Raw genomic sequence first — 276,753 nt, forward strand, 5'->3', positions numbered from 1 at the left:
TTATTAAAAAATTTAATTTTTTTTCACAATCTAATATAACTCATTGTTATCTATTGATTTGTAAAAAAAAATATTGAATTTTTTGACGAAATAAATGCATCTTTTTGAATGTCTAATTTTGCTCATCGAACATTTATTTAGGGACGGAGGGAGGACTATATTGCAGCAGAGAGGTGCTATTCACACAGACAAACGGGGCACAGATTGTGCACAGATCTCGATGTGGGGTTCACTAAGTATCCCACACAAATGATCTGAGCCGTTCATTAAATTTGAAACATTTTTTCAAGGGCCTCTGCAAAAAATCAGCTTAATCCGATGCCTAAAAATACTCGATCTAATTATCTAACTTTTCATTCAACTTTGAACCTGAATGAAAACTTATATGATTAGATCGAGTACTTATAAGTATCGAATCGAACTGATTTTTCACGAAAGCCTTTAAAAAATGTTTTAAATCTAATGAACAGCTTGAATTTTTTGTATGGGACCCATAGTGAGCTCCACATTAAAATCTGTGCACTATCTGTACACGCTTTGTCTGTGTCAATAGACTCACGCTATTGCAGCATAGATGTATCATTGTCGTCATTCCATCTAATTATAGGTATGTATATCAATCTGCAATTATTAGACAAAATGCGGAGGGCCCCATTGTTTTCTCTTGGGCCTTAAGAGGTGGCATATCTTCTTTTGCAGGCTTCATCAGTAGTCGATTCGTGGTCTTCTCTTCACTGGGAAGCCTCGTATTTGTAGAGCTCTCCCATCTTGCGAATATTCAGCGATCGCGTTCTCAATCAATTCTCTCGTTATGCTTGGATTCCTCAATCTTCGCTCTTTTAAATTTTAGTAGTTTAAAACATTTTTAAAAGACAGTTTCAGATTTGCGTTTATATTCTCACTCATGCACGTGAATGGTAATTATGTGTTTATGCTCTCACTCATGCACGTGAATGGTAATTACGTGACTTATTTTATGCCCTTTTAAATTCATTGCACATTTACTTTTCCGGGTAATGCCGTTTCTTCCTTCACATAATGAAATAAATGTATCGTTTGCTTGTGGTAAAAGTTTTGATGAAGATTTTTGAGTAATGAGTGGATTTTATATTTTTTTATCGGCGAAATTTTTGCTTTGTTTGAAACATGTGGAAAGAAAATTTAATGTAAATTTCTTTCTCTCCAATTATTTGGTTTAAATAGAAAGTTAGAAGAAAATATGAAAACACTTTTATTTATTTTTTTCCCTTTCTCCATTTCATAAGTTCCAAAAAATCCAAACAGACCCGAAGTTCTCTTCCCAAAATAATTCTACCCTCACCCCCTTACACAAAGCATATGTATCTACTCTTTTTTTCTTTTTTTGACAAGTCAAAATATGTATCTACTCTCATAGCAGTCACTCTCACGTCTCAGCCGTCGTAGTCTTTCCTCTCTCACTCGCTGTTTCTCCCTTTATACAAAACTGCAAGGTGCCATCCAGAGAGAGAGAGAGAGAGAGAGAGAGAGAGATTGGTTCGGTGGTGGTGGAACAACAGGGGAGAAAATGGAGCACACGACTCCCAAACTCGTATTCAATGGAAAGCTCTGATGAGGGGGACCCACCTACACAAACTCAGGTGTCAAGTATTCTTCGTCTTCTTCTTCTTCCATCGCTACTGCTAGGCACCATCGTTAAGCTGTCTCCTGCTTTCCCTCTCTAACCTTTCCTCTGTCCTTCTACTTTTCTCACTTTTTAATGTCTGCCCCCACACCCTACTACCCTGTCCTATTGCGTGGGCCGATGTTTTTGCCATTCGGGTCTCTCTCTTTTCTGTCGGTGAAGATATCCACAGCCATCAAAAAAGGTTTCCTTTTTCCCTTTTTCTTTTGTAAGATTGTTTTTTTCTGTGTGCGCTGTGTTTGGACATTGCCTAATTTTCGGTAGTTAAGATATTTTGCAAATCTTTTACTTTTAGATATCCTGACGGTGGTTTTTTTCTTCTGGGTTTTTGATGATGTGCTTGGAATTTGCAGAAATTTGATTGAGCCAATTGAAAGGGTCTGATTCTCTTTGGAATTCGCAGAGAGCTGAAGAACAGTGATTCAGAAAGACTGGAGCAAATTGGGGTATCATCAAAAAAGAAGAAGAAGGAGAAGAGTGGTATCATCACTATCTATTTGGTGTATGGAGACTTGGATTGTCACCGGTAAAATGGGTGAGTTTTGAAGAATTGGCATTGAAGGATATTTTTAAGTAAATTTGTCTTGGAGTCTTGAAAAATCTTTGAAGTGGGGTGGAAAGAGTGAGGCTCTTGAACAATCTTTGAAGTGGGGTGGAAATATTCTTTGCCAGAATTGGTGTTTCGTCCAGGGCAAGATACTGGTTAAGCCGTTAAGGCTTCTGGGTGGAAAGTTCGAAAAAGAAAGCTGTGATTCCTTGCCAGCCAAACAAAGCTTTAGTTCCTTGTGCTTGACTCTGTTGGAAAGCCTCAGAATTTGATATTGGAGTTTATTCATCTTCTTTGAGAATACTGAGCTGCATATATGTTCCTATTAACCTATCAATTCCAGGACTCTGATCTTCAGGTAGTTCATCTCTGTAACATGTTCCTTGCATCAAATAATTCACATCCACGAACTTAGCATATGAATTGTTAGTTTCAATATTTACATTGTTAGTCCAGAAAATTGGCACTGCTGTCGGATGACTATCTGAATTTGGTATGATTGCAACGTCTATATTGACCTCTAGGGTCGACAAACAACCTAGTTAATTTATTCCTTAGTTCGGCAATAATTTATGTTTCTTTCTTGCCCTTCGATTTCTATGTTTATTTTTGGATAATTGAAGTATTCTTTTATTGTATAGGCGAGGCGCCAAAATATCGATAACCCTGTCTCTTGGCAAGTTGAATGAAAAAGAAAGACTTGGAGCCTCTTTCTAGTTTGGATATACATGATTCTAGTTTCAAGTTTGTTGCTTACGAAAGTGTACTGGATTTTTCGTAGTATGCTGTCTGGTTATGGAATTTCATGTATTTGACTTTTTCAGTTTTTGAAGGGGAAGGCTAGGCAGCTGAAAATTACCTTTCTTGTATTTTGAAACATTTTGTACATCGATTTTCTTGTTTCTCAGGCCTCACTTGGTAGTATCAGCAGGATCTCTGGATGAACAACTTCTGCTAAAGTCCAATAATCACATTAACCATGGCAAACAGATTAGAACAGCACCCTACGCAATTTGGAAAATATCACGCAGGGTGTATATGGGGTTTCATTAATTTCCTCGACTTTGGCCATCGCCGATCAGCTCGTAGGCTGCTTGTAGATAAAAGGACTACTAGCAGACGAAATGTTGGTAAGAGTGTATTTTATTTAATATGAAGCAAACTAGGGAAGACAGATAATATTTCTTAATATCTTGAGAAGGAATCTAATTCTGAAAGTTGGCCGTTCCCAGACCGATGCTTCTTTGTAAATAATGCTTTTTTTTACTTGTTAGGATTTTTAACTTAATACAGTGTTCCTTTTACGTTTCTTATTCATTCAGGTGTAGGAGCTTATTTCATTACTTTCTAACTAGATAAAAATCCTCATTTGCCACTAATAGTTTTGTTTTAATGCGATTGATTCATTTATTTTCCATAGCTGATTTTCTTCCCTTTGAGATTGAGCTTTTTTCCCTGTTGTCTTTCCACATCTAATTTATAATTTTCCATTTCCACAGGTCCGGGATATTACTGGTCTAAACTGCAGAAGCTGACAGAACCAAATGGGTCCTCTCGAGTATTTTTCGTAAGTGCTGGTAACTTGAATCTGTTATGGATTGAAATCCTCCCTTGCAAATCAGAATAATAGAAGTACTTTTTTTTGACTTTTTCCCTGGGGATTTGGGAAGGAAGAAGTGGACATGATGATTTGAAAAACTGAACTTTAGGCTCTCAAATGAATTTTGGGATTTGTGGCATTAATAAGCTTGCATTTTGTTTCAGGATGGTGAAGGAAGAAAGGCTTTGATAGTTGATATCATGAAGACAAGCATAAAAGAACTTATGGAAGAAGAGATGTTGAGTGAACAAGAGCAGAACCAGCAGATTATTGCTGATATCCAAACTGAAGAATTTGACTCAGAAAGTAGAGGCTATGGGAAAAAGAACTGCAAGATAAGAAGTGAGAGTAGCACGAGTGCTTGTGATATACATGATGAGTTGGATGCTGCTGGAAACTTCGGATCTGAAAACCATTCTCATCAAGAATCAGAGGAGGAAACAAATCTTGATGCGAAGCATGATTCGAATAGTGACATTCAGTCTGAGCAGGCACATTCTGTATTTACCGGAAAACTAGTTGATGCAATTAAGGTTTTTGTGGATCAGAGGATGACAGTTGGGAACCATCTCACAAAATATGAGACAGCCGAGCGCTCCAATGAATTTATGAATGCACTTCAGACATTAAGTACAAATAAAGAACTGATTTTGAAACTCTTAAAAGATCCAAACTCCCTGTTGGTGAAGCACATTGAAGACTTGGAGGATGCTCAGCCAGAGGAAGACCAAAATCCAAGTTTCTTATCAAAAGACAACTTGATAGATCGGGAGGTAAAAGTCTCAAAACTATCTGAGCCTGTTGAGCGGAAGCAGCACAACTTCTTCAGGAGAAAGAGCAAGTCTCAGGAAAAAATCTTGTTGAAGGGACATGAAAATTGTCAAACTTCAAATAGGATTGTCATTTTGAAGCCTGGACCAGCAATTGTTCATAATCAACCTGAAGGGAAGCATTCATCATTGCGATCTTCTCATCACAAGGTGCAGACTGAAAGAACTGCTTCCCAATTTTCCTTTGCTAAAATTAAAAGAAAGTTGAAGCATGCTATGGGAAAGGAGCGGCACGGAGTCCCTTTGGATGATCGTAAAGTTTTTTACAAGCATAAAAACTCAGGAAGTAGAGCAAAAGGCGATGGGGAAAAGGTTGGATGGAAATCTCCAAATAGAAACCATTTCTTTAATGAAAGATTTGCCAGACTCACAATTGGCACCAAGAACAAAGAGAAGAGTTCCAAGCCAGATGATGCTGAAACAAGCATGGGAAGAAGAGATATGGAATATACCAAGCTCAAGGTTTATAACAATCTCTACATTGAGGCCAAGAAACATCTCTCAGAAATGCTGAGCGATGGAGATGAAATTGGGGATTTCTCAAACAGCCAGCCACCAAAAACACTGGGAAGGATTCCCTCTCTTTCCGATTACTTGTCTCCTGATTTTGTGATGGCACAGAAGAAGCTTTCACATGACAATAGTGTTCATGTGGCCAACGAGGACTCGTGGAAGCTTACGCCAGACGGAGATGTCAGTCATTTAGGTCCTTCAAGGGAGAACTTCATTCTTAGATCATGCACTACTGAAAACCCTGAATACACATTACAGTCTTGTAACTTGAATTCAGATGTTTTGGATGAGCTAAATCATACAAATGCAGTGGAAGCAATGTGTTCAATGAGACCTGAGAAGAATTTTGAAGGTATCGTTTTCTCCATTCTCCAACTCATATAAAAAAAGTATTGTGTTAAACTTTTAGGCATTATACTGATTAGTGGTTTCTTAAACTTTGTGCAGCTGATGTGGAGATAGTAGAAATAAGTGATGCATCAACCCAGGAAGAGAGCAAAGTTTTGGACGATACAGTTGAACAATCTAGCTCTTCAGATATTAGAGACGAGCAAGATGGTGATCTTACTGAAGCTTTTGATGAAGATGAATATGCCCAATGCTTGAAATCGGTAACACCTTGTTGCTTATGGGTGTTTATGTGGTCCAAACAGTTGCTTGTTCTTTTTCTTTCCAATATAATGTTTCTTCTTTTGTTTATGTAATAATTTGTGCTTGCATTCATAAAATAGCATTAGCCATCTACTGCAAAAGCTAAAGGTGATGATGCAACAGACGTGTTGCGTTTTACCTTTGTCTTCAATTATGCTTTTTTTCCACCAAGGTAAACTTGCATCAGTAGATTCTACGAGGAACTTTACACATTTTATTATCATCGAAAAGCCTCTGGACATGTTCACAACCATTGCTTTGCTATCCAAGTTATAGTGATTTACGGTTCTGTCCCTCATTTTTAACTCATTATATCCTAATGTTTTTATTGTTTTCTCTAGGACTTATTTGATGAGGGCCAATCACTGTCACCTCCATTAACTTCCGCTCCAAGCTCTTCAATCATCAATCTTGTTGCAGATCTAGATATATCCAATGAAAGACCAGAGCGGCATAGTCCTGTATCTGTGCTTGAGCCCTTATTCACAGGTGATGACATCAGCCCTACAATCATCAAATCCCAACCTGGTATGGTTCACAAGAGCTATAAAATGGCATTCTTAATCAAATATTCATTTTCATTTATATCATATTCCTGTAATTCTAAGTTAAGCCCGGAAAATCTACAGTTGAACTTGCACTGCAGCCACGTGAGATCATTTTCGATGAGCAGTTCTCTTCTGCGACAAATCAAGGTAGTTTTCTAAGATCTTGTTTGGAGGATGAGGAATCCTCGTTCGACTATGTTGAAGCAGTGTTGTTGGCTTCTGGCTTGAACTGGGAGGAGTTTCTCTCAAGGTGGCTTTCTTCGGATCAAATTCTTGATGCAAAATTGTTTGATGAGGTAGAGTTATTTTCAAACCGCTCTCGTCAGGACCAAAAGCTTCTCTTTGATTGCACCAATGATATCCTCAAGGTGGTTTGTGATCGCTATTTTGGCAATTCTCCCTGGGTATCATTTGCCAAGCATATCATCCACCCAATCCCAAGGGGGAAGAGTTTCATCCACGAGGTATGGAACGGAGTGGAGTGGTGTATTTTCTCACAGCCTTATTCTTGCACTTTGGACCAGATTGTCGGGAACGACATGTCGAAAGCAGGAACATTGATGGACCTCCAATTTGATGTTGAAAATATTGGCATTGAGATTGGAGAAGCCATTGTCAAAGTGTTGGTCGACGAAATCATATGGACTTTCATAAATGAAGATCCAGAAATTCGTTCATCTGTGCATCCAGAAGATTTGATAAAGATTGAATAACACCAATTTGTGAAATGCGGCCTACTTTGTTTCAACTGCCTATCAGGAGGAAGGCGTCTAAACAAGTTTCGACCTTAACTAGCTCTCTCACTTGAGGCTTTCTGAAGATAATTTGATACCTTCTTTTCTCAGTTTTCCAGCAAAAACATGGGATATGACGAGTTTTCTGGTCCATCTAACCCTAACTTAGGTGCTCTCTGGGCAAAAGATATGAAATAGAAGATACTTACGACATTGAAAGGGGTTCGAGATGATCTACCTTCAGTGTAAATGCTCCATCTGGAAACTAAAACCAAACCAAAAGAGTTAAAAGGTGTTTCAGCTTGTATAGTTTGTAGAGTTTGGCGTGTGGAATGTGTGATGTATCGATTTGTTACCAGAAAATTTCCCCTTTGCTTGTTGTTTGATACCATTTCTCCTTTTGTACTCTTTCTTTGTTCTTTGCATCTTTCTTTCTGTAGCTAGACAGTTGTGAGTATTGTGAGTGATGACCAGTCAGTTGTAAATGAAGAAACAGAAAGGGTTTCTTTGTTTCGTTGTTGATCTTCAGATTTTCTCCGTTATTTCTTAACATTTGCATGGTATCGCCATCCATATGTTTTTTTCGTTGCGTACATTTCTGATAAAGTTCTGAATGTGAAATGAAATCTTTGGGGAAAAAGTACCGAAGAACTCTTCTTAAAGAATAAAAACCTGTTTATCCGAAATTATCAGAGCTTGAGTTTAGAGCACCAGAACCACCTTTATCTATGACTTGACAGTTTTAATGAGTTCAAAATTAACAGTGCTGAAGAAAAAAGGGGTGAAAAAATGTACATTATCCAAATTGTTGATGGATTTTCCGTCCATCCGAACTGCAAAATCCAACGAGTCTCTGTCCCCATTATTTGGGATCAGTTAAATAGATCCATTGAACTCCATGCAAATCGTATCCTAGGTCAATTTTTACGGTAACCTGTTCTATAGATTCTCTACAAGAAGTTACAAGACAAATTTTTTATCTGAAAATGTTACATCATTGTCTGCAAAGATTGTCATCATAGACAAATTGTATCCAATCAATGTGACTACTCAATCAACAGAGGAAACAAGTAATCAAAAGTCCAGGAACAGAAGGGTACAAGTGAAAAACTCAATTTGAGAAGAAAAATCAAGTGAGAGAACCAAACACTACATCAAAGAGGAGATACTAGTGTTTCTTACAACCAATCAAGAATGTGAAACCTCACTCATGGTCCAGAAGCACCTTGCCAAATCCTCATAAACTGCTTCAAAGGGTTGAAGCTTAATGATTTCAATCCTCATAACTCGATCTCCTCAATGAACCCATTTGAGATCAATCACTACTGCCATTGCCATTGATAGCCATCAAAAGGTCTTTCAAGTTGTAAAACAAATAGAATCAACCTTTAGAAGGTAGATAAATGGATCTGATCAAATCCAATGAAATGAATAAGCTTCTAATTAAGAATCACAGTTGGTACTATTTTTGCTCTTCCAAGAAGCTAGCACGGGAAATTCTGATGTGAAAAAAGAACCCTGCAATTGTTTATAGCTCAGCTATCTGAAAGAGGAATGCTCCATCGACCTTGAGACCGCTGGATCTGTGAAAGCAGCCTTGCAGCATTTCCACCTGCTGAAACCTGCAACCTGAAACCTCTCAAGCTTATTCTCTGCTGCAGACCATGAGGAGGACACAATCGAACAATGAGAGTACAGAGAAACTTATAGCAAATGGGATTAATAGAAACGTGTTTGTCTATGGGATTCCCAAACATATACAATTGGGGACACTTTGCCAGTATCACATATCCTGATAAGAAGTTTTCTTGATTGCTCTCACTGGTTTCGCATGTTGAATATCAACTGACGCGTACAACTACCATGCAAGATCACAAACAATCAACCAAGAAATGCAACTTGTAAAGTAAATATTAAGCACTTCCTAAAAGGAGTTTCAGGGCTCAGTTTAAGAAGTTCTCTAGATTGCTCTCACAGGTTTCATAAGCTGAGCATCAACTAATGTGTACAACTACCATGCAAGCAATCAACCAAGAAATGCAACTTCTGCAGTCAATATTAAGTGATTCCCAAAAGGAGTTTCAGGGCTCACTTTAAGAGATTGAAAGCATTAACATTGTAATTAGAAACCGACATTGCTAAAACATGATGACTATTGCAAAGCTCATAAAGCTACTTCAATCAGTTGAGAATTTGAGACTAAAGGGTGCTGACATAAGATTTATGGTATATCAGCGTCTGGGGGGAGTTGAAGTGACAGCCCCACTTCTCAAATAGGTAGAAGGAAGCTGAGGGGACATGTTGGATCGACCTAAACGAATAAACAACATAAGAGACCAGACTTCCAGCATTTCACCTTGACAAGAAATAAATTTCTTCTGCTTCTTCTTTGATTGGAAAGTTTTCGCGCCCTTCCACTAATTCTATGTTCCATTCTTTACTCGCATTTCGAGTTTTAAGGTGGTGGTGGTGAAGTGATGTTGGTGCAGGTGGTTAATTGGTGGTGGTGGTGGAGGGGTTGTGTTATGGTGATAGTGTTGGTGGTATGCTCCGATGATTTTTGTAGTGGTTTGCTTAGTACCCAATTTTCACGAAATAAACTTTAGTACTTCGATGGTTGGATTGCACCATACTTTAGTACATTTAAAGCTCTCTTTATCGATATACATTAGGTCTTTATCCAATTTAAAATGAGGGAGATGCGAATGTTTTACCGAAATGATTTAGTTTTCGACTCATTGAGGGTAAATTAGTCATACCCTTTTATATACGAAAAGTTATAGATTCAAACTACTTGGATTGGAAAGTTGACTCAATAGGTTTTTTAACAGTTCTAACCTTGCAAAAAACGGAGTTCGGGACAAATCCGCAACGTTTGAGAAATTTTTGGAGCTTTGTGCGTCCCAGGAGCACTTTTGTGCGCCCCAGGCGCACTTCATTGTGCCCCGGGCGCATCCTCAAAATTTCAAAACCGACCAAACTTTGAGATCTTGCCACAGACACTCCCAAACTCCGATTCGCACGTGGTTTGAACCGTTAAAAAGCTCGTTTAGCCTACTTTCTAACCAAATTAGTTTGGCTCCAAAAATATTTACAAATCAAAAGATATGACAATATTACCCTCAAGAAGGAGAAAAATAAAATATTTTTGAAAATTTCTTAAATCACACTAACTTTAAACCGGATCGAAATCCATGTTATATCTATAAAGAGGGTATTCAAAGTACTAAAAGATGATGGAATCCAACGGGAAAAATAATAGATTTTGGGTTACGAATAGTTGGTCAAAAGTAGACCAATTCAAAGATCATTGGAGTCACTAAGACTAAAACACGTTTTCGCGCCTTTCCTCTCATTCTATGTTCCATTCGTTACTCGCATTCCAAGTTTTAAGGTAGTGGTGGTGAAGTGATATTGGTGTAGTTGGTTAAGCGGTGGTGGTGGGGGGGTTGCGTTGTGGTGATGGTGTTGGTGGTGGAGGGGTGGTCGGCTGGTAGCGCTTCGATGATCTTTGTAGTGTTCTACTTACTACCCAATTTTCATGAACTAAACTTTATTAGTTTGATGGTTGGATTGCACCATCTTTTAGAACATTTAAAGTTCTCTTTATCAATATATAATAGGTATTAATTCGATTTAAAATGAGGTGAGACTGAAATGATTTAGTTTTCGACTCACTAAGGGTAAATTATTCATACCTTTTTATATACACAAAAAATTATAGATTCAAACTACTTGGATTGGAAAGTAGACTCAACAAGATTTTTAACGGTTCTAACCTTGCAAAAAATGGAATTTGGGAGTGTCTGGGACAAACCCGCAAAGTTTGAGGAATTTGTGGAGCTTTGTGCGCCCCAGGAGCAATTCTGTGCGCCCCAGGAACACTTCATTGCCCCCAAGTATTTGGGATCTGTTATACAAAAAGGTGTATCCTAGGTGTTTACAAAAAGGTGTTTAAACTTAACAGTAATGAAGACAAAAAGGTGTTTACAAAAAAACATCAACCAAATTGTTGGCTGTTTTTCCTTCCAACCTACAAAATTCAACTAGTCTTTGTCCCAAGTATTTGTGATCTGTTATACAAATCCATTTTCTCCAATAAATTCCATGCAAAGAAGTATCCTAGGTCAAATTCAGGGTAAGCTGCCTATAAATTATACTGCAAGTTATAATGACCAAATTTTTACCCGAAAATGTAACATCACAGCGGCCAAGTTTGTCAACACAGCCAAACTTTCATTGTCAAAAGTTTCCATCTTTTTGTTTAATAGTCATGTATACTTACTTAATACTTGTGTTGGGATTTTCTCAAAAACTGATTTCCTCAAAAACTGGTGAGTGTTTGTCAAAAGTCCAGCTAAAGGTACTCATAACTTTAAAAACTATTTCATTGGCCATATGCACCATTTTATTTACTAGGAAACTGATATATGTCAAAAATCCAGCTAAAGTCATTCGTAACTTTCAACATTCAAAAAGTTCATTCACTAGGAAAGGGTACCATTTCACTGAGACATAAGCACCATTTCATTCACTAGGAGAGGGTACCATTTCATTGAGACATAAGCACCATTTCATTCACTAGGAAAGGGTACCATTTCGGCGCCTTAAGATTACTCTTAGCTGCCAAGAATTACTCTTGCCCTCACAGAATTGCCAGACCATCAGTCATTCTTTGCGGCCAAAAGTAATTCATAGCAGTCAAAAGTAATTCATAGCGGTCAGAATTAATTCGTGGCGGTCAAGAGTAATTCTTCGCAGCCATGAGTAATTCTTCGACAGAGCAATTACAGAGAACTTAAATGTTTAGCCTGCATCTATGGGCGAAGATCAAAAGAGAAAACTCACCATCCATTAACCTCGTATAAATGGAATTTCATTTGCCAGAAGATGTCCAACAATCACCCATCTTTTATTTGCCGATGACTCCCTCTTCTTCCTTATCCTTAAAGCTGCTAAGTTTGAGTGTATGGTGGTCATGGATGTGCTGAATCATTATTGCTGTGCCCCAGGTCAGCTGATAAATCTTAACAAGTCATGTGTAGTTTTCAGCTCCAATGCCCCAAAGGAAGATAGACAAGAGCTGGCTCCAGTGCTTGGAGTGCCCTTGCAGGGTAACTTTGGCAAGTACTTGGGCGTTCCTACTGAGAGTGGGGCATTTCAAAGAAGACTTCTATGAACTGGATTGTGGATAGAGTCCTTCGTAAACTCGAAGGGTGGAAAGAAGTTTTACCGTCAGATGCAGGGAAGGAAGTACTGATTAAATCAGTTATTCAGGCCATTCCAACATACGTTATGTCTTTTTTTAAGCTCCCTGTATCTCTTTGTAATGCCATCTGTGACAAGATAGCTCAATTCTGGTGGAGAGGTATAAACAACATAAGAGACCAGACTTCTAGCATTTCACCTTTACAAGAAATAAATTTCTTCTACTCCTTCTTTGATTGGAAAGTTTCCGCGCCCTTCCACTCTATCTATGTTCCATTCGTTACTCGCATTCTGTGTTTTAAGGAAGTGGTGGTGATGTTGGTGCAGGTGGTTAAGTGGTGGTGGTGGAGGGATTGTGTTACGGTGACTGTGTCGGTGGTACACTCCGATGATTTTTGTAGTGGTATGCTTACTACCAAATTTTCATGAATTAAGCTTTAGTACTTTGATGGTTGGATTGCACCATCTTTTAGTACATTTAAAGTTCTCTTTATTGATATACAATAGGTCTTTATCCAATTTAAAATGATAGAGATGTGAATGTTTTACCAAAATGATTGTTTTTGACTCATTGAGGGTAAATTAGTCATACCATTTTATATACGAAAAAATATAGATTAAAACTTCTTGGGTTGGAAAGTAGACAAAACAAGGTTTTTAACAGTTCTAACCTTGCAAAAAACGAAGTTCTGGAGTGTCCGGAAAAAACCCGCAAAGTTTGAGGAATTTGTGGAGCTTTGTGCGCCCAAGGAGCAATTATGTGCGCCCCAGGCGCACTTCATTGCGCCCCTGGCGCATCCTCAAAATTTCAAAACCAACCAAAGTTTGAAATCTTGCCATGGACACTTCTGAACTCCGATTCGCACATGGTTTGAACCGTTAAAAAGCTCGTCTAGCCTACTTCCCTAACTGCTCCTTTTGGGAAGCTAAAAATTGGTCTGCATCGTGTCGGAGCTGGAAAAGCCTTGTTATTGGGAGAGATCTTCTGGCTAAAAATTGCCTTTAGCAAGTACGTCAACACATTGAGGGACAAATGGGCTCCTGGCTGCAGTAGTATCACTGGGACAACATCATCTCTGGTTCTAACAGTGGCAGATCTCATACTACCTGGAAAAGCTCACTGGAATGAAGCTCTCATCCAAAACACTTTCGACCCTCTCATCTCCACCAGAATGTTAAGCATCCCTCTTCCTCACACCACCACCGTTCCTCACACCACCACCGTTGATAAGTTGATCTGGATTCTGGCCCAAAAACTAAAGTGGTGAATTCACGGTCAAAAGTGGTTACCAGAGCTGCACCAAAATGCTCTTGCTGTGACAAAAAATATCAACCACAAATTGGACACCAAATCTGATTGGAGAATTTATGGAATTTGCGAGGACATTCAAGTGGCGTTATCCACCTTTGTTGTTGCTTCTGTTGTCTATGTTCCAAAATCGCATAACGAGGTGGCTAACTGGGTGGCACCTTCAGCTAAGTAGGGATCATCGGAAGGCTTTGGTCCTACAACCATCCTTTAAAACTCTAGCAACTTTTGGCTCATGATTTTCCACCAACGGGGAAACGAAATGGATAAAAAAAAGTGTTTCCGCTTGTAATGTTTGTAGAGTTTGGCTTAAGGAATGTGCGATGTATCAATTTGTTAGTACAATTTTTCCTTTTCTTGTTGTTTGATGCCATTTCTCCATTTCTCCGGTGTATGTTCTCTGCATACTTCTTGCTGATGTAGTTGCACAGTTGTGAGTATTGCGAGTGATGACCATTGGCCAGTCACTTGTAAATGGAGAAACAGAAAGGATAATAGAGTATCATGCTATTGTACAGGTGTGCTGTATTATGCATTTAACAAGGTTTCATTATTGATCTTCAGATTTTCCCTGTTATTTTCCCAAAAAATGGCACCGCACTGGAACGATTAAGTAAACGAGCCAGCATGGCACGATACGAAGGAGGGTTAGCACGAAGCTAAACGGACCGGGCCGGCACGGCCCGTTTGACACCTCTATTTTTGGTGTTATTAAAGCCTCCAAGATTCTTGATTCTGGACTCAAATGTCATTGCTGGAGTGGGCTCCACATTGCTGATCAGTCAGTTCTTGACATGTCATAACTATTTTTTTTTTGCTTAATATGTACAACCCATCAAAGCATCGGAAACTTAAACAATTCTTGGTATTTTCACGCATTTGGTATTCCCTTGTATGTGTTGGAATTATTTATCTCCTTAACAAGGCTATTGGTTTGGTTGGCCTGCTTGTAGACTTGTTTCCAGTTTGATATACTAATTCGGATTTCGGCACAATGTTACCCTAATCTAGTCATATTTGTTCGTCTGTACATGCCGACACTCAATTTACTTTGCTTAGTTGTATTTGAGTTTAATGAATAATGTAACGGCTTGGCATGCGGTGAGTCATAAAGAGCTGGTAAGACTATAGAATTACACGCTTGAGGTTTATAACTCAGGGTGTCCGGACCAATTTACGTACACTTCGACTAATCTATAAGAACCCAATTCAACCATTCACTAGTGTGGAGTCTGATTAATTTTGGGGCAAGGCCCCCTATAAATTGACTTCATATGTGTTGATAGAACATTGAAAGTTTCAAACTTAAGACTTTAGAAGGGAACAAAGCCCTTAGTTTGAAGCAGTGACCAGGTCAATCCCGTGAAATTAGATGTTGGTTCAATTTAGCAAAGCATAAATGAGAAAAATATTCATTGAAAGATCGTTCCTTATTAAGCATAACGCAAACGATATTTTTCCATTTGTATGGTAAGCTAATTACATATCATTAATCAAACTCAGGACATGAGATCCTATTGAATAACAATTATTGTCGCTTTATATCACAATAAAGTGTTTAAAATTAACAGTGCTGAAGAAAAAAAAGGGTAAAAGTGAAAAACTCAATTTGAGAGAAAAATCATGTGAAAGAACCAAACAATACATCAAACAGAACTACAGGAGATACAAGTGTTTCTTACAACCAACCAAGAATATGAAACCTCACTCATGGTCCAGAAGCACCATGCCAAATCCTCATACACTGCATCAAAGGGTTGAAGCTTAATGATTTCAATCCTTGTAAGTCGATCTCCTCAATGAACCCATTTGAGATCAATCACTACTGCCATTGCCATTGACAGCCATCGAAAGGTCTTTCAAGGTGTAAAACAAATAGATTCAACCTTTAGAAGCTAGATAAATGGATCTTATCAAATCCAATGAAATGAAGTACAAGCTTCTAAGAATCACAGTTGTACTATTTTGCTCTTCCAAAAAGCTATCACGGGAAATTCTGATGTGGAAAAAGAACCCTGCAATTGTTTATAGCTCGGCTATCTGAAAGAGGAATGCTCCATCGACCTTGAGACCTCTGGATCTGTGAAAGCAGCCTTACAGCATTTTCACCGGCTGAAACCTGCAACCTGAAACCTCTCAAGCTTATTCTGCTGCAGACCATGAGGAGAACACAATCAAACAATGAGAGTACAGAGAAACTTATAGCAAATGGGATTAATAGAAACGTGTTTGTCTATGGGATTCCTAAACATATACAATAGGGGACACTTTGTCAGTGTCACATGTCCTGATAAGAAGTTTTCTTGATTGCTCTCACAGGTTTCACATGTTGAATATCAACTGACGCATACAACTACCATGCAAGACCACAAGCAATCAATCAAGAAATGCAACTTGTGCAGTAACTATTAAGCACTTCCTAAAAGGAGTCTCAGGGCTCAGTTTAAGATGTTCTCTAGATTGCTCTCACAGATTTCACATGCCGAGCATCAACTAATGTGTACAACTACCATGCCAGCAATCAACCAAGACATGCAACTTCTGCAGTCAATATTAATTGATTCCTAAAAGGAGTTTCAGGGCTCATTTTAAGAGATTGAAAGCACTAACATTGTAATTAGAAACCGACTTTGCTAAAACACGATGACTATTGCAAAGCTCATAAAGATACTTCAATCAGTTGAGAATTTGAGACTAAAGGGTGGTGACATAAAATTTATGGTATATCGGCGTCTGGGGGGAGTCGAAGTGACAGCCCCACTTCTCAAATAGGTAGAAGGAAGCTGAGGGGACATGTTGGATCAACCAAAATGAATAAACAACATAAGAGGCCAGACTTCTAGCATTTCACCTTGACAAGAAATAAATTTCTTTTGCTCCTTTTTTGATTGGAAAGTTTTCGCTCCCTTCTACTCATTCTATGTTCCATTCATTACTTGCATTTCGAGTTTTAAGGTAGTGGTGGTGAAGTGATGTTGGTGCAGGTGGTTAAGTGGTGGTGGTGGTGGAGGGGTAGTGTTACGGTGATAGTGTTGGTGGTATGCTCCAATGATTTTTGTAGTGGTCTGCTTACTACCCAATTTTCATGAACTAAACTTTAGTACTTCGATGGTTGGATTGCACCATATTTTAGTACATTTAAAGCTCTCTTTATCGATATACATTAGGTCTTTAGCCAATTTAAAATGAGGGAGATGCGAATGTTTTACCGAAATGATTTGGTTTTCGACTCATTGAGGGTAAATTAGTCATACCCTTTTATATTCGAACAGTTATAGATTCAAACTACTTGGATTGAAAAGTTGACTCAACAAGCTTTTTAACGGTTCTAACCTTGCAAAAAACGGAGTTTGGGAGTATTCGGAACAAATCCGCAAAGTTTTAGAAATTTTTGGAGCTTTGTGCGCCCCAGGCGCACCACCTTGCGCCCCGGGCGCTTCATCGAAATTTCACAACTGACCGAACTTTGAGATCTTGCCACGGACACTCCCAAACTCCGATTCGCACGTGGTTTGAATAGTTAAAAAGCTCATTTAGCCTACTTTCTAACCAAATTATTTTGACTCCGAAAATATTCACAAATCAAAAGATATGACAATATTACCCTCAACAAGGAGAAAAACAAAATATTTTGGAAAATTTCTTAAATCACACTAACTTTAAACCGGATCGAAACCCATGTTATATCTATAAAGAGGGTATTCAAAGTACTAAAAGGTGATGGAATCCAACCGGAAAAATAATAGATTTTGGGTTACGAATAGTTGGTCAAAAGCAGACCAATTCAAAGATCATTGGAGTCACTACGACTAAAACACGTTTTCGCGCCCTTCCTCTCATTCTATGTTCCATTCGTTACTCGCATTCCATGTTTTAAGGTAGAAATGGTGAAGCGAAGTTGGTGTAATTGGTTAACCGGTGGTGGTGGAGGGGTTGCGTTATGGTGATGGTGTTTGTGGTGGAGGGGTAGTCAGCTGGTAGCGCTTCGATTATCTTTGTAGTGTTCTACTTACTACCCAATTTTCATGAACTAAACTTTATTTTTTTCATGGTTGGATTGCACCATCTTTTAGTACATTTAAAGTTCTCTTTATCGATATATAATAGGTATTAATTCGATTTAAAATGAGGGAGAATGAAATGATTTAGTTTTTGACTCACTAAGGGTAAATTATTCATACCTTTTTATATACACAAAAAATTATAGATTCAAACTACTTGGGTTGGAAAGTAGAATCAACAAGATTTTTAACGGTTCTAACTTTGCAAAAAATGGAGTTCGGGAGTGTCTTGGACAAACCCGCAAAGTTTGAGGAATTTGTGGTGCTTTGTGCGCCCGAGGAGCACTTCATTGTGCCCCGGGCGCATCCTCGAAATTTCAAAACCAACCAAACTTTGAGATCTTGCCATGGACACTCCCGAACTCCGATTCGCTTGTGGTTTGAACCGCTAAAAAGCTGTCTAGCCTACTTTCTTACTAAATTAGTTTAACTCCAAAATTATTTATAAATCAAAAAGATACAAACAATTTTATGGGCTCTCCTATTTGTTCTGTTTGTAACAGGAGATTGAAAGTTGAAACTGTGGAACACATCTCTTGACAATTTACCTGTACATTGTACCTGTGTATATGTTTTCTGCATACTTTTACTTCTTGCTGATGTAGTTGCAGAATTGTGAGTATTGCAGAACATATTGAATTCTTCATCTTCACGGCTTCTTTCCATGCACGCTAACGCATCTGCACAAACGTTTCCTTCCCGGTTGCAATGGTTTGGAATTGGATTTCCACCATCAGAGACCTACAATCAGCGACAAGGTTACTATATAAGATGATGAACATCATTTGTAATTTCCCTTGATGAGAGAAATTGCATCCTTCGCATCTGTTTCGATTTGAAATCCTTTCTTACTAAGAGTTCCTGATAGATGTAGGCCATCCTGACCTGAATGGCCCATAGTTCTGGTATCTTCATCCTTTTATTTCTTCATTGTGTACATTTCTGGTTAAGTTTTGAATGTGAAATGAAATTCTTGGGAAAAAATAGAGAAAACAAATTACTCTTGTTAAAGATTAGTAACCTGTTTCTCATAACTTCCTTTGAACAACCTTTATCTACGACTGACCTGTTTTAACAAGAACAAATAAAAGAATACGGAAAACATAATAGAAGTTAATAGTTTAAACTTAACAGTACTGAAGACAAAAAGATGTTTACAAAAAAAATCAACCAAATTGTTGGCTGTTTTTCCTTCCAACCTACAAAATTCAACTTGTCTTTGTCCCAAGTATTTGGGATCTGTTTTACAAATCCATTTTCTCCAATAAATTCCATGCAAAGAAGTATCCTAGGTCAAATTCAGGGTAAGCTGCCTATAAATTATACTACAAGTTATAATGACCAAATTATCACCCAAAAAATGTACATCACATCGGCCAAGTTTGTCAACATATCCAAACTTTTGTTGTCAAAAGTTTCCATCTTTTTGTTTAAACAGTCATTTTTACTTAATACTTGTGTTGGGATTTCCTCAAAAACGGTTGAGTGTTCATCAAAAGTCCAGCTAAAGGTACTCATAACCTTAAAAACTATTTCATTGGCCATATGCACCATTTTATTAACTAGGAAACTGATATATGTCTAAAATCCAGCTAAAGTCATTCATAACTTTATAGCTACTCCACTGAGATATAAGCACCATTCCATTCTCTAGGAAAGAGTACCATTTCGGCACCATAAGAATTACTCTTAGCCGCCAATAATTACTTTTTGCCGCAAATAATTACCATTGGACATCAATAATTACTCTTGGCCGCACATAATTTCGAGACCATAAGTCATTATTTGCGGCCAAGTGTAATTATTTGTGGCCAAGAGTAATTATGTGCGGCTGAGAGTAATTCTTAACAAGTCTTGTGTAGTTTTCTGCAGCTCCAATACCCCAAAGGAAGATAGACAAGAGCTGGCTCCAGTGCTTTTAGTGCCGTTGCAGGGTAACTTTGGCAAGTACTTGGGCATTCCTACTGAGAGTGGGGCACTTCAGAGAAGACTTCTATGAACTGGATTGTGGATGGAGTCCTTAGTAAGCGTGAAGGGTGGAAAGAACTTTTACCATCTGATGCAGGGAAGCAAGTACTGATTAAATCAGTTATTCAGGCCATTCCAACATATGTTATGTCTGATTAAATGGGCTCCTGGCTGCAGTAGTATCACTGGGACAACATCATTTCCAGTTCAAACAATGGCAGATCTCATATTACTGGGAAAAGCTAGCTAGAATGAAGCTTAAGCAGAAACACTTTTGACCCTCTCATCTCTGCCAGAATATGAAGCATTTCTCTTCCTCACACAACCACAGTTGATAAGTTGATCTGGCACATAAACTCAAGTGGTGAATTCACGGTCAAAAGTGGGTATCTGAGCTACTCCACAAGGAAGTCAGCGATAAAGCTTCCTCATCTGGTCCATTCAGGTTCACCCTTAATATAGAACTTTTCTGTGGAAATCTTTCAAAAATACAATTGCTACAGCTGAAAATCTCTTCCATGGAAAAATTCTGGGCTCTCCTATTTGTTCGGTTTGTAATAGGGAGGTTGAAAATGTGGAACAACTTTTTCTCTTGTCCCCATGGACTGAAAGTGTGTAGCAAAATCTTCATGCACATGACACTCCCTCTGGAGCTTCAGTTTGGAGATTTGACAAATCGATTAGTGAGGCCCTAAGATATGCTGCGTCTCCTAGCCTAGAGGAGAACTCACAACCAGTTATTGCTATGGCGTGTTGGTTTATTTGGAATGAAAGGAACACCTTAACTTTTAATAAGAGGCCACCAAAATCCCAAGCAGGTTGTGTTAAACGTCAAAAAATATGTGCTAGAGTATCATCAAGCACTCCATCAAATCCCCCTCCTGGCAATCAACTCCAACTTTTTTTCTCAAGGCAAACTCAGATTTTGCTCTAATGGAAAAATGAAACTTGGTTTCTCTGGCATTGTTGTTAGAAATGAATACGGAGCTCTAGTAGCTGAGAAGCATTGCAAACAATGCTGTGATTTGCTGATTCCCCTTTGGTGGGTGAAGCTCTAGCTTTGAGAGAGGCTTGTTGGATGGCTCAAGCTCTTGGCATTTCTCAGCTTATTTTTGAATCTGATGCTCTTGCTGTCACAAAAAATGTCAACCGGGCTGTGGACACCAAATCTTATTGGAGAATTTATGGAATTTGCAAGGGACATTCGAGCTGCTTTATCCACCTTTGTTGTTGTTTCTGTTGTCCATGTTCTGATATCGCGTAACAAAGTGGCTAAATGGGTGGCATCTTCAGCCAAGAAGGGATCATCGGAAGGCTCTGGTCCTACAACCATCCTTTGAAACTCTAGCAACTTTTGGCTCATGATTTTCTGCCGACGGGAAACGGATAAAAAAAGTGTTTTCCGCTAGTACAGTTCGTAGAGTTTGGCTTAAGGAATGTGCGACGTATCAATTTTTCCTTTTCTTGTTGTTTGATGCCATTTCTCCATTTCTCCTGTGTATGTCTCTGCATACTTCTTGCTGATGTAGTTGCACAGTTGTGAGTATTGCGAGTGATGACCATTGGCCAGTCACTTGTAAATGGAGAAACAGAAAGGATAATAGAGTATCATGCTATTGTACAGGTGTGTTGTATTATGCATTTAACCAGGTTTCATTATTGATCTTCAGATTTTCCCTGTTATTTTACCAAAAGACGGCACGGCATGGGCACGATTAAGTAAACGAGCCAGCATGGCACGATACGATGGACGGTTAGCACGAAGCTAAACGGTCCGGGCCGGCACTGCCTGTTTGACGCCTCTATTTTTTGTGTTATTAAGCCACCAAGATTCCTTATTCTACAGTCAAATGTCATTGCTGGAGTGGGCTCCACGTTGCTGATCAGTCAGTTCTTGACATGTCATAAATATTTTTTTTTTGCTTAATATGTATAACCCATCAAAACATCGGAAACTATAACATTGCTTGGTATTTTCACGAAGGTGGTATTCCCTTGTATGTGTTGGAATTATTTATCTCCTTAACAAGGCTATTGGTTTGGTTGGCCTGCTTGTAGACTTGTTTCCAGTTTGATATACTAATTCGGATTTCGGCACAATGTTACCCTAATCTAGTCAAATTTGTTCATCTGTACATGCCGAAACTCAATTTACTTTGCTTAGTTGTATTGGAGTTTAATGAATAATGGAATGAATTGGCATGCTGGGTGTTAGTATTTTTACCTGTGAGTAATAAAGAGCTGGTAAGACTATAGAATTACACGTTACAGGTTTATAGCTCAGGGTGTCCGGACCAGCTTACGTACACTTCGACTAATCTATAAGAACCCAATTCAACCATCCACTAGCGTGGAGTCTGATTAAAGTTGGGGCAAGGTCCCGTATAAATTGACTCCACATGAGTAGATAGAACATGGAAAGTTTCAAACTTAAGACTTTAGAAGGGAACAAAGCCCTTAGTTTGAAGCAGTGACCAGGTCAATCCCGTGAAATTACATGTTGGTTCATTTTAGCAAAGCACAAATAAGAAAAATCTTCATTGAATAACAAAATCGTTCCTTATTAAGCATAACGCGAACGATATGTGTCCATTTGTATGGTAAGCTAATTACATATTATTAATCAAACTCAGAACATGAGATCCTATTGAATAACAATTATTGTCACTTTATATCACAATAAAGTGTTTAAAATTAACAGTGCTGAAGAAAAAAAAGGGTACAAGTGAAAAACTCAATTTGAGAGAAAAATCATGTGATAGAACCAAACACTAAATCAAATAGGACTACAGGAGATACAAGTGTTTCTTACAACCAACCAAGAATATGAAACCTCACTCATGGTCCAGAAGCACCATGCCAAATCCTCATACACTGCATCAAAGGGTTGAAGCTTAATGATTTCAATCCTCGTAAGTCGATCTCCTCAATGAACCCATTTGAGATCAATCACTACTGCCATTGCCATTGACAGCCATCGAAAGGTCTTTCAAGGTGTAAAACAAATAGAATCAACCTTTAGAAGGTAGATAAATGGATCTTATCAGATCCAATGAAATGAAGTACAAGCTTCTTAGAACCACAGTTTTAATATTTGCTCTTCCGAGAAGCTAGCACGGGAAAGTCTGATGTGGAAAAAGAACCCTGCAATTGTTTATAGCTCAGCTATCTGAAAGAGGAATGCTCCATCGACCTTGAGACCGCTGGATCTGTGAAAGCAGCCTTGCAGCATTTCCACCGGCTGAAACCTGCAACCTGAAACCTCTCAAGCTAATTCTGCTGCAGACCATGAGGAGGACACAATCAAACAATGAGAGTACAGAGAAACTTATAGCAAATGGGATTAATAGAAACGTGTTTGTCTATGGGATTCCTAAACATATACAATAGGGAACACTTTGTCAGTTTCGCATATCCTGATAAGAAGTTTTCTTGATTGCTCTCACAGGTTTCACATATTGAATATCAACTGACGCGTACAACTACCATGCAAGATCACAAGCAATCAACCAAGAAATGCAACTTGTGCATTAAATATTAAGCACTTCCTAGAAGGAGTTTCAGGGCTCAGTTTAAGAAGTTCTCTAGATTGCTCTCACAGGTTTCATACGCCGAGCATCAACTACTGTGTACAACTACCATGCAAGCAATCAACCAAGAAATGCAACTTCTGCAGTAAATATTAAGTGATTCTTAAAAGGAGTTTCAGGGCTCACTTTAAGAGAATGAAAGTGCTAATTTTGCAATTAGAAACCGACATTGCTAAAACATGATGACTATTGCAAAGCTCATAAAGCTACTTCAATCAGTTGAGAATTTGAGATTAAAGCGCGATGACATAAGATTTATGGTATATATGTGTGTGGGGGGAGTCGAAGTGATAGCCCCACTTCTCAAATAGGTAGAAGGAAGCTGAGGGGACATGTTGGATTGGCCTAAACGAATAAACAACATAGGAGACCAGACTTTTTACATTTCACCTCGACAAGAAATAAATTTCTTCTGCTCCTTCTTTGATTGGAAAGATGAAGTGAAAGGCCATGCTCCCTTCTTGGCAAATTGGTTTGTCCTGCTGTCCGAATTCTCGAAATTGTCACTATCTTTACCATAATGACTGTCTCTAGCAGATGGGCTGGATTCTTCTATTCTATTGGTAGCTTAGCATGCAATTTCCTCATGAAACAGTCGTTTAAAGGTCCAATATTGGACTTGCTGAGGGTAAATTAGTCATACCATTTCATATACAAAAAATTATAGATTCAAACTACTTGGATTGGAAATTTGACTCAACAAGCTTTTTAACGGTTCTAACCTTGCAAAAAATGGAGTTTGGAAGTGTTCGGGACAAACGCTCAAAGTTTGAGGAATTTTTGGAGCTTTGTGCGCCCCAGGCGCACTACATTGCGCCCTGGGCGCATCCCCAAAGTTTCAAAACTGACCAAACTTTGAGATCTTGCCATGGACACTCCTGAAGTCCGATTCGCACGTGGTTTGAACCACTAAAAAGCTCGTTTAGCCTACTTTATAACCAAATTAGTTTGACTCCAAAACTATTTACAAATCAAAAGATATGACAAATTAAAATTACCTCAACAAGGCGAAAAACATAATATTTTGGAAAAACACCTAAATCACACTAACTTTAAACCGGATCGAAACCTATGTTATATCTGGGAAACCTATGTTATATTTGTAAAAAAGGTATTCAAAGTACTAAAAGATGAAGGAATCCAACCGTAAAAATAATAGATTTTGGTTTATGAATAGTTGGTCAAAAGTAGACCAATTCAAAGATCATTGGAGTCATTAAGACTAAAACACGTTTTTGCGTCCTTCCACTCATTCTATGTTTTAAGGTAGTGGTGCTCAAGTGATGTTGGTGTAGTTGGTTAAGCGGTGGTGGTGGAGGGGTCGCGTTATGGTGATAGTGTTAGTGGTGGAGGAGTGGTCGGCCGGTAGCACTTCGATGATCTTTGTAGTGTTCTACTTACTACCCAATTTTCATGAACTAAAATTTATTATTTTCATGGTTGGATTGCACCATCTTTTAGTACATTTTAAAGTTCTCTTTATTGATATATAATAGGTATTAATTCGATTTAAAATGAGGGAGCCTAAAATGATTAGTTTTCGACTCATTAATGGTAAATTATTCATACCTTTTTATATACACAAAAAATTATAGATTCAAACTACTTGGGTTGGAAAGTAGACTCAACAAGATTTTTAACAGTTCTAACCTTGCAAAAAATGGAGTTCGGGAGTGTCTGGGACAAACCCGCAAAGTTTGAGGATTTTGTGGAGCTTTGTGCGCCCCAGGAGCAATTCTGTGCACCCCAGGAACACTTCATTGCGCCCCGGGCGCATCCTTGAAATTTCAAAACCAACCTAACTTTGAGATCTTGCCACGGACACTTCTGAACTCCGATTTGCACGTGGTTTGAACCGCTAAAAAGCTCGTCTAGCCTACTTTCTTACTAAATTAGTTTGACTCCAAAATTATTTATAAATCAAAAGATATGAACAATTTTATGGGCTCTCCTATTTGTTCTGTTTGTAACAGGAGGTTGAAAGTTGAAACTGTGGAACACATCTCCTGACAATTTACTTGTACATTGTACCTGTGTATATGTTTTCTGCATCCTTTTACTTCTTGCTGATGTAGTTGCAGAATTGTGAGTATCGCAAAACACATTGAATTCTTCATCTTCACAGCTTCTTTCCATGCTCGCTAACGCATCTGCACAAAAGTTTCCTTCCCGGTTGATATTGGCAATGGTTTGGACTTGGATTTCCACCTTCAGAGACCTACAATCAAGGACAAGGTTATTATATAAGATGATGAACATCATTTGTAATTTTCCTTGATGAGAAAAATTGAACCCTTCGCATCTGTTTCGATTTGAAATCCTTTCATACTAAGAGTTCCTGCTAGATGTAGGCCATCCTGACCTGAATGGCCCATAGTTCTGGTATCTTCATCCATTAATTTCTTCAATGTGTACATTTCTGGTTTAGTTTTGAATGTGAAATGAAATTCTTGGGAAAAAATAGAGAAAACAAAGAACTCTTGTTAAAGATTAATGACCTGTTTCTCATAACTTCCTTTGAACAACCTTTATGTACGACTAACCTGTTTTAACAAGAACAAATAAAAGAATATGAAAAACATAAGAGAAAAACATCAACCAAATTGTCGGATGTTTTTCCTTCCAACCTACAAAATTTTACTAGTCTTTGTCCCAAGTAATTGGGATTTGTTATAAAAATCCATTTTCTCCGATAAATTCCATGCAAAGAAGTATCCTAGGTCAAATTTAGGATAAGCTGCCTATAGATTATACTACAATTTATAATGACAAAAATTTTACCCGAAAATGTAACATCACAGCAGCCAAGTTTGTCAACATAGCCAAACTTAGTTAATACTTTTGTTGTGATTTCCTCAAAAATTGGTGAGTGTTTGTCAAAAGTCCAGCTAAAGGTACTCATTACTTTAAAAACTATTTCACTGGCCATATGCACCATTTTATTAACTAGGAAACGGATATATGTCAAAAATACATCTAAAGTCATTCACTAGGAAAGGGTTCCATTTCGGCGCCATAAGAATTATTCTTGGCCACCAATAATTACTCTTAGCCACGTAGAATTGCGAGACCATAACTCCTTTTTTGCGGCCAAGAATAATTATTAGTGGCCAAGAGTAATTATTTGCGGCCGAGAGTAATTCTTAACAAGTCATGTGTAGTTTTCTGCAGCTCCAATACCCCAAAGGAAGATAGACAAGAGCTGGCTACAGTGCTTGGAGTGCCCTTGCTGGGTAACTTTGGCAAGTACTTGGGCGTTCATACTGAGAGTGGGGTACTTCAAAGAAGACTTCTATGAACTGGATTGTGGATGGAGTCTTAGTAAATCCGAAGGGTGGAAAGAAGTTTTACCGTCGGATGCAGGGAAGGAAGTATTGATTAAATCAGTTATTCAGGCAATTCCAACATACGTTATGTCTGTTTTTAAGCTCCCTGTATCTCTTTGTAATGCCATCTGTGCCAAGATAGCTCGATTCTGGTGGAGAGGTATAAACAACATAAGAGACCAGACTTCTAGCATTTCACCTTTACAAGAATTAAATTTCTTCTGCTCCTTCTTTGATTGGAAAGTTTCCACGCCCTAACACTCATTCTATGTTCCATTCGTTACTTGCATTCCGAGTTTTAAGGAGGTGGTGGTAAAATGATGTTGGTGCAGGTGGTTAAGTGATGGTGGTGGAGGGATTGTGTTACGGTGACAGTGTTGGTGGTACGTTCCGATGATTTTTATAGTGGTATGCTTACTATTGAATTATCATGAACTAAACTTTAGTACTTTGATGGTTGGATTGCACCATCTTTTAGTACATTTAAAGTTCTCTTTATCAACATACAATAGGTCTTTATTCAATTTAAAATGAGGGAGAAGTGAATGTTTTGCCGAAATGATTTAGTTTTCGACTCATTGAGGGTAAATTAGTGATACCCTTTTATATACGAAAAAATATAGATTAAAACTTCTTGGGTTGGAAAGTAGACAAAACAAGGTCTTTAACGGTTCTAACCTTGCAAAAAATGGAGTTCCGGAGTGTTTGGGACAAATGCGCAAAGTTTGAGGAAATTTTGGAGCTTTGTGCGCCCCAGGAGCAATTCTATGCGCCCCAGGCGCACTTCATTGCGCCAGGGGCGCATTCTCAAAATTTCAAAACCAACCAACCTTTGAGATCTTGCCACTGACACTCCCGAACTCCGATTCGCACGTGGTTTGAACCGTTAAAAAGCTCATCTAGCCTACTTTCCAACCAAATTACTTTGACTTCGATATTATTAATAAGTCAAAAAGATATGAAAATTTTACCCTTGGGAAGGCGGAAAACAAAATATTTTGGAAAAATTCTTGAATCACACTAACTTTAAACCAGATCGAAACCTATTTTATATTGATATAGAGGGCTTTCAAATTACTAAAAGATGATGGAATCTAATGATAAAAATAAGAGATTTTGGGTTACGAATTGTTTGTAGATAGTAGACCAATTCAAAATTCAAAGATCGTCGGAGCTACTAATACAAAAACACGTTTTCGCGCCCTTTCACTCATCTATGTTCCATTGGTTACTCGCATTCCGAGTTTTAACTTAGTGGTGGTGAAGTGATGTTGGTGTAGCTAGTTAAGTGGTGATGGTGGAGGGGTTGTGTTGTTGGTGGTGGAGGGATGGTAGTGCTATGATGATCTTGATGGTGGTCTACTTACTAACCAATTTTCATGAACTGAACTTTATTATTTTGATGGTTGGATTGCACCATCTTTTAGTACATTTAAAGTTCTCTTTATCGATATATATTAGGTCTTTATCCGATTTAAAATGAGGAAGATTCGAGCGTTTTACCGAAATGATTTAATTTTCAACTCAATGAGAGTAAATTAGTCATACCTTTATATATACAAAAAATTATATATTCAAACTACTTGGATTGGAAAGTAGACTCAACAAGGTTTTTAACGGTTCTAACCGTGCAAAAAACGGAATACGGGAGTGTCCGGAACAAACGTGCAAAGTTTGAGGAATTTGTGGAGCTTTGTGCGCCCCAGGAGCAATTCTGTGCGCCCATGCGCACTTCATTGCGCCCCGGGCATATCCTCAAAGTTTCACAACCAACCAAACTTTGAGATCTTGCCACGGACACTCCCAAACTCTGATTTGCACATGGTTTGAACCGTTAAAAAGCTCGTCTAGCCTACTTTCTTACTAAATTAGTTTGACTCCAAAATTATTTATAAATCAAAAGATACGACAATCTTATGGGCTCTCCTATTTGTTCTGTTTGTGACAGGGAGGTTGAAACTGTGGAACACCTCTCTTGACAATTCACCTGTACATTGTACGATTGTGAGTATTGTGTGTTACGACCAGTCACTTGTATATGGAGAAACAGAGAGTGATAATAGTACCTGTGTGAATGTCTCAAAACAAAAGGAGGATCACTAAACACATTGAATTCTTCATCTTCATGGCTTCTTTCCATGCTCGCTAATGCATCCACACAATCGTTTCCTTCCCGGTTGATATTGGCAATGATTTGGACTTGGATTTCCACCATCAGAGAACTACAATCAAGGACAAGGTTACTAAGATGACGAACATCATTTGTATCTCCCTTGATGAGAGAAATCGCACACTTCGCATCTGTTTCGATTTGAAATCCTTTTCATATTCAGAATTCCTGCTGGATGTAGGCCATTCTGAATGGCCCATAGTTCCGGTATCTTCAACCATTTATTTCTCCATTGTGTACATTTCTGGTTAAGTTTTGAATGTGAAATGAAATTCTTGGGAAAAAAGAGAGAAAACAAATTAAGAACTCTTGTTAAAGAATAATAACCTGTTTCTCATAACTGATCTAGAGCTTGAACTAGAGCATTAGAACAACCTTAATCTACGACTAACCAGTTTTAATAAGAACAAATGAAAGAATATGAAAAACATAACGAAGTTACGTATGAGTTTAAACTTAACAGTGCTGAAAACAAAAAAGGTGTTTACAAAAAAACATCATCTAAATTGTTGGCTGTTTTTCCTTCCAACCTACAAAATTCAACAAGTCTTTGTCCCAAGTATTTGGGATCTGTTATACAAATCCATTTTCTCCAATAAATTCCATTCAAAGAAGTATCCTAGGTCAAATTCAGGGTAAGCTGCCTATAGATTATACTAAAGTTATAATGACCAAAATTTTACCCGAAAATGTAACGTCACATCGGCCAAGTTTGTCAACTTTTATTGTCAAAAGTTTCTATCTTTTTGTTTAAATAGTCAAGTATACTTAGTTAATACTTGTGTTGGGATTTCCTCAAAAACTGGTGAATGTTTGTCAAAAGTCCAGCTAAAGGTACTCATAACATTAAAAACTATTTCATTGGCCATATGTCAAAAATCCAGCTAAAGTCATTCATAACTTTTAACATACAAAAAGTTCATTCACTAGGAAAGGGTACTTCACTGAGACATAAGCACCATTTCATTCACTAGGAAAGGGTACCTGTGACGACCCGAGTTGTTACATTGTCTTAAAATAAATACATCTCCAATAATTACAAGTCCTCAAGATAAATATACATGGTGGGCCTAAAAACCTACAAAAATTATACAGATTTTCTAAAAGTCTCTATAAAGCTTAATCCTTCAAATACTCCAACTCGAGTCTCTACTAACTTTTCTCTGCACTTGAAAAATATAAAACACCCGGGTAGTATATGCAATACGAGGACAATAACATGGCTAGCAATAAGAATATGCTCAATAAACGAGGATAACAAATCAAGTAGGATCATTCTGAACGCTTTTCATTTGTAGCCTCGTACCTGGCTCATTTCGATAACATGCCAAGCACCACCCAGGTCAAAACTCTGTATTGGGCACATGGCCCCATAAACATACTAGACTCCCCGTGGGTCCATCGTACATCTTTCATAATTCTATGACCCGGTAGGCTTAAACATGTACCAATTTGTTCCATGGCTTTCACTCAAATACTTTCTGCGTCACGAAACAAGAAGTGACAATAACTAAATCAACAAGCTGAGACATCAAATGAGTACAAATATGAGAGAATCAAAGAATACTCTTTGCAAAGAGATTTAGCTAGGAATGTATTGCACATTACCCAGTACCTTAAATGAGTATCATACGATATATGAACACCACCTCATGAATCGACTCCATAAGTTGTACGACTACTGGACCTCAAATCACGGATGCTTTTCTTGCTCCAAATGATGCATAACTCACGGCTTTGCATGTGTACAAAAGAACTCTATGTAAAAATGGGAAAGAATCAATTTACTAACTAAGAGGAGGACAAAGATTCTTCACCTTATAAATTATGCACATAAACATGTAAAGCCACAAAGGTGTGCCACCTGCCCATGGATTCTATACAATCACCACGTGTTCACACACTCATACAAAGCTCCTCTCGCCACTACCGAATGCCTCTTTCATTTTTTTATTCAAAATCTAAAAATAATGATAATTATGAACACCAAAACATGGGTCGTTACAGTACCATTTCATTGAGACATAAGCACCATTTCATTCACTAGGAAAGGGTACCAATTCGGCTCCATAAGAATTATTCTTAGCTCCCTAGAATTACTCTTGGCTGCCAATAATTACTCTCGGATGCACAGAATTACTCTTGGCCGCCAATAAATCTTAACAAGTCATGTGTAGTTTTCAGCTCCAATGCCCCAAAGGAAGACAGACAAGAGCTGGCTCCACTGCTTGGAGTGCCCTTGCAGGGTAACTTTGGCAAGTACTTGGGCGTTCCTACTGAGAGTGGGGCATTTCAAAGAAGACTTCTATGAACTGGATTGTGGATAGAGTCCGTAGTAAACTCGAGGGGTGGAAAGAAGTTTTACCGTCAGATGCAGGGAAGGAAGTACTGATTAAATCAGTTATTCAGGCCATTCCAACATACGTTATGTCTGTTTTTAAGCTCCCTATATCTCTTTGTAATGCCATCTGTGCCGAGATAGCTCAATTCTGGTGGAGAGGTATAAACAACATAAGAGACCGGACTTCTAGCATTTCACCTTTACAAGAATAAATTTCTTCTGCTGGAAAGTTTCCGTGCCCTTCCACTCATTCTATGTTCCATTCGTTACTCGCATTCTAAGTTTTAAGGTAGTGGTGGTGAAGTGATGTTGGTGCAGGTGGTTAAGTGGTGGCAGTGGAGAGATTGTGTTACGATGACAGTGTTGGTGGTACGCTGTGATGATTTTTGTAGTGGTATGCTTACTACCGAATTTTCATGAACTTAACTTTAGTACTTTGAGGGTTGGATTGCACCGTCTTTTAGTACATTTAAAGTTTTCTTTATCGATATACAATAGGTCTTTATCCAATTTAAAATGAGGGAGATGTGAATGTTTTACCGAAATGATTAAGTTTTCGACTCATTGAGGGTAAATTAGTCATACCCTTTTATATGCGAAAAAATATAGATTAAAACTTCTTGGGTTGGAAAGTAGACAAAACAAGGTTTTTAACGGTTCTAACCTTGCAAAAAACGGAGTTCCAGAGTGTCCGGAAAAAACCCGCAAAGTTTCAGGAATTTGTGGAGCTTTGTGCGCCCCAAGAGCAATTATGTGCGCCCCTGGCGCATTCTCAAAATTTCAAAACCAACCAAAGTTTGTGATCTTGCCATGGACACTCTTGAACTCCGATTCCCACGTGGTTTGAACCGTTAGAAACCTCGTCTAGCCTACTTCCCTAACTGCTCCTTGAAGCTAAAAAATGGTCCGCATCCTGTCGGAGCTGGAAAAACCTTCTTATTGGGAGAGATCTTCTGGCTAAAAATTAAAATTGCCTTTGGCAAGTGGGCGATGGTAAGTACGTCAACATATCGAGGGACAAATGGGCTCCTGGCTGCAGTAGTATCACTGGGACAACATCATCTCTGGTTCTAACAGTGGCAGATCTCATACTACCTGGAAAAGCTCACTGGAATGAAGCTCTCATCCGAAACACTTTCGACCCTCTCATCTCCACCAGAATATTAAGCATCCCTCTTCCTCACACCACCACCGTTGATAAGTTGATCTGGATTCTGGCCCAAAAACTAAAGTGGTGAATTCACGGTCAAAAGTGGTTACCAGAGCTGCACCAAAATGCTCTTGCTGTGACAAAAAATATCAACCACAATGTGGACACCAAATCTGATTGGAGAATTTATGGAATTTGCAAGGACATTCAAGTGGCGTTATCCACCTTTGTTGTTGCTTCTGTTGTCTACGTTCCAAAATCGCATAATGAAGTGGCTAACTGGGTGGCACCTTCAGCTAAGAAGGGATCATCGGAAGGCTTTGGTCCTACAACCATCCTTTGAAACTCTATCAACTTTTGGCTCATGATTTTCCACCGACGGGAAACAGATAAAAAAATGTGTTTTCCGCTTGTACAGTTTGTAGAGTTTGGCTTAAGGAATGTGCGGTGTATCAATTTGTTAGTACAATTTTTCCTTTTCTTGTTGTTTGATGCCATATCTCCTGTGTATGTTCTCTGCATACTTCTTGCTGATGTAGTTGCACAGTTGTGAGTATTGCGAGTGATGACTACTGGCCAGTCACTTGTAAATGGAGAAACAGAAAGGATAATAGAGTATCATGCTACTGTACAGGTGTGTTGTATTATGCATTTAACAAGGTTTCGTTGTTTCATTATTGATCTTAAGATTTTCCCTGTTATTTTCCCAAAAAATGGCACAACACGGGCACGATTAAGTAAACAAGCCAGCATGGCACGATATGAAGGACGGTTAGCACGAAGCTAAAAGGACCGTGCCGGCTCGGCCCGTTTGACACCTCTATTTTTGGTGTTATTAAAGCCTCCAAGATTGCTGATTCTACACTCAAATGTCATTGCTGGAGTGGGCTCCAAATTGATGACGAGTCAGTTCTTGACATGTCATAAATATTTTTGTTTTGCTTAATATGTACAACCCATCAAAGCATCGGAAACTTTAACATTGCTTGGTATTTTCATGCAGGTGGTATTCCCTTGTATGTGTTGGAATTATTTATCTCCTTAACAAGGCTATTGGATTGGTTGGCCTGCTTGTAGACTTGTGTCCTGTTTGATATACTAATTCGGATTTCGGCACAATGTTACCATAATCTAGTCATATTTGTTCGTCTGTACATGCCGAAACTCAATTTACTTTGCTTAGTTGTATTTGAGTTTAATGAATAATTGAATGAATTGGCATGCTGGGTGTTAGTATTTTTACCTGTAAGTCAAAAAGAGTTGGTAAGACTATAGAATTACACGTTAGTGCGTCTCTGTTTATAGCTCAGGGTGTCCGACCAGCTTATTTATACTTCGACTAATCTATAAAAACCCAATTCAACCATCCACTAGCGTGGAGTCTGATTAAAGTTGGGGCAAGGTCCCATATAAATTGACTCCATATGAGTTGATAGAACATGGAAAGTTTCAAACTTAAGACTTTAGAAGGGAACAAAGCCCTTAGTTTGAAGCAGTGACCAGGTCAATCCCGTGAAATTACATGTTGGTTCATTTTAGCAAAGCACAAATGAGCAAAATCTTCATTGAATAACAAGATCGTTCCTTATTAAGCATAACGCGAACGATATTTGTCCATTTGTATGGTAAGCTAATTACATATCATTAATCAAACTCAGGACATGAGATCCTATTGAATAACAATTATTGTCTCTTTATATCACAAAAAACTGTTTAAAATTAACAGTGCTGAAGAAAAAAAAGGGTATAAGTGAAAAACTCAATTTGAGAGAAAAATCATGTGAGAGAACCAAACACTACAGCAAAGAGGACCACCGGAGATACAAGTGTTTCTTACAACCAACCAAGAATATGTAACCTCACTCATGGTCCAGAAGCACCATGCCAAATCCTCATACACTACATCAAAGGGTTGAAGCTTAATGATTTCAATCCTCGTAAGTCGATCTCCTCAATGAACCCATTTGAGATCAATCACTACTGCCATTTCCATTGACAGACATCGAAAGGTCTTTCAAGGTGTAAAAGAAATAGAATCAACCTTTAGTAGGTAGATAAATGGATCTTATCAAATCCAATGAAATGAAGTACAAGCTTCTAAGAATCACAGTTGTACTATTTTGCTCTTCTGAGAAGCTAGCACGGGAAATTCTGATGTGGAAAAAGAACCCTGCAATTGTTTATAGCTCAGCTATCTGAAAGAGGAATGCTCCATCGACCTTGAGACCGCTGGATCTGTGAAAGCAGCCTTGCAGCATTTCCACCGGCTGAAACCTGAAACCTCTCAAGCTTATTCTGCTGGTACAGAGAAACTTATAGCAAATGGGATTAACAGAAACGTGTTTGTCTACGGGATTCCTAATCATATACAATAGGAGACATTTTGTCAGTGTCACATATCCTGATAAGAAGTTTTCTTGATTGCTCTCGCAGGTTTCACATGTTGAATATCAACTGACGCGTACAACTACCTTGCAAGATCACAAGCAATCAACCCAGAAATGCAACTTGTGCATTAAATATTAAGCACTTCCTAAAAGGAGTTTCAGGGCTCAGTTTAAGAAGTTCTCTAGATTGCTCTCACAGGTTTCATACGCCGAGCATCAACTAATGTGTACAGCTACCATGCCAGCAATCAACCAAGAAATGCAACTTCTGCAGTCAATATTAAGTGATTCCTAAAAGGAGTTTCAGGGCTCACTTTAAGAGATTGAAAGCACTAACATTGTAATTAGAAACCGACTTTGCTAAAACACGATGACTATTGCAAAGCTCATAAAGATACTTCAATCAGTTGAGAATTTGAGACTAAAGGGTGGTGACATAAAATTTATGGTATATCGGCTTCTGGGGGGAGTCGAAGTGACAGCCCCACTTCTCAAATAGGTAGAAGGAAGCTGAGGGGACATGTTGGATCAACCAAAATGAATAAACAACACAAGAGGCCAGACTTCTAGCATTTCACCTTGACAAGAAATAAATTTCTTTTGCTCCTTTTTTGATTGGAAAGTTTTCGTGCCCTTCCACTCATTCTATGTTTCATTCATTACTTGCATTTCGAGTTTTAAGGTAGTGGTGGTGAAGTGATGTTGGTGCAGGTGGTTAAGTGGTGGTGGTGGTGGAGGGGTAGTGTTACGGTGATAGTGTTGGTGGTATGCTCCAATGATTTGTAGTGGTCTGCTTACTACCCAATTTTCATGAACTAAACTTTAGTACTTCGATGGTTGGATTGCACCATATTTTAGTACATTTAAAGCTCTCTTTATCGATATACATTAGGTCTTTAGCCAATTTAAAATGAGGGAGATGCGAATGTTTTACCGAAATGATTTGGTTTTCGACTCATCGAGGGTAAATTAGTCATACCCTTTTATATACGAACAGTTATAGATTCAAACTACTTGGATTGAAAAGTTGACTCAACAAGCTTTTTAACGGTTCTAACCTTGCAAAAACGGAGTTTGGGAGTGTTCGGGGCAAATCCGCAAAGTTTTAGAAATTTTTGGAGCTTTATGCGCCCCAGGAGCACTTCTGTGCGCCCCAGGCGCACCACCTTGCGTCCCGGGCGCTTCATCGAAATTTCACAACCGACCAAACTTTGAGATCTTGCCACGGACATTCCCAAACTCCGATTCGCACGTGGTTTGAACAGTTAAAAAGCTCATTTAGCCTACTTTCTAACCAAATTATTTTGACTCCGAAAATATTCACAAATCAAAAGATATGACAATATTACCCTCAACAAGGAGAAAAACAAAATATTTTGGAAAATTTCTTAAATCACACTAACTTTAAACCGGATCGAAACCCATGTTATATCTATAAAGAGGGTATTCAAAGTACTAAAAGTTGATGGAATCCAACCGGAAAAATAATAGATTTTGGATTACGAATAGTTGGTCAAAAGCAGACCAATTCAAAGATCATTGGAGTCACTAAGACTAAAACATGTTTTCGCGCCCTTCCTCTCATTCTATGTTCCATTCGTTACTCGCATTCCATGTTTTAAGGTAGTAATGGTGAAGTGAAGTTGGTGTAATTGGTTAAGCGGTGGTGGTGGAGGTGTTGCGTTATGGTGATGGTGTTTGTGGTGGAGGGGTAGTCAGCTGGTAGCGCTTCGATTATCTTTGTAGTGTTCTACTTACTACCCAATTTTCATGAACTAAAATTTGTTATTTTCATGGTTGGATTGCACTATCTTTTAGTACATTTAAAGTTCTCTTTATCGATATATAATAGGTATTAATTCGATTTAAAACGAGGGAGAATGAAATGATTTAGTTTTCGACTCACTAAGGGTAAATTATTCATACCTTTTTATATACACAAAAAATTATAGATTCAAACTACTTGGGTTGGAAAGTAGAATCAACAAGATTTTTAACGGTTCTAACTTTGCAAAAAATGGAGTTCGGGAGTGTCTTGGACAAACCCGCAAAGTTTGAGGAATTTGTGGTGCTTTGTGCGCCCGAGGAGCACTTCATTGCGCCCCGGGCGCATCCTCGAAATTTCAAAACCAACCAAACTTTGAGATCTTGCCATGGACACTCCCGAACTCCGATTCGCTTGTGGTTTGAACCGCTAAAAAGCTGTCTAGCCTACTTTCTTACTAAATTAGTTTGACTCCAAAATTATTTATAAATCAAAAGATACGAACAATTTTATGGGCTCTCCTATTTGTTCTGTTTGTAACAGGAGGTTGAAAGTTGAAACTGTGGAACACATCTCTTGACAATTTACCTGTACATTGTACCTGTGTATATGTTTTCTGCATACTTTTACTTCTTGCTGATGTAGTTGCAGAATTGTGAGTATTGCAGAACACATTGAATTGTTCATCTTCACGGCTTCTTTCCATGCTCGCTAACGCATCTGCACAAACGTTTCCTTCCCGGTTGACATTGGCAATGGTTTGGAATTGGATTTCCACCATCAGAGACCTACAATCAGCGACAAGGTTACTATATAAGATGATGAACATCATTTGTAATTTCCCTTGATGAGAGAAATTGCACCCTTCGCATCTGTTTCGATTTGAAATCCTTTCATACTAAGAGTTCCTGATAGATGTAGGCCATCCTGACCTGAATGGCCCATAGTTCTAGTATCTTCATCCTTTTATTTCTTCATTGTGTACATTTCTGGTTAAGTTTTGAATGTGAAATGAAATTCTGGGGAAAAAATAGAGAAAACAAATTACTCTTGTTAAAGATTAATAACCTGTTTCTCATAACTTCCTTTGAACAACCTTTATCTACGACTGACCTGTTTTAACAAGAACAAATAAAAGAATACGGAAAACATAATAGAAGTTAATAGTTTAAACTTAACAGTACTGAAGACAAAAAGATGTTTACAAAAAAACATCAACCAAATTGTTGGCTGTTTTTCCTTCCAACCTACAAAATTCAACTTGTCCTTGTCCCAAGTATTTGGGATCTGTTTTACAAATCCATTTTCTCCAATAAATTCCATGCAAAGAATTATCCTAGGTCAAATTCAGGGTAAGCTGCCTGAAAATTATACTACAAGTTATAATGACCAAATTATCACCCAAAAAATGTAACATCACATTGGCCGAGTTTGTCAACATAGCCAAACTTTTGTTGTCAAAAGTTTCCATCTTTTTGTTTAAACAGTCATTTTTACTTAATACTTGCTTTGGGATTTCCTCAAAAACGGTTGAGTGTTCATCAAAAGTCCAGCTAAAGGTACTCATAACCTTAAAAACTATTTCATTGGCCATATGCACCATTTTATTAACTAGGAAACTGATGTATGTCTAAAATCCAGCTAAAGTCATTCATAACTTTATAGCTACTCCACTGAGACATAAGCACCATTCCATTCTCTAGGAAAGAGTACCATTTCGGCACCATAAGAATTACTCTTAGCCGCCAAGAATTACATTTGGCCGCAAAGAATTACCATTGGACATCAATAATTACTCTTGGCCGCATATAATTGCGAGACCATAAGTCATTATTTGCGGCCAAGTGTAATTATTTGTGGCCAAGAGTAATTATGTGCGGCTGAGAGTAATTCTTAACAAGTCTTGTGTAGTTTTCTGCAGCTCCAATACCCCAAAGGAAGATAGACAAGAGCTGGCTCCAGTGCTTTTAGTGCCGTTGCAGGGTAACTTTGGCATGTACTTGGGCATTCCTACTGAGAGTGGGGCACTTCAGAGAAGACTTCTATGAACTGGATTGTGGATAGAGTCCTTAGTAAGCGTGAAGGGTGGAAAGAAGTTTTACCATCTGATGCAGGGAAGCAAGTACTGATTAAATCAGTTATTCAGGCCATTCCAACATATGTTTTGTCTGATTAAATGGGCTCCTGGCTGCAGTAGTATCACTGGGACAACATCATTTCTAGTTCAAACAATGGCAGATCTCATATTACCGGGAAAAGCTAGCTAGAATGAAGCTCTTAAGCAGAACCACTTTTGACCCTCTCATCTCTGCCAGAATATGAAGCATTTCTCTTCCTCACACAACCACAGTTGATAAGTTGATCTGGCACAAAAACTCAAGTGGTGAATTCACGGTCAAAAGTGGGTATCTGAGCTACTCCACAAGGAAGTCAGCGATAAAGCTTCCTCATCTGGTCCATTCAGGTTCACCCTTAATATAGAACTTTTCTGTGGAAATCTTTCAAAAATACAATTGCTACAGCTGAAAATCTCTTCCATGGAAAAATTCTGGGCTCTCCTATTTGTTCGGTTTGTAATAGGGAGGTTGAAACTGTGGAACAACTTTTTCTCTTGTCCCCATGGACTGAAAGTGTGTAGCAAAATCTTCATGCACATGACACTCCCTCTGGAGCTTCAGTTTGGAGATTTGACAAATCGATTAGTGAGGCCCTAAGATATGCTGCTTCTCCTAGCCTAGAGGAGAACTCACAACCAGTTATTGCTATGGCGTGTTGGTTTATTTGGAATGAAAGGAACACCTTAACTTTTAATAAGAGGCCACCAAAATCCCAAGCAGGTTGTGTTAAACGTCAAAAAATATGTGCTAGAGTATCATCAAGCACTCCATCAAATCCCCCTCCTGGCAATCAACTCCAACTTTTTTTCTCAAGGCAAACTCAGATTTTGCTCTAATGGAAAAATGAAACTTGGTTTCTCTGGCATTGTTGTTCGAAATGAATACGGAGCTCTAGTAGCTGAGAAGCATTGCAAACAATGCTGTGATTTGCTGATTCCCCTTTGGTGGGTGAAGCTCTAGCTTTGAGAGAGGCTTGTTGGATGGCTCAAGCTCTTGGCATTTCTAAGGTTATATTTTTGAATCTGATGCTCCTGCTGTCACAAAAAATGTCAACCGGGCTGTGGACACCAAATCTTATTGGAGAATTTATGGAATTTGCAAGGGACATTCGAGCTGCTTTATCCACCTTTGTTGTTGTTTCTGTTGTCCATGTTCCGATATCGCGTAACGAAGTGGCTAATTGGGTGGCATCTTCAGCCAAGAAGGGATCATCGGAAGGCTCTGGTCCTACAACCATCCTTTGAAACTCTAGCAACTTTTGGCTCATGATTTTCCGCCGACGGGAAACGGATAAAAAAAGTGTTTTCCGCTTGTACAGTTTGTAGAGTTTGGCTTAAGGAATGTGCGACGTATCAATTTTTCCTTTTCTTGTTGTTTGATGCCATTTCTCCATTTCTCCTGTGTATGTTCTCTGCATACTTCTTGCTGATGTAGTTGCACAGTTGTGAGTATTGCGAGTGATGACCATTGGCCAGTCACTTGTAAATGGAGAAACAGAAAGGATAATTGAGTATCATGCTATTGTACAGGTGTGTTGTATTATGCATTTAACAAGGTTTCATTGTTGATCTTCAGATTTTCCGTGTTATTTTACCAAAAGACGGCACGGGCACGGGCAGGATTAGGTAAACGAGCCAGCATGGCACGATACGATGGACGGTTAGCACGAAGCTAAACGGTCCGGGCCGGCACTGCCCGTTTGACGCCTCTATTTTTGGTGTTATTAAGCCACCAAGATTCCTTATTCTGCAGTCAAATGTCATTGCTGGAGTGGGCTCCACATTGCTGACAAGTCAGTTCTTGACATGTCATAAATTTTTTTTTTTGCCTAATATGTATAACCCATCAAAACATCGGAAACTTTAACATTGCTTGGTATTTTCACGAAGGTGGTATTCCCTTGTATGTGTTGGAATTATTTATCTGCTTAACAAGGCTATTGGTTTGGTTGGCCTGCTTGTAGACTTGTTTCCAGTTTGATATTCTAATTCGGATTTCGGCACAATGTTACCCTAATCTAGTCATATTTGTTCATCTGTACGTGCCGAAACTCAATTTACTTTGCTTAGTTGTATTTGAGTTTAATGAATAATGGAATGAATTGGCATGCTGGGTGTTAGTATTTTTACCTGTGAGTAATAAAGAGTTGGTAAGACTATAGAATTACATGTTACAGGTATAAAGCTCAGGGTGTCCGGACCAGCTTACGTACACTTCGACTAATCTATAAGAACCCAATTCAACCATCCACTAGCGTGGAGTCTGATTAAAGTTGGGGCAAGGTCCCGTATAAATTGACTCCACATGAGTTGATAGAACATGGAAAGTTTCAAACTTAAGACTTTAGAAGGGAACAAAGCCCTTAGTTTGAAGCAGTGACCAGGTCAATCCCGTGAAATTACATGTTGGTTCATTTTAGCAAAACACAAATAAGAAAAATCTTCATTGAATAACAAAATCGTTCCTTATTAAGCATAACGCGAACGATATGTGTCCATTTGTATGGTAAGCTAATTACATATTATTAATCAAACTCAGGACATGAGATCCTATTGAATAACAATTATTGTCACTTTATATCACAATAAAGTGTTTAAAATTAACAGTGCTGAAGAAAAAAAAGGGTACAAGTGAAAAACTCAATTTGAGAGAAAAATCATGTGAGAGAACCAAACACTAAATCAAATAGGACTACAGGAGATACAAGTGTTTCTTACAACCAACCAAGAATATGAAACCTCACTCATGGTCCAGAAGCACCATGCCAAATCCTCATACACTGCATCAAAGGGTTGAAGCTTAATGATTTCAATCCTCGTAAGTCGATCTCCTCAATGAACCCATTTGAGATCAATCACTACTGCCATTGCCATTGACAGCCATCGAAAGGTCTTTCAAGGTGTAAAACAAATAGAATCAACCTTTAGAAGGTAGATAAATGGATCTTATCAGATCCAATGAAATGAAGTACAAGCTTCTTAGAATCACAGTTTTAATATTTTGCTCTTCCGAGAAGCTAGCACGGGAAATTCTGATGTGGAAAAAGAACCCTGCAATTGTTTATAGCTCAGCTATCTGAAAGAGGAATGCTCCATCGACCTTGAGACCGCTGGATCTGTGAAAGCAGCCTTGCAGCATTTCCACCGGCTGAAACCTGCAACCTGAAACCTCTCAAGCTAATTCTGCTGCAGACCATGAGGAGGACACAATTAAACAATGAGAGTACAGAGAAACTTATAGCAAATGGGATTAATAGAAACGTGTTTGTCTATGGGATTCCTAAACATATACAATAGGGAACATCAATTGGTGAGTGTTTGTCAATAGATTATACTACAATTTATAATGACAAAAATTTTACCCGAAAATGTAACATCACAGCGGCCAAGTTTGTCAACATAGCCAAACTTAGTTAATACTTTTGTTGTGATTTCCTCAAAATTGGTGAGTGTTTGTCAAAAGTCCAGCTAAAGGTACTCATTACTTTAAAAACTATTTCATTGGCCATATGCACCATTTTATTAACTAGGAAACGGATAAATGTCAAAAATACAGCTAAAGTCATTCATTAGGAAAGGGTTCCATTTCGGCGCTAAAGTCATTCACTAGGAAAGGGTTCCATTTCGGCCCCATAAGAATTATTCTTGACCACCAATAATTACTCTTGGCCGCATAGAATTGCGAGACCATAACTCCTTCTTTGCAGCCAAGAGTAATTATTAGTGGCCAAGAGTAATTATTTACGGCCGAGAGTAATTCTTAACAAGTCATGTGTAGTTTTCTGCAGCTCCAATACCCCAAAGGAAGATAGACAAGAGCTGGCTACAGTGCTTGGAGTGCCCTTGCTGGGTAACTTTGGCAAGTACTTGGGCGTTCATACTGAGAGTGGGGTACTTCAAAGAAGACTTCTATGAACTGGATTGTGGATGGAGTCTTAGTAAACCCAAAGGGCGGAAAGAAGTTTTACCGTCGGATGCAGGGAAGGAAGTATTGATTAAATCAGTCATTCAGGCAATTCCAACATACGTTATGTCTGTTTTTAAGCTCCCTGTATCTCTTTGTAATGCCATCTGTGCCAAGATAGCTCGATTCTGGTGGAGAGGTATAAACAACATAAGAGACCAGACTTCTAGCATTTCACCTTTACAAGAATTAAATTTCTTCTGCTCCTTCTTTGATTGGAAAGTTTCCACGCCCTAACACTCATTCTATGTTCCATTCGTTACTTGCATTCCGAGTTTTAAGGAGGTGGTGGTAAAATGATGTTGGTGCAGGTGGTTAAGTGATGGTGGTGGAGGGATTGTGTTACGGTGACAGTGTTGGTGGTACGTTCCGATGATTTTTATAGTGGTATGCTTACTATTGAATTATCATGAACTAAACTTTAGTACTTTGATGGTTGGATTGCACCATCTTTTAGTACATTTAAAGTTCTCTTTATCAACATACAATAGGTCTTTATTCAATTTAAAATGAGGGAGAAGTGAATGTTTTGCCGAAATGATTTAGTTTTCGACTCATTGAGGGTAAATTAGTGATACCCTTTTATATACGAAAAAATATAGATTAAAACTTCTTGGGTTGGAAAGTAGACAAAACAAGGTCTTTAACGGTTCTAACCTTGCAAAAAATGGAGTTCCGGAGTGTTCGGGACAAACGCGCAAAGTTTGAGGAAATTTTGGAGCTTTGTGCGCCCCAGGAGCAATTCTATGCGCCCCAGACGCACTTCATTGCGTCAGGGGCGCATTCTCAAAATTTCAAAACCAACCAACCTTTGAGATCTTGCCACTGACACCCCCGAACTCCGATTCGCACGTGGTTTGAACTGTTAAAAAGCTCATCTCGCCTACTTTCTAACCAAATTACTTTGACTTCGATGTTATTAATAAATCAAAAAGATATGAAAATTTTACCCTCCGGAAGGCGGAAAACAAAATATTTTGGAAAAATTAGTCATACCTTTTTATAACGAAATATTATAGATTTAAACTACTTGGGTTGGAAAGTAGATTCAACAAGGTTTTTAACGGTTCTAAACTTGAAAAAAACGGAGTTTGGGAGTGTCCGGGACAAACTTGCAAAGTTTGAGGAATTTGTAGAACTTTGTGTGCCCCTGGCGCATTCTCGAAATTTCAAAACGAACCAAAGTTTGAGATCTTGCCGTGGACACTCCCGAACTCCGATTCACATGTGATTTGAACCATTAAAAAGCTCATCTAGCCTACTTTCTAACCAAATTAGTTTGACTCCGAAATTATTAATAAATCAAAAGATATAACAATATTACCCTCAACAAGGCAAAAAATAAAATATTTTGGAATTTTTTTTGAATCACACTAACTTTAAACCAGATCGAAACCTATTTTATATTGATACAGAGGGTATTTAAAGTACTAAAAGATGATGGAATCTAATGATAAAAATAAGAGACTTTGGGTTACGAATTGTTTGTCGATAGTAGACCAATTCAAAATTCAAAGATCGTCGGAGCCACTAATACAAAAACACGTTTTCGCGCCCTTTCACTCATCTATGTTCCATTCGTTACTCGCATTCCGAGTTTTAAGTTAGTGGTGGTGAAGTGATGTTGGTGTAGCTGGTTAAGTGGTGATGGTGGAGGGGTTGTGTTGTTGGTGGTGGAGGGATGGTAGCACTATGATGATCTTGATGGTGGTCTACTTACTAACCAATTTTCATGAACTAAACTTTATTATTTTGATGGTTGGATTGCACCATCTTTTAGTACATTTAAAGTTCTCTTTATCGATATATATTAGGTCTTTATCCGATTTAAAATGAGGAAGATTCGAGCGTTTTACCGAAATGATTTAATTTTCAACTCACTAAGAGTAAATTAGTCATACCTTTATATATACAAAAAATTATATATTCAAACTACTTGGATTGGAAAGTAGACTCAACAAGGTTTTTAACAGTTCTAACCGTGCAAAAAATGGAATACGGGAGTGTCCGGAACAAACGTGCAAAGTTTGAGGAATTTGTGGAGCTTTGTGCGCCCCAGGAGCAATTCTGTTCGCCCCAGGCGCACTTCATTGCTCCCCGGGCATATCCTCAAAGTTTCACAACCAACCAAACTTTGAGATCTTGCCACGGACACTCCCAAACTCTTATTTGCATGTGGTTTGAACCATTAAAAAGTTCGTCTAGCCTACTTTCTAATCTAATTTGTTTGACTCCAAAATTATTTATAAATCAGAAGATACGACAATCTTATGGGCTCTCCTATTTGTTTTGTTTGTGACAGGGAGGTTGAAACTGTGGAACACCTCTCTTGACAATTTACCCGTACATTGTACGATTGTGAGTATTGTGTGTTATGACCAGTCACTTGTATATGGAGAAACAGAAAGGATAATAGTACCTGTGTGAATGTCTCAAAACAAAAGGAGGATCAATAAACACATTGAATTCTTCATCTTCACGGCTTCTTTCCATGCTCGCTAATGCATCCACACAATCGTTTCCTTCCCAGTTGATATTGGCAATGATTTGGACTTGGATTTCCACCATCAGAGAACTACAATCAAGGACAAGGTTATTAATATGACGAACATCATTTGTATTTCCCTTGATGAGAGAAATCGCACCCTTCACATCTGTTTCGATTTGAAATCCTTTCATATTCGGAGTTCCTGCTAGATGTAGGCCATTCTGAATGGCCCATAGTTCTGGTATCTTCAACCATTTATTAATTCATTGTGTGCATTTCTGGTTAAGTTTTGAATGTGAAATGAAATTCTTGGGAAAAAAGAGAAAACAAAGAACTCTTGCCAAAGAATAATAACCTGTTTCTCATAACTGATCTAGAGCTTGAATTTAGAGCATTAGAACAACCTTAATCTACGACTAACCAGTTTTAATAAGAACAAATGAAAGAATACGAAAAACATAACGAAGTTACGTATGAGTTTAAACTTAACAGTGCTGAAAAAAAAGGTGTTTACAAAAAAACGTCATCCAAATTGTTGCCTGTTTTTCCTTCCAACCTACAAAATTCAACTAGTCTTTGTCCCAAGTATTTGGGATCTGTTATACAAATCCATTTTCTCCAATAAATTCCATTCAAAGAAGTATCCTAGGTCAAATTCAGGGTAAGCTGCCTATAGATTATACTAAAGTTATAATGACCAAAATTTTACCCGAAAATGTAACATCACATCGGCCAAGTTTGTCAACTTTTATTGTCAAAAGTTTCTATCTTTTTGTTTAAATAGTCAAGTATACTTAGTTAATACTTGTGTTGGGATTTCCTCAAAAACTGGTGAATGTTTGTCAAAAGTCCAGCTCAAGGTACTCATAACTTCAAAAACTATTTCATTGGCCATATGCACCACTTTATTAACTAGGAAACGGATATATGTCAAAAATCCAGCTAAAGTCATTCATAACTTTCAACATACAAAAAGTTCATTCACTAGGAAAGGCTACTTCACTGAGACATAAGCACCATTTCATTCACTAGGAAAGGGTACCATTTCGGCTCCATAAGAATTATTCTTAGCTCCCAAGAATTACTCTTGGCTGCCAATAATTACTCTTGGATGCAAAGAATTATTCTTGGCCGCATAGAATTGCTAGAACATAAGTCATTTTTTGCGGCCAAAAGTAATTCGTTGCGGCCAAGAGCAATTCTTTGCGGCCATGAGTAATTCTTCGACGGAGCAATTTCAGAGAACTTAAACGTTTAGCCTGCATCTATGGGCGAAGATCAAAAGAGAAAACTCACCATCCATTACCCTCGTATAAATGGAATTTCATTCGCCAGAAGATGTCCAACAATCACCCATCTTTTATTTGCCGATGACTCCCTCTACTTCCTTATCCTTAAAGCTACTAAGTTTGAGGGTATGGTGGTCATGGATGTGCTGAATCGTTATTGCTGTGCCTCAGGTCAGCTGATAAATCTTAACAAGTCATGTGTAGTTTTCAGCTCCAATACCCCAAAGGAAGATAGACAAGAGCTGGCTCCAGTGCTTGGAGTACCCTTGCAGGGTAACTTTGGCAAGTACTTGTGCGTTCCTACTGAGAGTGGGGCACTTCAAAGAAGAATTCTATGAGCTGGATTGTGGATAGAGTCCCTAGTAAACGCAAAGGGTGGAAAGACGTTTAAACGTCGGATGCAGGGTAGGAAGTACTGATTAAATCAGTTATTTAGGCCATTCCAACATACATTATGTCTGTTTTTAAGCTCCCTGTATCTCTTTGTAACACCATCTGTGCCAAGATAGCTTGATTCTGGTGGAGAGGTAGTAATGGGAAGACAAAATTTCATTGGGCGGCTTGGAGAGAGATCTCAGAAAAGAAGGATGAAGGAGGTTTGGGCTTCAGAGATTCCGAATGCATGAATGTTGCTTTGTTGGCTAAACAAGCCTGGAGGCTAGTGAATTGGGAAAACGGTTTGTGGCTAGAGTTCTAAAAGGCAATACTTCCCTAACTGCTCCTTTTGGGAAGCTAAAAAAGGGCCCGCATCTTGTCGAAGCTGGAAAAGCCTTCTTATTGGGAGAGATATTCTGGCTAAAAATTGCCTTTGGCAAGTGGACGATGGTAAGTCCGTCAACATATTGGCGGACAAATGGGCTCCTGGCTGCAGTAGTATCACTGGGACAACATCATCTCTGGTTCAAACAGTGGCAGATCTCATACTACCTGGAAAAGCTCACTGGAATGAAGCTCTCATCAGAAACACTTTTGACCCTCTCATCTCCACCAGAATATTAAGCATCCCTCTTCCTCACACCACCACCGTTGATAAGTTGATCTGGATTCTGGCCCAAAAACTAAAGTGGTGAATTCACGGTCAAAAGTGGTTACCAGAGCTGCACCAAAATGCTCTTGCTGTGACAAAAAATATCAACCACTATGTGGACACCAAATCTGATTGGAGAATTTATGGAATTTGCAAGGACATTCAAGCGGCTTTATCCACCTTTGTTGTTGCTTCTGTTGTCCATGTTCTGAGATTGTGTAACGAAGTGGCTAACTGGGTGGCATCTTCAGCTAAGAAGGGATCATTGGAAGGCTTTGGTCCTAAAACCATCCTTTGAAACTCTAGCAACTTTTGGCTCATGATTTTCCACCAACTGGAAACGAATAAAAAAACTGTTTCGGCTTGTAGAGTTTGGCGCAAGGAATGTGCAATGTATCAATTTGTTAGTACAATTTTTCCTTTTCTTGTTGTTTGATGCCATTTCTCCTGTGTATGTTCTCTGCATACTTCTTGCTGATGTAGTTGCACGGTTGTGAGTATTGCGAGTGATGACCATTGGCCAGTCACTTGTAAATGGAGAAACAGAAAGGATAATAGAGTATCATGCTATTGTACAGGTGTGTTGTATTATGCATTTAACACGGTTTCATTGCTTCATTATTGATCTTCAGATTTTCCCTGTTATTTTCCCCCAAAACGGCACAGCATGGGCATGATTAAGCAAACGGGCCAGCACGGTTGGCACGAAGCTAAACGGTCCGGGCCGGCAAGGCCCGTTTAACACCTCTATTTTTGGTGTTATTAAAGTCTCCAAGATTCCTGTGTCTGCACTCAAATGTCATTGCTGGAGTGGACTCCACATTGCTGACCAGTTAGTTCTTGACATGTCATAAATATTTTTGTTTTGCTTAATATGTACAACCCATCAAAGCATCGGAAACTTTAACATTGCTTTGTGTCTTCACGCAGGTGGTATTCCCTTGTATGCGTTGGAATTATTTATCTCCTTTAACAAGGGGCCAAGGCTATTGGTTTGGTTGGCCTTGTAGTGCTTGTAGACTTGTTTCCAGTTTGATATAATTCGGATTTCGGCACAATGTTACCATAATGTAGTCATATTTATTTTGTCTGTACATGCCGAAACTCGATTTACGTTGCTTAATTGTATTTTGAGTTTAATGAATAATGTAACGAATTGGCATGCTGGGTGTTAGTATTTTTACGTGTGAGTCATAAAGGGTTGTTAAGATTATAGAATTACACGTTCGTGCGTCTCTGTTTATAATTCTGGATGTCCAGACCAGCTTACGTACACTTCGACTAATCTATAAGATCGTTCCTTAAGAATAACGCAAACGATATTTGTCCACTTGTATGGTAAGCTAATTACGTATCAATGTATCATTAATCGAACTTGGGACATGAGATCCTATTGAATAACAACTATTGTCGCTTTATATCACAATAAACTGTTTACTGGCTATGAATCTGAGCAAAAGATGTCCATGACGATATGTGCAAAAAACTCATAAGCTGAATCAAGCGGCGCAGTGATGTCAGAGATAATAAATACATTGATCGTCAAATGATGTTATGCTATTATCATTACAATCTATGCAACTCTTTCCAAATGCCAAATGTCATAAGTTTTAATGTCTCAATATGTAATTTCAATTCACTTATGTACACTTTTTTTTGTTACACATTCTTGAAAATCAAAATAGTACCAACAGAATATGACTTGGACTTCAGAAACACAAGAAAGTTATGTTCTTAAAACTTCCATCATTTCACACATGGAAACTCATATCAAATAATAGCGTTGAAAACAACATTTTAGTGAACTTCAAATATTTTTTCCAACAAACAATTCTTAATTCCTTGTTAAGAATTAATTATCTTCCTGCTACAAACTACATATTGTGTGTCCTGCTACAAACTACATATTGTGTGTACTTACGTAGGACTCGGTGGCAAAAACACAAGTTTTATTTTGAACAATTTTAAGTGGGCTTTATTTTTCTTGCTAGAATTTTTGATTAAAGGAGTGTTAGGTACAAAGAAAATATACCTTAAAATTACCCCGAAAAGGTAAATCACCAATATGTACTGTTGGATTATCTTCTGGAGGTAATTGGGTACAAGTGACTATTCAAGGACTTTTTAAAATAAAATGGTGAAAATTCAAAGGAAGCCAAAAATTTCCAAAACCCATCTCCTACATCTCTCTGTGTGCATGCCTTCATTACCCAAAAAGATGCTATGCAATAGAAAGCACATTTTGTGTACTTTTTTGACTCCCAATCCTGTGGAATTTTACATTTTTAACCAAATCCAACCCACACCATTTTCTGCAAACAGCATGGGCATTTTTGGAACATTTCCATAAATGGTCCTCAAGGTACCCATTTTCCCACTCAAATCCCACATTAGATCACTTTCTCTAGTGTCCATTTTGCCCTTCCTTATTTATAGCAGCAACAGCAGAAGGCATCATCATCGTCATCATCATCAGCTTAGGAGTCAAAGCCCCCCCCCCCCTCCGAGAGCCTTCTTCCACCCCCCTCTCTCTCTCTCTCCTCTCTTTTCTCTCTCTACAAATTTATATCTATTTTTTATACTCCCCGATTCGTTCCTTTCTTCAAACCCTAGTTTCTCCAAGTCCCAACATTCCTATCAAATTCGCGAATTTCAATCACTTCCCCGTCAAAGCTCGCTCCTTTTCTCACCCCCCTCCAAAACCCTAGTTTTTTTTCCCTTTTGCTCGAAAAGGTCTTATCTTTGGCCATTCAAAGACTCGTGGACTATTCTCGACTACACTAATTGAACTCACGATCCAGTTTCTGGCATTCGAGGTGCGTTTGATTTCACTTGGGGATTCGACTGATGCTTCGAATTTTCCTGTTATGAGGGATTTTGGGGTATTTGTTTACTCTTAGTTTGATTTGAAAATTTTGAACTTCATGCAATTCAGTTGGTGGCTTCTCGTATTGTTTTTGTATCCCTCTTTATTTTATTGTTTTTACTGTGGTTTAACTTTGTCTGCATTCCTTAGTGAGTGTACCATGTGGTGTTAGCTTATGTCTATCAAGTAGTTCAATCACTTGGTATCTGTTTAGGGTTAAGTGATTTGATCAATAGCTGGTACAGGTTAGGACCACTATCTGCAACGTATGCAGTTCCACAAGATAACAAAATTCAGTTAAAAAATATCTTCTTTTTTTTTGGGGGCGGGGGATTGAGGTAAAAATATCTTTTTGGGGGGTGGGGATTGAGGTAAAAATATCTTTTTTGGGGGGAATGGAGTTGATGCTCTCACATCTATAGCATGAGTAGTTAAAGCAAGTGAATGATGTTTTGGGTCTAGTAGAAAGGGATTTTACTAGTATACATAACTTTATTTTCTAGTTTTTAAGTTCTAGCTCTCTTTTTATTCGGGTGTATTTACTGTCCGATTAATCTTGCAATTTTATGCTGATGATTGTGTGAAGAATGCTGCTTGTTGTCCTGAAGCATTTTGGGGCATCGTCTTGGAGTATAGTTCAGTGATAGAGGTAGGTCAGCTTGGTTTGCAGTTGCTTTAAATGCCGTTTTGGCTTTAAGCTTAGTTGATGCTCAAAGGGAAGAAAGAGACCCTGGTAGATTATAAGGATAAGTTGGCAAATGTGGGCATGTATCTAATGTGTCTGTCCTAATCCGTCAGTTTGAATTGGAAATGGAATGAGGTTTTGGGCCCTTCGGCTTGTTCAAACATTTGTAGTGATGGAATTGTAAAGGCTTCAAATATTTATTGTTCTGGTTTATGTAATTTGGTCAATAAAGGGTTGTGTTGCCCCATGCAGGCTTGAATTCTACGTCTGCTACTCATTATTTAAAGCCTCAATGTAGTTGCATAAGTTCCGATCAATTACGTGTCACTACTTGGTTGTTCACTTTCTTTTCTGAAATCTGCTCTGCATTTACGCATCTCCTTTAATGCACTTATTTTCCTTTTTTCTGCATTACATGCAGACTGTCATGTCATCGTTAAGCCATATAAGATGACTTGGGTTCCGGCTTGCTTGGTGCTATATGGGCAGGAACATGAAGTCTAGATAAATTCGACCATTGAGGTTATAATAAATTGTTGTATCGGTTGAGGATTAGCTATAAATTGAGATCCAGTTTAGTTTGACCTAAAAATTATATTTATCGGCATTTGGCTTTTATTACTCATGTTTTGTAGTAACTCGGCTGGCAACTTTTAATGCAGTTTGACCTGCGGAGCATCTTATAGCGATTTGATGCTGGAGGCATTATGCCGGTAATAGTTGGGAGAAATGCAAAGGTATCATGCTGCCAGCTGCACTAGTGCAGTTAATAACAGCGCAATTGGTGGGCCATCAGCAAGGGATACATCCCGAGCAGATTCATCCTCACTGCCAGCTAACTACTCTATAAATCAGAGGTAAATGCGTTTTTGACTTATTATATTTACACGAAAGTGTCTCACCATTTCTCTCTCTTGGGAATATGTGCATGTGAGGCTAATATATGTTTGCCCATATGGACTTCTACTATAACAGTGAGATAATTACCGCTCCTTATTTGAAGGTTAGCTGTGTCAGTAGGTTTCTTGACATTATAAGCACGTCCATGGATAAAGTTTATTGTATATTGGATTAACGTCTGGCCCAAAGATAGTTTGTCCATGTGAATGCCCTCTTGGAAAGGTTACTTGTCGGACCATATTATCAAAGTGGGGCTAAGTTCATGACATTTCGAAGCAATGTTTTGTAAGCGGTATCCCTATTATTACCTACATGCAATTCACTGCTGCTTGCTGGAATTCTTGAGAACTGGCTTGAGCCAACATCTCATGGTTGGACTTCCAGGTTGCAATTCTTGTGTGAATCATGTGCTTTATATCCCACGGAGACCCTTTATTCTCAACATCTAAAATTTAAATCGCTTTTGAGTGGGTTTTATGCATGGTGATATAATTTCCTGATTGTAGAAGTTTCAATATGGAAAATAGATCCCAAAATTTGTGTGCGGGTGAACTATATTGTTGCACACCCTCCTAGAAAACAGGATAGTACAACACAGTAGAAAGCTTTAGTTGTTGGGCATTAGTTTTACTGTACAGGTCCCTTAATTGTAGAATCGGGCGAATGAGTTTGATATATGTGCTGCTGCTGCTATTGTCATTACCAGCGATTGCATATAAGGAAGGATGTGTTTCGAAAGCCAGGGTTGAAGGACATTTAAGATCAACTTTCATCCTTTATTAATCTTTTGATCCTTTCTCCACCTCACCCACTCCTTGTTTGTTGTATATGATGTCCCAATTTCAGGTTTTCCTACTCGGTCTTTACCATTTCCGCCTGTCCATGGATGTTGTTTCAATTCTTACTAGTACTTGTCTGTAGCTGTTGTTCTTGTTACACTAACCATCATAATTACCAATCCAGCCATCCTGGATTGTTAATTGGGGATACGCTCGTCTGACGTGCACTTTTTGATGCCACACATAGATGCAGTCTGAATAATATTTCCTTTATATCGAGTCCATTCCCTTCTATTTTATCCTCCAATTTTTGCCGATTCAGTTGTAATTCAGTATGGTGCCACTCCTGCCATGTTTACCATCGATTTTGAACTGCAGTAAGTAATAGTGCATTACCTATGTAGTTAGTGTGGTGTGTGTAGGGTAGGACTTGAAGAGCGCTTGACGAATGTAAACTTTTGTGGTAATTATATATGTAAAATGAGTGTGGTGTTACTGGTGTACAATGATTTTCTGGGTAAAAACCTTCAGGTAAGTTCCACTTTGAGGAATTTAGGAATAATGTGAGGATTTTAAATGATTCTTCGTGTGCAACGATCCTTTGTTGCTTTATAGAGCATTTTGTTTTTGGTGATTCACATGACAAGGTGTCACCATCATCTCATACTAATCACTTAGGGTGAGTGGATGCTTATTTATCCGTGGCCTACCTATGTTCCATTTGTGGGAAAATGTTTCGTTCAGACACTTGAATAGTTGCACGGTCAGAAATTATTGTTTGGAAGGTTTGAAGAGGTTTTATCACTATTGCGACGCATGTTACTAAAGGACAGAATTCGAGTTATTTTTAATTTTTTGGAATTATGTGTTTCTGGAGCTGCATGGTAGGGCTTAATTAGTTTGGAAGGAAGGCCTTCCACTATATTGTTTTGATTCTCCCGTAACGTATTCTCACTGTATGCTTCTCTGTCAACTGTGTTTGTTGGCTGCTTCCTGTTAACTAGAACGCTGGGTTGAAGATTGTCTTCCTCATAAGAAGCCATTTATTATGTTGCCTCAGTTGCTCTAGTTTTATTCCTAAGTTCACTCATCCTAAATTCTTGTATTTTATAAACAGTTCTGCTAACAAGTGCCCCGGGCCACAAGTTAAGATGCAATAAATATAGAATATTCTCCAATGTTTAATGCCATTTTCTAAAAAAAGTCCATACTTCACTATTTTAACATGTAATTAAATATCTACTATTATAATAGATACTTCCCAATTTCATTTGGGTCCTCATTGGAATGTAATATATCTTCTCCAATTTGTACTACATTTTGTCTTCATCAGGAATCTCATTCAAGTCAAAATAATTGTTTCTTTTTCTTGGGGTGAACTCACTGTCCAAAAAATCTTCATCCATTGCCCTCTAATTTGAAACACCATTGGTGAATAAAAAAAACTAAAAGAAAAATTCTCAAATAAAAATGTACATGAAAAAGGGGAAAAGAAACGTGAAGACAAAGTGGACAAGGAAAGATGAAGTGGAGATATTCACCTGAAACAAACAAGTTAATTCTCTGGTCTAGATGGGACCAATATGGCATTGGCATTGGGCATATGAGCGTAAGAGATACTTCGTAGAAATCAGTTATGACATGCAATACTACTCATTGCTCGATGTTTCCTTGTTAGATTTTGCATATTCCATATTTATTTTATCTTAACTTGTGCCCCGGGGGCATTGGTTAGCATTTGCCTTTTACGAAATCTGGATGTTATAAATTCTGATATTGCAGGCGGCCTCCACAACTAACCCCATACAAATTGAGGTGTGATAAAGAGCCTTTGAATTCCCGGTAAATTCTGCAATTAAATTACTTCAAGCTTCTATTTACTGGTTCCTCAGTGAATTCTGCCAGCTCCCTTCCTTTAACTTTGATTACTTTATGTTGCTAGTTATTGTTATCATCGTCATCATCAGGACATCATCTCACATTAAGTTTTGTTACTACCATGATCTCAGACTTGGGCCACCTGACTTTCACCCCCAAACTCCCAATTGCCCTGAGGAGACTTTAACCAAGGAATATGTGCAATCTGGATACAGGGAGACTGTTGAGGGACTTGAGGTGTGCTTATGGAACCAACTGCAATTTCTTTCTCTTTTTCTTGCTTGCTTTGTCTTGAATTTCTGTTGTGTATATGCTTAAATTTGTCAACATTGTTAATTGGCAAATCTCAAGTTATCTTCACGAAGATTTCTTGGTCGACCTAGCTGGTATAGTGTTTTGACAATTGACACTTTAATAGGAACTGTAAGTTACCACTAGTCCCAAAAGCTTAAGCTATTAGGAAATGGGCCCAACAATGAATATCGAGCTATCTAACACCCTCTCTCGCGTGCAATCCCGTCTTGCACATGTCGATGCAAATATTTGTACATACTGCAAAAGAATGCCAAGGGGAGAAACATAGTGCAAACTGGGAACAAATGCAAGTAGAGAGACTTCAACCCAAGACCACTGCTTTGATACCATGCTAAGTTACCAGTAGTCCGATAAGCTTAAGTTGTTAAGAAATGGGCCCAACAATGGATATCAAGCTATCGAACAGGAACCATGATTTCTGTCAGGTTATTTTTTATTTTTCTTGCAATAGAGATGTAGCTTCAATCTCCGTGAGCAGCTTATATCCTGATTGCTTGACAGAGTATTGAATGATATTATTACTTTCATGGAGGCTTAATACTTTTCTGGATCATATTGGTTCTTGTTATTCATATCCTGATTGCTTGACAGAGTATTGAATGATATTATTACTTTCATTGAAGCTTAATACTTTTCTGGATCATATTGGTTCTTGTTATTTTGTCGGCTTATCCAATTCAATCCCGTGGTCTCCAAGCATAATTTTGGGCTGTGTATTTCTCCACAACTAGTCCAGACCATACCCATGTCGACTATATTATCTTTATTAAGGAAAGTTATTCAAAGTAATACAAGTTAGTAGGTATTAAATTTACATTGAAACATATAGGAGTGGGTGGTTAAGCAAGCACTTGGACACCTAACTAGAGCTGACTTTGTAGGGGTAGCTCTATAAGCAAAGAGATAGCAATTTTTTTTTTGTTAGTACGACTTTTCAAGTGAGGCAGCCAATTTGGATGCTACATTTTTTCCCCTATCTCTGTTTACACCCACCAGGCAAAAAATGGGAAGAGATAATGCAACTTTTCGGAGTGAATGCAGCTAATTTGGATGTTACATCCTTTTGTTCCTTGCATCTTACTGGTTTACTTTCCTTCTTCCTTGAATTGAACGTATGTTCCTTCACTTTGTTTGATGATGACGTCAACTAATATCACAGTTCTGTGGATATGTGATGTAACGCAGATGAATCAGTCTGATCTTCATTCCAGTGTACTCTACTGCCTTTTAATGGAATCACATTCACATTCCATGAGTTTCTTGTTGAGATTGTAGATTTTGTTCTCCCATTACAATATCATTGATAGTTTTTATTTCTGTGTTATGTGCATGCCACTTCAATCACGTTTTGCTTTTACTATTAGTTTTACGGCAACACTGGTTCTCACTCAAATGGCATGTAAATTATGTTAAGATCTTTGTGATCTCAGGAAATGCTTGCAAAGGATTCTGAACTCTTAGAACAAATGGGCTTTGATATGTCTTGTAACAGTAATTACGTGTCAGTGACACAATCTGACTGGATTTTCACATGCTGTGTTTCACAGGAAGCTAGAGAGATTCAACTATCTCAGGCTCAAACTTTTACTAAGCCAGTTATCCTGAAGTGTAGAGAGGTATTTCTCCTGAAGTATGAAGCTAGGATAGCTATTTGTTAATTTTTTGTCTTTCTTATGGTGCGACAATTTATTCATCTCGGTCTGCTTATTTTCTCTTTTGCAGGCAATCAAAAAATGTCACCGGGCCATCAATGAATCTCGTGCTCAAAAGCGCAAGGTGTTGTATTTTTCCTTCATGATGATCAGTTGTGTTTGTATTTGAAAATTCTCAGTGCTTGTGTTGCAATTTGGCTCATGCACACAAGGAATGCACATTTATTGGATGTGTTCTCCTCTTACCCATTATCTTCTAAATTTTTTGGTGGAAATTGAAGCTGAAAATATATTCACAATGTGACAGGCGGGCCAAGTTTATGGTGTGCCCCTTTCTGGCCCCCTATTAACTAAACCTGGTGTCTTCCCCGAACAAAGACCGTGTGGAGAAGACTACCGGAGGAAATGGATTGAGGTTAGTCTTCTACTTTTGTTTTTTCACTTGTTCTGAACCTTCTTTTTCAATTTGGGTCAATTCAATTCATAGTTTGTTCATTTCTCCTGGAGTTCATCGAACATTGAAATGCATTTTTCGGATAATGAACTCGATTACTATCACCTCCAAAAAATAAGACGAAGATTACTCCCCTTTTCAAGTGCGAGAGACATCCTTTGTTTATATGATTATCTTTCTTCTGTCAGTTCTCTCTATTGACTTGTATCTCCTCCTTTTCCATCCATTTGTATCTTCTTTAGTGCAGTTCATTCATAGGATAGTTTCGATGCCATGTTTTTGGGCTGTATGATGCTTCATTTTATTTTGCCTTTGTTTGCTATCCTCCTCATGTTTGTTTAGTTGTGATTGAGCTGGTCATTCTTCTACTGTTAGTTAAGATGCATTTGACCCTAAAACTCCAATTTCTTAATTGAGCTGAACACTCATTTGGTTCGGTTAGAGCCTCTGTTTGATAGGACTCAGCCAATGGCCATAAGTCCCCTCCTCCCCAAACTCTGGCCGATGAGGGGCTGGTAGGAATTTTGCAATCACCTGTAAATACTTGCTCTTGTTGGGGCCGCCTTATTGTGCTTCATTGTTTGACCTTGTCTTATTTGTGAATGTGAAATATGATGATTTGACAATTTTTGACTTCCTTCCAGGGTTTATCTCAACCCCATAAGAGATTGCGTTCTTTGGCTGATCATGTTCCTCATGGCTATAGGAAGAAATCTCTTCTTGAAATTCTTATCAGGAATAATGTACCGCTTCTGAGAGCTACTTGGTATATAAAAGTAACTTATCTTAACCAGGTACAGATTCTCTGATCACCGGTAACGATAATGGGGTACTTTCAACTTTATTACTTATAATAGTGGAAATGCAGGTTCGGCCTGTCTCTTCTAGTATAGCTTCTGGGGTGGCAGACAAGAGCCAACTTTCCCGCACAGAGCAGTGGACGAAAGATGTTATTGATTACTTGCAACATCTCCTCGATGAGTTTGTCTCGAGGAATGCTTCTTATTCAAATTCACATGTTAGGGATAGGTCCCCCCAGACAGCTTATGGTGGGTCGATGCAGCAAAGAAGTGATCCAACATCAACACTTAATAATGGCGAGGAACCTTCTATACATTTTAAATGGTGGTATGTCGTGCGGATTTTACAATGGCACCATTCAGAAGGGCTGCTTCTTCCTTCGCTTGTCATTGATTGGGTTCTCAATCAACTGCAGGTACTTTAAGTCATTTTCAGACCCATTTATTTGGTGGTGAGTCGTACAATACTTATTTGCAGGGGGCAGTATTTATTGGTCTTCATTATTTTCTTGGTCTTATTTTGCTTTTTCAGGAAAAAGATTTGCTAGCAACTCTGCAGTTGGTATTGCCTATCCTATATGGTGTTATGGAAACTGTTGTCTTATCTCAAACCTACGTGCGCACTGTTGTGGGATTAGCTGTTCGTTTCATCCAGGAACCTTCTCCTGGTGGTTCTGACCTTGTAGATAATTCCAGGAGAGCATACACTACGTCTGCTTTGGTTGAGATGCTTCGGTATATGATACTGGCCGTGCCTGATACTTTCGTTGCTTTGGATTGCTTTCCTTTCCCACCTTGTGTGGTAACATCTCAAGTAGCAAACGATGGGAATTTCTTATCGAAGGTATCTGATGGGGCTGCAAAGATAACTACTGGTTCTGTAGAAGTTGGTTGTCTGCTAAAAGATAAAGGGCTTGAACCTCAGTATCAATCCATATCTATTGATTGTGTTGTTTCATCTGTTCAGAAACGTACGGAAAATCTCGCAATGGCTGCAAGACCCAGCTATCCAGGTCGCAATGTTGCAAAAGCTGTACAAGAGTTGGATAAGGCACTTAGACAGGGAGATGTGAGAATGGCATATAATTTTCTGTTTAAAGATCTTTGTGACGGAGCTGTTGATGAAAGTTGGGTGGCAGATGTCAGCCCGTGCTTGAGATCATCTTTGAAGTGGATTGGAACCGTGAGTTTGTCATTTGTATGCTCTGTATTTTTCCTTTGTGAGTGGGCGACCTGTGATTTTCGGGATTTTCGGACTGCTCCGCCTCATGGCATAAAGTTTAGTGGTAGAAAAGATTTTTCTCAAGTATACCTTGCTATTCAAATTTTAAAGCTGAAGATAAAAGACATGCAAAGTTCACTTCGATGCAAGAATGACAATACCCATGGAGTAAATAATAGCCTTGCAAAAGGCTCTGGTCAGCTGAATAAGTATTCTGGCTGGAACTTTGTGGGAACTGTTAATGGACATAGAAGTAATCCAAGGAGAGTGGCTAAAAGTAAAGAGTTGTCGAACATTTTTGAAAGCCCAGGTCCATTACATGACATTATAGTATGCTGGATCGATCAACATGAAGTTCACAATTGTGAAGGTTTCAAGCGCCTTCAACTCCTTATTGTGGAACTCACCCGTTGTGGTATATTTTACCCTCAGGCATATGTGAGACAGCTGATTGTTAGTGGAATTATGGATGGCAGTGGACCTCTGGTAGACTTGGATAGACAGAAGAGGCACTATAGTATCTTGAAGCAGTTGCCTGGGTCTTATGTTCGTGATGCTTTGGAGGAGGCGCAAATAACTGATACAGGAGTGCTCACGGAGGCGATAAATGTTTACTCTAATGAACGGCGTCTTCTGCTTCGTGGGGTTAATGATCATCGTAAGAATCCAAACAGTGCAAACAGTTCATCTAAGAAACAAAAGAATCGTTCAACCTCAGGTGGTGACCTTGAAGAGCTGAAGGCGGCTATTTCGGTGTTGTTGCAGCTCCCAAGTTCTTCTACATCCACTGATACCGGAATAGATGAGTCTCAAGGGAGTGTCAAGAGGCCTGTTGGGTCGACTAGCAGCATAATGGATCTCGGGGAAGGGACACCTGGGTGTGAAGAATGTAGAAGGGCAAAGAGACAAAAGCTAAGTGAGGAAAGGAGCTCGTACCTTCAAGGACAGTCACCAAATCCATCAGATGATGAAGAAAGCTGGTGGGTTAGGAAGGGTCTAAAATCCATGGAAGCTTTAAAAATTGAACCACCTCTTAAGCCACCCAAACAAGCGTCAAGGGGTAGGCAAAAGGTTGTGCGTAAAACTCAAAGTCTAGCTCAGTTAGCGGCTGCTAGGATTGAAGGTAGTCAGGGAGCATCCACAAGCCATGTTTGTGATAGTAAAGTGAGCTGCCCGCACCACAGAACTGGTGTTGATGCAGAAGGTCCTAAATCAATGGGTGGAACCAGAGCACCGCACCTGGGAGATATTGTCTCAGTTGGAAAAAGTTTAAAGCAGCTGAGGTTCACGGAGAAGAGGGTTATCACAGTTTGGTTGGTAACTCTGGCCAGGGAACTTGTTGAAGAAAATGAAAGGGCTGCCACCAAAGTTGGCCAGTACAGTAGGCCGTTGCCTTCTGTCGATGACAAGAATTCTACACGATGGAAGTTTGGTGACGATGAGTTATCTGCCTTACTGTACTTGATGGATGTTGCTAATGATTTAGTTTCAGCAGCCAGATTTCTTATTTGGTTATTGCCAAAGGTTCTGAGTAGCCCCAGTTCTACAGTTCATGGAGGGAGGAACATCCTCATGCTGCCAAGAAATGTGGGAAGCAATGCGTGTGATGTAGGGGAGGCATTTCTTCTGTCATCTATTCGGAGGTACTCTTATTCGTGTTTATGTTTTCTGTACTTTGGCGTTGAATTTGTGGTTCTTGTTACTCTGTGTCTCTACATATTTCAGTGGTTTCTATCTTCTAATGTATGTGATGGTATGTGTTGTATATAACACCTTGATGAAATTATTGGTATATAACACCTTGAACCACACAGCCTCTTCTGTGCCACTTAAACAAATGACAAAACAAAGAACTTTTCATTTTTGCATTTTTGTCTTATCTTTGCTATCTTATTTAAGTATTTTTCTTCTTTGAAGAGTAGAATATTTGAGCCATCATTTTTTGGGTGTGCGTATTCTTCTCTTTTATAGTCTTCATCTTGATTAGTATTGCATAGTTACGCTCTTCGATAATGTTGCAAGATGGCATTGCAATTTTATCTTATCTTATGTTACTGATTACGAGAATTGTTTCAGGTACGAAAATATCCTTGTTGCTACTGATCTTCTTCCTGAAACTTTATCGGCAATTACACATCGTGGAGCCACTATCATGGCATCTAATGGAAGGGTTTCAGGTTCAGCCACTTTATGTTATGCTAGGTACTTGCTGAAGAAATATGGTAGTGTAGCTAGTGTCGTTGAATGGGAGAAGAGTTTCAAGGCAACATGCGATAAAAGACTTCTCCCTGAACTTGATTCTGGAAGATCACTGGACGGAGAGTTTGGGCTTCCACTTGGAGTTCCAGCAGGAGTTGAAGATCTTGACGATTTTTTGCGCCAAAAGATAAGTGGTGTCCGAGTATCGAGAGTGGGTTTGAGCATGAGAGAGATAGTGCAAAAACATGTCGAAGAAGCCTTTCTTTATTACTATGGTAAAGAAAGAAAACTATTTGCTACTGGTTCAATCAAAAGTCCATCCGTTGACAAAGGTGATGATGGGTATCAAATGGCGCTGCAAATAGTAAACGGCCTAATGGAATGTATGCGGCAAACTGGCGGTGCTGCTCAAGAAGGAGACCCCTCTTTGGTGTCCTCTGCCGTTTCTGCAGTTGTTAATAGCATTGGTCCAGTTGTAGCAAAAATTCCTGATTTTCCAACTAGTAGTAATCACCTAAGTTTACCATCTTCTACTGGTCCATTGACATTTGCTCGCCGAATTCTGCGTATTCATATTACATGCCTATGCCTCCTTAAGGAAGCACTGGGAGAGCGTCAAAGTCGTGTGTTTGAGATAGCCCTTGCAACAGAAGCCTCTTCAGCCCTTGCTCAGGCTTTTGGTCCTGGAAAGGCTCCTCGTGGTCAGTTTCAACTCTCTCCAGAATCTAATGATTCCAGTGCAAACTTGTCTAATGAAATCTTGAACAGTTCTGCAAAATCAGTTCTCGGAAGGGCTGCGAAAATTGCAGCTGCTGTTTCAGCTCTAGTCGTGGGAGCAATTCTTCATGGAGTTGTTAGCCTGGAGAGAATGGTGTCTGTTTTCAGATTAAAAGAAGGGTTGGATGTGATTCAGTTTGTAAGAAGTACTAGATCGAACTCCAATGGGAATGCACGTTCAGTTGGGGCTCTTAAGGTTGATAACTTGGTTGAGATTTCTGTTCATTGGTTTAGAGTGCTTGTTGGAAACTGTAGAACTGTTTCTGATGGATTAATTGTGGAGCTCCTTGGGGAAGCATCTGTAGTAGGTCTATCCAGAATGCAACGGACACTTCCACTCAACTTGGTCTTTCCGCCTGCTTATTCAATATTTGCTTTTGTGATATGGAGGCCATTCATCTTTAATACAAATATTGTTGCCCGTGAAGACGTCCACCAATTGTACCACTCTTCAGCATTGGCAATAAGTGATGCCATTAAGCACCTCCCTTTTCGAGATGTGTGTCTGAGGGAAACTCGTGGCTTTTACGACATTGTAGCTGCTGATACCACTGATTCTGAATTTGCAGCAATGCTAGAGTTGAATGGTCCAGACATGCATCTGAAAGCGATGGCCTTTGTTCCTCTTCGGGCAAGGCTTTTTCTGTATGCAGTAATTGATTGTAAAATGCCGCTGTCATTGTTTACAAAGGATGACGGGGTCCGTGGTGAGTCAGGAGTTCAGTATGGAGACAATGAGACAAAACTTCTGGATAAGCTGGTACATGTTTTAGATACACTTCAACCTGCAAAATTTCATTGGCAGTGGATTGAGCTCAGGTTGCTTTTAAATGAGCAAGCCCTGATTGAAAAACTCGAGTCTGGTGATACCTCCTTAGCGGAGGCTATACGCACTGTCTCCTCAAATCCTGATAAAGCTGCTGCTTCTGAGAACGAAAACAATTTCATTATAATCATCCTCACAAGATTGCTTGTGAGGCCTGATGCTGCTCCTCTTTTTTCAGAGGTCATACATCTCTTTGGGAGGTCACTTGAGGATTCTATGCTGTTGCAAGCTAAATGGTTCCTTGCAGGCCCTGATGTTCTTTTTGGCCGGAAATCTATTAGGCAGCGTCTTACTAATATTGCTGAGAGTAAAGGCCTGTCAACTAAGCCCCGGTTTCGGAAGCCTTGGGGTTGGTGTTATTCTAAATCAGATCTTTTGGCAAGTAAGGGAGACGTGCGAAAGTTTGAAGCCAGCTCTATTGAAGAAGGGGAGGTTGTTGAAGGAACTGACTGCCAGCAGTATGTAACTGAGAGGGCTCTTATTGAGTTAGTTCTCTCTTGCATTGATCAAAGCTCTGACAACTCACGCAATACCTTTGCGAATGATTTGATTAAGCAAATGAGTAATATTGAGCTACAAATAAATACAGTTACTCGTGGGGCTAGTAAGCAGGGCGGAACAGTAAATTCTGGAATTGAAGGGCCAGGAAGCAAAAGCAATAACCGTAAAGGTATGAGAGGGGGGAGCCCTGGAATAGTTAGACGACCTACAGTAACTGCTGATCCTGTGCCTCCTTCTCCTGCAGCATTGCGAGCTTCTATGTCACTGCGTTTGCAGTTCCTCGTCAGATTGCTTCCAATCATCTGTGCTGATGGGTAATTGTGCTCTTGGACTTCGAACTTCTGTTATTGCTATTAGTTAGGTTCAAGGAGCAGCTCGTATGTTCTACTTGCTTTACCGTTGTCCGAATGTTTTTCCCACCAAGGGCAACGATTTCCACGCACTGCTTTTTATATCCGCTCTTTTTTTCCCCCTTTTATTCATGTGAATTTACCAATTGCCCGTGTACACGGTTGTATTTGTCTCTATTCATGTGAATATACAAGATTGGCCTTTTACTTAAATAGGCAATATTGTAATTTCCCATGAGCAAAGAGGAGCGCGGAACCATAAAAGGGAGTGCAAAACTCAATTACCTTTCGTCATTTTCAGCAACGTGTTTTCTTTCATTTTATTTGTATCCATCCACTGATCACCTGGGGCTGTTATTAGCGGAAGAAAAAATTTATCAGTTGATTGTATAAATGTGGCTGTTTCTTATGTACTTTCGTTTTCACATTTGAATTTGTCAGGGAGGCTTCAGCTCGTACCATGAGGCACGTGTTTGCGTCTGTAATACTCCATCTCCTTGGAAGTAGGGTTGTGCATGAGGATGTGGAGCGTTCCTTCTCTCCGCTTATGAGTTCTTCCTTGAAAAGGGATGTGGACTTGTCAACAGAGGCCTTCGCTGCTTCTGCTGTAGATTTATCTGGTGAAAGTCTCTTTGATCGCTTATTGTTAGTACTGCACGGGTTGTTGAGCAGCTGCCAGCCTAGTTGGCTAAAGTCAAAGAAAGACTTCTCTGTGTTTGATCGTGAGGTGGCAGAGAGTTTGCAGGTTTGATCTTTGTTAACCTTAATTCTAAATGCTTTTATTTTGGAGGACGGGTAAGTTTCACTTAAGGGGTGCAACTGAATCAGTTATTAATAGACTGGAAGCCCGTGGATTTCAATAGCATGTTAATCTACTTCGTACGAGTTAAAATGATACCCAACAAGACCGTGTGAACGTTTACACTTCAATTTTCCTGATACTTGTCTCAAGGTGGGAACTCATTCTTCCCCCAGCAGAAGGGAGATAGAAATTTGCTAGTAGCTTTGATGTGGGCAGTGGCGACACCACATAGTGAATAGTGGGGTCAGGCGACCCCACGGAGGGAAAAAAAATAACTGTTACTGTACTGAGTTTTTTTCCAAATTAATAAATGACCCCATTACAATTTGATGATGACACCACACTAGATTATTTTCCACTTGAACCGATGCTTCCCTCCGTGAATGTTAAAACTTAAAGCACCACCCATTACAATTTGACGACCACACTAGATTATTTTCCCACATGAAACCCACCCCACTCCTTTGAGAAACATAATTTGGCGGTCCTACACCCCTAAACACCACACATTTCCGTGGAGTCCACGGGTAAGTGGGTAAGTGTATGGACCCTACAAAAATGTGTGGTGTTGAGGGGTGTTGGGGCACCACAGCCCCGAGACCACTGAAAATTACTCCTCTTTGTAACCTTAGTAAAAGTTAAAACCCCACGCAGAATAAAACGCAAGCGTAAAAGTACTTGATGTTATTAACAAAGAAACTATGATGCAACAATTCTAAATACGGAACCCGTCGAATTCAACTATAGAAGTTCTTGAGGTTTTTTTTTGGGTGAAACTGAAAAGAAGATTATTAGTACATACCTTCTGATATCTTTTATTGTTTTAGTTGAAATGCTTGTTGAGCTTTTGATGTCTTTTTTTTTTGTCGAAAATAGATTATTAGTTGTCATTACTATTGATTTTTTTTAATAATTGGTAAGGTTCCAAAATCCTGCAGTTGCCACTGGATGTGGGGAGGATAAGTTTGCTAGTATGCTGTTGGTTTCTATAAAATCCAGACTAAACTCATTTGAAATTCAAAGGAATACTTAGGACAGGGTTGATAGGAGATTTGGCCTAAGCTGGCAGAGTCTAATGCACTTTGAGGTGCTACCCGTGTATGGATTCAGTAAGTGGGGTTTTGACAGGTTTGACTGGTTCAAATATGATGTACAGTAAATGACAAATTGCTGCTCTTGGGTTACTTTTCTTGGATGAATTGCTTACTTACCCATTAATGAGTATCCGTCCCAGTACAAATGTTTGGTCATTGTTGATTTTATAATGAAAGAAAGGAACAAGTAAACTTGCGTCCCGTGCACTTTGAGTTGAAACTTGTCTCGTCATGTCTATACACAAGAAGCCGTCTATTTGTTCGTCTTTTGTGACTTCAGTTTTTCCCCTTTCGGGGTTCTCTCTCTCTCTCTCTCTCTCTCTCTCTCTCTCTCTCTCTCTCTCTCTCTCTCTCTCTCTCTCTCGGATAACCATGCTCTGTAAGGGCCCGTTCGGTTTCACCTATTTACTTAGTTATCATCAATAAACTGTAAGCCAGTATAAGAATCAGCAAACTTGTTAGGTTAGAAATTGCTTATTTCCCATAGTGATTGTTAGTTTCCTTTAGATAACCAACTAAGCGAGGTGGTGTTTTGTGTGCACGAAGCTTTATTATTGCTTGTTACTTATTTTAAGCTAGGTACCAAATGGCCCTTAACTTTTTTAAACTTAGTCATCAACCTTATCTTGACAATCTTGTCAAGGTATCTTATTAAGTTCTAACTCTCCACCTCCCTGTAATGCACAGAATGATTTGGATCGGATGCACTTGCCTGACTCAATTCGGTGGCGTATCCAAGCTGCAATGCCTATTCTTTTTCCTTCTTCCAAGTGGTCCATCTCTTGCCACCCACCATCCGTGTCACCAGCTGCCCTCACTCCACTGCAACCCACCATCTCAGTTTCCGGGTCCCATCCCCCATCAAACTTGCCGCAGAGGAATCCAGTTTCTTCTGCACGAAATTCTGCTTCTACAGCTGGAAGGACAAAGCCATTGTCATTGCAACAGGAAATTGATTCGGAAATGGACCCATGGATGCTTTTGGAGGATGGAGCTGGAGCTGGCCTGTCTTCAACTAGCACTGCTGGGATTGGTGGAAGCGACAATGCTAATCTAAGGGCGTCCAGCTGGCTCAAGGGGGCTGTGAGAGTGAGACGCACAGACCTCACTTATATTGGCGTTGTGGATGATGACAGTTGATGATTATATAAATTGATACTTCAATTCTTGATTTGCTCCCATTCACCAACCCCCCGTTTTGCAAGGTAATTGTTGTATTTTTGCTTTGTGCACCATTGGGATCAAGACTGCATTCGGTGTCTTGCCTTCGCTTCTATTGGCGGACGATGGAGCTGTTGGGTGAAAGAGATTATTTAGTGCCCCTTGGATTTTGATGGGTATCCAGAAAAAAGGAAGGGGCGGGGGTGGGGGGAGTGGGTGGGGGGGAAGAGATGGGGCTTTTGGCCCAATCGATCGGGCCGTGGGGCCTGTTTGACTGCTACTAACCCTTGAGTCACCTCTCCTTTCTGGACCGTGTAGGCGGTTATCTTAGTGCAGTTTGGAGGTTTGTTGTATATATAGAGAGAGAGAATTGTTTCAGTTGAGCTGAGTAAAGTGTCACAAGAATGAGCTTTTACTTTTGTTTATTGCTCATCAATATCTTGTTACATTGCCGATTGAGCTAATTCAAATATCTCAAGAACTATTTGTAGCTGTTTAACGTTCGTCAAATGTATTCCGGCATCTCTCTCCCTCCCTCTCTCTCTGTGACACTAATCTGGATGGATTCTGCTAGACTAGCGCTTACCTAGTTTTGTAAGTGCGATTGGTTACAAAGAGATCAGATGTGCATGCGAGACTGATATGTGGCTGAGATTTTGATGCTCAGAATTTTGTATTAACCTTGATATTTGCATGGTTTAGCCGGGAAATCTTTATGCTTCCTCTGTACCTTGTGTTTCTGAGCTGCTGAATACTGAGGACAGTGCCCCATAAATTGTTAACCAGTAATTTTGTTTCAGTTGAATTTTTGTTTAGGAGGGTGGATGTGCAACAATCATTGTGGTGTTGCATTGAACTGGATTTTAACCGGGGGAACTTTTAAATTTGTTTTGATCGTGTTCTGGTATTGTCAATGCTCAAAGGTCCGATTTGGTTTGTGTTTGTTTTGATCGTCTTTCCTTTTGCCGTCTCATTCTAAATTTAGCAGGTCAATGCCTTACCGTCTATAACAACGCTATCCATCTATTACGAACTTATTGTCGGAAAATCAGAGGTAGATTAATGATGCAGAGAATGAGAGGGCAAATGGGAAGACGGAGATCGACACAGAGAAGCTAGACGTGCAATTTGGAGCCATGATTCTACATGCACTATTTGGCATTGAGAAGCTAGACGTGCAATTTGGAGCCATGATTCTACATGCACTATTTGGCATTGACCTGCTCGGTGAGTCCATGTAGGGTTCGTGATTGTGCGAGAGTGTAATTTTGTTCACTCACTTTGTAAGGTTGGTGAATATTTTTCTCAATTCTTGATCGGTTAAAACAAGAAAGTGAATCCCATCTTTCACATGTACTACTTCCCCTTTTCATGCCTGGGTCATGGTACCCACTAGGTGAAGTAAGAATCATTGGCTGATCAGTGATACTTGTTGATTCCACTAGGTGAAGTATAAGAGCAAAAATTGAAAGTGCGGTTGCAGAACGAATTGAGAGTGCAAAGAAAGAATTCTGATTATGTGACCCTGAGCCACAGCTCGCCAATTGCAACGTACATACAATATACAAGCATCCAACGGTGGTCATTATTCACTCATGCCCTCATCCTATGAGAGCTCGTTCCAGAACAACTTCTTAAAAAATAAGTACTTATTTCACATTTTCAAACTAAAAAATAATACAAATGAAAAATAATTTTTTAAATTTTTTTTTACCGTATTAAAGATCTCAATGAGATCTTTCAAACAAAATCCATATTGCATATGTTTAGATTTCAATAAACTTATCATTTTTGAACTTGAAATTGCCTTCTTAAAAAATAAGTTCTTATTTTGCGTTGCGGAACGGGGCCTCATGAGTCTGTGACTAACCTACGTACAATAAGCACTTCAAAATGCCTTGTCCAATAGATGAGTTTAAATTAAATATTTCTTTTAAGAAAAATTCAAATTTTTTTATTAATAGGAAAAACTCATTGATATGTAATAAAGTGTTAAATACTCTCCGTATTTTTTTTTTTAAATACTCCCTCCGTTTTATTTTTATTGTTCATTTTCGTTTTTCGTATCGTTCTTTCAACGCTTATATCTTTCAATATGAATCTCAAAAAATATGCAATATGGATCTTATTTGATAGTTATCGATTAGATCTATAATACAAAGTTTTCAAAATTATGAAAAACATAGTAAATTGGAAGATATAAGCGTTGAAAAAACAGCACGAAAAACGAAAACTGACAATAAAATGGGACGGAGGAGTATGTTTTTAAGACATCCTTGGCTTGGCATATACTCCAAACTCTGTTTCAGCGCGACTTCCCCAAGGCTTCTAAAGCTTTGGAATCTGGAATTGCCGCTGCTGCTGCTGCTGCTGCTGCTGCTGCTGCTCTCTCTCTCTCTCTCTCTCTCTCTCTCTCTCTCTCTCAAACAGTAAGTTCATGTGAATCCCTTTTTCCGTATCTATCTTTAGTTTCCCTTCGAATTGTCCCAATTATCTCTTTCTTTGATCCAATTCTGATCTCTATTTTGCAGGGTAAGTTTATGAATCTTTTTGTTTTTCTTTTGTGGGTATTGTTGCAAGTTGGCCTTCAAATTCTTACAATTGTCTCTTTCTTTGTTTCAAGTCTGAATTTTTTTCACAGAATTTTTCTGGGTTTTGACCAATGGATGAAGATAAGAGAGAGAGTGGTGGTGGTGATTGTGGCAGCAAAAAGAAGATTAATAACAATCCTAAAAATAACGCTGTGGGTGGAGAAAATGTCGCTGAAGCTCTAAGGAAGTGTTTGGAGGAAAACAAAGGGGAGAGGACTAAGTGCAACTCAGTAGTTGATGCATTCAAATCCTCTTCTCCAAATTCTACTGCTCCAAAGAAACCCATAGGACCCTTTAACATTGGGCGTGTTTCTTTAACTGATGTGTAATTGCGGTCTTTTGATTCCCCCTCTAGGCTTAAATTCAGGTACGGATCCAGAATTATAGTTATCAGGATGTGAATTCTTATTTACTCCGTTAAATTTGCGGCCTTTATGTTTTGTAAATTATCACTATCTTTGTGTCATGTTTGTAGAGTTATTAGTTTGTAATTTGGATTGAAGATGTAAGATGTTGAACATCTTGGACTTGATTTGTGATGCTAATGTTGGCTTCACCCATTTTAATTTGAAAACTTTTTTTTGTTGGGAAAATTGTTCTTCAACTATAATTCTGAGAGAAGACAGGGAAAATAGTAGTTCTTTATTTGGTTCGAAACCTCTCAAGTGCTATCAACTCTTTTAGGGCCAATCCTTACAGAGCAAAGCAGTTCTCAGAATTAGTCGAGGTACACATAAACTGGCCCGAACTCCTCATTGGTCCCCAGGATTAGTTAAGGTGCGATGTAAACTGGCCCCAACACTTGAGTTATCAAAAATTCTTAGGAAAGACTGGTAAGAAAGAAAAATAATTCATGTTATGAATTGAACTGTCATAGAATTGTCGAAACAGATTGTGAGGGTATAGAGATTGTCTCACTATATCTACATAAGTGCATACACATATAAATCAACTCATATGCTTAAAAAGTTCTGGATCTATGTAATGTATCTCAAATTACACTTGACAATTTTGGCTTCTAGGGCATGCAAGAAAACAGGCCATATTAGGTTCTTGGATTAGGGTTTTGAACTCTGTAGAGTCAGCTTCTGTTGCAGAAAATCATTGAGGTAATGCATGTGAGCAACACTCTTCGAGTAGTTATAGATCTTCTTTGTGGTAGTTTCTATGGATCTTGGGCCTTTGTGGATTTATCTACAAATAGCACATCTTCAATCCAAGCAACAGTGTTGAATGCCAGTCCTTCCAACACCCTTGAGTAGCTCTCTAGGATAGCTTGTCCCACATCCTGCAAATTTCAACAAATTTCCATTACTACCCTTTTCCATGTCAAATTCCCAGAAACTTTGCAGGTATCCATGCCTGCACTTGGTTGTCTATGTCAACATACTAAGGTTGTGTTTGGATCTTGTACTTGACGGTGGCAGGAGGGAGAGGGAGGCTGTGAAGGTATGAATGGGAGAAGAGAAAATACTTGGATATTTGACTATCTTTTACCACTTAAATTCTATAACCAAACTCAGTCATAGGGTTTATCGATTCAATCTATGGAAAAATCTCATAGAATTAGGGCCATAAAAAGCCAACCTACCCGAGCTTGACTCATTTTTGGCTTACTAAAACCTCATTCGAGATAGCTATGTTTCTAAACAAGTCAAGCCTCAACACAACGTTGAACCTTGTGGATTCTGTGAGATCAGCCAAATTTGGCTCGATTAAAGCTCGTTTACAATCCGCTCAAATGATGATCAAGTCAAGTTTGAATTGATAATGAAGCTCATCAAGTTTTCAAGTCAAGCTTGAACAACTCACTACTCAGCTCATTCACAGAAGCTAAATTTAAGTAGAATGGGCATGACAGAATGCCCATTGATTCATATGAATGCGGGCAGATAAAGCTATATACTTACCCTATTGTACTGAATCTTGGAAGTGTCCAAACTAGTCTGTGAAAGTTCAGGGTACCTCTGCTTCAAGCAATACAACAAGACCTCAGCTCTCTCTGCTAACACCTGATTCTTGTCGGTTCGGTCGACCTCCGACATGAAATCCTTCACCAACTCCCATGATGATTTCGATTGGCTCACACATGCTTTTCGCCTCCAAGTGTATATGGACGCTTCCACTTTATCTGCTAGCTCAAGCGCTTCAAGTTCAGAGCTTATGTTCAGATGGTCAAGTAGATGGTTGGGGGAGAATTTGTCTGCGGTGTTGATATAGCGGTATATCGTTTCTCCTACACTTGCTTTTCCACTCTGAAAAAAAAATAATTTGAAGTGGAATTAGGAGTTAGAAACTCGATCATGATTCCAGGAAAATCTCTTGATGCTAGAAAGCTCTACATTCATTTTATAGTTCAATAAAGCTTATATGGACATGCTAATCTGATATACACATATGATATAGCAATTCTTCTGCTTGGACTTAGCTTTTGCATGATATTCGATCTCTTCGTTTTGTTCGTTTTCATTTTCTGTGATCGTTTGCTGCTTTTGTGAAAATGGTATTTGAGAATTCGAAAACATCGTTTTGATGTTTCTGAAAAGTAGTTTGTTTACAGAGAGAAACAAAAATGCTACTTGCACAATCGTTGTGTTGGTTCTGTATGTAATTCTGATCGTCCAGATGTATTTGAACGGTCTAGATTTTATAAAAACTCTTCAAAGGAAAAGATTAATTTTTATGGGGAAGAGTTTGAGCGAATCTTGACAATTTATTACAACAATAGACGGCTAGAGATTGGTTGTGTGTTGTGTTTTACACAACCGTTGTGTGTGTAGCACTTTTGTTACAGAAATACTTTGCGAATCAAATTATCTGTGGTTTCCAAAGAAACTGGATACAGAAAGCACTAAACAAACCAGGAATGGAAGGTTTGAAAAAATGTATTGTTTTCAGATTTTTTCCATTTTTTTTGTGAAAAATCATGTTTGAAAAGTCATAGGACCAGTGAAACTCTCTATTCATAATACACCATCTGATGTTTCTGAAAATCGTTTTTTTTTCAGAATTCTGTTTCAAAATATTGAAAACAAGGTTGGAATTCAGACGGATCAAAACAAAAAGTTGGAATTCAGAAAGGAAATTGTTTTGTACAATCAGCATGGTGGACTTACCTTAGGAAGTGATGCCAAATATGTATCAGGAATTTCCATCTCTGCTAGAACAGAACCATTGATGGCCATTGCTGCTTTTTGGATTTGTTTCGCACAGTCGCGTTTATGTCGCAAGTCCTTCCTCGACTTCTCAGACAGGCCTCCGGAGGGAACACATGGAACCGGCAGCCACCACTTCTCCTCCTGACGCTGAAGCGGCTGAACAATCCTCCTGAATGAGCCAGGTCTCGATGAGTTTCCCGACATGCTCCCTTGCTCTACGTACCAAAACTCCGTCTCCTGGAAACCCTCCAGTATCTCCTGCCAAACACATTTCAGAAACACCCATTGTTTCCACTTTTCTTTGAGGTAACTGTAGTCGAAGAAATTGAAACCATCATTGGTGCTTTTTGAAAATTTAGGTTGTTCCCAGGTTTTGGCAAAAGTTCGTCGACCAAATATCTGTGTTTTCCAGAAATTTGCAACACTGTTTGAAACAAAAACCAAAGCAAAGGTGCTTGTCTTACAAGAAGCATTGTGTCAAGTTTTCTCAAGGCAGGGAGGTTGATGTAAATATCCGATCTCGGCATGCCTGCCATCACCTGAACTTAACAAATGATGCATTACATTAAAACAGGCTTATTTTTAGAGAATTCTGCAGAAATCTATGTGAATCTGATGAAAAGATGAATCAAGTTTTTACCTCAAGGGTTGTTCCATCATGCAAATCTTTTGATTTAGGAACAAGTTCTACGATGTAATCGCATACGGATAGAAGGCAATTCATTTCTCTCCTCCACATCAACTTTTTTTCTGGATGCAGGGGTTCTAGTCTCAGATGATTGCCAAATACAGAAGCTGCAATACATGGTACGAGTAGAAAATAAGAGAGAAATGAAAACAGAAAAGAAAAACACTAACAGCAGGTTTGGTAAAGTTTGGGTCCGGGGTTAGTCCGGTTGGTTGGTGGATTTGCTCTCCACGCAATTGATTAGGGTTCAATTCTTGGGGTCAGATTCCCTATTTCCGGCATGGATGGTCTGCTTTTGACCAGCCGGGAGTGACCGGCCGGGGAGGGGATTTGTGAGGGGTGCATAAGCCGGCTCAGACTCTCCCCGCCGTCGAACCAAAAAAAAAAAGAAGGGTTGGTAAAGTTTTTGTCTCCTGTTTTCTATTCTTTTTTTTTTTTTGTCAGAGTTACAAACACTGAAAAGGAAAGCATGTTTGTTTAGTGTTTTGATGTGGTTGTCGGTAACAGTTGCCCAGAAAAAAGTGAGAACCGTCTTCAAACATTGTAGAAACAAAAGGCAAAAGCCAAGGTGGTTTTGCTTGTTTTCAAACAAGTTTCATTTTCTCCTCCCTCCCACCATTACCAAGCCACCGCCACCACCTCCGGTAACTCTCCCCACCTCCACCGGCAACCCTTCTAGCCACTCCCTCACTTGTTCTGATTTCACAAGAAGTTCTTGAGCATATCAACCAAACATGCAAGTCATTTGTTTCTGTTTTCAACAGAAAGATGAAAACTTGATTCCAACCTTTTTTGTGAACAGAAAGCCGAAAACTGAGAACGTTACCATGCAACAGTACGAAAAAACATACCATAGAGGTTGGTCATAGCATTGGAAATCGCCACGGCCGTGCAAACGCCTTTCCCACTTCCAGACATGTCTTCACCCAACAAAAGCTTGGAGAATCTTTCCTTCATCGTTTCCAGTTCTATGGTTTTGTCGCCTGCGCAGATTGAAGTACAGTTCAGTATTTCCTTCACATCCATTGAAACAAACAGATGTTACACGCAAAAGAAAAAAAGAAAACACTAACCTAAATCCACCGAATCGTAATCAACATGCGCAAGGCCTCTCCTGTCAAGTTTGGGAGATTTTGTCAGCAGCCAAGCAAGGGAGGGAGTTTCCGGGTAGCTACTTTCCTCTGTGGTGAGCTCTGAAAAACACGAAATCTCTGAATTTGTTCGATAGTAAGTGAAAGAATCTGTACTCAACACCGAATAAAGGGTGGTTCTGGTGGGTGAATGATCAGTTTGATCAGTCGAAGAAAGCGAAGATTGATAACCCAGATGAGAATTCTCGTCAGAAGTCGAAGAACTGTCCATTTTGAGCCTTTCTCTGCAAAGAATGGGATTTTCTACTCAAATCTGCATATAAATGAGGGAAAAATGTATCACAAAAGATTAGAATACGTTCGAAAGAAAAAGAAATAATGGCATTACAGATCTTTACGAGGAAAAAGTAAAAAGGGTCTATCACATGTCATTGTTATCTGCAAAATTTTAATAGTAATTCTCTCTACTGGGATCTGCAGCAAAGTGTAAAATTCTAAAGCAGTTCTTGGGAAATCTTGAAGGGGAATAAACCGAAATTTGAAAATTTTGAAGCCAACGGTTAATAGAAAAGCAACGGTCAACAATAATTTATGTTCTTACCTTTAATATAAAGATTTGAATTTCAGCATGGGAAGTTGGCTAAAAAGACTGAGAACCGTTTGAAACTGTTCCCTCCAATTAACCCTCAAGTCTCTTTTTCTCTTTCTTTCCAAAAGAAGCAAACTTTATTTTAACAAACCCACATCATCACGATCATGTTCATGGGGGAGAAGGAATTCCGGCCCTCCGATCGAAAATCGGTCGGTTCAGATTCAAACAAGCGAAACCCAGTTGCTAAAAGGGGTGTAACTTGCCATAGAAGCTAGAGGAAACAAGAAAAAGGAGAGATTTTGAAAAAAAATGGGTTGAAGCTTTTGAAGTTGGCGGGTTAGTGATTTTGGCTTGAGAATACCATATGGCATAAAAGTATATATAAGTTGGAAATGAAGTGGAGGGATTGGAATAATGTTCGTCGTATGGTAAACCCAAAAATTTAATTTCTTTATATTTATTTATTTAATAGAGACTTTCACCTACTTCGATGTGCATGTACGGGGGGATGCTTAATTCCATCAAGGTCAGAACAATAATTCCCAAGTCCATGTAGTGTAGATTGATGTTTGTTGTTTTCTCGTTTTAAAAAGGTAGAGAGCGAGAGAGATTGGGAGATGCTGCCAAGCGGATGTACTTGGAAATAGTTTTGATTCGATGGTTCATTTCGAAAATTGACGGCTTGGATCTTAAATCAAGCAACGGACAATTAAAATCTGTATGTGCTTAGATTTAATTCAAATCGTCTGTGCCGAGATAAACGGTCGGATGCCGCTGAACTCCCCGTTTGGCGGAGGGTGCTTGGCAGCGTAGCGAGATACTGAGTCACTGACTCTCCTCCAACGAGGGAATTAAAAAAGTAGGAGGTGGCAAACCAAGCGTGGCAAGTTTTCTTTGGGCGTGAATAATGGAGCCGTACCTACTGCAGAGTTGGAACTTGGACCACTTACGGTCACGGTGGCAAGAAGCCGATGACAATTCAACTCATCTTCTATATATTATTACCAAACAACTTGGGAGATTAAAGAATTTACTAGTGAGTATTACTTACTACCAACCAAGGTGATATACATGTTTTCAACAAATTGAGCTGTCTCATTCGCTCGATTCTGTTGTGCGGCGGACTTCCGAAGGACCCAACCGCAACCCGAAGATTATTGATGGTCATGATATTGGAAAAACAACAAACCAAACATATTCGAAAAACAAACGGAGAAACCAAATCAAACAAAGAAAACGAATCAGGAGAGACCAAGATATACGTGGTTCAGCTTACGGCTATAAATCTACTCTACGGGTAAGCGAACGAGAGACGATTTCACTATGTGAAGAGAACAATGCTCCAAAGAAAATTCCACACTGATATGGCAGGATATCGGCTGAAACCTCAAAATGTGTGTGAATTATGAAACCTGAAAAGGTGAATTAATTGTTAACTTTAGGAAACTTTTAATACTACGTCGTCCTGATAATTGCATGGTTGGAAGCCTACACATATCCAAGATTCCTTTCAATAAAAGTAGTACAGGGAAAAACATTTTTTTTTAAATTTCTATTGAATTTGTGTTGGTATTGGTACTGGTACGTGGTAGAAAAAGGGAAAACCCAAGGATTGTAAAAGGCGGAAAACGAACTAAGCAGCTCACGAGTTCGGTTCGGTTTATTTGACAAAAGCTCGGCTTGTAAAGGTAGGCTCGGCTCAATCAAAGAGACTCGTTAAATAAATAACTAAGTTTACCTCATTAAGGCTCAAAGTTCTTGGCTCGTTTAGCAAACGAGCCAAGCTCGAGCTCAACTTGGCTCATTTATGGCCCTTTGTAATCATTGCAATATGGGTATGCAAATTGCACGTTGTGGTGTGGGAAGAAAATCCCCAATAATAAAATAGGAGAGTGTGGTAGTTAACTCTGTCGGGGGTTAAGCTTACGGATAAACTAAAAATTAACTCGAATTTTGCGAGGAAGTTAAAAATAATTAAAAGAGAATAAAAATGGGGGTTCCAGATTGGTTTGTTTATGTTGTTGGAATTTTTCTGCAGAGACGTGCATGCCATTAAATGGATCCTGTGCTGATCTGACCCTCTCTTTGTTCTTTGACTTCTTTCCATTTCCCCCGGAGGTGTCATGGGTGGGTGGATGGATGACATAGAATTATAGGCATTGACTTCCATATCTCACAAGGCCAACCATTTTTTTAAGGAAAATGTTTGTGGGACTTATATACTTTGCCTAATTTTAATTGATTTATCATATCATAGATAGCAAAGAAACAATACAACCAAACTAATACAAACCATACAAACGGCACAACCAACTCGGCAAAACAAAACAAGACCCAACAAAATCGAATGACTAAACAAGGCCAATTGAAACACCCCCACAAAATCCATGAGAATAACGCAAGCATGCCCTCAACGCTGTACACACGAACAACAATACCTGCAAAACAAAGATAAGGAATAAGAGATCGAGATTAATCAAGATAAAACACGGCGTTGAGGGATACGAAAAGTATGAGGGCCACCGTAGCTGTCTTCAATAACCCTTTCCCACTTAGCCTTGTCACTAGAACCACCAGCTTTGACGCTGTCCATCTTCTTCCTTTTCCGATTGCCGGGATGCTTAACTGATGTAGGGTCACAGACATCTAATCGGCATCGCCAAAAGCCATAATTCTCTTAGACCGCAAAATCCAAGGTCCGACAGCAGTGTCCTGGCACGGAGAACTTCTATCTTCATGGTAGTTTGGTTACTTATGCTGGCAAAAAACTGTTGAAAACTAAAGTGAAACTACTTTGCTTTTAGATATGGTGATCAAATCTCGATCAAACTTGAATCTAAACTGTTGATATGTAGTCTTATGTCATTATGATGTGATGTGAAAGCATGCAAGTAAACACCCATGTCAATATTTGAGTCCGAAATGTCTGAAGTACTAATATTACAAGGCCACAGACACAACTAATATTACAACCCAGTTGCCGATTCGGGAAAAAATTATTACAACCCAGTTGCCTCCTAAACTTGCTTTTGCTTGTCTTCACAATTACGATTATAGAAAAACAAGAACCTCCCCCATGGGATTCTAACGAGATTCATGATGGTTCTACATATCGATTGTCTTGATTCCGGTTCCTCTTTGACATGTATTCCTCTGTCCGTATACGTTGCTTTCTGCAGAAATATGGTCATGTACTTACTTCTTGTTCTAAAGCTTTGAAGCAAAATCATAACAGAAACAAACATTATGTTTCGTGTTTAAGCATTCTTACATTAGGAAAGAATTTGATCCCGATCTTGATCTCTCCTTTGTAAGTGTCATCTTCTAGCACAACATTGTACGGAGCTGGTCTTACTTCTAAAAATCCATTGTCATTTCCCTCCATGATTATTCCTTGGAGATAAATTCTGAAACACCATTAGTTAATTGCCAATATCGCGAAAATCCCAAGAATCTGGGGAACAGAAATGACAATTATTTTACATGTATACAAAATGGGGAGATATTGTAGCCACTACTTCCAGTATTTCATCAAACACATTCGCTAAAAGCTTCCCAAGCTTCAAATCACATTGTTCATAATCATCACATGGAGCTTGATCTATTGTACTACACAAATTGAGGGAGAAAATGGTTCCTCTAAAACATATTCAGTCCTTCACAAGATTTTCTAATGAGAAAGTATGTGCGTTATCATCCATTCACAATATTTCAAATGAAAAATGACAAGAAAACACAAATTTAATGCAGAAATAAACCATTTGTCTTTAAGTAAGTGTGATCAGTATTACTGGGAGAATATGGTTTGAGAGAGTAAGTTCACACACAAATTTAATGCAGAAATAAACCCTTTGTCTTTAAGTAAGTGTGATCAGTATTACTGGGAGAATATGGTTTGAGAGAGTAAGTTCCTTTCTGGGTTTGAGATAAAAGAAGCACTAGAATATTTGTGAATCTGTGATACTTTTCCTCGCTGAAAGTCCAAAAATTTTGTTTGATAAGCCTACGAAAGCATTACATAGCTTGTAATTAACAAAGAAAACTGAAAAAGAATAATGTTTTTGAGTTAGAACTGCTCACATGGTTTCACCAACAAATCCACCTTCAAACAAACATTCCTCAGCCATGATTTTAAATTTGAGGTGAGTCAAGTTTTCCCATTCGGAAGAGGGAAATTCAAATGCAAACTTTTCGTTCCAGCATATTTCTTTGTGATTGCCTGCACCAATGTATTCTGTTACTAGGTTTGTCAAAGGATACAAGTATTGAGAACGAGGAAGATGAATAAAAAAGATCAACAAGGACTGGACCTGTTGAAGTTTTGGTTCTTTCCACTTGAGCACCACATTCAATGACCACATAATATGCTGATCTCCCTGTTAAACACGAGTTTTTGAGTTCAAACAATTACTAAGCTTAAAATAGCACCAAAGAAAAGGCAAATATCAGTCATTGCTTCTATAATCCATGTGAATTAGTTATATAGACATGGCCTCTTTGCTTAGAGAGAGAGTACCAATAACATTGGTGTTTCTAATGCCTTTTGCACTGACAAGTAGTACTTCAAGTATTCCTTCTTTCATGACAACAGTACATAAATCAAAGCTTATATGGAAAAGATCTCTAAAATTTATTGAAATGAAGAAACTAATAGTAACAGGGATCTGCAAAGTTACCTTGGTGAAATACGCATTAATGGAGGATATAAACAAGGAGCATAGAGTACCGCTTTCAATGAGCAATAAATCCTCTACTTAAGAAACTACAAAATGTAACTCCACCAACAATAAATATGTAAAATGCTGATTTACATTTCAGAGAGAGAGGGAGAACATCTCAAGTTCTCATTAAGGTGGAGAAAGGATAAATACACGTCAGTGAGAGATTCCAAAAAATCTTCCTAAGGTATATAGTGTGATATACGCTCAAAACCAACTAGGCCTTTGTTCAAAATGAAGAGTCTTTTGATTACTACAATGTTTAGTTGGGAGTCGAGGGAGGGTACGTAATCCTTCTGAGTCAAATCTTTGGTATGTTAGACATTTTTGGCGCATAGAGGGGGTATAGGGCTTTTTCATTGTTTATTCCTCACTTTCTTTTTGTACATGGGCTGCATCCCCTTGATGCTTCTTTAATAAAATATTATTACTTATCGGGAAAAAAAAGTACATTCAAAACCAAGTAGATCTGCTTTGAAAAGAAAGCTCATAGAAGAAGGTTGAAAATAGATGCATGATCTCTGAGTAAGAGATATATCCAGCAACTTATTTCGAGCATTCTACAGATAGTTAAAGAAAAAAATAGAAGAAACCTCACAGTATACATCCTATGAATTGGCTTCAACAATGCTATAGCCTATTTCCTTCCTCAATCCCTTCTTGTCTACCAAATCCCGCAACCTCTCCACATCTTGCCATCTACACTGCTCTGCATACAAGTTTGACAATACCACATAACAACTAGTACTTTCTGGGCCCAAGCCGATGAGCTGTTCCACCACAAATTCTGCTACCTCGATAGAGCCACGAATTGATCTACAACCAGCAAGTAGAGCACCCCAAATTCTTTTATCAGGCTCAATAGGCATACCTTTCACAAATTCAAGGGCTTCTTCCACATGTCCTTGACGACTAAGCAGATCCACCATGCAAGCATAGTGTGCAAGTTTTGGAGCAATACCGTATATCCTTTCCATTGCATAAAACCATTTCCAGCCTTCATTTTCCAGCCCACAATGACTGCAAGCAGATAGAAGAGAAATAAAAACAATTTCATTGGGCTTTAACCCAAAGCTCAACATTTTTGAAAAAGTCTCCAGAGCCTCGATACCGCACCCATTTATCGCATAACCGTTGATCATTGAGCTCCAACATACAAGATCTTTGATACGAATTTCATCAAAAAGAGCCTTTCCTTGCCTTATCCTTCCGAATTTGCAATATATATCAATTAATGCTGGTATTAGTATTGTGTTGGAACAGTAGCCAGCTTTAGTCACATGTGCATGGATGCTCTCCGCAAGTTCTTGAACTCCCAAAGAAGAGCAAGCTTGTAATACACTGACTAAAGTGATCTCATTAGGCTTCTCATTTGTTGATTGCATCTTTTTAAAAGTGTCTAAAGCATTCAAAGGATGTCCACCCTGCGCATATGCCGATATCATGGCACTCCAAGCAATAAGATCTTTCTGATTGATATGATAAAATAAAACCCCAGCTGAACCAAACTCTCCAAACTTCGCATACATTTGGAGAAGTGCAGTCACAACCGAAACAAAATCCAAGAAACCACTTTTCACGATATAACCGTGAAATCCAAGACCAAAACAAAGTTTTTCTTCTTGAGCAGAGGCTCCAATTGCATCTAGGATAACAAGTTCATCTGGTCTAAAGCAACTAGATCGCATCCTAGATACCATTTTCAGTGCTGTTAGTGGGCAATCATTGGTGATACACCCATGAAGCATAGTCCTCCAAGAAACAAGATCCTTCTTTTCAATTCTATTGAACACTTGAATGGAGGTCTCAAGTTTCCCACATTTTGCATACATATCTACAAGTGAGTTTTGAACATTTGTATAAGGATAACAGACACATTTCACAGAGAAACCATGTACCTGTCTGCCCAAGGACAAATTAGCAAGAGCAGCACAAGCAGGTAGTATGCTTACAATGCTGGCATCGCTTGGTTTGACACCATCGTACTGCATTTCCCTAAAAATCTCAAACGCCTCTCTGTATTGCCCGCTCCTGGCGCATACTGAAACCATTGCATTCCACAAAACCATATCTCTCTTGGGTATTTGATCAAACAGCTTCCATACAACTTCAACGTCCCACATAGAGTAAACACCTAGAAGGGCAGTTACGACCGGAATTTCTGATTCAAACCCCAATTTTAACAACAACCCATGAATTGCCTGGGTCATATTTTCAGAACCCAAATCACCAACGGCCCGTGTGACGCTCAAAATAGTCACGTAATTTGGCCTTTGATTGTTTACAAGCATGGATTTGAACAACCCAATGGCCTCTCGGGGCTTCTCTCTCCTCACTAAAGTTGAGATTTTTGAGGTCCAAGATATAACAGTTTCATTTTCATTAGAAAATCGAATTGGGTATTCGTTGGAATGGGTTTGATTCGATGCAATGTTTGATAAACAATGTACAGAGTTACGCAGAAAATGGCACCTTCGGGTTATTTCTTCGAACAGGTTGTATGCGTTCCGAATGTCAAGAGGCCACATCTATTTATATAGAGGAAGAGGATAGACGACAGAGAAAGCTCATGAGAGAGAGAGAGAGAGAGAGAGAGAGAGAGAGAGAGAGAGAGAATTTTGCAAGTCCCGCCGTAATTCAAATAAGGTAAGACGAAACCTAAACCAATAATATGAGCTACAGTAGTTTTGTTTGGGGAAATTTTCACTTTTACCCCTTGTACTATGATGGATTTCCAAATACAGTCCTTTTACAGTTTTACTCCATTTTTATTTTAAGGCACTTATTACAATTTACACCCATGTATTTTATGTGTAAAAAAGTGCTTAAAAATTGGAGTACAGGGGTGTCATAGCAAATCCGTCAAAGTGCAAATTTCCCTTTTTTCTTACGACAGAAGCCGATTTCAAAGGGGATTATTCGCAATCCCGTATTTTTTTTTTAACCCGTTAAAAATTTTCAATTACACTCGATAGTTAATTACCGAAATTAAGATACATTTTCAGTATACAATTACCGAAATATAATATTTTTTTTAACAGCTATTTACCGAAAATGTATATTCAGCAGTTGTTTATCGAAAGTTGAACATATTTTCGACTTGTAGTTACCGAAATATAATCTTGTTTTCAACAGCTATTTACCGAAATGTTATGTATGATTTTCAACAACTATTTACCGAAATGTAATGGGCTAAAGGAAAAAATACGGGACTGCGAATAGTCGCCCCCAATTTCAAAATCCACTTTAATCAACACGAGCCGATCTCTTCTTCTTCTTTTTTAAATTGAGAAGATTATATTAGTAATAGCTACACTTACGTAACGGATTTCATTATAAAAATCTTGGGACAATGTCAAACTAATCATCTAACTATTGTAAATGAGAAAAACACAAGGTAGTTGATGTCTTTCACACCGACTCAAATGTTGAGCCTGACCCAAAAGGCGGTACTCGCGATTTGCCGTAAATTCAATTAGTAGTCTCAAAAGAAATAAAGCGTTAGCCAAGGATAAAAGACAATCAAATGAACTTCAACCAAGATCAAGTATGAACACACCAATGAACTTTTAAAAACTACATATCTAACAAGCCTCCACGAGTTGTCCCGCCAAAAATATCATGTATGGTATCGGCACTGTTGGCACGAATATCATTGTGAAGCAACATCGTCTTTGAAAGAACCCGATCAGTAAACAAATATTCGTACAAAGACAAAACTAAACTCTTGAGAAGAAAAACAAAAGAAAGAAAAAAATACAAATAACTTTGAATTTTTCATATATTGCAAGTTGAGAAAAAGCTGAGTGATGGGTTCTTTTGGAGAAATTTTAGCGGAGTGATTTTGCCGCTCTTTTTTTTTTTTTTAATGTCACTTATCGTTTCTCACAAAATAAATCAAATAAAGACACAAAGAGAGGTGACATTAACAAAAAAAAAATGAGTGAAAAAATCAATTCTCAAATTTTAACTAGGTTCAATAAATGTGTTTAAATACAAAATCAGCTCTTAAACACGAACACGAACTCGAGCGCGGGCATGTTCTAGCGTTTAGCAGCCTGGTCCTCTTCTTCCCCAAACCAGTGATCAACAGACTCGTTCTCTCCTCTGCTTCCACAATTGCTGTACAAAGAAGAGTTTTCTTCTTCTTCCGCACGCATGGCCCCTAAAGTACTTCTCATCACATCCAAAACAGGTGCCTTTATTATGCCTTTTCTCGTCAAAATCTTTTTCGGCCATTTTCTTGAAGCCCCTTTGCGTTGTGAGACATGGCAAGATTAAAAAAAAAAGGAGTCATTTCTCTACAAATCGGAGGAGCCAATCAAAATATATCTATTTTGTAACTTTCTCTTCATTCCTTACCAAATTACATAATCCAAATTCTGGACCACTTGTGATGATGAAACTTTAGAAGCGATAATATTATCATCGCGATTAAAAGGTTGTGTCATAAGAGATAGACTTCTTCACAGAGGCGCTGTAAATAGTTTAACGGAGCTGCACGATCTCGGTCGTCCGTTTCCGCTTTGGACGGTCCGGATTCTAATGAAATTTTTCCGAGATAGAGTTCATTAGAATCTGGGCCATCCAAAACACTTTGGACACTCAAGATTCACCTCCCTAACAACTATTCACGGAAAACTCCATGAAAAAGTTTTTCGCGTGTTATAATGTGCATGTATCTGTTAGATGTCTAATAAGTGTGTTAGCCATTGAGTTTTGTCCCTTCAGAATGGTGTTTTCTTTGTCCCCCTTTATCTGCCTTTTTGTGGGGTATTCTAATTCCATTAACGTTCTTCTGGGCTCGACAATTACCGAAGCTGCCCAAGATACGGGGTGTCCGGTTGGTTCATGTTTTGACTTGGACTGGACAAAGTTGATACTTTAGTTGTTAGACTTTTATGTTGGTATATGAAGTCATCTTCCATATTTAGTCATAGCTTAGTGGAATATAAATTTGCCACTGGAATTGCAGGTAGGTATTTTTTTTATTATTATTATTTATAACCAGATGTCAGGGTCAATTTGCGAGTACCTTAACTAATTCCAGAGCACTGAAGGTAACAACCGGACAAACTCTCTAGTGGCCCCAAAGTTACTTCATGGAGGACAAGTACTTATTGATATCACCTGCTCACTTAAACGATAGTTGTATCTCTATATATGTGAGTAATCTAGTAGCTGAAGTCTACAGAAGTGGACTCACATACATGAAAAATATATCCTTCTTTCCTTTTCAAAGACTAGAATAGCCATCTATTTAATAGCCCCCCTCAGCCTGGGCGGACAAACCAAGCCTTTGCTGTATGTATAAAATGGTGTCCAAGACATGCATGCAACTACCCATGTTAGACATCTCTCAGCCATTGCAGCCATCTTCTTTATCCTCTCTTGCTGAAGCCTGCAAAGAATTGGGTTTCTTCCACATCACCAATCATGGGATTTCGAAAGACCTCTACGACAAAATACGCTCACTTTCAGAGTTCCTCTTCAGTCTCCCTGATGAGATGAAAATCAAACTCGGTCCTTTCTCGTCTATCAAAACCTACACTCCTCATTACATAGCATCTCCTTTTTTCGAGAGCCTTCGAGTTTCTGGACCGGACTTCATCGGCTCTGCTCAGAGTTCCGCGGATGTCCTCTTTGACAACCACATTCCTGAGTTCAGGTAATACTAAAGTCTGTCCACTCATCTGAATAAAACTCCTTGTAGGATGTCTAAGCCAAAAATTCTTCAGAATCTTTCGTCTTCAGTGAAGTTTTTTCAGCTCGTCAATTATGTTTTTAGCTTCTTAAAACTGTGACATAATGTCCATTGAGTTCCTCGACCTTTGAAGGCATAAGGGGGATGCTATTTCAATAGTAAAACTTTTTGAGAGCAGCCACTTTGTGCATAAATTGCTAAAGGTTAGGTCTATCTCCAGTCCTTCCCCTTCCTTACCCCCTCGGTTGGGGATTACATGGGTGTTGCTATTGTTTTTAAGAACGCAAGACATAGCCTTCATCTGTTTCCGTTCAAATTTCGTTGACAATTTTCTTTCTTCCTCTTTTTTGGTTAGTGAAATATTGCACGAATACGGGACCACAATGACAGAGTTATCTAAGAAAATTGTGAAGATTGTGTTGATGACCTTGGGTGATGCTGTTGAAAGAAAGTATTATGATTCTGTGTTCAAAAACTGCCATGGTTATTTGAGGATAATTAACTACTCAGCTCCAGAGAGTTTGGAAGAAGAGCTTGAGGGTCTTGGGATGCATACTGATATGAGTTGTGTAACTATTGTGTATCAAGATGAAATGGGTGGGCTTCAGGTGAGATCAAATCAGGGCCATTGGATTGACATCAGTCCATGCGAGGGGACCCTGGTGGTCAATGTTGGTGATTTGCTTCAAGCTTGGAGCAATGAGAAGTTAAGATCATCAGAACACAGAGTTGTTTTGAGAAAACCGGTGAACCGTTTTTCACTAGCTTTCTTTTGGTGCTTTGAGGATGAGAAGGTGATCTTGGCACCTGATGAAGTGGTAGGAGAGGGAAACTCAAGGACTTACAAGCCGTTTGTTTGCGCGGATTATTTGAGATTCAGAGAGAGCGATGAGAAGGGAAAGTTTGAGAAAGTTGGCTTCACTGTTAGAGATTTCGCTGGGATTAAACTGCAAATCTAGTGTTTGTAAATATAAGTCATTGATCATGGTAGAGGAAATTCTTATCAATCATGTAGTGTTGTAGAATAAGACTCTTTTGTGGTTGTTTGGAATCATATTGATGTGATACTTTGGTTGTGTTTGGATTATTGATTTGTGAAAAGGTATAACTAATGGTAGGAGTTGAAGAAACAAAATTTAGCCTATTCCTTGTGTAATTTTCTTAGCTTTTCATGTTCTGTCAGAAGTTCATGATCCAAACCCAAGTCTCATAATTCGCGTGTGGGAGCGAGAGGGGCGAGCACGAGCGCAAAAGCTGTCTTTGAAACCCATCCTAAACTACTAAAAGTTGCAACAACAAGGTCTGAAAGCGTGAGCACGATGCGAAGATGGAGAACTGGAGCGCAAGGCACTTTGAAAGATTATGTGAACATGTTCCGAGCTTTCTGGTGTTTGGGTGAAAGATGGGGAAAGCAAGAGACTGGAAATTTGTGGTAGCTGAGATTGGGAGCTTTTACCTGTTGGTGGTTGGAAAAAAAATGTTGCACAGTTGGAATTCCACCATAATCATGTCTACAGTTCATTATTATTCTCTGTCATGCATATTTTAGGAATTTTATTTTAAAGCCTCTTGTTTTGAGTTTTCAATCGAGTGAGCAACCCTGTAACGCCCCCTATAGTGTGCAATCCAGCCATTTATCTCAAATCGATGGTTAAGATATGTTTGTCATCTTTTATCAGTAAAAGTTAACGAATCTGAACCATCAATTTGGGAAACGGATTGTCCGGATGATCACTACACTCCTACAGTGACTTGCTCACTACAGAGTCGTCCTTGTGGAACGTTTGGATTACCTTTTCTTTTTTTTTTTCTCATTCTCCAAATATTTGCAGGTTATAGGACAAAATTCCAAATTCTACCTTTTTGTTTAGAGTTTTTACTCAAATGGCTTGTTGAAGTTAATAGAATTCTAGTGTGTTGGTAGCACAAAGACTGCTATGATGTGAGACTTCAAGCACAAATCACATGCTGATAGCTTTGGGTCGACAAGATAAAAAGTTGGTGCTCTTTTTTGAAGACACTATTATTGCGTTTGAAGAATTAGTGTAAATCACAATAAGTATAAAGTTTATATCTGAACCAGTTTTTCCAGATGAAATATTCCCAACTTAATGATTAATTTATAAGACAAACACCACTCCCAAAAGGTGAAATATTTCAGAAATAATGGATAAGTAATTAATTCAAAAGTGGGGAAATAGTAGGGAATCAACTACACTTGGTTATTGGGAAATCAAATTGAATGTTGAACTCGTAATGGAGATGGACGGTCCGGATGCGCCTTGAAGGTCCTGTAAAAGGGCTGCCCTACAGGATCCCCGAATCCAAAACTTGCTAATATTACAAAGGTGTGCTTAATGCTCAGAATCTTGAGGACAGGTTTAGGCACTAGTTATCAATTCCAATTACCATCTCAAAAATCATTTTATAACTCTATATCTAGCTCAATGTATCAACTAATTTAGAGGAGAGGACCGACTACACCATCCACTACTTGGAGGCTCAACTAATGGACCATGCATAAGAATTGATGGCACGGGGTTAGGAGTTGAACCTCAAACCAAAGACTTCGTGATGCCTCTGGTTGCTAGGTGACAACCAGCTCGCGTCATCCCAGGGTGTTAATTACCATCTCAATTTAATGGAGACTTCATATGGGTTTGAGCTGAAGTCACGACAGCAACAGTACAATCATAAAAGATTTAGTTAGCTCCCCTTAACAATTTACCTCTCTTCATTTGCCGGAGAATTTCTACTTTATCAGCCAGATTGACTTGAAACACTAGCCCGGCTGAAAATTGAAGTACTTTATTGACATGAAGCTGAAACAGGGTGCAGATAGTAGCCAAATTACAACCAAATTTATGCTCCTGGGTTAGACAAAGGAAACCATGAGAAGTGCTTGTTAAGAGACCGGAAAACTCGAGAGACTAAGAGGACTGCAATGATACACATTACACAACGCTTAGAAGCAAATCCTACGACACAAGTTAATAATTTGCAATCTTGTGTTTCTCAACACTATCCGGCAACAGTTGAAAGCGCTTGTTTGATCATCCGTGCTGATGCAACTGCTGCTCCTCGAAACTGAAATCAGGTTTCAAAGAATCACAAGGTTTCAGAAATGATGGAAGTGCACGTTTAGCACAAAATTCCGGGTAAAAATGACTTGCTACGACAACTATGAACGAGGAAAGTGATTCTAGTGTTTCCGAAAATGGTGGACCTAAATATGCAACAATTTAGGAAAGAAGACGACCTTAGATTGAAGGGTTACAGTGAGAATGCCGTCAATGGTTGATGACTGAACAGTGTGAGCATCTAAGTTGAGATTGTTCATAGCATCTATGATGTCAAGCAACAAATATTCCCTCGAAGGGCATCTCAGCTCAATCAGAACTTCCTGCTCTTTTATCTTTACTTTCATATCAAACAGTGGCCCGTCTTTAGGAACAACCCTGCTGAGCTCCGGGTCTGTTTCATCGATGTCGCATGCCTTCCTCTTGTTTATCCAAGGCTTCTTGCTATTTCCTATCCCCCTGTTTTCATTGTTTTCGGATATCTGCTCTACTTCATCTGGGTATTTTCTTCTAGCTTCGTGCTCTGCTAAGTCGATGCAAGATTCAAGTTCTCCTACCCTTCCCTCAAGTTCTTTCAAGTATTCTATTGTGTCACCAAGGATTGTTGCTTTGTCAACCTGCACAAGCATGAGGAATAAGATTAACATTTTCCAGTTTTTCTCCTCTTCTTTTGTGCTGTGCGTTTTTCCATGTTTTTCTATATCTTAACCTCTGACTAGCAGCAGACAATGTGAAATGCTGAGGACTCAAAGTAATATTCCATCACCCCAAGAAAATTGTGTAAATCTCGAAAATCTACTTTTAATGACTAAAATTAGCAATAGATGGAACTTGAATTACCTTGGTAGTAGCAGGAATCATCGATTTGAGGACCAAAAACTTCTCATTCTCTATTCCTTCATCTGACAAAGCATGTTGCACGCTCATCCGATCACTTTCTTGTTTCAACTTAAGTGAGAAACCATGCAGTAGAGGGACATCAACTAAGATCTTCTTTAACATCTGCTGTGGCACCCGTGGTCTATGGCCATTTCTGATTTCTCCTTTCTTCCAACTCACAAAGCTAGACTTATAATCCCAGCTATGGAAGAAAAGGTTATCAAGTAACCGGTACGAATTTCTCATCAGAACAGCAGATAGAGTTCTTTTGTAGTGCAAGTCATCATCAGTTCCAATGTCCAAGGATCCAAATTTCATATCATTCCCTTCTTGAAGTTCTTTCAATTTATTCTTGTCGCCCTTGGGAGGAGAAATAAACTTTTCTTGGTTCACAACAACTTGAGATATGCAGTCACTAGAATTCATGGAAACTTGAACACAGTTGCTAAAATCATCGTTTACATTTTCAAGGAGGAAGGAGTCTTCTGTCTGGTGATTGTGTTCACACCCATTTGAACATTCATCAGGAGAACCCATGGTCAAATTATCCTGGGTATTTTTTTCTAAGTCATTTAGTCCCTCCTGATCAAATCCCATATCTTCAGCTGGGGAATAGAAACTCTCCAACGAAATTGTATTTACCATCTCATGATCAACGTTGGCATACATGAAGTCTGCATCATCGTCTCTGTGGGAAGGACCAGAAGAAGATTCCTCACAGCAAACGGGCTTTGAAAACTCTAGTAGCGAAGTCTTGATGTGCTGAATGAGACTAGGGTCTTCCAATACCTTAGGACAACAAAAATATAGCAGAAATAGTGATTTTTGGTATAATTCATATAGCATCAGATGCATCTTCAGTACATAAAGTGGTAAATCCAGTAATAGAACAGAAATTACCAGCTCCGTCACGCCTAGCTCGATGACTCCACCCAAATGGGGAAAACAGATGACAGTCTGCAATAAATCAAGTGTCATTGTGGTAGACTACTAGAAATAAGATTCTTTTATGAAAAGCTTTTGCATGGTAAAATTACTAAAAAAAATGGTTTTAGCGGATAGTTATGATTTGACTATAACTATGTAAGTTGCCAATAAAATTAACTTAGTACTATTTACTCCCACCAGAGGACATAACAATTATTACGGATCTTCTTTAGTATCTTATCGTGTTTGTGTATCACAGAAAGATGCATCCTTTCATGTGGAATAGAGTTTTGGCTTTGTTTTTCCTCTAGTACAGACTTTAAGAGAGGTGTCTTTTTTAGCTTTTACAGTGAATTTCATGAACAGAGCCAGAGCAGACGTTGAGACGAAATGGATCCACAACTTCAATCAGCAAAACACAAGGACCATACCTCCGCAAGGAAATTTCTTTTCCTTAAAACTGAGTATCCATTAACGGCTCACAACAGAAACAAATTCTTCACTGCTTGTTTGATTGATTACGTGCAGCCACAAACGTCCTTGTGTGCACTTGTGTGCACATGCGCGTGTATGTGTGTGCTTCTAAACTTGTGTTACTACCAACAGAAATAGGGGTTTACCTGAATAGATGCACTCTGAGGTCGATGCAGGTGCGAGTCCAATCATTTGGAAAAGGAAGAAAATTAGACCATCACTGTTAGTTAACTAGTAGAAAGTCTAATGAGCTAAATCCCGTACACAAGTAAACAAGCTGAAATTGGAACCAAATCTAAAACAGATCCTAGCCTGGGAAGAACCGACCTTGGCTAGAAGAGAGCGAGAAAACACTTTGCTATCAGCACTGTGAGCATTGCATAACCAGATAGCTTGACCATTTGCTAAAGCCCTTCCTGGCAAACTACACAACAATTTCGTCAAAACTGATCATCATCTTAATAGCATGGAGTGAAACACACCCAAACGATCAAAGATTAGTTACTCCAATTTTTTTTATTTAGTGGAAGGGCAAGAAGTGTTAGTTGTTAGTTGTAGATAGTGAGGGTTCAACCTAAGTCTTATGCATGGGAGTACAAGGTGTTTAGCATTGGGCTACCACTCCCTTCATTGGTTACACCATTGTATTTGCAAGTTACTATACTTCCGCTTCATATGAAAAAATGAGGTAGACACAAGATTTTACAGAGACTTAGAAATTCTAAAACTGAGTCTATAACGATATTTCATCTTTCCTGCAGTGCTTGTTTCTGTTTAGTTCAGTTTCAGCAGAAATAAGTTTCACAGCCACAAAGAAAGGAGAGAATTTTCAGAAGAGAGTTTACCCTTGGCCGGGGTTGAACACAAAAGACATGCAAACCAAGTAATACCACTCTGCATCTGTGAGATCATCTGGAGAGAGTGCAGCTGAAGGCATATTAGCTTGTTGATCACTTTCCTCACCCTCTAAGAGACACTCGTAAAGCTCTTTCAGTTGCTCACTCCTCTGCAAACCCATTTTATCTGGTTTAAGTTCCATGGCTGGCACCGTCTTCCTCGTCCTTATTTCTCCGTTGTAGTACCCATCACCCCATTCCAGTACCCTTAACAAAATAACAAGGAACATATTTTCTCAGGTAAGCATGAGGAACTCCAACGTAATAAGGCATTTAGGTGTACTTTCATTTAACCAAGGAGATGTTTGTTTGCTTTCACATGAAAATTGTTCATTTTCCTATAAAAGCATTATCCTATGTTCGGTGTGATTCGTGTGAAGCTACTTTTCTTTCAATCTCATTCTTCATTTGTTCAAAGAAATTGGTTTTTTTTAAGGAAAAATGACAGAGGAATTGCATGTCAGACGCAAGACAAACAGTTGAGCTATGCTGCCTATGAATCAGTTAATAGTTAGGATCTCAGTTCTGGAGCAATATAAATGTAAAATGTTATTAATTTCTACATTTTCAGATTAGCAAGAACCAAAACTAGTGCCGATAAAAATAAAAAAATAAAAAAGAACCAAAACTAGTTAGGGAATGCAACTTAACTTGGCTTTAAACCTTTTGGTAAATAAACGTATTTCAATATAAATATAAAATGTTATTAATTTCTACATTTTCAGATTAGCAAGAACCAAAACTAGTTATGGAATGCAACTTAACCTGGCTTTAAACCTTTTGGTAAATAAACGCATTTCAGACACACACACACACACAAAAAAAGAAAGAAGAACCTAATGAAAGCAAGTGGACCTCACCTGGTCCAATTTTTCCTATCATCAAAAAACAGCCCTATAATAAGTGAATAGCAACATTGTATTTATAATCTGCAGCACAACAGCATTGTAACATTTGCTGGAAAAAAAAGGCCATAAATGAGCAGGGAAATCATCTCTTTTTTTTTTTTTGGAATGGGAAGCATTTATGATGAGCATGCTTAATTACAGCTTACTCTTTCCAGATCTGGAAATTTATGCAAAACCAGCAACAGAAACTAAAGAAACAGAATGTGTAATGACATAACCGGACAAAGAAGACTATAAATAGAGCACTAAAACAAGTAAACCACACCCTTCTTGTTTAGTTGACATTGCCCAGAAAATTCCATAGCTCCACTGCACGCTCCTAACAGCAACAGCAAGCTGCCTTCTCAGATTTTCTGGCACCCCTTGCTGGTTTTGTGCCCCTTTGGCCATTCTCCAACACATAAGCCTAAAAACCCAAGTCACAAATTTTAAAACAACCCATTACTCAGTAAGTCAAAAAAAGCAAAAACAAAAACTATAAAAGCCATTCTAAAGGAGAACTTTAGGATTTTCTGAAGTAGCTTTAGTTCAGCTTTTGGGGTAAAGATAGAAAACCAAGATCAGAGTTTTCATAAGCATCTGATGTTGAGAATAGAAAAAAGTCATCACCCACATTGAAAAAGGGGAAAGGGGAAAAAGAAAGACAATGTTTTGTGGGGAAGAAAGTAGATTAGATAGAGACTATCTAGCAAAAGAGCACATAAGAAACTCACTCTGGGATTTATTTTTGAGATGGGTTTCTTCTTAATCATCCATTTCTTCAATCAGATCCAGCTCTGAAGCTGAAAAGAAGAAGACCCAGTTGCTTTTTATGGTGGGGTGAAGAGGATAGCAATGGCAGAATGCAAATTCTATTATTTATCAGCTGCATAATAAGTTCTCTTGTTTGGGAGCTCTTAAAGGCAATTCTTTCACGCTTTTTTTCCAGCAATTTTTTCACCTCAAACAGTCAAATTCTCATAGGGGAGTTCGGACAAATAAGTCATTTTTGGCTTATTTTTTGTTTTTATTCAAATTTTTTTCGTATCACTTGGCTTATTGTCATTTTTTTGAAGATTATTTCATCTTCACGTCAAGAGGAATTTAAAAAGTAAAAAATTTTGACCGAAATTCAATTTTTTTTGAATAAAGACGAAAAAAAATCAATAAGCCAATTTTTTCGTCTTTATTCAAAAAAAAATTGGATTTCGGTCAAATTTTTTTACTTTTTAGATTCCTCTTATCGTGAGGATGCAATAATTTCCAAAAAAATGACAATAAGCCAAGTGATACGAAAAAAAATTGAATAAGAACAAAAAATAAGCCAAAGTGGCTTATTTGTCCGAACATGGTGCTGTTACACTTTCTTTTTTTTTTAAAAAAGTAATTTTAAACTCAAATATACCAAACCAAACCAAACCGAGTCTTATGTCCCAATCACTTGAGGTCGGCTACATGAATCCGTTTCCTCAAATATAATAAAAATAAAAAAATATTTTTTTTGCACCGTTTAAAATATCTCAATGAGATCAATCAAACAAGGTCCATATTGGTAAGAAAATTATTTACGTCAACACATATTTTTGAGCTTGAAATTACCACTTTTCTAAAGTTCATTTTTAAAGAACTGGAACGGAGCCTAAAGCATAAGAAAACCCCCTCAACAAACCCAAATTAATAGAGTAAAGTTTACACATCCACATGCCCTCTCATGAAAAATTATTCAGTGCTAAGTAATGCCCAAGCCTCTCTCGCACTGTACATTGATGCGGTGCCTAAGGCTAAGTGTATGAATTCTTCGTCAAAATGTGATGGATGAGGTATTTGGAGCATCATTTAACGATGTGACATGGGTACTCAGTAATCTCTCCCTTTTCATATAGGAGTATTTTGTTTGAATCAAAATATGCCTTTTCAATGGACGCATGTTTTGTATCGCATCGGTTAAAAAAATGCCAAGTCAGAGGAGAGAGAGAAAGAAAGATACAGTACTAAAATACAGTGGTAGTAATTTATTTTCTCATTTCCATTTCCATTTCCATTTTGGATTCTGGTTGTCATACGTCGTTCACATGAGCTTGTCCGCGTCCTGACGTCCAATCAACAATTTCCTCAATTTAGGGACACCGAAATCTTTTTGAGGAAAAAATATTTTACAGAGTGAATAGTAATTTACGGAGATGAATCGTGTATGTTCAGTGTGTATTGGATGATCCGAATTTTAATAATTTTTTTTCCGAAAAAGAGTTAATTAGTTAATTAAAATTTGCACCGTTCAATACCGAAAAAAGACGATTTGGATCAAACGGCTCTATAAATTACCTCTTTAAAGTTGCTTCGCGAATAAGTCATACCCAATCTTTTTTAGCAATAATGCAGGAAAGTGAAGTGTGTGGGATCGGAATCTATCAATGGATTCAGATAGCTGCGGACCTACAAGTGTTTCACGGACGGGGGCTCAGTTCGAGTTCAAAATTCTTTAAAATCAAATTGGAAATCAAAATTAAGATCAAATTACACAAATTCGAATAGAGATCCCTACCATCGATTTTTTAGCACCTCTAGAAGACAAAACTGTTCAAAACGACAGGGATGAAGATAACTTGAATATGGGCTGAGGGCCAATATTAAAAGTGAGGACAAAGTCTACTTTGACCCATGTGGTTATCGCCGTGTGTGGATACCTCCTCTCATGGTTAAAAACTGACCACATAGCCTACCTGTGATTTTGAAAATGTGCGAATAGGCCCCATGCCGTCATGTTTTCCATCCATATTAACGGACACAACATTAAAAGACCGATATATCCTCGTCATGTCTCTTGATTTTTCTTCTTTTTTAAATCTAACCACATCATCCCATATACCAAAAATTGAATCCAAACCGTTGATATTGTAAATTTTGACAAGTACTACATCTATGCCAAAATTCAAGTAAATCAAAAAATGAAAAGCTCATGGTCAAATCGATTTTGTTATGAAATTAAAATTTCAAATTTGAAGAATTTACTAAAAATTAGATCACTCGATTATTGATGTCTGATCGAGATGATTTTTTACAGAGATACACTATTTTTTATTTAATACATTATGAACGACTCAGATTACATTTTAGAGGCGTGTGAGATACACCTCCGTTAATATGGATGAAAAACATAACGGCAAGGGGTCTATCTGCACATTTTCAAAACCACAGGTAGGTTATGTGCTCAGTTTTGAACCATGAGGAAGCTATCCGCACATGGCGATAATCACGGGAGGTCAAAGTGGACTTTGCCCTAAAAGTAACCCAATAGGTTTCGAAGACCGAAAACTAAATAAATTTCAAAATTTGTTTAAAGGCACTGATTTTAGTCTTTAGAAACAACCAAACAAAACCATTCAAAAGCTAAGGATGGTAGTGCCAGGGTTGGCCGATTGTTGTGACCTTAATCACATAACTGACTATTTCTTTCCATTTTTACTTATGTTGTGCTTTCAATTATTGCTCTTGCGAATTTTATCAATTTAAAAAATATTTGAAAGACATTTTCACGCTTTCACTCTCTTTTACAATCTCACGCGTGTATTCTTTGACTTATGTTGCTCCTCCATCGACATGAAACGTTTCACTTCCTATCTCTCTCTTTTTTTCCAAAAAAACTACTACTACTACTATATAACATAGTGCATATTTGAATCTCATCCATCGGCCCCGTTTTGTTAAAGAAAATAAGTAGTAATTATCTTTGTAATTAAATGTGATGTATTATGAGAGAATCACATGTCTCATAAAACGAAAAATAAGTACGTAAAAAATAAAAAATTTAACGAAACGGGCTTGGGTTATTCTGGAGGTTGGGAAATACTCATAATTACAGTAGGACAAAATGTCTTAATTAGTTCCTTTCCATTATTAATGTGCATTAAAATCCTCTATCTCTTCATTCAATGGGAAGGCGGTGAGTTCCATGTCAGTATTAAATTGGAGGGGGGCCAGGTGAAAAACCATGAATGTCTTGACCTCTGTGTCCTCATGTTATTTAACTGCACAAAATTGATTTTTCCCACTTTGTTCCAAAGGTAAATTCTGGAAAGACAAAATAGTACCCCCTTTGTTTCAGTGAGCACATGAGCAAACATGGTCTTATATGTATGTCCACACTCAAGAGAAAATGAAACATCGTTCGAGAGCCTTCAACCCTTTCTGTTGCTGTGTAACGGGTCGGTGTTGTGTGGCTGATGAATTACGCCTTCCCTTTCAAAAAAAAAAAAAAAACCACGACTTGTTTTATCTTTCGAGAGTTTATACGAATCGTTCATCGTGTAGGATTTGTCGGGCAGAGTACTTATGTTGGAGAAGTCAAATTGGTTGAACCCAAACAACACTAATATGGTCATCTTCCTTTTACAGAAGTTAGTTTAATAGGTTGTAATATACATTTTCCCCTTTTTTGCTTTTTCAATGGGGCTTGTAAACATTGTGAGTTCATAGTCATGTCAAATCTCGAACCTAGGGTTTATGTTGTTCCTTGCGTGTGTGTTGTCCCCCATCCGAACCGTCCGTATTCGGCAATGGACGATTTAGATTTCATCTCGGTGGACGGCCAAGATCTATTTAACTAAGATGAAATCTAAGCCGTCCGTTGCTGAACACGGACAGCTCGAATGGGGACCCTAAGGGGACAACAGGAACCCCAAACCAAGTCAGAGGACCACCCAAATTGACGTTTTTATTGTGCTCAATGTCATCACCCATCTCGGCCAAATCCACTGAACATTTCTTCTTTTTCAATTTTGGGTGGGGGTAGGGGTTTATGTTTTGAGAAGAATCTTTTGCATGTGATTTTTGAGAAATACTACAGATCGATGATCTACTTGGTGACAGAGAGTTTTCTAAATTGGGAGGTTCATCTAACCATCCTCGGGTCAATGTAGCGGTGGCGCCGCCTATGTCTAAAAAAACTTTTTCTAACGATTTTGAACTCAAGCAACTTAGTTCATTTATTAGCCTTTGATTAGTTGTGTCTTCTCTTGTTGGGATTTTTATTACTTTTGCCTTTTCCAGATTCACACAAGACAAAAAAAATGGCGGATTTTTCTATTAATCCTATTTGCAAACAAGAGCAGTGATAGCACATTGGTGACACTTGTGATTCTTTTGAAGCTAAAATATGACTGTCAATATTTGACTCCCTATTCCATTGTTTTCATACTTATTATTTTTTAAGTACTTATTTTTTATTTTACGAGATAAGACATTCTCTCATAATATCAATAAATAGTAGGAGTACTATTTTTCTTAGCGGAACGGGGCCTAAATTGATTTACTTTGCACACAAATTCATGGTATTCGCTAGAGGCGTTTAACGCCCCGATTTTTCAAGAAATTTCGAAAACATTAACCCTAAAATACACTGAATTTTACAAACTATTAGGCCCCTATTTATCCTTATACAAAAATTACAATTTCAAAATAATATAAAAATCTATGTACATTTATATTTAACAAAAGCAACTCCAGAGCGACTCTAGTTTTGACACGAATTCCAAGCAACGTTGGCCCAAACTCCATTCCAGGGGTCTCACCTGTATCAACTGCTCCACTGTGGAATCCTGCACACTCTGGCAAATTGAATGCCGAAGCAAACGATTTGTCAGGATACAAACGTATCTTGAGTGATAATTCACCAAGTAAAAATCCTAAAACCCAATACCACAATATGCAGATCAGCAATATAACAATTCATACTACACAGAAGGTATAAAATAATTACACATCGTCTTTTTCTTTACTATCCATCATCTTACATGTAATCTAAGGATCATCTCCACGAGATCCTTTCCTCCCACATCCACTAACTATAATTCGTCTCATGGGACTCATGAGACGGTTATAGTTAGTGAGACGCTAACGTATGATACGTCATGGGAAGTTTCTCTTCGAGGAATAGAATGGATCCCATGAGACGGTTTCGTTTCCCCCCCCCCCCAACCCCACTATTTATACTAATATACGAGGTCTTGCACATATAGTATTGGTCAATACACCAGACAGTAAAGTTAAGGTAATTTATGAACATCCTATTACAAATTTCTGAAGCCGCTACTGGTATTCACCGATTCCAGTATATGAAAAATACCCCATCTAAACAAATTAGGAAAATTACGAAGGCCTTGCGATTCCTCTGCCCCACGTTCTTTTGTCCGGCTGCAGAAAAAAATTGGATTCCGGCCAATTTGGAAAGAGACCACTGCTCCTTTAGAAAAAATGCCCGGAAAAGCTACAAATAGTAGTACATATATATAAATTTGCAAGGTGCCAGGAAACTGGTATTTTTAATATCTCCAAAAAAGCAGGACCAACACTGTGCGGTGGCAAGGCAATGTAGAGGAAAGAGGAAATAAAGTGAAACAAGTTTTGGCGTTTTCTTAATACGTGCTATTTGGAACCGCATACACCTTTTTTTTGGGTACGAAAAATGGGAGTTAGGTGTGGTACTCCACCACCCAAAAGGGAGTATTGCATGGTCACATAACGCCGCAGTTGTGCTACTTGCACGGATTTTTGTAAACATATCGTGCACATAAATCATTGTGGGGCTCATCTCGAGTTTTACAAATATGATTCAAACCGGTCATCTTTTTTTAAAATATTTTTTCATGGTTTTTGTAAAAAAAATCAGCTCGAACAGATATCGTAGAGGCTTTTTCGAAAATCATAGGGCAAAACATTCTACCGATATCTGTTCAGGTTGATTTTTTTACAGAAACCCTTAAAAAATCATTTTAAGAAAGATAACCGATTTAGATCATCTTTGTAGAATCTGAGATGAGCCCCACAAAAAATGTATGTGTATAATCTGTGTTAAAAAATCTGTGCCGAAAGGTTTACTAATCACGCTACAATGTGGAGGGAATTCCACCGCACTTATGTCAGGAGCCGAAGCTAAAATCTCACTACATGTGGACGGTGCTATAAGTATATTTAGCTTCAATACGCGACTATGAAGACTAGCAGCCAACCAGCTCATGAATTTGGACTTTGCTATGGAGACCGACGGTATGCACCGACCGTGCATACCGATGACACTTATCAATTGAGGTCTACCAAATGTGGTGAGGGCCCAACTAAGCTCAATTATTGGCCCAAACTCTTCCTACCCAAACCCAACCTGACCAGAACAGACGGCGCTGGCCCATTTTTCTCAATCGGGCTGGTATTGTACCAAGTAGGCCCGTCGATTGTGATGAGGATTTGATCAATCGCTTAGAGCATTATTTTTCTTCTTTTTTTTTGTGTGTCAGGCGATATACATCAACAGGATTAGTGGAGAGTGTTAGTGTTAGCGCAGGGTTCAGAGGCTATATCCATAGCCCTGACCCCCAAAGAACCTACCCGTGTGGGGCTCGAACCCAAGACCTTTTACAAATGAGAGATAGAGACTTACCAACTGCATCAAACAGTGGTGCTTCAGAAGTTTTTACTTTTCTCCAAACAGCGTGGTGGATGAAATCAAAATTTAATGATTTTAGCACTCCACTTTCTTATACTTAGACTCCATAATCTGTCTTTAATTGCTTGTTGAAATCTGAGTGCAAAAATTATTACCCGTTCGATGTCCACATATTAATTGCTTCTTGTCCAAAGTCTGCATTCAAGTACTTATAGTAGTTTGGTGGGATTGAATTACTTTTTGGTGCTCATAGTAAGCGATCTTGGTTATTCTAAAGGCATATGTATAGTGCAGTTCCCTTTGTAGATGACTATGTAGTAATAAATATAATACTTTCTGACAGATGTATGGAGCGGTCTACTTGCATATAAATATAAGGGTTTTTCAATGTATATCCAAAAATAAATTAAAAGAAGTGTGATGTAATGGCACGGTTTGGACCAAATTTATTTATTTATTTTTAAAACATTCTAATCTAACATATTTGGTTATCCTCTGACAGTTTCATTAACATTCTCGATCATAATATATTTTTTTTAAGGTAATTATTATTTTACGAAACTCTTAGTTTATAGGAGTAATAACACATATGTACATTTTTATACACGTACATGAACAGCTATTATGTATGTAAAATTTATGTTCAAATAAGTTCAAGTGCCAGTAATATCCCTTCTTCCAAGTTTACCCTTTGATAAGTATGGCGGATATACGTAAACTTGTGTTGCTGGGCTTTTGCAATATTGCAAAAAGTCGTTATCAATAAACGCTCTTTGTACTCTTCAGGGTTCACATATTCTGGTCACTTGTGTACGCTGTTATCACATTGTTCTTGGGCGCTTTTCCGAACAATGTTTTCATAATGTCTCTTATATCAGCTGGAAGTGATATTCTCAAACATAATGAGAAATGGTTACTTCTTCAGTCATATGAGACGTACGTCCCGATAGATATATAGAACTAGACATGTCCATCGATGATTTCGCGCACCCACCCAAGCACCGGAGAAGGCTTGTGATTTGGAAGGATCACCTAAACCTAGAGTAGCATAATTTTGATCTCTCCCTCATCCACAACACGAGAGTATATAGCGGAAACGAAGTCGTATGGAAAGCAGGGAGCGAACAGACTCATTAGCGATGACACCATAAACACATAAAGCGGAGGTGATAGAGCATACGAGGAAGTGAGGGAACGACACTAAGATGAGATTTCACTCCATTTTTCCAATATTCACTGCCTTTTCTATTAGACTGATTAATTAAAACGGAGTAGTTATTAGATTTCACTTATTTTTGTTTTAGCAAAACACTTCTTAATAGCCAAAAATATGTTCATTCTCGTGTTCAAACATCTCCACAGATCCAAAAGAATCTTTTTGCTATACTTTTTTTTTTTTTTGCCCGGAATATTTTGGCATACTTTGCAACTTTAGTTGTGTTGTTTAAAAACTGCAAACATTTAACCAAAGAAAATTATCAAATAGAGAATTAGTTAAGGTGCGTGTAAGCTGGTTTAGACATTTTTATAATAAAAAAAATAAAAAATAAACCGAAAACATAAAACAAGAAATTAAAATCAGTCTCCATTACAAAACACCCTTATCGATATTTCATTCAACCGATTTTTGGCATGGACTATAAACAAAGTATTTTAAACAAAATGAGCAATTTCGACCATTTTTTTTGGAATTCGAAACGGGTTCAAAAAGGATTTGTGCACACTGCCACAGATTTCTTAAGTTTGCGGATAGCATCCATTGTTGCAAAACAGTAAGTCTGTTAACACAGACAATTCCCACACAGATCGTGCACAGATCCGTGTGTGCCTGTGTGGGGTTCACTCTGGGTTTCATACAAATGATCCGAGCTGTTAATTAAATGTAAAATATTTGTTCAATGACCCCCGCAAAAAATAAGCTTAATCCAATATCTATAGATGCTCGATTCAATTATCTAACTTTTCATTATCCTGAAATCCAAATGAAAAGTTAAATGATTAAATTGAGCATCTATAAGTATTGGATTGAGTCAATTTTTTGAGTGGGCCATTGAAAAAATGTTTTACATTAAATGAACAGCTCGGATTATTTGTGTGAGACACGTAGTGGGCCCCATAACAATTTGTGCACAAAATATGTGTACTTTTGCTGTGTGTGTAGCATTATTGGTTGCAAAATGAAAAAGCTAAGGAAACCAACGGGCATGCGGGACTCATTCTGGGTTTGGATGATCTCAGCCGTTCAATAATTTTAAAAAAAATTGAGTAGGCCCGTGAAAATTAAGCTCAATTCAATATATTTACGTACTCGATCCAATCTTTCATGGATCCGAAATTTAAATGAAAAAATGGAAGATTGGATCGAGCATCTAAGGATATCGAATTGAGCTGATTTTCCGTAGCCATTTGTCTTTTTAAATTATTAAACGGCTCGGATCATTTGTACCACAGTACGAGGCCCAAAGTGGCCGTTGATTCCCAACGTCGATTTTCGTAGCAGAATTGCTACAAAACGGAAACACATCACCTCAACCACATCTCAACCACACCCTTCTCAGATACAGATGGTATAGCTTAGGTGTTGTGGCTCTAGCATTTTTTTTGAATTACAAAAGCCCTGGCCGTGCAGAAATCATAGTCACACGATACATGCGCCCTTTTACGCACCCCAAACTGATGGTCCCACGCCATCAACGCACCCTCCTTGCCACGTGCCAATCACGGGCTCCTCGCACCCAAACTCACAGCACCTACCTTTTCACACACAACCACACACGCTCGCCCACCTCCCACACGCGTGACAAACCCTAGCCCTCGCACGCTCTCTCCTCCGCCGGCCCTCCGCCGGAAATCGCCGACCACTCTCTCCCCGCCCCTAAAACTCCCCGTAGCTTCTCCGCCTCCTCTCCGGCCGCTTCGCCGGAACATTCTCCCGGAACGACGCCGGTTCGGAAGCGATTCGGGGCTAAGTTTCTGAGTCGGAGAGCAAGAGTTGTTCTTCGGAGCTTTTGATGTATTTGTGTGTAAATGAGATGTGACAGGAGAATGATCGTGGAGGGAGAATGGCGGATTCGTGCTATAACGGTTTCTGATTTTCGTAATTGACTGGTTTTGCAAGCTGATTCTGCAAAGGTAATATGACAAAGTTATTATTTTTATTGTGGTTTTAGTTTGCTTCACGTGAGAATTGGGATATGTGCCGTTTGGAGTTAAATTATTGCGGTAGATCTCCAGATTTTGCATAGGAGCTACTCAAACACTGGAATTCAGATTTTCATTGCATATTATAACGTAATTGAAGCAAGCTTAGCCAATTCCTTTAATAAGCCGGAAAGTAATTTTTATGGTTGTTTTAGTTGGCTTCATGTGAAAATCGAGGTATATTCGGTTTGAAGTTAACATTATTGCAGCAGATTTTGCATAAGAGCTGCTCAAGAACTCGAATTTATTCTTACTCGTATCTTGTAATGTAATTGAGACAACCTTAACTTAATTCCATTATTTGCAGCAGAAGTACAATGTGACTGTATTGGTTAGGAGAATAAGAGTGTAGGAATTAGGATTCCTTGCAAAGTGGGACAATGGCGACAGAGATTCAGAGATTTGGAGCAAGTGAAGATGATGAGGATGAAATGGGGATGGATGTGAAAGAAGAAGATGATGAAGACGATGACGATGAAGAGAAGAATAATGAGGCTACCATAATGGGAGGTGTTGATGGGGGGCTTACGTCAAGCAGCAATAATACTAGGTTTCAGCAGCACCAACAATATCAAGAGCAACCAACTCCGCTATCAGGGGCTCGAAGGTGTAGACCAGTGGAAGAGAAGGAGAGAACAAAAATACGAGAGCGACAGCGGAGGGCAGTCACTGCAAAGATCTTGGCCGGACTCCGAAGGCACGGGAACTATAATCTTAGGGTAAGGGCTGATATAAACGATGTCATTGCGGCCCTGGCAAGGGAAGCCGGTTGGGTTGTTCTCCCTGATGGAACCACCTTTCCTTCTACATCACAGGTACTTTAAAGGGCAATTTCTTCTTAATGACTTGTATTTACACATTGTACTGCTTATAGTTATATGTATGCACAACAGACCTTGGATTTCTTTGGTTGTTTCTTTTCTCTAGTCGATAGCATATGCTCACACAGCATTCATGCGTGATTCATATCAGATTGGTGGGAACTGGAAGTTAGGTGTTAAACCCAATAATAAGTGATGTCTCTTTATAGATGTAATTCAAAGATTGGAATTCTGTCTCTTCTTCTTGTGAAGGGCACCAGACCTGCTGGTGGTGCATCTGCCACAGCATTGACGTCAACATCTTTGCATGTACCGGTGCAGCAGACCCCACCTGCTTCCTCGAGGGGCATATGCTCTGGCTATAAGAGTTCAGTGGATTATCCTTCTTGTGACATGAAAGGTGCTTATGTGCACACATCATCCCCTTATGATGGATCCTCGAGTTCCCAATCCCAGACGGCTGCCATGGTTGGAACGGGAGCAGCAGCAGAAAATCATCCCCTTATTGGGAGCTCCATGGATGCTGTTGATGACAAACAGGTACATGTTCTTGACTTGGTTGTGAGGTTATTTGGATGGTAACATGACTCCCGTATCTCTTTGCCTATTTGGAGTATTTGTCTTGCTTTTGGTGTTTTGGAAGCGAGAGTTTTGGACTGGGGAACTCATCCATGCTTGGATGCTAACATGACTCCAGTATCTCTTTGCCTATTTGGAGTATTTGTCTTGCTTTTGGTGTTTTGGAAGCGAGAGTTTTGGACTAGGGAACTCATCCATGCCCACACAGATAAACTCCAGAAACTTTTGGGATAGTTGTCTGATGTAATAGTGATGAAAACATACCAAGACTTCAAAATATCTAAACTTTTTTCTCAAGCTGAAGATTTGGGGTAAGGGAAATTTTGTCTAATGGTTTGATATCTATGTCCAACCAATTTAACCCTCATTAGTTTTCGCATTTTCTTCATAACACTTAGATTTGTGGTAGATCTGGAGCCATGATAAGATGTACAGTATGTGATGACGGGCAAAACCTCTGATTCAATGCTTATACAGGCACACTCAACAACTAAACACTGCAGCGTTGCCATTGTTTTGACACCCTTTTTTTCCTCCCAAAATATAGGGCACATGTCATTAATTCTAAATGATGGGCCACAGTCAAACTGATTTCTCACAGGCAGCCAAAGTTTTTTCCCGTGTATTATGTATCCAATCTTGGTAATTGATTGGAATGAATCTGGTTCTCATGTCACAAATGCTTCTGAACCTTTCCTCAGGTTATCGATATACCCCAAAAGTTACAGGAGCGTGATTTTGCAGGCACGCCTTGTGTTCCAGTATACGTGATGCTACCAGTGAGTTCTCTAATATTGCTCTTACACTGCCTCTAATTTCTATACGCTTCTTCATCATCCCTTTCTTGAGTCCCCCAGGGGACACCCCAGTGTCTTGGTCTCCTTACCCAGTAAAGAGACTCGTGTTCTTTGTTTTGCTGTTAGTAAGGTCTTACTGGAAGAAAACATGATCATGGAATGATTCCATTCAATAAAAGAGAAGCAGATGTCAACCACAACAAACAAATGAAAACTACAAGCCATATTAGCTCATAAACATAGGAAGATAATGCACCAGTTCCTGCAAATGGAAGAAATTAAGTGTGGAGTTTTTAACAGCAAAAATTTGCAAGGACTTAGCCGTAACATCATGCCTTATCTTGTGTAACATTAGAGCACGGACTCTATGCAGGCCTCTTAGGGTTCTGTAGTTCCTTTTCTGATGTATTATCAACCAGGGCAGCCAATCATTTTCCTGACTATATACAGAAGCTCTTTCCACTGATTTTGGCAATTGTCCACTCATTTCCTCCTGCCAATGATGAAAAAGTTTTGATCTATTGCATTTGCACCAGCTTTGGATCTGCCTCCAGATAGGCCTGAAAGAGGACAAGATAAGAGGAAGTGTTGCCTCCTGATCATGCAAAAGGCAGGATGCAAATCTTAAAACTCACCATCAATATTTTGTCCTTGGTTTAAAGTTTACTTTTGGCAACCAACCAAAGAAAAAAGTTGTGAAAGTTAACAACTGTATAATGACCTCTTGAGACAAGCCCCAAGTTGCAGATGCAGGTTGGGGAACTAATCCACTGAATCATATCTGGCCTTGCTGGAATGGACAGGAAAGAAAGCCTGCAATAGGATGAATAGGAGGAAAGGACCAAGAGCAGGATTCTTTCCGAATGATAGCAGGACTTGGCGTTTATAGGAAGGCTAGAACTCAGCACTGATTGATGAGTGAACTTTAGATGAAAGGGCCCTGAGGTTAGAGGTGGGCATCGTGTCGTGTTTGTGTCAGAATTCTCTCAACCCTAACCCGACCTTTTTAGCTTTTCGTATTATCGTGTCATGTCATATTCGTGTTGCGTGTCATAAATAGCCGACCCTAACCCGCTAACTTCGTGTCGTGTTATCATGTCTTTTCATAAATTCCCCAACCCGCGTCGTGTCGTGTCATCTCGTGTTCGTGTCAGAATTCTTCCAACCCTAACCCGACCTGTTTAGCTTTTTGTGTTATCGTGCCGTGTCATATTCGTGTTCTATGTCAGGAATAGTTGACCCTAACCCGCTAACTTTGTGTCGGGTTCTCGTGTCGGGTCGAAAATTCCCACCCCTACCCGAGGTATGCCAGTTATCGAACCATCACAAGTATCTTTATGATCCCCAATAGAGTATTGGGGAAATCACGGGTTCTCGTGTCGGGTCGAAAATTCCCACCCCTACTCGAGGTATGCCAGTTATCGAACCATCACAAGTATCTTTATGATCCCCAATAGAGTATTGGGGAAATCACGGTTCAGTGGATAGTGGGGTATTTTATCCCCAAGTCATGGACCAGTTTTTGTGAAATTACTCTAAACATGAAACGGAGGAAGATAAATTCCTAATACATGGAAGGGCCATGTTAAATGACTATTACGCCCTTTAGCCAACCCTCCCCTTCTCTTTCTCACAGTCGCTGACTTTCAATCAACAAAGTCTCCCTCCAGTCAGAATTTCGTCACCGACCACCGCATCCTCCGCCGCTTCAACCATGACTCATATCCTTCAAAATCAAATCTTCATTAAAATCTTCTTTTGTTTCAATTCCTCGTTTTTAATTCGATTAAAGATCGAAACTTTTACTTTCTCAAGTAGCAATTTTCGTTTTTCCCCAACCTATCACCGCCGCCCATCACACCCACCACATCCACCATTGCCATTGTCAGCCATCACCACCACATCGCCGAGCTCAACAATTCCAGTATTCCCAAAACAAACGGTTCAAACCTTCATCAACCACCACCGCGTCGTCGTCTTCGATTTGGACCGAGTCAACTCGTCTGTTTTGTATTTTTTTTAATTTCAAATGGGTTTGTGATCGAAATACAAGAGGTGCAATGAAAAGGCTGGGGTTTTGCATAAACGAAAGTATTAGTACTAGTAAATTACATTTGCATAAGTCTGTGAAGAAAAGGCTGGGTAGCACCGCTGGGTGTAATCCACTCAGATTGGAACGCATGATCAATGGCGTAGAATCCAGAAAAAGGTGAAGAAAGTATCGGCACGAGTTAATAAACGATATGAACTTATTCCAAACAAACAAAATATGATTTGGGACAAAGTTCTTTAAAAAAATATGATTTAGTCTATGTTAACAGAAAGATTAGTCTTTACTAATACATAATGTAGTTTTTTAGAATTAATCACTTGCTCTTTTATAACTCAAATAATATAAAAAGTCAAATTATTTGGGACAAAATTCTCTAAAAAAATATGATTTGGTCTATGTTAATAAAAGATTGGTTTTTACTAATATACAATGTAGTTTTTTAAAATTAATCACTTGCTCTTTTATAACTCAAATAATATGAACAGTTAAATATTTGGGATAAAATTCTCTAAAAAAATATTATTTGATCTATGTTAACAGAAAGATTGGTCTTTACTAATACACAATGTAGTTTTTTATAATTAATCACTTGCTCTTTTATAATTCAAATAATATGAACAAGGCACCATATCCTCTGTCCGGTGGTGGTGCGGTCCTACTGGTTGTGGTGGCGGCGGCAGTTTAGGGGGGGGGGGGGGGCGGATACAGCCACCGGGCGCCGCAGGTGGTGCTTGTGGTGGGGATCCGGTGTCAAGAACAAAGGGTTTGAAAGTAAAATGATTTTGGAGGGAGGGCATTTTTGTCTTCAAAATCATGTCTTGGCAATTAATATTTTCCTTTCCATGACTTTTCAATTCCAGAAAACTATTCCATGACTTGGGGATAAAATACCCCTCTTCCCACTGATCTGTGATTTCCCCTAGAGTATTTGATGAAAGGTTTGGCAATGCTTGAGAACTTGAGAGCTGAAAGAATTTCATCCAGGTCCAAGGTCAATTTGAGAGGGTTCCAAAGTCCTGTATGTTTGATATAGCTCTTCACTGGACCCATAGTGCATTGTTTAGAATAAATTACCCATGCTAAGCCTGGAATTTTATGTTCCAGTCAACAATTCTCCTCTGTCCAAGCCCACCTTCTTAAGTTCACAAACACTGAAGTTCGAGTCTCCTTGCATTACCAATTGGGGAAAATAATATTAAAAAAATCATGCATTCAATTTTCAGATTTGTCTAAGAAACTAACATTTCTGCTCCATGGAACTGTTCTCTTTCTGCTTGCATTGTCCGTAGTACTTCCGTTTCCTTACTAAACCTATGGAAAGGGAGTTTTTTTTTATAAGTAAACCTATGGACAGGGAATTATTCTACTCCAGTATGCATATGTGTTTTTTTGGGCGAGTTCTTGTATTAATCATGACAGTCACTTCAACTAGTTCTGTAACTGTCATATGTGTCGCACTTGTGGGTGGCAGTTGGGTGTCATCAATATGAAGTGTGAACTCATTGATCAGGATGGTCTATTAAAGCAACTAAGAGTATTGAAATCAATCAATGTTGATGGTGTTGTGGTCAATTGCTGGTGGGGTATAGTAGAAGCACATGCTCCGCAAGAGTACAACTGGAGTGGTTACAAAAGACTCTTTCAGATTGTGCGTGAGCTCAAGCTCAAGCTACAGGTCAGTGTAATGTGTAAATATATATGGCTTTGCTTTTGCTACACTGGTGGTTTCTGCTTGTGTTGCCCCCTTTATAATTTCACAGTTGTGTCAAGATGATTCTGTGCATAGTGTAAGACCTTAATAAACAAGATCCATAATCTCGATAGATGTGGACGATCATCCCTTTGTATGGTAGGTCATGGACCATATTCTAGTTTGATAAACTAGAGGGTGTTTGTTCAGGGGTCTACATCACCTTGTAACCTAGTCCATGGACCATGCGGCTTCTGGAGTCCGTATATCTGGGTGATAATTAGCAATTGGAATAATGGTTGTGTATCCAATTTAGACATTGTTAAGCTGGCATGGCAGTAGTTTTTTCTTTTCCTGTTGCATCTTAGACACTGCGTTGTTGTTAAGAGTTGTAACGATTTCTTGGAGGAACAGCGAATAGTTGGCATCAATGTTGAGGTGGGGCAACTTGTTTCCTGTTGGATAGTTGCCTTCAAAAAAGCCACCTTAAATCTATGCTAAACTGACTGAATTCTTAACTGTCACTGGCTCAGGTTGTATTGTCCTTTCATGAGTGTGGGGGCAATGTTGGTGATGATGTTTGTATCCCGCTGCCCCATTGGGTGGCAGAAATCGGTCGAAGGAATCCTGACATATTTTTCACAGATAGAGAGGGAAGGCGAAACCCTGAATGTCTCTCTTGGGGAATTGACAAGGAACGTGTTTTAAGAGGCCGCACGGCTGTAGAGGTACTGCCTTCAGCCTTCACTATATGCTTGTGTAAATGAGTCATGACCATGAACAATTAGTCACCAGACCCATCAAGTCATCATGATCCTTGTGGCCATGAAAATGTTTATGCGTTTCAGATTGAATATAGAAAAGCACAGCTACTGCCAACTTATAGTTCGTGTTTTCTTTCATTGGCAGATCAGAGATAGTTGATTATGTTTCTAATGTTCTCTGCTTTGTCTTTTTAATTTGGACTGGAGAATTTTTGTAAATCCTCGTAGACTCTAGTGTTCAGGAGTAGTTACTATCCTCATTTCTTCTGTTCAATCTTTATGATTTTTTTGGGCTTGACAACTGCTAACCAGGCAGACTTGTTTTTTTTTTGAAAGGCAAACATTTTATAATCTTTGAAATTGTTACAAAGATAACCAGTCAAACGTATAACCCAGTCAGGACTGATAAATGATGTTAATGGTTTTCTGTAGTGGGTAATTAGAACCTTATTTCTACACAACAAATCTTTTTTTTTTCTTTGGGATCATTTCCTGTCCAGTTTTCCTTCTCTTTTAATGCCATGGAAATTTTGATTTTGATTCAGAGGTTTACCTTCTCTTTGTTGTTGGAAAATGAGGTAGGTTTACTTCGACTACATGAGAAGCTTCCGGGTGGAATTTGACGAGTTCTTTGATGATGGGATAATCTCTATGATTGAAGTTGGGCTGGGTCCATGTGGAGAGCTACGATACCCATCTAATCCTGTAAGGCATGGTTGGAGATATCCAGGTGTTGGTGAATTCCAGGTAATTGACCAAATATACTTACCTAAATTGCAGTGATGCAATGTTCACGCTTTTTTGCCCAGCCCTCTCCTTTTTTCCCCTTTAATTTAACCAGATTGTGGAAACCAAATTGAAACGAAGAAAAAAAGTAAAAAACACATTTTAACTTCTTGTTAACTTACGTGAGAATTCACTTGAGAAGTTGCCGTTGTGTCAAGAAGCTTGTGTCAAGAAGCTTGTGCCAAATCGCTTAGCTTTGGATGACAATTCCCTTCCGTATCTGGTTATTTTCTCTCTTCTTAAGTCTATTTTCTATGGAATTGTTTAGTCTCATTACACTTGATAACCTCGCATCCAGATATGCATGACCAATGTTTTGTGAAGATTTGAAGGTGGTTTGTGTGGTGTTATTTAATTTGTTTGTCTTTCTTTTCTCTTTTTTGGGAGGGTTTCTTGCCCTCCTCGGGTTCTTCTTTCTTTTTAATGAAATTTCTTCATTATCATTGCATGTCTCAGTGGGATGAAAATAGCGGATCACAGGAAGCGTTACTTAAAACTTCTGGAGAATGATATTCAGAACTACTTGTTTTGTTGTGAATGTTGGCAGATCACAGGAAGCGTTACTTAAAACTTCTGTGAGAATGATATTCAGAACTACTTGTTTTGTTGTGGATGTGAACTGTTACGGTACCTTTACAGTTGGTTCATTAGTTCATCCAGTAAATTGGGAAAACTTCGCTTGATAATTTATTGTCTGTCATATGTCCATCTGAAACCTTTTACCTCTTTCTGTATTTCACTAAACATGTTTCTTTTGCAGTGTCATGACCAGTATCTGTTGAAAAGCCTGAGGAAAGCGGCTGAAGCAAGGGGACACTCTTTCTGGGCTCGAGGACCAGATAATGCAGGTTCCTACAATTCCCGGCCACATGAAACTGGATTTTTCTGTGATGGGGGTGATTATGATGGCTATTATGGCAGGTTCTTCCTAAACTGGTACTCTCAGGTTCTTCTTGACCATGGTGCCCGGGTACTTTCTCTGGCGAAGTTGGCTTTTGAAAGCACTCGCATTGCTGCAAAGGTGCGATTTTTTTTGAAAGTTGGTCTATATCCATGTGGAAGATGAATTTATGTCATCATGAAGATAACAACTGAGTACGGGTCAATTTTTTAAGTTCTTCTTACAAATGCAGTTGTTGGATAATACAAATAATTTTAGTTTTCATCCGCAGAAGTTCATTTCACTTTTCCTTTTCAATTGTTTCCAAATAATTTTTTATGTGAGGTTCTAAATAGTTGAAAGATTTAGCCATTTGCTTTCCATATTGCCCCCGTCATCACTGCCAGGGCCAAAGCCTTAGTCCTTCTTGTTGTTGGCGATGGCTTGTTAGGTGCGGTGTGTTGGCTCTGGTTCTCTTTCTGGGAAACGACGGTCTTAGCATCTCGCTGCATTTTTTGTATTTATCATGGTTCACAAAGTTGTTTTGGCTTGCACAATTAATGTACCACAGTTTGATCCCTTCTGAATTGACAAAATAGAACGCATGTTGTTATATCTTCTTGCAAAGTAGGCTCCAATAACAAGTTCTTACTATAAATGGAAGATATGTTACCAATGTGAAAGTGAGATGTTTGCATGATGTGTTTCTGCCGTTTGAGCTGATTTATTTGTGCAATTTAACAAAGAGAAGGCAAAGGAGAAAATCCCACACAAACATTAGCGTATTATGAAGAAAGGGATTCAACATGTATCTTTAACAAACTATCATAAATCTATTAGCAAACTTGTCGCATCTTTTGACATCCCCAAAGCCCCTAATTTCCAGGGACTAGCACTAAGCAATATCCTAGTGCTTCTTTTGATAAGAACTGTCGTAACCTAGTGTATCATTTATGTGATACTTCTGTCTGTTGGTATTGGTTTTGAAAATCCTATGTTCTGTGGAGATATATTCATTGCGTAACAGATATTTTATGTACACTCGGTAGAAAATCTTGGGGCTTCATTGTGTTTATTAACTGAAGCATTATTTATAAAGGTATTGGGTTGGTTTTACAGGAATATGGTACCCTTTATATTCTTGTTTTGTAAAATATGTGGGAGGTAGCAACCCCATGTTAACTAGTTTTTGACTGCCAAAGTTTTGGCATTCATCTGTACTAAGTGTGCTTTATTATGGCTCGTAGACTATGGTTTGACTCGATTCTGTTGCCTCTTGTAATTTTTGAGCAGCTATCAGGTATTCATTGGTGGTACAAGACAGCCTGCCATGCTGCTGAATTAACTGCTGGATTTTACAACTCGTGCAATCGTGATGGTTATGCAGCAATTATGGCAATGCTAAAGAAGCATGGGGCTGCTCTAAACTTCGTGTGTGCTGAATGGGGCACGTTAGACCACCATGTGGACTTCTCAGAGGCAGTTGCAGATCCGGATGGGTTAGCCTGGCAAGTAAGCATTAAGCTGGAACGAAAGCTCTTCTTTTGCTCAAATGATTGCGACTTGATGAGTTTGTTATTTCCTTTATGCAATATTTGATTCTCCGTCTGAAAGTGTGTTTGTCCATGTGGTATATGGGAGAATCGTTCTGCAAGTATTGCATGTTATTGGTTGAAGCTTTTCTTTCTTTTGACATTTTTTTTTTCCAATTTTCAGGTGCTGAATTCTGCCTGGGATGTTTGTACACCAATTGCTAGCGAAAATGCTCTTGCATGCCATGACAGAGAAAGCTATAACATGATCTTGGAAAGAGCCAAGCCTATGAATGATCCGGACGGGAGGCATTTTTGTGCTTTCACTTACCTCAGACTTGGCCCACTTCTCATGGAAAGACACAACTTCATGGAATTTGAACGATTTGTCAAGAGAATGCACGGTAACCTTCGTCAAATTTTACCCGTGCTGGTATTCTTCACGGTTCAGTTATGCATTGTATAGATTGAGAGTAGATATGAGGCATGGATCAGTTTTGGGATTTGAATGCTGCTTAATCTCAAGTCAACTTAATTAATGTCCAACTGGTTAAAGTGGTCACAGAATCCCACATGAAATCAATTTGGAGCTGGTGTGTGGAGAATTGACTGCTAGATTTTAATCAGAACAAGTTAAAAAGTATAGGTCCAAGTTGTTGCAAATGCGAGTCATCCCAAATTATATGGAGGTGCAATTCCCCCTCCCAAATGTGGTAATTTAGTATGTACCGAAATCTAATCAGACCACTTTTATGAGTGGTTAGTTCTAAATACTAGTTTACTTGTTACTAGTTTTTGTATGGGTTCGATCCACCGGTATGGATGAGTTAGGATAGTGGTTGATATGTTGTCTCATTGTTATTGCAGGGGAAGCAGTTCTTGATCTCCATTCATAGGTCAAAAGGAGCAAGGGATTTGCATTCTCTCTCCCTTACCGCAGAAGAACTATGCATTCTGTTTCCCTTCCTCTCTGAAGGACTTTGGGAACCATGCTCTTTATATAAGATGAGGATCCACCCCTGTACATGAAATGTCACAGATAAAAAGCAGCCTACCTTTCTGGATCAAAGTCTCTTGCCATGTTTGCGATCTGCTCAAACATCTGAACTACCAGCCAATTCACTGATGGAGTCATGTGGCGGAGAGATTCATTTGTTTCTTATGATCGAGGGCAGTAAGAGCTGGAAAGGAACAATCATTGGATTTGGAATTCATTAAGTAGTTAGGTAGATCTTGTTTGTAGAAGTTTTTTTTCAAGCCAATTCGGCACTTCTAAGTTAGATATTTCATAGGGTGTTACCATGAAATTTTCAGCAGCTCTGTTATTGTGCTTGAATTGTGTATGTAATGATAAATGATTGTCATTCTCCATTTAATTCATTGGGGACAACACCGACAATTCTTGTAGGAAAGTTCATTTACATTTGGAAGAAAACTCTACCTTTTAACAAATATAAACTGAAAACTCTACCTGTGCTGCTTCATCAATACACGTATGTTGTGTTTGGATGTTGAATTTGTGAAATTGGATTAATTGCTCTACTGGCATCTTTCATGTGCTCTGCATCCTCATTAAACTGGTTTCTATTGTGAAGGTTTCATTTCTTACTTCCTCTGACATTCATGTAGTGTCATAATTGCCATGAAAAATCAACAATCCTTTACAACTAAATCTGCTGATACAACTAGCCATTTTGAATTCCTCAACAATCATTCAATACGAACATTCGAACAACTAAATCTGCTGATACAACTAGCCCTTTTGAATTCCTAAAGAATCATACAATGTGAACACATGAACAAAAAAATGACTTTGTATTCTATAAAGCTTCATTTAGCCACCGTACAAAGGCCTACTACTTCTTCAGTACCATCTGCCCAGACTCATCAATGTCAAAAAGGCGACCAGCCAAATCATCCCAGCTCTCTTTCCTCCTCTTGGATGACACGAAAGAAAATTCTGTCCGTGAACTGCTGCAATTATCCCCTTCCTCGTTTATTTCGTCGAAGGTTCCATATGAAGAAGGTGAGTGAGCTTCCTGCACATCCAGTGCTACAGTCCTTTGTAAGGCTGCCTTGTACTCCTCACTGTGCTCTCTAGCAAGAGAGACCTGCCGCTCCATCCTCTGCTGTGCCGGAATCTCCATAATTCGCTCTGTCTCCATCATTAACTGAACTCAGAGAAAATCATGACAGCCACAAAGGACAAAAAATACAAAATCAATAGTTGTGAGCAAGGGATAATGCAAAAGAAAAGGGGGAAAATCTTCGACTATCTGAACATGACAATCTATTGAGTAGTTAACAAGACGAGACATAATAAGCCAAACCAATGAAGAGCACTCATAGGATGGAAAGAAAAGAGAATTGTAATATCTTTTTATGTTTCATATACCACGAAGACATGTATTGTAGAGAGAAGCGATCAGGTTATGTTAATGGACATGCTAAGTGGAGGGGAAGGCCTAATCGCCACAGGATGGTGTTGTAAAAGGAGATGAAATCGATAAATTTAACTTAACATCTAACCTTGGTCTAGGTAGCGAACAATAGTTTTGGTAGCTGACTTGAATAGAATGGCAAACAAGGCTTAGTTTGGTTTGGTTTGGTTTCTATTGTTTGAATATGCAACTTGTCTATTGTGGTGATTAGCACATCCCAACTTCCATTATGAATACCTACTCTCTGCTAATTTGGAATCTGCCAATCCATGAAACCAAATTCGTTTCCTACCAAATAGGTGTTGCTTCAATAGGTACCTGCCCAATTGCAACCAAGGAGTACTAGGAAACTTACATCAAGAGCCCTTTGGGATTCTCTCTCTATCCAAATAATGGAATGGTCAGAAGTTAAGTTGCAAGACAGGACTAGATGCTCAAATCTCCCATCTACAGGTACCGCTGTCCTCACCTTCGGGGGAATTGTTCCAAACCTGCAAACAAATGTTGAATAAGAAAGAATGAGCAAGATCAAAATATATTCACACCTCAACTAGTAACAATTTATGCCCTTAAAAGTGGAACAAAGTTGAAAAAACAAAACTGCCTTATGGGACAAAGAGAGTAAATGGACTACATAAGATCCATTTACGCTCCCCACGGATAGACCTTAGCATGTAATCTTGCCTCTTGCCCAACTTCTTAACTTCTTACAGTCTAAAACGTTTCCTATAGTCTCAATTGCTGAAAGATGGCTACGTTCTCCACAACCTCAGTAATGTAAGTTGTTAAAATCTTACTAGAAATCCCAGTATACCTGAAGGGCTTCCGCACTATGATGTGATAGAGACGACCAGGTGCATAGAGCCGCCTCGGATCTTGAAGCCTCTTCTCATCTAATATGCATGTATCCTTCAGGCAGAGTATGCATAGTAAGCATGGCAAACTGTTGAAGTAAAGGCAAAAACACATTCATTAGTATCTTCCTCTGAATACTAGTGGCGCAATTGCTCTAAAAGTTCTCAAGTCAATCTAAAAACACAAAGCCCACACACAAATACAAAAGCTCCTATCCCTAAAATAATTGAATTTTTTTTTCTTGAAAACACAATAGGGCCATCAACCTTGTTTGTTTGAAACAACTGAAACAGAAATCCAATGGATGGATCTTTAGTGAGGTCGGAAGTAGGATTCACAAAAGGATATACCTTTCAATTATCTTCATCTAGATGCATCTTCGTATTTGATCTTAAAAAAGTGGGAATTTCTTGCTAGCTGAACAATATAGTGGAACTTAAGAGGGTCAACAAAAATTCCACTGAAGTGACAAGCCCAGACAATTTGTTTTAGTCACAGTTCTTTGAAAGACATCTCAAATTTGCAGACAACAATTCAGCAGACAGCAGCAAACATTTTCTTCTCTTGATTTGCATGGAAAAAATCGAATTCAGTATCTTGGATAGCTAAAATAGACTATTCAACAATTGGCATGCAAAAACTTCATCCAATATAATTATCTTCCGATATCATAGAGTGGCTGTCTTCAGTTTGGCGTAATTCTTATTAAAGATAACTGCTGAATGCAACCAAAACTTAAAAAAAGAAAAGTGACCAAGACCTACAATCATTTACCAGAAAAGAAAATTCACAAGATTTTCCAGAGCCGTGGTTGTCCGAGGCAAGAAATCATCCTGGTTCATTGTAACAATGCGCATTAGAAAGATATATAGAATGGCACCATGAGTTCACTGAAAGCACAAGATTTGACAGTAGCTCAAGGGACAAAAACAAGAAAAATAACTCAGCAATATGACGGAACTGTTGTTTAGCTACTGTGTGGAAGTGACCATCCGTAGTCTTGACTCTTTACATTTTTTAAAAGGAATAACTATTTGTGCAAGGAAAAGTTCATGTTTACTTCACACTTCATCTACATTCTCAATGAACAATACCACAAAAAATCAACTAAGTATGAGTTCTATAAACTCGCTTGCTACATAACTAAGTATGAGTTCCCAGTTCAAAATCTATCATTACACATTTTGCAGTTTGTTAGTGTATTTTCCTTATCTTCTCTTGCCCTTCGCCTCGTCTCACCTCGCTCCCATCGCTAGTGTTATTAGCTCCTTGGGAGAGAGCGAGTAACTGTCCCAAAAGCTTCTATTAAAAAAAAATACGGAATGTGATGAATACTTATACGCCCATCTAACTTATAAGATGTTACTAGGGATGCATGTTAGTAGGGATACCATATATGAGAGCTAATCACAGTACTAAATGGGAAGACATTACCTGAAGCACGACAGAATTGATGATATCTGCATATCTCACAGCCAAATTTAGCGATACACACCTAGCAGGAGCAATGGCAAAGCACCTAATTCTATTCCTCTCAATATTTCCCAAATGTCCCCTATTCTGGATGACCAACATTGCTAACAGTGCTACTGCCCCTGCACCCAGAGAATGCCCAGCAAAAGTCAAAGTGTAGCTCGGATGTCTCTCAATTAATTCCCTCAAAATCTCAGACTCTGCATCAAATACCCATTGTGCTGCCCTCAATAGCCCGTTATGAACATAACCTCCATCGAATTTTGTTTGCCCCAATTTGTTATCAAGTAAGACCAAATAATCACTTTCCTTTGCCAAATTTAGCCCTCTGATTAGTAAGACTATATCAGCATTATCTTGATCAAGGTATATCAAGTATGGAGAAACCCTTCCCTCGGTTTCTTCGTAGCTTCTTCGTAAAACTACCCAATCGGGATTCATACCATATCCACCAGGTGGGGCCCAAATTGGGTTACGAAGATCTTCTTCATAGACTGCGAGAATATACCGGCACATGCGAGGTACAGGCTCAAATTCAGCAGCAGTGGCAATGCCCCAATTCTTACTTTCATTTCCTGCTGCGTAAAGGAGTTTCTTCCACGCCCAACGGCCACAAGCCAAACAGTACACACATTCAAGAAGGGGAAGGCCACAGCAAGATGACATCGATACTTATGATGCAAACATATTAACAATGTGTTTCTTGAACTATCTGTTCGCAACTAAATAGAAGGAATAAGTAATGGGTATATAAAGTGGCTAATAAATTTCAACTGGGTAATACCTATGTTTAGGAAATAAAATCAGAGAAGGCAATGGCCAATATGTTGCCAAAATTTGGAGGAAAAACAAGCGGGCACCAGAAAATATGTTCACGAATTCCAAAGGGCAGATTAGCATATACTGATTAAGGTACTAAATGATGGATCCTCAATCACTTATGCTAATCTTCATTTAGAAACTACGACATGAGTATTTCGAGTAGATAAGAATCACAAACTTGGACGGAAAGAGTGATTACCAATCGAAAAAATCACCAAGACAAGTAGTATATCAAACAATCAAAGGTTTTCAACAAGGATTTAGGTAGATACCCATGAATACTATTTAGAGCCAAGAACAATCAAGGTTTTCAACAACGATACAGATTGAGATACTATTAAGAGCAAAGAAGGTAATAGTTTTGGCCAGACTTAGATCAGACAGCGAACGTAACAGAACTCAGTATGAATATGACTGGGCATTAAAGGGTACAAGGAAATGGAGATTACCTTCAATCACCATCAATCAGAAAGGGAAGTTCAAAAAGCATGAAACCTGTGCAATTAAAGAAATACCCACGTTTTGGGCCCAAGATTTGGTGTTCCCATTCCTTTCATGGGGCTTGTGGCAATAGAATACAGGTTTGAATTTGATCATCACCAAGAAGTCTACACAGTTCTGACTTCATTACGTGCTTGAGCATAAAGCAAATAAAGTAGCAGAACAAATTGCAAAACAAATGTGTGTATTATGTATGTTATATAGGTATGTAAGTAACCCACAAGCCACAAAGACAGGAGGAGGCTATACCGGCAAGTCAAACCCATTTCCCGTGGTCACCTATTCCAATTTCCAAGAAGAATAATTCAACGGGTTGAAGAATGAAGAAAAACAAGCAGTGCCCAATACCATAGATGCCAAAAGCTGCTTCGTATATGCTTTGGGGGCGGATGGTATGGGTATATATGAATCATGACCCGTTTAGTAGAGCGTATGGGCCAACAAGCCTCGTGTCTCTGATTTACGGCAATGGCCCTATGGGCCTAATATTTTCTGGGTGAAAAAAAAAACATATTAGACTCCATTCATGTTAACCTTTTTCTTTTCTTTTTTTTGTCTTTTTTAAATTTTTATTAGATTCAAATATTTTTTAAAAATTAATCATCTGTCTCAACGAAAGAAATCTAAAAAGTACAAACTATGACCAAAAGCAGAAAAAAGTTCCCTAAAGACGAAAATTTTATCAAACAGCTATTTTTTTTCTTCTAAAGTACAATTTTATTTGAATTTTTTCAATATCGGTCCATATTTTTATATTTTTCTGATTAGACAACCAATTAACTCTAAAAATTATAACGAAAAACTAAACAAAATGTTTAAAAAATAAAAAAATAAAAAAAAAGTTTCAGACTTACGGGCTTACAAGAACGCAGAAGGTCTGTGTTCAAATAAATTATCTACGACAAAATTAGTAGTAAACTCAATTCTAAAAACTAGAAATATATTTTGAAGTAAATTTAAGATTGTTTTTAAATATTGGTTAATTTACTCATCAACTCGGCTTAAGGTCACGTGCCCCTGTCTCATATAAATACCTCACGATACCACAAAACCCTAGTTTCCTTCGAACGGCCACTCTCTCTCGGTGAGCGACAGGTTCACCTCAAAACCCTAGTTTCTTCTCCTCTCCTTGTTATTCATTATCACGATTCCAGTTTTTCCTTTCTTGCAGATTACTCCGAGGATTTTCCAGGAAAATCGTCTCCGGAGCTGATTGGTAAGTCAGAAACTTGTCACTTTTAAGGCATTTCGATCATTTTCTGAATTATTATGCAAAGAAATATTGAATGTAACGAAGTGCACTGAATCTTACGGCTTATATTCAGCTAGTAGTTATCCCAATCGAACGAAACGAAGCAAATTGACGCTATGTTCCTTCAGAAGTTATCGATTTGATTGCTTTGTTTAATGTGTTCCTGGTTTTTAATCTGAATTCGTTTGCCAAAGAAACAAGGCAGTGAATATTAGGGCTATTATTCAAGTTTTGAAGCCAAGTGTAACTATAGTAATGATTTCACTGTGTCGGACAAACAGAGTCGAGAGTTGGGACGAGACGTTTATTTGGGACGAGTTGAAGCTATTAGCATAGTTACGAGCTCATAACCTTGTCGGTGTCATATTTGTTCCGTCAGTTAGTTTTTTAGAACTCAATGGATCTACCCTCAAATATCGAATGAAGAGATTCGATGAGATGAATGATGTTTAAGTGGTTGCTTTGTGTGATGGATTATGTGCCCAATAAGAGAGGACATTGAGAAGGTTGTAGTTCGTGAAAAGTTTGAAGGATTTAGAAATGTTGCGGAACTTAATGAATAGTGATGCTAGATGTTCACAACTGTAGAACAAGCCAAGCTTACTATAGTTGAGTTCTTCTGTGCTGAAATTCGCTGTGTTCAATTAACAAGTTGGAGAGTTGGTCTGGAGCTCGCTATTAACTCACTTAACTGAACTTTAACAAACATTTACTTAGTCAAGCCTTGTCCTGTACTTGAATGGCTCGTGCCTTTGATGTTTTGTCGCTGATCCAGTGTGGATTATACCTAAGAAGTAACTTGAAATGGGGCCTTCATAATTCTCCAGGCAAAATGTGGCCATTAAAATTCAACTCAAAAAACAAATGAAGGAACACTGTAGTCTAAACTGGTACTCATTATGTTGTCATTTGTCAAACTTTATGTGGGATGAACTTCTGTTAACTACAACAAGATGGCTGAATTTTATTGTTGGAGAATACTCCTAGGTTGTAACTTGATTGCTGTGTTGCAGGTGATGGCACCAAAGCAACCGAACACTGGCCTCTTTGTGGGTCTAAACAAAGGACATGTTGTGACGAAGAAGGAATTGGCTCCCCGACCTTCTGATAGGAAGGGGGTAAGTTAATCTATTGCATGTGCTCTTGTAGTATTGTATGCACGTCGACATCAATTTGCGTTATTTTTAACCTGTATGTGGTATCGTCCGTATATCATCCCATTGTTGAGTCTGTTGTATGAAATAGTTGTAGATTCAAATTTGTATTTTCTCATTTTGTACAGAAAACGAGTAAAAGAGTCCATTTTGTGAGAAGTCTCATCCGGGAAGTTGCTGGTTTTGCTCCCTATGAAAAGAGAATCACTGAACTGCTCAAAGTTGGGAAAGACAAGCGTGCACTGAAAGTGGCTAAGAGAAAGTTGGGCACTCATAAGAGGGCCAAGAAGAAGCGTGAGGAAATGTCCAATGTTCTCCGCAAAATGAGGTAATTGATGCGACATTTACTGTGCCTGTTTTATACATAATTAATGCAAAAGTGAATATGAGTGTTTGACAATTCAATATGTTAACTCAGAAGCTTACCCATTTTCATGCCACTCAGAATATGTTTGTTTGGTGATTTTGCCCATGCTTTTTTTAAAACCTTTTTTTAGTTTTCCTACTGCACCAGCTTAACAAGTTCTTACTGTTTGTTTTTGGGCCTTACTTTGTCCAGATCTGCTGGAGGTGGTGAGAAGAAGAAGTGAGCTCTTGGAAGTGCATCTCTTCTTTCAGAGTTTTATTGCTAGCAAACAAATTATTCCATTTAGATTTTGTTCAAGTTTGTCTTGTTAAACCAGAGCTTCAAATTTTGCAATTTCACTGAGACTGTGAGCTTGTTATTTTGGTTGTTGTATGGTACGGAACCTTTGATCTCAGAATATGTTTATTTCACATCATGTTCAGTTGATGAGATTGTTCAGTTAAATGATCTACTATTCTGCATAATTTTCATGTGCAAGAGTTCCTTGCGAATTAGATAGATGAAATGGTGTGCTTTGCCTATTTTGATGCACATCCAAATTGGGAAAAGAAGTTCAGCTATCATGATGATTCACATCATCTCCTGAATCTGATTCTGCGAAAATGCAAGGTTTCTGGGCAGCAAGTCTTTTTTACGGTACAGTTTTGGCTCGAGATTTGTTTGTTGGCATTGTTGGATACAGGCAAGCTGCTAATAATGTTTTGCTGCCAACTTGAGACAATAATGGAGATAATGTCTTGATATAAGATGGTCGAAGCATAGATGACAAATTTTGATGGATTATGCTGGGATGATAGCAACCGGCGGAAATGTAATTGAAAAAAGGGAACCAAGATGTTTGCTTAAACATTGTACCCTGCAAAAGAATGAAGATAAGGTGAAACCTGCACATCAAATAGTACAAATTACGTTGTCAAACAATGAGGACGTATAATTTTGGGAACAATAACATGGTAAAGTACTTAAGTACTTGTGTTTTGGGTCCAAACCAGTGATGTGCTGTGAAAATGGTTGACCGAGTTTGATTACAATGTGTGATTTAAATTTACTGCCAACTACGATAGGAGGATTCCGTCCCCTTAGGACTACCGTAGCTTCGGTTGTGCAATCTCTTGGCATTTTTTTTTTTTTTGACTAGCGAATGCGCCGAATTGTGCTAATCTCGTGCAAGTTAAGTTGTGGGTAGTGGTTGCAAGCGGAACATAGGCACTTTAGTGCATAGTAAACATGGTTCGATTAGGACATGGTATGATGATTAAAATTTATAATTTGCAACAAGTTCAAAGGGTCATATGCCATGCAGAGATGGGTTTTTTTTTGTTTTTTGTTCAAAAGGTAGAAGAATTGTTATAACGGGACATTACATTTATGTTATGTGAAATTCCCAGCAACTAAATAAAGTCCAATACATATTTGTACGAGAATAATTAAACTAACAACGAAATACTTCTATACATGAGAACTAATAATCAATTTTTGCCTTTGGAAAGTTTTGACTCCTTGATCTCTCAGTAGAAAGTGTATCAGGATTGCCAAATAATCTAGCCCTACTTGTTACTCCTGTATTGGAAGTTGTAGGATCTGAACCGGGATAAGTACGATTAATTGTAGTAAATTGGGGCATTGATCAAATTTTAAGGTGTTTTATGCAATTGTCGGAATATATGTCCAATTGCCACGCGACCAGAACCAGATGCAGCGCAAAATCTTGAGTAAAATCGCAAAGGTACTCTCTCTCTCTCTCTCTCTCTCTCTCTCTCTCTCTCTGTTTCTTGATTTCATGGCAATTAGATGCTTAAACATCGTATGTTTGTGGGTCTACTGAGTAAACCCTCCTCCTGGAGTATTGGGTTGTCTGATCCACACACCAGGAAATGAATCAATTTAACGCAGATGCAGTGTTGGAGAAGAAATTGTCAAATTCCCAAACCTAGCTCTCTGAAATTCTCACATTGATCAGAATACTCGAGCTTTAATTTTGTCTCAAGTTGGGTTTCCCCCAATTCATTAGTTTGATTTGATTTCACTTTTTGTTTTTCTTGAATATTCTTGAATGAGGTATTTGGAAATGACATCTGTTTTTGTGCCTCAATTAGGAAATTCTTGTAGCTGTTTGGTATCATTTTTCCTGTCTTGGGTTTATATTGTCAATTCTTGACCTTCCTCTGCTTAGGAGTGGACTGTCAAAACAGGCTTGATCAAGCTCTGGTAAGATTGTTGGTGTTGTGCATTTAGTCTTTATAGGGTTCAAATTCTGTGGGATGTAAGTATCACATTATGGTTATTTGGGTATTTTTACTATCGAGGTTTAGTACATGTAGGCTAGCTGACTTGCATCATAAAAGGTCTACATAGATCTGTGCAACTTGTGTGTTTAATGTGATTGTGAAGCAATAGCAACATTTGTGTAGATTTGATTAAACTTGCAGCTCTGGAAAAAATGTAATCACGCTACTTCAACTTGTAGGTACCTACCTCAATTAGCAGCCATAATATGGATCATACAGAAAGCGGAGCTGAGGGTTCCGGTAATATGGAACTAGCTCAATTCCCTCTTATATGTGGACTACCTGACGACATTGCTCTTTTGTGCTTGGCAAGAGTTCCTCGAAAGTACCATGCACTCCTCCGATGTGTGTCAAAGAGGTGGAGAGAGTTGCTATCGAGTGAAGAGTGGCTTTCCTACCGTCGAAAGCATAATCTGTATGAGACGTGGATATATGCTTTGTGTAGAGATAAGTTTGACCAGCTTTGCTGTTATGTACTAGATCCCAATGCGCCCAAGAGGTGCTGGAAGCGCATTCAAGACCTTCCACCTTCTAGCTTGAAGAGAAAAGGCATGGGCTTTGAAGTGTTGAGCAAGAAAATTTACCTGTTGGGTGGCTGTGGTTGGGTTCAAGATGCTACTGATGAAGTCTACTGCTATGATGCTGCCATAAATGCTTGGAATAAAGCATCTCCCTTGTCCACTGCAAGGTAATGATATAGCTGACACTTGATAGACATTTTTGTGATGAGATGCAAGTAACTAAGGTGATATGGACTTCTTTAGTATGCGTTGATTGACTAATTCTCTTGCCTAAGAGCACCTGCTTCTTGTTACATGTATGCTGTAGGACTCCCCCTCCAATCTTGTTAACGATATCATTGCTTATCCACAACACAGCACACTATTTATCTTGATGATGAATACAGTATAAACAAAGCTATGAACTAGTCAAAACGAGCAAATTACAAGGAGACTGCATCCGTAGTCATTGAGAAAAGAATTCAAGTGAAACCTAGCAACTAGTTTTCAAATCATCAGGTGAGAGCTTTAATGTATGAAAATGCATTCCTCCTTATCTCAGCTGTGATGAACAGGGACAACTTGTACATTTCAGTTTGCACGACTCATCAGTTTGAACCAAATAGATGAGTAGTGTCATTGTGTGAGGCAATTATTACTTTACAATTGAACGATGCCATGTCATCATTTTATTCTTGAAAGTTGTTCTATCATTGCCCAAGAGTAAACATAGAGATTCTTCTCATTGGAGAACTGCAAGCCTCCATACACGCAGTAGGGGAACGGGGTTTTTTCATTGCAACACTTTGTGGTTGATTGTGAATTGCTTTTTCCTTCTTCTTGCCTGAAGAGTTCTCGTGTGAGATCCAAAATCTTCTCATTAAATTATCACTCTACTTGCGGTAAATTTTTTATACTGTTCTGGTGCAATCAATTCATCTGATAGTAAAGATGCATGCAGGTGCTATTTTGCCTCTGAAGTTTTGAACGAGAAAATTTATGCAATCGGTGGCTTAGGTTCAAACTCGACTGATCCGAATTCTTGGGACACTTATGACCCTCAAACGGACACTTGGAGGTCTCAGACAGACCCCAATCTTGTCCCAGACATCGAAGATTCCATTGTCTTAGATGGTAAAATATATATCCGATGTGGTTCTTCTGCTGTATCATCTCATGTCTATGCAGTTGTGTATGAACCATCAAATGGCACATGGCAGCACGCGGACGCTGATATGGCCTCTGGCTGGCGGGGTCCAGCTGTTGTCATAGATGGGACCCTTTTCGTTCTGGATCAGAGTTCAGGAATCAGGCTTATGATGTGGCAAAAGGATAGAAGGGAATGGGTGGCTGTTGGAAGACTGTCACCGCTACTCACAAGACCGCCATGTCGGCTTGTTGCTATTGAGAAGAGTATTTTTGTGATAGGGAGAGGGCTTAGCACTGTGGTGCTGAATGTTGGCAATGCAGGAAATGGGGAAGGGGTGATGGTGAGTTCTTCTGTAACAAAACTAACTTCTGATGATGATGTAATTAGCTGTAAATGTGTGGCAATATGAATCGCTTTGGGAGCTTTTTAAGTATTCTGAAGGCTACATCTGCGATTGTAATTGTGTTCATATTGGGGTTTGATTTGAAGCCCCGTTGATGTTCAGTCGTATCGAATAATTCAACATTAACAATATATGACCGTTAATTATTTGCGTTTTTTTTAAAGATATTTTTTGTGCTTTGTATTAGCATGTCCGATCCTTTTTTGCATTTTTATAAAATGATGCCTGGACCTTTCTCTCACCATTGTTTCTGAAGATGCCTTTGATACTTTTTTAGGGGTTGGAGTGAAACTTTGGCTATTATGATCTCCTCAGAGAAAGATTAGACTCAATATTGTTTATCAATTAAGGGCCTGTTTGATTGGTCAAGATCAGACCCGAGATTTGATTAAACAAAATGTTACACAACAATGTTTACATTGCCACAGGAATAACTATAGATACTTCATCTACACAGGCAAAATAAGATCGACACATTGCCACAAATGCTGAAATTGTTGTATTACATGATGATCTTGGAATGCTATCGACAAAACAATACAATAGACATCTAAACCAATAGTTTCAACCAATTACAATACAGACGATGCCCTAATACAACAGGAGAAATCCTAATTCCGCAAATATGCAATCGTGCTCTCCAATGGCCCGATGGATCATCAAGCAGATTTAAGATGTCAAATAAGAGCAATACAATCCTCTCTTTGTACTAGTAGAACACCGGAAGTCAATCAAATGTGGAATGAGCCGAGTCAACTTGTCTTTTTTCTTTTAAAAACGGGGGGTATGAATTCGTTACATGATTCTCGACTTTCAATTCTGGAAATACATTCTTTCATCCTCTTCAACAGGACAGGCAAAGCAGAAGCATTACTCGATATCTTTTGCTTGAGCAATCGTGTTTTCTCAGCAGTGTCATGATCTTCCTGTGCTAGTGAGGGCCTTCTGCCCAACTCAATGGGTCCTTCTGCATCTGTTAAACACCGAACGAGTCAGTCCCCTGACTCCCCTGTATGGCAATCAAACAAAACCAAAGCAATACAAGGAAGCTATTGGGAAAAATTGAAAGCTATCACCATGAGACGAAATTAGATTACACTTATTCCAGTAAAACAAATGTAAAATCAACAAATATCACTATTTTTAGTTTGTTAGCATATCCGCATGTTATTTTCTTGCTTTATACAAGGAGAGAGAGTACTCAACATCTTGTAAGTGGTACTGTATCCCAAGAACATTTCAGAAAACTATTTAATTCAAAGTTTTCGCTTTGCCTTCAAGCAAATACAATCAACGCCTCAAACACATGGATTCCTTATGGAAAATCGCACTGCCAAGCCTCTAGTAAAATTAGAGGAACAAGAATGCCAAGATCCTGTAACTGTAGCGTAAAGAACACCATGGATAACTTCTTAGTTGAAGCAAAACTTTTGTTTGTAAAAGAGAAGTTTCTGCAATTTTGCTCATGCAGCCAAAATCAACCCCCTCAAACTCATGGATCACCTCCAAGGCTGTAACACAGAGAGCAGTGCCACTTAGGGGTGAGCAAATTACCCGCGGGTTCGCAGGTCCGACCCGAGGGGTCTCGGACAGCTCTGAACCAGTGATTCGGTCGGTTACAGTTTGAGATGTGCAGAATTTTTGGTTTTCGGTTCGGGGTCTGGGTCGGCGCCTAGGTAACCCGTCGGACCCGACCAACCATATAATATATATACTACATTATAATACATATATATTATAACCCTAATCCCTTGTCACTGTCGGTCTCCCACTTCCCCTTTCCCAAACGAAAAACGCCAAAGCCAGCCCCCAAGTATCAGTACACCCCCACGCTCCTCTACTCCAGATCTGATGCTGCCGCCGTGAGCCGTCTAGTCCACCGTCTCTCTCTCGGTCTCTCGCACAAACGCACACCGTCCGGCGTCCAAACTCCAGCGTCCACAACTCCACCGATCTGCAAATCGGTAAATTTTCAGTCTCCTCCGATCTGCATTTCATTGTGCGACTTCTGCTTTTATTGGCCAACCCAACCAAACCGGCCCCGATAAAAAGAATCGGTTTCCCGGACAGTTCTTCCAGTTACACGGTTTGGTTTCGGTTACAGAAATTGTCAACCCGACCAGTCGGGTCGGGTGGCGGGTCCAGGCCAAACCCGACCCGACCCATGCTCACCCCTCACTGCCACTTCTACCACTGTGACTATTAAGTGATTTGCCATTTACCACCATCTCCGTACAACATTGATGCCATGATAACACTGTGAGTATCACATCAGCATCCACCACAGCCAATGGTGTCAACCCCACACCCAAAATATCAAAAGCACCACAGCATATCACCAAGACAATTGATCTTTATGCCACAGACCTGATTTGGAAACTTCCTACTCCTAACTCTAGCTATATCTTGATATCTTCGCATGGGGGTCCTAATGGTCAAAGCTAGCTTTGCTTGTACAAGATAAGCCATGACTCACTGCAACTAAGGTCCATAATGATGCATGCGGATTCCATGCCTAAATCAAACAAAACTCCAATTGGATAACGTGACCAAAGGAATTATGAATAGTAAGTAATAAAAGTCATAAATTTCTCAATCAATTAGTTAGCACGATTTCCTTTTCCTTCTTTTTTTTTTTGGAAAGAAAGGGGGCAGGGGTTCCTAGATCCTAAGCTTGTACTTCTCTATAATTTCCCCCTGAACACTCCTCCTATTTCCCCTTTTGGAGACTTGTTAATTCTTTTAGCATGCTTAGAGTTTGGACAACTCAAAACCATATTAAATTTGATATGTTTCTCACCACTTTTGGCAACTTTAATAAAGTTCACTGTAACTTTAGAAAAATTCTTTGAAGGAAAAAGCAAAGCTACGCATTAGATTTTCACCTCCCATAAAACAATAGAAAGCAATCAAGCATCACTTCAGTTCCAATCTTTTCTTAAAATACCATTAGATGGGTAAATTTATAGTCTTATTGTTCAACATTCAAGCTCTAACTTATCTTGGGAAATAAAGAATTGTTGACATTCAACTAAGTCTACTAAAATATACAAGTCCTACTCGTATTTGGCTGTTGTTCATATGAATCTCTATGACTTTATACATATGTATATATGTACGTAACATCATCAATTGGGCTACACTAAAAGTTCAGAAGAAACATTTACCATCCTTCAAATAATGGAAGTTACATTTAACCAGAAAATGTAATAGAAACACACACACACAAACATATTTAGTACATATGTGCTGATACATTTACAACATACGGGAAAAGGGCTACAGATATATGTGGACATACAAACACGCATGCCCACTCACAGAACAAATTAATCTCGCTACCGAGCCATCTGCTTTATGCTAGATCTTAGTGAGCATAGCATCAGTCGAAAGAGGCGTCTTTGGGTTCACAAGGCAAGACACTTGAGTTTGCAAAAGCCATGGGACTAATGAAAAAATAATTCTTCTTGCATTCAAGATTAAGAAGAGAGTCAATCTTTTTCGTAGGAATAGGGAGAAAGAACAAGAAGAGCCTCTGGATCTCCGTGACTTCTCTATTCCTGAAAAGCATATGTTATCTTTTCTCTCAATCCTATTAATAAGTTTCCGCCACGCCTACTTTTCACATGTAGACAAAAAACAAAACCCTCCTAAATGGAGATGATCTTCATTCTTCTCTATATGGGTCAGGCAAAATAACAGCTAATTCAGTGATAGGAAACTACACCAACTAGTAAATACTAAACAAATCCCAATATCTATACTGATCAACAGTTCTTATTTTCGTCTAATAGTCCAGCTTAGCTAAGAGCATCTCCAGCCCTTGCCCTTCTTTGCCCTAAAAAAACATCTCAAAATCAACTCCTCTCCTTGACTCAAAACTTATATCAAAATCAGTTCTGTTCGTATCAACTCAAATCAAGGGAGACTCAAACAATCCTTACCCAAATTTAAGAAAGCTATTTTGTGCCTGTTAAATCTACAACTCTGCCGTTAATGAATCTTCCACTGATTTACGTTTAGATTTGGGTTTTCCCATTAGAAAGCTTCATACCAAATGAAAGCTTTTACTCAAATTTTTACTCATTTGAATAGAAGTGTTAGTAAGGGCTGGAGATGTTCTAAAAAATAAAGCATGAGTGAAAGAGAAAGAAAACCCAAAATTGAGAACCCTAGGAGTAAAACATCACCTGGGTTGGTACAACCAGAGGGTCCGGGCTCCGACCCATGACTTAAATGGGTCGGAAAAGCGGGTCTCTGAGCAACAAGAGAAGAAGCGAGAGCGCTCTTGAGCTGATCCGGTAGTGTAGTCCTGTAGTCTAGTATCTTCTGAGCCATTTCGTTCACATCTTCCTCTAACTTCTCCACATCTTCTTCTCTCTCTTCGAGCTCGTTCTCGTCGTGACCCATTTAAGGGTTCAGGGTTTGGGTTTGGGTCAACTGGGTTTTGGTCACTCGCTCCGGAATCTGAATTTGTCAGAGAGAGAGAGAGAGAGAGAGAGAGAGAGAGAGTTAGGGTTTCGAAATTTGAAAATTTAGAAATGAATGCAGAGCGCCTGTAATTTTTCCCTCAGGGAACTGACAGGGTTAGTGTGTGAGTACTGCTATGGGTACCGACGGTACCCATAGGGAAAATGCACCGACGGCCACCGGACGGCCGTCTCCGGTCACCGGACGGCCGATCCGAGCCGTCCAAAAATTTTAAAAAATAAAACCGAGTGGCCTTGCGCGAGAATCAATGGCATCCGAGGTGTGTAGGGTACTTGATCCGAGCACCCATTTTTCGTGTATATTTGTATATACGTGTATATACACGAAAAAGGGGTACTCGGATCAAGTACCCTACACACCTCGGATGCCATTGATTCTCGAGTAAGGCCACTCGGTTTTATTTTTTAAAATTTTTGGACGGCTCGGATCGGCCGTCCGGTGACCGGAGACGGCCGTCCGGTGGCCGTCGGTGCATTTTCCCTATGGGTACCGTCGGTACCAATAGGATTTCTGCATTGGACTCTTAATTTTGTAAACTACACTTCAACATTTCTTAAATATATAGGGACCGGTTCCGGGGACACAAGTTTATAGTGGGACCCATTTTGGAGACTTATGCAAATGATCGAAGCCGTTTAATTTGTTTAAAACGTATTTTTAAGGGTTCTCGTAAAAAATCAATGAATTCGGATATCGGTAAGTGCTAAATCGGTTCATTCAGTTGGCTCCAGTCAAAATTTTAAAATGAACTGTTCAAGCCCTTACCGATATTAGAATGAGTTGATTTTTATGAGAACTCTCGAAAACCTATTTTAAATGAATTGAACGGCTTCGATCATTTGTGTAAAACTCTGATTAATTTTGTGTCAAAACTTGTGTTCAAATTTGTGTCCCCGAAACCGGTCCCACATATATATTCCCTCAATTTCCAAAATGGCAAATGATTTTCACACTTCTTCTTTTTTTATAACTAAACTCCACTTCTTGTCTTTTTTGAAAAAATTACACATAAAATTTTTCCTCGAAACAAATAAAATTAAAGTGCATTTATCAAAAAATGGAGTGTGGAAATCAACTATCTTTTCCAATTGAGTATCTTTTATTCCTTCGATAATCAAACTCATGGTGCATTCCCGCTATATTATTGGACTATAATTCCATGACAATAGTCAAGTTATTTCCGCCAAATGGTACCCATAACTCTTGATTTCTTTTTTTGTTTGTTTGTTTTACTAGCAAATAGGGAGTCCATCTTCCCTTTTAGAGTTGTGTTCTTCACAAGCAAATTTGCAAACTGATTGGCTTTTCGATAAACATGCTTCAAAGACGATTCTTTTGATCTTCTCCATGAGTTGAGTAACCTGCCATGCACCATATTTATGATATAGAGGTACTGGATATAATGGTTCACGATAAGTTGGGGACCATACCTTAAAGTACCGTAGAGACCAATTTGCGCTCCTAACAAATGGATTATTTTTGTCATATTGAACTTTGGATGGTGAATATTGTTGTTTTTTTTTTTTCCCTCCATTTTTTCCGCTAAAAAAATAAAATAAAAACAAGAAAGCCAATTTACTAATCCGAGCCCAGCCAACGCAGCTCTTACAGTTTGATTGACTCGAGTCGGGATCAAGATTCCATCTTTAATTAAAAGATTCATTGAAAAATTAGATGCGAAACAATTCATGAAAACAATTCTTTGCAAAGTTGAATCATCTAAATTCGAGATAAACGAGATTCGTTGCAATACATGGTCACTCCTAACTGTATGTGGTGTTCTGCTAAGCAAAAAGTTTTTGTCCTTACTTAAAATTTTTCTGCGTTTTTGTTAATTTTGTGCCAAATTTTTGTGGATTATTGATTCATGTCAACAAGAAGAATTCGAAAAGTAAAAGATTTTTACTTTTGCCCAAATACTTTAGGAAATATCCAAGATTAAGCCAAAAAAAAAAAAGCCAAATACTTTAGGAAAAATCCAAGATTAAGCACACACAAAAAAAAAAAGCCAAATTTTTTTCTTTTCAAGCTGAAAAGTGAATATTTTAAATTTTTTTTGGGTTTTCTAATTTCTCTCGTCAAGGTTAATCAATAATCTATAAAAATTTAGCATAAAACTAACAAACACGAAAGTGCTAATTTTTGCTTAGTGGAACTACTACCTGTTGGTTCAGCTGGCGGGGTTTATTTCGTATATCAATTATTAGTTTCAACATGTTATAGAAAATAGTAGTAAAAAAATAACATAACAAAACTATAAGTAATTTAATTGTGGACAACGATTTCATCGGCGGCATTCTTGATGTCTGGGTGGTGTAGTCGGTTATCACGCTAGTCTCACACACTAGAGGTCCCCGGTTCGAACCCGGGCTCAGACACGACCGTCATTTTTGCCTGAGAAACGGCGGGCCTTTTGCATTTTGGGCCTTCGCTTCAAATAAAACACAAAAATGTGTGGGGACAAGTTGTTGGAACGGCTCAGATTCATTTGATCCAAAGGCTGTAGTGCATCCTTCCACTTTTCGATTAAATGTTCATGATTTTCACTTAAATCACACAACTGCCATTATCTTTCAACCGGGATGCGGGCACGGGTTAACACTAGTAAATCAATAATAGACTTATTAGGGATTGTAACAGTGGTCGTCTTCAACCTTCGCATCCTCCTATTCTTTTCACTGAAAAAGCTGTCTTTTTGATTCATTCATTACTCCTTCGTTAATTCCAACTGGGTTTCACCCGATTTTCAAGAAAATGTATCTCCAAACACCCTCAGTCTCAAGATACAGCCTGGGCCCATCAAATTCCAAACTTGTTCCTTTTCCAATTTCGAGATCTGGGTTATGCTTTTTAACCAAAAGGGTGTGTGAATCAGTGACTAGCGGGGGAAGACATGGTGGTTTTGTCGGCATCAGATGTCAAGGAGAAGATGATGGGTTTTACATGAGGAGGTGTGTGGAGATTGCTAGGAAGGGTATTGGGTGTACCAGTCCTAATCCAATGGTGGGGTGTGTTGTTGTCAAGGATGGGAAAATCGTTGGTGAAGGGTTTCACCCCAAAGCTGGGCAGCCTCATGCTGAGGTAAAATGCTCCTGCTCTTTCTTTTCTAGTATTTTTCATTATATAGAATAGAATTATGAGGAGAGCTGTTTTTTGATGATTTGGGAACATTTTCGATATAGTTCTCGCCAATGGTTTCGAGAGAAGGAAATTCAGGTAATAGCTAGCATTGTGTCAGCTTCTAACATAGTCCAAAGTATTATTAGCTTATGAATCCTAAAATTACTTGTTATGTTCATATGGCGTGTGATTGTTGAATTGGTGGGTTTTGGTGGAAGGGCTAAACAGAAGGGAAACATGTTGTACAACAAGAATCCAAAACATAGCCTTTGGGTGCTGTGGTTCTTTAGCAATTTTTACGCGTGTGTGTGTGTGTTTTGGTGGAAACAAGGAAATGAAAATGGTGGCAAAGTGAATGAGCCCTTATAATTTTCTCGTCAACCGTTGGTTCTATTTCTTTGTGTAAGGTATGTAGGACACCTGGTAGTAGGAATGATACTTTTCTTTCATTTTCAGTTGGGGTGTTGCGTTGGAACTGTTGTTCTTCATGGTTGCAATCTTCAGAATGATTTGAGGTAGGAGCCGGAATTTGCAGGTTTTTGCTCTGAGAGATGCTGGGGATTTGGCTGAGAATTCAACAGCTTATGTGAGCTTGGAACCATGCAACCACTATGGAAGAACTCCACCCTGTACTGAAGCACTAATTAAAGCCAAAGTAAAAAAGGTGGTGGTGGGGATGGTGGATCCGAACCCAATTGTGGCTTCAAAGGGTGTGGACAGACTTCGTGATGCAGGAATCGATGTGACAGTGGGTGTCGAGGGAGAATTGTGCAAGAAACTGATTGAGGCCTTTACACATCTAATGCTAACAGGGAAGCCCTTTGTTACTCTAAGGTGAACTTCATCTTCCTAGTTATTACAAGATAATATTTCCCATGTCGAAGGAACTTGGCAAAATGACCCCATAAGTTTGGGCGAAGGGGTGCTCTCCCATCTTTTGATTGGGAAAGCGGCACATACCAGGGGTAGCGACTGTTTATTAAAAACACAGGACTTTTCTAAGGGGTAACATGATGTATAGAGTGCCGGAGGGTCGTAAGGAGAAGTGTCATAAGCTATGAATGGAAGCCCCCGGTGAACGGTGGTAGTAACTCTAACTGTCCTAAGGTAGCGAAATTCCTTGTTTGTGATGGTGTTTTCATGTAGCCCAGTTGTCTTATATAATCCGTAGAGCTTATGCGCACATGATGCGCATGCTATGATGAGATTCACACAACTCGCAATCTTAGTTGTTCACTACTAAAAATTGAAGTTTTGGGAGGAGATGCGGAGGGCAGTTAATAAAAAACTGAAGGAGTTGAGATAATATGAGAAAACCAAAAAAGCAGTTTTTTAGAGCAGAATGTGACATGGAGCTTCAATATTAGGTTAAACCGTCATCGGATAGATGATGTGGTTCACTTCCCAAGAATGCTAAGAAACTTCAATAATTTAGTGTTAATTAATTGGATGACATTCATTAAACATGTAGATGGAATCATTTTGATGTTTTCTCTGTGATTTGTAGATACTCCCTCTCCATTGATGGCCACTTCTCAGACCAGCTTGGAGAAGAAGTCACAAAGCCCGGTGGATACTACTCGCAGTTGTTACAAGAATATGATGCGGTTATACTTTCCTCCACCTTATTAAGAGAGAATTTTTCACTCCCAGTATCCAAAGAACCTGGAGCTAATCAACCTCTTCAGATTATAATAGCAAGAAACCCTAGCTCCCCAATTCAAGTCCCTGTAATCACTACAGAAGCGAGTTCTAAGGTGGTGATCTTCACCGACAAAGAGACGAGTGTGGAACCAGAAATGGCTCAAAAGGGCATTGAAACTGTTGTTTTGGATGGAATGAATTTGATGACAATTCTGGAATACTGCAAACGGCGTGGGTTGTGCAGTGTTTTGCTGGATATAAGGGGCAATATTGGAGATTTTGAAGAGATGCTGAGAGAGGGTTTTGAGGGGAATCTATTGCAGAAAGTTGTGGTTGAAATGCTGCCAATTTGGAAAGGAAGCAAAGAAGAGAGGTTTCCTGTTGCATTCACTAGTCTGGGGCAAAGACTAAGGCTAAGAAATTTATCATCAAGAAACTCATGCCGAAGTGTTTTGTTGGAGGGATATTTTTGATTGTGATGATTGGACCGATGGATAAGAGTACAAAATACCGCAGAACTTATGGGGATCGATCTAAATAATTCTTTCAGTGCTACTAGGAATCCTGTCACCCACGATGTTGAAGAGAAGGACCATGGCTCAAAGATATACAAGAAAGCCCTGTTGCAACCAAATCCTTCAACCTTATTGCCGTGTGTCAACAAGTCAAGCAAGCCTTAGTAGTGTAAAGAATGCGCAAAAAAACTTGATTTCCCATTTTCTGAATGAATTGTGTGGTGACATGTTGTCAACGTCGTCTATTGGCAATGTCGGTTTCACTTTTTAGTTGGTACTATCCAATACTGCTTAATGCCAAATTTGTGGAATACATTTTATCCTGCTTATCTCCTGCTTACTTTAGTCATTTTTGCAAATAGTTTCATGACACAATGTCGTAAAACCAGCTAAGAGCTAAAGCACCCTATCACCAAACGGCCTGTAGAGTTTCAAGCTGAACATCCAAGTCAAGAAAAGTAATGGTGCATTTTTATTTAGCAAGATTCTTACATATACACACAGATAAGCACCGGATGTGGAATCCCCTCAATAGTAAACCAGTTCAACTTTACAAACTCGTATTTACTTAGATCTATGTTTCTAACTACGATGCCTACTTTTGATTATCCGGGCATGGAAACTCAAACTTCTATGGGCAAAATACAAAGACATGTTCAACAGTGAATGTGCGAAGATCCTTGAAGTTGAGTTTTTCTGTCCCCCTAAGAAGTCGGCCGACCATTTGGGGAGTGCTCAGTCGCAGGGCTCTTTCTTTTCGCATTAAGTTGCACTTGAATCAATTTCTCAGAGGCGATTGATTCCCGTATGTTGTTGTGAACCACTTTACACAGCTCATCGAGGGCTAGCATTGGAAAGGGCTCCTCAATGAGAACACCCACCTGCAAAAAATGGATCACAGGGTTACTGACCACAAGTCCACAACTATACTCACAGAATTTTTATATTCCTTCTGGTGCACAGTAGTGCAAGTTAGTCAAATTATCAGAAAGGAAAAAAAGCATACAAGATATAAGGCAGTTATTATGAGCAAAAGGCGAAAACGGAAGTGATTGTAATATAGACATCTGATAGGACTCCCATGTCTTGAAGAATTTTGACACGACATACAACTGAACAAATTTCAAATACTCCAGCAGCAGAGTTTAAAGGTTAAACCTAGTGAGCCATTAGAGCTTGGTGGATTCCTCAGTGTTTTTTTGGGCGTGCGTGTTTTTGTGTGTGCGGGGGGGGTGGGTGGGTGGATTACCTCTTCGATGCAGAACAATGAAGCAGCACTAATGAAAGTAGCAGGAACCACAATCCAGTTGCAATCCTCCCAAAGAATAATGGGAAGAGTGAGATGCCAAAGAACCAAAAACCTTGAGGTCAAGCGAGTGTACGAGAGAGGGATTGGTATGCCCATGAGCTGTTCACAAACACCGATACCTTCATGAAAACAAGAGATTTTTGACTCCTGCAAAATGATGCAGATATCAAATAAGAGTGAGAGTAGTGTGATTGCTTTATTCCCTGTGCCCCAAGCTAGCAGATTGATATGGAACATGCAACGGATAGAGTGATAAGAAGACAATTGGAACACTTTTGATTGCTCTAGATACATCAACACGGATTCGAGTATAAACATACGTAAGAAATAATTTACCAACAGATTTCGCTTAGACTCCTCCAAATGTAGCATCTGGAGGCCTTGGGAGATGAACTCAATGATACAGCGAGGGCGATGCTTTGAACTGAGAACTACTGCTAGATCATCAGCTTCGAGCAAATTTTCGAGGTCCCGCTCCATGTCTGAGCCATAAATCAAATGGCACTGCATCACATTAAAGGTCAGTACTTGTTAACATCAAATGGGAAATGCAATAATCAATAACCTGTGAATTTAAGCTAAAACTACAAAATAGGCAGTATCTCCTTTTTCCGTGTGACTACTGCTTAGTGATGATATTGTACCCTTAAAACCACTAAGAGTGAAATTTAATGAAAGGAAAGACCTGCATATACCATATAAGACACTCTCCAAGAAGAACATCGAAGCCAATGTCATACTAGGAGACTAGGCTCTTGGACTTCACACCTTAAATGTAATTAGATAACCTAATTGCACTAAGGCATAACAGCTCAACTTTCACCTGTCCTACTAATTAGGAATTTCATCAGGGACTTAAGCGTAGCTTCTGCACAACACCCTGAAGTCTATGCAGTCACTTACTTGTCAGTTAAATAATGCTAAATGCCATACCATTTCATCAGACTCACTGCCCACTAAACATCTGAATTCCTTAATCCTTGCTCTTATTTCCATACAAAAGGGGAAAAAAGAAAAAACCTTCTCCAAATTCACTTCTTTTTTTGGTACAACCCCATCACCCCCGCCAGGGAGTATTACCCCGTCACACCACACCACTATCTGTCGGGGACCCCACCACAACTATGTCGGGACCGAACCAAAAGTCCCACCGCGTGTGGGTGGTTTTACAAGTCATAGCATCCAATTTCGCATCAAGTCATAGCATCCAGAAATACCCATTACATGACGCCATAAAACTTATCCTTTCCCCATTTTGGCTAGTAGAAAAGAAAAACTTTATTACGAAAAATAGCCATATGGTTCCCTCATATGTAAATTTTCATAATCACATCAGAAAACACCCCCCAGTATCTTTACTTTTTTCGGAAATTAAACAAAACCGGCTTGTTTGCGGTCCAAAAGTTGCATGCAGAGTACAATTCGCATGATCCCAGTCGTGCAAAAGTATTTTTAAGTCTTACATTTAGGATAGTATCTGCAATCTAGACCATTAATTGTCAAGATGAAGAAATTCAACTGCATCGGCTTCTCTGCAGTTGGACTGAGAAGCCAGATCCAATTGAAAAACACAAACAATACTAGGTGAAAACCCACATACCTTTAAGGAAACCGGAAACGCCATGATATACTGCAAAATTGCCTTCTTTAACGATTTCTCACTAGACCCTTCCACACTGGCAATCACCTGCCTTGCAAAATCATTAGTCCCTGCAACCACCATAGTCCAAGCCTTCCTCCCTTCCTCAAACCTCGAATACGACGCCTCCGTCCTAAACACCAGCAACAGTGCCAACGCGGGCGCTGTCAACTGATAGGGCAACGACGATGCCCTAAGCGTCGGGAAAAACTCCGGCAACCAATGCACGAAAACCGCCGAATTGTAACCGGCGATGAGCACGGCAAACGAAGTGAAAGCGATTACTGGAGGAATAAGAGAGAGGATCACCCGCGACGAGAGGCTCGAAAGGAAATGGCGGATGTGGCGATAAGAGCTTCTGTGCTGGACCCAGTTTTCGTGGTTGTACAAGGTCCGGTTCTGCCTCATGCCCCTCTCTTGTATGGTGTCAGCCCAGTTGGGTATTGCGCTGAGGATTGAGACTAGGGTTAGGGTTTGGTTGGGAGGAGGGTTAGGGTTTGCGGGTGGTGGGTTTTGAGAGCAGAGGATCTTGAGGGAGGGTTTGGTGGGGGTGGAAGGAGGGGGTACTGGGTGTAACTTGAAGATGGGTCTGAGGGTAGAATGGGAAGAGGGGGAGAAACTGGTGGTGGGTGTGGTGGGTTTTGTCATTGGGAGGAATTAGGGTTAGGGTTAGGGTTTGGGGGAGGGGTGGGGGAGAGAGGGAGGGAGACGGAGGGGAGAGAGGGAACATTGATTTGGGTGGACAGAGAGAGTGAGAGAAGAGTTGAAGTGGGGGGAAGAGAGAGAGAGTGGATGGGTAGTTAGCGACGGTTAATTTGTGATTCAGGTTTTTACACATATATTCAAATTAAATATAGTGATATGCATGAAAAAGAATATACGCCTTGACTTGGATAACTTTTGTCCACGTTAGTAACAAAAGGGAAAATGTTACGTGAAAATGGTCCATGAAAGAAAAATCAATAACTCCGATTCACTCTTGAAAAGGGAATGGGAGGGGCTGTAGTGCATCCACCGCACTACATGTTATACCGTGTAGTGCAGCCAATCCGATCGTCTATTTCGGCGCGGACGGCTTGGAATCCGAACTCTTACAAATTCTAGCCATCCATTGTTCAGATGAAAATCCGAGTAGTCCATTGCCGAGATGAACGGCCGGATTAGTCGCACTACACGTGTAGTGCGGGAGTGCACTACAGCACCCCGGGTCTCATGAAAAGGGTCCACGAAAGTGTCCATTGATTTCCCTTTTATGAACAATTTCATGGACCAATTTTATGTATCATATCAACCCTCTTATGCGCATATGATATAAACATTGCTTCATGAGTAATTGAGTATTTGGGATCCGTTTGTTTCGATGTAAAATATTTTTTCAGAAAACAAACTTCAAACTTTAATTTTTCGGTGTTTGGTTGGCACTTGAAAATATTTTCAGAAATCGACAAATAGTGTAAGGGGGAGGGGGGCTTCAACGGTGGAGAGATATGAGAATATTGGAATTGAACGTGGGTCAGGACTGACGATCGAGAAAACTGAGCGGTGAGAATTGCAGAAGAAGGCACTGAGCGGTGAGAATTGCAGTAAAAGACAGCGGGTTCATTTCGGTAAATAACTGACGGAAGATTTAAGGGTAAGTCATTTTCATCCAATTAATAAAAAATGATGTACATGTAAAATGCTTTCATCATTTTTTACACAATCAAACACCGAAAAATAAATAAAACATTTTAACTGAAAATATTTTACGTTCAAACAAACGGAGCCTTGATGAAAATAATTTTGTGCCAAGACTACGTTTGTAATTCAGCGAGGTTTGTTGTAAATTATTATATTTTGTTTATTTTTGCCTTCTAAATAGTTATGCGTTAAAAGTTGTAAAGAGTTTAATAGAGACAAAAATAGCTTTGAACACATAATCCCAAATTATCTTGTTATTTAAGATTTCTATCGTACATTTGATTTTAGAAAGTCAAATATTTTGATTAGCAATAAAAGCGTACACTAACAACGACAATAAAATATTGTCTGAATAAGTTAATTTAGTCCAAACTCCACCTTAATACACGGGTAGGTATTTCATGCAAGAATATTAGACAAACGTTAAAAAATCGCAATATTCTTGTGCATGTCGTAAATTGTGTTCTGGGAATCTCGGGGTTTTAGTTGGTATGGTACATAAGTTGTGGTGTCTGGCATTAGTATTACAAGCACAAATCAGGTTCAACCGTTTAAACAGCCAGACTACAACCATTGAAAGCATCTACCATCGACATCGCCCAAACTTCAACTGAACACACCGAAGAAACATAAGAGGGACCTTCTGTCCTAAAATTTCATTTGTTTTGCTAGCCCAATAGTCTGCAGTTGTATGATATGCTTACCATCTCTCAACAGATCCTCGATATGAAAAATATTAAGCAAAGGAAACAACCATATGTACATGCCATTCGATGTTTCAAGACTAACATACTCACTTTTTATTACTGCAATTCACGCAAAGGATCAAACTCTGTGCATGTACAACATTTTCCCAGAAGGGAAGATTCATTGGTGTGTTCAAAACACAATTCTTCATAAAAGAACCTTCTTACAAAACATGCTGTGTCATTCAGTGTCAGATATAGGAGAGACTATGGAGGATCCTTTGCACCATTGGAGGCCAGCTTCCCCGTCTTACTTTCACCAAGCCTTTTCTTTGGTCCAAAGATGAACTCTTTCGCAGAACGCTCTGCTGATTGTATCGCGTTCTTAATCTGCACGAATGAAAAAGTAGTTTAACCCTCGTGTGACAATCCAACAGTGTCAGAATCAAGTCAACAACCTACTAAACAAGTTTACTAATCCCTATCATGCAAGAGTAACTGAAACTAGAACTCATCCCTATTAGAATCAAAGAATCAAAATCGGAGTAAGTGCAAGCCCTATTGTGCATGATGTTGAAATCTGGTATTTTCAAAAGAAAAAAAAACTTCTCATTACCTGTCTCATGTTAGTTTCAAGTATCCATCAAGCAACAATGCAACCAGAACCTACTAAATACTAGCCTTTAGTGTTGAACTAATAGAGGGGTTGAGCACTGCATTCAGTCTTGAATTTCTTGATATTACCAAATAGTAATGATAACTGGAGTGTCTATGAAGTGTACCATTCCGATAGAAAAGAATTCTCAGAAGGGAATGCAGTAAGGGAAGAACTCGGAATATCTACCGAAGATAAATCTTAAGTCGCAACACATGAAGCCTTGACTAGCGCCCTACGTCCCTAATGCTTTCAGCTATTGCATGTAATGCATATAAAGATGGTCTTGTCTCCCTGATAGTAATTATGCTGGTTATTCAAGACCAGAAGACCAACACTACCATGAACCCATGGTCCTGCCAATGGAAGATAAATTTAGGGAATACTCCATATGTCACTTATGTCATCTCTGCCTCGCTCCGCGTTGAATCGGATGCATTAACAATTAAGTGTTGGTGATAAGCCAGAGGAAGGTGAGGATGGCTGCCCGGGAGAGATCAGTTCAGTTGGCGTTCTGTATGTCTGCATTTATCCCTTGCTGCCAGGGAAGCTGGAGATAATTCGAAAAAATCTGCTTCCTTCTGATCCCCAAGTAATCAGCTTAATCATGGAAATTGAAAGCAAAAAGGTGGTGACAGGTAAGAGTGAAAACTGAAGATCAATCCAAGCGAAACTAAAGGTCATATCAGCTATTTTTTTCCCTATGTGAATTTAGCAAATATCCTAATCCTCAAATCAGTTGCATTTAGAACACCAAGTGAGTTAGTCAATTGATGTACGTATTGGAGGGGGAGGGGGGGAGTGGGTTTGGAGTTCAGATCCAAAAGTACAAGCTTATCAAAACCGGTAAGGGGCCGTTCCAGTTTGGCTTCTTTTTACAAAAGTTCTCTTTTCGGTAATGAACAGTACAAAAAAATAACCTCCGTTCCACTTTCCTTTAAAAAGTTGTTCTTTTTTAAAAAGGTTATTGTCGTAATGACCATATTGCCCCTCCTACAAATTCAAATTCCCCAAACTTTACCCCTGGCTTTCTCCCCTCCCTCTTCTTTCATACCCAGAGAATCCCAGACCCTCCCTCTCGCTTCTCTCTCTCTCCTCGTCCTCCTCCTCCTCCTCTCTCCTCTCTCTCTCCCCCCCAAAACGGCAGCAGCTCTACAACAAACCCCAATCACATTCCACTCCAGACTACCCCTATCCACTCGAGTAATCACAGCCAAATTCCACACTCACAGAGCCACAGAGGCCCCGTTCAACGGCGACTTCTTGTCCGCCGTTAGAATCCCCAGGCGGGCTGTTAAAATGGAAGCCAAGGTTGGGTTGCCAACAAAATGGGACGAGGGAGGGCTGTGATGATGTGCTCCCAATTTATGTTGGAGATGATCGGACTGATGAGAAAGGGGACTAGGGAGGGCTGCGGAGATGAGATGAGGAGGTTATTGTGTCGTACACTGGAAGCCCTAGGAGATAAATGGGGCAAGGGCAGTATTGTCATTTCACTCGGGGACTGTGGGGACCAAAGACCAAAACGACGTCGTTTTGGTCGAACATTTTAAAAAATGGGGAAGGCACATATATCTGGAACCGGCCTTCTTTTTGACAAAAAAAAAAGAACTTTTTCTAAAGGTGGAACACACCCTAAATCTTTGGTGGAGTTGATTACTCAAAAATGGGAATTAGATGTTGAGTCCAGGTTCTAGTCTTGAACATTAGGAAGGTAAATTTTTTTAAGAAATAATGTACTATCATAAGGAACCCACCCAGAGCCAGCCCAAATGTGTATCCTGAGTTGGGAAAGAAAACCTCCGCTATTTGCGAGGATTAGAGCAGACTAGCTAAACACCTCCCCTTCCTTTTTACTAGATCATATTTCATATACTTAGTCGCTGCAAAATCAACATTTTGTTTAACAACAATCTATACATAAAAGGAGCGAACAACAATATACAGATACACAAGAAAAAAAGAAAAAAAAAGAAAAAGAAAAAGATAGCTCTAAGAAAATGATATCTCCTTATAAACTCATCCCTGCAAACATAGTGAACAAGAGACCTTGTCTCTCTTAGCAAAATGGCTTCCTAGCTATGGTAAGACTCAACTCTTTTTTAGTGAAGCTTTACAGTATAAGAAAGAAAGAAGTAGTCAGTGATTCACAACCATTTTCGATTAGCCCTTTGTCTTTAAGAATAAGCAGCAATAACTTAATAGACCAAGGGGATGACTGCTCTATTTATATGAGAAAAGTACACTTCTGGATTAAAATAGATCATGAGAAAGTACACTAAGTATGTCGTTGAAGGAGACTTTCTTTTGTTGTTTCAAAAACCATTGCAAAGTCTAGCGCCCATATTTTACGCCTGAGCGACACAAAAATAGAATCTTAAGCAATGAGCAACAGAAACCATATGATGCAATCAATAAGATCCTGGAATAATCTTACAGCAGCATTCGACATCAGTGTTCCTGAAACTATTTACCCTAACCTATGACTCCAGCCGGATGACCGAACAATGTGATAGGGTGCATAAAATGCTTCAAGAGTAATAATTCCAGTATTTTTGGCAATGAGGTACTTGCACGCAGGGATATATTCTGGGTAGAACTGATTTAAATCCCCAACTGGATTGCCTTCTCTAGCAACATCTGCTATGGATGTACATAAAAATTGCTTCCATAAGCTCTAAACGACAGATAACGCTTAAATGTAAGCGCAATCTACACCAAGTTCAAGGGAAACGTTGAACATTACCAATCTCCTAGTTTTCAGTTATTATTCACTTGGCCAGAAAAAAGTTGTCCTAATAACTCATTCATGACGACCTCATTACCCACGTTGATATCCTACACGCCTTACTGTAAATCATCAACAGTTTTGAAGGTGCTAGATTTATGCTCAATAAACCATTGGAAAATTCAGGACGACAATGAGAGAGAAGAAAATCCAGCCAAATGGACGAACTACTTTGTCAATTGAAATTTAAGAATACGAAATCAGGAGAAGTGCCATCCATCTCCACCATTGCACTATTAGCACATACCAAGAACCCCAACAAAAAAAATGGAAGACAAAAACATAAAATTAAAATTACGAATAAGCATAAACATAAACATACAATTTGTGAGATAGAAACAAGCATGATGCAAGGAACATAAATCGCAACTAAATACGGTAAATCACCAGAAAAACACTTAACTGGCATAAATAAGTTATACCACGTATATCTATTATCTACTACTATTAACACCCCTTTCCGGTGTGAACATGAGTTTGAGGCTGGTCACATTCTAATTTTTTAAACTACCCCTCTACTGCCCAAAAAAACCTTAAACCTAATTTTCTTCTTCCCTCTTTTCTACTTTCGCATCTCAAATTTCATTAGAGATCAATATCAATTGAAGATTTTCTTGCACATGTATTGCGTGTGCCCGGGTGTCTAGTTTACAGGAAAAGGATAGATTATACATGTACCAGCAATTTATACGGAGTTATCTCACGAAAAAAAAAAAAACTACTCAAGTACTGTACAGGCAACTTATACTCCAGGAACTTCAAAGAAGTAAAGAATAAATACACATGAATAAAAGTACATGACTGAAATAGAGAAATGAGACTACGAGTGTATACTTACAGGATCGAGGACATTGGGCTCGGGGCCGTAGTCAGCGGTGAGAAGGAAATAAGAAGCAGTTACGGTGGCCACCATGGTTGTCCTTCTCACAAGCTTGTCGGTTCTAGGGTTCATTTTTTGACGACTGACGGGGAGATAGAGAGAGAGGGATTTCACACGAGAAAAATGAAGATGATACAGTTTGTTGGAGGGGGCCGACTGTTCACAGCCAGCATGACAAAAATTTTCAATCATACTTAACAGTTAGCTACCGACATTGAGATACATTTTCAACATACCTATACAATTATTAAAGTATAATATTTTTTTCAATAGCTATTTACTGAAAATAATATATGTTCGGCAGTTGTTTACCGAAGATTTAACATATTTTCGACATGTAGTTACCGAAATATAATTTTGTTTTCAACAGCTATTTACTGAAATATTATGTATGATTTTCAATAACTATTTACCGAAATATAATGGGTCAAGAGAGAAAATACAAGACTGCAAATAGTCTATCATTGTTGGAGGGCTTGGAAGAAGTATATGCAATTTTGTCACTCTATTTATCACTCTGCCCCCTCGAAAGTTATAAAGTTTCATTTTACCCCTAATACGACTGATATCGAAATGAAGTTAGGGGGTGATAAACGGGTTGGAAGAGCTCAGCAAGTGGTTATTCAAATTGAACCCTGCTAACCACACATACATTTGTGCATAGATTTTGTTGTGGGATCCATCATGGATCTCACACAAATGATTCGAGCCGTTCATTAGATGTAAAATATTTTTTTAAGGGTTTTCGTAAAAAATAAGCTCAATCTAATACCTATAGGTGCTCGATCAAATCATCTAAATTTTCATTCAAATTTTTGGGTAATAAAAAATTAGATGATTAGATCAAGTACCTATAGGTATTGGATTGAGCTACTTTTAACGGGAACCCTTGAAAAAATGTTTTACATTTAATGAACGGTTTGGATCATCTGTGTGGGACTCGTGGTGGGCCCCACAACAAAATCTGTGCACAGATTTATATGTGTGGACAGATTTACTGATTAAAATTTGGTTTGAAACTTAACGAGTTTTCAAATATGTTTGAATTAACTTATTTAGGAAACGAGTTGATTTCAAACGAGCTTTAATTTTACCGAACACGAGCTGAGCTTGACTCGAGTAGTTTGGATTTTTATACAAAAGCCAAACAAAAACAAATTGAGGAGAAGTTTGCTTGAGCTTTGTTTGAAAGCTCAACCAGCATTAAAAATGTTAATGTTTTTGTCTGTTTGTGTTTTTTTTCTCTATAAAATCGAACTTAAATTAACTTTTAACAAGCAAGCAAGTGCTCAGACTCAAGTAGATTGGTTATTTAGCCGTCCTAATTGTATCCAATTTTGCCAAAATTCTTGCAAAGCTCACAAATTTGCCTTCCAACCTCGGCTACTGATGGATAAGAACCACAAGACTTCTGAAATTTTTTGAACCATGTAATTAAAAATAAGTACTTAAAAAATAAGGACGTATTTTTCAAGTTTAAAAATAATGGGTTTACGAAGTAATTTTTTAAATTTTTTTGCAAGGTTTGATAATAAGATTCATATTGCATATATATTTTTATTTCAGTAAACCTATTATTTTTAAGCTTAAAAATTACAAATAAGAAGGGGCATTTTTTAAGGAGAGAATCTAGAACACAATCCAATTCAAAGGGGGATACAAATTTTATTTTACTACTCCTTCCGTCCAGATTTAATTGTCCCTAGTTCTATTCTTAGTAACGAAGAGTTCCGTTAAACCGGACTAATCTCTCCAATCCCTGCCACAGATCGTGGAGAATCGGCCCCCGCGACCTAAGCTTGTTCGTTTGAGGATCTCAAAACACTTTTGCAGATGGTCTCTAATAAATTTTATTTATCTATCTTTCTCAATTTTTTCACTCATTATTCTTAAAAATCTTTCTCAAAATTCAAACCAAACAAGACTGTGTCTCATCTCAAATTCAATTCGGCCCATTTGGGCTTATTAATTATCGTAGATCTTAAGTGGGCATTCCCAAATTGTTGGAAAGAAATTTCCGAGATTCCAAAGGAAGAGCGGGGGTTTGACCCCATTCCATAACGGATTTAAAATTTTATTTTTAGTCTAATAATAAAGTATATTCCACGAAAGGGTGAATAAATATTTATTTTTTAAAAAAGTAATTTTAAATTCAAAAATTACGTGCTTACACAAAAAAATTATTTATCAATATGAATCTTATTTGATAGATCTCATTCAGATCTTTAACACGGTGCAAAAAAAAAATTGAAAAATTATTTTTCATTTTACATTATTTTTAAATTTAAAAATGTGAAATAAGCTGTTTTTTGGGTTTTGTGGAACAATCTTTCTTATTTTTCTTTGAAAAGTCCCAAAATAAATACTTATTTTTTAAAAAAATTTCTAAACGGGAGCTAAGTCGAAGTCCTAACTGAATGAACTATGAATCTAATAGCGGATCAAAAAAAAAAAGTAATAAGAATCTAAAATTGGGACTAGCTCAATAAGGATTCTTTATCTCTCTTATTATATCTCCCTAAGAAATTAGGGGTTTGAATCTCTTTATTTGCCCTGGGTGTTAAGCCCTCGGAGGGTTTTTTCTTTTTTTATTTATTTTTATTCATGAACCTTTTTAAAGTATTGATGGGGCCGTTGGGCTTAATTATCTCATAGATTCTCACCATTAATTGATATAATGTTCTGAGTTTGTACATATTTCGTACAAAAATGTTGCTTGTACAATCATTGTGTTGGTTGTGTGCGTAATTCTGACCGTCCAGATGTATTTGGATGGTCTAGATTTTAAACAAACTCTTTCAAGAAAAAGTCTAACTTTTATGGGAAAGAGTTTGAGTGAATCGTGATCATTTATTACAGTAATGAACGGCTAAAAATTAATTATGTGTTATGTTTTACACAACTGTTGTGTGTACTTCGTATCCGGCTGTAAGAAGTCACAGCTGTCCTCCGAATCTTCTGTACTCCTTTCCTTACACTTCCCTGAAAAGTGAAAACAATATCCATGGAAGATCTTAACCCCACCCAAACTCTTACACCTCCACCACCACCACCACCACCACCACCACCACCAAGTGAACTCCCAGTTCCAAATCTAAACCCTCCAAACACGGCCCAAAACCTCCCTCCTCAGCCCCCTCCTCCGCCTCCTGCTCCTCCCACTTTGCCTCAGGAGAGCAAGAAGAGACCTCTTGACCAAAATGGACACACCCACCACTCTAAATACTTCAAGATTCGAGCTGTTGTCAAGGACCTTCGTCCCCATTTCATTGAGGTATACCATAACCCTTTTCTTGAAAGTATCCTATATTTCTACTCCCTTGATTTTCTTTTTATGCATGTGGTTGTTTCTGTTTGTGTTGGATTGAGAGTGCTGCATCAGTCTTGAATTGTTATGGTGGATTTCTTTTTACTGTGATTCGAATTATGGGTGCTTTTGGTTGTTGCATCATGCCATGTTTCTTGTTTTTGTTTTGGTGCTACCAGTATGGTTCTACGAGTTTTGGATTATTTTTTCAGCTGGTGGGTTTACTTCTTTAATTTTTTCCTTTTGATTTTTGCGTACACCAAGATTTTCCATTTTCTTTGTTCGAGTTGGCAGCGGTCGAAGTGGGATTTCATTGGGAATTTTTACGGGATGACGACCAAATCATTTCTTCTAAAAGTTTCCTCATGTTGGAAATTGACAATCTCATTTGGGGTTTCTGTTTGAAACCCTAATAGGGTATCTGTGTGACTAGACCAAAATTTAAGCCCCACATTTTAGTTGAAGATTTGGCAGGGTATAGGGTGGTTGCTCAATTGGATCTTGGTGTTATGGTTGCTTCATGTAGAAATTATGGGTCTTCTCTATCAATTAGGTTGGAGTTTAAGTGGTCAGAAAGGACATGAATAGGTGGATGCCGGATGATATAGCGGGAGTGTGTGTCTTAGTTACACGAAGCGGGAGCGGGGACGGGAGCGAGAGCGGGGGCGGGGGAGCGGATGATCACAGAAGTGTGGGAGCGCCATTGGGAGCGGTTAGGAAAAATTATTAAAATTATAAATATATTTTGGAAATTTATATTGTTAAATGTCAATATAAAAATATTATTCTACCACATAAAATATTACTATTAAAATTATAAGTTTCTAGTTATATTTCAACATTTTTATTGTAGTACATGATTACACAATAGAGCTCTTTGTGCATATTAAGTAGGCGTAAAAGTTAAGGGCATTAATATGACTCTAGAAGGTTAATATCAGATGTGCTCACTAACAAGATCAAAACAACTTTAAAGGTACCAATTGCAACTTGAATCGTAAGTCTCTCAACCGTTTTTTGGATGTAAGTTCCCGTATAGGTAAGGAACAAGTTCCCGTCGTCATTGGGACGGATTTCTTGGAGTTTCCTTCGACGGGAACGCGTCGAAGAAACGTGGGCATAGTTGAAGGTTCCTGCAACTAAGGTGTGTGTTGTGTGTTGTGCCCTCACCATTCAAGAGGATCTATGCATCCCCTTGAGGTCCATTTGTTTGGGTTGTTGACGATGTGAGGCTGTGATACAATTGGAAGTTTGCTCTGTAATGCGGTTTCTCCAGAAGGATGCCTTCACCAATGCTTTTCTGTTCAACTAAATTATTGGGTTTTTTGTGAAGAGCAAATGAAATGGACTCTTATCTTTGACATCCAATTTTGGGCTTATTTAATAAGTGTGAGTAAAATATAAGAGTTTTTGAAGAGAAAAGGAGGAGGTTGGGGCTCTTGAATCTTGATGTGTTTCAAGATTGTTGTCAATCCACATGAGTACATGACTGTAAATGGGAATGTGGGTGGTTATTGGGATTCGGATGCATGGATGACAAGGGGGCAAATCATTGTCCTTATCATTGAAGTTTGAACCAGGGTACTTGTAAACAAGGATTTGTCATCACATAAAACTTGTTTGGCAATGCCCATTAATTGTTTTACACTTGAAATGAAATTGAGGGGCCGGGCAGGCATCATTTTTGCTTTTGAGTGAACTGTCAATTTATACAACTGGTATATGTTGAACTGCCATGGGAGAGGTGATCTCTTCAATAAATTATAGGAGGGATAGATGAAGTAGACTTTTCATTTGTTGGCCAGGAATATGATTGGCCAATAGTTTTATTCGACCGATAAAACTGGTAACTAAATGACACAATAAGGTAAACTTGTCTCTGATAAAGAAATTTGTAAATGAATGACAAGTTGAAAACTATTTTTTTTTTGGAACAAGTTGAAAACTTGGGTCGCCTGAATCAAGCTGTTGATCTAGAACAAATACCTGTATTTTCACCAAAGCTCAAACAGAGTTCTCTAAATTCTAAAAGCAATTGATCTTATGGGAAATTTAGAAATGGACAGGAGGTGCAGTATTCAGAATATATATTTGAAGAATGATATAATGTCCCCTTGATTGCACTTATGTTACTTTATTTTTATTTTTTATGAACTTTCTACATTTCTTTTGCATTGAACTCCTTTTACTAGAAGTTTTAGTTTGAAGGCCTGAAACTTAATTTGTTGTCGTGAAGGTTCTCCGGACCCCCGTCTTTCACAATTGCAAGGCAGCTGATGAAATTCGAGAACGTAAGAGTTTTGCTATTTATTTAATAATCATGGCCAAGAGAGCCATGTAATTTCCTAGTCTTATGTTAATGTCTCAGAACAGCCGCTCATGCACTAAAATGTTACAGGGGTGTTACCTTTTGGTTTTGTTTATTTTGCAGTTATCTTTATATAGGAATTTGCATGTCTGGTTATGTTTTGGTTAACTCACAGACGGCCAAGTTCTCTTTGGTGTGACATGTCTGGTAGGATACTTCGCGTGTATGCCTCAAACATCAACAATAATCCTTGGTATGGGGCCAACGATGGTCGATAAAAAGAAAATGAAAAAGAAAAGAACCAAGAAATACGTGTTTAGAAAAGGCTCACAATTCACATGCTATTCTTCGTTTTTCTTTATTTTCAGATCTTTCATCATTCTAATATTTGCTGTCACCTAATTGAGTTCTCTACTTGTATTAACTTCTGTAAGCTGTTCTTTCTCTTTTGAAGTTCAAAAAAAAGGAAACAATGAAAAAAGAATGCTGTCTTGGAGATACAACGGGGTGATCCGTTCCCTTTTTTTTTTCTTTCTCCGCAAGCTATGAACTTAGTTTAAGCTCCAAAGTTATTTAAACAGTGTAAAGTCGTTCACCCAGGCCCAGGGCCGGCTTTGAGATTTCGGAGGCCTAAGACGATCCTAAAAAATGAGGCCCTTAGTATCCTATCACTTAACGTGAAATTCCTTCTTTGTCAGTTCGTTGGGTTTGTTTGCAATGTGAATTATCGTTTAAGAGAAAATGATGCATCCATGATAATGATGCACGTACCACACTGAATAATTTCTCAAAGATCAGCGATCCCGACGTGTCGTGATCCAACTTTATTCTCGTTTTTTGTTTTTTCCTCCGTTCCATTTTTACTGGGCCATTGGGCCTTGTGTAAAATATATTCATGGGTTAAAAAATGGGCTTTATATACTAGGTACTAAAAACAAGTGGAGGCCCTAATTTTTGGACATTTTGTGGGGCTTAAGGCTTGCGCCTCATGGGCCTTAGCCCAGAGCCGGCCATGCCCAGGCCCTGAGGATCTCTTCCTTTACATAGGCAATTCTTTTCCTTTGATATTTAGTGCACTTCTTGCCACCCCAGGTGGGTACATGCCTAATTACACATGGTTAGTGTGGAGGAGAATCAGCCGAGGTCATTCCCTCTTATTTTCTAAGCATTAGTCTCTCTCTCATTCTGAGGTGAAGGGACCGTGTATCCATTTAGTCTCAAATATTTTGTCTTATTGTGGTTCTTCTATTTTGTGATCTATCAACTTGTTGTCTTGAATCCATATTCCCAATAACGGTGCTGCATACATGAGAGAATATATTTTTTAGTATCATACTATACATGCTGGACAGAAAGGAATCCAAATATGTTTGAATTTTGATTCATAAGATTTGCTTAGGCTTTGCTAACTGTAACTTGCAGAGATGAAGGTTTTGATGAGTCTGTACAGAGAGATGACATCAGAAACAATCTCCATAGGCAAGCGTAAGAATATGCCAGAAAGTGACCAAGATGTTAAGCCGACAGTATTTGTGAAAGCAGCTTCCGAAGAAAAGCCGCCTGTCCTGTCGGAAAATCTATCCGAAAAGCAGACACCTCAAGGGACTTATATAGTAGGAGGATCAGCTTTCGGTTGGAATTTTATCACTTACAACAACCTTGGCAATAAAGCAGTCTATTACGGCAGAACAAAGGAAGTGTTCAGGTCTGCTAATGTAATTCCTCCTCAATGAAGCCCCAGTTAAACCAAGAACTCTCTCTCTCTCTCTCTCTCTCTCTCTCTCTCTGGCAATGAGGGTGATTTGAGTATGAGGTTGTATCACCTTTAAGGGGTGTGTATTTGTATTGAGATAAATGTTGAACCATTTTAAAGGTTGAGATCAGGTTGAGTTGTCAGGCTACCTTGGTGGTTGCTATGCTTTCTCATTCTTTTCGGTCACGAAAACGTCTGCTTCACTTTGTTTGGATGGAAAGTAAGGAAATGAACTGCGAAATTTCATCTGATGAGTTGCAAGCTGGTGCGTTTGGTCGACATTTTAGAATAATAAAATACTTGGAACAAATCTTTTTAGTAGGTCTTTGCAATTTTTCATATTTGGTGCAATCAGGGTTGGCAATCGACTGATGCTGGTTTAGTTGGGAAGCTTTGGTTGTTGCAATAGGTTTTGAGGTCAGAACTAGACACTTAGGGCTCGTTTGGATGCGGGATAAGGATTGAGGTATTATTTATGAAGAGGGATAAAATAGTATGGGGTATTAGTTAATAATGGATGATCCATATTGATGTGATATTTATGAATGAGGGATTAAATAGTAGTTGGTTTGAATGAAATATTAAAAATGAGAAATGGGGGTGGATAAAACAGTAGATGATGGATAAGATGGGGATAAAGTTACTTTGTAGTTGAAATGGAGGAGGAAGGGGTATTATTTCGGCCTCATCCGGGGGTATTAACTAATAACACCCCAAAATCCATCCATAAATAATCCCTCCGCAGGGAGTATTAGCTGGTAGAAGAGAAGAGGAGGGAAACCTAATACCCCTGCGTTTTTTGGTTGCCAAATCGGGTGATAAACCTGGGTCCACGGTCTTAAGAGAGGAAAAAATTAATACCTCTTCTCAATACCCCATCCAAACGAGCCCCTGGGGTGATGTTTTATGGTTTTGGCGACGGAGTAAAACTAATCACCTAGGGTAGTGAATTATTTGATTCTACACAACTCACTAGCTACACTGTCAGGTTTATATACTCGAATTATTGATTCTCGGAGCCAATTCTCCGAATTCCTGATATAGAGCCACATACTATCTCCCTCCTTTTTCATTTCCGTGAAAGTACTTGCAACAAAAAATGCCTATTTTTCAGAAAATCTCTTCTAGATACCTATCTTCAAAATCTTACATTCTCCTAAGGTCATTGGGATCTGCCATCAAAAGATCGAATAATTACAATAATTGGTTATTGGATAGTGATGTTGGGTGTGAGTAATGAGATGATCTTATCGTAGTAATAGTGGCGATTTTTCATGGAAGAAGGGCTCTTTCTTTTGTTTGCCATTCGAGTAGGAAAACAATGTATCGATGATAGAAATGATAGGAACACGAGGGTTCCGAAAATTCCTGTGCCTTTGTGCCGACTGCTGAGGAGTTTTCTGGCCGTTGAATTATGTGACTTTTTTTATGTTTTAAATCCAACAGTTGGATAATTCCTCAGCCTAGAGATTTTCGGCATGAAGAATTCTGCATCAGAAACATGATATTTAAATATCCTAATGCTGAGGAATTCATACTCAGGAAACGGAAAAACAAAGGTAGATATATTAATTATTGGATCTTTCGTACAACTAAGGGTCCATAGCTCAGTGGTAGAGCATTTGACTGCAGATCAAGAGGTCACCGGTTCGAACCCGGTTGGGCCCTTTTTCCTGTCTAATTTTTCCCCCCATTTTCCTTCATCAGTCTGATGGCCACAATTTTGCTTACCTGAAAAAAGTCTTTTCGAACGTCGGATTATAAGAAAATGTTTTTGATCGTTGGATTGTTTCGGTTTTATTTTTTGCATCTCTTAAACCTCATAATTAAATTTTTTTTCCGGTAAGTAATTTCATTTCACCAAAAAAACAGCGAAACCACAAGAACATCGGGGCATCCCGTGAACGAACAGAACAAACAACAACGAAGTTGAATGCCTATCCAAGATAGACAAGCAAGAGAAAAGAAAAGCTATACAAGCTATACAATATTGTTCGACCTGAATATTCTAGAATCCAGAAGCCATTCATCACAGATCCGTCGATTCTGGGCATTGAATTTAACAGAAGTCCATGAGCTCAGCTTAGTTCGAATAGCCACAAGGATAGCTGACACAACCAAGGACACCCCCTTTAGCCTTGCCTTGGAAGATCCTCAAAATACACATCTGCTGCCAAAGAGAATTTTGAGTATAGCATTCGCAGAATCTAATTTGGGAACTACTTCAATTCAAAAACGACTTCAATGTTTTTTTTTTTTTAACTTCGTAGTTTATTACATGAAAAACCTGACAGGATTGAAGGAAAATAAAAGGTACAACCAAGTAAATCCATAGTATCTAAATGGACAGGTTTTGAGTCATCAAATGAGCCAATGCCTCCAAGAAACTGGTTAAATCATGAAGGGAAGTACCTTAGCCTCATGTCAGAACCACCCAACAAGAAAAAAAATGAGGAACAGTTTCTGTTGCACAAACTAAACTCTGAACAGGAAACGAAAATGAAGAAGGAACAAATCTTTGTGACCGACGAATTGGATGAAGCTCCGGGCCAATCCGCTTCAGAGTGGAAACCTTTTGATGTGTGCTGTATGACCCGAACAAAGCGAACGGATAGGGAGATTTACAAAAAAAACTGTACATTATTTCATCACTTTCCATCAGTTGGATTCCATTGGGCTTCAAGAACTGAAGCCTCTTTAAGGGCTACAAGTGCTTCGGTTTCCATTTTAAGGGCAAAAAGTGCAGCAGCTTGTAGGTAGGATGCTATGTGCCAAACTGGAGATATAACTTGGGCTTGCATTGCATCCTTCAAGGCTTCCTGGGGTGAGTCACACATTAGATGAGACAAACTGCGGCGAGCAAAGAGTGTAGGAGACACCATCGTTCCCGCATCGATAAACTGCAAGTTAAATACAAAATGAGCTTCAATAACAGGATCCTTAGAAACTGAATTTTCAAATAGGCCTAAAGTGAGAGTATTTGATCTAAAAGAATTCCTTGCTTTATTGATCTTTTTGGCTTAATTGTGGTGTTCCATGCAAGTTTCCAGCATTCATTCACATTCCAAGAATGTAACTACTAGATTTGGTCACAGTTTTCCCCTAAATTGCCACTATCCCTGTACGAAAACCAAAACATTCGGGAGAAATGCTACAAGAATTCTTTGCTCATTTGGGAGTGTTAGATTTCTTGGAGGAAGGTACGCTTGCTGTTTGTATGCATACCCAACTAGACGTGTCGGACACGTATCCTATAGACCAACCCCAGTGTTAGGTGTCTGAAAATTCAGAAGATTCCATGCAACATGGCCGCGTCACGCGCATTGAACAGCAAATACCTGTGAGTAGCAGTCGATTGCCGTTTTGAAATCTTTCTGCCGGAAATCAGCATCACCTTTTTTCTTCGAGCTGAATGACTCCTGCATTTCGTCGGTCCACATTTGGAAGGAGAGCTGCAGTATGGAAAAAGTGGAATAAGCAAGACTAAATGGATTAAATTAAATTTCAATGGTAAGTAAATTAAATTTCTCAGGCAAAGGAAAATGAAGCTGAAGCTTGCAGTCCACTGCATTGCACTAGGTGTACGCTCTCAGCATTGTCACGAGTACATGAGATTTATATCACTGATGATCGAATACACGACAAGAGAGAAACCTAATTGCGCAATTTTGGAAGAAACACAGAACCTCATTGGCAATTCCTTCGTCGTCTTTATACCCCATTTCCTCCAATATCTCATGTATGGCAGTCAAGTCCATTCTTGAGCATGCTTCACCAAGTGGGGTTTGAGGTGAGAAGGAAGAACTGAGCGCGATACCCATCAAGACATGAGAAGGAACCTGTACAATGGGAAAGGAAAGATCATAACAGAACGAAATCCACGTACAAGAGGAATATGCCCTTTCGATTTTGGATAAAAGATTTGTGGGGAGAAAGTAAAAGTATTGAAAGAATGTTTCCCGAATTTCCTATAATGCTAGAACAACATCAACATTATAAACCTTGCTCCAGCTTTGAAGCTTTTCTCGTTTACATGTCCAGTCGATCCTTAATGCCTATATGGCAAAACAAAATCTCAAATTTGCAAGACAATCTGTACTAGTTTGTACATTTTTGTGTAATTTGTTTGAGATTGGGGTCATATGTAACTTCCATTTACTCAGTGCCTAGGTTAGTAGTTTCGTCACAAGTTCTACTTGGTCCTCAGTTTGATATTAACAGAGTAGTTTGATTGTAACTTTGTCCTAATTAGCTGAGGAAGCCTTAATTCGGGGGACTTGCTAGTTTTTTCGGGTGGCAAAAGTAAGTTGCCTCCGCATAATAAGGAGAATTCTCCATCGCTTTTTCAAACGTTTTAAGGAGAATTCTTTTTCAAGCCGGAATATCGAACAGCAAATGAGCAAAGCCTGCCGAAAAAGAGCACATTTTAGTAGGCATACAATGCAGCCATAGGAAGTTATGATTTAAGAAGCATCCTACAATTTAAACTAAGCTACAAAACAGTCCAGAATTTCCAATGACTTCAGTTTTAAGAGAATCAAACAATAAATAAAAGTGAAGTTGACCTCATTTTCCTTATGAAGAGGAATCAAAGCAGCTACTAATGACTTGGCATTTGGCCTTTCTTGGGGTTCATATTGCAGACATCGAGAAGCTAAGCGAACCAACTCAGTCCTCGCGTCATTGGCAAACTGTCCTTCCAAGAAAGAATCTGTCAGCATGTCGAGGTTCCTGTCCCGTATCAGATCAAGGGCCTGGTAGAATTCCCCCATTAGACACAAAATCTATAGTATTACACTATAACCCTCAAGAAACATCATTAATCTATGAAATGGACAATACCATTCATGTCTGCGTTGGAACACTGAATCACTATCTTGATGGAAATATCTCCAAACATTATGCCCTCTTAACGTTTCAAAAGGGATTTATCACCAACAACAACAGAAATCATGTAGTCCCCGATCATTAGGGGTGTGGACGGGGGAGGATTGGAGACAGACCTAACCTTTGGCAATATGCACAAAGTGGCTACTCTCAAAATACCAGTGAAACAGTGGCCCCCCTATACCTATTTTGTTGCGGAACCATGCCCCCAAATCAAAGCCCAATGGCATCAGAGAGGGCAAACCTAGAGACCCAATTCAATTTATGTGCATATTACCATGCTTCCTTCATTGATAGTCCAGAGCATCGATATGCACAATTCAAAAGGGATTTATGCATCATGAAAACTTAAATATCTCCAAACATTATGCCCTCTTAACGTTTCAAAAGGGATTTATGCATCATGAAAACTTTGAATTTATGGTAATTATATTTTGAATTAGGCATATTGTTTTTCTAATTAATAGAGTAACTGGAACAATTCATGGTTCTGTAAAAAGACTTCCACATAGAGTAACTGCAGTAACTCAAGAAAGTGTGAAGCATATCAATAAGTTGATCGCGAAGATACAGATACTTACATGGCTAGGGGGAATATGTTTGCCGCTAAGAACGTCGAGCAAAAGAGTTCCAAAGCTATATATTAAACCCTCCGGCGTCACTTTGCCTGTGCAAAGTTAACAATGTAAAACAACCCAGTAAGTAAGGAGTGTGAAACACCAAATTTATCACTGCTGATAGTAAGGCGCATCAGATTGTGTAACGAGTGAGATTAAGGAATCTTGTAGCAGGAAGGAAGAAAGAAAGAAAGTCCTGCAACAGCGAAAGAAGCATCCTTGATTTTAACAAGATTTCTAGCACAAACATATAACATGCCAACTGAAAGTCCTTCTCCTGGAGTAATAAAATCAACATCCAGTTGCGCACTTGGAATTGTTTTTTCACAAGGAAAATGTTTTCAGGAGTCACTACTGCTACAGAAGTTCAATTCAAGACAACACATACCAGTTTTAAGAAACTCGGGAGGAGCGAATGCCAAATTTGTACTGTAAGTGTTTCCATTCCCACTACTCTTCATCAGGCCAAAGCATGAAAGTGTAGGATTACCGTCCTGCAAACTTCTAGAATATAAATATGGGGGATGCATGAATAGCCCAACAAAATAGATAGATCCAAATTAAGGAAAGACGTATATTGTATACCTCATCAAATAAAACTCTGTAAGGATTTAGGTCATGATAAAGGGCACGACCTTTGCTTGTAAGATATTCAAGAGCTTGTGCAACGCGTAAAACCACCCTCAACCGCATTGCCCACTTCAAAGGATGTGTTTCCCCTGACACAAAGAACAATGTTATTATATATCCAAAAACCACATTAGATTTGAACTTGCCAGAGGTTTCCATACAATTCAACTAAGCTAATTGAAAGATCCAGCAATAGTTGAGGCCATAGAAAACGACAATAGTAGCTGAACATGGTTAAACCGATTAGAAAAGTTTTGAGTGTCAACAACAGAAATTTAACGGCAAGTAACACATCCAACGAGATACATTCCATGCTTTGAGAGGTCTGCTGTGAAGGCTCTGCCTCCCAACTGCTGTATATCAGTTACTGGATGTTCAAAAGTTACTTTAAAGTTTAAAGTGTAAACAAGATATTTACCAATCCCACATGGATCTGCCTGGTTAGGTATTCGTTCATGTGCTCCAGAAGTGGATTGGTTCCACAAGGTCTGGTATAAGAGATCAGTTCCAAGGTGGTCTTTCATGCGATGGATGCTATTCTGAATAGGTTGTCCACGAAAGATAGGCTATCTGCTTGGGGTGTTCTAAATGATAGAGAGTGTGTTTTGTGCAATAGGAGTTTGGAATCTCATGCCCATTTATTTTTTGATTGTCAGTTCTCCTCAAGGATTTGGCTTAGCATTAGAAGATTCTGTGAGACATTCCTCATGCTTGGGATTTACATTCAGAAGTTCAATGGGGCATTTCCAATTGTAAGAGAGGTTCTATCCAATCCCTCCTTTTCAAACTTAGCCTCTCAGCCTCTATCTATTTCATTTGGAAGGAGAGGAGTAATCGAATCTTTCAGCATCTTGGACATGATGTTGCTACTGTTGATAAGCAGATTGTGAATGAAGTGAAAGGCCGTGCAGTCTCTTGGAGGAAGATTCCTAAGACTACTGAAAATATTAGGATTTGTCTGGGGTGGGGCATCCCTGAGATAGTGTTTGGTCCAGCTTAAAGTTGCTTTCAATTGTCTGTTCCCACTGTATTATGGGCTTTTTTTTCACTGTTTTGTATTTGATTTTCAGTCTTGTATTGTTCAGTTCCTCCTCAAGGTTTTTCATTGAGTTCTTGGGCGTTGTCCCTTTATTAAATTGCCCTGTTCCAAAAAAAAGATATTTACCAATCCCGAAAACTGATAGAAACCTTCACAAAGAACAAAATTAAATAGCTTCTCCGAGATATTTTCTTTTGTAAGGCAATCGTGAATTATGAAGTGCAACAACATGACAGCAGATGCTGGAAAAGCAATTTACTAAACTGAAAAAAACTTACAATGGAACAGGTGTTTTGCGAGTGTATTATTGGGCATATATTCGGCCACAAGCAGCCTCTCGTCGTCTTCCCAACAACAACCAATCAATTTTACCAGCCTATGGCTGTGGAGCTGGCTGACCAACCTTGCTTCGTCCTTTTGTTGCCAAAAAACCGTATTCATAGTCAAGAATGAACGATAAAAGATAAAGTCGCGTGCTTACTCTTGTAGCAAACACTACATCCTTAAAAGATGGAGTAAAAATGATGGATCTTTTGAAGATCATTGACAATCTATTCAATAAAATACCAAAGAACATTGATTTTGGCACGAGACGCTAGTCTCTTAGGTCAATGCATATTAGACAACATAGTGATCCAAATACTTTCTCCAGTGAACTTAAAAGGGAAAATAGCAAAATTACTTGGTCCTGGTCTAGTGGAGCAGTTAGAATTTCATTATGCACGGAATATTCTACATAAAATGAAAAGCAACAGAATAGAAATTCTCTGCCAAACAGAAAAACCTCATAGTTTTACATAAGTGAAAATTATGACAAGAAGGGATAGATTTCAAGCCGAGATGAAAAACTCTGGGTGGCCTTACAAAGAACGAAAATTTGAATATGGTAGAACCTTCCCGTTTGCACCTATATACAGTTGTGTTACTGGAAAAATCATGATCCTAAGAAACAGTGCGCAGTAGTGTATAACGAATGTGGTTATGACAAGACAAGGAAAGATAAATTCACTAAGGAGAAATAATGGCCTTACCACGAATTGCTTTGCATTTGGCCAGGCTGTTCTATTGAATCGCTTGACAGCAATCCTCTGCTGATTCTCCAGCTTCCCCTTGTAAACCACATTTGGAGCTTTCTCACCATTCTCGGACACAATATTCTCCACCGCAAAACCACAAGTGGCATTCTTAAGTTGCTCAAGGGTGAATTCACGGAATGTAGATGAGTAACTGACCTCCTTCTTCTCCTCATTTCCTGCAAGCAAACAAATCAGCCCAACAGTGATACATCCAATTGACAACCACACACCCCAAAAAACGAAACATACCAGCATCAGGCGCCGTGAGCATTGACGCCTTATGTTTTGAAACACGGCAACATAGCAGGGGCTTGGAGCACTGTGAACCCATGTGAATATCAGACACCTTCAAAAATGCGCCTGCCAAACCAAATACAATATCAACTACGAAATTTTTTTGTCTTCTGAAAACCAATATCAACTGTGAATTAAACCGATTCAAACAAATCCTCCACACTTTGTCTATCAGTTTGAAGATTATTGGATTGTAACTCTATGATTCAACTAGTCCAAATTTATACTGCATAGAAACACCTCCACTCAAACCAATGTATATTAAGATATAGCTTTACGGGTACTCAAAAATCTTCTTTTGGCAGTCGAAACAATCACACAGAACTCAACTTTGTGACTTTATTCTTACCAACCGAAACAGTTTTTGTTTAAAGGATATTAACAGATTCAGCTGAAGTACACCCACAAGTTACTCTTTAACGAAAATCAGGCATCCACATGCATATGAGACCGCAAAAGCATACCTTTTCCGAGACTCTCTCCTCCTTCCGAATCAACTCGGTGAAGCTCAAAATTGCATAAGCAGCACAACCCACGTCTCCAAACTAAATACCCACAAGATACAATCTCACAGAACACCTTCTAGCTAGTTGCCTCAAACTAGCTACTTTCACAATGTAAAGACCAGCTGGAGATCCTTTATGGTTTGAAGCAAAAAAAAACTATACCCACTTCGACCAATTTAAAGCATTCTTAAAGCTCCCAGTAGATCCAAATTTCGGCTCAAAAGATCACCAATGCCACGCACGGTGAGATTCGATTGTCTTCTTGATCGAAACCACCACTCCACTTTCTTGCACAGAAACCTCCAGGTCTCAAGTTTGGGTGTTCTGTGCTGCTTGAAAGCAACCAAAAAAGAAAACCTGCTTTGGTGAGCAACAGGTAAGCTTTAGCTAAAAAAGAAAACAAAAAATAGCAACAGAAAAGCAAAAACAAATGAGTACCCAATTACGGCCACCTGAATACTGACTTTAAAAGCAAATCCTTATGGAATCTGTGCAAACGATAGAGGTTGCTTCGGTGACTATTCTTTGGTTTTAACAAGTAAAAAGCGAGAGCTTTCTTTATTGGAAGTTTCCAACTTTTCTAACTTCCCCACTGTCTTCCGCCGTTTTAATCATTTTGGCTTTTTATTCTATGTTTGGTAAGTACTAGTGCTATTTCTTCCATCACTAAGATAAAGGAGACGGCGCCGTCTTGGTATACAGCGAGCATGTCCAATGATTGTCAAATCTCTGTAGTATTATATTTTGGGACTGGGTGAGTCAGGATGGGTGATGTGGTTGTCTAAATGGAGTCCAATCCAGGTTTTACTATCGAGCAATGCTACGGACACGATTTTAAACACGATTGTCCGAAGCAGTTGAATATACATGGGATCACATACATGGAACGGCTACGGACACAATTGTATCCGGACTTGTGTTTTAAGGTTGTGTTCGTAAACTTTTTGCTTATTTTTTTGGCTAAATTAGTACTGGAGTTCATTTTGTCAAATGCGTCCCAATTAAAACGTTCATGTAAAAACTTGAATTTAACTGAACATCGACAGCCACATGTTTTAAACAAGTTTATTTTCCAAAACTTGAACGACTAGTACGATTTCAAGAATAAATTGCAATGCAATGTACTTGATCGATCTGACTTTTCTGCATGAATTTACTTGGTCAATGAGCTCAATAAAATTGACAATTTTGCTCAAATTATAAAATTATGAAAGTTGTGTATATTTTTCTCCAAGGAACTTCAAGATTGGAGTGCTTCATGTATGACTCACTTTGTTAGAGGAAAAAATTAACGCACTCTAAATCATTCCTCTTTTTTAAATTTTTCGACGGTCAGGAGTGTCCAAATTAACTTACGCACATCTCAACTGTTCTTCTCCTCCGATCCGGGGTCAAATATAGACCATCCATGCCTCATGTATAAGAACTAAGCTTAATAGAAAATTAATAATTATACATGATTGCAACAGATTTTAGTTCATAAAAAAAAAATCATTTTAGATATAGTTTGTTATGTAATAAACCCATAAAGTTAGTCCCCTACTAAATTATGTGTAATTTTTTAATTTAAAAAAATGTATTTGTTTTTTGCCAATATTGTATACATTGGCGGAAGTTAGTAGGGTATTAGAGCATCCACAGTGGTATAATCAAAATTAAAATGTTGTTAAGTTTAGCAACATTTGTTCAAAAAAGAGCTCACAGTGGAATAATCAAATTTAGCAACTTCTTAGCAACTCATCAAATTTTGACCATTGGATAATCAAAATTAACAACTTTTTGCCAATAATCAAATTTAGTTGTCCTTACATTTCCTCAATTAAGTACAACATCATAATACAAAAACCTTCTCTCTCTTCCATTTTCAAAATATTTTTAAAAAAAAATACTTTTAAAAGAAGTTTCTATTTTTTTGCAAAAACTGTTTTTTTATTAAAACTGTTTTTCCAAAAACTTTTTTTTTTGCAAAACAGTTTTTTTTATTGATTTTTTTTTCAAAAACAGTTCTTTTAAAAAAATTCAAAAACTATTCTTTTATTCGAAAACTGTTTTTTTTTTAACTTTTTCATGAAAACTTTTTTTTTTAAATCAAAGTTTTCAAAAAACTATTTTCTCTTTTTCTAATAATCTGTTTTTATTAGTTTGAAACCTATTTTAAAAAAATTATTTTTTATGTTCACAATTTTTAGATTTTTATAAATTGAAAAGGTGATGCGGCAAATTTTGATTATTCAAATTTGATTATACCATTGTGGACCTCTACATTGCTAACCTTAGCAACCCCTTAAATGCATAACCAAAAGATGATGTGGCTGGCAACTTTTGATTATTGACTTTTGGTTATTTCACTGTGGATGCTCTTAGCAGGTTAGTCTATAAGGTGTTTCAGAGACTAGACTTGAATCCCAAACGTCCACGACAAGACTCAATCCCTAGCCTCTCGCATGAGGACGACCAGGAGATGCCAACTGAGTTAGAGCCCATTACACACAAAATTTACTAGAGTAATTTTTTGATTTAGATCCATCGAACAAGATCTGTATCGCATACAAAATTACTTCAGTAATTACATGTAGTTTTGAACCAACTTTACGAGACATGGGGAGTGCCTTATGATGTTGGGTTGGGCTCTACACCCCTATAGTGCTTTGGGCCTTGGTCCAAAACGAGGAAGCCGTGAACCTGTCCGGCCCAAAGATATGGATATACTTATTGGGCTGAAGCCCAATCCAGTAAGATCGTAGAAGACGAAAACAGAGGAGAGAAATTAGGGTTTCAAGACTCTCTCAAGTGTTCCAGACAGAGGAATTCTTTTCCCGAGCGAGAAGATGTCGAAGAAGAACGACTTGGGTCGCAGAAAAAGGCTGCACGAATTCGAACTCAAAAGTAAAATAGTACCACTATATGTATTTATGCGTGTGTCTGTATATTCAAATTTTCTTGTGACTGAATTTCAGTTTGTTCGTATTTTGATTTGTTGAATCAGGAGAGAAAGAAGAGAAAGAAAAGAAGGCGAAGAAGCTGCAGGCCAAAAGGAATAAGATGAAAGTAATCTCCTTTTCTCTTTCTCTCCTTATAATTTGTTTGATCATGTTTTTTTTCATTTTGTTTCCTGATTTTTACCATGTTTTGTAATTCATGACAAAATTTCTGGGCGAACTCTGAATAATTAATTGTAATTCGGATTATGCCCGGTTTATAGAAATGATTTAGGATATGTAATCCACAGGATTGATATTGAGGGATTACAATGCAACATTTCACAAATTTTTTTCATTGTTGTTTGTTCCTTTGCTCCTCCGGTTGTGCTTTGTCTGTGTCTTCCTTGGTTCTCTGTTTGGAATTTCCTAACTACAGTGATAATGCAATCCCATCGCTAAATATATCATGCCAACACCGGAAATGTAGCTCCAGAAAATTTGAATCCAATCCCATCCGGCCAATCAAAACAGGTTTCATGTTAGAAGTTATACGTGAGAAGATTAGTGGCTGGTTGCGAGGGTTAAGTTGGATGGCAAAATGTGATTAACATTTCTTGTTACTTGGACTAAATCTTAGATAGCTAGCCTAGTGGGTAAGGTTCCCTTCATCCCCAGGTGAGACTCGGTTTTGAGTCTTGCCAGTGGCAAGGGGGTGTGGGGGTAAACACTTATGTCCACTTGTACCTAGGTGGTGCTGTGGTGATGGTCTGTCCTCTCGGACAGTAGCTATGGCTCGAACCGGACATTCTACAATGGGTAGGGAGCCCCTATGGTTACACCCAAGGGGGGTTGCTACGCTGGTCGCCCCCTCCCACCCTTTTTCGGATAAAAATAAATAAAAAAATCTTAGATAGCTCGGAATGTATTGAGAAGCTTCTTGTTTAGGAACGTATTGACAAACTTCTTTTTTATGTGTTTAGGTTGATGGTAATGACAAGAAGAACAAGAAGATGAAGGGTGCAAGTGGATTCCAAGTTGGGAAGAGAAAGTTGAAGACGAAGCTGACAGCATTGGCGAAAGCCAAAGCTGCACAAGCGATGGAAGTTGACAAATGAGGTTTTACTCTACTTTGTGTCATTGAGGCATATTTTGAGAGTCTAGTGCACGCCATGTGCTACTGGAATTTGCACCATAGCTAACTTTAGTACTTGTAAATTAGAAAGGGAAGGGTTTCTCTACCTATGTACTCATTACTCATTAGCACTTTCTTCTCAAGTTGTTGGTTTCTCTGGAATGCTGTTTCTTTTGAAATTGTGGGGTTTCTTTTTATTAGTGCTTACTAGTTATGCATTCATCATTTTTGCCCAGATAGTGTATGTGCGGTCCCATATATTTGAATTGGTGCGTGATGAAACCTTAGTTATCTTGCCTTGGTGGTACAGATCATAAAGTTGTTGTGAAGGATCAAGTCCCATCTCTTACAAAAGAAGAAGGAAATTCGGTCTAGAACTTAGAGTTGAATCCTTTGTACACTTAATGGTCAAAAGTTGCAAGACAATTGGTGTGTAGGCCAAAACACTATTTGCTTATAAGGCATTTAGTTGAAATATAATGGAGCTTGGAGGTGGTTTTACAAATATTGGTGATGTAAATGTCTTCTTGTGACCCAATTCAGCTTACAACAGCAATTAACAGAATTGGGAGAGGTCTGCTGTCTGTGCCTTGCTATAGCAAGTTCTCGACACTTTGGCTATTGTATTCGAGAGTGATTTTAGGGTGTTGCTTTGTGAGTATTACCAAACACAGTCTACATGTTCTAATACACCCACACACACTTCAGTATGCAGTGAATGGGATCTACTACACGCAAACAACCACTCCAATCTTGTATACCAAATTTTCTTCCGTGCTTAATTATTTCCATTTTGTTCAATTTGTAATCCCCGTGATATAATTTTCTAACTCAACATAATGTGTAGAAAGTTGATTGAAAAGCTAATGCGCAGAAATAAGGAAATGTCGATGGAAGAGCTTTGTCTTCATATTGATGTAGAAGTGTGAGGTTTTGTGTTTGTTTTTGTTTCCTGGAGAGTTTTCCACCCAGGGACCTTTGTAGAGTATGAAAATCTTGACTGGTATGTGGTTGGTTGTGTTTATTTGCTCAATACGTTCATGCCTGTAAATGGGTTAGAGTCGTCTTCTTTTTTTCTTTTTCTCTGATAACTTCGGTCTGAGCCAGCTTACGTGCACCTCGAATAATCCTGAGAGCTCAATTCCATCGCCTACTACTGGGGATGCCAATTAGAGTCTTCTTATTTACTTGATCGGATCTTGCTGTTCGACTAGAGTTTAATGCTTAATTTGTAAAACAAACTAAAGTTATGACAGAGTTTTCCATTAATAGGAAGTGGGTTGCTTAGTCAAACCAGCACTTGTTTATGCTTTGGAATAAGTTCTATTTACTACCCATACCTAATTGATAGTTCTTCAACTAATATAGGTTGAGAGTTGCTCTACCAACCAACATACTCTTCCCTAATTCAACTGTCAGGTCATTTTCTTTGAATTACTCACCTTTACCTTTTCTGGAGATGATTTTCTTGCAATTTGTCTTTTATATTGCACTAGTCTTAATTCATTCAGAGTATTTCCTTGTAGAATATATTTGAATCTTGTTTTTGTTAATGAAAAAGAAAATATAAGGAATATTTCTTGCATTTTCTTTTCCCTTCACAAATTTTAGGGTTTTTTAGTTCACTCTTGCTTGTTTTATTTGCGATAGAATATGATACAGAATAAGAAAAAAATAATCAGGATTATCAAATGGACCCTAATTTCTCCCCCTTTAATTGGAAACCGGTTAAGTTGTCATCGGACTTTGGGTTGGAGGTGCACAGCTGCGCACCTCCGAGCCGTCGGATCGTGCATTCGACGGCTTGGATCTCATCTCGGCAACCAACGATCGAGAGCCGTCTATTGCCAAGATGAGATCCGAGCTGTCGGATGCACGATCTGACGGCTCAAACCGTGCTGCGCACACGACACCACTGTACAGCACCATCTCCCAATTGGTTATCATCTGTGTTTAAAACAAGCTACTCTAGCTGGGAATTGACAGTAAACACTTGAAGCTGATGTCCTTTTACTAATTTGGAGTTTTAGATCCCAAGTCAGCAAACTATTGAAATTCATACCTCACATCACTTGTACCAAAAGTGTTAAAACCTCCGTTCTCCTGCAATTTCAATCGCAAGATTATAAAAAGACTTTTCCCAGAAAAAAACTATTGTACAATCGTGCTGTTGAAATTGAACAGAAACAGAGATACACACTTTTTCTGTGCAAAAGATTTGACCTCTAGAATTGACTGGGGTGCCAATGGAGGGAATATTGCATGTGAGCCAATGAGATCCAATCTTGTCCACGATAATGGAAACTAAGAAAATAAATAAATGTAAGGAAAAATAAATGAAGAAGTGACTAAAGGAGAGTAGTAGTACTCATGTTGTCCACTAATAATCCAATGGTGAGATTTGGCTCTCTTTTAGTGTACAAGGGGATAATATTTGGCCACTTTCCTCTGTTGCAGATATTTTCTTTTCTTTTCTTCTTTTTTTTTTTTTTTTCTGAGCTTTCCAAACAGAATCCTTCCCAAGGGGGGTGTGGTGGGCCGAATATTGAAGTCTTGGAATATGGAAAAAGACGTTGAACCCTATCCGGGTTGGGGGCCCAAACCCGATTTGTGTCAGTGAAGTCCGCATCAGTTGTCCACTTGTCACGTGATTCCCCTTCTGGCTGTTCTACCTGCCCACGCGCTGCGCCTCTCTTCAGTTGACCTTTTATCCTCCATTTGGATGACAAAAAATTAAAGGGGTGTTCACGGTCGGACAAAATCGGGTTTAACCTGAAATTTGAACCCAATCCGACTATGTCGGGTAAGAATATTTAGGCCCGCAAATCAAACCGCACAGGTAGTAAGAACCGTCTGCGAGCCCAATTCTTTACTTCGGGTCAGGTTGGGTCCAGCCCCACGGGTAAGGAACACACCAACCCGAACCCCGAACCGAAATCTGATTTTTAACAGAAAGGAAACCCATACCTGTCCGAACCCTATGTTCGACCCTGGCCGAGACCCTTATGGTCGAGTTTGCCGGTTTTTTGCACACCCCTAACAAAAATGCTTTTTATCACTCCCCCTAGAGATACGAACTCAGATATCCTGTTGTTCTCTTAGATATTCGAGTCGTTCATGCTCGGTAATAGACAGTTCAAATTTCATCTCGATCATGCATTGTTAAGATGAAATCTAAGTCATCTATTACCGAGCATGTACAGCTCGAATATGTTGTCCCTAAGGGATCCTGAGTTTCTTGATACGAAACTATGAATTACCTTCCACGGAATTACGTTTAATTTTTTTTGCTCTCAAAAGCACAATCTATAACATGTGATTAATATAAGGTATTTTAAAATAAATTCCAAATTGGCTCATCTACGTTTTAAACTGAGTTACTCCCTCCATTCCACAATGACAGTCTCACTTTCTCTCTCTTATCTCTATTCAAATAAAAAAATTAACTACTTTCGCACATAATTTTTCAAAAAATTTCGCACCGTATTAAAGATATCGATTAGTACTTTAATTTGGTGGGAAAAAATTCAAATAATTATACACAGAAGTAATTGATTTTTTAATTGAAAAATGACATGATTTTTTATGGTGAACTCTCAATATAGAACATATGTAGTATTTACAAATCTCAAATCTATGGACTCAGATAATTTATTAGCCAAACAAGTTAATGTTTGGACAAAGTTACTCTTTATACATGCACAATTTGACTATGCATATCAATGGGTGGTTGGTTTAGTAGTAAAAAATAAGACTTGCTTGGATGAGGTATTGAGGCCCAAGTTCAAATTTATAATGTCTGTTATCGAGACTAAACATACTTTTAGCATCATTCACATATGGTAGCTATGACCTTAGCTTCAGTGCCAACGTAGATATGTTGGGTTCCCTACAAATAGGATATGGTGTGACGGGCAATATTTTCCGACGGAGGTAACGCCGCAACGGGGTGTGAACTTCCATTTATGCACCGGAAAAATAAATTGACTGCGCGTGGGGATTTATCTCCTAATCTAATCACGTACGCATGCATGTACATTTATCCGATAAAATAAACTAAACCAGATATGGAGGGAGTCGATTCTTATCCACATCCATACATACGCACAAGCTCTCTTTTTCTGTTCCAGTTTTGTTTCTCTCTCTCTCTCTCTGAAACCTCACTGAAGCCTGTGTGAACTGTGAAGCACTCGTCACAAACCCAGTACACCACCCACACAGCTTTATAGTTTGGAGAGAGAAAACACAAATATACATACGGATGGAGAAGAACACGACAGACAAAGCTGTTTACCCCAGGGGAAAAGGATGCATTGACAGAATGAGGACTATATAACAGTTGTAACCCACCAATGGCGTCTCCTCTGTTTTCTTACAGAGCAGTCATAACTCTCGCCCACCCATCATTCAATTCAGAACCCTCTCTCTACCGGCTCTCTTGATTTGTCTGTTTCTGGTTCCAGCTCTATTGTTGTGTCATAGCTGTTTCTTGAAAAACTAGGATTTGGGTTCACGCAATGGCATTGATTGAGCCTCTGTCCCTTCGCTATTTTTGACCTCTGTTTTTTAGGTTTTTTTTTTGGGGGGGTTGGGGTATGATACGCGTGTCTTAAGGTTTACAAACAACTGAGTTGGTGAGGGTGGACCTCTCTCTCTCTCTTGAAAATGAAGTATTTTCTCTTTCTAGGATTTGGTAAGTGAGTTTTCTTGCTTTTTCTTTAAGTTCTTTTTCCCTTGAATTCATAACCTTTGGTAAGCTGGGTCTTGTATTTATTTCTTCTTTTTTTTTTAGTTCGTCTATCCTTTGTCTTGCTTTTGATCCCTAGCTATTTTCACGGTTTCCTCGCAGGATTTATATCTGTGCTATTTTCTATATTTTACACCTTTTCAGATTTGTTCCCAGGAGATGCATTATCAGCACTGACTCTTTTCAAGATCTCATTTTTCAGTTTTTCAAGCCTTTGTTGACTTAATGAAGCTCAACTTTCCTCTAGGAACGCTTGTTAGCCCTAAATGTGAATTCCTATGAAACCCACTTGGATTCTTGTGTTTAGTCGAGATTATTACCCTTGTGAAAACATTGTTGAGTATTTGTAGACACCTCGATTGGTGGGCCCTGCGGCGCAACGGACAGGTATCCAGTATCCAAGCACTGGGTTTCATCTTGAAAGAACATTGGAGTGGATTGAGTATTTTGAAATTTGGGCCACACACTGGTGCATTTGGCTGAGAGAGATTTAAGATTTGGGTCAAAGTTGGTTTTCAGTTATTGTAAATGTATGGATCGAAGGGAAGCTATGGGTTTTCCTGGTTCTACTTATTATATGCAGAGAGGGATGCCTGGGTCTGGCTCAGGGCTGCAGGGGACACAAGTCACCCATCCCTTATCTGATCCAAATTTATCATATCAGTCTAACAGTGGGGCTAATTCAATGGGATCAACATTGCCAATGGATTCTTCCCCAGTAGTTTCACCTCATGGGATTAATGTGGGTGCACCATCTGGTGTGCCAGCAGCACAGCCTGTGAGAAGAAAAAGGGGAAGACCGCGAAAATATGGACCGGATGGGGCTATGTCGTTGGCATTGTTGCCCAAATCATCTAATCCTCCACTGAATGTAACCCCAACCCAGAAGCGCGGTAGAGGCCGCCCGCCGGGGTCCGGGCGGAAGCAACAAATAGCGTCTCTTGGTGAGTAGATTGTACTGTAGTGAATTGCAGAAGGGTTTAGTTAGTCTCAGCAATAGCCTTGGCCAACTTTTTTATCTAGTAAATTCTCTGCTTGTTTGTTGGAAGTTATTTTCAGTTCCACTTTTTTAATTTTATTGCTGGTTAATCCTAGTTAGCATGTTTATTGAATATTAGCCTTGAACACTGTACTTGTGCATTTTAATATTGCTGGGATTTAATTATTGGTTGTAACATGGAAATGTTAGCAATATTAACCTATTATATTGTATATGGCACATGATTGGACCAATGCAATTGGTTAGAAATTAGAATGTTCTTCCTGCCGCTTATCCGACGTTTAAAAATTTCATGACGGTGTTACATTTACTGTTTCATACCATACGTAAAGTTGTCTATAGCTTACACGAAAAGTTAACCGTCGTTGTTTCCATTTTGCCAATTTTTGGCATTTTTTGTTACCTCTGCCGGTTTTTAGGATAAATTTTTTTAGTTCTAGCCCCATAGAACCAAAAAAATAGATTCTTATTATTATTATTTATGTAGCAACTTTTTGGTAACCTAAAATGAATTAAGAATGTCTTAGGATAACTAGTAGAAGGAAATTTAATTGCCATACTAGTTCCACATTTTGTTTTGATAGGTTGGACGTGTTGAACCTGTTAATGCTTGGACATTAACTACCGAAGATTAGGAGAAATGATGTTGGAAATTTGAAGTATAGAATTATGAAGGCCTAGACTGAATTAATCTATGCATGCATGAAAGAATTGGTAATCACACTTGAGTGTGTGCACAATAGTGAATGTCATAATGTCCTCCTTGTAATTCCCATGTAGCTAGGCATGATTTGGTATTCACCCGTTCGTTTCTCTAGTTGGTTATTCTGAAATTCGAGTGATCTTGCTTATGGTTCGTTGTTTTTTCTAGGTGAATTGATGTCTGGTTCGGCTGGGATGGGCTTTACTCCGCATGTCATCACCATTGCTGTAGGAGAAGTATGCCATCCATTCTTATGTTCTGTGTTATGACTTTCAGTAATTCTAAGGAAAAAAGTCCATAAGAGGGTGTACTACTCTACTACTTAATTGATTAGACCCCCGACACTTTCTTGAGCAAGAAAGCTGCCATAGATAATTATAATTTGTGTTTACCATATATTAAATTTGTGGCTAGAGGCTGCTTGTTTCTTTAAGTTGCCTCTTGCTTGAACATTCCCTAGTCCTGGGATTGTGGTGTATGGGTTTTTATGATCCACATTGAATAATTGGCCTCCTGTTCTAAGTAAAAAGTCTCAGTGTTTATCGTTTTAAGGCAGAGAGTCGTCGTATATTGTTGAAGGCAGAGAGTTGTAGTATCTCTCCTTTTATCTTTCCTGATATTTGTCGTCATTATCTTGTTTCCCTGATAGCATTTTTCTCTTCTTTCAGGACATCACGACGAAAATAATGTCTTTTTCACAGCAGGGCCCGCGAGCTATATGCATCTTATCAGCCAGTGGTTCCGTATCCTCTGTGACACTTCGTCAGCCCTCAACGTCTGGTGGCAATGTCACATATGAGGTTTAACTCTTAGGATGATGTGTGTTCATAAACTCTTTCTGATCATTAACAAATAGAGTATATAGAAACTATTTGTTGCTTGAGGTCATGTTGAATTCATGGGACATCTGGTAGCTGGTATGGATCCATAGATCGTTCGTATTGAGAATACAAGCATTGTTTATGAAAGCCCCATTAGCCGAACCAGTGATATCTTTGTAATACGATCTATGGAGGATGGCATTCTCCCCATCCATTCATTCTAGTCAATTGCTGTGGTTGCTATCGTAGTCTCCTCTTTCTTTTGTGGTCTATATGTTATGTTGGACATCTCTTTGGAAACGTTTAGCATGACATGGACATTTCACCCTCCTGTTATATCGCGAAGACCTTTCCGTTTGCATTTCTGCCACTCTGAAGCAAGTCTTTTTTGCTACAATTTTAAACCTTTCGCAGGGGCGCTTTGAGATAATCTGTCTGTCAGGCTCTTACCTGGTCACTGATAATGGCGGGTCCCGTGGTCGATCTGGAGGTCTGAGTGTCTTGCTTGCTAGTCCTGATGGTCGTGTCATTGGTGGCGGAGTTGGGGGAGTGCTGCTTGCAGCCAGCCCTGTTCAGGTACCGTTCTCTTTTGGGTCACACTCGTTACACTACACGTTCCGCACTCGGGTTTTTCCTCTCTTCTGCACTATTTCACCTTTATCCATCAATTAAATAGTTGCGGATTTCTGATGCTTCTCTACGAATATGTTATTCTGACCTCCATACTTAGTCAGAGATTTGAGTTTATAAAGAGAAAACATGGTAATGGAGAATTAAACCTGTGCACGTCAATATCATGTGATCAGCTCAATGTGTTTTTTCAGTCCGCAAATATGTGATTATCAAACTGTAGAAGCAACTTCAGCTGGGTGAAATTTCCGTTTTGGACCGCGAGTAGCTGATAGTAAAAACGAATAAGCGATTCTGTAGGGGCTGACTGGATGATATATGATTTCCAGGTAATAGTGGGAAGCTTCTTGTGGGGTTCAAAGGCGAAGAACAAAGTTGGGGCACGCCTAGAAGGTTCTGGAGATTTTAATCGCCTGACGTCCAACAATCCAGTCGCTCCAGCCAGTACTCCTCCCATTCACAACGTCGCTCCTATATCTTCAGTCGGTGGTTGGCCCGGCATTGATTTGATGCAGTGACCATTTTTACTAGCGATAGATCAGCAGTGTATATATACTTCGACGTTTAGTCACTGGATTCTAATTCCTTCAGTCACTGACTATTTTGGGCTTGAGGGATCTCACTTCGTATCCTGCCGGGACAATTCGGTTGTACTAATATCATTTCAGCTCAATGGAAGTTTAGTTGGATCTCAGTGCTGGGCTCCCTCTCCAATGCTGCTTTGAAAGATATCTTCTGTTTTTTGAACATCTTGAAAGATATCTTTGTACAAATAAGTTTGCCTAATTTTTTTCTTTCGCAGTTGAAATCCCTTTTTACATCGGAAATCGCTATCCATTTCTTGAGAAAGCCTGCCGTTATGGAGAGAGAAAACGATGACTTCCCAATTCATGTTTTGATCCATGCAAGTCCATATTGCGATAGGAAAAGGTGGTTTGAAATTTGAAAACTAAAACAAGGTGAATACGATGTGTTCAGAGCAGTTTGATGCATATGGGCTAACATACATCGAGCGGCTCCGGCACAGTTGTGTTCCAGACTTCTTGTACTCAGAAAGGAGTTGTCTCAAACAATTGGGGTTGTCTATGTGCTGTTAAGGAACAATTGCCATGAGTTGGTGTTGGTTTGCTAGAAAAATAAATAAAGAACAGGCTTAGTTTTGCGTTAAATTTTTGGGCCAAAATCGTGGGTTTGATTTTAAGTTCGTGGATTGAATGGTCTGTTCGTGGAACTCGAGACGACATCGGAGTGATCGGAGAGTGCCGCGGCGGTGTCGAGCAAGTGGGAAGGGAACGAGGCGAGAGAGAGAAAGAGGAGGATATAGAGGAGCAAGAAGAAGGAGGCAGCGACGAGGCCGGAGAAGGATCTCCGCCTAGCTCATTGCGGTTGTTGAAGGTGGTTGAGGGTTTTGTCGGTGTGCTTGGGGAGTGTCGTTGTTGCAGAAACAGTTAGAGAGAGAGGGAGAGAGAGAGAGAATCTGATCGAATAATGAAGACCGAGAATGGTTTTGTGAATGAATGAGTTTTTTAAGTTTGACCCATCACCAACCCATCTAAACTCATAAAATCATTGAGTTTATTAAGTTGGCCCAATTAGAATCAATATTTAAATATGGATGGGTTTGAGCTAATTATAAATAGATGGGTTTAGGTAAAACCATATTACTGGACCCAAACTGCCGCCTCTACACAATTCCATTAGATGTAGCCCAAAATAAAAATAAAGAATCCAAGCTTGTTGCAGTCCACTTTTACATTGTAGAGAACATTTCGCATTATTCCTCCCCGTTTAAAAGTGTTTTTAAAAGTATAATATGGATATTTTCTGCAATCTGAACTACTAATTGTCGAGAAAAACGACCGAGACAGGCTTCTCTGCAATTGGACTGGCGAGAAGTTGGATCCCAAAAAAAAAAAAAAAATTCAAACCGAACCCATTTGATGACTAATTGTTTGCGGCATCGTAAAATATCATCGCAATCTAAGCCTTAAAAAAAATAAAAAATAAAAAATAAAAAATCTAAGCCTTCAAATTAGCCCAAAATAGCAACAATCAACAGAGAACACATGAGGTGAGAAACAGAGAGACCCAGGTTCTTATCATCGACTCAACATCGGTCGAACTGTCGATCTAATGTAAATATGTAATACAACTTCATTCAGATGATGGAGCGCCATCCGGATGCTATAAGAAGATCCATTCAGATGATGGTCTTTCATCAGATGCCCTATCTCCTCTTGTGACTTTTTTTCACACTGCTACAATCGAAGGAGAGAAACCTGGGAAATGGTCACCTCTCCTAGGATGTCCCCAGGCAAAATCTCGGATTTGTAGCCGAAGGAGAGTTGTTTATTTATAAATGAAATTCAGTTCCCGCTAAGCATTAGATTCGCTTCGTCGAGGCTAAAAAAAAAAAATGCATGCATATGAAACCTTCGTACTTGGAACAAGCAATTGTCGTCGATCAACCCTACCTTCGAATATTGCGATAGCACCCAAAGTCTTGAACAGCAATGAATACAGGATTTGGCATCCAAAGTGTTTTCAATTTCCATGGTAAATTAGGGGACACACCCTCAAGTCATGGAGGAAAAATATCAGAATGCTATGCATGCCCCCAACTGATGATGTTCTAATTGACAAAGAAGCAACCACAAAAAAATAAAAAAATAAAAAAATGAAAGCATAAATATAGACACTTATTAGGGTCGCTAAACACAAATTATACATTTTAACATATTGTAATTTCCCAGTATATGAAATCTATATATGCACTTTCATAACCCTAATATAGGCAACATAGAATTACAAGGGATGCATGAACACATGCAAATACAGCAAGCAAAACAGAATTTGATATATCAGCAGAGAAGCAAAATTTGCAAGAAAACCCCCAGAAGCTAACTTACAACATGCTATCAGTCCTGGCTGGCAGCCGTCGGAAGAAATTCAGCGGGGCCGATGGCAACTTATGTCGAAACCTGGGATGCCTCATCAAATAGAATCCAGTAGCGCCAGCTAGTACCTGGAAAGGTGTAGCGTACAACACAGTGGCAGCCACGAGGCAGAATATCACGAAAATAGTGGTAGCACGTGGATCCCGCCAGCTCAGCAGCGCCTGGAGCCGCTCACCTTGGGTTGCCACATCACCCACCACAGTCTGAATCCTTCCCGCTACACTCCTTAACCGATCATACCTCATACGAATCATATCTGCACCTCGCGACGTGGGAAATGTGTCGAATTCCTCGTCTAGCTCGTCAGGGTGCACAGCATCCGCATAGGAGATTCTTGTGTTCATGTGGGGAGGATATTTTGCCCGGGACCGATAGTTCCACAGCCCTATCAGGAACATGTACAGAAACACCGTGGGCAAAATGAGTTCCGGAAAACAAACTAGCATCAGAAAGAGGACATGTACTAGCACTGTTGTGATGGGGTTTTTCCACATGCAAACTTCTCCAAACCATTTGGCTACAGCTAATAACCCGTTGAAAACCGACATTAGCCTGTAAAAGTTTGCCTTGCTTCGCCTCATGCTCCAGAGGTGTGAATGAGCATCAGTCATGTACTCAACAACTTCCTTCCTAATAGGGGGTTCAGCTCGGCTCAGCCGAACCGCGACTATATTGACAGCTTGGTGGCGTAAAATTTCCAGTTGTTGCATAGTCAGTGGCCTCACGTAGTGCATCTTTGGCAACAAGGGTCGCGAATATATATACATCATGTTCATCACTGATGTGCACGAAAACCGAATTGCCAAATGTAACTCCCCCATGTTCTTTACACCAGAAGGGTGAAGGACCAGCAATGGGTACGAATGTGTGTACACACGGCCAGTTTCAAGTGTAGAGATCCGAATACGAACCTTCCCAACTTTCATGTCTCTGTGTCCATTTACACCCATTTCAGTGATGTGATTGCTATCGAAAACACCGACGGTGAGAACTGTGGCTGTGTCATAAACCTCCCAAGTGTATTGCTCATTATATTTCGGGTTCAAGCTGTCAATGATAGTTCTGGTTCGAACCCATTTGAGACCATACTTCGCTACGCAATAGGTATCCGAGGTACCCTTTCCATCTCTTGTTTTCATAGGGTGGAGTGCATCAGCTTTTAAAATGCCGAGTTCCAATATACCAATTGATGGCTTCCAAAGCTGCTTCGCTGTGGGACGGAGATCACTGCTGTACTGGGTGGACTCATCAAGGACATGGTAACCCCCATCAAGACACACACGGAGATGAAGCCTAGTAGAGAACTTATTATTTTCTTTCTTTGACGGTTCAACATAATCCTCTGAACTAAACATATGCTTATGGAGGTTGTACCACCGGGAATGAACAAGCCGATTATCAGCACGCCTCTCGACTGAGTTCAACGGTATACTAACCGACCCAAGGCTCTCATCTTTGTTGGGTCCCATCCGGTCTTCAACTGTAAGAACTAAATGATCGTCAAAAGGCTCAGCAGCAACAAACATGAGATCCTCATTCCAGAGAGCACTTCTTGTCCGAGATTGAACCGGTTTTGTCTTCAAAGCCTGGTTACCTATCACTGCCTTGACATATACATCTGGGAAACGAGTCCTGTCAGCTAAAATCAAGTCTTGTACCTCAATTACATTAACGCGCACATACCACAGCCTTGGGGAATGGTAGACTTTTGAACGGATATGTGTGGACCCCACTAAGCTGTCAATGGGAGAGGCTGTATCCGAATGCCAAGCATCAGGGTAAGCCTCATCAGCTTGTGTGCCAATCCAGACAGCAAGCATTAGTTCCCCATGCCTTCTCTCCCCTTTATTGTCTTCAAGCTTATACCATTCTGGAGCCAATGGACTATCCGGAGGGACTCGAGTTGGGATCTCATTAACATCAAATCGGACAAACCCAACAAAGTCATCTTTTATCAGATCCTTATCCTTGACCACGACTTCCAACACTGACGTCTGCATTCTCTCTTTGGAAAAGGCAAATACAGCGTTCCACTCTGGGTTCTTGGTTTTCTGAAAATGCTTTGTGACTCCTTTGTAGTTCCCAACTCTGACTTCAACATAGGGATCAAGGCTCCCAGTAGCATCCATAGTAGGGAGTTCGCGAGCTTTGACAACTCGCACAAAGAGGAAATGCATTTGTTCAACAAGATCATATGTGCTGGCAGGTTTGTCAGCACGCATAACTCGTCCTCCCACAACACGGCCCCCACCGAGGAAAGGGCTCGTCTCTTTAACTGCATATTCAGGTGGTTGGGATGATGTGCCAGAGTACATGCGCATAGGAGCTTGTGGTCTAGCTCTCATCTCATCAACCCCATAATTAACTGGTTCCCGCATCACCGAATCAGATGACTGAAGCTGTTGTTGTTGTTGTTGTTGTTGTGGAAGGCCTGTTTTTGGAAGATGACGAAACGTGTGTCTAGACTCTTCTTTTTTGTTAGAAAATGGGTTTGAGAAGAAATTCGGAAGTGTCTGAGCTTGGGTGGAGTAGGAATCAGAAGATTCCATCATAGGAAGTGGATTTGAGGATCTGATGGAAGGATCATCGGTGATAAAAACTTTCAAGCCAAGCTCACCTCTGACACGTGAAAAAATGCCTCGTTTTTCTAAAGGGTAATGCAAAACAACAGCATCAGAGTAGGGTACAAAAGATGTACCAGTGATCGTAACCTTACCAAGGGATGATTTGGATCGGGTTTCTTTTAGATTGTTGTAGACATGGGCATCAAGAGTGAGGTTCGACAAGTTGTTTGGATCAGAGATATTGAAATAGAAAGTTTCGTTCCAAACGGGGTCAAGATCTTTTTCTTTGACAGTGGTACGGAATTTCTGACCATCAAAGTGAAGCTCCACAAAGGAACTAGATGAGCCCTGGCCGTCTTTGGGCATAAGGTTGTGGGCACTAACAACCTCCACCCCCAACTTCAGATTGCTCATGGTGGTTTAACAAAAAAGACAAATATGTATGGCGTTCTGGAAGGAGTAACAAGAAGCGAGTACTACCTGAAAATGAGGGAATGAATAACAAGTCCATTATAATAGAACAATAGGGAAGTCAAGAAAATAAAAACCTTTCAAGGCTTAAAAAAAAAGTTAAAGATAGAGAGTCTAAAAGGACAACCAAACAAAGTATGAGATCAAAATCAACAAAGACAGATATAACACGTCAACATCTTAACATGAGAAGCAAGAGACAGTACTAAAGCAAAGTTACAGAATTGATCTAGGCATTTAGCAGTTGGCAGCCAGATAGGTAGACCAATATGTCCACAAAAGTGAAAATGCCTCCATAAAGTAAACTCATGTGAACATCTTCGACAATTAAATCCTATTTCAGTTGAAGACTCGTATTCAAACAAACTATCTTCGTCATCATCTTAAACACATAGATCTGATCTGAAATTAGAAGCTTATTCTGAGGAGGAGATAGAAATCATTGCATGCAGAAGATTATAGTCACAAAGTGACGTCGTATCTGCTTCTACATGGAGCAATTACTATGTATCAGCCAGCGATCCAAGAACTCACTGCCTTGTCTTTCAAACAGTACGATCTTTATACCACTAAACCATCCAGGAACATATAAGATAGTGTACTTTGAATTGAATATCTTTTATATCCTGCAAATACGTTGATAAATAATAGAAAGCTTATGTATCAGCAACTTACAAACTTTAAGAATCACTAGCAAGGACATCTGTCGAGAAACAAAATTATCTCCCTACTTCAGTACAGTTGCTACACTCCTCAATAAGCATGCCCTTCATAAATATTTTACAACTGCGAAAGGGCTCACTTAAAAGGCTTACTGCAAACTGTGATGTATCAAGCTTTACTTCAATTCCTAATATTCCCAACATTACGAACTGAGATGCACTTAAGGCAATATCCACAAAAGATGGTTTTTAAACTACTCTTACTAGTTATTACAAACAATGACAGCCAGCCAAAAGGTAGAAGGATGAAAGTAGATGGTTCTCAATAACCAACGTCAATTCTCAGATAAACAATGTGAGACGGTACCATGTGGCTCAAACCACACACACACACACACAAATCATCTAGGAACATCCAATATTTGGAGAAAAACCACTTACCATGCATTAACTTATCAAAGAAGAATCTTCATAAGAATCCAAAAATTGTTAGTAAAAGGCTTCACTTTCCAAGGTGTTGAAACTCGCAAAAGTTGCATGTAGTAAAAATTATTTTTCTCGGAAGTAAAACCCAAATAGGAAAAAAAAAAAACACATCAAGGCAAGGAGAATCAACTAACAAGTAAACTGCCCCTACTGTATTCCTAAAGCCAATTTCGATAAGGCTCATTTTCAGCTAAGAACCTAACACAATAACACGCACTGGAAACTGTCAAACAAACGAAGTCGCTATTAAGAGTAAAAAGTAAAATACACAGCAGAAGCAGATGCTCCTATGATAATAAGCCAATTTCATAAACCTTGCCTTCTTCGATTATTTAGAAAAATACTAACAAATAGCAGATGCTCCGCTATTGAGCGCCAGACCAATAGAATTTCAGAGAGAGAAAGAGAGATCCTTGTCAGCAGATTCACTGATAATCTCACGACAAACCCCCCCCCCCCCCCCCCCCCCCCCCAAAAAAAAAAAAAAAAAAAAAAAAAGATCTTAAAGAAACAAAAACCCAAATCGAAAGGAACAACAGCATATACCATGAACTTCCATAAAATCCAGTGCAAAGGCAAAGATAAAGAATCAATCGCACTTTTAACTAAACATTCTTCTATATCTCAGGCAAAGCAAGAACCCTTTTTAAAATGGAGTAGAAAGATAGAAGCAAAGAAGTAAATAATTAAAATGGAGCAAGGACAAGAAAACGATGATAGGTTTGACGCACGTGCGGATTACCTCCCAGAAGAAGAAAAAAATCGAAAAATACTAATTACTTTTTTTTTCCGGTAAACTAAAAAAAAATACTAATTACTTCTTTCTTACTTTTCTCAAGAGAATCCCTCAAAAAGGAAACAGCTTTAGCATAGGATTTTCCCAAATTTATTTATCCAGAAGACCTAAAAAAAAGATCACTAATTACTTGCTCCTTACTCTCGTCGAAAGAATAACTCAAAAAGGGAACAGTTTTAACATGGGATTACTCCAAATTTATTTTTTCACAAAACCCAATTGAATATATTTCTCGAATATTCAAAATATCAAGAACCGAGTACCTGATAATCAATTAATCGTCAAATACAACGAATTAGCCTCCAAAACAGTCTCAAAACAGAGCAAGATACCATAGACAAACGGATGAAACAAGAAACCAAAAACTTACCTTTTTATCGGATGCTAAGTACGGACGGCTTTGAGTTGAGGAGCTGAATAAATTGTTGATGATGAGCTTATCAATAGATGTTCTTATGAAGAAAAAGAAGTGAATAATACGCACGTATGGGTACAAAGGGAAGAAGACAACTTTAGTAGTAAACGATACTTGAACCCTAGATATGAATGGTGCTGGTTCTGCGATGGTGCTGAGAAGAGAGAGAGAGAGAGAGAGAGAGAGACGTGGAAAGTGAGTGAAACGTTTTGTATTGAAAGGACGAAGAGAGGAAGAACGTATAACGACTGGTCCAAGTCTGCTCTGCTCGCTCTCTGTTTCTTCTTGTACTTTTTCCTTCTTGTTTTCATTTTTAAATTAATTTTTGCACCCTATTTTTTTTTATTACCGAAGAAACTAAGTCAGCTTATGTGTACCTCAATTAATTATCGGATTCAATCCCACTAGCCATCGATTAAAAGTCTGATTAACATCGGAGCAAGACCTGTATGATCTTGCCCAACACCGAGAGATTTCGAAACAAAGACCAAAAGAGGGAGCAAATTAACTCGAAAATTTGTCTATTCTATATATACTTGGAAATTTGTATTGTGCGCTTCTAATTAATACTATGCAAAAGAAAAAAATTCGAATATATCACCTTTTAAGGTTTGTTAAGGATCTTATTTTTTTAAGTACATATTTTCTATTTTACGAGACAAGTCATTCTTTCATAATATATTATTTTTAATTCAAAAAATAAGTACTTATTTTAGTTAGTTCAGCACACCCGAAATAGACCGTAAAATATGTGTATTTTCCCCCTGTTTTTGTTTTCAAAACACCGCTGTTGGACTCTGCACCTATGGATTAGCAATGAAATGAAGCCCCTGTTTTCATCTTCTTTGTTTAATTTCTGTTGATTGATCTACTTCTAATTTAATATCCATAATTAGTTGATCGATCAATTTATGGATATGGTATTTTTGTTTCAGTTGGTAGGAGGATAATAGTGGAAAAATGAAAAGTTGGGTTTCGAAAATGAAACGGTAAGACTCGAACTCGGACTCGATCACTAAGAAAATACGTAAGTAAAAAAAAAAGGCCAACTCCTGATTTCTACAAAATATACAAGATTTTACAAATAAAAAATAAAAAAACTGAACTATTTTTCAATTACTTTTTTTCTATATAAAAAAAAAATCAGATGCGCATTCGTCGGCCATCAATTTTACACCGACAACAAAACAAATTTTATCTTATCTATGCCACGTCAAGGGAAAATTCGAAGGTGTACCCGTTTTGTTGGTGCCCAACCATAAAACGTTATACTCCTATCATAAAGTTTCAAATGAGGATCTCTTAAAATGCGGATTTCCTCTTTTTCGATTGAATTTCGATGATTCGAGCTGTTCAATTGTGTTCAGAACATGATTTTAAGGGAACTTGTGAGAATTCGGTAAAAAAAACATGGAAGAGCTTGACTTAAGCAGTTTTTTTACTGAAATGTTTAATAAAAAAATGTTTAGATGAAGCCTTTTCAGGTCATTTTTTTTGTTGATTTCTCGCGGGTACCTTTGAAATGACGTTCTGATTACATTGAGTGGCTCAGATCATCAAAATTCGATCGAAAATTGAAGAAATGAAAAGATCCGCATTTTAACTAAAATAAGGATCTCCTCCCGAGAAACGGACTGATACACCTATTTTGTAACGAATGTTATGATAGAAACACATAAAATAAAGCAGTAATTCTGAAGATGTTACGTCATTTTACGGTATTTTTTGTTACGCCTTTTGGAAATTTTGTTACGCCTAGCTAAGATTGTAAATAAACAGAGCAGCTCATGAGCTTGGTTCAACTCATTTAGTAAATGAGCCGAGGTCGAGTATTTGGCTTGTTTGGTATTCAACAGAAGCTCGGCTCGTTGAGGAAAGTTTTGCGCAATTAAAGAGGTTCGTTTAATAAATGATTAAGGACGATTTGTTAAGGTTCGAGCCATGCTTGAGCTCAAATTTTGGCTCGTTTTTACGGCCCTGGTTACGCGGCTTACGCGTATGTGGTTTTGTTAAACAAAAACTAATCAGTTCTGAATTACTCATGTAAAAGAGGATACTTTTATGTTTTTAAGTTAAACAAAAAACTAATTTGAGGAGACACGACTTACTCCTATTAATTATTAATTTCTTTATTTGGATTGTTTGTTACTCCATCATAAAATAAAATAATTCATTAGGCGTTCGGGAAAAGCGATGAAATCATACGCGCGTACATCTGTATTCAAATTATTTTTCATTCTTCTTAATTTTACGAACATAATTGTGTCTGAATGAATCTGTATCTAGATATGTCTCGAAATATTAATCATTTGCAACGATTTCAACTGAATATCTTTCAAGTGAAAGAACAAAATATTCACATGCATCGGATGATTTCGATCACATGTCAATTATCTAGATATTCGAAAACTTAGACGGAGGGGTATTTTCTTTCCTGAGTAGAATAGAAAGAGTACTTTGAAACCATTGCAACTTGGGCAGCAAATGAACCGAGCAGCTCACGAGCTTAGCTCGGCTCTGCTCGGTTCGTTTAGTAAACGAGAACTCGAGTTTTCGGCTCATTTAGTAAACGAGGTGAGTGGAGCTCTGCTCGTTAAGGGAGGCTCGGTTCGATTAAAGAGGTTTATTTAGTTAATAATTAAGCTCGACTCATTAAGGCTCAAGCCGAGCTCAAATTTTTGGGTTGTTTAATAAATGAGCCGAGCTCGAACTCGAACTCAACAAAACTCAACTGGGCTCGTTTGCAGCCCTAAATTAATTTGCGACCCAGTATATTTATCTTAACAGGAATGTTCACGGAATGTTGAGAGAATATTCATTCCTTCGAGATATTTTTTTCCTTGGAAAATTATAAAAAAAAAAAACTCCGTTGAGGCCTACCCAGATAGGACTATAGGACTAATAGGAGTAGAAGGAGAAATTATTCATTGCCCCAAGGGCAACACGTCACTTTTGCCACCAACAGCCTACAACCAATCAAAATTTGCAAAGTAAATTTTTATTTCCACACTTTTTCCGGATTACCCCCGGCTCTCCCCACAGTTGCCGTTTTAGTTTTAAAAAAAAAAATTCAAAACCATCCATTTGCGATCCTATGGAACAGAAACGTAATTATGAGAGCTTTAAAGCCAAAATTTAACTATGTCTCTTTAGAATAATATGATCAGAATAAAAATATCTACACACCCGTTCAAACGGATTAAAAATTGAAATACTTAATTTTTTAATTATATTTTTTAATATATAAACGGTCTAAAAGCTTAAATTTTCACTCCTAAATCGGTGCAAATTTAAGCGGAGTGAAAATTTAAAAAGGTTTAGTGAAATGGGGCCTAAGAAATTCACAAAAGAGATTTATCTTTTGCGATTGACCCAAAAGTTAGATAATCGGTGCAAATCGGTACGAATTTTCCCTCCATATTTTTTTTTAAATAATTTCTAGGTCTTTGGGGACACTACTGGGATCTTTCCACCTATCGGAGTGAAAATTTAAACACTTAATTTTTTATAGACCGTTTATATATTAAAAAATATGATTAAAAAATTAATTGCTTCAATTTTTAATCCGTTTAAACGGGTGTGTGGATATTTTTATTCTGATCATATTATTCTAAAGAGACATAGTTAAATTTTGGCTTTAAGGCTCTCATAATTACGTTTCTGTTCCATAGGATTGCAAACGGATGGTTTTGAAATTTTTTTTTAAAACTAAAACGGCAACTGTGGGGAGAGCCGGGGGTAATCCGGGAAAAGTGTGGAAAAAATGCTGTGGGGTCGAGGGTGGGGTGTCAGATGGGGAATAAAAATTTACTTTGCAAATTTTGATTGGTTGTAGGCTGTTGGTGGCAAGAGTGACGTGTTGCCGGCAATGAATAATTTCTCGAGTAGAAGACTTCGGCTCTTTTTGTGTTAAACTGGTTGACTATAGCTTAAACATTTCAATCAATGATTAGCTTTTATTTTTAATCCTATTTTTAGGTTTCAAACAATTTGACCTCAATGATTATTTCATATACTCCTATATTAATAATAAAAAATGGTCACGTACGTAAAATTCATTGGAGCGAAGACCCAAGCAAATGGAAGGTGGTGATGTAATATTTAGAAATAGAATCATTTTAAGATTTCATATCTCTAGCGAACATGTGTCGTGTTATGACTCAAGTCCGTATTAGGAGCGTCATTATATTTATTATGTGCATTACACTAGCCAGACCCGTTTAGTTCATTTCTTGTCCGGCTCTAGTGCATACAAATTTGCTCTAATTTATTACCGTTACTTTTCTATGTTCTTGCTTTTAGGGAAGCCAATAAATAAGTTAAATTAGCTTTTCCATAAACCAAACCAACAAAATGACGAATAGACGGATTTTTTGGCAAATGTACTCCTACATATATTATTTTCCTTCTCAAAAAAAAAATAAAAACAAACAGCTTTCTTTTACCAGATTTTACACTTTCTTTGCTTTTGTCCTTTTCTCAAGCTACACTGTTAGATTAAGAATCTAAAGAGATAATAATGGAAAAAAGAAAAACAAGTTTAGGTCACATGTCGGTTGACATGCATGATTAATTAAACTTGCGTGTAATTTTAGCATTCTGTTCAATAGCCACCACTCTTGACCAGTTTTTTTAGCATAGCAGCTCTCTTATGCCAACCCTAAGGGGTTGTTAGGTTAATTAACTTGTTTCGGCAGGGCTTACCACCTCAAGGTTGCAGGGTCGATTTCTCTCGGTAGCGATTGGTTATTGGGGCCACTTCACAGGCTTACCACTCTGGGAATTGGAAATCTTGTAGTGCAGGGGTGCACTACAGGAGCATTGCAGCATCCGAGCTGTTCGTTCGGCAATCAATGGTCCAGATTTTATCGCGACTCCTGTAAATCTGAGTCATTCATTGCTGAGATGCGATTTGAACCATTGATTGCCGAAATTGACGACCGAGATGCCGCTGCACCCCCCGCACTGAAGAATCCGCGTGTCGAGGTACATAGATGTTTGGACAACGAACTAAACAAAGATGCCGCATATGTGACTGAATCTGCATTCAATTCAAATATACGTCTCTCAAAACATTAATCCTTTCGAAACTGTTTCAACCGAATACTCTTTCAAGTGCAGGAACAAAATGTTCGCACGCATCGGATAACTTCGAACGCAATTGTGTGTCGGATGACTTCGAACTCAATTGTTTGTCAGTCTGTATCTCGATATTTTCCGACAACCTAGACTGGAGTACTTTGAAAATATTGCAACCCAATTATCACGTTCAGGATAAGATCATAAGAATTAGGAATGTTCACCGAATGTTGAGAGAAGATTCCTTTGGTGGAGTACTGCTAGAGTATTTTCAAAGGGATATCACCAAAAAAAGATGGGATATCTCCTTCGTCTCGTGGGTCCACGCGCCACGAACCGAGCAATTTACCCGGTGTGGGGCCTACCCAGATAGTATAGAAGACTTCGGTTCTTTTTGTGTTAGACTGGTTTGACTCTTTATTTATTTATTTTTTATAATCAAGTGTTCGGTACAGTTTACGTGCAACTCGATAAAATTCTTGAAAACCATGGCTCACTGTCCACATGTGGGAGCCCCGCTTGAATCCGGAGCACATATTCTGTATGGACTGACCTAAAAGAAGTTGATAATACATAACGGGTCGTTTGCCGATCAGATTAGTTTTGCATGGATATAATGTAAGGAAAGATATGATAAGAGAATTGATATTTACACTACTTTTTTTTTTTATATTGAAAGTATATGTATTTCTTTTTCTAAAAGACAAAAAAGAGGAATGTGAATAACAAAAAAAAAAAAAAACAATGTGAATATCAATTCTCATATGATAAATTGAACTGCGAGGATCATTTGCGTGGGATCTTAAAATATGTTCTAAAAAAACTTGTGTCAAATTTTAATTGAGGGGAACTTACCCATATATATATAGGAAGAATATGACAAGTACGTATTCTTTTTTTTCTTCTTAAAAAGAAATACTTGCAGCTTCTTTTACTAGATTTTCACTTTGTTTTCTTTTTCGTTTTCTCATGCTACACACAACTAGAATCAAAAGATATATAATGGAACGTGGAGGGAAAACAATTTCCCTACTCCCCTTTTATTCTAACGCATTCTTTTTTCTTTTTTTTTTTTTCATTATTCACATGAAATTACTTAGCTAGCCTTATTTCAACATTCACGTTTTACAAGTGTAAAAGTGAATGACAATTTGATAATTTTACATGAAAAAAAAAAGAGAAGAAGAGTGCAAACCTGCAAACGGATGAAAGGGAGTGCAAAAATTAATTTCCCCAGAAAAACAAGATTAGGACACATGTCGGTTGACACGATTAATTAAACTAATGTGTTATTTAAGCATCCAAAGCTTTTGGCCTCTGTTTCAGAGGTTCCATGATATGCTCTCTCCAATTGTATATTTGTATTTTACCCCAAGAAAAGCGCTAATGATATTGGTACCGACCATTTTTATCCCGAAATTGTATCGATCGGCTCGCCGGGCCCACTCCGGCCACCGGACGGCTGATCCAAGCCGTCCAAAAATTTTAAAAAAAAAGAGAGAGTGTCGACGCAAGAATCAACGGCATCCGACGCGTGTAAGGTACTCGATCTAAACAACCAATTTTTTATTTTATTTTTATAAAAATTTTAGACCACTTGAATCGACCGTTCGGTGACCAAAGTGGGCCCGGCGAACCGATCGGTACGATTTCGGGATAAAAATGGTCGGTACCAATAGTGGTACTCAAAGAAAAGTGACACGTTTATGCATATGCCTTTGTCTCTCTTAAACTCCAATCAATCTCTTTCCACAAAATTTCAGAGGAAGGTTTGTTAAGATTATTTAGCTGACAAAGATTTCATCTATCACCACCATCACATCACATATTAAATAACTTCCAAATTGTTATGAATCAGGCTCGTTCCAGAACAACTTCTTAAAAAATAAGTACTTATTTCATATTTTCAAATTCAAAAATAATGTAAATGAAAAATAAATTTTCAATTTTTTTTGCACCGTATTAAAGATCTCAATGAGATCTATCAAACAAGATCCATAGTGATCGAAAAATTATTTGCGTAAGCACGTGATTTTTGAGCTTGAAATTGCTTTCTTAAAAAATAAATACTTATTTATCGTTCGGAAACGGAGCCCAATAACGTGTTTGATGCACTACAAAGACCATATGTATCCCAACCGAAAAACTTATTTACAGAGGTTCTGTAAACTAAGTTTTTTCAGCGCCCAACTTCATGCATCTAAAAGTGTTTCGGCCAATCCGGATTTTTAAAAAAACTCTTCCAAAAAAAAGTTAAACTCTTTCCTAAAAGAGTTTTTTTAAAATCCAGCCCATTGATTGCTGACGTGTGAAAATGTGCGCTGCCGTAAATGTGGTGACACACAATACAAGGTTGGGGAGTTGCATGCCAAATATATGTTCACACGCAGGCCATGTCTCATTTGGCAGCACGAGAGAGAGATTCGTGTTTTCTTTTTCTTTTTCCTCAATCTTTTCTCACAAATTCCAATCGTTGGGTTGTCCAAATAAGTGAAAATCTTCTTTCTTTTCTGCTCTCATCCTTTCTCACCATTCCAATGTGGTGTAAACACGCCTTCTTGAATTTCGTCGGCTGATACAATCGAATGCAAGAGGCACAGCCTAAATGAAACGCCATAAAGAACACTAGCTCGTGGAACCCTCGAATCGTGTTTTGCATGTGGCTCTAACTTGCATAAACACAGCACATTATATACTTAGACTCGCTCTTACATATATGTGACGAGGAGGACGTACAAGATCCAACAAATAGGTCCTCACAGCACAACATATTTTGCCAAAAAACTGTGCCTGCTGGACAGTATATATGCCCATCAACTTTACCTGGAATATACTCGGTTATCCTATGACAGCTCACAGATATACAAACAAAAGATTTAGTGAACTCATTCCACCGCACAACCGAAATACAGAGCTCAGTACAAAAGCGAACTAACCTACGCAGAAACTCACTCCACTAGTGTTAGCATCGTTTCCAATTTCAATGCTTCCTTGAATTCTTCAGGTGACTCAAAGAACCTGACTACTGCATGGGGGGAGGACGCTGAAAGATCCAACTCCTCATCGAATGTTTCTTGCCACACACAGCATTCGGATTGGCACTGAAAACCTTCCCTTTGCAAGTAGACATTCACATTCTCAAGCACTTTGGCATTCTTCATCAAAAACTGTACAAGATCTACTTCCCAATGTACTCTTCGGAAGCCAAATATTTTAACATTCTTGAGATGGAGCAACAAACCCTCAGGAATCGATTTTCGTAATTGGAAGTAGTGCTTTCCATTGAAAGAGTAAGCAACATAGAGCGCACCTCCAACGAAAAACTGCTAAGTTAAAATTGAATTCAGATTACCAGAGAATCAGAGATGAAAACAAAGGCTTAAATTTTTGTGGATAAATTAGCTTGTAGCAACTTTAACATGGAGTTATGGAAAAAACACACCTCTGAAGGGGACAAGGTTTCTGTGCTTATGACTAACGTCTCCAGATAAGGTGAAATGTCAAGAAGCCTTGCTAATCCAGGCAGATCACAGTCCACAACGTGCGTGTCTAGAGTTAAACTTTTGCAATTCAGTGATGGAGACAGCCATCCTCTCACCTCCAGTACCGATAAAACCTTCCGAACCAAAACAAACAACAAAGTGGGCAAAAAGGAGTTCAAGAAGTTAGCACCAGTATATAGCCATTAAGTTGTCACCGGTTAATTTAATATTGAAGAAAGCACGATGCAATAAGCAGAAATTATATATCCCAAGTATATGTTGCAGACTTGCAGTAGGAAAGTCAACATGCAGATGGTGTATCACGTTTCTGAAGAGGGGGGGGGGGGGGGGGGGGGGGGGGGGAAGACACTGATATAAAGTTTTCAAACTTTGCTCTCGTATAAAAGACAACTCGGTTTTATAAGCAGAGAATGCCATCAAGAATTAGAGTGGTAACACAAACTGCTCACACTGAGATTTACTTTGGTATGCAAACATGAACCCAGTGGTGTAGCCAATAATATACATCAGTGGAGGCATTATAAAACAAAATCTCTAACGATAGCCAACTCCCGACGACATCCCACCGACCCATGACTTGATGGTTGTTGGTGATGCGGCGTGATTTTCGTGTTGGTTGTTACATCATGTTACAAAGGAGAGTTTTCAAGTTTTGGAGTACTATTTTGTTCACTCTTGCACCTAAACACTAGGTGAACATGTGCATATTACTCACTGTCCATACTGGGTGAAAATTACTCACTATTCAATAAATTCACCGAATCTTTACTTTGATATGATTGCAGACATTGATTTTGTGGAGCTTATTTGTGTAACAATTCAAACAAGTCATTCATATTTTAACAAGTATTTAATCTAATAACATGTGCTTGCTTTAAGTATTTGGTCAACTCAAACTACCAATTTAAAAAAAAAAAAAAAAAAAAGGTGCAGTGGGGGCGGGTGCCCCTAGTGGGAATAGAGTGGCTCCGCCGCTGCATGAACCCATAGCAAACACAAGCCAAAAATAGAAAAATGAATTGAAAGCTCATCAAACTATCAGCATATAGATTTGTTCGATTATATCAAATTTTTCTCATTCACGGACAGTGTGATGCAAATCAGCCAATTTTAGCCCTCTTCTGACTTCAATTGGTAAACAAAGGTACCATGGCAGTTGAAAAACGTACACGTGGGTACGTGACTTAGCAAATCCGGGAAATTAAATCACAGACCCACACATTTCATATTAAAGGTAACAATACCGAGAACCAGTGAAGTAATAGAAATCTCCTACATGGTTCTAGTTGTCTAGACTTCCGTTTTTCAAATACCATATTGATAATGGACATAAAAAGGGACTGCATTTGGATTAAATCTAAACTGCAGCGCAGCTTTTGCTATATGGTCATGTAAGCCGGGGAAAAAAGAGGCAATTTGGGAAGAACTACAAACCTGAATACACCAGGTGGCAAGTTTCAGTTCTTCAACATGATGGAGTTTCTCCATAAGTTCCAGTAACAAGTCGAGATACTTATCGTACTCCTCCACATCAGCAGCATCGTCGTCAATGTCCAAGTAGAAACTGAGATCAGCTCTAACCAAGGACGTCACATCCTCCAAACGTACATCCCATGTATAGAAACAAGACGAAATCGTCAAGGTACGAAGATTCGGAGCCGAAATTTCCAAGTAAGCATTACAATCATCTTCATCGAAATGGTGAACGTAACCGCTCAAAACCAATTCCCGTAAACTCCTAGACCTAACTTTCAGCCCCTTAAACACGTAACGATACACATGTAAAATTTCCAACACGGGACAACCCGACACAATCCCCTCCATTGCGGCATCGCTCAACATCACACCATAGAAATACAACCTCTTCAGTGCATTCCAACTAACTAACCCTACCGGTTTAACAACACAATTCGCCAACTCCAGAACTTTTATCCGCGAATTCGTGCACATAACCTGAGGTAAAACATAAACATTCCCGGGTATCGAGTTGAAGAACCTCAAACTAAGATCAGCCGCGCCATTCCTCGCCGCGAAAAGCAACCAAGAATCGACGTCAGAGGAAAACGCGGCGGAGTAAGGAACGAGGATCGAGAATTTCTCGACCTTCGAAACACGAGACTGTGTTAGGGTTTTACTAACGCCAGAAACGAACTTCTTAGGGTTAGAAGAGGAACGGGTGAAAACTAGGTTAGGGACGAAAGTCCAGAGGTGCAGCCAGCGTTTGGAGAGGGTACCTGCGCGTATGACTTGATTGAAGGAGGGCAAGAGAGAGAGGATGTGGAGGAGGAGTGAGTCGGGTAACTCACTGAGTCGGTCCGGCTCGAGTTCTAGGGTTTGAGCTTCTTCGTCCTCCTCCTCCTCCTGATCTCGTCGTTTGTTCGTCTTCCTCCGTTTGGTTCTAGGGTTTCGATTGTGATGTGAACCAGAGGTTTTGCCGGTGACTATGGCAGATTCATTTGGATTCGTACGGCGGGAAATGTGAGACTGGTTTCTAGCGTCCCCCATCCCTGAACGGATAAAAAAAAGTGGGTGAACATTATCCTACTGTCCTCTTCTTGTTGACTCGTCTATTTGTTGGTCCGTATCTGGAAAAAGACTAAGGTCCTGTTCTGTTAAGAGAAATAAGTAAATATTTATTTTTTGAATTAAAATTGATATATTATAAAATAATGATTTATTTTGTAAAATAAAAAATAAATACTTAAAAATAAGAACTTTAGCGGAACGGAGCCTAAGGCGAGTTCATGCTATATTTTTCGTCTTTCAGTATTTTTTGGAAATTGAATTCTACATCTCCTTTTTGTGACATTTACACTCATTTTTTTGTCTTCTAGCAAAAAAATTACATACACTTTCAACACTAAAATTCAAAAAAAAGAAGTGTAGAATTCAATTTCCGATTTTTTTTACCAAAATTTTAGGGGAGTGATTATGACACTCTTTCTTTCTGGGCGTGCTTGCGATAACTGTGAATACAGATTTTAGATTTTAACTTCAAATTATGATGCAGATTCTATATTTTAAATTTTAGTGGAAGCACATAAACATGTTTACCACGACTTTGAAATTATGATTGAGTTACGGTAAAAGTTGGTATTGTTCACTTAAAAAAAATTAAATTAAGCTTTTATAAGACTTAAAACCTAAAATCGTATCCAAAAGCTACAGAAGTCATCCAAACCCAACTTTGAGATTTTCAAAATTTAATTTATTTTTTAGATATGCAGAATCCGAGAACCTATTATACATAATATTTTATAAACATTCTAAACTAATTTTAAAAAGCTAGAATATCAAAACAAGAAGGAAAAAAAAAAAATCCTAAACACGCACTTTATTACCACACTCCCCAAATTTTGTTTATGCAATTTTTGTTTAATTTTTCGTCATAATGTTTGTAATTTTTCAGTCATCTCAATGATAGAAATCAAAAAAATTTCAAAATATGGACTGAAATTGGAAAAAAATTCATATGGTACAACACTACACTGCAAACCAAAAATACCAACCCTTTACCATTTTTTCTTTCTTTTTTAGGAATACTTTATAGACTCCTCTCATCGAGACAATGTGAATTTTTGTTTTAACTTATAAAAAGGCTATACTAAACATGACTTTAACTTATTTTCCATAAGGTATGAGAATCTAAAGTATCTCCAATTTCATAAACAAAATTGAATAATCGAAAAGAAGTTGGTTAATGATGCGAAGTCCATCAGTGGTTCATAATCAAAAACTCCTTTAGCAGAGAGAGTTGAAAATAAACGTAAGTACGTGGATTCATTGATAGTGATGAAAAGAGAGAAATGAAGGAAAGAGAGAGAAAGTGTGGTCCTTATCAAATTTCTTATACAAAGAAAAAATGTTCTATGTATTTGGTTGAGAGTTTAGTTTAGTTTAGTTTTGGTAGTGGGTAGAGAGTGAAATAGAGTAATGATTGGAGAGAGATAGAGAGAGAAGTGAAAATAATAATTGAAAAAATAAGGTAATGATTGGAGAAAGAAGTAGGGTAATGATTGGAAAACAAAACTAAAACAAAACTAAAATGGCAAACGAACAAAGTGGCAAACAAACCTTGTAATTTTGATTGAGAATAAATTCTATCCACCGTCGATGTAAAACCTCACTTTTTCACCACCGTCCATTATGGGTCCCACCAAAACGTCTATTGTTGTAATATGAATTGTTCATATTTTAAGACTCGTAATCTAGTATTGCCATGTAAATAATCAGCTTAATCGAAAGTCGATAGATATATCAAAATTTAAATTTTGGTTTATAAAATGGACGATTTGATTTTGTCAATAATAATAAAGATAAATTGTTCATTTTGCTTTCAATTTTTGATACTCCTATCGATGTCCGATCAAGTTCATTTTTTGCATACATACATTACCATGTGTGATCTACAAGATGAACGGTGCAGATTAACAATTAACACACAGTAGGATCGAAAAAGGCGGCGGTGAGAAACTCTTTTTCACCCCGGTGGAAAGAATTTATTATTCTCATTTTGATTATGGGAAGGTATAAGAATGAGAGCCGTGAGCTATTCACCAGTTTGGAGGGGTGGAGCGTTTTGTGGTAAAATGGAAGACAGACACCGGCCTCACATTTCCGGCGCTAATAATTCTTCCATCGTCACCACCATCAAAGCCTCTGGTTCACATCACCACGGAAACCCTAGAACCAAACATAAAAAGACGAACAACAATCAACAAGATCAGGAAGAGGAGGGCGAAGAAGCTCAAACCCGAGAAATCGAACCAGGTCGACTCAGTGAGTTACCCGACGAACTTCTCCTCCACGTTCTCTCTCTCTTGCCCTCCTTCAATCAACTCATACAGACAAGTACTCTCTCCAAACGCTGGCTACGCCTCTGGACGTTCATCCCTAACTTTCTTTTCACCCATGTCAGTACTGTTATAGTATCATCAAACGACGCACGCATGCGAAAAGTTCATTTCTGGTGTTAATAGAACACTAAGTCAATCCCGCGTTTCGAAGATTGAGAGATTCTCCATCCTCATTCCTTAATCCTTACCTCGCTTGCATCCGACGTCGACTCGTGGCTTCGCTTCGTGACGAAAAACAACGTAGATCATCTCACCCTCAATTTCATCCACGTGATGTATGGGGAAGATTACACGGCGGGAAAAAGAGATGGATGATTGGGAGCTTGTAACATGTAGGACAATATGTTCAAGATCACAAGGAACTATGGCTAGCAAGAGGATCGCAGTCTTTATGGACAATCTCTGTGACGACATGTATGAAAAATGGATGGAACAAATTTTCAGTAGAGATGTTGAGTATGTGGAGGTGGCAATTCCAGCGAAGAGATTATCCAAGAAAAACTAAGTTTGGTTTTGTAAGGTTTGGATTAAGAGAGAATGCCAAACAGCTATAAATGATTTGAATGGAGTTAACATATGTAAGAGGTCATAAAATACATGCAAAGCTCGCAAAATTCCCTTGGAAGTTCCCGGGATGAGTGAAAATGGACTAGAAAGCTATCAGAAGAAGGTGGTTACTGAGGAGTCGAACAAAAGGAACATGGGCATGGAGACCTATTGGCAACAATTAGCAACAAAGATGAATAAGGAGAAGGAGATTCATTTGCAGAAGCCATCAAAGGTAACTTGGCCAACACCTCTTGAACCATCAATGATAGAGAGCTTGGCTCAGGGTGGCTTTGGAGGAGTTTTGTAGTAGAATTGAAATCATTGAATATTTCACTGGAAATAGTAAGGGAGGAAGGCAATTTTACATGAGAATTGAGAAAGGTCCTGAGATCCAAGTGAGGTCAATGGGTGGGCAAGAGAGTGGTCTTAACTTCTCATCCATTTGTGAAATGGAAACAACATTTCGGTCGTGGTAATTAAGCTAAGCTGGATGAATATTTGGTTCTCCAATGTACGTAAATAGAAGCCCAATACGACCTTGCAGCAAAAAAGGATGGTTTGGCTAGATCGTTAAGGAATCCCTATTCAAGGATGGAACACTGAAACCATGTCCAAGATTGGGAAGCTCTGGGGGGAAGGCCATCATTAAGGATGAAGAGACTATGAAGGGACTTTCCTTCATCTCAGGGAAGGTTCAAATCTTAATAGAATAGATGGATGTCGTCGCGTTCGAGTTGAATGGAGGTTTTGGCCTATAATTCTCATGCGGCTTCTTTTGTCCCTGGCCCACAGCAGAGTCAAAGAGATTGACATGTTAAAGAAGCTAACACAACATGGGGCACAAGCCAAAAACTGGGTTCCTGTTATGATGGTGATGACAGAGGTGATTAGCAAAATTGTGGATGCCTATAGGAGTTTGGATGAAGAAAGGATTCCCAAGGTGATTGAGATCCCAAATTGACTGGTTTGGCCTCATCCTAAGGTTTAGAGGTTGTATACAACCGTCCAAAAGTGTTTTGGACGGCTCGGACGCGCTTCCGGGTACCACATGCACAATACTCTATTTGCATTCGAAAATTTCTGCTTGGGGGGATTTCATAGACTTCAAAAAAAAAAAAAATGGAGAGGCAGGGTTGTAACAGAAGGGACAGGGGTATGAAGGACTTCAATTATTTTCAAAAACGAGATGAAAGTGGTGGATCTATCTATGCAAGGAAGGAAATTTACTTTGCCTAACTATGATATTGGTGAATGGTGGAGTAGGTTAGGCAGAACCTTCATGCATCTTGAGTGGTTGGAGGAATTTAAATTTAAATGAAACTTTACTTTTTTAGTTTTATTCCACAATATTGTATGGTGTATTACTTATAATAGCATCTTTCTTGATATAAAATAGGTTTTGTTCCAATTTTACATGAGTGGTTAGAGGATTTTTCAAAAAATGATTTGTTTTTTGACCTGTTGAGGGTAAAATCGTCTTGTCCTCTAACTTATAAAAAAAAATAAAAATGATGCAACCACTTCAGGTGCAAAGTAGGCTCAACAAGCTTTTCAATGGTTTGGACCATGAGCAAATCGGAGTTCGGGAGTTTCCGTGGCGAGCCCACAAAGTTTGACCTATTGTGCAACTTTTTAGTGTGCCTCAGGCGCAATATATACCTTGCTCCTCGAGCGCACTTAAATGCGCCCCAGGCGCATCCTTGAAAACCTGTTGCGCGACAATGCTCCTCAGGCGCACTTCAATGCGCCCCGGGCGCATCCTTGAAATTTCACCAAATTTTGCGGGCTCGCCACGGAAACTCCCGAATTCCGATTTGTGCGTGGTTGGAACCGTTAAAAAGTTTGTTGAATCTACTTTATAACTTCTTTTTTTTTTGGGGGGGAGGGGGTTAAAAACAATTTGTACATCAAGAGATATGACCATTTTATTCTCAGAGGGTTGAAAAATAAATTATTTCTATAAAACGACCACAACTTTCTCATTTTAAATCGGATCAAGTTCTGTTATATATGGACAAAAAGGGTTTCTCAAGAATTTAAAGAAAGTAGAATCCAACCATACAAATAGCAAAATTCTATTTATAAAAAATGGGTTGAAAGCAGTCCACTACAAAGATCGTCAATCACCCATTACGACCACCGTAACATGCATCACCCCTCCATCACCATCACTTGACCACCTAGACCACTATCACTTGACCACCACTACCACCACACTTCCGCTCTACCACAACCACCAAACCTCAACTCCACAAGCATGCCCTGAAGATTGAGAATTGCCATCTCATAATGGTAAATTTGCCTTGGAGCTGTTGGCAAACCCTTGTTCCTTTTTGGTTAATTAGGAATCCCATTCTTTTCTCTTTTAATTGGTTGCTAGGCCTCCAAGGGTTGTAGGTTTTGGCAGAAGGTTGGACCACCCACCCTACTACAAGTTACTACTTGATACCTTCCACACACTGGAATGAATGAGAAATTTTTGGATGCCGGGTGGATACCACGTCGCTCGGCTGACGTGATACCTGAACAACACATCCGGGCCGTCCAAAAGTGTATTGGACGGCTCAGATTGAAACACTCTCTCTCCTCTTTCTCTCTCCAAATCTGAACCGTCGAAACCAAAATAGACAGCCCAGATGCGCCGAGCAGGCGAGCAGGTAGCACGTACCGCTTGGCACTGAAAATCTTCTCGGAATCATGTGTCAAGCAATATTTGATTTATCCTTTTGGAGAACTTGAATAGCAATTGAGTTTGACCTCCATGGTTAAAGAAAGAAGAAGAGGGACGCAGGGGGCTGCTGTCCCCACGCTGCTGTCCCAATTTTGGGGCCCACCCCAGTCTCGTTCCAATGATCTGAATCATTCACTTTGTAGAGCTCGTCGAGTAAAACAACTATGCAAAAAATCAGCTTAATTGGATATCATTAAGTACCTGATCGGAGCCCATATAACTCTCAGTCCATGGGTTAGAGTGGATTTGATCCAGTGTTTCGGATCCATTCTTTTTAAGATAAAAAGGTTCCGATCAGGTACTTAATGATATCCAATTAAGCTGATTTTTTTGAATAGTTGTTCTACTCGACAAGCTCTACAAAGTGAACGATTCAGATCATCGGAGCGAGACCGGAGTAGGCCCCAAAATGGGGTGCAGCAGCATGCTGCTGTCTCCTTGGGGACAGCAGCCCCCCTCCCTCCGAAGAGGAGCTAGGTAGGAAAAAAGATTACTCTAATCAATAAAAAGTCTAACTCCTCCGAGTTTGCAAGTTCGACTTTCATTACCGACAGATAACTTTGAAGTCAGTGAAGATTTGCTTGATTATTTATTTTAGGTTTTGGAAAAATAAAAAAAGGTCCAACTTATCACCATGTTTGCATTCTAAATACGAAGTTAGGATAATCCAACCATAAGAGCAAGAATTAGACCTAGCCTGATTCGAGATAGGGAGCTATGGAAAAAAGGAGGCGGTAATTCTATCCCAAAATATCAATGTGGATTAGTGCAATACTTAATGATCAAGAATTGACAATTGGCGCGTTAAACGTGAATTATTAATAAATACTTATTTCATTCTCATTTTTTAGTCCCAATTCCAATTATATAAGAGAACATAATCATTGCATGTCTAATTCCCTAATATTTTTCAGTCTACCATTCAATCACTGCTTTTTAAACTTTTTTATTACTACCGATTTAAAAATAGACAGGTAAAATAAAACTTTCAATAAGTGAATCTCTCTCTCTTTTAAACTTTTTTATTACTACCGATTTAAAAGTAAACGGGTAAAATAAAACGTTTAATAAGTGAATCTCACTCTCTCTCTCTCTCAAAGTAAGTGATCAAATTCATTCTCATCTCAAGCCTTCGCAAGTGTTGACATTTTTGTTTGCTGTATATTACTCAAGCAACAAAATTGCTCTTATGAGTTCCTCCATACGCAAATTCACAATTAATACAAGGGAAATGCTAGGTATAAAAAAAATTTACCCCGAAAGTACCCCGAAAACAGCAATCAATGGTTGAAAATCACTTTGATAATTGTGTCACACACATCAAAGTGAATCTCAACCACTAGTTGATCTTTTCGGGATAGTTTCGGGTTAATTTTTCTTTGTCCCTAGCATTTTGCTAATACAATGTAGGAAGAGAGATTGATCCAGCATTCGACTACTGTGAAATAAATTGGTAATTTCATGAGGTTTTTCAATAAATACTCCAAAGTAATTTTAACATACAGACAGGTGAGTCGTACGGAAATGTTTACTTTCTTACACTTCCCACCCCTTACAGCACTAGTTACTTTCTCTCTCATGGCCTTGGTACTCCTTCCTAAGACTCATCCAAATTCAATTAAAGCTAGGAAAAGAAAAAGTACAGTTACCAATTAGAAGACAATTCACAATAAGCCTTGGTTTCTACTGCTTTTGGATATCTTGCTTGTCCCAGTATTCCTTTTCCCACATCTCAACTTGTTTTGTGGATCTAACTTTGTCTTCAACAAAGGCTTTAAGCACTTGTGGATCATATGGAGGGGGAAGAGCGCACGGCGGTACATCATTGGGCGTCTCCTCCAGTGAGTCATCCATGAACCTCCTCCAGACATTGTCGGTAGGGCAAGCCATGACTTCTGGGCAGAGCTCGATCGCCGTTTCGGGTACAGAAGGTTTGTACTTAAGTAGCTTTGCATATTCATTCAGCAAATGAAACATGTAGTCATACACGTTCTCCATCTTAGTGTCTTCTAGAATGTAGTTGCTACCTGCCTCCCCTATGGCCTTTGCCTATTCAATTCACAGAAGCCACAATTAAGTAAGTATTTTTTGTTAGAGATTTGTCCCACGTTGGTTAAATATTACCTCCAAACCTAGTATATGAGCCTGGGCGGCCCCTCCACTCATTGCCAATTGGTATTGAGTGAGGTGCTTGAACATTTTTCATGTCCCATGCTGCTGGTTTCTATATAAAAACTCTTTAACATTTTAAGGAGATGCCAATGTGTACATTCACCACATGCGAACTTTTGATCCATAAGTGAAACAGTGAACTAGTAATACGAGTCAAATGGAGTTTATAGATATGTAATTGTGACAAACGCTACGAGGGGAATCGGAAAAGGAGCAGCTACACTAGGGATGGGCATGGGTGGAGTTACCTTTGGTTGAAGCCAAACCTAGCATCCTTTCGAACCAAACCAACCCAAGTGGAGGGAAGTCTAGTTGGTTCTTTTTGCAATCGTGGCACCAACTAATTTGCAAAATTTGTCGTTACGAAAAGTGAAATCACTTGTAAGTTTGATTCCGGTATGACTATTTCAATTATACGGGCGAAAAACATTGCAGTGACAAATTGTCACAACTAACTACACAGACATGTATGCCAAATGAAAAATTCTGTAAAATGTAAATGACTTAGCCTTGTGTGCTTGCATATGGGATATGTGCAAGACACTTACATACCTTGGCTGTGTGGTTGTTGCCCCATTCAACAGCAAACTTGAGAGATTTGCACTTGTTGTTTTCCCTGATTGGCCAATAGTGTTGCTGTGGGACCATGCCTCTTATGAGAAAGTCATGGAAATTTGGTGTGACATACAAGGTCGGGGAGTTGCATGCTAATATGTATTTCTCACTCACAGACCATGCCCATCCTTCTATGTATATCTTATACCTAAAACCAATTGCACCATGCACAAAGGGGAAAATTCACACATTAATCCCACACAGAGAGATCAGAAAAAGGGTTCTCGAAGAGACGAACAAGAATCGAAAATTAAACCTGTGGGTGCACTGATCTTCTAGTTTTGATTGCTTGTAACCTTCGGTTGATGCCTTAATCCAATCCTGAAATGATTTTTTTTCGCAATAAAGCCGAAGTGGAAATGATAGGGAAACAAAAGCGAGGGAAGTTAAAGTCTACGGTAGTAGGTTAGAAACGGTGGCGGATGCAAAAATTTCACAAAGGGGTTTTATACAAAATTATTTAGAAATTTACAAAGACTGATAAAATTTTTTTTTTTTGATAAGTAATAATTTTATTGAAAAGGCATCAAGGATGTCACCCATGTAATCAACATGCCCCTCGGTGCGCCAGTAGTTAGAAAAATGAGAAGAAAACAAATACTCCACTAGACTAGTATCTGATAACGAGTTACCTACACTCCTCTAAATTTAAGCGACAAATTTTTTTTTCTTTTTTGTTTCCGTTAAGAACCCTAAATTCGGAACAAAATATACTAGCAAGAAAGGATTAATTTATAACCTGGATATATAAGACAGCATTCCAGTCATGTTGATCTGAGACATTGCACCTAAGAAGGTCCTGCCTGGTTTTATGCACGTTTGGGTTCCCTTTCCAGTAAGCTAAGGGCAGCCTGTCCTCCCACTGGATTCTCTTGTTACCTTCTTTTATGTCCTTTGACAAATGCCTCCATGGCTTTATATTGGTCTCAGCCCTACCGAGAGAGAGAGAGAGAGAGAGAGAGAGAGAGAGAGAGAGAGAGCAACCTTCCTTTAATCTTTGCATCCTTTGGTGAAATGATTTGTGCATCTAAGAGCTCAAATGTAAAGATTAGCTTGACTTGATAATCGTTTTTGCATGAATTCATTGCATTCGGTTGGAAAAATAATATGTTCTAGTTTCAAAATTGTTTTTGTTAGTATCTTCAATCAAATGAGATAAAATCATGTACTAAGATTATTGGATCAGACGGACTTTTTTCATAGATGATCTATGTAATTAAACTTATAAACTTGTTGAATTATAAAAATGCGACCCTTTGATGCGATTTATAGGTAAAAACACCGTCCAACTCTTAGAAAAAGTGTATCTGTGAGTGCCAAAATATTGCAATGTTGTTGAACCAACAACCTCTTGGAGTTGACAAAGTGGGAATGAGAAAGCAATAAGTGCTTGACTATGAGGTCGCACGTTCGAATTCCACAGAGGCCAACCATCCCAAACCTTGGGGCCACTGGGGGTTATGCTCAGGGTCCGAAATTAGTCGAGGTGCGAGCAAGTTGACCCGGGCATCCGGTTATAAAAAAAAAAACTTTGTTGAACTAGTTTGGTGTCATTCTAGCACAATCTCAATTCATTCCTATTATTTTTCGATGCACATCTCTTGGTCTCTTATTTTTTGACCCAGATCTTAGATCTGGATGACGTGACAAATTTGACAATGCCAAAATTGCTATCAAATTTATACCAACTTTCACTTACATGCGAAACACCACTATGTCATATACTTGGTCGAATTTTAATTTTAGCAGCCAAAATGACTTATTGATGAACTTGCTCTTGCAGTGGAGTCTTAGAGATCACAGAATCCTCTTCCACAATTTTGTGCAAATGAGAGAGAGGATGAAAAAGAGACCGACTATAGAGAGAGAAAGGCATTACCATCCCCAAAATGACCAATCAGGGAACACAATGTCCAAACTTGCCCAATCAGAGCAGTAGCGAAACAACGGAGGCGGGCCCGCATTGGGTCCCCTATAGTCCTTCGATCTGATGACCGGTCGATCACCGGTGTCAAACATCAACTCCAAATCAGGCAATCTACCGGGGTACCACCTTAAGAGCTGTACGATTCCCCACACCGTAAACACATCTCTTGTCTGTATCGACTTCCTGTACTTGTCCACATAGGCCTTGCCGTTGAGGATGATCAATCTGAAGTAGGCAAACTTGCGTGCACTCTCGACCATATCCCTCGTGATTCCCGTCTCTTTCCAGTGCCGTAGATCTTCGTGGATCCAGCGGAAGTAGTCCGGACAAGTCTTGTTCGATGAACGGTTGGGATTAATTGTGCGTTTGTGTTTGGTAGGGTAGTTGTTTGGACATCTCTGTGTTTGGTTCCATGCGTTGCAGTTTAGGGGGAAATGAAGGGGTGTTTTGCTGAGAGAGGGTACTGAAATTTTAAAGGAATTACCTGAAAATATTGACTGTAGAAAAATAAAGGAAACTAACATGATGTTAATTAGTGATTTGATCAATAAAAGCACTCACAAAATACACACACATCTTTAAAAAATAGAGACACTGAGGCTCTGTTTGGAAAAGTTTTTATTTCCAATTTTTTGTTTTTGTTTCCGGTATATTTTCAAGCATGCACCATAAACATGTTTGTGTTACTGTTTTTGTTTAAAAAATCCATAATCAATTCCACTAGTTTACGGAAATTCTAGAAACAAAAAAATTGCGTTTTCATTTGTTTTGAAAACACTTTTGGCAGCCCAAAAACCAAATAAACAAAATCTATTATGGTCACCAAACACGTTTTTTGTTTTTATTTTTTAATAAATAAACAAAAACTCATTTTTTGTTTCCATAAACAAAAAACAAAAAATTGGCAACTTTACCAAACAGAAACTATGTTTCCCAGATTTTCATAAATTGTGAAAACACCCAAAATGAAAGGCAATATGAGAAACAATGTGTCCCACAACGCAAGCAATGTCCTAAAGATGAAAGGCAAAGATTTCTCGAAAAAGACTTACAGAGACTATCCAGCGGGAACAAACCAAGGCCCCGAGTAAGAGGAAGAAGGTGGTACAGAGTGCAGTACTTGTTAAGCCTCTCTTCTTCAACGGTGGTCGGGTGGCGCTGAGCTGTAGTTTTCGAAATCCAAAGGACTGCCAGAGGATCATTTTTGGATGCTTTTCGGCATTCTTTTTCATGCTTGTACACACATGTATACATATATGTGCATACAGAGAGACGAAATAAGAAGTTCAACAGATCACAGTGAGTGTTTCTGTTTCTCTTCCCTCTGCTTAATATGGGAAGATGATGACTTCAAAGTGTTTGATGACTCATTGGTTGGCGCCTATTGTCACTGACGAGCCCCTATATGTAAAGGGAAAGTCCATGAGAGAGAGAGAGAGAGAGAGAGAGAGAGAGAGAGAGAGAGAGAGAGAGAGAGAGAGAGAGAGAGAGAGAGCAGTGGGTATATTCTCTCTCCCTCCCATACAGGCCATGAGTTACAAGTTAAAAAACTGATGATGAACACAAGGAAAACGGTGGGGTTTGTTTTCCTTGGTTTCTGAAGCTTAATTCACGTTTGATACCCCTTAATTTCCTCACTACTAGCACAAAAGTAATCCTTCACAAAATTAATGCAAGAGAATTGTACATAAATGTCTATTGTAGATCCGTTGACGCAGTAGTTAGGAGATATGGTTACGGTAGATGATAGCACTAAGGAGAGAGATAGACCGAAATTGACCTTAGAAGCGGTAATGCATAAGGATCTAGGCTTACTAGATATTACTGAACACGATACCCTCGACAGAGCTAAATGGAAAATACGGATTAATGTAGCTGATGCCAATTGATTATGACTGAAGGCTCGGTTTGGTTTGATTTAGAATTGTACGTAAATCTCTAAAGTATGTCTCAATTCTCAAAGTCTTTGCCTTGGTCAATCTTAATCTTCAGGCTCACAGTTTTAGAGCTTACATAAAATACTAATGATGTCTAAAAGCAAGTGTTATGGGTGAATAAAGCCCATTAAATGACGTTTTAAAGACATGCGTTAAATACATCCCTGAATTAAGAGTAATTCAGGTTGGGATCATGGGAACTCAAGTCTCATTATGGAATACTTGGGTTTGAGTTTTAATGCTGCGAGGTTACTCCTTCCGTCCCATAAACTTTGTCGCCTACGAAACTACGTGCAATTTTCAAACTTACAAATTATGTATTTATCAAAATAATTTTTAATTTTTTTTTGCACCGTTCAAAAGATCTCATTGAGATCTATCAAATAAGATCCACATTGCATAGTAAAAAAATTATTTTGTTAAGTGCATTATTTTTAAGCTCGAAAATCACACGTAGTTTCGTAGGGAGTCGACTAACTTTATGGAATGGAGGGAGTACTAATTTACACAAACCAAATGTCAAACAAGAAAATAGGATAATCTCTACTTACATTATGTTGGGGATTTACTCCAATACTACCTTCAAAAACCAATTATCAGCTAATTAAAGGACAATCTATTTACGAACAAATTATACAACTCAGCATGATCTTTTTCGAAATTGGGTATGAACGAGAACGCTTAATATTTACCTTTTGATACATAAGAAATGAGCATTAATTGGCAAGCACTGGGGAAAATCCATGTGGGACCTCAAGGCACAAGTCTCCTGTGATCAAAATGGGGTAGCAAATCACTTGGCTTCAAAGTGACTTTAACTGCAGTTTGTACTAATCCAAGCATGGAACCCATCACAGGGAAGGTTTGCTGCAAATCAAAAAAGGAAACGTGAAAGTTGAATCACAGAATAGGTAGAACCTCGTGTAAACATACACATGGGGATGGAAGCAAATTAAGTAATTCGAACTAACTCGTGGCGGGGAGGAGGAAATAAAAACTTGTTTCTGAAATAAGTGAAAACACAGCATCTTTTGTTTCTTAAAATTTTCAAAACTGCGAAAAAAAATTCTAGAAACAAAATAAAAAATTGCCAAATGTGTTTTGACATTCAGCTTTTCAAGAACCAGAGAAGACAAAACGTTACCAAACTAGCCAAAAATAGGAAATCAATAGAACATATCAACATTATCTTTGCTAATTTCTTCTGATCCTTGTAACAAAAGCATAACGACTCACCTCACGAGAAGGCCTCCAAGTTTGCGGGTTTCACAAGCCAAGTGTCAAAAGGCGGACTTTCTTTGAAATTTTTTGAAGTTGAACAGTACTCTTTAGCACTTTCCTGTAAAAGAAGCAACACTTATTAGCATTATCAGCCAACAAAGCCGTTCTTCAATCTATCCAGACATAGTCCCAATACGGAATTGCGGAGGACTTGTTCCAATCTTTTCAAAAACACAATTTGCCTGATCATATCACAGACTTCAAGAATGGAAACTACCATAGTTCAGACAAGGTGGCATTTTCAGGCCATCTTCACTCAATAATGGACTCAAGGTGGCCGATGATGCCAAAAACTAGTTTTGTATTTTCTTGAAAATGGGCCATTTTCAATAAACCATACATTGCAGTTTGGGTCACCCTGCCAGTTTGGGTTTAAGATTGGAACTGTAAACCACTAAATTAACACCTGTACATGCACAAATGAAAGCGTGGCAAAAACCACCCTATTATCATCAACAGCAGAACAGATTGGTGTCGAAATCCCTGATAAAAACCACCAGAACAAAAAGGACTTATTAAATGCAATATCCTCCTAGGAGTGAAGTCCCAAACTGTAATATTCCGAAGTACTGGAAAAAAAAGAAGAAGAAGTCCCAAACTGTAATTAACCCAAACCCACAAAAAAGTTATGTTTGCACAAACAGTTCCTAATCCTTAGCTACATCTTATCCGTATGCAGCCTTTAATATCACCAACTACATACTTCATTTTACCTTGACAATAGGCAACATGCACAAGCATGTACACTATGGTAATAAAGTTAAAAACAATTAGCTATCCCGGATGCGAGAGATTACCTTCATTTCTTTATAAGAAACCACATGCATTGGGCACTCTGCTGAAAATTCATGCTTCAGTGACCAAAATAACTCCAACAATCGCTTCCTGTGATTTGATAATGACGGTTCTAGAAATGGTTATGCTGTTAACAAGTAAGTTCTTCAAAGAATGCTCGCTGGCTTACTTGCATAAAGATGATTCCGTAGAAGGATACATTGCCCCTTTTGCAGAGGTGCCTTGCTTTCTGCCAGTAGTTCCAAGAATGACTTCAAGCAAGCCAGACTTGTTCCAGCATAGAGAATATCTGTGAATAAAAGCGTAAAGCATTGTGACAAGAAGATATGGTGCAAAAAAATAAACAAAATTGATTTGATCGAATGAAGAAAGCTTACCCACATGTTAAAGTGGTCACAGCAGTCTCAGAATGCTGAAAATCCTTTGGCGGTATTGGAGCCTCGTAAAATAGTGGCTGCCAATTGGAATAATCACATTTATCATACTCCATTCACGTCCCACCAAAAAAGAGAATTATTATCCTGTGCATACCACCTTGTTCACTTGAAAAGGACTCCTTAGTTGCGTTGACAGAGGTTGGATCCGCTCGTATAGAGCTCTACCCAAGTAGTCTACTATTGGCATAGGTTCAGATGTATAATGGATTTGCCCCACAGTAATGGAAGAAAGGTAAACTGGTTGCAGGAAGTAAGACAGCAAAGCTCCTGCAGGAAAAGAAGAAAGAACCAAATGATGTTGCAAGACAATCTAAGTTTCCAAACCAAACCAAACCGAGCCTTATGTCCCAATCACTCGGGGTCGGCTACATGAATCCTTTTCCTCCATTGAGTTCTGTCAAGGGCCACTTGTTCACACAAGTGGCCAAACATAGAATTCATTGGCCTGCAGATGCCACGATACTAACACAGCATATTAAAAGGAACAGCATCTTAAATTCTTAATAGTACTGAGATGCAAAAAAATAAAAATATACAGAAACTGTGAGTGAAACAATGGAAGATGGTTATCTTTGTGTCAATAGTGTGACAAAAAGGTGTGATTATTTTGGTGCAAGCCAAACAAGTAATGAACCTTGTACTCCAACAACATTCCAACGGGCAATCTTATCAGAGCAGCTCACTGATAGAGTTGTATCTCCACGACCAGGCTTCCTTTGAACCATGCCAATGACTTTTGCACGATCACCTAAACACCATCCACCAATACACCATAGCATTAAATGACACAAGTACTTATTTAGTCATTATAACATCTTTGGCAAACTTGATACTGGTCTCAATACTAAAAACCTATGTGTTCACTACAGAAGGTAATCCATCATGATTCATGACCAACATAGAAGGCCCACATATTTTAGCTCTCATTCTATCAAACAAAAGTAAAGCTTGCAACATATGTCCACTAAGAGAATCAGTTTTATTTTAGCAACGCATAGAAGAAGTAAGGCCTTGATAAGTAAACAATAAATCAGTAAAGAATAAAAATGGAGGAAAAAGCAGTAGTAGTCCACCGTTACCATTCATCCTCGTTGAAGCCTCAAAAAAATCATCCGAACCATCAAATTTACTCCTCAACGATGGCGAAACCCCTTCTTTTAAGGAGGTATGTAGCAAAGGAGACAACTGTGAACAGATAGAGGCATCCCCGCCTACAAGAAAGAAGGGACAGTGACGCTCCGAACAAGGGCAGTTCAGTGTTGATACAACTACAAAAGGATATGAAGGCATCAATCAACTTACATGGTAACTGTGATATGTATAAATGCAGCTTCCAACCTGACCTTATTATGTATTTTCCTTGGCCATGGCGTTCTGGGTCCAAACAAAAAATTGAGTTCACAACATCATCGCCTTCCAATGGTGTGTTGCAATTACTACATTGGAGTTTGTGGCTGGTGTTCGTTAGACTTTGAATCTCTTCATAGAAGTACCTGGTAGGATTTAAACATTTGTTAAAGATCATTTTATCAGGTAATAATTGATTTCTTTCTCTTTAGATTGTCAAAGAAGTTATGCGTCTCAAAAATAATTGGAGAGTATCGAATAGGGAAAAAACATAAGATATAAATGAAACTATCTATGACAAAGCTTCAATAAGAATACAAAATATGAGCAGATCAATAATGCAAAAGAATATGGAACGCATGGCACAGTGTATGCCTAGTATAATCTCTTTCATTTTTTAGTGGCCATATATAAGAAAAACTATCAAGTGCTCCTGGAGCACCGCCACATGATGCTCTAGGGGCCTTCTCCACCATATATTTGTGTTGGCTCCAACAATAGGGCTATGGCTAACACACCAATGTGTGGAGGAGAAGGGACACTAAATAATCACTTTGTATATAAATAGAAAGAAAACCTACAAAGGAAAATGTAAATAGTGTGACTCAGTTGTAAATCACAAAGCAGTCCATACTCCATACAATGTTAATACTATACTAAAACCTTATAGAAAAATCAGACATAAAAAATACCTCAATAAAGCTCTTCGAGCTATTATCTCAGCGTGCGAATCGTGTACAATGTCACCCCGGGGACTCAAAAGTGAACGTCCAATACATTTCGTCCCCGTTCCCAGCGAAACCACTTGCAATTCTAAACACAAAACAGAACAAAAATCACTAAGAATTCAATGTAGCAAAACATAAAGCACTTATTTTCGAAACAAAACACGACAAAGGCTAGAGAATTCCTTATTCAGTTGAGACTACCAATATTCAAGTCGGATCGCAGAAAAGGAAGGTCAAATACGCCGTGGATTAGAATTTTCTTTCACTTTTAGAGCATCTCCAGCCCTTTCTCATATTCTCACTCAAATTTGAGTAAAAGCCTCATTGAGTATAAATCAGTCCAATGAACAAACCCAAATACAAGCACAAATTTGAGTAAAAGTTTCATTAATGGCATGGTTGCAAAATTTGAGCAAAACCCAACTATGTTACACAGGTCAAGTCGGCCGCCTAGGCTGACTACTGACTAGTCCCGCCTAGCGCCTAGGCAGTGGTCTCGCACCTAGGCACTAAGTGGCCGACTAGGATCCGCCCCGCTAGCGTCTGGCGAGGTTTTCACTCAAATTTTGATTATGAGTAATAGAAAAAAGTATTGGAATCTAAACGGAGGGACGATAAGTAGGGTTTTGGAGTTGGTGGGGATACCTTGAGAAGGAGAGGAGACGAGGAAGGCGGCCAAAACGGTAACTTCGCGGCCCTGAGGCTTTCCTTTCTTTGGGATGGACTTGTAGACTGATATCACCGCCTCTGATACCTTTTCTCCCCATTCCTTCTCCGGCACCGGCGCCGGAATCGGAGGATTGGAGGAGCTTGATTCTGAGCGGGAACCCATCTAAACACAAAAGTGAGAAATTTGACCACGCTTTCGTCTTGGTAAAAATTCATGTGCTCAATAATACTCGCAATTCGTTGGGGGCCACACCACTGTGATTGCGAGCGTGTAGGTCCCAATAAGTGCGTGTGAAAGTATTTGTGTAAAACTTCGTTCAGTTAAGATTCTTATTTTTTAAGTATTTATTTTTTATTTTATATCACATTTAATTTAAAAATTATATATTTATTTAAAATATAAATACTTATTTCTTTTAGCGAAATGAGATTTAAGTGACGTCCATGTGGTTGTATACTTTATTTTATTTTCTTTTACCTTGCAGAAATTTTATTTTATTTTTGATCTCCTATGGAAATTATCTTTATATCTCTTTTGTGCAACAGTGATCAATACATTTACGAGCACCAAGGGGGGCTGACCTGGTGATTCATGGCTTATTATTACAAGTTGTTTTCGGTGGTCAAGAGGTTAAAGATTCGAGACGTGGAATCGATGCTTTTTTAAATTTTGCCCTCTTGCGAGGTACGATTGTGTTCCAATAGCTTTTGATAAAGAGTTAAAAGTTATAGCTTTTTGATTCCGTCTAAAACCAGCTGGAGGTCTGAAGTTCTTATGAGTACGCTCAATGAAGGGCCGCAATGTCTAGTCGACCCCTCATGTACCTTTTTGGCTTAGAAAAAAATCAATACATTTTACTTTTACCGCATGAGAGTGAAGTAACAAAATTATTGTTTTATTTGTTTGTGTTTTAGTTTAATGTACAGTTTTTTACAAATTAATAGTGAAGGGAGAAAACCACCAAATGCATCTGCGTATACAAACCGAACTATTTTACAAAATAATGTAGCTTTTCTGTCTCTTTTGTTTTTTTAATCCAAAACGCTTACTCTAATCGTTTCATAATTTTAATAGTTTTTCATATAAAATTCCTGTCATTTAAAAAATAACTTTCAGCCATAATTTTCAAAAAAATTCAGACCAGCTTGGAAACTTAATTGACATCTTTAAATTGATAACAAAAAATTTAAAACTATATACTAAAATTTCCACACTAACTTAAAATCTTTATTGACATCTTTATGTATTGAGGCTTTCAAAATGATTTAAAATCATGAAAGCCTAAAGTATATCATGTTGTTTCCACTTTCCACATCCACGTCAATCATTTAGGAATTAACACACATTTCCTATTGTGCCCTAGACGTCCTCTCTTATGTAGCCACTCAACTCTCATGGAGTTATGGTATGATCCAAATTGGGAAGAAAAGAAAAGAAAGATGGATATATATATATTTTTTTTTGAAGAGGTAGAAAGATGGATATTCAAACCATATAAAGACCAGAAAGTCTACACACATACAATCTGTGCACAGATTATGTACAGATTTTATTGTGGGGTCCATCACGGGTTCCACACAAATCATCCGAGCCGTTTATTAAATGTAAAACATTTTTTCAAGGGTCCTCTTAAAAAAATAATCTCAATCCGATACCTATAGGTGCTCGATCCAATCATATAACTTTTCATTATCCGAAAATCTAAATGAAAAGTTAGATGGTTGGATGAAGTACCTATAGGTGTTAGATTGAGCTTATTTTTTACGGGGACCCTTGAAAAAATGTTTTACATTTAATGAACGGCTCGGATGATTTGTATGAGACCCATGGTGAACCTCACAATGAAATCTGTGCACAATCTGTGCACAAATTGCTGTGTGTTTAGCACAGTTCTATTAAGACACATCAGTACCAAGGGAACCACTGACTAGACACACATCTGTCCATTTTCTCCCATGCATATTGATTTGACATGTTCAAATTTATCTCTATCTCAAACGCTTCAGATGTGGCTTTTAGTCGGTCTATAGAGAGACACCGAATCTTTTTTGATTGTTAACATATTAATTTCCTTTTAATTCTCAGTGATGTATACGATATTGAAAATAAAAATAAAAATAGTGTTCTTGTCCCAAAAAAAAAAAAAGCCAATTTTCCTTGTTTAGATGCACTTTATAAAGTGAATTTAGATCCAACAATTCAATTAAAAGAACTATTTTCGTAATTTTATTCCATTTTATTATTCTAAACCGTAGACTTTCTTTGAATCCAAAAGGGTCCAAACCCCTAATCTATGAAGTGTAAGTTTTCAAGACCTCCGGAGAATTCTAATTTCTTGCTCTACAAGATGAGATGTAAAATGAAAAAGGGAAAGATAATAAGAAAATCTAAAGGTCATAAGATTTTCAACCGAATATCTTAGAGCTGATTTAAAATTTAAAAAAAAATGACTGCAAATCTACTTACTTAACGGTAGATATAGGTAACACAATTTTCCCTCACGCCTTCGTCGACGTTTTTGGAATTGTCGTGTCTTCTTCTGATTTCTTATAAAAGATATGTGATCCGTAAGAATGACAAGGAGGGATATATATGGGTACAAATAAATGCTGTAATTTTTTTCTGTCGTAATAAATGTCTGGTTTTGTGGTCCCAAAAACCCAAGGAAAATGCATCTATTTTGCTTTTACTCCCTATCAATATATGAAATTATGAACAGGGGGCAAAAGTAAAACAAAAAAATCGAGAAATTTTTGGGTGCTGAGTGGGTATCACGCGCAATCCAAGGCTGTCAAAACGTATTTTGATGGCCGAAATTTGTTCTCTCTCTCCTCACCCAATCCCTCCCTCTCCTCTTTTTTTTTTCCTCTAAAATCCGGACCGCCAAACGTATTTTGATGGCCGAGATTTGTTCTCTCTCTCCTCACCCAATCCCTCCCTCTCCTCTCTTTTTTTTTCTAAAATCCGGACCGCCAAACGTATTTTAATGGCCGAGATTTGTTCTCTCTCTCCTCACCCAATCCCTCCCTCTCCTCTATTTTTTCCTGTACTATCCAGACCGTCTAAAAACACGTTCGGACGGCTAGAATGGCTGACGGGTGTGGTACCCGCCCGACACCCAAAACTTCTCCAAAACAGCAGGCGGTATCCAGTCGACAGCATGCTGAGGGGAAAATGAGTACACGTCGCCGTTTCGTGTTTTACCCCCTAACCGCTCGATATCATACGCGCCACTGACACTGCTTTATTACCTATCTGTCGGCATGGCGGATTCCATTCCCCTGTTTCGCATCCCCTTTACCATCTCCATACACAACCGGCCTCTTTAATTTCGTCCCCCACCCAATCAATCAACTAATAATTCAAAACCAATCGCGGGTTTAGTTCAGCGGTGAAAACTCGGGATAATGTTCAAGTTCGAGTTCTTATAATTTTTTATTGGGACTAAATATATTCTTAACACCATTCGCACGTCGTGATGTACCCTTAACTACGGTCTCGAGATAAGGGCAGTGGGTCCTTAAGATAGTTACGTGATGTGACGGAACAATACTCCCCCGGTAACGCAGTGACGGGTACTTCAGACAACACGCTTAATCTGCGGTACCAAACCATGTTTCACAGGAACACAAAAGTGATTTATCACACTGCTTTAACAAGTTGTGTATAAAAGCCTAAATTGGGCGAGTGGTTTTGTGTGCTCATAGACTTTCACTGCTGGTAGTAGTAGTAGTAATAGAGGATACTCGAACGCATAGCGAAGCATTATGGCGACGATGGAAGCCCATGTTCCGACTGCGGAGAAGCAGCCGCCGGCGTTGGTGCCTCAGGTGGTTGAAGCACCGCACGACGTGGTTAAGGAGAAATCGGTGATCAGTCCTCATCCGGTACCGACGCCTTTAGAGAAGTTCGATGTGTCCAAAGCTCCTCCTTCTCCTCCTCTTGCCGACAGTACTAGTACTCTCTCTCTCTCTCTCTCTCTCTCTCTCTCTCTCTCTCTAACATGGAAATATACACACGCGCACCTGGATACGGGCATACATGCGACGGTACATGAAAGAAAAATAGTACTAGTTTGGAAGTAATATAAAGACGAGTTGATCTAACCAACAAGCAGGAGAAGAAAAATTCACCTGTATATTCCCAAATGTCTCTCTGTTCTCGAGTAATTCAATTAATCTCAACTATAGGATCGCGTAGAAAATTTATAATTAATCTCGAGATGCGATCCTGTCCTGCTGGTGAAATTAAACGAATATGGACATGGAGTCTGATCTCGAAATTAATCAAAGTCTCATTCATTGCTCCACAAGCATCCCTAGGAAGCAAAACGAATAGCTGTATAAAACTTGATTTGGTATACTTCAATCTTTGTGAGGTAAGACCTTACACATTTTTAGAGTATACTATACTATATATCATTAGAATTTTGGTTTAATTTCTTTTCTTTTTTCCACATTTTTTTCATCTACCAAACAGAGTATAATACCCAAACTATGGGCTTTAGGCTGCGTGCTTCTAAACTTATTTGTTTAGAACTTATTTCGGTATTTATACGCCACAGTGAGATGTGTACCTACACAATGATAGAATGGAGACAACCAAATCATTATGTCTTGATTCTCAGCCTAGCCTTTCTGTTTGTAGAGCATACCTTTACTGGCTGGAAACAACTTTATTATTATTTTTTTTTCATTTTATATTATATATATCTGTTCAACATTCCCACTCCATTATTTGCATAAACTTTCAACTTTTTGAAGGTTGGTTTTCCTTTATCAAATAAGCATTACAATATATTCTAAGGTGATTAATATGTCACTCTCAGAAAAAGCTTACCTTGGATACCAAAATGCATTATTGACCTTCCAATTTATGGTTGTTATGGTGTTACACACTAATACTTCCATTAGGAAAGTGAATAGCCTAATGAGAACGTTAATCATGGATACAAAGCTACCTCACATCTTTTGGGCAAAGCATTCTCTTCATGTATGATACATATATGTCCAAATTCTACTTAGGGGGAAGGTCTTAAAAGCAAATTGTAGACCAATTACACCTGCTATACCCATTTGAGAGATACTAATAAGTTCTTTATGGAGGAAATAAATCGCGACCGTCCAAAACACTTTTTAGACGGTCCAGATTTTAATAAAACTTTTCCGGAGAAATTACTCTTTCCGGAAAAGTTTCATTAAATTTGGATCGTCCAAAACAGGACGATCGCGACGCACCTCCGTAGAGAAGTTTTTCTCTACCCATTTATGATGGTTGCATTCCTTTATTTCAGATTCTTAACTTGCCAATGTTTTTTTAGAAAATGATAGGTACCCACCCACCAATCACACCTCCGACATATATAACTACACCTCTCACATATGTGTGGACCCCACAATTATATATATGAAATTCCTACATCAGTATAATTGTGGGGTTTCCTTAATGATCACTGGTAAGAAAAGTAGCATAGCGAAATTTGAATGAAGGACCTGCTACGTCATATCAAGGTGCTTTCTAATCCAAGGCGGTGGACAAAGTCTGAGACTTAGAGGTTTGCTTCCGTCTAGGTCTCAAGTTCAGAACCCATAATTAGATGTTATCAACTTTTCTGGGGCTAGTCGGTATTGGACTCTGCCCATGCTTTAATCAGGCGTCCGTTAGTGGACGATGAGATTGGTCTTCTAAGAATTAGTCGATATGCACGTAAGTTGGCCCTCAAACTCCGTCCTAAAAAAGTAGTAGTAGTAGTAAGGTAGAGAATGAGGTACATTGTCTGGTGATTTAATTTATTCCTTCCTAAGCAATGCCAAATTTGGAGGTCGTATAGAATCGATCTCCAGCTTAATCACAGGCGAAGGAAGTAATCCTTTCTTGGTGACTTAACCTTAGGTTGTGTGTGGATCTTAGGTTTGTGAAGGGATTTGTCTAGGAAGGCGACATATTCCATATCCAATTGTAGCCTTACTCTGATTGTGCAGTTTATAACGCCATTTACAATCTCACATTAAATTTATCTGTTTACAATGTTTTGCTTGAATCTGTTTGGCATAGTCCTCTTGTCTTTTGAATCTTCTCCCCAATGTTTTGCTCAAGATTTGAGCATCACATGTTAAAAAAAATTTAACCCACCAGGGATGTAACCGTTGAAACATTTCCTCTTTGCAGAGATTCCAGATCCTCCGGGGAAGAGAACTTCGCTCGGACCAAATGACAGAGGTAAACGATGGGATAGCAACTAATCTACTTTTTGTTTCTCATCTGCTAAAATTTGGTGATATTGATGAGAGTAAAGCATTTAAAGGCCCTGAGAATATTGAGGAGTCAAAGTTATGTTTCTGAAAATAGTTGAACGACGGAATGAGTCTCTACTAAACCGCGGAAATAGAGTTGAGAATATTTCATACTAAGACCCTAAATAATACACAAAGTGATTGATTTTATTTCCCTGAGATATTTGGATCTTGGTAAATGTGTAATATCCAGGCATTGTGTTTTCAGATGTAGCCCTGGCAAATGTTGAAAAAGAGAAGAGTTTGTCTTTCATCAAGGCGTGGGAAGAAAGTGAAAAAACAAAGGTGGACAACAAGTGAGGCTTTTTCCTAACTTTTTTTGTTCATTCTTTCCTGGCTCACAATTGGCATATGCAGAAACTACAAAAGCAACTGAAGCGAAAAAGCCAAAAGGATCAGTTCATTGGCTTATTAGCTACTTTTAAGTTCCCCGTTCGTATACGCCCCAAGGGAATGACCAAAATGGCTGCTTTATGAGTGAATTAGGAGTTTCGGGTTCTTGCTATGCAATTACTTTTCTTTGGGAAGAGTCTTATATTTTTCTCATGGAGCTCTTATCACACTGCATGTTACGACGGAGTTTCTAAACTAGCACAAGAATCTTAGTAGAATGGGAGCACTTTTGATCTGTCATGGCTCTAGTCAAAATTATAGCTTGTTGATTTGTGTCATGGCTCTTTTGATCCATCCATTTGATAAAGTATCATATTCGATCCAATACTCATATTCGATCCAAGACTCATCCAACACATGAACTGTAATGACCGATTACAGATTCTTTTCCTGTGTGAATGGAAGCAATATGGGTAGATAGTCATGCATGTTTATCTGGTTAAATGCTGAAACTTTGTTCGTGTTTCCATCGCTGGATAGGGCCCAAAAGAAGCTTGCTGATGTAGCTGCGTGGGAAAACACCAAGAAAGCAGCTCTTGAAGCTAAACTAAAAAAACTAGAGGTAATTACCCGCGCCGTGTGTATTGACTACATGCAGGTTTGGGAAATCTTTCCAATACTCTGTTAGCATAACAAGTACGCTTCTATCTTTGGGCTTGCCTTGGAAACTGTGTCGTTTGTAAGGACCCAAATGACCCCACGGCTTAGAATAATGAAATCTTACAAATCTCCATATGTTCAATTATTCGTTACGTTCTGAAAATTGGCAATCCTCCTTATGAGCAGGAAGAACTAGAGAAGAAGAAGGCAGATTATGCAGAAAAAATGCATAACAAGGTCGCTTTAATTCACAAAGAAGCACAAGAAAAGAGAGCGATGGTTGAGGCAAAACGAGGGGAAGAAATGCTCAAGGCAGAGGAGCTCGCTGCAAAGCACCGTGCAACTGGAACTGTTCCGAAGAAGCTTGGGTGCCTCGGCTGTTAGAAATGTTTGCCCTAATTCTGAACCCGAAAAAAAGAGAGGACAGCCTTTGGTTCTCTCCCGCAAATTTTCTTGCGCGTTTGTTTGTGTGTGTGTTTAATCTGTTTATTATAGTTCATGTTGTTCCTACTTTGATTGGGTTGTGTATAGGAGGGATATAGTATCTATCAGTTGAAAAGTCCTTACAAGCCTATTTCTGCTTCTATTTAGGAGAAAATTATGTATCCGGTTGTATGATGAGAACGAGAGATCGTAACCTAGCGTGATTTGATTTGTGTCATGGGAATCAACATTTCCACAAAACAGGTCGATGATAAATGTTGTTGCAGCAAGTCAGGTCGATGATTTGCACTTAAATCTTTGCGCATGTTGCATAGTATCGATTTGTTGTTTTGATCTCGAGTTCTATTCAAGACAATATTTCAATCATGAACAAATATCATGTGGAAGCCAAGATAAATCTGTTAGGTGAAGACGGGAAAAAAAAAAACACACTTGATTTGAATCCAGAAATTTGGTATGTTGGTGCTGCCAACTAGTTTGAAGTCCCAGCCATGCTTTCACATTGAACCTAAGCTTATAACTAAAGCAACTACTGGAGTATAACCAAGTGGGAAAAAATGCAACACACTGTCATCAAAATAAGTTCACCAAGGGGATTAGGTAATTAGATCTGATTCATAATCACAAATTAAACATCGTATCGTCTACAACGATAGAAGAAATCAGGGCCCGTAGCTGAATTCATAGCTCCTACTTACCTGAAATACCATACGTACAAAACAAACCGCGGATTCAAGAAACGGATACTCCAAGACACACAGTTTGCTATCAGCCATGCCTTAGGGAGAGCAATTTAAGGAGCTTCCGGTCATGATGGCGTCGCATAATGTATAGTCTTCGCTATGCTCTAGAAAGCTCATGTCATTGTTGGCTGGGAAATCGAAGAGCAGCTGCAACGCCGTGTCGCATGAATCCTCCAACTCATTGGAGCTAGAGGAGTCCGAGATATCCATCGAATCGTCAGCGTACAATTTGTTTTCCAAATCCCCGTTTTCGGTGCTCCCGGTTGCTGAGGAACCAATCAGAGGATTTCCTATCTCTGCTGTAGTTACTGAAAATGATCCACATCTTGTCGTCGATGAAGACGCTTGAGAAATTGAGCTTTGACATGGGTTTTTGTTCCCCTTGCTAATATCCCGAAAGGATTCCCCAACTTCGGAATTCCATATGCGTAGGAAATAGTCAGAACTCGTTCGTCCTAAGCTTGGTGGAATAAAGAGCAACGACTCCTTTGAAAGCCGGGCTTCAGCTTCAAGCCTCGCGCTCTCCCACTGGGCCATGTGGCGGGTGGAGGGGGATGTGGACGGTTTCCTGTTTGGCCCGTTGGAAGTAGACAAGGGTTCGTGTGTTTGTGGGTCGATTCCCATGCAAACGAGGCGCCTCTTCAAGTGAGTGTTCCACAAGTTCTTGATCTCGTTGTCTGTCCTTCCGGGTAGCTGAGAGGCAATTGCAGCCCACCTGCATACAGTCAGAGTACATATTCGCGAGAGCGATTCAGCTCTCAGTAACTACCAAGAATAAGCAAAACGGACCAGGTAAACATGATACTAAGGTAACAATGAAAACAATCAAGTCGGCAAAACGATCATTCCCATACGTACTATCAGATTGTTTTTTGAAGGTAAGAGTGTTGAGAGAACCAAAAGCAAGAACACAACTGAAATCATCGGAGTTTAGTTCAAACAAATAAACCCACTAGAATCCAAGTTCCGTGTTTTTTCAAAATGAGATGTGCCTAAATGAATCAACAATGTTTCCCTTTGAACTTTAGATTTCTAGGACGTAAGTCTCATTGAGAAAACCAGTTCGGCTAGTCCACAGAGCTGTGGTGTGCTGATTAACACCGCCGCAGAAGTTGAAATGTAGAAGAATAGAACTAACAGGATTGATGTTTTTGGAAACCATGATGACAACTTATCTGAAAGGAGAGTTCATTCAAATTCCAAAGATTTTGCGCCGGTGGCACAAACCTTTCTAGAGACTTCTGATCAATCCAAATGCTATCAGGGGAAAAACAGAGCTACTTCCCCTTTCTAGTGTTGTCGATGGAAGAACCAGCGATAGAGCACAATGGAGTGTACCTGTTCCCAACAATGCCATGCAACTGTATAACAAGCTTTTCTTCTTCGGAACTGAAAGGTCCGCGTTTAATATCTGGCCTAAGATAGTTTGTCCAGCGAAGGCGACAACTCTTTCCACAGCGAAGAAGGCCTGCCAAGACAAAGCCGTATGCAAGGATGAAGCTAAGTTAGATATACAGGTTCACAGTCAAATTATTATTATTTTTTTTCCGGTAATAAGTTCTACGCGTTATTCGTCTGCAAAGAAACAAGCATTGTGACAAACCGAGATTTTGGAAGCACACGGTACTACAACCAAACCAAGTACTTACACCACACATGAATTTCTGTTTCTGTTCTTGATTTTTTCGAATATCCTCACTAAACACTATGTAGCACGGACACAGATACAGATACAGATACGGACACGGGACACGGTAATTCTAAAAAAATGGGAATACGGACATGACTGAGGACATGCCACGTGTGTATATATATATATATATATATATATATATATATATATATAAATACATATATACATATATATTTTCTTTTCTTCCACTGTTGATAAAAACATGTCCTATATGAATGTATAAGATTACCATGGTCCAAATAAAGGTATAATTACAATTTAACTCAAATATTTTTGAATAATTTCATATTAACCCCTCAAAATTAAAAATATATATTACATTTTGACCTTCAGCCGTGTCCCCGGCGTGTCCCCCACTTGTCCCCCATAAAAAAATAATAAAAATTATTGGACACGCCAATACGTATTTGGGCGTGTCCCCGCGTCCAATACGTGGACACGGCGCCTTTTTGGAGCGTCGGTGCTACATAGACTAAACATCCAGCTGAATGAAGGGAAAAAAACACCCAAAGCCCGACATAGCAACCCAAAATCTTGGTAACCGTGGTCTAACTATCCAGTTCCTGCTCCATGCCTTTGCAGGAATTTCAAATACCTAGAACGTAGGCCTATCTACACACCGATACATTACATTTTAACAGCATAATTGTATGTATGTATGTATACATTGTACTATACTTTTACCTACACAAACAAGTTACTCAGTATATGCAAACGTCGAAGTTTCTGATCTCAAACAGTACAAAATTTTGAAACAGCCGAGAGTCTCAACACAACTCTGGAGACAATTAAACCAAATGTCAGTGACAAAAAAGTGTGTTAAAACGTATGGACACACGCAGGCAGGCCTTGCAAGTGAGTCGAATCGGGCCAATTAAGCATTAGTTTTGTTCATACTTGTTTTTCCGGTAATCGATTCACACTTGATTTCAAAACTTCGCGAGCTCCAAACATATTTTCAGCCTCGATTCGTTTATCGCTCTAGCCGATCTCAAGCTAGTAGTCTCGATTAGCTTGGTAATTTGTTAAACATCACTACCCCATCAATTCCCATTTGTTGGCCTCTTTCGGGACCGTAACTCTAACTCGTTAAGAAAACATAATTATTACACTTTGCCATGTTATTATTCTTTTATCCTTCCAGACATTTTTCTGTCTGTAGCAAAAACTCATCAATTTTTACTATTATTTTTGAACTTTTTAGCCGGGGTAAGAAAATAAACTTAGAATTTTCTTTGACAAAATAACTTATTTTTAACTTCTTCGTTTCGTAAACAGGACAAATATTTTGGAATGGAACAAGTGTGTGTATATATATAGAGAGAGAGAGAGTAGAAAATTAATTAATAAAATGATCGAACCAGCGAGCTTAGGGAGAGCACGCCAGCTTCCCTGGCCGTTCTTGTTGATGAACTCAATCAGCCTCTCGTCTTCTTCAGGCGTCCACGGCCCCTTCTTCAACCCTTTCTTCTCACAGCACGGCGTCCTCCCCATCCCTCTCTCTATCTCTCTCTGAAACACGGAGTTCTAGCTAGCTAGCAAACTTGACTTTATAGAGAGAGAAACTGCTCTGGCCAAGTGGGTCCTGCCCGGAGCTTAAGATTTTGCTCATTTCTCAAGATTTTCGGTTCGATTCTCTTTTCTAACAACTCTTCGGATCATTTACTTACCAACTGGTGGGGAACACCCTCTATTCAAAAAAAACAGCATTGAGTATGAGAGAGAGAGAGAGAGAGGGAGTGAAAAGACGTGTCGAAGAGAATCAAAACAGCAGGAAGCTTACATTGAATGCGGGACTAGGACTAGGACGATGGAGCCGAGGGGTTTTCGGAGTCAATTATTTTAACGTTTGTTATGATACGATATGTAAAGCTAAGAGATATACTATATGTGTAGGCTCAGATGAGGGAAGGTGGAATCCAGTGATATGTGAAAAAACAAATTACTGTGTATAAGTTGAATTTACTAAGTATTTAATGAGGGTGGCCTCCTGTTGTAGACTTTTTTGTGTTGTTTTTCTTTCTTTCTTTCTTTTTGAGGTTTCGAAATGAATTCTTTCACTATGTAGTAGTACTACAACTCGTCAGCCGTATGCAGCAGGGATACATGACTTAACTGTGGAGAGAGAGAGAGAGAGAGAGAGAGAGAGAGAGAGAGAGAGAGAAGCTTGGCCAGGTAGGAGGAGAGAGAACTGCGGCAGAAATTTAAGTGGGTGTACGTACGAAAGAGTTGAAGAAGTTTAGGTGAGGAAGTGGACAAAAAAAAATTGGAATTCGGAGTTTCTTTTAAATGATTTTGTCATTTTTTTTTTGTTAAATCACTTTCCTGCAAGGGTATTTATCAACAGCTTTTTTTTCCTCTAACAATGTAAATTAAACAACTTTTCTACAATCACACGCGCATACACACACACACACACAAATATACAAACACCACAAACTCCTCTTACACGAGTGGTGAGGCCCACATCGTGTAAGAGGAGTTTGTGTAAAGTGTGTATAGGCCCCACTCTTTATATGAGAGGAGTTTGTACATTTGTGTGTGTGGATGTGAGTGTGTCGGGGTGTAGTGTAGTACGGAGAATCAAATTTTAGGATTTGGCCACTCTCCGAAAGGCAAATACGCATATGACTCATGAGGCAGTTCTGTCGAACGCTTTGTTTCGCTAATATTTTTATTTTTTTAAAAATTTCTATGTAGCTATGATTTTTATTATTTTTTTAAGAATTTTTGTATAATCAGCTCAGTCCGATATTAGTAATTGGGCCTAATTTTTGAGCTCTCATCGATATTCGGCCCACAGAGTCACTTAAGAATTGATGATCAAGCTCTCGCCCATGTTCGATAGACCTAATTTTTTTACATGAATTCTTAAAAAATGTTTTATATAAATTGAGCGACTCCAATCATAACTATGGCATCTTGAGGTGGGTCCCACACTACCCGATGTATATTTGTTGTACACCAAGGCCCCTTTTGTTAACCGGATTCAGCCTTGGGATTAGACTAACAGTCCCTCCGGACTGTGAATTCCTTGTTTGGTAACACAAATCCCGCCTGACTGTGAATCCCGCGGGATGAGCAAGCCCCCTAAATGGGGGTATTAGCAATACCCTCTTGGAGATGGTATTGGTAATCTCATCCCAACCTATTCTCATTATTAATCCCTTCTCATTACCAATCTCTTCTATCAATCCAATTCAATCCTATCATCTAATCTCATCTCAAACAAATATAATATTAATAATCTTATCATCTAATCTCATCCTAAATAACACATACTCATTATCGATCCCTTCTTATTCACAATCTCAATCCTAATTGAGTCTCCTTACGAATCTCATCTATGTATCACTATTATGAAACGGAGCCCAAAGGCTGAACCCATAGTCGGACAACTCCACTTGCATGGTGTGCATACCTGTGAGCTGACAAGTACACAACAATTGGGCCATTACAAATGTACAGTTCAAGCCTGGGTCTTTAATTTATTTATCTAGTTTATTTAGTTTTTCGTGAACTTTTTTGGATTAACATTCTTCCCCACCAGAGAAATTAGGAACACATAGAATTATGGACCAAAATTCAAAGAAATTTAGATAAGATGACCCTAAAAACAGTACGTACCAAAAAAAATTGTCCAGACACACCCTAAAAGAATCATCAAACGTAGATATATATTCCTCCCTCCTCCTCCTCGCAATACATGTGCGTTTCTTGTAACTCTATAAGAACGGTAAGTGGAATACATTGACATTTCACGGAGTACAAGCTGCGTGGTGATATTTTTCTACTTTCTAAAGTAGTAACAAGTACTCTCCCACGGCCATGAATAAATGCATGTGGCAGCAGGTACGAGAGAGAGAGAGAGAGAGAGAGAGCAAGGAAGGGTTCCGTTGCAGTGAAGATTTCAAAAGTAAAAGAAGCATTTAATTTGGGTTCCAAAGGAAAAGGACACGATGTTTTGCCTACATCCGTTCCCATACATCTATAGTGATAGAGAAAGGACTCTCGCATTGTTGCACTAATGGAGAAGCCCCTCTTTAATGGTAGCAGTAGTCTCTCTCTCTCTCTCTGTGTTGTGAGTCTTGTGACTGGTGCATAAGCCATAAGGTAAAGGTCTCTCTCTGTGTGTGTCGTGAGTCTTGTGACCTGTGCAAAAGCCATAAGGCAAACCTTTATCAAACATTTTTTGGGACTTTTTAACACAATCTTCCACAAATTGATGTGCACATTGAGCCTTAACAACAGCCCAATACTGCTTTAAGCAAGCATTCTCCGTTTTCCTAGTCTTACAGAACACATCGCTCGCTCATAACACTGAAGTATAATTGACATTAAAACACGGGAATTGATTTCTACACTCCATTTTTTTATAACCACTCTCTTTTTTTGGATTTTAGTGTTGAAAGTATATGTATTTTTTTGTTAAAAGAAAAAAAGAGTGTAAATATCAAAAAAAGAGGATAGAAATCAATTCCCTGAAACACTAATGGTAACAAAAACCAATAATTCATTTCCATTGCACCGGAAAAAAAGAGAAAAATAATGTGGTCAATGGTCGAGTCTAAGACCTAATAATGTGGGGTCAGCGGAGACAAGTGTGTTAGGCCTACTCAAGTCAGGTTGCAACCACTGGCCCACTTTTGGTTCATAGTTCACACACTCAACAATTCAATTATTTCACTGTATTGAATTTCACATGTTCATCGCATACCTTTCTCGCATAATTAACTGTTCCACACTTTGACTGTTTGCAGTCTACCAAACAGGTAAGACACCAATTAGAGTACTGCTATGGGTACCGACGGTACCCATAGGGAAAATGCACCGACGGCCACCGGACGGCCGTCTCCGGTCACCGGACGGCCGATCCGAGCCGTCCAAAAATTTTAAAAAATAAAATCGAGTGGGCCTACGCGAGAATCAATGGCATCCGAGGTGTGTAGAGTACTTGATCCGAGTACCCCTTTTTCGTGTATATACACGTATATACAAATATACACGAAAAATGGGTGCTCGGATCAAGTACCCTACACACCTCGGATGCCATTGATTCTCGCGTAAGGCCACTCGGTTTTATTTTTTAAAATTTTTGGACGGCTCGGATCGGCCGTCCGGTGACCGGAGACGGCCGTCCGGTGGCCGTCGGTACATTTTCCCTATGGGTACCGTCGGTACCAATAGGATTTCTGGAGAGGAAATCTACCAACCAACTGAACTAACCCTAAAGACTAAAAACATAAAAGTTAAAAGAAAAAAAGAGAGATAGAACTGTCATACCAGATAGAGTTAGTTGAGATTCGCACCATCAAACCAAAAGGACAAAAAAACACTTCGAACTTGACCCATCAAGGGACGAGCTCAAATTATCTGAACCCAGTTTTTACATGTACTGGTGCCCCGTCCCCGTTCATTTCCGAACATTAAATCGCACGAGAGTTTCAAGAGATAAGGAGATTAGCACATGATCAAATGACCGGAAATCAACACAACAAGGGTATAGAGAAGAATGAAACCAGAGGATTCGAGCGAATAAGGGACAAAGTTGGGCTCATCAATCACATCACTCGTTGGAGCTCTACGAATACCACACCAACTCCAAAAACAAAAGGAAAAAACCTAATACTGGATTTGATAAGATTTGCTACCATTCGAAACAAGAATCACCCATCCTCACCCATGGAGAAGAGTATGCATTGGGAACTGCCATAGCCGTCCATAAATTCGGCTTTCCTAAGAATCTGATACAGCCCCGGGGAGGGACAGAATGGGCAAAATATAGGCCTCAAAATAACAGGAGAACCACAATCGGGGGGAGAGAGCGAGAGAGACTCAACAAATATCATTGAGACAAGCAATAGAGAACTCAACCATTTCTGCTTGTTGCGGAATCCGCAAACTAAGACCAGTCAGGGGTTGAAGTTCCCCTTTCCAAGAATGACGATAACACTCAACAAGTCATCAAGGCTGCCGATTGAACTAAAATTCCAGGAAAATTAGCTGTACATCCGAAAAATTCTGAAGTCCACAAATAAAAGACCTCGAACATATTTAAGCTACAATGCTATTTCCAGCCACGGAAGTTCTATATGCAATGATGAGGCCTCTGCACAACCAAACCATATGCAGTGATAGAAAAATAAGTCTACAACTACAAACACTAACACACACAAACTCTCTCACGTGACCATGCTTAATGTGAGAGAGTTTGTGTGTTTGTTTGTGTAAGTATTTGTGGTTGTAGCAAAACAGACAATAGAAATCAATCCATTAGGATCAGCCAGAAGTCAATGGTTTGGCTGAAAAAGATACAGGGATAGAACTAAAAAGTTAACCAGGGAAAACTATGTTTAATAAAATTTCTTTTGCCTATCGGGAAAAAAAATAAGTTAACCAATGAAGAAAGAGCATGGATTCCAAGCACAAAGCATACATACCATTCAACTTGACAAAGTTACAAACAGTCTAAGTGCAATTTGTGTCGGATGAGATGGTTAATCAAATCAAAGGTGACTGTTAAAACCCAGCCTCAATCTGGTTTTCATGCTGCTCTAGAATTGTCCGTCTTGAGCAAGTTTTAGGACAATAAAAGGCCAGAAATTCAAGGAAAGCACACGAAGGTTTTCACATCTGTCAAAACCCAACCGAAGTTTTCTGAAATCCCCAACCGTTTCCTGAATGCACTCTCAGATGCTGAGTCATCAGCCCCATGAGCCCTAGAAATCAGGAACACAACAAAATAAGACACCGATCTGCATAGTGATGCATCATCATAGATTGATAGCGCAAAACATCAATGTTTCTATTGGGATTTCAAGTCAAGAGACTGCAAGGCAGTATCAACTATCAAGTCATGATTCCGTACAATATCCTATAACATTGCTTAGGTTGCATCGAACTTTCAACAAAATTATCCACCCTTAACCCCACAAATACAAGTACATTGCAGCACGGTTTATCCATGGATTTCCCATGAAAATTGCACATCAAATTGAATGAATACGGATTGACATACACTCCCAAATCATGAATTTCAGGTTGATTTTCATAGGCTACACTCAAAAGCCCGCGTGAAGGGTGCTTCAATAGCTATCCGAACCTACTTTAATCAAGCTAAAATTCTTTGTATCCTATGTAGAAACCCGGTAACATTTGTAGCGTTGCCAGACACTAGAGTGAGAAAATAAAAATATAGGTTCACTTCGGTATTTATAGTCTTACAATCCTTGGTTTCCTCGATCAATAAACCAGACCTTTGGGAGGAAATCTTGGTGATTACCATGATTGAGTTCCTGCATCAAAACCCACAGTCAGTTGCAGTACACACCTCTACCACAGGGGGTGATGGAGCCGTATGGAGTTTCGTGGATCACTAGGGATGAAAAGTGCCAGCACATCCACTGGAAAGAAAAACCGAAACACCTTGCAAAAGACTACTAAAACGAGGCACTCCAAGTTTAGGTTTGTAAGTCGTCTCTTCTTGAGTATTTGAACTCTTAATTCCCATCGACCTTTGAGTGGATTGGTGTGTTGGTGGCTTCCCTTCGGAGGGTAATCAAGGTTTTCCCCAGCAAAGAAGTTGTCTTCATTCCTATTTGCATTTGATGAGTGGATGGCTATATGCATCTTTAATATTTTTGGTTGCATACTTAATATTATCGTGAATGACATAGACAATAGACAATTGAAACTGACCAGGTAATTAAGGAATCTGGACGTGTGGAATGCGGGGATTCCATCTTTAGTGGGTTGGGGAAATCTCAGTCTTCTGTTGAAAAATTAAAGAGCCGAATGAAAAGGGGGGGAAGCGGCGGCCAGTTGTTCAGTTTCTCACAGGGAAATGAGTGGAGAAAGTTCAAATTTTATAACTATTGGAGGAACTGAGTTTTACTAGTTGCCACAATCACACCTTCCAATTAAAAGGGCGAACGGGAGTCATTAAACTACACAAAATAGATTGGAACCCCAAAATTTAGCATGTTTAGATGGGAAGTTCCAGACAAAACAAATAGTTTAGAATGCTTAGATTGATTTCACCTACCACCATTGACCATATACTGGAAATCGACCACAAATCACTGGCAGTAAATAGCCTGATCTATGTGTGGAGGAATTTGCTTTATCTCAGTTCCAAGTTCTTGCTCAATCCTATACCTGTTGAAAATAGTTTTGAGAAACAAAACAAAATTGAGTGCAGGTCAGTAAAAAAACAAATGGAAAAACCACTTGAATTTGCAAACAGCAAATACAAAACACATACAAGTTGAAACGATCCTCATAAGTTATCAAATTCACTGCTAGACCAAGGTGTCCAAACCTCCCTGATCGACCAACCTACAAGTGACATGAAAATGCATGAGAATCGACACAACTTCGTACAGATGCTGCAAAGAAAAACTGTTTCCAACACACCCTGTGCAGATAAGTTTCTGCATTCTTGGGAAAATCAAAGTTAATCACAACATTGACTGCTTGAATGTCTATCCCCCTTGTAAACAGATCTGCAATTCCAGCCCAAATAAAAGGAAAAGTTAAAATGAGCACAACCATCTAAACAGACAACAATTTTGTCGAAATATCAAGAAACCATGCAAGACAAGGAGACAATGGGAGAGTCAAAGTGCGAACTGGTAGAGTAGCCAACGCGGTTACACTACCAGTCAGGTAGCATAAATGGTTAGCTAAACATAAAGGATTAAAAAAAAGAAGAAGAAAAGAGAGTCTAAAACAGATAAAACAATACTCTTGACAAGGGATAACGATTCCCCCACTTAGCGGGCGAAAAAGTAATAGAGTAGAATATAATCTCACCAAGGGTAACAGCAAGTATAATCTTCACAAACAATTTTTCCTGGATTGGACATCCATTTCTTACTCATTAGCCAGATTTGTTTTGCAGGTATAGTTAGAGGATTGGATGTCGTAGCTGCAAAATTCACTCTTGATGAACTTTTACGCAGTCCGATGATCTGATCTTATCAGGTGTTTGGTTTCGACAGGATAAGGGATGGGCGGGCCAGGTGCCGGTGGTCCCATGCAGTTGGTTATAGTGGCAACCACGAAAAAACACAAATGGTATGGGGGTGACCCAGGACAATTTACCCAACCCTGCCCAGTTTATTTGATGACCAAATGCAGCCATAACCTATGTCAGCTTAATGTTCATATAGCATTAAGCATTCCCTTACAGTCTTTAACTGATGCCTGGATTGCTTTAACATGCCTAAACAGAAATAATTTCACCGTTCATTGCTAGGGTAAATAAACTAGTGCAGAACTTTATAATCAAAGAACCCTATCTAAATTCAAGTGTAACGGTGAAAACAAAATTGCACAACCCAGCGTGAAATTACATGCTTTTTTTGTTCACACCAAACTTGCATTCAATCTAAGAAACAAGCGTCATATGGACTGCAATATGGATTATAAAGCTTCTGATTTCTAAAAGCAGCAATTCCACATGCATGGCAGGAACTAGAGGGGCTATTAAGCCAATTGTGGGTCAAGGAACGGATGTAACATTTGTCCAAATGCATGTTATCCATTGACATCAACATATAGTGACTCCACAAAACAACAGTATTTGTTCTAGTAGAAACCAAATAGCATCAACATACCCGTACAGACAAGATTCCTGCATGCACCATTCCGGAAATCGTGGAATACTCTGTTGCGATGATCTTGAAGCATCTTGGCATGAATATAGAAGCAAGAATAGCCTAGCTCTGTAATTTTCTTGGCCAGCAGTTCTACTCGATTCACCGAATTGCAAAAGATGATTGATTGGTTGATTTGAAGCTGAACATAACAAAATTCAATTATGTCCACGGAGAAAGATAATAATACATGATACAGATAGAGCTCAAACCTTAGAGAAAAGGGTGTTTAAGCAGTGAACTTTCTGTCTCTCCTCAACAAAAGCATAAAACTGTGTAATACCCTTCAGAGTAAGCTCGTCCATAAGGTTAATAACGTAGGGCTTGTGCAGATATCTATCTTTAAAATCCTTAACAGTAACAGGAAAAGTGGCTGAAAACATCAATATTTGACGATTCGGAGGTAGAAAATGAATCAGCTGTTCTATAGAAGGTTGGAACTCTGGAGACAACAGTTTATCAGCCTGAAAGAAGTATAACCACATGCCATTAGATTCTTCCACTTGGATGTAAAATCAACTACATTACGAAAAATAGTGTAATCAGATGATCACCAACTCCTCTAGTTAGATACAGAATGTAGTTTTTGACGCAAAAACATTTTACTAGAATCCAGACAAACCTAAGTTTAACGAGCATACAAAGAAATAAAAGGTCGCAGAAAAATGTGACCTAAAGCAATAAACTCCACAGAAAATTCTCGAACAACCAAGTTTTTTTTGACAAGTTTTTCTTGAACAACCAAGTTAAACAAACTGTCTCCATGCAACTTTGTTCACTAAAGAGGAATCCTAAAGCAATAAACTCCACAGAAAATGATACTGGTGTCTCAAGGTCTCAAACTACAAAATAAAATGCTAAGAACTAAAAAACGATGCTTTCCACAACAATCTAAAATTCTCCTTCCCATCAAAGCAATATTTGTACGACTATGAAACTAGAAAATTCAACTCGAAGAAAATGACTGCAATTACCGTCATAATTACAAGGTCTAAACCATATTAAACCATTCCACATACCCTTAAACCTTTTGGCACAAAACTTAAGCAAAACACACACAAACCATGGATAACACATTCTAATTTTACTTCCATGAAAACAATCAGCCAGTACGCGGCATTAAAGCAATTGAATCGCCCATATTGGCTGTGGTAATAAGCCGTAATAGCGACGAAATGGGTAGTAAATCAGCTATACAAAATTCAAAGGTGCCAATACACGAGGATTTTCATTCACATCATTGCACCAGGTTGCACCTTTATGGGGAGGCCAAACCCAACGTGTACAGCAAATAGTTAGAACCTTGCTTACTTCATGAATTAAATCTCCAACACAGGAGATGATGTTTCATACCTCATCCATGGCAAGCATCGAGCAATCTTTCAAAACACAAATACCCTTTTTAGCAAGATCTAGAATTCTTCCAGGAGTTCCAACAAGTAGATGAACTGGTTGATACAAACGCATTATATCGTCTTTTAAACTGGTTCCACCAGTGGTAACCATTACTTGAATTTTCAGGTGCTTCCCAAGCTCCTTACAAACTTGGGACGTTTGCAAAGCTAATTCTCGTGTCGGAACAAGTATAACGACTGCAAATAAAAGATATCATCAGGTAAAACACCAAAAGAACACAAGCCAAACGATGAACAAAGCAAAGGAAAAATGTGTAATGTGTCTAATTACATTACTAGTTTAATAGTCACAACCCCGGACAGATGTATTCCATCAACTCCAGATTGGAAAAATCTATTATTTCAGCAAGTCAAACAATTACCATATAACCAATGGCAGGACCCTTAAGTATACTGGACACAGGACACAGCTTGTCAAACAACTCTAAGCATACTGCATGAAAGTTAAGTTAAACATTCATAATGATGAGGATCTACGAGGACAGAGCTCTACGCCTGCTAATAGATAAACTGGCAGTCTGGACTGAGCTCAATCAGAAAATTATCCTTAATGCTCTCACACTCTCCCATGTCCGCCTCCTTTTTTCTTTGAAAGTAGTTATTGAAAAAGTAATGGAATAATGAAAGGAGAAGACACTTCAGTCTCATGCCATTAAAGTATGCAAAAAAACCAAGACTAATATTTTACACTAGCATGATAGTGTTCCTTCCCTCTCTTCTTTTCCACGAACTTACACTAGCATGATACTTAAAGCAGCACTGAGAACAAACACAGTCCAAATCTAAAAACTCTATCAATTGGCTGAGATAAAAACCTTGGATGACGTTGTTATCTTGATCAATCTTTTCTAAGGCAGGTATACAAAAGGCAGCAGTTTTTCCTGTTCCATTTTTAGCCCTTGCAAGAATATCACTTCCAGTTAGTGCAATTGGGATACTTTCCTCTTGAATAGGAGATGGTCTTTCGAACCCCTTCTCATATATTCCCATCAGTAGCTCGCGTTTTAGGAAATAGTCTTCAAATTCATTTCCCTTCGTGGCTGTCACATCCTGGAAGAGAAATGGAACATGCAATCAGGACCAATGTTTATGCAATCACAAATGGCTAAATCTCAAATAAATTCAGAGCCAGAAGGAGCAATGTAAGGGAGAATGGAAAAAACCAGCACTGTTGAAGTATACCGTGCCCGTCTCAACACTTGTAATGTTGCTCAATATGGCTGTCAACTACATAGTATTTCCTAACTGAAATACGTTGCATTACACCACGTAACACCACCCATGCAAATCCAACTATTACTGGACTCTGTGGGCAACAGGAAAATGTAGTGCGAGCGGGCCATAGTTCCAATATTAAGGAGACACACAAGGATATGGCACACGGCCAAACTCCTTTAAAGCCATAATGAAAGCACATTCGATCAATAGCCTACGTCATGTGACCAAAAACTAACCTTATATTACACCAATAGCCTATGCCATCTGAAAGCACACTTGTAATGTTGCTCAATATGGCTGTCAACTACATAGTAATTCCTAACTGAAATACCTTGCATTACACCACGTAACACCACCCATGCAAATCCAACTATTACTGGACTCTGCGGGCAACAGGAAAATGTAGTGTGAGCGGCCAAACTCCTTTAAAGCCATAATGAAAGCTCATTCGACCAATAGTCTACGTCGTGACTAACCAAGTGATTCCCTTTCAGTTGCGATAGCCCCAACTCACCAGGAATCCGAATGGCTGAAACATATCCCTCATAGTCACATGTATGTAAACTAGGGTCAAGCATCGTAGACCAACAAAAACGAGGTAGTGAAAAAACTTAAACAAGAAGCCATCAACGAAATTACCATTACAGATCTTTCATATGTCTGCAGTGTGATTTGTCTCAGATAATTGATAAGGTTGAATATCGACACCTCTAAGAATGCTTTATCAGCACTGTGATGGTTAGTTCAGCCTAACAAATCCAGAGCCACAATAGTATGTTTATCACAATCACATCAAGTTATGACTCTTGGGAGGCTTGCACTCGCCAAACCCCTTGAGCCTAATAAAGCCACGATCAAAAGCCACTCAACCAATAGTCTACATTATGTGACCAAACCTCGAAGCCCACGAGCCAATTGATTTCCTTTTCAACTCCGCTTGCCCACTAATCCAAATGGCTGCTAAAACTGATAATGTGATGTAGAGGTTTTGAAGGCAAGAGCTCAAGGCTCATGAGGCAAGGCATAAACCTCGTGCATTAAGGTTAAGCATGACATGCTTCAGATAGAGCACTAAATCATTGTTATTCAGGTTATATTTGAACTGCTTAAGGACTGACATAATCCAGACTGCTAAGGTTGTAGTCATGTATCACAACACTAAGAGCTCTTTGGCTTGACCTCAACATATTGGCAAGCCTCTATTCAGTCGACAAGTATTTAAAAAGGAGTTAAATGAACATAGCAGCTTCAGGTTTCACACACCTTAGACACTTAATGAGTGTTTCATAAAAGTTATTCTTTCTAAAATAACCTCAATTAGCATGAAATGCAAACACAAGCTAACGGTCCAGATAGAGGTGATTTGAAAAGCTAATGGCATGAGTACAAATTGCACAAACAAAAATGCCTGCTACCATATTATTTACAATCATACCTCAGTCCTGTATCTAGTATCCGGTGCAGGAATCCTTAACTGTTGCTTCCAATCTTGTGAACTGAGAAAAAACAAGAAAAACACAAACTGAGGTCACCTATTAGGTGCACCAATAAAAACAACTAATAAAACTCAATGATCTCATGAAAAGAACAAAAATGCAACATCTTCCGCCAGAGGACATATCCCCCCAAAATCAGAAGAGGGCATATCCCACCCATTTTGAACTTCATGCATCGCTCTCCAAAATCAGGAGAGGAAAAAAAACAACCCTAAGGTGTTTGTTGGCAATAGAGTATGCTTTTAGACACATTGCACCATCTGGTTTGTCTCCTTCACCATGTACTTGTTTTTAAACACTTTTACCACACAACTTACCCATTTGAACATTCACAGATTTGGAACATAACGGCTGTTTTCAAACCTGCTTCCGCTCTAGCCTCTAGTTAGGTTTCCCAAAAGTTTATTGTCAGAAACAAATCCTAATCTAGTATGTAATACATTCCAATGTCCCTGTAACTTGAGAGTTTAATTGCGTCTGTAAACAAATAATAAAAAAGTTAGGACAAGTTTCAAAACGGGACACAGCACACTAACACCACACAAAACAAAAGCCAAAAACTAGTTAACCTACCGGTGAAACCTGTAATTCCCCTATCATATAAATGATCCTACCAGTTAGCAAACAAAAACACAGTTCTCTTTTGCTGTTGATTGATTTATTTTCCAAAAGCGCGCAGATTAACTTACAAGTCACATCACGCGTGTGCGCAAGCGCAGACGTGAAAGCCGCTTTTAAAATATCTCCAAAATATCTTAAGGTAAGGCTTGAGAGTGGGAGGGCAGAGCGAGAATTCAGAGCGGGAGTATAGGCCCGTAACAGCCTTTAATCCTAAGTCACACAATGCACATGGGAGTGCAGGAGCGCAAGCCTGAAAGCATTTTTTAAAAAAACTTCGAAACGAATGAACTTTTTTTTGGTAAATGAAACGAAACGAATAAACTTCACAAGAGTATTGAGAGCACGAGCGCAAACACAGAGCAAGAATTGAAAAAGCTTATGTGATTAAGCTTATAACCCTACCTCGAATCGACAGCCTCGGACTGGACGGTCTTCTCGACTTCGTCAACGCTCGACTCGCCCCCCAATTGGTTCCTCCTCAACCACTGCTGCTGTTGTTGTTGCTGGTGCTGTTGTTGAAACTGTTGATGGTTCTGCATTGGACCCCTCTGCACGTACTGCTGTTGTTGCTGAAAGTTTCTCTGTTGAAAATTAGGGTTCCCACCGCGGCCATTACCGTTTCCGCCGCCGCCGAGCCCGGGCGGATATCGTCCTCGCGAGTTCATCACGTCGACCAAACAAAAACCCTAACTATTTACTGGATCGAAAGTCAGGAGGGAGAAGAGTTATACACAACTGCGAAAACTACGGATCGGCAAAAATCGCGGGCAATAAAACCGGCCACAATTTTGCGTGGGACTCGAGCGATTTGAAATCCAAGAAAGGGTTTTGAAGAGATTGACGATTTCGTTTTTTCTTTTTCTTTTGGGAAGGTTCTTGGAGCCTCGTTTTGAGATAAGAGGCCTGCAATTTTTTTGACGGAGAGAGGGAGAGAGAGAGAGAGAGAGAGAGAGAAGAGTGATGTAGAAGGATGGGGGTAAAAATTGCTAAAAAGGTCACGATATTTGTTGAGATTTCTACAATTACCGGTTACTTCTATTAAATTTCTAACCAAACCTCAATTGATTGGGACTTAAAAGCTCAATTTTTGCATTTCTGGTTTGGTTTGGTTTAAATTTCTGAGGTGGTAACTAAGGAGTTATATGCCAAAGCAAAGTCGCCTTTGCGGAGCGCGAGTTTTGGCAATTCAGAGTCGCCTTTGCGGAGCGCGAGTTTTGGCAATTCAGACCTCACCATGAGATGACTTTTTCAAATAACATCACACAAGTTCATGCTTTGTTAATGGTCGGATATGAAATTATATTACATTTATTTCAAAATCGTTCATATTTTGGAAACCATCAAGAACACTAACCGTAATATTAAAAGCTAAACTAATCTAATCCGAATAGATATCTCATTGGAAAGTAAAATGAAGATTTTACGGTTCTGATTATGAATATGAATTAAGCTACATTGAATCAAATCCAAAAAAAAAAAAAAACTGACATTTCGGAGCTTTAAACTGGCTTCTTTTTTTTTTTTGGAAGGTTTTTACCATTACGTCCTTCCATCAAATAGTTCAAAATACTACGTATAGGGGTCAAATTCATTTTACTTATGACTGCAATATATATACCTAGTTTAATTTTCCACACTTAACAACCCGTGACCCTAATGAGAAATTAGACCGTTTTAATGAGATTGTTGGTTCAACTCGTATAGAAAAGATGTATCAATTTCCACACTTTACAACCTGTGACCCAAATGAGAAATTAGACCGTTTTAATGAGATTGTTGGTTCAACTCGTATGTAAAAGATGTTGATACACTTTGACGGTTTGGATCGAGATAACGAAATGTACTAATCTGCCATTCAAAACACATCAGCGCATTTGCATCTGTTTTTTTTTTTTTTTCACATTCATCAAAGACATACATTATTGCTTTTTCAACATTCCATGTAGCTTCACTATAGTTTATATACATTTTTTGGCTAACAGAACACTTCAAGATGAAAAGGTCAAATGCCGAAACAAAAGAAGCGCGACAGGGTGACAAGGTTTTAATAAAGCCGCAGAAATTGCACCATCTAACTTCATTTCCCTAATCTTCTGCAAAATAGAGTAGCTGCCAGAAAACTGAACATTAGAAAAGCAAATACCTAACAGGCTGACACATTGATCAGAAATCAAACAGAGACAGTTTTCAAGGTATGCTTCTTCTGTTTCCACAAACTTAGAAGCAAAACACAAGCCAACTCTCGTGAACGAAAAACAGGCACACCCAACCCATCATTAAACCTAAAATCCATAAAAAAACTCAACCCAACTCTCATGAACGGGAAACATACGGAAGCCTCCTATGATCTTGTTTCTGCAGGTAAATTGGAACTACAACTCTTTGAGGCCACATAGTAGATGCGGCAGCAAACTACAAACCTATGTTGCATTAGCTTGAGCAATTAGCCTGTCTTCTAACCAGGATAGTCCTTAATCGAAATGGATACATGATGTTCTAAAACTTCCACCGCCAAACACTTGCAAGCACCTTGTTTCACGATTGCATCATATTGAAATGGAACCTGGAAAGCTGCTGTGGAATTGTTGATATAACCGGCCCATATCTCTGTAGCCAAGTAAGAAAAACCATGTTTCAGCCTTCACTCAGCATTCAAAGATATCTAAGGGAGTTAAAAATTTGGATAAATCGGTAATACAAAATATGAAAATATGGTCACCACCTGTAAGTCATGATATAAAAAAACTATTGCAACTCCTAAAGCAGTGAAACAAATAACAATACATAAAGGACACTCGCTCCGAAAAGAAACCATTAAAACGACACACTCCTAACGACATTGGAAGAACCCCATGAGCCCACACCAACCACCACCTCCTCACTTCTGCACCTTCAATTGCCCGCCCTATGCCATCTTTAAACAATAAGTTGATCTCCTCTCTCTCTCTCTCTCACACACATGCACGCACGCGCGCACACACACAAAAAAATGCACATACAAACCATCAACAAACACAGCCTCGAACACTATCACTAACAAGTAAAATCTCAGACTTCAATAAACCATCCCTTCCCCTCACCCTCTTGCTAGTTGTCACATCACCACAGCGCCATCTGCCCCCCGTGCAGGTAGAGTTTGGTCTATCACGACAGATCAAGTCCGTCACTATCAGAAAGCATTAACCAAAGTTAACCGAGGGATCAACGTTATTTCAGAAACGTGAACAGGTGTTTCTGAAATTTTCAGAAACCTGAGTGTAATGTTCTGTATAAAAGTCAGCAGAAGATATGGAGCCAAAGCAATAAACACCCTATTCATTTTACAGCAGCACACATAATTGGAAGTTTGATCAGCTTACACCATTCAAAAAGTCATCTTTCACATGAGAATACTTTCAGAAGCATCTTTAGATTAATCATTTCATAGGCCGCATTTTATTTCGAACACATTGTTCATGCCCGATGAAGTAAGAACCTTCAGTAATCAGATAAGCAAAAAGATTAAATTGTAACTCAAATTGACATTCACCTGAACATTGTCATAGAGTTCAAACAGGGGAACAGCCAGCAGTTTCAAATTTTTGGGTACTGCAAAGTATTCTCTTTCAGACAAGTGAACGACAAAAAGCTTCTTACACTCCTGCATTGCAATATTCCTTTTCTGGTAAGCTGGTTTCACAAAAACTCAAATAGAAAAGGATAATATGAAAGCGGAAAGTGCAAACAAAAAAGATTCTGTACCTTAGGCTTTGTGATATGCGGAGGGCAATAGGGGTACATTATAGTTTCAAAGTTTGGCCTCCACCAGATAGCCACACACTCACCAATCTGCAACAAGATTTGACAAAATAAGCACATTTGAGTTGCCACATTTATTTCCTTGTTAGCAAGGGAGGAAAGCAAAATCCCTTCTTACTGAGGGGAAAGGAAAAAATTGATGATTCTGTCAAAGGCAAAAGGAATGCAGTTACTTTTCCTTGATGAGGAAAACAAAATGAAAACCAATGAATGGTCGCATGACTAATAGCCTGAGAGATGGGGCCTGCTTTACACTTCTTGGAGACCCATTTTATCAGGGACCAGCTTTTTATCTTTAAATTCCACCAATTGAAAATAATGATAGCAAAGCAGGCATACTAAGAATCTATTGTTAGCTAAAATTGACCTGCAAGCTAATTTCTACATCTTCTCATTCAAAAAAGAAGTCATTTACTTTTAGACATACAACGCATACATTCCTGATCCCTATTCAAGGTAACAATCCACTAGTACGGTACACCCAATGATTATATTTAGTAGGAAAGCATTAACCTGCCAATTAGGCTGCAATGAAGGAGAATTAGCACCAAGTTTGCTTGACAATTTCCTTTGCAAGCCTTCAATTTCTGCAAGTAGAAGCACATTATATTACTTGTATGCTTCTATCTGAAAGTTCATTAAATGCAAAAGCAGGAATCAACATCAAAATTAACAACAGGGATGAAGGATTAGGCATGCTATTGCTGTACACTGTATACCATTTTCTCCAGGCTTCAAACGGCCACCGGGGAGCTTGCAAAAGGTGTTTCCAATTTGCAAAAGAAGAATGTGAGGATGATTATGCTCTTGCACCTGAAGAAAGCAAGTCAACGCAGAGAAAAATCAAGGAAATTACAAGCACAGTTACCACACTAACCGCACGCCGCGCACAGCAGTTGCACAAGTTAAATAAATTGTTCGAATTGAAAGCTGAATTTATGACTTCACTTAATGAAATGGCTCGAAACATTGGTTCTAAAATTCAACCAACCTATGGAATTAAATAATGCATACCAATGGGTTTTCTATCCAGTTTCTCAAAAGAAGTATACATGGGAGCATATCACAAGAGAATTAAGGTGAGCTGAGCTTATGGGAAAACAAAACATTTGGGCAGATCTACCGTGATGTCATTTCTTTAAATAAATCAGAAATAATCTGCAGATAAACCTAGTGGGAAAAAATCATGTTTCTCTGCTTATGAGGCTTAAAATTGCCAAGGAATTGAAGGGCTTGAGCTTGGGCTTGGGCTTGTGAAGGCTAAAATCCAAGAAAATAAACAAGAAATTAAACATAGACAAATTAAAAATATATTGTACCAGATGTAATGACAACAAGTGCAACAAATTAAAAGATCAAAGAGGCAAAAGACAAAAAGACAGTCAATGGTGAAGAAATCTCAGCCCTCCTTAAAGTCTCGGAGAGAATTGGAAATAAAGACAAATCAAACCAACTCATCCCCGGTTCTTGTTATGATAGATGTTAGCTGGAGTAGTAGCTAGTAAACTAGCAGCACCATGCTGCTGCTGCTAGATGATCATGAGGTTACAACTGCGGGTGTGTTCAGGAGTGAGAAATGTGGAGAAGGGTCACTGACCTTTGTTTTGGCAATGTTGTTTTCATGGAGGCAATCTGACAGATAAAACTGATGAGGATGCTTAGTGGTGGTAGTTATAACTAAGAGGTCAGTGGACATATGAAACTGAGGAAGAATATAGAGGCATCATTTTGCCAAATGACTAAAATCAAATCACATGGTATAAAGAAAGAGAGTTGTTTCAGCTTAAATCAAGGAATCATTACAATGACTCCAAAACATACAGGCACTGATGCAGATACTTGTGTGTTCATATTTATATCCTTGAAAAATCAACTCAAAAGGTCCATCACATAGCCATGGCGCCCTTTTGGCAGGAATTTCGACATGGTGAAACATAGCACATATTAACTTGGCCACAAGAAGTGCACTGACCAGTAGAATTGCTTCAACGCTGGTCCTCATGCCTTCTTTCATATAGCTGTAGAATGAAGCAAAAAATATAGTAAGTTTGCCCAGTGTTGCAATAGCTATAGAAAGCTGAACAAGGCTATCCCAAACTGAAAATAACTTTTCCAGAGGCATGTTGATTAAGTGCCCATTTGGTTGCGGAAGTTGATAATTAACTTCTTTGAATCTGCAAATTCGGTAATTGATTTCATTCCACAATGTGTAGGCGTTACGTTAATACTTCTAAAACGATTTTGAATCCAAATACACTGATTAGCTAATTTCAAGACGAGACAATTCAGAAGTGTCGGATCTGTATTTTCTGGGCCAACCAAAGCAGCCCTATCAGACGAACCCAGCACACATGCTGCAACCCATACAGAGCCGATGTGGGACATTACAATAGTAACATACCATCATGCACCCCAGCCCTGCCAGGTTGACTCTATCAACACCAACTTAAACTATCCCTTTCAACGGCTTCACACCTATCAGTATTGGATTTGTTTATTGATACTGTAATCCGACCTATCGGTCGCCCCCTCCACTCAAAGTGCAAATCCACATACACGCGATGCCATACTCGTTTAGGTTATGCACGATCCCATAATTGACAAGGTTATGCACAGTCTCATACTCGACGCGAAGTCTACTCCAATACCAAAAGATCCAAATCTTGGGTGGAACTCACTCTTGAAAACCTTGCAAGGCTTATAAGGAGGCTGCCCAAGAGTTTATATACATCTGGTCAGTCCCATACTCGTGTACTATTTCTTATTTTGAGATGATCCAATTCCAAAAGCCAAAGTGCTCAATTTACAGTTTCCCATAAACCAAACAATGCATAACTAAATGCCACTAAATATCGCTTACGCGTATACAATGCATAACTAAACGCCACTAAATATCGCTTACGCGTGTGTAAACAACCCGGCATGGTGTAGTTTTCTCCACCAAAACTGAATATATCTCATTCTCGCACCCAAAAACCCTAACTTTAAAGAAAACACTAGGATTTCATTGTATTACTTCGAAGAAAAGATGTATGACCGATTTGAACGCCATTCTCTCTTCCTAAAGATCTTAGCAACCAAACATACTTCTACGTAAGTAAGTACTTGAGAAAAAAAATGAACTGATTTTTTTTTTTTTGGTGGGGGGGGTGGGGATACTTACTTGAGTTTCATGCGAGCGAGGCGATCTGCGACAGAAGTATCTTTCTCCATCTTTGGTTCCTTCGTCCCGAAAGTGTAGCTCGAGAGAGGATACGTGTTCACCACTGGTGAAGTCACCATCTTCGCGCGCTCTCTCTCTCTCTCTCTCTAAAGAGTATTCCCGAAAGAAGCAGCGACGATCAAAGGTTTCTACGGTAGTACTCCTTTTCTTGAATTTGTCAAACAGCGAGTGCAGTGATCCTATGAAAGTACCCCAATGCCCTTTGCAAGGGAAAGCTATAAACTGGGTTATCCCTTAAAAAAAAAAACTGTTTTGTCTAAAGGGAAAATTTCACTCCTTTTTGAAAAGAAAATGTACTCTCTTTTTTGTCTTTTATTAGAACTTTTATGTGTAATTTTTCGCTTAAAGATAAGGAGTGACTGCATTAATAAAAAAATGTGTGAAAATTATTTTCCTTAATTTAATTTTTTGACAAAATAACAGTTAAAAGAGTTGAAAATATTAGTAAATAAATTGATCAATCTCTTACCGATATTCGATTGACTCGTTATTTTTGAGGGGCTCTTAAATTTTTTTTTTAAATAAATTAAACAATTTGGATCATTTTGTGTGGAATTTCGATGTGGATTTACACTGGTATGCCAAGTGTACCCAAAATAGTGTACTCATAGTTCGATTGTCGTCTAAAATGCAAACAAGAATCACGATAAGGCAAAAAAAAAAAAAAAGAGTGCTCCCAAACACCTTACGCGGATGTGTTTTCCTTAAAAATCCAATATGAATTTTTTTTGTCTTTCATTCAAATTTTTTTCGCCTATGTTGGTACTATGTCAACTTTTTAATCTTGTTTGTTTTGGGATTTCAAAATTCTTGCGCACGATTTTTAATATAAATTTTATATTTATCTCTCTCTATTCATACTCTCAAAAAACATTTTCAAAACCCAAATTGAACAGGCCTTTGTGACTTATAGATTCGTGCTGACGAGACAGATTTGGAAAGTAAAAATTCTTGACCAAAACTCCTTTTTTATTTGAAAAAAAATCAATCCAAATCAAAAATTGCCTTTTTTTAAAAAACAATTGAGTTTATTTTTTACCAGATGCAAAAATTAACAAACGAGAAGCACTTTGAATAAGTTAATAAGTAAAATTAGTTCTCCCCGCCGGCGCCTTGATCTTTGTCGTTACGCCAAAGAGCGTTGCAGAGTTCCACTTCCCTCCTTCCACCACTAGGGCTTCCCTGAGTAGACACTATGGCCGTGGGCGTAGACAGCATGGCCGTTGCCCCAGACGCTTCTTCATCAGAATCACAAGTAATTTCGAATAATCTCGGTTCATTCGACTCTCATCTCATTTATAGTATAGAATGATTCTATTTCTGAATGTCTTTATACAGGTATCTGTATCTGTAAACGTAAATGTTTGTCATACATATATACGCGTATGAATACGTATATTGATGTGTTCATCTTCTACCCGGATTCGAATATTGTTGTATTCATCTTCTACCCGTTTTCCCGTTGATTTATTCAAGAATCACGAGCTTCTTTCCCTTTTCAGTGATTTAGAATAGTAAAAAACTGCTTTTCAGGGGTGTGCATGGTCGGGTTAGGTGGATTAAAGGGTATATTTTTCAACCAACTTGTACTTAGCGGGTTGAATTTTGTTGTTTTACCAGCTGGGCCCCCAACCATTAAAACCAGCGGGTTAGGCGGTTAGATCGGGTGAAAAAAACTTCACTATTTAGGTCTTTTTAGAAACTCTTCCTTTTTTTTTTCTTTTTTACAACTTGTTTAATATTAGCTCATCACAAATCAAGCTAAAGTATGTTGTGAGAGAAAGAAGGAAAAGTGTATAGGGTGTTAACTAACCCTAACATAGGTGAGCTTTATTTATATTATGCGGCGACTAGTTACGTAACATAAGCAACTAATGTGGGACTAAGTCCAACTTTATTCTAACACTCTCCCTCAAGCTGGAGAATAAATATCACAAAATCCCAGCTTGTTACGTAACAACTCTAAACGTGGTTTAACTAGAGACTTGGTGAAGATATCTGCCAACTGAGCTCCTGTAGACACGAAAGGGGTAGCGAACAGGCCACTATCTATCTTCTCCCGAACAATATGACAATCTACCTCGATGTGTTTGATTCTCTCATGAAATACCGGATTTGAAGCGATATGTATTGCTGCCTGATTATCACAATACATAGGAATAGGTAACTGTACACCAAGCCCCAACTCCTCAAGCAAAGCTCTCAACCATACAATCTCGCATGTAGTATGAGCCATGGCACGATACTCTGCTTCAGCACTGGAACGAGCAACCACAGTTTGTTTCTTGCTCTTCCAGGTAACTAAATTTCCACCAATAAAAGTACAGTACCCAGTTGTGGACCGTCTATCAGATGGCGATCCTGCCCAATCAGCGTCGGTAAAGGCTTCAACACGCAAATGACCATTTGGACGATAAAACAAGCCACGTCCAGGATGAGCCTTGAGATACTTCACAATACGAAGACAAGCTTCCCAATGTGGAAAACGAGGAGCTGACATGAATTGACGTACCATACTGACAGCAAATGAGATATCAGGCCGTGTATTGGTGAGATAATTCAGCTTGCCTACCAAGCGACGATAACGGTCTGGATGAGGAAATATCTCCCCCTGATCAACACACAATTTGACGTTTGGATCCATAGGAGTCTCCGCAGGCTTTGCTCCCAATAAACAAGTCTCCTCTAGAATATCTAGCGTATACTTTCTTTGAAATAGACTGATCTCTTCCTTGGATCTTGCTACCTCAATACCCAAGAAATATCGTAGCTTACCCAAATCTTTGGTGTGAAACTGATGTTGTAAGAACTGTTTCAGCTCATCAATACCTTTTTGATCATCCCCAGTAATAATGATATCATCCACATACACAATCAACACTACTTTTCCCCGATCTGACTGAATAGAGAAGACAGAATGATCAGAATGGGAGCGACGCATACCAAACTGCAATACAGCATCACTAAACCTGCCAAACCAAGCTCGAGGGGACTGCTTAAGACCATAGAGGGCTTTGTGAAGGCGACACACCTGAGAACGCTCCCCCTGAGCAACAAACCCATGAGGTTGCTCCATATAAACCTCCTCGAGCAGGTCACCATGTAGAAATGCATTCTTGACATCCAACTGAAACAAGGGCCAACCAAGATTGGCAGCCATAGAAATAAGAATGCGAACAGAGTTAATCTTGGCCACCGGAGAGAAAGTCTCGGCATAATCAACGCCATACGTCGGGGTATAGCCTTTGGCCACAAGACGGGCTTTGTACCGTTCTACTGTGCCATCTGGATTATACTTGACGGTAAATACCCATCGACATCCAACAGTAGACTTTCCTGATGGAAGAGAAACCAACTCCCAAGTGCCATTGTCATGAAGAGCAGACATCTCAGCCTCCATAGCTGTCAGCCACTCAGAAACAGATAAGGCCTCCTGAATAGTGTTAGGAACAAAAATGGACGAAACAGAAGTAGTAAAAGCACGAAGGGACGGAGACAGATGATCATAGGAAACAAACCGAGCAATAGGATGAGATGTGCAAGACCGAATGCCTTTGCGAAGAGCTATAGGAAGACCAGGTGATGGCGGAGGCGGAGGTGGAGGTGAAGGTGCAACCGGATCTTGGGACAGAGGAGGCGTGGTGGCTGGTACTTGTGGGGCTGTTAATACTTGTTGCCGACGAACATACACCTGCAAAGGAGGACCAGATGATACACAAATAGGAAACACAGACTCAGACTCAGGAAGGTCAACTGGAGTACTGTGACCCGAGTAAAAGGGCAATGACTCATTAAATGTGACATCAGCACAAACAAAATGACGACGAAGAGATGGTGAGTAACACTTATATCCTTTCTAAGTGCGTGAGTATCCCAGAAAAATACACCGAATTGACCATGGATCAAGTTTGTCCCGGTCAGGATCCAGAGCATGAACATAACAGGTGCACCCGAACACTCGTAAGGGTAATGAGTGGAGAGGGCGACCAGGAAATAAAACGGTATGGGGTATCTGACCACCTAGAACGCTAGATGGCATACGATTGATCAAGTAACATGCTGTAAGAACAGCATAACTCCAGTAAGACTTAGGAACTTGCATTTGAAATAATAGAGCACGCATATCCTCTGATAAATGCCTAATCTTGCGTTCAGCAACTCCATTTTGTTGTGGAGTTCGAGCGCAAGAAGATTGGTGAATTATACCATGGTCATCAAAAAACTTAGAAAGAGAATTATGAAAATATTCACCTGCGTTGTCAGAACGAAATATACGAATGCAAGTATCAAACTGAGTTTTGATTTCCATATAAAATGACTTAAAGATAGAAGACAACTCTGACCGCTCTTTCATGAGATAAAGATACGTAACACGAGAATAATCATCGACAAAAATAGCATAATACTGAAAGCCAAAAACATTAGAAACACGCATTGGACCCCAAATATCAGAATGAACTAAGTGAAAAGGACGGGTTACGCGACTCTCAACCCTAGGATAAAAAGACACTCTATGATGTTTACTAAACTCACAGACTTCACAGGGCAAAGCATCAACACGGCTACATGAAAGTACTAGCCGTTTAAGATTCTGAAGGGATGGATGACCAAGTCGACAATGATGTTGATAGGGTGACACAGAAGACTGAAGGGCAACAGAACTAGGGTGAACATTGTCGGTAAAGTAATATAAACCACCACGCTCAGTACCACCACCAATTTTTCGCCCCGTCTTGAGATCCTGAAACACACAACCATGAGGAAGAAATGTGACGGAGCAATTTAAAGATTTAGTAAGTTTACTAACAGACATAAGATTTAATGGAAAACGAGGAACGTGCAATACTGAATCCAAAATCAAAGAAGAAGTAACAGAAACCGAACCCAAACCAGTAATATCAGTAGTAGAACCATCGGCTAAGGTAACACGAGATGGTTTATCAATAGACTGTTGGCCAGAAAGAATAGTAGAATTACCAGTCATATGATCAGATGCATGAGAATCAATAACCCAAGGAATAGAAAAACGAGAAGTTGCAATACAAGCACTAGAAGAACCTGTCTGAGATAGCGTAGCAATGGAGGAACTTGTCTGAAGTGACACAAGGTGTTGGTACTCCTCCATAGAAATAGTCACCATAGCAGTGGAGCGTGCAACCTGCCTAATATCTGTGGGAGAAGTAACCCGATGAGCCTGAGAAAAACCATGTAGGTCATAGCAGTGGTCCACCGTATGATTAGTTCCCCCACAATAAGTACAAAGTCTAGAACCATGGCCTCGACTATGGCCACCTCCCCTTGACATGTGACCTGTACGACTAAATCCACAACGACCAAAACCATGACCACCAAAAACGCGGTCAAAACGACCACTGTACCCATAATCACGGCCACGACCAAGGTCACGGCTAAATGAAGAACCAAAATCACCAGAATCAGTGGAAGTAAAATCAGAACCAGATTTCATTGCAAACATATCACCGTACAATGAGAGGCAACTAGTCAACTACCGATAGATCAACCAACCAAATACTCCACCAACAAACGGCCAATAAACAGAAATAAGGAACTGATTGACCGGCTAACGACCAAGGGCACGACACCGCATGCATCCAACAAAACCAAAGTAGCCACCGAACAACATAATCCCAATATCGAGCAACAACCAAGAGCTCATATGCCAACATAGACCAAATAACTCAACACAATCCAACAATCGAAATCAGACTTCAACATACCCAAACTACCATCTATTGGAGAGGATAAACTGTAGATTGACCAAAAAATCTAAAATTACCAGAACAATCAGTGCATAAGAGTAACGGAACAATACCCAACAATGATGAACAGTGCGCGATGAACAGTACGACAGTGAACAGTACCGGTGGTGATGAACAGTAATTGGGGAACAGTACCGATGATGAACAGTACCTGTGAACTAGGATTAGGGTTAGGGTTAAGGCAGAGGCTAGGATTAGAATTGTGATTTTATGTACAGAGACTAAGGTTTAGGCTAGGATTGTAGGGATTATGTACAAAGGCTAGGGTGGTTTAAGATTGTTGTGGTGGTTTAGGATTAAGATTAAGATCCCGCTTTGATACCATGTTGTGAGAGAAAGAAGGAAAAGTGTATAGGGTGTTAACTAACCCTAACACAGGTGAGCTTTATTTATATTATGCGGCGACTAGTTACATAACATAAGCAACCAATGTGGGACTAAGTCCAACTCTATTCTAACAACCTGGACGGAACATTGCAAATCATGTTTGAATGGTACATATGATTGGTATCCATTCATTGTACTGCTTAGATTGACAACGCAATTCTTAGTCGATTACACACTAAGCATGATTACGTATGTCCTAACATCTGATGCTTGATGTTAGGAGATGGAAGAATCGGTTGAAGAATCCTTTGAAGATCCAGATATCCGTTCCTATCCGGTATACAAGGTTAGTTTATGTTGGTTTTCCCTGTTGTTTTATGAGATAGCTAAACCAAGAGAATGAAAGAGCTCAATAGTCAATACAATACACCGACTTGCAGAGGGAAGATCCTCAAAGACGAAGGCAGAAGGTTTATATTGGTTGTGGAGCTGGGTTTGGGGGTGACAGACCATTGGCAGCTCTCAAGTTACTTCAGAGAGTGGATTTGAACTATATAGTCCTTGAATGCCTAGCAGAGCGCACCCTTGCAGACCGGTACCATGCAAAAGAGGCTGGTGGCGTGGGTTATGATCCTCGTAGTACGTTTCTACCTCTCGTATTTCACTTTTAGTTTCCTGTAATGCATTGGTTAGTTCGTTTCCATACCTTGCCTGCCCACGGAAAGAACCATATAAATTCAACTTTTCGGTCTTCCAAGTTGAAAAGGTTTTACACCAACACAGGCTCTGAGTTTAAATTCTTAGAATAAATTGTTCTCTATTTGCTTCCTCTTAGTGCCATATCGGTTTTGGTGCTGTAGTTTGAAGATGGCTATGTTGTATCCAAATTCCGGGTACTATTGATGTTGAATTTAAGTCGTCCTCTTTGTGTTTGTGTGTAATACTTTCCCATGGTTGTGCAGTTGACGAGTGGATGCATTTGCTCTTGCCTTTGGCTGTAGAGAAAGGAACTTGCATAATAACAAACATGGGTGCAGGTAAGAAGGCAGCCTGAAAAGTTTAATAATGCTATTGATTGGTGATCCCGTGTTACTTTGGCCTTTTTTTAATTGTCTAATAATTGTGTATATTCTTCTTTTTCTATTGAAGTGAGTTCGGTTACTGCTCAGAAAAAAGTTTTAGAGATTGCAAGCAGCCTGGGCATTAGTATTAGTGTTGGTGTGGTCAATCAATTTGCTATCAGAAAAGCTGGTATTCACTAATATCCATCTGCCATGAGTATGAATTGTACTATTCTTATTCAATCAGGGTAACTAATATATTCGAATGGCATATTATGCGCCTTTTCTTTTTTAGCTTGTTTTAGAAGATTTTTATTTTATTTTTTGTTGCGCACCTCACAATCATCTCCATTTCTTTCTTTTTTTTATGCAGGTTTGGATCCTGGCATGTTGGGCAGAGTAAGAATTTAGCACTCTTAGTTTCACTTCTTCTTTTTTTTTTTTAATAAGTATCATGTCTGCAAATCCGGTTCTATCTTTGTTTTTTGTCCCTTTTCATTTCATGTCCATCTTTATAATTGGGGTGGTTATTCCCCGTGCACCCTTTTTCTATTTCCCCTTTTCTCTTTAGGAAGTTGGGCTCGTCTCTTTATCGAATGCGCTAATTTATGCAGCCAATCAGCGTATATCTGGGAGCTGCTCCTATTGTTGAATGTCTGGAGAAGTATAATCCAAATGTTGTTATTACATCTCGGGTTGCCGATGCTGCCTTATTCTTAGCTCCAATGGTATGAACTTCTATTTTTGCCCGTTTTCTCGCATACATTGCCCAAAATCCATTTGCTTTGTTCATGTTCTTTGGTATGCTGGTGCAGTCCTATATACTTGTTTTTTTTTAACTTCTATTTTACCACCATGCATGTGCAAGCAGTTTCATACATGTGTCGGCATACTTATGTTTTTGGGATCTAAATGTTGTTTACCAGTCGAGCATGCATAAATTGAGGTTGTTTCTTGTTTTATGAAAGGAATCTCAGCTATTGCACTTGTCATATGATTAGGTATACGAACTAGGTTGGGACTGGGATGAGTTCGAGCTGCTAGCCCAAGGTTCTTTGGCTGGTCACTTGCTGGAGTGTGGTTGTCAACTTACAGGAGGGTATTTTATGCATCCAGGTGTGCCTTTATCTCAAACTTAGTTTTTTTTGTTTTGTTTTTTTTCTGAACACCTGTGGCCTGGCTGGGTGCTCAGAGAAATAAGAATGCTGCTTTTCCTCGAGTTCCCTTTGCTTTCTATTGGTCACCTCATTCACATTGTTAAACATTAATTTTTTCATTTTTTTCCTACTTCAGGAGATAAATACCGAGAGATTCCTTTCCCATGTCTACTTGATTTGTCACTTCCTTATGCTGAAGTGAGTTATGATGGGAAAGTGTGTGTCGCAAAGGCTGATGGCAGTGGTGGGGCTTTAAATCTTGGCACTTGTGCGGAACAACTCCTTTATGAGGTTGGGGATCCAGGTGCTTATATTACCCCAGATGTGGTGAGTTGCATAAGTATATTCATGATCTCTTTCAAAATCACTTGAAATATTTGGCAGGGGGAAAAAGAAAAATGAGAACTAGTTTCTAAAAATTCATCATATGCAGATAGTAGATTTTGGTGATGTTTTATTTCAACCACTATCAAGCAGTAAAGTTATTTGTTCTGGAGCAAAACCATGTGCTTCAGTAGTACCTGAGAAACTGTTGTTCTTGACTCCGAAGGTAACTTATGATTTATTCCATAAACATAATTTATAATGGGCAGACTTAATTTCTTGTCTATCCATCTCCCTCCTCGTTTTCTTTGTCTCTGTTTGCTGCAATGCTTTCATGTTGGCAGGGCTGGCAAATATGTTCTTGTTATGTACAATTTTTGCACTTATTCCGTTACTTTCAAATTAATTGGTGGATCCTGCATGCCTGTTGATGCTATGATCTGAGTATTACATGCAGATTTATTGACATGCAATTGTTGATGTTCAGGCTGGTGAATTAAGATCCTTTCAATGTGCATCATGTGCTATTGGGATGAGTTTCAAGTTCTCAGATCATAGATTTGTTAGTGTGTTAAAGATGGATGACTGCGACAATAGAAGGAGAAAGATTGGTGGCTAATGGGATAGCTCGACGTACTCTCGAATTCTGGATTCATTTATTCTTCCAACCAGTTGCAGCAAGTTTTTATTTTTTTCACATATTTGTAGTTTTTTGGTATGTTGTCCTAGAGCAATTTATGCCGGGATACAGTTCAGGAAAATTACAAATTTTAAGCTGTTAGTCTGTTACACATATCTTTCCCTGTCATGGACTACGCTTTGGTGCAATGGTGAACTGACACGCACAAACACCCTGTTTTGAGTTACGAAGATCTGCTCATTCTGAATCACCCCCGGAGGTTAGGTCTGTACCTAGGCCGTCCCTTACAGAATCCCAGATTCTCTGGATCAAATTGAGAAATGCTCTTTTCCGTATTTCTATCCGTTTCCACCCGTCTGTTTGTGCTATTATAGCCCTCTTCCAAGAAAAACATTATTACCAATGTCTTCTAATGTTTGACATCCTCTTTTTGGACCGGACAGACTGACAGGGTCAGGCAGGGTTCTAATGTTGCTTGTTGCTTATTGTGTCAGCCAATATGTTACTGGATTTTGGACCTAGAATCCTGTCTGAGACACATGGTGATATACTCAGTCAGTTTGTGTTCTTGTGATATTTAATTTGGGGAACTATGATTTTGTCGTAGGAGTGTCCATGCCAAGGTATTTAGTGTCATTATCTGTTCGGTGTTTGTGTGATTGTGCTCCTTTTTTTGCGTTATGTAAGTTCGCTAGAGGTTATTTTGTGTCTATTGAGCATGTTCACCATTATGGCCAACTCCTATTTTCTGTTGCAATTGCATTAATATCTTTTATGGCTAATGTAATGATTGTTCTACTTTCAAGGACTGTGGATGGAGAGGATGGGGAGAGATATCCTATGGAGGATATATGTGTGTAAAACGTGCTGAAGCTGCTGAATTTCTGGTATCAAATCTGATCGTCTTCATGTTATTCCTAGATTTTTCTGCTTTTAGATATATTTTCTCCATTTACCAAGCTTGTGGTGATAAAATTATGGCAGTCCAAAAGTTTTAGTCCTAAAGACATATTGGCATATGCCGCATATCACTGGCAATGGCGACATAGGTTTTTTTTGCATGGTAATGTCTTTGGAGGCCTGTTTTGGAGAGAGAGTGGTACCTTTTGGAGATGGGTTGTATCTTGAAAGTATGGGTGTATAGAGTGGTGGTTAAAGTGAGGACTATTTTTAAGGTAAAGGGCTGAAGGCTCATAAGAGAGTTGGGTTAGAGTAAGATCTCCGAGTGGGAAGATGTCTTTTGAATAACCTTCACTGTGGTTCTGTAGTTGTAGTAGTTACCAAGGAGTCATGATGGAGGATCATGTTGCTTGAGAGATAAGTATTGGAAGCTACTTTAATCAAAGCAACTTTAATATGAATATTGGGAGGTGACTACTCAAATAACTAGATGTGCTTACTTTGTGCAAATCCATCTAGATGTGTTGGATGCATGTCCCATACATTTACTCTATGGTACTTGACATAAGTCCACGTAACTTCGGTTGATTTTTTTTTAATCAAATGAGGAACATATCAAGCAACTTTTGGTTTAGTTGGTACATGGTACAGGGAAGTCGGCCTTCTGCTTCATTTGTTTGGCCGAGATCCGTGTACTTATCAAAAATAATGACAGCGCTTGTTTCATTGTTTTTTTTTTTCTTTGAAGAGAAGTCTTAAATTAGTTTTCCTGTATATTTGTGATGTAATATATTCATCTTATATTATTAGGTAAGGTCATGGATGGAAGAAGTGTATCCTGGTATTAAAGATCGGATAGTTTCTTACATAATTGGTTTGGATAGCCTCAAGGCAACCAGCATTGATAACAGCATCCCTTTGCGGGCGGCTGGCAAAGATATTAGGCTACGAATGGATGGGCTATTTGAGAATGAGGAACATGCAGTCCGATTTACAAAAGAGTTTACAGCTCTGTACACAAATGGCCCAGCTGGAGGTGGTGGTATCAGGTCTTTTCATTTAATGTTATAGGTTTAATTTCGGTTTCTTGAATGAAGAGTTGATAGATGATTTAAATGGGGGCTATTTATTATTTGCAGATTTGAAAAAAAAAACAAGGGGTTGGGATTAAATCTTTTGTTACATTTGTTTTTAATGGGTACGTATCATCATGAATTCATTGTACAATGGCCCTATTTGTGCGGCATTCTAAACTAAACGGATCGTTGTTACTTGGCTTAGGTGGAACAATTGTTCCCTTTTGCTTATTTGTCTCCATCGTTGAGATATGGTCCTCCTTTTGTTTTGAAAAGTTTGTTTTTTAAGTGCTGTCACAGCTATTTATAACAATGGTTCCAGTTATTTAAACAAATTGAAATGTTTACCTTAACGCTGAATACAGTTCCAGTGTACTTCTGTTTTTTGTTGTTAAACAAGATTTCAAGTACGTCTCTCAATGCTGGTTCCTGTTTGTGGTAAAATTGCAGCACTGGACGCAAGAAAGAGATTATTCTTGAAAAAGGATTTGTATGTCTCTCTCTCTCTCTCTCTGTGTTTGTGTGTGTGTGTGATGTGATCAATTAAATGAACTCAAATTCAGTGATAAAGACTGACCAATAGTTTGTTGCTTTTCATCCCACTCTTTTTTCCCTTCTGAACTTTTATATTTTGTGATACATTTTCAATTGCATCAAAACCTCTGATATGAGTTTTTGAAGCACGTCAGTTAATGTTGGTGCTTACTTGAGTTTCATTTACCACACTTCTAACCAAGAATTTGGTCATTCAGATTGAGCGCGAAGACGTTGAGATATATATTTGTGCGGAGCAAAACGAAATAGCAAGCCCAAGTAATCATAGCACTGGTCTTGAAAAAGTAGATGAATCGAAAATCCATTCCCCTGAGAAACCCTTCTCGCCGGCAGCCAAACAGGAAGCTTCGTACAATTCCCAGCAAGAACTTATATTACCAGAAATAGAATTTTCTCCTGCACCTTCTGGCCAAAAGATCCCACTTTATGAAGTAGCCCACAGCAGGGCGGGCGACAAAGGAAACGACATCAATTTTTCCATCATCCCACATTTTCCGCCGGATATTGTTAAGCTGAAGGTGATAATTACACCGGAATGGGTAAAGGAGGTAGTGTCGGCTCTTTTGAATCCCTCTTCGTTTCCTGACTCGGATGCCATCAGAAAGAGAGACCAATGGGTCAATGAACATGTGAAGGTGGAAATATATGAAGCTAGAGGGATACATTCCTTGAATGTCGTGGTTCGGAACATTCTAGATGGCGGTGTCAACTGTTCTAGGAGAATTGACAGGCATGGAAAAACGATTTCCGACGTGATATTGTCCCAGCAAGTGGTATTACCTCCCTGATTTGTTGTACTGTATATCCTCCTCCTCATGTTGTATTCCAACTAGGAGAATCAACTTTGTATTGTGATTTCTGGATTAATCTAACGTGGAATACTTGTTTCTGGATTCATTCTATGAACCCCATGGTTGCAAGACTTTCCTCAATTTTTCCCATGGCCTTCGCTTTTATTTTGGTGCAATTTCATTTCGGGCAAGGGTCCTGTCAAGTTTGTTATTGTCCATTCTTGTCCATTTGCAATTTTTTTTGGGCCCTGTCCCAGACCTGCAACAATGATCGGATCCGTTAATTTTGTAGAGCTTGTTGAGACCTCCCAGGGAAAAAAATCATATTCGTCGGTTACCAATCGACGCCCCATCTAAACATATTTATCTTTGAACAAATGGGTCCAATTCAAAAAGTTTCTGTGAAAAAATTCCCTAAATTTTCATGTTACAAACCATTTTATGATCGTAGGTATAATAATATGGCAATTACGTATATGAACACAATTTCGTTTCTTTCCCAGAACTAGCTAGTAGCCATATTTATTATGAACTATACGTTTATTATACTAATGTAAAAATACATGTGATTCTGGCCCTGCTTCCCTATCAAATAATTGGTTGTTTTCAGAGTGTATAACTAACTTTCTAACTGATGTAATTGCAATCAGATCAGGGAATGAGTCAAAACTGAAAACACCAACCTTCTTTCCCTCCATTCCAATCAGATCATAACCACAATTTTCTCCCAGAACTTTCCATTTTTAGCCTCCTGAAAATGGGCATCTCCAATCACGTGTCGGTCGTTCACCGGTCCGATTCCAACGATCAGTCTAGACCATTGCAAGAAAAAAGTTGAAATCCTATTTGAATGTGATATAACTCAGTTTTCATTAGACGAAGCAATAGAATTTGTTTTTAGTCTCAATTGTCCGAGGAAGAGGAAAAGATCCACAGAGCATTACGCGTTGAAATTCACGTGGATCCTCGGCAAAACAACCCGATTAAGCAATAATCGGGTTCTTTGTAAAAAAAGAAAAGAAAAGTTGCTTTCCGGAGAGAAAAGGGGAAGAAATGGCATTCACGGGGACTCTGGATAAATGCAAGGCTTGTGATAAGACAGTTTACTTTGTAGATTTGTTAACTGCTGACGGAATCATTTATCACAAATCTTGCTTCAAATGCACCCACTGCAAAGGAACTCTTGTCGTGAGTGTCTTTTCTTGTCATTTTCTCTTCGTCAATGTCTCGTTTTTTTTCCTAAAATGACATTCATATTGCATAACATTTATGACAACCGAACGGAGCCTTTTTAATGATCATGAATTTGTGCGAAGTATTATAACATACGGGCTAAAGTTATGATGACCAAATCTGTTTTGTATGACAGATGAGCAACTACTCCTCCATGGATGGAGTCCTCTACTGCAAAACTCATCACGAACAACTTTTCAAGGAGTCTGGCAATTTCAGCAAGAACTTCCAAAACTGTGAGATTTATCTTGTAACATTCTAAAATGTCTTATAACGTGCATAGTCGCAGACACAAAACCGCTCACAGGATGGTGTCCCACAATATCTGTGGGGTTCATCCCTTGGGAGAGATTTTGTGTTTGGTGTCTATGCACGTAGATCGAGGTGTTTGTAATCCTTATCTTCATTGTCAAGATTTCGTTGTGCTTATGAAATCTTGACCTCATTATCCTGGCTAACTTATTATTTGTTTCTTGATGAACATTCTAGCCGGGAAGTCCGACAAGGAAAATTCAGTGGTATGTTCGTACCCTTCGTTCTTAAGATTTTATAGACATGTTTCGAAACCAACCACTTTTTCAAAACAACACCATCTTTGTTGCCGTAGCCCCGGGAAAATTTCTTTGGCCTAATGTGGATAATCATTTTGCAGCCAAGAACCCCGAGCAAACTCTCCGCCTTGTTCTGTGGAACCCAAGACAAGTGTCCGGCTTGTAACAAAACCGTGTACCCATTGGAGAAGGTTTGCGCAACATTACTATACAGCTCAATAGCTCATGCTCTTCCATTAGAATTGTGTTTTACTTTCTCTGATTTTATTAGAATCTAAATCTGAATCCAACTCTAAACTCTTTTGCAAATCCGCGCACTTGTTGCATTGATGAGCACGTAACTGTATTGATCTTGATTTCTCTCTGGTTTTGGAGGCGAACCAGAGAGGTCTAGCAGCCTTTGATTTGGTTAGACTCCCATCCCTGTGCTATTAAGTTCTGTGGTAGGTTCATCCACACGGGAGGTCTGCTCAATCCAGCAGAGTCTGACATTTTTGCAAATCAAAGTTCTACTTAGAAACGCAGAATGCAAATTTGGTGCGCTTGTATGTACCAGTGCTCAAATGGGTTCGCGAAAATTGTCATCTTTCATAAATCGACACCAATCGATTCTCTATCTGTACTATTTTTTCTGTTTGCATAACGTTACGCTTAGACTCCTGAGCTTAAATCTTGAAAAAAAACACCCATTTATTTGAATCCCCGAATTAACAGGTGACAATGGAGGGAGAGTCTTTCCACAAGTCATGCTTCAAGTGTGCCCATGGAGGTTGCCCCCTCACACACTCATCCTATGCTTCCCTGGATGGGATCCTCTACTGCAAGGTACACTTTGCTCAGCTGTTCATGGAGAAGGGAAATTACAATCATGTCCTCAAGGCTGCTACTCACAAGAAGAGTGCTGTGGCACCTGTTGAGCACCCAGAAACAGCAGAGGAGGTAGGGGAGGATGCCCCCAAAGAAGAAGATGAACCAGAAGCACATGAATGAGTTAATTCCCTATTGTGAATTGTGATGATAAATAATTTCAAGAGGTTGTGTGATTGTGATTATTATTAATACATATGTGCGGTTGTGGTTGTACACTTGTAATATTGATGTATATTTTTTTGTTACTGTAATATTTTTGCCAAAAAGCTTAATGGAATCAAATTATTCTCAGTCTATATATTCTCTACTGTGTCAGGTTTGGATCTAATTATGTTAAGACTTCAGTTTTCTTTATGAGTACTTACACTGTTTTTCTTGTACCTATTGCATAAGCTCACCATGTAACCCTATGTGAACTTTTTGATTATGTTGGACCATCCGTTTAGCTTATGAAAGGGGAAAAATCAACAAATTTAAGTATTTGTGCCTTTATTCTTCTTGAAATAGTAATTCACTACAACTCTTTCTTTACAAGCAAACTTGACAAAGTTTCCCTAGTTAAAATCATCTTGTAAGCTTCATTTTGAATAAGATGTCCCTCGAACAGATAATTGGGTATTCTTGTACGTACATCTGTCCAACGATTTCCGTCGATACTCTTTGCATCTATTTAGTCTCTATTTGACAGTTTAAGAGGTCCATGTGTCCACCTTTACCGTTGCGGCGTGTCGTTAAATAAGAGGTAAATTTAGTTATTCTTTTCATTCAGGATATAAGAAATGAACTTATCAAACACTTATTCACGTTTTTTCATGTTTACTTGGCCAAATCCCTCGTCCATAATATTAACACGACAAAAAATTAAAGTAATAATGTACACAATTATATTCTCCCATTTTATCTATTTTTAACCTCTTTTTAAAAACTTTTTGGTAAAATTAATTTATTTTTACGTGCACTACGATCCCATTTTTGGAAAATCAATGGCACCCAATAGTTTTCCCAATTTATAGGGTACTTTTCTGCTTTTCGGCCCATACCGGACAAAGCTAATCGGGCCCGAAAGCCACGTCGATCTCTTCTCGTGTTTCTGTCATTTTCTGCCCCCAATTTTCCCCCTGGAAAGTCCGCCATAGTTTCTCTCACTTAGAGCTTCACTCTCTCTCTCTCTTCCCAAGCCGTGACCGGTCAGTTCAACGATCCTCCTCCTTTCACTTTTTGCTCCATTCCATCAATGTATATCCAGGTAGCTTTATACATAAGCGCTCTGTACATCTACTACGTGCATATACACATATACGTATATTGAGTTAATCAATATTAGTTCCTGTTAATCAATATACGTAGTTATATTCAGTTTTGTTTTCTCCTGAAGGATCACTAATCTCTCCATTTATACGTTCGTATGGTTCTTTGATTCGTTAAACTTGGATTCCATTGATGTAGTTATGCACATACTGATGCAGACTTTGCACTACATATACTACGTCATACATACATATACAAGTTCCCTATGTAGCACGGACACTTGATGGATGTCAGTTCCAGTGTTGGGGTACTATTTTTGGACACGACACTCTCCGTACACGTGTCTTACTCGAAGTTTCTCAAACGTTTTTCATTTGGACGCTCAGGACACTCTAAAAAATGCTCGGGACACTCTTGGGACAATTGCAACACGAGTCAGGAATGGTGAATGAAGCAGTAGACTCTAATGCGAAATTTTTTTTTTTTTTTTTTGGCGACAGGATGATGGTTTATTGATTACAAAGGCCCATAAACGACGAAACAATTTTTGTTAAATACTTTTGTGAACGATGAATAGTATTTAAGATATATATGTTGTTAACACATTTATGCTTGAGTCTTATTTGTTATGTTTTATTCGTAAAATAGCGTAAATAAATATTTTCTAATACGTGTCCCCAATGTTTGTGTCCAAATTTTCAAACTCTACGTTTCAGTGTCATGTTACGTGTCGGTGCTACATAAATCCATTGTACACCTATACATACATCTCTTTTCTTTGCAGACACATATATACACGAATGCATATCTGAGATGATATGTTTAAGCTTTTGTCCATATTGTTTTTGTGGCGCCAGGTGTTTGATTTAAGGCCAATTAGAGTTTGTGACGCATGCTATAGAAGTTGTTGAATTGTGCATTCTATCAGTTAGATAATCCGGGACGAGAGATATGGACTTTGCATGTAGTTTGCAGCAGTCAAACTTGTTTCATAGCACTGGGGTTTCGACTAACCGGACTTTGGACTCTTTCTATTCACATTCTAAGTTTAGACATGGAGACTTGGGTTGTAATTTTCTTGGACGTCAAAGACTTGTCTCGAAAGCTTATCGCAGGAAGAAGTTGAAGAGGATAATTTTGTCAACCACTAACATTAGTATCCATCCAATTACACTTGTTAAAGGAGAATTTGAAAGCCATTTGTGGGGTTTTAATTCACTTGGATCTTTGACTTGTGATTTTGTTAATGTTTTTAAGGCTTCAAGGGGAGTAGTTAGATTGCGGTGTCAGGGAAATGATTCCATAGCTAATGTTGATGGTAACGGTAGAAAGGTAGAGTTCGATGATAAAGAAGATACTAGTATTAGTCCAAAGTTGAATGATTCAGGGGAGGAGGCAGCTGATGGAGAAGTCAAGGAGGGACCTACTTTGGATGATTTGAGGGACTTGTTGCAGAAGGCAATTAAGGAGTTAGAGTTAGCACGGCTAAACAGTAACATGTTTGAGGAAAAGGCTCAGAGAATATCAGAGGCTGCTATAGCTTTAAAAGATGAAGCAGAAAATGCTTTGGACAATGTTTATTCTACCCGCCATTCCATCCAAGAGATTGGCAATGAAGAAGCTGTTGCTAAAGAAGCTGTTCAGAAAGCAACAATAGCCCTTTCTTTCTCTGAAGCAAACCTCCGTGTGGTAATGGAAACATTAGAAACTGCAAAAAGAATAAATGATTCACTTCAAGCTTTGAGCGAGGGTGATTTAAAATATGAATGTGGACAGGAAGAAAAGGGTATCCTAGAGAAAGAAGAGGAAGCACTCTTGGTTGCTCAAGATGAAATTAAAGAGTGTAGAGCTACTTTGGAAAATTCTGAGGAAGAGTTGAGAACGTTGCAAAGCAGAAAAGAGGAGTTGCAAAAGGAATTGGACAAGCTAAATGACATTGCAGAAAAGGCGGAAATGGATGCTTTGAGAGCAGATGAAGAGGTGGCGAATGTGATGCTCTTAGCAGAGCAAGCTGTTGCTTTTGAACTTGAGGCTGCACAACGTGTGAGTGATGTGGAGATTACCTTGTCAAGAGCAGAAAAAGATCTTGTTGTTCCTCATTTTGATATTACGGAGACTGCAGTACACCAAAACGAATCTTCATTCGGAGGGCAGGTTTTGGATGTGGAGGAGGAATTTGTTGAGGATAGAAAAGTGAGTCCGGGAAATACAGTTGATATGGTTGTTGAAAGTGACCGAGTCATGCAAATCGAGAGCACTCCATCGGTTACAGAGCCTTTAACAGTTTGCCAGTTTGATGGACCTGGCCAGAGTATTGCAGACACAAGTACATCTTATGATTTTGGTCATGGTAATGGAGAATTAAATTCAGAATCATCAAAGGACACAAAAATTGAATCACAAAACTCAAAGAACTTGACTCAAATGACAGAGCATGAACTACAGAAGGATTTGACAAAGGACAGTGCACTGTTTAGTGCTCCAAAACGATTATTGAAGAAGTCTTCTCGTTTCTTCTCTGCGTCTTTCTTCTCTTCAGATGGTACCCTGTTCACACCAGCATCCCTTTTCCACGATCTTATTCAGTCTGCGAGGAAGCAATTGCCTAAGCTAGTTTTTGGGTCATTTCTCATTGGAGCCGGGTACGCAAAATCTTAAAAGATGGAACTTCTGTGTAGTCCCGCCTTTTGATATGTAATTTGACATGCATTTCCTTGAAGTATGATTCAAAGTCTGCTTTCTTTATATATTACAGGATTGCCTTTTATGTCAATCGGTCAGAGAGGATTGGCCAGCTATTTCTACAGCCAGACATCATTACTACTAGTATCGACGAAGTCTCATCAAATGCAAAGCCTTTGGTCCGTCAAATGCGGAAAATTCCCAAGAGAGTCAAGAAACTAATAGCAATGGTTCCGCGTCAAGAGGCACGTATTTGAAATTAGCTTGGTTACTCTGCTTTGCACTCTAAACCTAGTATTGGATCCTTTTTATGTTTTATGCATTTTTTGGGGTCCATGCAATAAAAAAATTCCTTTGTTTCTTTTGAAGGTGAATGAGGAGGAAGCTTCTCTCTTTGACATGTTGTGGTTGCTTCTTGCAAGCGTCATATTTGTGCCTATGTTCCAGAAAATCCCTGGAGGTAACTGAATCTCAGATCTATTATTGCAGTCGTGAAGATGAAGCCTCATCTTCCTCTTCTTCTTTAGTTTAGCATCATATTACATTCTTGCATGTTTGGGTACGTTAGGCGTATGAAACTCAAGATTACACCCTTTATTGTCTCAGTCCAGTATCATATATAATTGGGAACTGCAGAAAGAGGATTAGCATGGTCCTTGCACAAGAATGATATGCATTACCAGTAATGCTCGGTATTTTAATAGCTCCTGTTGCTTTTCAATTGTTTAGCCTGTAATCTTATTTTAGAAGTAGAGCACTTAAAATTCTTAGGAGTCTAATTTATGGATTTGACAGCAACAGTCCTGCTGTTCTAGGACTCGGCCAACATCTACATATATCTGTCTTCTGGTCATTTCCTTTAGATATATTTATGGAGTTTGTCTCACTGATGTGGTATCTTTTATCCATTTGCAATTTCTAGGCAGTCCTGTTCTTGGATATTTGGCTGCTGGCATCTTGATTGGACCTTATGGTCTCTCTATTATTCATAATGTACATGCAACAAAGGCGATAGCTGAATTTGGAGTTGTTTTCTTGCTATTTAATATAGGCCTGGAGGTAGAATCATGAAATCTTGGATCCTTTTTCTTTAAGACAGCTATTACTCTTGACATTCAGTCTGCTGATAACAAATCTAAGCATTACATCTTAATCGTGCAGCTTTCTGTTGAAAGACTAAGTTCTATGAAGAAATATGTTTTCGGATTGGGCTCTGCTCAGGTGACTGGAATTTATTATCCAAATATTACCACTTCTCAGTTGACACAATCCATTTAAGGTTTGTAACAAATGCAGGTCTTGGTGACAGCAGTGATGGTTGGCATAGTGGCTCGCTATATTGTTGGGCAGCCCGGTCCTGCTGCACTCGTCATTGGGAATGGCCTGGCATTATCTTCCACTGCTGTTGTCCTTCAGGTAAACGCAATGACTTATGAGCAGCTATTGGGTTAAGAGAATCTCCCTCTTGGTAGGAGTGGTGGTAAAATGTTCTCCTACAAAAAGGTGGCCTTGAATCAGTAGTTGTTCACTTAGAACAACATTTTGGCTCAAGATAAAGTTCTTCATGGACTAAAAAAGTTGGTACTTTGAGATGAGGAAGGGATTATGTTTCCTCATGGGAAGTTTTTGGAGCTTCAGCTATCACGGAGTTAATCAATATTAAGAATTCGGTTATGCTAGATGTACTTTTCCACATCATCACCCCATGGCATGGTTCCTGTTCACTTGTTATCTGAGCTCATTGCCATCCGTCAATTCTGTGTTTGATATCTTATGTGATGACAGTCACCTGGTTGGCTATATAAATTGGTATTTTCCAGCTGGAACACTTTCTTTTCTCCTTTCAGGCCTAGCTCTTCTGGAAATTGATTGAGGGGCTTGCCTTTGCCTTTACTTTGGGTGACCCATGGGGCTAGTGCCAAAAGTATCATCACTATATGATAATCTTTATGCTAATTGCATATACTTGGGAAACAGGAGCCTTTTCTGATTCCTCACAACACTCTTTATGGATTTCTTGGAATAAATATTTTTTCCCTCGTATTTCTTCTGCAGGTCTTGCAGGAACGGGGTGAGAGCACATCGCGCCATGGACGAGCTACATTTTCTGTTTTACTTTTCCAGGTAACTGTATGATCTAAGAACTTATGTTGGTCTTGGTTGTTTTGAAGTGCTTGTATGGTCGAAACCCCAGTGGTAAATGGCTTACTCCCAAGTGATTTGGGCCCACAAGGTCGCAAGTTTGAAGCGTGGGGACACATCCCTTGTGCCTTGCCCTCTTGCAAGCCCGGCTCTCATCCACCAGCCCTTGCTGGAGCGGTAGAAATCAAGAGGGTGATTGGTTCCTCACGGGGCCTGCCAAGGGTCTTGACTCCTTGTGATTACACCCAGGGGAGGTTGCTATAGCCCGTTGCCCCCTCCTCCACCCGTTTGATTACCACAAGAAATGGTCAAAACCTTATGGTTCATACATAATAATCATACTTGACTTAAAACATGTTACCAAGTGACTTCCGTTTTCTCTGTTTTAGATGCAAAACTGCCACAATTCATTGTCCATAAGGTGAACATTTTGGAGCTAACTTTTGTGGTACTTGGAATGTGGAATACAATATTGATTCTGTATGGTGCACCCTTTCGACCCATTAGGTTTTATAATCCTACATGCACCCGAATAATATGTGAGTAAGTGATTTGATCTGAATTTGTTCTTTCATTGTCATGACTCATATGTGACTGCACCTCCATTCTTTTCCCCTTAATGACTTTTTGAATACTCTGCTGTTGTTTATACTGGATATGGTTGTGTTTGTGCCTATTTTGGATTTGATTCTATAGCTTTTTATTGGCTGCCCATTTTTAACTCCAGGATTTGGCTGTTGTGGTTTTGCTGATACTAATACCTCTTATCTCACCAAATTCATCTAAAGGAGGGGTAAAGTTCTTATTGATTCTCATAGTTTTTTTTTTCCCAATGTTTCACTTTTAGGTTTTAGATTAGATAGGGTAGCTGTAACTGCTAATATTGGTGTTTCTGCCAGTGCAATTGCTGCTGCTTCTATAACTAGCATGTGTAATTTTCTATGCTTTTTAGGTTGGTTTCCTAGCAATTGCTGAAGCTCTTGGAGCGGCTGCTGTGAAGGCTGCTGTTGCAATTACTGCCATAATTGCCGGAGGACGCTTGGTGAGTTAAATACGTTGCAAGCAGAACATAACAATATGATGTCTATAGTGATGAACCTACCTATTATTCTTCTGGTGGTGCAGTTTTATCATTAACATCCCTAGTTTTCCTCACAAATTTTTTTGAAAACCATTTCATGTGCATCATTATTTTATTTTATGGTATGAAATCCATTAAATTATCTTGTTGAGTATAAGCCAAACTGTTGCATAGCTTCGGATGCAAACAAACCATTATTTTCAAACTCCTTTGGTGTTTGTGAAGTTCATGATATTACTCATTCTGCCAATTTGCAGCTGCTTCGGCCGATTTATAAGCAAGTTGCTGAGAATCAAAATGCTGAGATATTCTCTGCGAATACACTCCTTGTTATACTGGGGACTAGTCTCCTAACAGCCAGGGTACGCCGATGATTATTTGCCCTTTTATTACATAAAGTTAAGCATATGCATTCTCTTTTTTAGGGGGAAAATAAGTGTATGCATCTCTTATTATGACTGGAACAGGCTGGTCTTTCCATGGCATTGGGAGCATTTTTGGCTGGTTTGCTTCTTGCAGAAACAGAATTTTCTTTACAGGTTGAATCAGATATTGCTCCATATCGAGGCCTTCTATTGGGTCTCTTTTTTATGACGGTAAGCACTTACATCAATGTACAAGACCCTGTTATTTTCAAACTAGTTGTCAAAGTTCATTATTCATCAGCGTAGAATATAAACGATCGTCGCCTCCTGCAGTCTTCCAGTTTATCAGTTCACCGGTTCCATGCAGTTGCATCTTTCAGACACTTTCATGCTTTCGTTAATTGCAGTCATATGTTATCTGAAGTCATGAGAAAAAGACACTTTTTTTATCAGCTAAGAAGACTCACATAAGGAGACACTTGCCACTAGAAGTCTAGAACCTTGTCAATTTAGCAGATTGATATTACCACTTTTTCGATGAACATGATTGGAATACTATGATACCTCTGAGTAACAGCTATGTTCCTATGGTTTCAGGTTGGAATGTCCATCGATCCAAAGCTGCTTGTTGCTCACTTTCCAGTCATTATAGGGACATTAGCTCTTTTAATTGGTGGGAAGACTATGTTGGTTGTTGTACTTGGTAGATTTTTTGGTATTTCACTAATATCTGCGATAAGAGTTGGTCTTCTACTTGCTCCTGGAGGAGAATTTGCATTTGTGGCTTTTGGTGAAGCCGTCAATCAGGTATTCCTTCCTAGCAGTAATGATGCCCATTGGTCATTGATTACTTGTTTACAGGTAGAAGGCAGGACTGGTGTTGTGCTAATTGGCCTTGTTTACAGGGTATAATGTCTCCCCAGATGTCATCTTTGCTGTTTCTTGTGGTAGGGATTTCAATGGCCCTTACCCCGTGGTTAGCTGCTGGAGGCCAGTTAATAGCCTCTCGTTTTGAGCAGCATGATGTGCGGAGTTTGTTACCTGTAGAGAGTGAGGTAGAATCCAAAATCTCGAGTTTGCTGATATTGGCTGTTTTCTGAACAAGGACTTATGTTGATGCTTTTTACAATCTTTATTCGAGTTGCAATAATCTCTGATCTACGGGTACTACATAAGTTAATGGACATAGTTCAGGACTGGCCGACTGTGGGGACATAGTTGTCCAAGCTCAGCTGGTGATTTATTTTGTTGATTAGGAGGTCATGCTGTGAAAGAGTGACTTTCAGGAGAAAGGAACATAGACTTATTTAGTGAACACATTAACTGTGTCATGCAAGGAGCAGATCAAGAACACCCATGCATATCATAAGTGCATTAATTAGATGTTCCCTAAGACACGGGAAATTTGTTGTACTATGCTCTCGAAAGTCTCTCTTCTCAAAATTGGAAGCCTTTTTAGCTTTTGAACTGCAACATATGTATGAGCTTTGGTAGGTTCTAATACACTGGTTTGTTTACGCCCCTTGGAAAATCTTTGGTAAACCCTGACTTGCTTCATGGTACTTTTAGTTAAATTCTTCTCGAAGTCTTACCACTTTGAATTTTGCTGAAACAGTTGATGATGATGGATAAAGATGCTAAAACAGTGCTTAAAATATATACCCGGGATCATCAAATGGTTTTAAGTTGTGTTTAATACCAGATGTGGCCATGTTCTGTGTCCGTGAGATGAATTATGTCTGTTTGTGTTATAGGCCTGATATTGCTATTACACTGACATATCTACTGACCATAGTAATTTGTTTCCTTTGGATTGTACTGTTTCCAGACAGATGATCTGCAGGATCATATCATTATCTGTGGATTTGGACGCGTTGGGCAGGTTTCGCCACTTTTTGAAATTATTTTTTCGATGAATTAGTGTAAAATCAGTCAATTTGGAGGATCTACTTATATGTTGTATGTATTGATGTGCTTACAATGTATTTTTTTTTCTTTTCTGAATAGTACTTCATTTTGTGGATCTTTCAGATCATTGCACAGCTTCTTTCAGAACGACTTATTCCATTTGTTGCCCTTGATGTGAGGAGGTATGGTTGAATTGCATTCAAATGCTATGTTTCATTTGTCGCCCTTGATGTGAGGAGGTATGGTTGAATTGCATTCAAATGCTATGTTTCTGAGATAATGTCAAGTTTAAGGCAGACAAACACATGCACACACGCACACTCCGCCAGAGAGGGAGGGAGAGGCAGGCTTTTGATTCATATTCTGCAGAACAACCAAGTTTAAACGGCCTGCGAGCCTGCGAGTTTTATCTATTTCTGCGAGTTTTACTTGCTGAGGAAAAAGGGTGAAAATAAGTTGACCAATTTGTTGTGTTTGGTTTCAACTCTGTTATCTCTAATGTGAATATCCAGGATTTTCATTATTTGGAGCTCATTGCTCAAACTTAAGTTTTAAATTCTTACTTAAGTATGCAAGTGGGAAAAAGAAATGAACGTAATAAAATCATACCATAATAACCATACTATGCCTTGTCCATGACTTGCTAATACCTACAAATATTTAAGAATAGTAAAATTTAGCAGCAACATTTAATAACTGATTTTAGATTTCATATTGCAGTGACCGAGTAGCAGTTGGGCGTGCACTTGATCTTCCCGTCTATTTTGGAGATTCTGGCAGCCGGGAGGTATACTAGATTGTGCTCAAACTAAATATGTTGTAACAGTTTTCTCTCTGATTTGCTTCTTGTACATATGGCCATCAGGTGCTTCATAAAGTTGGTGCTGAAAGAGCATGTGCAGCAGCAATAACTTTAGATACCCCTGGTGCAAACTATAGAACTGTTTGGGCTTTGAGCAAGTATTTCCCTAATGTCAAGACATTTGTCCGTGCTCATGATGTTGATCATGGCCTCAATTTGGAAAAGGCGGGGGCAACAGCGGTACTTTCTGTTACCGTTTTCATTATTTGTTTCACTTTTCTCCCAAATTCTCCATGTAGGTAAATCTTACATTACGGCATTTGGACTTATGGATTTGAAATGGATGGATTGGCATCAACAATTAGGAAACATACCCTTTAACTCAACTTTATATTTAGGCATATATTTCAAGTGTGGATACAAGAGCTTTAGATTGATGGAATTGAAATGACTTAGTCACTATGTTCTTTGATATCTTTCCAGATTTGATGCTACTTGTACATGAATTATGACAGAACATGTCTTTGCTATCTCTATTCAATGCTCCACCTCAGACTTGCTAATCTACCTTCAAGGGACAACATTCCTACATTTCTATTCCAGGGACAACATTCTTACATTTCTACTAAGTTTAACATCTTCCCTTCCTTATAGGAATATGTTCTCAGTGTCATGATTCTTACAGGACTAGTTTAAATCTTTTTGACCTTCTATTTGTAAAGATGTGCCTTGTCTATAATTTTGAAAAGTTTGGTACTTCATTTCTCGAGTTGTTAATAGAAACTTGTGCAGGTGGTCCCTGAGACCTTGGAACCGAGTCTTCAGCTAGCGGCTGCTGTTCTAGCGCAGGTAAAAGACAGTATGGCCACAATTGAATTGCTGATTGTATATTAGTTTCTTCTGCACAAGTTAAAGTGATGAAAACTGCCAGTCCCTCCCGTTGGCATTGGTAATTGGCCACATGTATTGTGCAGCCACTTGTAAGAAAGCTTAAGATAAGTTTCCATTTATTTCGTTCATCACCTGTATTAAACCACTGCCACCTTTTGTCAGTATAATTTTACCTGGCATTTTTTATTTACAGTCCATAAAAGCAATTTAAAATTAGTCTCTTCTTGCTTTAACTTTAAGTATTATAGGATCTTATCGGCATCTTCAATTCTAGTGGGGTTTATTTGGAATATAAGCTAAATTAATGACTTTTCAAAAGCAAGTTGAACAAATGACTTCTAGAGAAGGATTAGTGAATGACTTGATGCGTGCTTAATTTGATCAGTTGTGACACCTTCATGCTAAAGCTCCTGTTTATATCCCTGGGATTCTCTGATTGTAAACCAGAAACGGTTGCTTCTACTCCAAAGCTTTACGTGCTTTATGTGATCTCCCTATGTTTCTCATCGATCTTGTTTTTGCTATTAGGCTAAGCTACCAATGTCAGAAATAGCAGCCACAATCAATGACTATAGGTCCCGCCATCTTTCTGAGCTTACTGAGGTACTTAATTTTGAGTGTTTTGACTATTTTATAATATTTTTATAAAGTTTGTTATTCCCTTGCTAATAACAGATCAAGTTTACTCTGATATATACCTTGGTTTTGACTGAGTTACCACACAATCCTCTACTGCCTGCAGCTTTGTGAAATAAGTGGAGGCTCGCTTGGTTATGGATACTCTCGAGTCATGATTAAACCCAAAGCTCAGCCATCCGATTCTTCCGAGGAGAATCAAACCACTGAAGGAACACTGGCCATATAACTCATCACGCGATGGTGAAGATAGACGTAGAAGAAATCAAGAAATTGAAAAAGAAAATAAAGAATGCAGCCTTTCATTAGAACCCTTGACATGAATTGTAGAGCAATATAGCTGAATCGGTGGCGGTAGCACACACTTTTGTGGTATAGTAATTTTTTGATTGATAGATAGATTTAGGTATGCCTTACTAAGTAAAGATGTCGAGGACTTTCTTGTCTCGTAATCTCATGACATCAGAATTTTTGTAGGGTTTTCTCGGTAATCTCGTACAAGTTGTGTGCTGTTGCTTCTTATCATGCTGTATTATGCAAATTGTCTGAATAATGCTGCATATGGAGATAAATCTTTTGTGGGACTGAACATGTTGTAAGGGTTTTGTTCCAAGAAATTTTGGCTGTAGTCATGGTTTGTTCAGCTTTGATACTTTCTAAAATATAGGCAAACCCTTCAAACTAGGTCAAGATTTTCACCTGATTTGAAAAGATCGGTCGAAAAATTTCAACCACGAAGAGGAGAGAATCGCAGAAGGGAGTGACCTGGGGAAGAGATAGGCGGACAGAGGCGTGAGATTCTCTGTCGATTACTTTTTAAGAGAGATCTAAGAGAGAACAGAACGAATTGTGGTAAATGAGGGGGTTGGAACGTTGGAATGAGTAATTTTTTTTTTTGGTATAAACGAATGAGTATTTGAAGAGAGAGTCAAGGTTGGGTTGGAACGTTGAGATAGAACAGACTGTCGATTACTTTTTTTTTTTTCCTTCTAATGTATATTATGTTGGACCGCTGGTCTGATAGAGTCAAGAGAGACCTACTCATTTTTGAAATGAGGCATCCAATCACGTGTTTTTACATTTTAACTCAAAAATATCACTCTCAAACTGTGAACCAAACACAGTGACTATGATTGTAATGAAAATTTGAAACATGGGTAAGGCGGTCGCGCAGGTTCATCTGCTCATCGACCCGTCCTCGCGACTCGATGCCCAGTGCCCACCCCTCCCTGCAAGGGTTATGCTTGGGCCGTAGGCCTATGTTTTGGGCTGGCTTCTGGCATTCATAGTTGTTCACAGTTGAGCCCATAGCCGTAACTGCCCAAAACATACCCGAAGAAACGAACAACTCCATTATGCTTAAGTTCGAGTAGAAGTGTAAAAACTTCTTTTGATATGAACTTCACTTGAGAAAACTCAATTGCAAGCATAAATTTGATTGGAAAAGTTGTATTTAAAGTTCATAAGCGAACCAAGCTTCTCGAGGTTGAGTTCAAGTTAAAAATTGGTACATTCAAGATCGGTTTGTTATATCCGAAAAGAAAGAGGTTCGGTTTGTTACATACTACGTACCGATAATATATATGACAAGAAGTGCGAATATTGTCATTATCTTGAATCCTTATTGCACAGGAACCCTATCTCGAAGCTGAAGAACAATGATGCAAATTTGTGCACTGACCTAAGAGAGATCAAAAATCCTGTTTTCCCTTACTATGAGTCCATCTTCTCCTCAAGTATCCTGGATAACCAAAAAATTGAAGATGTCCTCGCGGCGGTGAGCGACAAAGTGATCGGAGGACATGAACACAAGTGTATTTTGATGATTAAGCAGTAAATGTATAATGAACACAAATTTGGCTTCGTAATTGTATAATTCCTGTCTTGGGCCTACGTCTTAGGCAAATCCCGATGATCAAGCAGTTTCGTATGCTTTGATTAAGGACGAAAAGCCTTATGAACTCTCCGGAACTCCTAAGAAATGAACTAATACCTAAAACTTGGAATGTGAGTAACGAATGGAACATAGAATGAGTGGAAGGGTGCGAAAACGTGTTTTAGTCTTAGTGACTCCGACGATTTTTGAATTGATCTACTTTCGACCAACTATTCGTAACTCAAAATCTATTTATGGTTCGATTCCATCATTTTTTAGTACTTTGAATACACTCTTTATCAATATAAAATAGGTTTCAATCCGGTTTTAAAGTCAGTGTGATTTAAGGATTTTCCAAAATATTTTGTTTTTCGCCTTGTTGAGGGTAAAATTGTCATATCTTTTGATTTATAAATACTTTTGGAGTCAAACTAATTTGGTTAGAAAGTAGGCTAGACGAGCTTTTTAACGGTTCAAACCACGTGCAAATCCGAGTTCGGGACTGTCTGTGCCAAGATCTCAAAGTTCGGTTGGTTTTGAAATTTTGATAATGCGCCCGGGGCGCAATGAAGTGCGCCTGAGGCGCATAGAATTGCTCTTGGGGCGCACAAAGCTCCACAAATTTCTCAAATTTTGAGGATTTGTCCCGGACACTCCCGAGCTCCGTTTTTTGCAAGGTTAGAACCATTAAAAAGCTTATTGAGTTTACTTTCCAACCCAAATAGTTTGAATCTATAACTTTTTGTATCTAAAATGGTATGACTAATTTACCCTCAGTGAGTCGAAAACAAAACCATTTTGGTGAAACACTCGCATCTTCCTCATTTTAAATCGGATAAACACCTATTATATATCCATAAAAAGATCTTTAAATATACTAAAATATGGTGCAATCCAACCACCAAAATAATAAAGTTTAGTTCACAAAATTTGGGTAGTAAACAGACCACTACAAAGATCATCAGAGCGCTACCACCTCTCCACCACCAACACTGTCATAGTAACACAACCTCTCCACCACCACTACTTAACCACCTACACCAACATCACTTCACAACCACTACCTTAAAAATCGGAATTCGAGTAATGAATGGAACATAGAATGAGTGGAAGGGCGCAAAAACATATTTTAGTCTTAGTAGCTTTGATGATCTTTAAATTGGTCTACTTTCGACCAACTACTCGTAACCCAAAATCTAATATTTTTAAGGTTCAATTTTATCATCTTTTAGTACTTTGAATATCCTCTTTATCGATATAAAATAGGTTTTGATCCGGTTTAAAGTCAGTGTGATTTAAGGATTTTTCCAAAATATTTTGTTTTTCATCTTGTTGAGGGTAAAATTGTCATATCTTTTGATTAATAAATAATTTTGGAGTCAAACAAATTTGGTTAGAAAGTAGGCTAGACGAGCTTTTAAACAATTCAAACCACGTGCAAATCCGAGTTCGAATATCTGTGGCAAGATCTTAAAGTTTGGTCGGTTTGAAAATTTCAATGATGCGCCCGAGGCGCACAGAATTGCTCCTGGGGTGCAAAAAGTTTAACAAGTTCCTCAAACTTTGCTAGTTTGTCCCAGACTCTCATGAACTCCGTTTTTTGCAAGGTTAGAACCATTAAAATACTTGTAGAGTCTACTTTTCAACCCAAGTAGTTGGAGTCTATAATTTTTTCCATATAAAAAGGTATGACCAATTTACCCTCAGTGAGTGGAAAACTAAATCATTTCGGTAAAACACTCGCATCTCGATAAAGACCTATTATATATGGATAAAGAGAACTTTCAATTTACTAAAAGATTGTGAAATCCAATCATCAAAATAATAATGTTTAGTTTATGAAAATTGGGTAGTAAGCTGACCACTACAACGATCATCGGAGGGCTACCTTTCCTCCACCACTAACACTATCACCGTAACACAATCTCTCCACCACCACCACCTCACTTGCACTCTCATACCACCACTGGCACCACACCTCAACTCTACCACCTCCGCATTCAACTCTACCACGACTACTACACCTCCACCACCACCACCACAATCATTTTAGCTCCACATAACCACCAGGTCCACCACCCCTCCCCTCCACTAGCTAGCACAACCACTAGCAACATTATTTTACCACCGCTATCAATACAACAAAACATTGAGAATATTCTTGATGTTTCAATCTACGACCACCACACTTCAAGTACGACTTCCAGGCATTCTGTATGTAAAGTAGCATCCTGTATGTCAAGCTTTCTTTTGCTGCAGAGGTTGAGCGAGCTTGAGTGCTCAACCCTAGATGGCAACAATTAGATCAGCTTCTGTAGTCTACGTTTACAATTGCATGGTACTCCCTCAGCCTTTGTTTTGTTTTTCTTTTGCATGGTACTCCCTCCATCCTCATTTTAAATTTTAATATTTCATTTTGGGCTGTCTCATAATAAGTGTCCATTTTGTAAAGTTAGTGGGTAAAAATTAGTACATTTTTCATTTTGCCTCTAAAAGTAGATTCCATTTTGAAAAGTTAGTGAGTAAAAGTGTAATGATGATGTCTCCATAGAAGGTAAGAAGGGAAAATAGAGGTAAATGTTAATGTGAAATGTGTAATGATGATATTTTCTTAATAAGTTGGAGTTCCGAAGCGGAGCACTTAAAAATGGACGGAGAGAGTAGTATTTTAAATTTGAGCTGGGGTATTTTTGGGCTTTCGTACAGAAAGATGCGTGTACAAGACACCCTCTTTTGAGTTGAGTTTTGTTCACCCTCCACTTAAAAAAGTGAACATTGCCATCATTCCTATTGGTTGAAATGATGTGGACCTCACCATAAAGTGATGTCATGCTTTCCAAAAAGTGTATTGCATGGTAAGCCTGACATCACTTTGTGGTGGGATCTATACCATTTCAACCAATGAAAGGGAGGGTAATGTTCACCCTCACCATCTTTTAAGGGAGGTGAACAAAATTGCACTCCCCTCTTTTCCTCTCGCGTCACTTTCATCCGCCATTGCCATACGTTTCCAGACAAAGGTGAGAGAGAGGGGACAGAGGAGGAGGTCGGCGATCGGGGAGAGAGTCAGAGAGAGAGCCATCTCTCATGTCTCTCTCTCTCTCTCTCTCTCTCTCTCTCTCTCTCTCTCTCTCTCTCTCTCTCTCTCTCTTCCAGCCACCGACGCAACCGAGAAAAAGTAGAATTTATGGCCGATAAGGGAGAGGACCATCGATTGGAATAGATATCGGAACGACGTACTCGTGCGTCGGAGTTTGGGAGCACGACCGCATCGAGATTGTGTGGCCCGTAATCCTTGATTTCAATCCTTCCTCCACTAATTCAGGGATCGTCTAGCTTCCTCGCCCTACCCTGCACAATGAACGCACGACTAAGACCTGGCCGGGGTTGCCCGGCAAGGCCCTCCGGTGAGAGGATCAGAATGTGCAGAGAATAAAGCCAGAGACTAGGGTTTTGGTCTGTAGAAGTCTGTACCTCTTAGGGTCGTGATCCTTGAGTATTTATGGTTTCCTTAGCTTGCTCTACGAGTACGGGCACATGCCCTGCATGAGCTAGATGACATCATTGTGACGTCATAGAATGGATTTGATAAACGTTTTGGCGTGAGCTGGCACCTCCCATGTGCGCTCATCATTATCTTTTGGCGCAACTGTTTTTAATCACGTGAGAGAGCGCGCGACTCAACGGGTGGCCGAGCCTAGTGATCGCCCCGAACGAAGAGCCTTCCAACGGACCTCATTTTCTCGCAGGTTGCCGAGCGCGGATGACACACTTCTGGCGTCAGGCATAAGGTGGGTGCCACATTGGCGGCTGATAGGCCTCGGTTCCAAGCCGAGCCCTGGCACAGGTACGTGCACGGTAATTCGAATGCTAACAGCTATGTTCGGCCGGCTACAGAGATCATCACTAACAACCGTAATTAGACGGCGGCGATAGAGGTATTATTATGCAGGCTGATCATACGGTGCTGAGCTTGAGAATTGGTGGAGGCGGCAATCAAGGGACCCCATTTCAATTCCTCTTCTTCAGATCTTCCCTTCCTTCGTCCCCATGGCGGTGCCGGTGCTCCTCCCTATTCTCTCTCTATCATGGTCGAATCTTTCTCTCTCCTCCCTCAGATCTAGGGTTCTAATGCCTTTTAACTCTAAATTTCCTCTCGTGCTCGGATCTCGATTTTATTTTTTGGCTTATTGGTTTGATGTACTTTGGATGCTAATCTGTGATATTTCTCGGTTTTGGTTGTTGACTCATGTAACTTGGTGTTGTAAAGTTGGGTTTGACTTGTATGAATCCATTTCCGTCGAAAGGAACCTATGGATTGAGATTTTACAGGATAGCTACAAACACGTAGTAGATATGTGGTTTAACATGGATAGTTGCACGAGTAATATTTAGCATCGCTTCAATAGTATTGATCTGATACTTTGAACTTAGAAGTATGAGCACTGTTTTGTTGCTATTTCTGAAACCGGTTCCCATGGTTGTTCTAAAATACTTGTTTACCTATGAGATCCTTAAAAAGGATCAATTTTTATGAAAGCATTTATGATATGTTTTTGAATTATTGGTATTGGAAACGGCAACCAAACAAGGGCTTGCTGTTTTTGAATTATTTGTTTATTTATATGTTGCTCTATTTTAGTTTAATAAATTAACTGTTTGGACTTTGGAGCTGGCTGGTTTGGACATGTTTTTTGTGAGATTTGTTCGTAAGAGTATTTGTAATGTTTTGATGATTGCCAACTTTTTGCAGGTCACATTCGAGATGATGATTTTTGAGGAGCATGACCTGAGGATATGACTTTTTTGGTGGTAAATGTTTAAGGCCATCCACAGTGGTATAATCAAAAATGAATAACCAAAAGTTGACACATCAGCTTTTGATTATTCACTTAAGAGGTTGCTAAGCTTAACAATATTGAGGTTCACAATGGTCACTTCTAATCCATAACCAAAATAAGGGGTCCACTACAATTTCACACAATTTCTCTCTTCCCCTCTGTTTTCCGTTATCACTTCCCTCCATTACATTTTTTTTTTGGGCAAAAATATATTAAACATGTGGTGTTCTTCCTAGTATTATCTATCAAAACAACACCAAAACTTTTTTTTTCTTCTTCCTATTCATGTAGCCTATATCACAAATCCACCACTCTCTTAATCTTTTAAAAAAATCAGATGTGTTCTTGAATTTGGAAAAGAATGCAAGATTCTTCCTTCTTTTTTTTTGCAAAGTTCTTCATTTACTCAACCATAGGTGAAGGAACCAAAAAGGAATAACTACTTTTTAGTCTAAAAAATCATTTTTTTTGTTGCTAAAAAGTGATTATTTCTCAAAATAATTGCGTAAAAGTAAAAAAAAAAAATTACTTTTCCGATTCCTTTTGTCAAGACGAATCAATAACCCATAAAAATTTGGTGCAAAACTAACAAATGCGAAAAAAATTCAAATAAAGACAATTTTCAGATTTAAGTTAAGTTCATAAGAAACCTAAAATAGAAACGGAAAAGAAGAGTAAAATACCTTAATCCAACAACGATGGGTTAAATTGTAGATGATCGAGAAATAT

The 276,753-nt window shown here is 38.8% G+C and overlaps 29 protein-coding genes, 3 long non-coding RNA genes and 4 other non-coding genes across 82 annotated transcripts; 19 read left to right on the top strand and 17 right to left on the bottom strand.

Moving 5' to 3' along the window:
- Nucleotides 1-1,288: 1,288 nt before the first annotated feature.
- On the top strand, nt 1,289-7,624 carry LOC131332416 (uncharacterized). 8 transcript variants are annotated; one of them, XM_058366624.1, is made up of 9 exons: nt 1,344-1,847; nt 2,017-2,252; nt 2,291-2,568; nt 3,119-3,340; nt 3,710-3,777; nt 3,975-5,505; nt 5,601-5,764; nt 6,146-6,332; nt 6,434-7,624. In XM_058366624.1, the coding sequence occupies exons 4-9, from the start codon at nt 3,190-3,192 to the stop codon at nt 7,063-7,065; spliced, it is 2,733 nt and encodes a 910-aa protein (XP_058222607.1). In that variant the 5' UTR covers nt 1,344-1,847; nt 2,017-2,252; nt 2,291-2,568; nt 3,119-3,189; the 3' UTR covers nt 7,066-7,624. The 8 variants fall into 8 exon arrangements, with proteins under 8 accessions (XP_058222605.1, XP_058222603.1, XP_058222610.1 ...); XM_058366622.1 differs by having other exon boundaries at nt 1,289-1,619; nt 2,017-2,568; XM_058366620.1 differs by having other exon boundaries at nt 1,342-1,847; nt 2,017-2,568.
- A 42,103-nt stretch (nt 7,625-49,727) lies between these two features.
- LOC131334535 (mediator of RNA polymerase II transcription subunit 12) lies at nt 49,728-67,037 on the top strand. 4 transcript variants are annotated; one of them, XM_058369603.1, is made up of 14 exons: nt 49,761-50,061; nt 50,698-50,760; nt 51,459-51,653; nt 54,258-54,317; nt 54,485-54,590; nt 56,216-56,284; nt 56,391-56,444; nt 56,628-56,735; nt 57,419-57,568; nt 57,643-57,990; nt 58,107-60,439; nt 60,873-63,413; nt 63,891-64,194; nt 66,033-67,037. In XM_058369603.1, exons 3-14 carry the CDS (start codon nt 51,526-51,528, stop codon nt 66,483-66,485), a joined length of 6,654 nt encoding a protein of 2,217 aa, XP_058225586.1. In that variant the 5' UTR covers nt 49,761-50,061; nt 50,698-50,760; nt 51,459-51,525; the 3' UTR covers nt 66,486-67,037. The 4 variants fall into 4 exon arrangements, with proteins under 4 accessions (XP_058225582.1, XP_058225586.1, XP_058225584.1 ...); XM_058369601.1 differs by lacking the exon at nt 50,698-50,760 and adding an exon at nt 51,218-51,318; XM_058369599.1 differs by lacking the exon at nt 50,698-50,760 and having other exon boundaries at nt 49,728-50,061.
- A 1,825-nt stretch (nt 67,038-68,862) lies between these two features.
- LOC131334536 (rop guanine nucleotide exchange factor 2-like) lies at nt 68,863-74,980 on the bottom strand. Of its 4 annotated transcripts, none has more exons than XR_009202205.1 (9): nt 74,636-74,980; nt 74,017-74,347; nt 73,795-73,926; nt 72,896-73,050; nt 72,720-72,794; nt 72,214-72,513; nt 71,008-71,352; nt 69,146-70,385; nt 68,863-68,905 (listed from the first exon to the last, which is right to left on the bottom strand). XR_009202205.1 is itself a non-coding variant. In XM_058369604.1 (8 exons), the coding sequence occupies exons 2-8, from the start codon at nt 74,303-74,305 to the stop codon at nt 70,263-70,265; spliced, it is 1,419 nt and encodes a 472-aa protein (XP_058225587.1). In that variant the 5' UTR covers nt 74,306-74,347; nt 74,636-74,980; the 3' UTR covers nt 69,130-70,262. The 4 variants fall into 4 exon arrangements, 2 of the variants coding, with proteins under 2 accessions (XP_058225587.1, XP_058225588.1); XR_009202206.1 differs by having other exon boundaries at nt 68,893-68,911; XM_058369604.1 differs by lacking the exon at nt 68,863-68,905 and having other exon boundaries at nt 69,130-70,385.
- LOC131334537 (uncharacterized) lies at nt 71,154-73,767 on the top strand. Its single transcript, XR_009202207.1, has 3 exons — nt 71,154-71,319; nt 72,311-72,561; nt 73,016-73,767. It is a non-coding gene; the product is annotated as an uncharacterized LOC131334537 (long non-coding RNA).
- A 1,635-nt stretch (nt 74,981-76,615) lies between the features above and the next one.
- On the top strand, nt 76,616-165,974 carry LOC131333240 (uncharacterized). 3 transcript variants are annotated; one of them, XM_058367669.1, is made up of 4 exons: nt 76,616-76,633; nt 164,563-164,645; nt 164,746-164,807; nt 165,661-165,974. In XM_058367669.1, the coding sequence occupies exons 2-4, from the start codon at nt 164,588-164,590 to the stop codon at nt 165,793-165,795; spliced, it is 255 nt and encodes an 84-aa protein (XP_058223652.1). In that variant the 5' UTR covers nt 76,616-76,633; nt 164,563-164,587; the 3' UTR covers nt 165,796-165,974. The 3 variants fall into 3 exon arrangements, with proteins under 3 accessions (XP_058223652.1, XP_058223651.1, XP_058223649.1); XM_058367668.1 differs by lacking the exon at nt 76,616-76,633 and adding an exon at nt 103,424-103,427 and having other exon boundaries at nt 164,537-164,645; XM_058367666.1 differs by lacking the exon at nt 76,616-76,633 and having other exon boundaries at nt 164,529-164,645.
- On the bottom strand, nt 77,482-81,946 carry LOC131333242 (pentatricopeptide repeat-containing protein At4g19191, mitochondrial-like). Its single transcript, XM_058367671.1, has 6 exons — nt 79,976-81,946; nt 79,143-79,247; nt 78,937-79,002; nt 78,707-78,845; nt 77,898-78,033; nt 77,482-77,799 (listed from the first exon to the last, which is right to left on the bottom strand). Exons 1-6 carry the CDS (start codon nt 81,870-81,872, stop codon nt 77,644-77,646), a joined length of 2,499 nt encoding a protein of 832 aa, XP_058223654.1. The 5' UTR covers nt 81,873-81,946; the 3' UTR covers nt 77,482-77,643.
- On the top strand, nt 84,538-86,189 carry LOC131333236 (gibberellin 20-oxidase-like protein). Its single transcript, XM_058367661.1, has 2 exons — nt 84,538-85,012; nt 85,404-86,189. The coding sequence occupies exons 1-2, from the start codon at nt 84,651-84,653 to the stop codon at nt 86,005-86,007; spliced, it is 966 nt and encodes a 321-aa protein (XP_058223644.1). The 5' UTR covers nt 84,538-84,650; the 3' UTR covers nt 86,008-86,189.
- Nucleotides 87,838-93,102, bottom strand: LOC131333228 (transcription factor EGL1-like). Of its 2 annotated transcripts, none has more exons than XM_058367647.1 (9): nt 92,926-93,102; nt 92,478-92,618; nt 91,254-91,511; nt 90,736-90,832; nt 90,555-90,569; nt 89,908-89,964; nt 88,969-89,796; nt 88,308-88,745; nt 87,838-88,135 (listed from the first exon to the last, which is right to left on the bottom strand). In XM_058367647.1, exons 2-9 carry the CDS (start codon nt 92,612-92,614, stop codon nt 88,070-88,072), a joined length of 1,896 nt encoding a protein of 631 aa, XP_058223630.1. In that variant the 5' UTR covers nt 92,615-92,618; nt 92,926-93,102; the 3' UTR covers nt 87,838-88,069. The 2 variants fall into 2 exon arrangements, with proteins under 2 accessions (XP_058223630.1, XP_058223631.1); XM_058367648.1 differs by having other exon boundaries at nt 92,478-92,640.
- On the top strand, nt 102,272-114,219 carry LOC131333227 (beta-amylase 7). 2 transcript variants are annotated; one of them, XM_058367646.1, is made up of 11 exons: nt 102,272-102,758; nt 103,135-103,642; nt 103,901-104,188; nt 104,929-105,006; nt 108,549-108,752; nt 109,301-109,495; nt 110,114-110,278; nt 111,078-111,338; nt 112,491-112,709; nt 112,914-113,133; nt 113,597-114,219. In XM_058367646.1, exons 2-11 carry the CDS (start codon nt 103,208-103,210, stop codon nt 113,623-113,625), a joined length of 2,094 nt encoding a protein of 697 aa, XP_058223629.1. In that variant the 5' UTR covers nt 102,272-102,758; nt 103,135-103,207; the 3' UTR covers nt 113,626-114,219. The 2 variants fall into 2 exon arrangements, with proteins under 2 accessions (XP_058223629.1, XP_058223628.1); XM_058367645.1 differs by having other exon boundaries at nt 102,279-102,758; nt 103,138-103,642.
- Nucleotides 114,367-119,188, bottom strand: LOC131333232 (uncharacterized). Its single transcript, XM_058367653.1, has 5 exons — nt 117,460-119,188; nt 116,800-116,858; nt 115,985-116,113; nt 115,526-115,661; nt 114,367-114,900 (listed from the first exon to the last, which is right to left on the bottom strand). The coding sequence occupies exons 1-5, from the start codon at nt 118,162-118,164 to the stop codon at nt 114,586-114,588; spliced, it is 1,344 nt and encodes a 447-aa protein (XP_058223636.1). The 5' UTR covers nt 118,165-119,188; the 3' UTR covers nt 114,367-114,585.
- Nucleotides 119,815-122,020, top strand: LOC131333239 (large ribosomal subunit protein eL36z-like). Of its 3 annotated transcripts, none has more exons than XM_058367663.1 (5): nt 119,815-119,916; nt 119,993-120,037; nt 121,087-121,191; nt 121,356-121,555; nt 121,787-122,020. In XM_058367663.1, the coding sequence occupies exons 3-5, from the start codon at nt 121,090-121,092 to the stop codon at nt 121,815-121,817; spliced, it is 333 nt and encodes a 110-aa protein (XP_058223646.1). In that variant the 5' UTR covers nt 119,815-119,916; nt 119,993-120,037; nt 121,087-121,089; the 3' UTR covers nt 121,818-122,020. The 3 variants fall into 3 exon arrangements, with proteins under 3 accessions (XP_058223646.1, XP_058223648.1, XP_058223647.1); XM_058367665.1 differs by having other exon boundaries at nt 121,356-121,606; nt 121,742-121,960; XM_058367664.1 differs by having other exon boundaries at nt 119,822-119,905.
- LOC131333234 (F-box/kelch-repeat protein SKIP4) lies at nt 123,170-126,121 on the top strand. Of its 4 annotated transcripts, XM_058367659.1 has the most exons (4): nt 123,304-123,320; nt 123,691-123,802; nt 124,062-124,570; nt 125,344-126,121. In XM_058367659.1, the coding sequence occupies exons 3-4, from the start codon at nt 124,089-124,091 to the stop codon at nt 125,939-125,941; spliced, it is 1,080 nt and encodes a 359-aa protein (XP_058223642.1). In that variant the 5' UTR covers nt 123,304-123,320; nt 123,691-123,802; nt 124,062-124,088; the 3' UTR covers nt 125,942-126,121. The 4 variants fall into 4 exon arrangements, with proteins under 4 accessions (XP_058223639.1, XP_058223642.1, XP_058223641.1 ...); XM_058367656.1 differs by lacking the exon at nt 123,691-123,802 and having other exon boundaries at nt 123,170-123,320; XM_058367658.1 differs by lacking the exons at nt 123,304-123,320; nt 123,691-123,802 and adding an exon at nt 123,350-123,581.
- Nucleotides 126,386-130,531, bottom strand: LOC131333237 (uncharacterized). Its single transcript, XM_058367662.1, has 2 exons — nt 130,126-130,531; nt 126,386-126,908 (listed from the first exon to the last, which is right to left on the bottom strand). Exons 1-2 carry the CDS (start codon nt 130,343-130,345, stop codon nt 126,688-126,690), a joined length of 441 nt encoding a protein of 146 aa, XP_058223645.1. The 5' UTR covers nt 130,346-130,531; the 3' UTR covers nt 126,386-126,687.
- TRNAV-CAC (transfer RNA valine (anticodon CAC)) lies at nt 132,731-132,804 on the top strand. Its single transcript has one exon. It is a non-coding gene; the product is annotated as a tRNA-Val (tRNA).
- Nucleotides 133,058-136,034, top strand: LOC131333233 (riboflavin biosynthesis protein PYRD, chloroplastic-like). The gene is made up of 3 exons (XM_058367655.1): nt 133,058-133,507; nt 134,082-134,380; nt 135,054-136,034. The coding sequence occupies exons 1-3, from the start codon at nt 133,181-133,183 to the stop codon at nt 135,661-135,663; spliced, it is 1,236 nt and encodes a 411-aa protein (XP_058223638.1). The 5' UTR covers nt 133,058-133,180; the 3' UTR covers nt 135,664-136,034.
- On the bottom strand, nt 136,194-139,422 carry LOC131333235 (voltage-dependent chloride channel 1, chloroplastic). Its single transcript, XM_058367660.1, has 4 exons — nt 138,615-139,422; nt 137,351-137,518; nt 136,955-137,161; nt 136,194-136,586 (listed from the first exon to the last, which is right to left on the bottom strand). Exons 1-4 carry the CDS (start codon nt 139,299-139,301, stop codon nt 136,410-136,412), a joined length of 1,239 nt encoding a protein of 412 aa, XP_058223643.1. The 5' UTR covers nt 139,302-139,422; the 3' UTR covers nt 136,194-136,409.
- LOC131333241 (uncharacterized) lies at nt 141,110-145,524 on the bottom strand. The gene is made up of 2 exons (XM_058367670.1): nt 145,301-145,524; nt 141,110-141,409 (listed from the first exon to the last, which is right to left on the bottom strand). The coding sequence occupies exons 1-2, from the start codon at nt 145,412-145,414 to the stop codon at nt 141,287-141,289; spliced, it is 237 nt and encodes a 78-aa protein (XP_058223653.1). The 5' UTR covers nt 145,415-145,524; the 3' UTR covers nt 141,110-141,286.
- LOC131334906 (uncharacterized) lies at nt 148,347-152,958 on the top strand. Its single transcript, XM_058370213.1, has 3 exons — nt 148,347-148,616; nt 150,886-150,940; nt 152,380-152,958. Exons 1-3 carry the CDS (start codon nt 148,347-148,349, stop codon nt 152,688-152,690), a joined length of 636 nt encoding a protein of 211 aa, XP_058226196.1. The 3' UTR covers nt 152,691-152,958.
- TRNAC-GCA (transfer RNA cysteine (anticodon GCA)) lies at nt 154,307-154,378 on the top strand. Its single transcript has one exon. It is a non-coding gene; the product is annotated as a tRNA-Cys (tRNA).
- LOC131333229 (serine/threonine-protein kinase BSK3) lies at nt 154,939-162,365 on the bottom strand. Of its 4 annotated transcripts, none has more exons than XM_058367649.1 (12): nt 162,212-162,365; nt 161,718-162,116; nt 161,209-161,319; nt 160,915-161,135; nt 160,162-160,297; nt 158,800-158,933; nt 158,603-158,708; nt 158,179-158,264; nt 157,276-157,464; nt 156,397-156,549; nt 156,049-156,162; nt 154,939-155,610 (listed from the first exon to the last, which is right to left on the bottom strand). In XM_058367649.1, exons 3-12 carry the CDS (start codon nt 161,288-161,290, stop codon nt 155,359-155,361), a joined length of 1,473 nt encoding a protein of 490 aa, XP_058223632.1. In that variant the 5' UTR covers nt 161,291-161,319; nt 161,718-162,116; nt 162,212-162,365; the 3' UTR covers nt 154,939-155,358. The 4 variants fall into 4 exon arrangements, with proteins under 4 accessions (XP_058223632.1, XP_058223635.1, XP_058223634.1 ...); XM_058367652.1 differs by having other exon boundaries at nt 162,224-162,360; XM_058367651.1 differs by having other exon boundaries at nt 161,718-162,088; nt 162,198-162,352.
- Nucleotides 157,783-157,890, bottom strand: LOC131335013 (small nucleolar RNA snoR100). Its single transcript, XR_009202407.1, has one exon. It is a non-coding gene; the product is annotated as a small nucleolar RNA snoR100 (small nucleolar RNA).
- Nucleotides 165,975-169,904: 3,930 nt separating the features above from the next.
- Nucleotides 169,905-174,407, top strand: LOC131333244 (AT-hook motif nuclear-localized protein 9). 2 transcript variants are annotated; one of them, XM_058367674.1, is made up of 6 exons: nt 169,905-170,827; nt 170,910-171,503; nt 172,431-172,498; nt 172,931-173,062; nt 173,498-173,659; nt 174,043-174,407. In XM_058367674.1, the coding sequence occupies exons 2-6, from the start codon at nt 171,092-171,094 to the stop codon at nt 174,229-174,231; spliced, it is 963 nt and encodes a 320-aa protein (XP_058223657.1). In that variant the 5' UTR covers nt 169,905-170,827; nt 170,910-171,091; the 3' UTR covers nt 174,232-174,407. The 2 variants fall into 2 exon arrangements, with proteins under 2 accessions (XP_058223657.1, XP_058223658.1); XM_058367675.1 differs by having other exon boundaries at nt 169,905-170,505.
- A 2,008-nt stretch (nt 174,408-176,415) lies between these two features.
- On the bottom strand, nt 176,416-182,314 carry LOC131333243 (FT-interacting protein 3-like). 2 transcript variants are annotated; one of them, XM_058367672.1, is made up of 2 exons: nt 182,020-182,314; nt 176,416-179,714 (listed from the first exon to the last, which is right to left on the bottom strand). In XM_058367672.1, exon 2 carries the CDS (start codon nt 179,646-179,648, stop codon nt 176,619-176,621), a length of 3,030 nt encoding a protein of 1,009 aa, XP_058223655.1. In that variant the 5' UTR covers nt 179,649-179,714; nt 182,020-182,314; the 3' UTR covers nt 176,416-176,618. The 2 variants fall into 2 exon arrangements, with proteins under 2 accessions (XP_058223655.1, XP_058223656.1); XM_058367673.1 differs by lacking the exon at nt 182,020-182,314 and adding an exon at nt 181,400-181,912.
- A 7,499-nt stretch (nt 182,315-189,813) lies between these two features.
- On the bottom strand, nt 189,814-193,205 carry LOC131333524 (putative F-box/LRR-repeat protein At3g18150). The gene is made up of 3 exons (XM_058368085.1): nt 192,081-193,205; nt 190,586-190,759; nt 189,814-190,466 (listed from the first exon to the last, which is right to left on the bottom strand). Exons 1-3 carry the CDS (start codon nt 193,149-193,151, stop codon nt 190,092-190,094), a joined length of 1,620 nt encoding a protein of 539 aa, XP_058224068.1. The 5' UTR covers nt 193,152-193,205; the 3' UTR covers nt 189,814-190,091.
- Nucleotides 190,982-191,982, top strand: LOC131333525 (uncharacterized). Its single transcript, XR_009201832.1, has 2 exons — nt 190,982-191,133; nt 191,637-191,982. It is a non-coding gene; the product is annotated as an uncharacterized LOC131333525 (long non-coding RNA).
- Nucleotides 193,206-200,189: 6,984 nt separating the features above from the next.
- On the bottom strand, nt 200,190-206,298 carry LOC131333485 (uncharacterized). Of its 7 annotated transcripts, XM_058368027.1 has the most exons (8): nt 206,126-206,298; nt 205,985-206,013; nt 204,549-204,683; nt 203,449-203,993; nt 202,309-202,501; nt 201,826-201,890; nt 201,507-201,717; nt 200,190-200,831 (listed from the first exon to the last, which is right to left on the bottom strand). In XM_058368027.1, exons 1-8 carry the CDS (start codon nt 206,148-206,150, stop codon nt 200,466-200,468), a joined length of 1,569 nt encoding a protein of 522 aa, XP_058224010.1. In that variant the 5' UTR covers nt 206,151-206,298; the 3' UTR covers nt 200,190-200,465. The 7 variants fall into 7 exon arrangements, with proteins under 7 accessions (XP_058224010.1, XP_058224014.1, XP_058224013.1 ...); XM_058368031.1 differs by lacking the exon at nt 205,985-206,013; XM_058368030.1 differs by lacking the exon at nt 205,985-206,013 and having other exon boundaries at nt 203,449-204,013.
- Nucleotides 206,299-206,726: 428 nt separating this feature from the next.
- LOC131333486 (tRNA-specific adenosine deaminase TAD1) lies at nt 206,727-210,904 on the bottom strand. Of its 3 annotated transcripts, none has more exons than XR_009201815.1 (10): nt 210,667-210,904; nt 209,986-210,106; nt 209,249-209,439; nt 209,020-209,157; nt 208,581-208,694; nt 208,044-208,213; nt 207,891-207,963; nt 207,679-207,798; nt 207,512-207,599; nt 206,727-206,772 (listed from the first exon to the last, which is right to left on the bottom strand). XR_009201815.1 is itself a non-coding variant. In XM_058368032.1 (10 exons), exons 1-9 carry the CDS (start codon nt 210,851-210,853, stop codon nt 207,561-207,563), a joined length of 1,179 nt encoding a protein of 392 aa, XP_058224015.1. In that variant the 5' UTR covers nt 210,854-210,904; the 3' UTR covers nt 206,727-206,772; nt 207,512-207,560. The 3 variants fall into 3 exon arrangements, 2 of the variants coding, with proteins under 2 accessions (XP_058224015.1, XP_058224016.1); XM_058368032.1 differs by having other exon boundaries at nt 207,512-207,621; nt 207,887-207,963; XM_058368033.1 differs by lacking the exons at nt 206,727-206,772; nt 207,512-207,599 and having other exon boundaries at nt 207,675-207,798; nt 207,887-207,963.
- Nucleotides 210,905-214,299: 3,395 nt separating this feature from the next.
- Nucleotides 214,300-218,715, top strand: LOC131332266 (remorin-like). 2 transcript variants are annotated; one of them, XM_058366394.1, is made up of 5 exons: nt 214,300-214,648; nt 216,860-216,910; nt 217,193-217,280; nt 217,858-217,939; nt 218,164-218,715. In XM_058366394.1, the coding sequence occupies exons 1-5, from the start codon at nt 214,459-214,461 to the stop codon at nt 218,359-218,361; spliced, it is 609 nt and encodes a 202-aa protein (XP_058222377.1). In that variant the 5' UTR covers nt 214,300-214,458; the 3' UTR covers nt 218,362-218,715. The 2 variants fall into 2 exon arrangements, with proteins under 2 accessions (XP_058222377.1, XP_058222378.1); XM_058366395.1 differs by having other exon boundaries at nt 214,333-214,642.
- On the bottom strand, nt 215,135-215,362 carry LOC131332267 (uncharacterized). The gene is made up of 2 exons (XR_009201640.1): nt 215,274-215,362; nt 215,135-215,206 (listed from the first exon to the last, which is right to left on the bottom strand). It is a non-coding gene; the product is annotated as an uncharacterized LOC131332267 (long non-coding RNA).
- A 302-nt stretch (nt 218,716-219,017) lies between the features above and the next one.
- LOC131332265 (transcription factor MYB17) lies at nt 219,018-222,606 on the bottom strand. The gene is made up of 3 exons (XM_058366392.1): nt 222,219-222,606; nt 220,503-220,632; nt 219,018-219,879 (listed from the first exon to the last, which is right to left on the bottom strand). Exons 1-3 carry the CDS (start codon nt 222,349-222,351, stop codon nt 219,201-219,203), a joined length of 942 nt encoding a protein of 313 aa, XP_058222375.1. The 5' UTR covers nt 222,352-222,606; the 3' UTR covers nt 219,018-219,200.
- Nucleotides 222,607-227,272: 4,666 nt separating this feature from the next.
- LOC131333106 (DEAD-box ATP-dependent RNA helicase 8) lies at nt 227,273-236,270 on the bottom strand. Of its 4 annotated transcripts, XR_009201713.1 has the most exons (11): nt 235,669-236,239; nt 234,585-234,645; nt 232,747-232,981; nt 231,870-232,108; nt 230,729-230,980; nt 230,478-230,658; nt 229,273-229,361; nt 229,121-229,194; nt 228,902-229,014; nt 228,114-228,152; nt 227,273-227,576 (listed from the first exon to the last, which is right to left on the bottom strand). XR_009201713.1 is itself a non-coding variant. In XM_058367447.1 (10 exons), exons 1-9 carry the CDS (start codon nt 235,929-235,931, stop codon nt 228,936-228,938), a joined length of 1,473 nt encoding a protein of 490 aa, XP_058223430.1. In that variant the 5' UTR covers nt 235,932-236,270; the 3' UTR covers nt 227,273-227,576; nt 228,902-228,935. The 4 variants fall into 4 exon arrangements, 3 of the variants coding, with proteins under 3 accessions (XP_058223430.1, XP_058223431.1, XP_058223432.1); XM_058367447.1 differs by lacking the exon at nt 228,114-228,152 and having other exon boundaries at nt 235,669-236,270; XM_058367448.1 differs by lacking the exon at nt 228,114-228,152 and having other exon boundaries at nt 228,898-229,014.
- Nucleotides 236,271-237,308: 1,038 nt separating this feature from the next.
- On the bottom strand, nt 237,309-242,479 carry LOC131333599 (pre-mRNA cleavage factor Im 25 kDa subunit 2). The gene is made up of 7 exons (XM_058368205.1): nt 242,228-242,479; nt 241,037-241,082; nt 239,784-239,877; nt 239,578-239,651; nt 239,008-239,094; nt 238,796-238,906; nt 237,309-237,873 (listed from the first exon to the last, which is right to left on the bottom strand). The coding sequence occupies exons 1-7, from the start codon at nt 242,344-242,346 to the stop codon at nt 237,802-237,804; spliced, it is 603 nt and encodes a 200-aa protein (XP_058224188.1). The 5' UTR covers nt 242,347-242,479; the 3' UTR covers nt 237,309-237,801.
- Nucleotides 242,480-243,316: 837 nt separating this feature from the next.
- LOC131333070 (uncharacterized) lies at nt 243,317-255,039 on the top strand. Of its 4 annotated transcripts, none has more exons than XM_058367397.1 (15): nt 243,317-243,542; nt 248,675-248,740; nt 248,835-249,033; nt 249,357-249,431; nt 249,544-249,645; nt 249,829-249,854; nt 250,070-250,183; nt 250,457-250,571; nt 250,749-250,939; nt 251,046-251,162; nt 252,383-252,463; nt 253,287-253,525; nt 254,003-254,042; nt 254,305-254,368; nt 254,399-255,039. In XM_058367397.1, the coding sequence occupies exons 1-15, from the start codon at nt 243,483-243,485 to the stop codon at nt 254,893-254,895; spliced, it is 1,986 nt and encodes a 661-aa protein (XP_058223380.1). In that variant the 5' UTR covers nt 243,317-243,482; the 3' UTR covers nt 254,896-255,039. The 4 variants fall into 4 exon arrangements, with proteins under 4 accessions (XP_058223380.1, XP_058223379.1, XP_058223378.1 ...); XM_058367396.1 differs by having other exon boundaries at nt 254,305-254,365; nt 254,396-255,039; XM_058367399.1 differs by adding an exon at nt 243,821-243,953 and having other exon boundaries at nt 243,395-243,542; nt 254,305-255,039.
- A 716-nt stretch (nt 255,040-255,755) lies between these two features.
- On the top strand, nt 255,756-257,844 carry LOC131332273 (LIM domain-containing protein PLIM2b-like). The gene is made up of 5 exons (XM_058366402.1): nt 255,756-256,086; nt 256,268-256,367; nt 256,621-256,649; nt 256,784-256,873; nt 257,397-257,844. The coding sequence occupies exons 1-5, from the start codon at nt 255,952-255,954 to the stop codon at nt 257,670-257,672; spliced, it is 630 nt and encodes a 209-aa protein (XP_058222385.1). The 5' UTR covers nt 255,756-255,951; the 3' UTR covers nt 257,673-257,844.
- Nucleotides 257,845-258,601: 757 nt separating this feature from the next.
- On the top strand, nt 258,602-269,935 carry LOC131332270 (K(+) efflux antiporter 2, chloroplastic-like). 5 transcript variants are annotated; one of them, XM_058366400.1, is made up of 22 exons: nt 258,604-258,798; nt 259,658-261,103; nt 261,143-261,442; nt 261,556-261,727; nt 261,852-261,942; nt 262,405-262,541; nt 262,644-262,703; nt 262,779-262,898; nt 263,538-263,606; nt 264,352-264,417; nt 264,577-264,666; nt 264,963-265,067; nt 265,173-265,301; nt 265,668-265,877; nt 265,976-266,125; nt 266,899-266,952; nt 267,102-267,160; nt 267,699-267,765; nt 267,844-268,020; nt 268,573-268,629; nt 269,200-269,274; nt 269,414-269,935. In XM_058366400.1, the coding sequence occupies exons 2-22, from the start codon at nt 259,752-259,754 to the stop codon at nt 269,534-269,536; spliced, it is 3,663 nt and encodes a 1,220-aa protein (XP_058222383.1). In that variant the 5' UTR covers nt 258,604-258,798; nt 259,658-259,751; the 3' UTR covers nt 269,537-269,935. The 5 variants fall into 5 exon arrangements, 4 of the variants coding, with proteins under 4 accessions (XP_058222384.1, XP_058222381.1, XP_058222383.1 ...); XM_058366398.1 differs by having other exon boundaries at nt 258,603-258,798; nt 259,658-261,442; XM_058366399.1 differs by having other exon boundaries at nt 258,627-258,739; nt 259,658-261,442.
- Nucleotides 262,078-262,184, top strand: LOC131334983 (U6 spliceosomal RNA). The gene has a single exon (XR_009202377.1). It is a non-coding gene; the product is annotated as a U6 spliceosomal RNA (small nuclear RNA).
- Nucleotides 269,936-276,753: the final 6,818 nt, after the last annotated feature.

This window comes from Rhododendron vialii, chromosome 7a (genome assembly GCF_030253575.1).
Source record: "Rhododendron vialii isolate Sample 1 chromosome 7a, ASM3025357v1".
NCBI lineage: Eukaryota > Viridiplantae > Streptophyta > Magnoliopsida > Ericales > Ericaceae > Rhododendron > Rhododendron vialii.

Coding starts and splice junctions, on each gene's coding strand:
- LOC131332416 (XM_058366622.1), top strand. CDS start 3,190: ATGGCAAACAGATTAGAACAGCACCCTACGCAATTTGGAAAATATCAC. Junction 3,341..3,709: donor TACTAGCAGACGAAATGTTG/GTAAGAGTGTAT, acceptor CCATTTCCACAG/GTCCGGGATATTACTGGTCT. Junction 6,333..6,433: donor AATCATCAAATCCCAACCTG/GTATGGTTCACA, acceptor GAAAATCTACAG/TTGAACTTGCACTGCAGCCA.
- LOC131334535 (XM_058369599.1), top strand. CDS start 51,526: ATGCAAAGGTATCATGCTGCCAGCTGCACTAGTGCAGTTAATAACAGC. Junction 56,445..56,627: donor CTCGTGCTCAAAAGCGCAAG/GTGTTGTATTTT, acceptor ACAATGTGACAG/GCGGGCCAAGTTTATGGTGT. Junction 64,195..66,032: donor AGGTGGCAGAGAGTTTGCAG/GTTTGATCTTTG, acceptor TGTAATGCACAG/AATGATTTGGATCGGATGCA.
- LOC131334536 (XM_058369604.1), bottom strand. CDS start 74,305: ATGGACAGTTCTTCGACTTCTGACGAGAATTCTCATCTGGGTTATCAA. Junction 73,051..73,794: donor TGCTATGACCAACCTCTATG/GTATGTTTTTTC, acceptor CATGTATTGCAG/CTTCTGTATTTGGCAATCAT. Junction 72,795..72,895: donor ATGATGGAACAACCCTTGAG/GTAAAAACTTGA, acceptor TGTTAAGTTCAG/GTGATGGCAGGCATGCCGAG.
- LOC131333242 (XM_058367671.1), bottom strand. CDS start 81,872: ATGTGGCCTCTTGACATTCGGAACGCATACAACCTGTTCGAAGAAATA. Junction 79,003..79,142: donor TAGAAACACCAATGTTATTG/GTACTCTCTCTC, acceptor CGTGTTTAACAG/GGAGATCAGCATATTATGTG. Junction 77,800..77,897: donor GGATCAAATTCTTTCCTAAT/GTAAGAATGCTT, acceptor ATATTTCTGCAG/AAAGCAACGTATACGGACAG.
- LOC131333236 (XM_058367661.1), top strand. CDS start 84,651: ATGTATAAAATGGTGTCCAAGACATGCATGCAACTACCCATGTTAGAC. Junction 85,013..85,403: donor AACCACATTCCTGAGTTCAG/GTAATACTAAAG, acceptor TTTTTTGGTTAG/TGAAATATTGCACGAATACG.
- LOC131333228 (XM_058367647.1), bottom strand. CDS start 92,614: ATGTGTTGGAGAATGGCCAAAGGGGCACAAAACCAGCAAGGGGTGCCA. Junction 90,833..91,253: donor GTGTTCAACCCCGGCCAAGG/GTAAACTCTCTT, acceptor ATTGTTGTGTAG/TTTGCCAGGAAGGGCTTTAG. Junction 89,797..89,907: donor AGCTAGGCGTGACGGAGCTG/GTAATTTCTGTT, acceptor TGTTGTCCTAAG/GTATTGGAAGACCCTAGTCT.
- LOC131333227 (XM_058367646.1), top strand. CDS start 103,208: ATGGCGACAGAGATTCAGAGATTTGGAGCAAGTGAAGATGATGAGGAT. Junction 103,643..103,900: donor CCTTTCCTTCTACATCACAG/GTACTTTAAAGG, acceptor CTTCTTGTGAAG/GGCACCAGACCTGCTGGTGG. Junction 112,710..112,913: donor CGGATGGGTTAGCCTGGCAA/GTAAGCATTAAG, acceptor TCCAATTTTCAG/GTGCTGAATTCTGCCTGGGA.
- LOC131333232 (XM_058367653.1), bottom strand. CDS start 118,164: ATGTCATCTTGCTGTGGCCTTCCCCTTCTTGAATGTGTGTACTGTTTG. Junction 116,859..117,459: donor TCAATTCTGTCGTGCTTCAG/GTAATGTCTTCC, acceptor ACAATGAACCAG/GATGATTTCTTGCCTCGGAC. Junction 114,901..115,525: donor AATCCCAAAGGGCTCTTGAT/GTAAGTTTCCTA, acceptor CTCTGAGTTCAG/TTAATGATGGAGACAGAGCG.
- LOC131333239 (XM_058367663.1), top strand. CDS start 121,090: ATGGCACCAAAGCAACCGAACACTGGCCTCTTTGTGGGTCTAAACAAA. Junction 121,192..121,355: donor GACCTTCTGATAGGAAGGGG/GTAAGTTAATCT, acceptor CATTTTGTACAG/AAAACGAGTAAAAGAGTCCA. Junction 121,556..121,786: donor AATGTTCTCCGCAAAATGAG/GTAATTGATGCG, acceptor TACTTTGTCCAG/ATCTGCTGGAGGTGGTGAGA.
- LOC131333234 (XM_058367656.1), top strand. CDS start 123,288: ATGCAGCGCAAAATCTTGAGTAAAATCGCAAAG. Junction 123,321..124,061: donor TCTTGAGTAAAATCGCAAAG/GTACTCTCTCTC, acceptor TTCAACTTGTAG/GTACCTACCTCAATTAGCAG. Junction 124,571..125,343: donor TCTCCCTTGTCCACTGCAAG/GTAATGATATAG, acceptor AGATGCATGCAG/GTGCTATTTTGCCTCTGAAG.
- LOC131333237 (XM_058367662.1), bottom strand. CDS start 130,345: ATGGGTCACGACGAGAACGAGCTCGAAGAGAGAGAAGAAGATGTGGAG. Junction 126,909..130,125: donor CTCTGGTTGTACCAACCCAG/GTGATGTTTTAC, acceptor GGTGTTTAACAG/ATGCAGAAGGACCCATTGAG.
- LOC131333233 (XM_058367655.1), top strand. CDS start 133,181: ATGTATCTCCAAACACCCTCAGTCTCAAGATACAGCCTGGGCCCATCA. Junction 133,508..134,081: donor CTGGGCAGCCTCATGCTGAG/GTAAAATGCTCC, acceptor CGGAATTTGCAG/GTTTTTGCTCTGAGAGATGC. Junction 134,381..135,053: donor AAGCCCTTTGTTACTCTAAG/GTGAACTTCATC, acceptor TGTGATTTGTAG/ATACTCCCTCTCCATTGATG.
- LOC131333235 (XM_058367660.1), bottom strand. CDS start 139,301: ATGACAAAACCCACCACACCCACCACCAGTTTCTCCCCCTCTTCCCAT. Junction 137,162..137,350: donor AGTCTAAGCGAAATCTGTTG/GTAAATTATTTC, acceptor ATCATTTTGCAG/GAGTCAAAAATCTCTTGTTT. Junction 136,587..136,954: donor CATTGTTCTGCATCGAAGAG/GTAATCCACCCA, acceptor CATTTTTTGCAG/GTGGGTGTTCTCATTGAGGA.
- LOC131333241 (XM_058367670.1), bottom strand. CDS start 145,414: ATGAACCCTAGAACCGACAAGCTTGTGAGAAGGACAACCATGGTGGCC. Junction 141,410..145,300: donor AGCCCAATGTCCTCGATCCT/GTAAGTATACAC, acceptor TCATTCGTGCAG/ATTAAGAACGCGATACAATC.
- LOC131334906 (XM_058370213.1), top strand. CDS start 148,347: ATGGAAGATCTTAACCCCACCCAAACTCTTACACCTCCACCACCACCA. Junction 148,617..150,885: donor TTCGTCCCCATTTCATTGAG/GTATACCATAAC, acceptor GTTGTCGTGAAG/GTTCTCCGGACCCCCGTCTT. Junction 150,941..152,379: donor AGCTGATGAAATTCGAGAAC/GTAAGAGTTTTG, acceptor TGTAACTTGCAG/AGATGAAGGTTTTGATGAGT.
- LOC131333229 (XM_058367649.1), bottom strand. CDS start 161,290: ATGGGTTCACAGTGCTCCAAGCCCCTGCTATGTTGCCGTGTTTCAAAA. Junction 158,934..160,161: donor CGCAAAACACCTGTTCCATT/GTAAGTTTTTTT, acceptor TCTTTGTGTCAG/GGGAAACACATCCTTTGAAG. Junction 155,611..156,048: donor CAATCGACTGCTACTCACAG/GTATTTGCTGTT, acceptor TTTAACTTGCAG/TTTATCGATGCGGGAACGAT.
- LOC131333240 (XM_058367669.1), top strand. CDS start 164,588: ATGTCGAAGAAGAACGACTTGGGTCGCAGAAAAAGGCTGCACGAATTC. Junction 164,646..164,745: donor GCACGAATTCGAACTCAAAA/GTAAAATAGTAC, acceptor TTGTTGAATCAG/GAGAGAAAGAAGAGAAAGAA. Junction 164,808..165,660: donor CCAAAAGGAATAAGATGAAA/GTAATCTCCTTT, acceptor TTATGTGTTTAG/GTTGATGGTAATGACAAGAA.
- LOC131333244 (XM_058367674.1), top strand. CDS start 171,092: ATGGATCGAAGGGAAGCTATGGGTTTTCCTGGTTCTACTTATTATATG. Junction 172,499..172,930: donor TCACCATTGCTGTAGGAGAA/GTATGCCATCCA, acceptor CTCTTCTTTCAG/GACATCACGACGAAAATAAT. Junction 173,660..174,042: donor TTGCAGCCAGCCCTGTTCAG/GTACCGTTCTCT, acceptor TATGATTTCCAG/GTAATAGTGGGAAGCTTCTT.
- LOC131333243 (XM_058367672.1), bottom strand. CDS start 179,648: ATGAGCAATCTGAAGTTGGGGGTGGAGGTTGTTAGTGCCCACAACCTT.
- LOC131333524 (XM_058368085.1), bottom strand. CDS start 193,151: ATGGGGGACGCTAGAAACCAGTCTCACATTTCCCGCCGTACGAATCCA. Junction 190,760..192,080: donor TTGCCACCTGGTGTATTCAG/GTTTGTAGTTCT, acceptor TTGGTTCGGAAG/GTTTTATCGGTACTGGAGGT. Junction 190,467..190,585: donor AAACCTTGTCCCCTTCAGAG/GTGTGTTTTTTC, acceptor TTAACTTAGCAG/TTTTTCGTTGGAGGTGCGCT.
- LOC131333485 (XM_058368025.1), bottom strand. CDS start 204,750: ATGTATACATGTGTGTACAAGCATGAAAAAGAATGCCGAAAAGCATCC. Junction 201,891..202,308: donor ATGCTGTCTTATATATCCAG/GTTATAAATTAA, acceptor AAATCATTTCAG/GATTGGATTAAGGCATCAAC. Junction 201,718..201,825: donor GAAGATCAGTGCACCCACAG/GTTTAATTTTCG, acceptor AATTGGTTTTAG/GTATAAGATATACATAGAAG.
- LOC131333486 (XM_058368032.1), bottom strand. CDS start 210,853: ATGGGTTCCCGCTCAGAATCAAGCTCCTCCAATCCTCCGATTCCGGCG. Junction 209,158..209,248: donor ATACATATCACAGTTACCAT/GTAAGTTGATTG, acceptor TCTTTCTTGTAG/GCGGGGATGCCTCTATCTGT. Junction 207,964..208,043: donor GTCCTTTTCAAGTGAACAAG/GTGGTATGCACA, acceptor TCCAATTGGCAG/CCACTATTTTACGAGGCTCC.
- LOC131332266 (XM_058366394.1), top strand. CDS start 214,459: ATGGCGACGATGGAAGCCCATGTTCCGACTGCGGAGAAGCAGCCGCCG. Junction 214,649..216,859: donor TCCTCTTGCCGACAGTACTA/GTACTCTCTCTC, acceptor TCCTCTTTGCAG/AGATTCCAGATCCTCCGGGG. Junction 217,281..217,857: donor AAAACAAAGGTGGACAACAA/GTGAGGCTTTTT, acceptor ATCGCTGGATAG/GGCCCAAAAGAAGCTTGCTG.
- LOC131332265 (XM_058366392.1), bottom strand. CDS start 222,351: ATGGGGAGGACGCCGTGCTGTGAGAAGAAAGGGTTGAAGAAGGGGCCG. Junction 220,633..222,218: donor TGCTCTCCCTAAGCTCGCTG/GTTCGATCATTT, acceptor TTGTCTTGGCAG/GCCTTCTTCGCTGTGGAAAG. Junction 219,880..220,502: donor CATGGCATTGTTGGGAACAG/GTACACTCCATT, acceptor GACTGTATGCAG/GTGGGCTGCAATTGCCTCTC.
- LOC131333106 (XM_058367447.1), bottom strand. CDS start 235,931: ATGAACTCGCGAGGACGATATCCGCCCGGGCTCGGCGGCGGCGGAAAC. Junction 232,982..234,584: donor ATACTAGATACAGGACTGAG/GTATGATTGTAA, acceptor TTTCTCTTCCAG/GATGTGACAGCCACGAAGGG. Junction 230,981..231,869: donor CGATGCTTGCCATGGATGAG/GTATGAAACATC, acceptor TACTTCTTTCAG/GCTGATAAACTGTTGTCTCC.
- LOC131333599 (XM_058368205.1), bottom strand. CDS start 242,346: ATGGTGACTTCACCAGTGGTGAACACGTATCCTCTCTCGAGCTACACT. Junction 239,878..241,036: donor GCGTTGAAGCAATTCTACTG/GTCAGTGCACTT, acceptor TGCTTTCTTCAG/GTGCAAGAGCATAATCATCC. Junction 238,907..239,007: donor CGCATATCACAAAGCCTAAG/GTACAGAATCTT, acceptor ATTGCAATGCAG/GAGTGTAAGAAGCTTTTTGT.
- LOC131333070 (XM_058367395.1), top strand. CDS start 243,483: ATGGCCGTGGGCGTAGACAGCATGGCCGTTGCCCCAGACGCTTCTTCA. Junction 249,432..249,543: donor AATAACAAACATGGGTGCAG/GTAAGAAGGCAG, acceptor TTTCTATTGAAG/TGAGTTCGGTTACTGCTCAG. Junction 250,184..250,456: donor CCTTATTCTTAGCTCCAATG/GTATGAACTTCT, acceptor TCATATGATTAG/GTATACGAACTAGGTTGGGA.
- LOC131332273 (XM_058366402.1), top strand. CDS start 255,952: ATGGCATTCACGGGGACTCTGGATAAATGCAAGGCTTGTGATAAGACA. Junction 256,087..256,267: donor ACTGCAAAGGAACTCTTGTC/GTGAGTGTCTTT, acceptor TTTGTATGACAG/ATGAGCAACTACTCCTCCAT. Junction 256,368..256,620: donor CAGCAAGAACTTCCAAAACT/GTGAGATTTATC, acceptor TGAACATTCTAG/CCGGGAAGTCCGACAAGGAA.
- LOC131332270 (XM_058366398.1), top strand. CDS start 259,752: ATGGACTTTGCATGTAGTTTGCAGCAGTCAAACTTGTTTCATAGCACT. Junction 261,943..262,404: donor GTTCCAGAAAATCCCTGGAG/GTAACTGAATCT, acceptor TGCAATTTCTAG/GCAGTCCTGTTCTTGGATAT. Junction 266,953..267,101: donor GATTTGGACGCGTTGGGCAG/GTTTCGCCACTT, acceptor TGGATCTTTCAG/ATCATTGCACAGCTTCTTTC.